The sequence below is a fragment of the Narcine bancroftii genome, chromosome 12 (assembly GCF_036971445.1).
Source record: "Narcine bancroftii isolate sNarBan1 chromosome 12, sNarBan1.hap1, whole genome shotgun sequence".
In the NCBI taxonomy this organism is placed as follows: Eukaryota; Metazoa; Chordata; class Chondrichthyes; order Torpediniformes; family Narcinidae; genus Narcine; species Narcine bancroftii.
This window is the reverse complement of record NC_091480.1, coordinates 4,889,389-5,177,746: the sequence shown is the minus strand read 5'-3', so window position 1 is coordinate 5,177,746 and position 288,358 is coordinate 4,889,389. Positions and strand designations below refer to the sequence as shown.

At 41.4% G+C, this 288,358-nt stretch overlaps 4 protein-coding genes across 18 annotated transcripts in view; 3 read left to right on the top strand and 1 right to left on the bottom strand.

Annotated features, from left to right (window-relative positions):
• The window catches only part of adcy9 (adenylate cyclase 9), a 96,821-nt gene extending 17,595 nt beyond the window's left edge, over window positions 1–79,226 (top strand). The window contains exons 2-13 of one of the 11 annotated variants that reach the window (XR_011347145.1): window positions 22,737–22,924; window positions 35,488–35,592; window positions 36,721–36,920; window positions 42,265–42,367; window positions 56,214–56,419; window positions 60,382–60,541; window positions 61,441–61,589; window positions 65,010–65,048; window positions 71,094–71,132; window positions 71,990–72,103; window positions 75,191–75,270; window positions 79,003–79,226. Coding sequence is in view for 5 of the 11 variants with exons in the window: in XM_069905365.1 (XP_069761466.1) it covers window positions 22,737–22,924; window positions 35,488–35,592; window positions 36,721–36,920; window positions 42,265–42,367; window positions 56,214–56,419; window positions 60,382–60,541; window positions 61,441–61,589; window positions 65,010–65,048; window positions 66,280–67,435 (2,306 nt within the window). In the remaining 6 variants the exon portion in view is untranslated. Of the gene's footprint in view, window positions 1–22,736; window positions 22,925–35,487; window positions 35,593–36,720; window positions 36,921–42,264; window positions 42,368–56,213; window positions 56,420–60,381; window positions 60,542–61,440; window positions 61,590–65,009; window positions 65,049–66,279; window positions 71,230–71,989; window positions 72,104–72,224; window positions 75,063–75,190; window positions 75,271–79,002 lie in introns of those variants that run through there. The other 10 variants (XR_011347143.1, XR_011347144.1, XR_011347146.1 and 7 more) reach the window with 10 other exon arrangements.
• Window positions 79,227–84,086: 4,860 nt separating this feature from the next.
• LOC138747170 (CREB-binding protein-like) lies at window positions 84,087–200,832 on the top strand. 4 transcript variants are annotated; one of them, XM_069906150.1, is made up of 31 exons: window positions 84,087–84,805; window positions 86,467–87,215; window positions 117,306–117,482; window positions 118,027–118,294; window positions 121,827–121,940; window positions 125,415–125,648; window positions 127,862–127,964; window positions 130,685–130,819; window positions 133,635–133,752; window positions 137,256–137,451; window positions 137,993–138,055; window positions 140,262–140,386; window positions 143,833–144,018; window positions 145,359–145,778; window positions 147,305–147,484; window positions 148,462–148,672; window positions 149,879–149,997; window positions 163,867–164,106; window positions 167,071–167,159; window positions 175,724–175,834; window positions 178,554–178,610; window positions 179,032–179,109; window positions 182,322–182,389; window positions 184,233–184,383; window positions 185,602–185,748; window positions 186,588–186,701; window positions 189,167–189,332; window positions 191,359–191,526; window positions 194,393–194,554; window positions 196,803–197,084; window positions 197,902–200,832. In XM_069906150.1, the coding sequence occupies exons 1-31, from the start codon at window positions 84,721–84,723 to the stop codon at window positions 200,053–200,055; spliced, it is 7,470 nt and encodes a 2,489-aa protein (XP_069762251.1). In that variant the 5' UTR covers window positions 84,087–84,720; the 3' UTR covers window positions 200,056–200,832. The 4 variants fall into 4 exon arrangements, with proteins under 4 accessions (XP_069762251.1, XP_069762253.1, XP_069762252.1 ...); XM_069906151.1 differs by having other exon boundaries at window positions 84,091–84,805; window positions 175,754–175,834; XM_069906152.1 differs by lacking the exon at window positions 145,359–145,778 and having other exon boundaries at window positions 84,089–84,805.
• An 8,743-nt stretch (window positions 200,833–209,575) lies between these two features.
• Window positions 209,576–233,393, top strand: trap1 (TNF receptor-associated protein 1). The gene is given in 21 exon segments (XM_069905537.1): window positions 209,576–209,747; window positions 212,012–212,164; window positions 215,268–215,329; window positions 215,331–215,351; window positions 215,551–215,575; window positions 215,578–215,626; window positions 215,628–215,688; window positions 216,538–216,609; window positions 217,178–217,338; window positions 219,549–219,658; window positions 220,155–220,228; window positions 221,024–221,179; window positions 221,366–221,486; window positions 221,617–221,686; window positions 222,397–222,544; window positions 224,253–224,438; window positions 225,607–225,745; window positions 226,376–226,461; window positions 231,077–231,222; window positions 231,593–231,665; window positions 233,094–233,393. Coding segments are annotated over 21 exon segments (2,148 nt in total). The 5' UTR covers window positions 209,576–209,614; the 3' UTR covers window positions 233,196–233,393.
• Window positions 233,394–240,156: 6,763 nt separating this feature from the next.
• atp6v0cb (ATPase H+ transporting V0 subunit cb) lies at window positions 240,157–258,958 on the bottom strand. Of its 2 annotated transcripts, XM_069905538.1 has the most exons (4): window positions 258,727–258,958; window positions 248,480–248,663; window positions 241,485–241,620; window positions 240,157–240,369 (listed from the first exon to the last, which is right to left on the bottom strand). In XM_069905538.1, exons 1-4 carry the CDS (start codon window positions 258,800–258,802, stop codon window positions 240,277–240,279), a joined length of 489 nt encoding a protein of 162 aa, XP_069761639.1. In that variant the 5' UTR covers window positions 258,803–258,958; the 3' UTR covers window positions 240,157–240,276. The 2 variants fall into 2 exon arrangements, with proteins under 2 accessions (XP_069761639.1, XP_069761640.1); XM_069905539.1 differs by lacking the exons at window positions 240,157–240,369; window positions 241,485–241,620 and adding an exon at window positions 243,612–244,366 and having other exon boundaries at window positions 258,727–258,953.
• Between the last annotated feature and the right edge of the window lie 29,400 nt (window positions 258,959–288,358).

Genomic DNA, 288,358 nt, shown 5'->3' with positions numbered 1-288,358 from the left:
ACAGGGGCTGAAGAGCTCATACTGTGCTGGACATAAAGCTTAGTTATGTTATAATTAGCCATGATTAATTTTGTTCAGATATAAGATAATACATTGATTAGGATTTAGGGCAGGTCCACCATTGCTCGATGTGTCATGATGTTACCGGTAGAAAGTAGAACAGTCCTAACCCCAGGGTTGGCTCCTTGCAAGTGTGAATGTGTGCAGTGTCCTAGTTGAGTTTGGTCAAGTGTGAACAGCAAAAATGCTATTCTTCTCCTTGAACACTGAATGACCGATTTAGTGGGATGCAAGTTTAAGAGGGGTTTATGTAACTCTAAAATTGTGGTGTGGTTACAGGATTAATTACAAAATCAACCATCATTTAACAGTGAGTGGAAAATGGATTCCTTTTCGATTGAGCACGAGCTCAATTCTGCAAACTGATAATTGATATTTGGCTACATTTTTGTTGGACTGCCTTTTAAGTATTAGAAACTTATTCAGCTGTAAAAACAAAAAGACTAATTAGGAATGTTGAACCATGAGAAGTCCCTTTTCCACTGGCACCCTGTCCCAGGAATTAACTGGGAATTTACTGGGTCAGGGACCAGTGGAAAAGGAACGCTGTACAAATGCCGGCGTCAAATGATGACATTTCACGCCAGGGATTAACCACTTTTATCCCTACTCGTATCCTTCCTGTTCTGATAAAACCAATGGAAAAAGAACAGAAGAAAGTCACCTGTTTCCATTTGAAGGTAGGACACTGATCTCTGGGGATGAATTGTGTTCAGAGGAAAAGCAATTTGTGTCCCAGTTAAGGGTGGCTCGGTAGAAACTGCACAAAGGGCTTACTATCTTGGGAAACTGCACAGCTAATTAACTGAGTTGCCAGTGGAAAAGGGTCTAGAGATAGCACATTTTTTTTCCTTGAAAATCATATCTCATGAATTTGCTTTTTGTTGAAGGGGTGATGAAGATTGAGGACAGAGTAGTTGTCTACATGAACTTTAACAAGATTTTTGATAACTGCATGGGAGGTTGGTCCAGGAGGTTAAAACTCATTGTTTGCTTATACACTCTGCATCCAATGTAAAATGTCACAAGTTTGCAAATGACATCAAAATTGGGAATACAGTGAAGATGATTGTCCAAGGTTGCAACCAACAGGCTATCAATCTACAAGAAAACAGACCACGGGGTAGTTGGTGAAATTTAACTTGGGAATTATGCATTTTGGGAAACATGCATTTTGGCAGATCACTGGACAGAGTTGATCTTGATGTGCAATCACATACAGTACAACTCCGATAATCCGAAATAATCGGGACTGGGCCTATTTCGGATAAACATTTATTGGAGACTGGTCATTTTTTAAGAACAACCAAGAAGAAAACACAAATCACATGTAACAGTGCTTAAACAACAAGGTAAGGCTTTTTAAACATTAAAATAATGTTTAATTCTCACCAAAAAAAAAATGCTGGCCACTGGAGGCCTGTGGCTAGTGGTGTGCCCAAGGAATCGATGCTGGGACCTTTGTTGTTTGTCACCTCTATCATTGATCTGGATGATAATGTGGTAAATTGGATCAGCAAGTTTTCAGATAAGACTAAGATTGGAGGTATGTGGACAGTGAAGAAGGTTTTCAAAGTTTGCAGAGATATCTGGATCAGTTGGTAAAATGGGCTAAAAATGGCAGATGAAATTTAATACTTCCAGCTGAAGTGGTGAATGTGGGCTCAGTTTTAACAGTGAAGAAGAATTTGGACAGATACATGGTTGGGAGGGGCTAGGACGAGGTGCAGGTCAGTAGTTCTAGGCAAAAATAGGGTTGAAGGGGCCTGTTTCTGTGCTGTAATTGCTCTGGGAAGTTTGCTGTCCTTTTCCCTCTATAGATATTGCCTGATTTGTTGAGTTTTTCCACAGCTTTATGCTCCAAATTCTGGCATCTGCAGTCTGTATCTACAATTGTGTTGAGTAGGACAAAGTGGGATAGAATAGAGGAAGGTGAAAAGGTGCAACAGGAATAGTGGCACAGTAGTTAACGCAATGCCTTTACAGTGCCAGCGATCAGGAGTGGAGTTTGAATCCTGCACTATCTGTAAGAAGTTTGTATGTTCTCGCCACGTCTGTGTGGGTTTTCTCCAGGGCTCCCACTGTTCAAAAAATCGTACCGGGAGTGGTTTAATGAGTGGCATGGACTCGTGGACTGAAATGGCCTGTTACCCTGCTGTATGTCTAAATTTAAATTCTAAAAAAATTAAGATATAATGAAGTGGGAGTCATTTGTAGCATATACTGTATAAATGAAAAAAATATAAAATGGCCCAAAAGATGCATTACATTTGGTGGAAGCATTTTTATGGTACAGGTTCAACCCGACTAATTGTATCACAATAATGCAACTTATTTCTCATAAATGATGGTCACTTCTGCACAGCCAAAGCTGGTGTAAACATTAATTGAGGAACACAAATGAGATGACCAGGGAATTGATGTCTGTTTGACATTTAGTACCAGCAAAAAGCTTTTCTCTTGTAGTTTGTAATATTAGAACTTCTTGATAGAATTAGTTTTGTCTAATTGTGGGTTACATAGTCTGCATGTGTATATTAATAAAAAGTATTTGCACCAGAGCAGATTTAAAATGTAGTTGGTTCTTGGCTTTTTAAGGAGGCAGCAATTCTCTGGACAAAGCTCATTTCTAAGTTTCATCTAGAAATAAGTGATCGTTGGTTATTGTCTGGTGGCAGAAGGGCCAGATGTGTACTAATTGTACCTTAAAAACAAATTTCTGTCATCACGTTTGCTTTAAATCTCAGTCAGAAATACCCCAAATCGCCGTTGCCTTTCAAATTGTTTAAATAGTTTAGACATCTGACCCCAAGTATTCTGGGGGTACTTAGCTCTAAAATTTAAAAACAAGTTGCAATAAATGTGGCTCGGTAGAGTGGTCTAATTTGAAAAAAGTGAATTGATGGCTGTCTAAATATGTGATGTCAAATTAATACCTTGTCAGGGTGATTTGATTGCCATTGGAATTTTTAAAATCTTGTTCTGGTATTCCATTGACTTAGTATTATCAAGGGTTTTGTCCTGGTTTGCACATGTAATAGTGCTGTAAAACAGACTGAAACATTGTTTCATTCTCAGTGAAACAAAAAGCCTGTAACCTTGAACATTCAATACCCAACATTTTTCATTCTAGTTCTCCAGCATCTGCAGATTTCTTGTTTAGACCTGTAATCTGCCATGATTTGGGTTAAAACAGAATGATGGAGAAACTCAGTAGATCAAACAGTGAACTTTATATAGCAAAGATAAACACACATAACCAACTTTTGGGCCTTGAGCCCTTAATCAAGATATGATCTAAACTTCGACCTACCAAGATTTAAGTTGCCCAGTGAACTAATGGAAATATTTAGTGATCAGAAATTAATAGAACATAGCAGCTCTGTACAGACATTTTTGTCCATGTTGTGCTGACCTACTCAATAATTTGAGCCTTCCCTACTTCCCACCTATAACCATCTATTTTTTTTTCATCTACATGCTTGTCTGAGTCTTTCAAATGCCATTATTGTACCAGTTTCCACCCCACCTCCAATAATGCCATCCAGGCACCCACTACTCTGTTCATTTAAAAAAAAAATTTTTTCCCCTGACATCTCCCCTAAACTTTCCTCCCCTCGCCTTAAACAGATGTCCTCTGGTATTTGTTACTGTCGCCCTGGGGGACAAAAGGGGTCTATCCACCATACCTATGCCCCTTATAATCTGTCACCTCTTCATCCTTTGCTCCAAAGGAAAAAGCCCTACCTCTGTTAAACTTGCCTCAAGGCATTTTCTCCAATCCAGGCAACATTCTGGTAAATCTCTGCATCCACATTTTCTCGAGCTTCCACATTCTTCTTGTAATGAGGAGACTAGAACTGTACACAAGTGGATGGCTGACACTATAATCCAAACAGCAATGAGGAAGTGTACAGGAGAGATAGGTCAGCTTGTTGAGTGGTGTCATGCCAACAACCTTGCATTCAATGTAAGGAAAATCAAGGGATGACTGTGGACTTCAGGAGGAAGTCAGGAGAACACGATCCATTCCTCAGTGGGCTCAGCAGTGGAGAGGGTCAAGAACTTCAAATTTCTGGGAGTCAACATCTCTGAAGATCTGTCCTGGAGCCTCCACGACGACGCAATCACAAAGAAGGCTTGCCAGCAGCTATACTCTTTCAGATCTCTGGTCAGGTGACTTGTCCACCTTCAGACCTTTCAGCTTTCCAAGCACCCTCTCCTTGGTAATAATGACTACACTCACTTCATCCCTTGACTCTCGCATTTTTGAAACAGCTTTGGTGTCTTCTTCAGTAAAGGCTGATGCAAAATATTTATTTGCTATTTCTTTGTTCTCCATTAATACTTCTGTCAAGTCACTTTCCAGCAGTCTAATATCCACACTTGCCTATTTTACTGGGGAAAAAAAAACTTGGTATCCTCTTGTTATTGACTCGCGTGCCTTCATATTTCATCTTTTCTTGTTCCTTTTTTAGTTGTTTTCTAGCTTCCCAACTCTAGTTTTCTGCTGAAGTTTGAAATATTGACTGCCCTCTCTTTGGATTTTATGCTTCTCTTGTCAGCCCTGATTGCCTTATCCTCCCTTTAGAAAGCTGCTGCTTCTTTGGGATGAAGTGATCATGTGTCTTCCAAATTATTCCCAGAAACACCTGCTATAGTTGCTCAACTGTCATCTCTGCTAGGCTCCCCTTCCAATCAACTTTGACCAGCTCCATTCTCGTGTCTCTGCAGTTAACTTTACTCAATTGTAATACTGATGCATGCAATTTGGCTTCTCCCTCTTAAGCTGTAGGTTTAATTTTATCATCGTATGATCGCTGACTGTCGAGAGTTCCTTTACCATAAATTCCCTAATAAAATCTGGTTAATTGCATGACTCCAAATCCAAAATTGCCTTTCCCTAGTGGGCTCGATTATTAGCTGCTCTAAGAAAAATTTGTAGACGTTATACAAATTCCTTCCCTTGAAATCTAGTGCCAATGGCGATTTTTCTGGACTTGCCGGCAAATTGATGCTCTCCATGACCACCAGAATGATGCCTTTTCTAACTCCTGTTGTAGTTTATACTCAACATTCTGGGTACTGCTTGGAGGCCTGTAGGCCTGTGTACAACTCTCATCAGGGTCATTTACACTTGCAGTTTCTTACCTCTACCCATATAGGTGTTTTTTGGAGTCTGGGTGTCACTGGTAAGCATTTTTTTAAAATACACAATTCCATTTGCCTTTGAGATACGGGAGCAGTGCACAAAACAAGGTAGTCAAATTTAAAGCACAATTGGAAAATGGCAGGTGTAGCGTTGTAGGTATAATACAGTAGTGGCTGAAGAGGATCAGAACATCCAAAGATACACATCCATCAAAAAAGACGGATAAATGGTAAAAGGGAAGGAGGGGGTAGCTCTGTTGATTTAAAAAAAAATGAATTTAGGTCTTTAACAAGAGATATTGCAATCAGAAGAAATAGAATCCTTGTGGGTTCATGGAGTAGGTTAGTGATAATAATTTACCTCAGATATTAACTGTTTCTCTCCAAATGCTGCCTGACTTGCTAAATGTTTCCTGCACTATTTTTATTTCAGATTGCCCACTGTTGCCCTTTTGGGATGAAAGAGTGCTAATTTTTGCCTTGTCTGGACCTGAACATGACCCTAGTCTTGTACTAATATTGATGTAATTAAGTTCAAGATTGTGTCACAAATATCAAGGTGCAATGAGAAAGTTTGTTTTGTGATCAGACCAGCTCATCAACCCATACATGTACAGCATGTAGAACACTGTACATTGTACTGAATTACAGATAGAGACCATTAGAATGGAGAAAAGGCAACAAATTTACAACTGAATTCAATAACGACAAGAAAGACATTTTTCTTGAACCTGGTGGTGCACACTCTTGACAGGAGGAATATGAGGAGAGTGCAGCTCGGGCAAGTTGAGTCTGTTAATATGTTGGCTCCTTTCCCAAGTCAGAGGACAGTGATTCTCAACCTTTTTCTTTCTACTCACATACCACTTTAAGTATTCCTTATGCCAGAGGTGCTCTGTGATTAGTAAGGGTCTGCTTAAAGTGGTATGTGGGTGGAAAAAAGTTTGAAAATCGCTGTTTTAATCGTACCTAATTGACTCGTTTTATGCACGGTTTCATAACTCCAAAGGAAATGGGCCAATGACAAATTTTCTCAAGAAAAATGTCAGTAACAATTGGGTCTAGAGCAGTGATTCTTGAGGAGTCACGTGATGGAGTAGTGGCCGGTAAGAGAATACCAGCCCTCCAGAAAAGAAAAGAGTGAAGGAAAAGCAAAGCCCCAGATACACAAAACACAACAAATAAAAGATAAAGATGTGGAGAAGAGAAAAAAAAGGCACCTAAGAAAGAAAAAAACAAAAATAACGGGGAAAAAAAGAAGGAAAGATGCTGAAAGAGAAAGGAGAAGGCCTTACCTGCACAAAGAAGCAGGGACCCGTTATGGACTGAGGAGCCCGCCCCCCCGAGGTTAGTGGAGATCCCTCAGGGTCGCGACCTCCCGATGGCGGGACTGGAAAAATGGCTCACTGAGCCAAACAGAGGTGCGCAACTGTGCATGTGCGAGGAATTGCGCATGTGCAATGCGCACAACAAGGAAAAGGAAAACACCAATGGGAGGGGGGACCAGCTGTGGAGTGAACCTACACAGCACGAACAGCTGAGAGGGATGAGAAAGAAAAACGGAAGCAGGAGGCCCAAAAGATAACTAGCCCAGAAGAAGAGGACCAACATCAAGAAGCCATGAAAAAAAAACCCAACAAACTGAGGTAAGCAGCTCAACAAGTAAGTCAGAAGAGACACAAATACAAGGAAGAGAAGTTGAAGACACAAACCCAAGAGCAGACAAGAAAAAGAAGAGCACCAAGCTCTGCATAGAGAAATAGAAGGTAAAATGAATGGACAGTACATAGATTAAAAAAAAATTTCAGGAACAAATGAAAGCATTAAAAGAATGGCTGACACTAGAATTTAGTGAAATGAAAAGAAAAATGAAAAGTACAGAAGAAAAAGTGAGTAGAGTAGAGCTGGTCATAACAGATGTAGGGAAAGGATTAGAAAATGTGGAAGAACGTGTAGTGGCAGTAGAAATGGAAGTGAAGACTTAAAAAGAAAATTGGAAGTAAGTGACAAAAAAGTTAAAGAAATACAGGAGTTGTTAGCTCAGAAGATGGATATAATGAAAAACTATAGTAGGCGAAACAATATAAAGATAGTGGGCTTAAAGGAAGATGAAGAAGACAAAGATATGAAAGAATTTATGAAAGAATGGATCTCAAAAGTCCTGCGAATGCCAGAAATGCAGGAAAGAATGGAAATAGAAAGGGCACACAGAACATTAGCCCCGAAACCACAGTCACAACAAAAAAATAAGATCCATTTTAGTAAATTTAGCCAAATTTATGGTTAAATCGAAGCAGGAAATGAAACATGGATATATGGAGGAGGCAGCACCCAAGGGAGAAGCAATACTCATATTGCTCCAGTAGGCATAAAACATGCTCAAGGATTGATGTTTTTGTTGTCAGCCCATATCCAAGGGAGAGTTTGGAAAATGGAATATAAAACTAGATTGTTATCTGATCACTCACCCCTGTTATTAGCAATAGAACTGGAGGACATCCCATCAAGAACATATAGATGGCAATTAAACTCCATGCTACTTAAAAGACAGGATTTTAGAGAATTTATTGAGTGCCAAATTAAAATGTACTTTGAAATAAATACAGAATCAGTGAAAGATAAATTTATACTATGGGATGCAATGAAACCTTTCATCAGAGGGCAGATAAGTTATGTAACTAAGATGAAAAAGGACTACAATTGGGAAATAGAGCAGTTGGAAAGGGAAATAGTAAGTACAGAAAAAGAAGTAGCAACAAGGGAAGGTACAACAAAAAGAAGAGAATTGGTGGACAAAATTAAAATACAAAACACTACAAACGTATAAGGTGGAGAAGAACATAATGAAATAAAGCAAAAATATTATGAGCTAGGAGAAAAAAACGCACAAGATACTAGCCTGGCAGCTTAAAACAGAACAAGCTAAACGAACAGTATTGGCATCAAGGAAAAAGGACAAACAAATTACATATAACCCAACAGACATCAATGAAAACTTCAAGGAATTCTACGAGCAATTATACCGAACTGAGAACAAAGGGAAAGAAGGCAAAATAGATGAATTTTTAGCTAAAATTGAACTACCGAAATTGCAAGAAGAGGAGCAAAACAAATTGATAAAATCATTTGAAATAGAGGAAATACAGGATATATTAAAAAAGCTACTGAACAATAAAACGCCTGGAGAGGACGGACTCCCAGTAGAATTCTATAAAACATTTAAAGAGTTATTAATTCCTCCTCTCCTGGAAGTAATGAACCAGATAGAAGAAACACAAAACTTGCCAAATTCATGTAAAACAGCAATGATTACAGTAATACCAAAGATGGGGAAAGATCCACTAACACCAGCATCGTATAGACCAATCTCTCTTCTTAACTCAGATTATAAGATAAATAACAAAACTATTAGCAAACAGATTGGCCAACTGTGTACCAAAAATAGTAAAATTAGATCAAACTGGATTTATTAAGAAAAGATGAACAACGGACAATGTCTGTAAGTTTATTAACTTAATCCATGCAGTACAAGGAAATAAGATACCAACAGTGGCTGTTGCTGTAGACGCAGAGAAAGCCTTTGACAGGGTAGAATGGAATTATTTATTCAAAGTATTACAGAGATTCAACCTACCAGAGAAATATATTAATTGGATTAAAGCATTAAATAAGGGACTATTGGCAAAGGTGACAGTACATGGATATATATCAAACCAATTTAAATTAAGCAGGTCAACTAGGCAGGGATGTCCACTATCTCCCTCACTGTTCACTTTAGCAATAGAGCAGTGATTCTCAACCTTCCCTTCCCACTCACATACAATCCCTTACTAATCCCTATGCCAATAGGGATTGCTTAAAGTGGAAAGAAAAAGGTTGAGAATCACTGATGTAGGAGATGCTTTTACCAATCCTCACAGATTCTGGCCTGCAGAGTATGGGCCAAAGATAAACATGCAGTGGGTGCTGAGGCCAAGCTTAGTTTGGCATTGAGTTTATTTGGCACTATTGTCCAGAAAGTGGAGCTGTAGTCACTGAATAATAGTGCATATAGATGTTCTTGTTGTCCAGAAGTATGGTGCCAGAGTAGTATATGATATGAAGAAAACAAATATTTAAAATACCAGAATCTCAGTAATGGGAAAGAAAATATCTTGATTTAATGAAAATGTAAACTGTGAAGCTGCCCTTTTCTCTCAGACCCTGCAATCTTCACTTTACACAGTGCAAAAAAAATCAAATTGTAGTTTGTAAAGCAAAATTTCTGCTCTATTTAATTTTTCGTGATTGAAAGCTTGATTGAAAGTAGTCAACTTAAGCAAACTATTCTTGAATTTAATTTGGAACTGACTATTTGAGTACCAATTTCAATTAATAAGTGAAATCTGAATTCAATTGGCTCATGAAATATAATTACTTGGTAAATTGGTACTTGAGGTAAGCTTGGCCATTACTGCAGGCTGAAGTATTCCCACTCCTTGGCAATCTTAAATTTTCATCATAAATGCTTTAAATTGTTACATGAAAGGATAGTCTTTGTCAATGATACTCCTGGGTTTCTCTGACTGCTATTTCTTTATTTTAGGAGGCCAGTATCTGAATTTCATGGTGATGACCTTTGTCTGAAATTGCAGAGAAACTTTAAGGGCTGAAAAGGGGACTAATTTAGATTTAATGCCTCTAAGAGGGTGGAGATGAAAGAATTAATGATTCTCTAAGAGAGTATGGTAGAAGTTGGTGATTATCAAAATGTCTCTGCCATGTATAAATAGGTGATGCATAGAATCTGATGTTTGTGAAGGGATTGGGAGGGTATAATGCTGAAATACAAAATGACTAATTATTTGAAAATGAAATCAGAAGACTGATTGGAATAGCATCTCCTGTTGAGATTTTTGTGCTTTGGATCCTTATGGAAGGCCATAGAGTTCTAGAGCATGAAGAAAAAGCATTTTTAGCTTAACTTGTCCATGCTGACCAAACTAGTCTCATTTGCCTGTGTTCGCCCCATATCCATCAAAACCTTTCCTATCCATGTACTTGTCAAAATAACTTGTCAAAGTTAGATTCTTGTGGAGTCCATTTTTCAGAATACCTCTCTGGAGCCAGCACAGTGAGGCACCAGTGAAGAAGGCACAGCAACAGTTGGCCTTTTCACGAGTCTTAGAAGATATGGCATGTGGTCAAATACTCTTATCAAACTTCTACAGCTGCAATGTGGAAAGTATACTGACTGCATGACAGCCTGGTTTGGGAATTCAACTGCTGAGGAATGAAGAAGGCTTCAGAAGGTAACAAACAAAACCAGGTCCATAGTCGGCTCCAATCTCCCATCCACTGAATGCATATGTGAGGCACTGCCTCAAGAAAGCAGCCAACTTCTTAAAGGACCCCCATCACCCTAGTCATAAATTTTTCCCACTTCAATCTTTGGGCAGGAAATACAGAAGCCAGAAAACCAGCACCTCTGGGTTAAAGGATAGTTTCTTTCCAACAGCTTATCAGCCTCATGAACTTCCCTTTGTACTAAGCAGGAACTGTGCCTACACCACAAAAGTACTGCCTCACTATTGCAAGTCAAGTTTTTTTTTTGCACTAGGATAACTGAATATTTATTTGTATATTTTTAAAATACTATTGTAGATTTTTAAGTTGTTTTCTTTTACAAAGTACATGTTCAGATGCAGCAAGTAAGAATTTCAGTGCATATGTATGTTGGACCATGTGCTTGACAATAAAATCATTGTCATTGTCATTGTCATGGACTATTACCACTGTCCCTGCCTCTGCTACTTTGGCAGCTTGTCCTATAAAAAGCCCTCTATGTGAAGAAAATGTCTCTTTAGGATCACCTTTAAATCTTTACCCTCCCATCTTAAATCTATGCCTTCTAATTTTAGTGTTTTTTTTGCAGGATAAAAGTATGACTACATTATGTCCCTCATTTTAGGTTCAACCCCCCTCCCCACTTAGCCTCCCAAGCTCCATGGACGAAAATTTCAGCCCCTCCTTGTAATTGACATTAAAAATACACACTTCAGTCCATCAGCTTTCTTATGTTCATTTACCTGTCCCTAATGTATGTAGTTCAACAAGGGCAATCTTTTAAAAAAAACACTACACTTGAAAACATGGTGAGCTGCAATATTCTCACAAGCTTCTTCTCTGCTGTCCTTTTAACAGGCTCCCAAATTGGAAGCAAACACTTCTCTGGGCATCGCAGGTATTAGAGGATGAATAATAATTCTTGTGCAATCACCTTGGGGTCTGTGACGTTAATGTATTTTAAGAATTGAAAACTCATTTAACATTTGATTTATATTTTGATCAAATAATTGTGCTTCAACATAGAAGAGATAACAATGTATACATTGTAAAGAAAGTTTGAGAGAAGTGGTTGGGGCCTCTCCAATTGCAATACTGTAACAAACTGCACTTTTCTCAGCAGGAAACTTGTGTTTTTTTTACACAGAAATCTTGCAATATTGCCACAAGAAAGACTCTGAATTAAGCCAGTTTTGGCTGTTTACACTGAACCAAACAAAACTGGCATAATGCCAGGCCAATGGGTCTTTTTACACAGCAAGCCTGTACACCTGGAGCAAAAGAGGCAAGATGTGTAACCCAAGAGTATCGGTGTCTAGTGTCATGCATAAAATAGCGTATTTGATGGCATGTTAGACCCATTCCCCCCGCCCCCCCACCAAAAAATGGCTCAAAAATATTCCCCGTCTTGCATGTGAAGTTGAAATTAGGGTGATATTGGTGAATAATGCCGACAGTTATCATCGTTGCTGTGTGGCTCACTAGCATCACTGGTATCTTATTGTTGGGGCCTGGCAGTGGGGTGTCGATCCCTGCACTGGTCATTGTTGTGTTGAGAAAGTGTCAGGTTCAAGAGAGACAAGTCTGTAATCAAACATTACTTTTATTAACACACTACAATTAATAGAAGAGCGTGGTAAAATCGTAGTGGGAATAAAACCCACGTGCAGAATTTATAAAAGCATGGGAAAATCTACTGCAAATATTGATCTGTAGCAGATGATTCAAACTTTTTCTTTCTACTCACAAGCCACCTTAAGTAATCCCTATTCCATAGGTGCTCTGTGATTAGTAAGGGATTACTTAAGGTGGTATGTGAGTGGGGGGAAAAAAAAGTTGAGAACCACTGCTCTAGACCCAATTGTTACTGATATATTTTGCTTGAGAAAAATTGTCATTGGCCCATTTCCTTTGGAATTATGAAACTGTGCACATAATGAGTCAATTAGGAACGATTAAAACAGTGGTTTTCGAAGAAATCTTGTGAGTTATTTTGTTTCTGACAATCACTTGAACTCCATGAGTGTCTCTAAGGGCGATTGCCAGAGGTTCTAAAGCTAGATCAAATAGCAAGGGGCTAAAATTTGTTTTGCCTAAGTTCCCCTAAGCAACCTAAATAAGGAGGATTTGTTGTTATTAGTAACCACCAAGGGGTACTATAAATCAATTTAATCCATGATATAAAGCCCATACCAAAATTAAATCTCCTTAATGTTTCAAATAAATCATTCCACTCCACTCTGTCAAAACTCTTTTCAGCATCTAGAGAAACTACATATTCTGAAATTGTGTCCGAAGGGGAATAAATAATGTTCAGTAATCTATGGATGTCAAAATGTGAATAACGACTCAATAAATCCAATCTAATCTTTATATATAAACAGAGGGAAGGATATTTTCCAACCTATTGGTCAAAATCTTAGAAAAGACCTTAAAATCTACATTCAGCAAAGAAGGGGGCACACAAAATCAGTGAACTGGTGCGGATTCGAAAGGCCAACATGGCCTGTTTCCGCTCCATAAATGGTTATATGGTTATGGTTATATGGTTAAATTGGGCTATGAGAGTGTACGTAGTATGTGTGTGATATTGTATTTTCAGTTTTGTTCCTTTTCTTCATTGTACTTTATAATAAGAATTGGGAGAAAAAAAGTGGATTTCAAACTTTTTTCACTCACATACTACCATGAATAATCCATTACTAATTACTGCTATCTATTATTGGGGAATGGTGTTGGGCTGTCAGGGGTGGGGGGGGGGGAGGGGGAGCAGGATGATGGGCTTCAGACTCTTCAAAATGAGGACAAACCCACAGGCTAGAGATACCTGGGGCAGCTAAGACTATGGCGGTGGGATCAGTGTGGGTCTGGTCTTTTATCACAGTGCCACTACCTAACACTAATCACCTTTCCCATAATATCTGAAGTTCAGTCAGTGGCTCTTTTGAATACATTCAGTAATTGAGCATTCACGATGTTACAGTAATGTTACAGATTCAATACCCTTTCATGCATACTTTAAAAAAAATCTTTTTCATGAATGATCAAGCCCTATTTTGAAAGACAAACAGCCACCTCCCATCTGTCCTGTCAAAATAATGAATTAAATAATCTCTCAATCTCCCAGCAACACATCAGTGCTTCACTCACCTAACAAAATGGTGAGTCTAGTAGAGGAGGCGTCACTATTTCAACACCAGCTCATTTTCATCTCCAGTTCCAGCCATTTCATCTGCAGGTCATTTCAGACTTCTGTATTTATTGGATTATGCATAGACATTTAAAATGGGTTAAACCCCAGGTGCCTGCTGGTCAGGTATTCTCTAGTGAACTTCTCACTGTCAGCCAGATCGACTCTGCCTTTTACCTTTGCTGTATAATTGTGGGCCTCTGGGAGAGAGTGGGACAGCAGTATTATTAATTTTTTTCCCCCTCTTGTCCTGCTTGCATACTTAAGGTGGTATGTGGGTGGAAAGAAAAAGTTGAAAACCACTGCTTTAATCGTACCTAATTGACTTGTGATGTGCACGGTTTCATAACTCCAAAAGAAATGGACCAATGACAATTTTTCTCAAGCAAAATATTTGTTACCATTGGGTCAATCTAGAGCAGTGATTATCAATCTTCCCTTCCCACTCACATACCACCTTAAACAATCCCTTACTAATCATAGATCACTTGTGGCATAGGGATTACTTAAAGTGATTTGTGAGTGGAAAGAAAAAGATTGAGGACCACTGGACTAGACTGTACGTCACTGTGGAAGCACTAGAGGCGAATCTAAAGACACTTGGTGACTTTATGGAAGACTCTTTTGCTTTTCTCTCTGTGACTGAGAGTCTGGCTGTGAGTCTATAAGAGGCATTTAGGCAATTCCTGCCAGTGGTAAATCTGTCTGCCTTGTAGCAGGCAAAAATAAATTTCATGTAATATGAGATTGTTTTATTACTATGATAATAAATTAAAACTTGATCTTGAAAAGTGGCAGATGAAGTTCAATCCGGGTAAGTGTAAGGTGATGCATTTTGGAAGGACAAACCAGAAGGTTGAGTACTGTATAGAACAGTGGATGAACAGAGGGACCTTGGGGTCCAAATCCTCAAGGCTGCTGTGCAGGTTGATAGGATAGTTAAGAAGGCGTGTGAGATGTTGGGCTTCACTTGGGGTTTGAGTTCAGGAGTTGAGAGGTCATGTTGCAACTCTACAAATCTCTGGTGAGACCACAATGGTGTTCAGTTCTGGTCACCTCAGGAAGGATGTGAAAGCTATGGAGAGGGTGCAGAGAAAATTTACCAGGACGTTGTCTGCATTGGAAGATGAGTCTTACTATGCAAGAGCTGGGACTTTTCTCTTTGGAGAGTGGAACGACAAGAGGAGGCTTAATAGAGGCCTGCAAGATTATGAGAGGCATAGATAGGGTGGACAGCTAGCGCCTTTTCCCCAGGGCAGGAATATCAAACACCAGAGGACCTAAGTACAAAGTGAAGGGAGGGAAGTTTAGAGAAGACATCAGGGGTTCTGTTCTGTGCTGTAAGTGGTTATATGGTTAAAATGATCAATAAAAGTTTTCAGACGATTCCATCTTTGCAGAACAAAGGAAATCCAAAACTGACCGTTTATCTTGGGGGGGGGGGGTGGGGGAGAGAGAGGCACCTTGGCTAAGAAGACATTGCTATGGAGACACTCAAAGAACAAAAACAACATTTACACAGACTGTTTGCAGAATCTGCTTGCAACTTGCATTTAAACCTTACAAAGATTAATTATGACATTGGTCAAACTGGATGTCGATCATTTTAACACCACAGGCAAATAGGATGCAAACACAGCACTGGCATTTGAGGAGCTGCTTGGCCATCAGCAGATGGATCAGAATCTAGAAGTTACTCGTGTTAGAATAACAAGGCTCTATGGCTGCAGTTATTAGTGATTCACATTAATTTAATAAAAATCCCATTCTTGTGGAATATCAATTCAATATAACATTTTTCTTTTAAAACAGCTAATGTCACTCCAGCAACATTTGGAGTAAGTGCAGCATTCAAAGAACGTAAGCAGTAACCTTTGAGTATTTCCACTGCTCTCCAGCAATGATTAATGACCATTTCTGTTGCTGCAATTTGGAAAGAGAGTACATTCTGTACACACTCCACCCACTACAAACATAATCATGTACAGGATCAAGTCTAAAATTTCTTTAAAAATATGTTCAAAAGGACTAAACTGCCCATTTAAACTCCACTTTTTGGAGATGGCTATGGTTCTAATAATCATAAATTATACATTTTTTAAAAATTAATACATTTTAAATTTAGGCATACAGCATGGTAATAGGTCATTTTGGCCCATGTGTCTGTGCCTCCAATTTGCACCTAATTAACCTACAACCATGGCACGTTTTGAACAGTGGGGGAAAACCCATGAAGACACAGGGAGAATATACATTCTCCTTACAGCGCAGAATTCGGACCCCAGTTCCAGTCACTAGTGCTATAAATGTCTGCTATCCGCTATGCCAACTGTGCTGCCCAAGTGTTCTTTACTGTTCCATACTATTGTACAACTGCTCAGAAAGTACCAGGCATTTCATAGTTTATTCACACTTCAGTAAAGATATAAAGATGACTATATCCTCAACAAAAAGACAAATTTTTGGGCCATTTTTATCTAGCTATGAGCTTATTATCAGTAAGTCGATTAGAAAATAAGTAAAACACGAAAATCTGTAGACACTGTGGTTGAAGTAAAAACACACAATGGAGAAACTCCGCTTGAACCCTTTTGAAGATAGTCTTGCTTTTTTTTACTCTTAAACTAATCATTTATCACATTAAGATCAGATTTGAGGTAGATTGAATAGGATTGCACACAAAATTTACAGATTCAGGTTTTCAGTTGCATTGATAAACTTGCTTTAGTTGTGTGATGAGAAATATCTCTTGAGGATGACTTTGTTCTTTATAGCTTATTGAGTTTATTGAGCATTTTCAAATTTCAGAAGATTTTAGAGAAATCATGTGAATGGTCAAATGTTTCCTTCTGGCTATTGACCAAAATTGATCAAGAGAGTCAAAGACAGTAAAAATAAGAGGTCATGCAGAAAAAAATACTGGAAAATTGGGGATCTTTTAAAAACCAACAACTAAAAACCCAATAAGGGGAAAGAAGATGAAATATGAACATAAGCCAGACAGTAACGCAAGAGAATTCCAAAAGGTTTTTTCCCCAAACATAGAGTCAAAAAGAAGCAAGAGTAGATATTGGACTGCTGTAAAATAATGTTGGAGAAGTGGTAATGGAGAACAAAGAAATGGCGGATGAACCGAATAAGTATTTAGCATCAGTCTTCAGCATGGAAGACACCAGTGACTTGCCAGAAATTCTTTAGAGGTCATGCGGCAGAAGTGAATGCCATCAGTATTACTATGGAGAAGGTGCTTGGGAAGCTGAAAGGGCGGGGCATAGTCCTCTTGGATTGGAAGAACAACACCCCAGTGTTCTGAAAGAAGTTAATAAACTGAACATATTCATTGTGATCTTTCAAGAATCACTAGAGTCTGGAAAATTACAAATGACACTTCACTCTCTAGGAAGGGAGAGTGGCAAAAGGCAGGAAACTATAGGGTGGTTGGCCAGACTTCAGTTGTTGGCAAGATTCTAGAGTCCAAGGATATGGTTTGGGAGTGGTTGAAAGTGCAAGATAAAATAGATGGTCAACATGGTTTCCTTCATGGGAGAACTTGCTTGACCAATCTGGAATTTGCTGACAAAAGAGAGTCGGTGGATGTTGTTTGTTTGGATTTTCAGAACACCTTTGACGAGATGCTACTGACACAGATAGAAGACCGTGGGAATAAAGGGGGCCTTTAACTGATTGCAGGTGACTTCTCGTCTCCTACAGGGGTTACAAGGAGCATATGATGTGCTCTGGGGCTGTACTTGCTGGAGTTTAGGATGGGGGTGGTAACAAAAGTTGAAAAGACTGAGGGGGTTGAATCTGTGGAATTCATTGCCACGTATGGCAGTGAAGGCCAAATCATTGATTAGATTTAAAGCTGAGGTTGATAGGTTTTTGATGAGTAAGATTGGGAGGTGACAAGAAAATGGGCTTAAGAGGAGAACTGCAATAGCCATGATAAGAATGAATGGTGGAGTAGGCATGATGGGCTGAATAGCCTAATTGTGCACCTATCTGTTATGGTCTGATAAACTGAATCTCAGCAGAAAATAGTTGAACAATCCCAATAAATGTTGAAATATTGGAATGAAATTAATGTTGAGCTATTAAAATGCAATAACTGATACAAAAATGGCCACTAAATCAGTATTTAAATATTCAAGCAACAGTGAGTTAAATGCATCCATATTCTTCCTCTTTCCTCTGCCAAGCCCCACCAATACTGAAGCTACATGAGAAGCTGCAGGAATCTGGAGCAAAACACTCTCTGCTAGACTCTACAGGAACTTAACAAGACTCGTTTATTCTCAAAACATTTGTCTTTCACAAAATGGTGTCTCCAAAATGTAGCTTTCAAATACTATTGGGTCTTTTATGATCTTGAACTGTTGCTTGTGGCCCTGCCACAATTTAATATTTGAGGCTTATCTTTTACAATTTTTTAAAATTATAGGATCACTGTGTTCATGCTGACTGTGCTGTTTAATGAAACTTTATGACCACATGGATCTGATATTCTGACTAAAGTATTGTTTCACCTCCTTGGAACAAGAAAGGGAAATTCCCGGAATTCTTTGAATTCTGTTTCTCCCCTTCAAAAGCCCACTGCTGTCATTTTAACATACGATTTTAGCATATTCGCAACAGTGAATCAACTTGCATTCCAATATTTTGGTCTTAAATAGCAAATAATTATACAAAAAAATTCCAAGATTCGTCTTTCGATGTTGTCGAGATTGAAAACCTTTTCTAATTGGGTGGGGAAGGAAGTAAGGCTCCAACTTGTTGTGGAGCATCTTTTGACAATGAATTTGTAAACCCAGATCCTCTTAAAAAATTTGTTTCCTATTAAATATATTGTTTTCTTTTATACCTGACACTGAAATCCATAAAGATTGTGCAAATAACCCAGTGCTTGAAATTCCTGATGGACAGTAAATCATTGTATGAAAGAGGGGCACATGAGAGACTGCAGATTCTGGAATCTGGAGCAAAAAAAAATCTGCTGGAGGAATTCGGCTGGTCAAGGAGCATCAGTGGGATCAAAGGAATAGTTGATGACTTGGAGGGTTCTAGCCCGAAACGTTGTCCATCCTTTTTCCTCTGCTGAGTTCTTCCAAAAGATTTACTGCATCATATAAAAAAGGAATGGTTAATATTCTGAGTAGGAGTCCTTGAAATCCTGGTGAATGAAAGAAATGAATGAAAGCCATTGTTGAAGATCAATGTGCCTTTGTTTCCTCTTACAACCCTATTCTAGCATATCTTTGTAATTTCAGTTTACAGTTTTTCTCTTCTGTACCTGTAGTTACCTACGTTTGAGAGGAGTTAAATGGACATGGTGTTGTGGCTTCCATTTAAATGCAGACTAGGATTTATTGAGTGCATTGTTTGGTGTTTAAGTAAACATTAATGTCTCGCCTCTAAAGGAACTTTCAGGTGCATTCTCCGCCAAGAATGCACCTGCAGAAGTGGAATCGCATCCGTGGAATTGCCGTTCAGGTGGCAGTGCTAAAAGCGCAGTGCTGGCCACCTGAAACGGACAGCTGCATGGGAGGAGCCTTGGAGTGCACTCTGGCTTCTGTCCCTTTGGAATGTCAGCGCTGGGGTGGCTGGGGTGGGCTGCCCCTGCCTTGACGTCCCGTGCTGGGGGTCAGGGGCAGTGGGGAGAGGGGCTGTCAGGGGCTCGCCAGCTGAATGTTATCCCCATAGCAGCTCTTTTCAGGCGGCTGCATTCAGGTGCCTGGGGGGACCTCAGTGCTCCAGCGATTATCCCTCCTGAAGGAGGGTTACAAAGTTTGCCTCGCAGGCGCCTCCTGCGCTTTCAGGTGGCCTCCTGACAGCCGCATAGGGGTATAATATGCAGCTTTACATCGGGGTATCTTGGCCACCTGAAAGTGCCTTAAGTGTTTTATAAAAGGAACATTGGAACTGAGAACAGGTGGGTAGGTCGATAGTCCAAATGGTAGTGCTTGACATATGGGCAAAACATTCTGGAAATCTAGAATAATTTAGCAGCATCTGTGAAAAGAAAAGCAGATGTTTAATGCACAGGACTCTTCATCAGAACATTCTGAATCCTGGACATAAAGCATTAACATTTTTTTCACTGATGTCTGACCTGATGAATGTTTATTTTCTACATTCTTGGAGGGATTTAAACAGGAAAATTAAGTGAACTTTTAAACATCTGTGAATAAATTAATTTTATGCTCCTCTTGGCCCACTTTGGACCCCTTTATGTCTGGATCCTGTCCGATAGCTTCTGCCAGCAGTTCAATAGCTAGTATAAACAGTGGCAGACCTCCCTACTGGACCTACCCAGTGGGAACACTGGAGATATTTGCCCATTTGTAATAATTTAAGGTGGGGTTTATGATGGTGATCTTACCCAATTAATAAATGGTTGTTCCAATCCAAATCTCTAGTACATAGAATAAGTAGTCCCACTCCAGTCTGTCAAAGGCTTTCACCATGTCCAGAGCTATGGCCACATCTGGATCCACCCTTGACTGTGCCAGATGCACTATATTAAGTAATCTACATATATTTTCTGCTGATTGACTCTTTTGTACAAATCCAGACCAAGCTGTTATCTTCAGTAAATATTTGAGCCAATCTATTGGCCAATGCTTTTGCTATAATTGTATAATCTAGAATCATTAATGAAATGGGCCTATATGAGGTGGGGTTCAATGGATCCCTGTCTGTTTTTGGGATCACCATAATTGCTGTTGAGAAAGATTCTGAGAGGGTATGTATCTCCTCCACCTGTTCTACCACCTTCGTAATGAGGGGCATTAAAAGATCCTTAAACTCTTTATCAAATTCAGCAGGGAACCCATCCTCCCCCATTGATTGTTAGTCTGTAATGAGTCCAGGTCTTTCTCAGTCTCCTCTCTGGAGAAGGGGGCATTCAGCTCCTCTCGTTCGTCTTGATCCAAACTCCGTAGTTCCAATGTAGACAAAAAATCATCTATTTTATATAATATTTTATCTCTTTGTATATCTAAATCAAACATTTCAGAAATGGTTTTGGGTGTGGTGTGGAGATTGGAAACTTTATCTGTTCAACCTGGTTGTGTACAAAGGTGAGATCCTTCTGGGGGACATACTGAAAAAAATTTACAAAAGTGGATTTTCCACAGGATCTGGAATTGTACCTTCGAGGAAACATTGACGTGCGTTTTAAATGGCCAAGTACCAAATTCATTTTATGAAGTTTGCCTTGTTGGTGGATAGGAAATGTATAGCAGTCAAGTGGAAGTCCATCTCTCAACCAAATATTACATGTTGGAATATGGAAATGCAGAGTTGTAGTCCCCTGGAGAAAATCATGTATAATTTAAGGAGGAAATATGACACATTTGTTGGGGTGTGGCAACCCTATCTGCAACATATTGGTTTGCAGATATAATTCTTTTTCTTTGGCTTGGCTTCGCGGACGAAGATTTATGGAGGGGGTAAAAAGTCCACGTCAGCTGCAGGCTCGTTTGTGGCTGACCAGTCCGATGCGGGACAGGCAGACACGATTGCAGCGGTTGCAAGGGAAAATTGGTTGGTTGGGGTTGGGTGTTGGGTTTTTCCTCCTTTGCCTTTTGTCAGTGAGGTGGGCTCTGCGGTCTTCTTCAAAGGAGGCTGCTGCCCGCCAAACTGTGAGGCGCCAAGATGCACGGTTTGAGGCGTTATCAGCCCACTGGCGGTGGTCAATTACACCCCTTCTGAATAAAAGAAAGGCAATAATCTGTGCCAGTAGTGGAATGATTAAGATAAATGAAATCGGTTGTGACACAGACGATGTGTTCTTGTATTTTGTTCCTTTTCTCTTATTTTAGGTTTCTTTGGGTTTTTTTAAAGTTCCTTTAAGGGTTTGTAAATTTACTGATATTTAGTTATTTGTTTAATTTATATAATATTTTCTTTACTATATTAGGGTATGGGAGGGAGGGGAGAGGAGTACGGGAAAAATAGACTGTGTTATATACTATTGTTGAAAGAGATTGGGTTGTTTGGATTTATGAGTTTTTAAAATAAAAAATAAAATATTAAAAAAATTAAGCGAACTGACTTAGGTTGTGATTAGCACTTAAATTTGGTCAGTCAACCATGGGTAGAAAGCAACTAATGTTCCGTCCAATGCATTGGTGTTACCCACCTGGGCTGCTCCTAGTGGCTATGTCTATGGTTCATTTGTTAGAACGTGATTTGTTAATCCGCGGAATCGCTTCTAGCATGGGTGTCTGTAGACTCCAAACATTGATTTTAGGATGCCACAAACTCAACAATGGATTCTTGTGACTCATTTACAAGATGTGTATGTTAATGTGTGGAGTTCAAAGGTCTTATTATTAGGGTTTGAGTCGTAGTATTCTGTTTTCCTGCTTCCTGAATCATAACATGTATCCATCTGTTCCGTGACTCGTCTGTTATGTGGCATGAAATCGTGGACCCCAACTACCGCATTCTAAAGAGGTTTTACTGCTGAGAAAATGATAGGTTCCTGTTAATGGAGTCTGATGCCCATGGCTATAAAAGTACAGAGCAGAGCTTGCTACTTAGGACAGAATGTTGAATATTTAAATTTAAATTTGCATTTTAAATGTAACCGGTCATTTCAGCCCACAAGCCCATGCTGCCTAATTGTACTCAATTGACCTACAGCCCCAGGGGAATCCCAGGTGGGGAGAATGTACAACTCCTTCCAGCACAGGATTCAATCCTCAGTCCCAATGGCTGGCACTATAACCGCGTTGCACTAAACGCTATGCTAACTATGCCGCCCCATATTAGTTGTCTTGCATTATGCCCTATGCACAGACTTTCATTATTTTTGGGCGTATATTGCAATAAAGTGTCATTATTTTGGTTTTTTTTTGAGCAGTTTGTTGCTCCTCCAAAATAGGCTTATTTTTGTCATCCACATGTGTTTAGGTCAATTTTCCCACATTACTGCTCTTATTTTGAGTTTCCTCATGTGGTGAAGGAATTTGATTTGAGCAGCTCCTGTCTGTTGTTTTCGCAGGATTGCAGACATTCCTTATTTCTGGAAGAAAGTTGGCTCATCCTGTATGTACCTGCTCCCAGACGCTGGTACCTTGCCATGCCATGGGAGACACCAGCTCCCTCGCTGTTCCTAATCAACACCAAGAAATAACAAGTGAGGCTGCCACTGAAGGAACACAACCTAGCAGCATACTGACCAAAACTAAGGTGAGTATTCAAGAAGCTTTAATCGGTGTCAAACCATTGGAACATTATGTAAAAAATGAAAGATCAGAGGAAAGGTGCTCCACTATTAATATTGGTTTAGAAAATAACATGAACTGAATAGGAAATGTAAATTTATTTTAATTTGTAATTTATTATTTGGATGGAAGAACCTACTGGTATATTGAAGGAGTTACTAAAGCAGATGTTCAGGGAGATGAACTTGTCATTTCACCGTTGAAGTAAACCATTCAACTTATTAATCTTAATTTCTTTATTCTTTTAAGTTGAGTGAAACCATTTTTTGAATATTTTAATTTTGATTTCCCAAGACTCTCACAAATCCAAAACAACAGTGCCACCTTCTCAAGAATGATATATTACATTCAGAGTCCATTTTTCCTCCTGCCCACTCTCCATTCCCTCCCATACCCTAAAAGCCCAAAGAAAAGATTATTAAATTAAACAAACAGAAAGAACCAAAAATTTAAAGTCACCGACCCTTAAAGGAACTAAATATAAACCCAGAGTAACATAAAGTAAAATGAAAAAGATACAAAACAAGAACACATCTTCTGTGCCCTGACCCACATCACTTATCTGTCATTTCACTATTAGAATGGATTTTTACCTTCTATTTAGAAGGGTGTAGCTACATCTGCATACCTATATGCTGCAAATAAGATAGCCATACCCCAACAAATGTGTCATATTTCTTTCTTAAATTGTACGTCATTTTCTCTGTAAGTCACACCATTAATATTGGTCTCACTGTCTAAATTACCATGCTTCTTGTCTAAATTAATGATCTGAAGTAAATGACTGGGATCCTTGTTATGTACCTTTGTTACACAACTTTCCCTGTATTTTGACTCTCATCCTCTCTGGCTATATGCTATCCAGTCCCTGAAGTCTACACTGTCACAACCTTTGTGCTTACAAAGTTCTTCCTCTGTCATGTTGCACATCTTTATTACCTCTAAATCTTTTCAGTCTCATCTCCTCACCTGCAATTGTTTTTTTCCCCTTTTCAGGGCAGTAACTAGAGATATTAGTTCCCTTCATAGTGCTAAATAATTACATTTAATTTTTTGTGAGATGAAATGAATGGTTCAGATTGGTGGTGACTTCTTGTTAAAAGGTATGAATAGAGGATTGGATAGGTTTGAGTGGGAGGGGAGTTAGGAGTGTTTATGGGATTGGGTGGCATCGTTTGAGAGGGGCATTGTTGGTATTCATGATCAAATATTTCCTGGTGGGGGAGTGGGTACCTCGTTGGGTTCCGTTTCTTTCTCTGGATGCTGAGTCTTTTTGGCATCTTCAGTTCTTGTTTTGGGTTTTCATCAACTATAGTTTTATTTTTACTTTTAATTTATCCAGTTGTGTTGCTTTGGTTTCTCTTTCCAGAGAAGCTCCCTGATCAGTGCCTCCACAAAATTTCCTGTTATTTCAGATTTTCAACATTCACTATATGTCACAGTTTCGATACATTTTTCCCCCCTTTGTCTTTTATTTGAACTTCCTCCAGATTGATTAGCTGCCACCCTCTTTCAGCTGATGCTATTCTGCATGTTTTCTAATTTTTAAAAATTTAGACATACACCAGAGTAATAGGCCTTTCTGGCCCCCGAGTTCATGGCCCCCGAGTTCATGGCCCCCGAGTTCATGGCCCCCGAGTTCATGGCCCCCGAGTTCATGGCCCCCGAGTTCATGGCCCCCGAGTTCATGGCCCCCGAGTTCATGGCCCCCGAGTTCATGGCCCCCGAGTTCATGGCCCCCGAGTTCATGGCCCCCGAGTTCATGGCCCCCGAGTTCATGGCCCCCGAGTTCATGGCCCCCGAGTTCATGGCCCCCGAGTTCATGGCCCCCGAGTTCATGGCCCCCGAGTTCATGGCCCCCGAGTTCATGGCCCCCGAGTTCATGGCCCCCGAGTTCATGGCCCCCGAGTTCATGGCCCCCGAGTTCATGGCCCCCGAGTTCATGGCCCCCGAGTTCATGGCCCCCGAGTTCATGGCCCCCGAGTTCATGGCCCCCGAGTTCATGGCCCCCGAGTTCATGGCCCCCGAGTTCATGGCCCCCGAGTTCATGGCCCCCGAGTTCATGGCCCCCGAGTTCATGGCCCCCGAGTTCATGGCCCCCGAGTTCATGGCCCCCGAGTTCATGGCCCCCGAGTTCATGGCCCCCGAGTTCATGGCCCCCGAGTTCATGGCCCCCGAGTTCATGGCCCCCGAGTTCATGGCCCCCGAGTTCATGGCCCCCGAGTTCATGGCCCCCGAGTTCATGGCCCCCGAGTTCATGGCCCCCGAGTTCATGGCCCCCGAGTTCATGGCCCCCGAGTTCATGGCCCCCGAGTTCATGGCCCCCGAGTTCATGGCCCCCGAGTTCATGGCCCCCGAGTTCATGGCCCCCGAGTTCATGGCCCCCGAGTTCATGGCCCCCGAGTTCATGGCCCCCGAGTTCATGGCCCCCGAGTTCATGGCCCCCGAGTTCATGGCCCCCGAGTTCATGGCCCCCGAGTTCATGGCCCCCGAGTTCATGGCCCCCGAGTTCATGGCCCCCGAGTTCATGGCCCCCGAGTTCATGGCCCCCGAGTTCATGGCCCCCAAAATGCTCTCAATCCTTTTATTTTCCCCAGCCCTCTCTTGGCAACTTGAAGCACACCTGTTGTCAATTTTTTCCCCAATTCTGAAGGTCATCAACCTGAAATTCTAAATTTTGAGCAAAATTGAATATGAGAGACGATTTTGCTATGGTATAGGTCTTGAGTAGGTTTATAGCTCTTGATTTGCGCTCAACTGACCTCCAAAGGAGTTGGACTACTATCTGCCAAGACTGATGTTATACAATATTAACGCTACTGCTTAATTTCATTTAAGCATACCGTCTAAACTTAATCGCCCTATTTGAAGTTTTGGTTTATGATTAATTTTTTTTAAGTTTTTGCTTTCTTCAGTGTGTGGGGAGAATAAATTCCAAAATAAAAATGGCTGCTCAGCTCTTCTATCTCCTCAGCTGTACTTGTAGTAAAGCTAAGAATGAAAGTACGTTATGTTTATGCAGCAATTTTTCACATAATAATGGCCAATAAATTATTGTAGTCTGTTACTTTGACAGGTCTATAGCCATGTTATGCAAAGCAAACACTCGCAAACATTAAATGAGATGAGTGAGTTGACTCAAATGAAAACAACTGTCAAAAATCAAGCCAGGAAATTTCCGTGAAGGAAAATAAAAATAATTTCAGGATTGTACATGCATATGACAATAAACAGGTTACTTGAATTAGATTTCCATCATTCAGATGATGGAAATCTAATACAAAATTGATGAGGTACTATCCCAAAGCTTAGTGCATGGCACCTCGATGTAGCAGTGCAGGAGGCCACAGACATGGTGGATGAAGAATTAAAGTAGCAGGCAAGCAGAAGCTTTGGATCACTCTGGTCTGGATTTGAGTGTTTTTCCAAGGTGATCATCGCATTTGCTTAATTTATCTGATCTCAAGCAGACCATATTGTGAACACAAAACCCAGTGCATCAAATTGTAATTGTAATTCACTTGCTTATTGAAATGGATTCATGATTGAATGGGAAAGTGCCATGAGATCTAGATCAATGGGGGAAGTGGGGCAAGGAATGTCAGATGGAATTTAACTTGTCCAAGTGGAAGGTGTTACATTTTGGAAAATTAAACCAGGGCAGTGCTGGTAGGGCCCTGGACAGCGTTGTAGAGCAGAGATACACATGTTTCCCTGAAAGAGGTGACTCGGGTTGCTGGATTTCTGCTGAATGGCCACTGTTGATGTGTAACCAGTCATCAAAGACCACACCACTTTTTATGGCTGCACAAAGGTTAGCTTTTTCCTTTTAGAGTGCTTTTAGAAGAACCTATCTCCCTGTACTAGGAATAATGTGACGAATAAATTTACTGGTAATTTCTTTCCTCTTCATAATTTTGTATACCTTTAATCAAGTCATCCCATTGCTGCTTCTGCTGCAGGAAAAGTGATCCAATCTCTCTTTATAAGAGAAATACTCCAATTCGAGCAACATACTGGGACAGAGTGGGTGGATGGATCAGGTCATGATAAAATGGTGGAGCAGACTCGATGGGCCAATTGGCTTACTTCTACTCTTATATCTTGTGAATCCTCCTCTGCCCTTCAACGCAGTCGCATTCTTCCTCTAGTTTGACAAGTAGAACTGCATATTTGACCACATATAAGACACCCCTTCCCTCACCCCCACAAAAAAATCACCCCAACCCTTCCCTGGTCTTAATTGCAAACATGACATTTTGGTGCCACCATTTTGGGCACTGAAATACAAACATAGTGGAGGCTTTCATCTACAAGATGGCGACAGGAGGAAAGTATTCAAGCTACTCACCGAGCTTCATCAAGCCCACGGAGATGCAGTGACTGTGCAGGAAATGGGACCGCAGCTTCATGGATCACCTTCCCTTGGGAGGGCTGTGCTTTCAGGAGTCGCCACCGCTGCTTATTTTCCCCGGTGAAAAGGCTGACCACAGCGGCCCCTGCCAGCAGCAGTGCAACTGCCGTGTTTGTAGCATGCACCAGTGGTACGATTGCTTGCTTTGAGGTGAGCGCTGTGCCTCAATGATCAGGCTCCGTGCTAAGCCTTTGTTTGACAAGCACATTCTCTCCCCACCCCCCCCCCCCCACCAATGCAAATTGAATGAGGCGCAGGGTGGGTGGTAGTGACTGAGCAGCCTGTTGAGCATGACATGCACAATTGTTAGACAAAACTTACAAAATTCTGAAATTGTGCACATCTCAATGTAGCAGATCAGCCTTTGAGGAGGTTCACAAGGAGGATTCTGGAAATGAAAGAGTTATCATATGTGGAGCATTAGACAGCACTTGGCCTTTACTTGTTGGAATTTAGGAGAATGAGGGGGTAACTCATTGAAACAGTTTGAATGTTGAAAAGTGTGGATAGAGTAGATATAGAAAGGTTGTTTCCTATGGTGGGAGAGTCTGGGTTAAAAGGGCAAGGATTGAAGGGTGTCTGCTGAGAACAGAGATTCAGAGGAATTAATTCAGCCAGAGGGTGATAACTATGAAAAATTTTTTGTCACCAGCTGTGTTATTGAGTGCATTTAAGGCAGAAATTGATAGGTACTTGATTAGCCAGGGCATCAAAGGTTGTGGGAAGAAGGCCAAACAGTCAGACTGAGTAGGGAAAATGGATCATCTCATGATTAAATGGCAGACTCAATGGGCTGAATAGCCTATATTTTTGCTCCTATGTCTTGTGATCTAGTGGATATACTGCATTGTACCATACTGACTGGGATTTTTGTCAGTAGGTGTACTGAAACCTGTATACTGTTTGGTTTCAGAACTTGCAGATATATTGACAAGAGTGGCAATTTCTGTTCTACACCCAGCTTCAATCATACAATAAGCTAAATTAGTTGATTTTAATTTGCATTTTGACTTGCTGTGGTTGGTGATTGCTACTTTTGAGTGAAATACAATAAAATGAACATTTTGTGACTCGGAAGCTTTTTTTTGTGGTTTTGACCACTGGAAATATTTTTGATGTATCTGTCACAAAAAGGTGAAACTTTCAATAATAAACTAGATAAAGTACTGCCCAGTCCATGGGAGTTTAAATTGCACCTATCCTTTTTTAAAAAAAAATTTAATTGTTTGCTTCATTACAGGAAAAACTGAATAAAACATTAATCAAATATCCATGACCAATGATACAAATCCCCATCCCCCCTCCACCTAAAAGTAAGAAAAGGAAAGAAACACCTAGCATTTAATATACAATATTAGCATAGACAATCATTAATTGTTATTAAAAATTACTAATTAAGAGGAGTGGATAAGATAGAGGTGGATGGAAAATTATCCATAATCAAATACATATACGGTTTCCAAATACTATAAAAATTTTCAACTCAATTCCTTAATCTATACGTAATTTTTTCCAAAGGAATACAATTTCACATCTCACTATACCATCTACTTAATAACACTTCTCTATCATCCCTCCATGATGTCACTAGACATTTCTTTGCAATTGCTATTGCAAAACTTAAATTTTTTCTTGGTATTGTCCAATTTAAATTTTATATTTCATAACTATCTCCAAGTTAAAATATTCTTGGATCTTTTGTATCTTTATCTTCAGTTCATTCCAAAACCTTTCCACTTTTTTTACAAGACCAAAAAAATCCACATTTCTTTCTCACATCGAAAACACTTATTTGAATAATTAGGATTAAGACCATTTAACTTGTGTGGAGTATAATATAATTGATGCAGAAAATTACATTGAACCATTTGATATCTAACATTTACTGTATTCATAACACTTAATGTTGACCAAATCTCCTCCTTAATTTATATATTTAAATCTTTCTCCCATCACATTTTTGATTTATATAAATCTTTTTTCTTTACAGTCTCTTGTAATTTTATATACATATTAATAATAAATTTATTAACAACAAATGTATCTTATATCTTCAAATTGACTTTATTTAGGGAGTCTTAAATCTACTCCCAGTTTCTCTTTCAAATACATTTTTAATTGATCATAATGCAAAAATTGTGTTATTATGTACATTGTATTTATCTTTAATTAATCAAAAGTTAAGAAAAAAGATCCTAAGAAACAATCTTTTATTCTCTGTTTACCTTTACTGTGCCAATTATCAAATAAAGAATTATTTAAAACAAAATCAACTTGTTTTACTTTAACAACATTTTTGGTAATTAATAGTTTCCTCTCTCAATATGAATCCTATTGCATGTTTAAAATATATTTCATTATGGAAAAATCTTTAGTTCCTTTAAACAACTCACTATTCCATTTATACAAAATTAACTCTGGAATAGTTTCACCAATTTTACTAATTTCTATTTGAATCCAAGCTGGTTTTTCCATCCCGTTGATAACAGGAGGACAAAAACCTAATTTGAGCTGCTTTAAAATAATTCTTAAAATTTGGTCGTCTTAATCCACCCTGATGAAATTTCCACATTAATTTTTCTAAACCAATTCTTGACATCTTACCTTTCCAAAGAAATTCATGTATTATTTTATTCAAGTTTCGAAAGAAAAATTCTGGTACTTGAATGGGCAATGATTGAAACAAATAATTGTATTATTGGAAAAATATTCATTTTAATACAATTCACTCATCCTGTTCACGTTATTGGTAAATCTTTCCAAATCCAGTTTTTTTAACAATGGCAAATATTTTAGTTTAAACAAATTACGTATTTCTACTAATTTTACTCCCTAAGTATTTAATAGCTTCATTTTTCCATTTAAATTTTGTCTATCTTTTACATTAAGAGTAATCCATATCCACCATAGACTTTAATTCTCTCTTATCAACATTCACTTTATAACCTGCTACTGACCCATACTCTTAATCTCTCATTCAACTTATTTAAAGATATTTCTGGTCTCATTAAATATACTACAACATCATCAGCAAATAAATGAATTTTATTTTTTATTACCTACTTCAAATCCTTTAATTTCATTATCAGTTCTAATTACTTCTGCCAATAGTTCAATCACTAATGCAAACAAAGTTGATTACCTTGTCTAAAAGACCTTTCAAGCAAAAAGTGTTGTGGGATTTGTTTATTCGTAATCACTTTTGCTTTTGGTTAATCATGCAATGCCTTTATCCAGTTTATAAAAGTATTTGGAATCCCAAAAGCATTTTGTCTTAAATAAAAAATCCCTTTCCAATCAATCAAATGCTTTCTCTGCTTCTAATGCTACCGTGGGAATCTTCCTATTTTGTGCTGTATTTACCAAACTTAACAATTTATCTGTTGCTTTTCTATTTTTAATAAAACCAGTTTGATTAAATTTATTCATTTTTGCAAAAATTCAACTAGCCTATTGGCTTACAATTTTATAGTCTGTATTCAATAGTGATATAGATCTATATGGAGAAGGCTGTAAACAATCTTTCCCTTTTTTTAGAATTACAGTTATTAATGCTGTTTTAAAAGATTCAGGTAGATCATAAACCTCTTTCATTTGACCTTGTACCTCCATCAATACAGGTATTTATAGCCCTTAAACTCTTTATATAAAATTCTGGTGGGAAACAGTCTTCACCTGGCACCTTGTTATTCTGAAGAGATACTAAAATCTCAAACTTCTTTTTCTGAAAAATTCTCAGTCTTATCTTTTAGTTCTCCTTTAACACGGTAATTTAATTTGTCTCAAATAGTCTCATTTTATTATCATTTCTCTTAGACTCTTTAAAATTATCATTTATTTCCTATTTTTTATGTTATCTGTCCTGATAATTTATTAGTTGCAATTATTGTTCTAGAAATCTGTTCTGTTTTTAATTGCCATGCTAAAACTTTATGGACTCTTTAACACAACTTGTAATATTTATGCCATGTTCTCATTATTATCTCTCTCCACTCTGTAAGTCTGCAGAACATTAAGTCTTAATTTCTTCAACTCTAACGATTTTCACTCCTCATCTTTATGTACTTGAATTTCCTTCTCCAATTTCATTATTTCTTTATCTAATTGAGTTACTTCTTTCATATTCTTTCTTTATTTTTGAAGTATAACTTATTATTTGACCTCTCAAATCTTTTCTTCTTTGGCTTGGCTTCGCGGACGAAGATTTATGGAGGGGGTAAAAAGTCCACGTCAGCTGCAGGCTCGTTTGTGGCTGACAAGTCCGATGCGGGACAGGCAGACACGATTGACCTCTCAAATATGCCTTCATTGAATCCCATAATACAAACTTACTCACAACTTATTATTAAGTTATTATTAACCCTTATTAGTATCTAGAAATTTTTAAAATCTTAGCCTCATAAAATCACAATATTCTCTTTTCTTCAACAAAATAGTATTTAACCTCCATCTATAACCTACCTTTAGTTCTTCTTCCAATGAAATAGACAAAATTAAAGGTGAATGATTTGATAAAACCCGCGCTTGATATTCCACTCTTTGTGCTCTATATTGAAGTTGTGCAGAAATTATAAACCTATCTATCCGTGAATAAGTTTTAAATTAAAAAGAATAATCTCTTTCATTTGGGTGGAATTTCTCCATATATCCACTAAATCCATATATTTCATCAAATCTGTTACCATTTTTGATACCTTATTTTTCATCATTCTATCTCCTGATCTATCTAATTTAGGGTCTAAAGCAAAATTAAAATCCCCTCCCAATCTAACTTTTCCTTTGGCATTTGATAAATTCATTAAGACATCTTGCATAAATTTGTCATAATCAACATTTGGTGCATATTACTTTCATTAAGCTCCATTGTTCTGAATAAATCTGACAATTCACCATAACGTATCTCCCTGCTACATCTATATTAATATCCAATATTTTAACTGGTAAATTTTTATTAATTAATGTTGATGTAGCCTTAGAATTAAAAGATGATGCCATTACTGTTCCAACTCAATCTCTTTTTAATTTTTGTTTTTTTCCGTTAAATGTTTCCTGTTTAAAAAAAAAGCTGTCTGTTTTAATCTTTTTCATATAAACTTATATTTTTTTCCAGTTTGTTTGATTCTGAATATCATTAATACTAATAAAATTCAATTTATCAGCCATCTAAACTTCATAAAATCCAATAACTGTCCAACTTTCCATCTCCACTCCTCTTGCATCAAAAATCTAAACTAAATATTTCATAATGCAATTATTAAATGTAGGTGTAGTAAAGAGAAAAAGAAAGGAAACAAATAAAAGAAGAGAAACCCTGCCCCCACCCCGGCGTATGTTATTAACAGTGCAACTTTATACCCCTGATCTATAGAAGTTATGATCGAAAACCACACCTGCCCACTAGATTCTGCAGAGACCAGGCTCATACTCTTATCTAACGCCCCCAAAATTATACCATCTCTTGTGCTTCAAATATACTCAAACTTATAATGATCGATTCATTTTTTTACATGGATCTATCAGGTAAAAGCTGTCCTCTCTAATATTCGCTGTCCTCTCTAATATTCTCTCTCCTCCTATAACTTGAATCATTTCATTCTACATCCCTAACTACAATCTTTCCACTTCCCCTCTCTCTCCCCACATATCTCCCAGTTCTCATCTCATTTTCTCAGGCAATGAATCTGTAAACACTTTCACTTCAATGCATTCCTTAAAAAAAATCTTCTTTTACCCTCAGGAACAAAAACCTTGAACACTGCTGGGTACCTTAAAAACAAAAGTGTAACATTTTTTCCATAGCACATTTTTAACAGCATTAAATTATTTTTTTCAACAAATCAAAATTTATATCAAGGTAAAAGAAAATCTTCTTGTCATTATAAATCAATGGCGATTGTCTCTCCTTTGCTGGCTTTGCAGCCAGCTCCAAGATCTTCTCCCTCACTTCATAACGAAACAACTTGACCAGAATCGAACGTGGCTTTTGATCTGGCTGTGGCCTAGGTCGTAATGCTCGAGGAGCGCTTTCATTCTCAATATCTCCTTGAAATTCAATGACCCCGCCCAAAGTTTGTAGAAAAAGTCTTCATGTCTTGCCCTTCGTCGCCTTCCTTAAGTCCAACATTTTTTATATTATTTCTGCTACTAAAAATTTCTTACTCAATTTTTTGAGTTAATTGATCTTTAGTTACAGCCACCTCAACTTGAATTTTCTTCATTTGCTCTTTAACATGTTGAATTTTAAATTCATTGCCTTTAATTTTTGTATCTATCACTTCAAATTTTTGTTCCATTTGAGACAGCATTCTCTCCACCTTCTTCGTAGAACTCTTATCTTTAATTATACCCTCATTACACTCTTTAACTTCCATTGTTAACTGTAACAAAGTTTTCTGGAAAGAATATATATACTTCATTTCAGTTGTAGATATATATAAACTCCTTTATTTTCTTCTGTTTTTTGGCCAAAACTCTGTGTTCAACGCACATTTCTTCTTCAAGCTCCTCTTCTTGATCACTGGATCAGGAGGCTTCTTGAGCTTTTTTAAAAATTGCCTCCATTTTTTTGTGCTCTGGGCATGCATGACTCCTCGCACATACACAGTGTCACTTCTTTACCCGTGGCAGTCGGCCATTGTCAGGGGAGACCTTGTACAGCAATGTTAAAGGTCTCCCCAGCTCCAGTTCTGTCACCACAGGAATTTGCTATACGGAGAGTGCTAGGATCTTTCTTCGAGGTTGGCCTCTCTTGATCAGCTTCGTTTTCTTGTTCAAGTTCTTGAAAAGCAACAGTCAGTTTATCTTAGGAGGCATTGTTTATTGTTCTGAAGGTCTTTCGATAGCTTCCTCTTCTATTTTCTTGCAGTCAGTTCAGGCTGCTTAACTCTTTTTTAAAACTTTTTTGGAGAGAGCAGGGAATTCAAGTCTAGCCCCACATTATCGCGTGGCACGCCCTCCCATATTGCATCTATCCTTGTATTAAATTCAGCACTTAAAGCTTGTATGAGATGGAAATTTTTTTCAACTTTGTCTATGTATTCTGTGGCGATGTGTTGTACAAAGTGCTTCCTCTGAAGTCTCAAATCTGGTTGGATTCCATTTGATCTAGATTGGAACTTGGGTTTTAATTTGGGTCCTTTACCCATGAAATTGAAATCCAGTGCAAATATTCCTTGTCCTGGTTCCAGCACAGAAATCACATGTTGAATAAAGGTATCAAACCCCTAAAGCATAGATTTGATATCTCCTAAATGTTTTCCTTTGTGGTCTAGTGGCTGACGAATATCAATACTTGAGGAATATATCACTGAACTTGTGGCTGTACTTGTCTATATGGTGCTGCTTTCTGTCGTGTGCGAAATAGAAATGCTCAATTGTTCTAATTGAAGTATTCTCTTGGCAGATGTATCCATTATAGTTTGGCAAGTGATTTATAACTTGTTACATAACAAACCTGTTGTTGTAACACTGTTGTAAATGTACTAAATAAAACTGAGTGTAAATGAGAAAATTTGAAGGTTAATGCAATTCACCAGTTCAGTGGAAGTTGATTCTCAATCTTTATGTGCTTCCTCCTGTCAAACCTTGCTTTGTGTGTTGAATTAAACTATAGGACAGTCCCCTGACTCTACTAAAATCTGTGTGCTTGCAGTTTGAGGAGTGTTTGTAATGTAAGCTGGTAACAGAACGACGCTGAGAAGGGAGATGCCCATCTTCATGTGTGAGCCTGGACGGTGAGTGCCATCCTGCTATTCAAGCATAGAGATATCAGAGGATTGCCTTCCACTTCAAGGGTGGAGGTATTAAGTAGAAGAAACCCCAATTTTTTTTGCTTCCCTCCTAGCCAAGAGCAATTGAAACCAATTGTAGCACTCAGCTAGGATCAACTAAGCATTGCATTTTTGATCATATTACTGAAGTGAATTCAAAAACACTTGTAATATTCATTTCAAAATTATCTGGTCCTAACTAGCAACTATGGATTATGATACATTCACTAACTGAACAAGTTGTACTGAGATGGAACACAGTGGTATTTGAATGCTGCAGAATAATGCTTGAAACCCCTTGTAAATATGGATCTTCTAACCCAAATCCTGGATTTTCTTTTCCAGGCAACGTGTCCTTCCTGTAGTGTTTTATTGGTCTCGGGGTCTGATGCCAGTACAGAGGAGAGCACAGTGCTAAATGGTTGTCAGGATGAACGGAAAAATGCAAAGGTATAAATCCAGCGTCGGTGAAACATCAAACCATACTATGAGATGCAGTTTTATTAATCTGGAAGAAGTTTATTTGGAGACACACAGATTTTGTTTTTAGACATAAGCAGCTGATCTTCATCTGGGCCATTGTATGTTGCTCCGTGCTTCAGGTGTGGATTAAGTTAACTTGGACAATTTATGACTTGCATTACAATATATTAGAACATAGAGCACTACAGCACATTACAGTGCCTTCGGCTCTCAATGTCCTGCCGACCCATCCAGGCACCCACAACTCTTTTTTGTCTCCCCTAAACTTCCCTCCCTTAACTTTGTACATATGTCCTCTGTTGTTTGCTATTCCTGGCCTGGGAAACAGGTTCTGGCTGTCCAGCCAGTCTATGCCTCTCATAATCTTGTAGACCTCTGTCAAGTTTCCTCTCATTTTTCTAAGCTCCAAAGAGAAAAGTACCTTGCCTCTTGAGACTTGTTTTCCAAACCAGGCAACATCTTGGTAAATCTCTGCACTCTCTCCATAGCTTCCACATCCTTCCTATAATAAGGTGAATGGCACTGAAGACAATACTCTATAATGTGGACTCACCAAAGATTTGTAGAGTTCCAACATGACCTCTTGACTCTTGAACTCAATCCCCTTATTAATGAAGTCCAACATGCCATAGGCCTTCTTAACTATCCAATCAACCTGCGCGGCAACCTTGAAGGATGAATGAATTTAGACACCAAGTATTAGTAGGGAAACAAACTAATATATGATGGGAGCAATGACTGGAAATGTGCTTTTGCAATAGGGTTGGGAGATCACTCTGATGACATTTAAAACCATGGACCAGTTGAACCATGTGGTCTCTTTCTGTGCTGTAAATTAAGATGATAATTTCTGTGTTAAAGATGCAAATATTTCAACTTTAATAGCTTTCCTCCTGAACTTCATTAAAGTTTCCCAATAACAATAAATGGCAGCTTGTAGAGGACACTTTTTTTGGAGTCCTCGTTGTTTCCCCAAGTTTTGCATTGGGTGCATTAACAGTGTAATCACAGCAACGTTATTTGTCGAAGTTTGTGATGTCAGAGACCCTCTTTATAAATATGATTTCACAGAGCCCTTCCCTTTCTCTCATGTAGGCATTGTCGTCGGGACGAAGTATAAAGGCCCAGAATGGCCTATTGAGTCCTCCAGAGGAAGAGAAGTTAAACAACAGTCAGACATCACTATTTGAGATGCTTCAAAGTGAGAGGCAACTGGATGGACTGCTTCCACTACGCTCCAAACAAATTCGGGAAAAAACAGATGCTCAGTTTGTCAGTGTCATTAAAGAAGATAGGTATGTTTTGTTTGGCAAAGGGGTTCATTCTTATTGAAACAAGGTGAATATTGGAATTATCATGCAGATCAGGAAGGAGCAGGCTGTGCTCTTTCAGTTATTTGGCAATAATTCTCTGTGTGTACTGTATAAGCAGCCTATAAACAGTGATATTACCTACAAATAAGTTCATAGGAAAAAAAGATTATGGTGCTGGTACTTGTAGCAAATCTTTTATAACACCAATGGAAAGTTTAATTTTGAAAATTTTTAATAGTTACACTTTTAGCTGTTTTCTTAAATGTATCAGCTAGTTGGACAGCTTGTGTTGAGCCGACACAACTTATGAAGGACAACTAAGATAATTTGACACCCTCTTGCAGACTTTCTGGGCCATTGAATTAATAACTAAGATTTTTCACTCTTTTATGTGTTCAACTATAGTACGTTTTCAGTGAACCAAGGAGTTTTAATGGAGTGGAAAATTATATAAGCACTCCAGTCATAAACGTGCCCACGTTTTGATCATTAACCTGTGCTCCAGCCACGCTCCTTGTTCATAATCCATACCATGTCATCAAAGACTCTCATAAACTTCTCCAGGTGTACCATGGTAATCATTCTGGCTGATTGTATCACTGCCTGATATGGAGATGCCAACTCTCAGGACAAGAATAAACTCCAGAGGGTTGTTAACTCAGTCTGTGACATCTCAGGCTCCCGACTCCTTTCCAGCACCAGCAATCGAGAAGCTCCGTTTTCCTTCCACCTTTCAAAATGTACTGGGGGTGTTAATTGGGAGGCACAGACTCGTGGGCTGGAATGGCCTGTTACCATGCTGTATGTCTAAAATTAAAAATTTAAATAGATATTTTACATTTAGACAAAAAGATAAAGCATGTGTAAAGTTTACATAAACTAAAAACATACTGAACTATTGCTGGGACCTTGTCAGAGATCTTGTATACTCTTCAGCCATGGGTGAGGTGCCAGAAGATTGGAGGATAGCCAGTGCTGTTCCTTTAAGAAGGGTGTTGGGCATAAAACAGCAAATTATAGGCTGGTAAGATTTGTATCACTTGAGGGAATTTATTAGAAACTATTCTTAGTGAGAGGATTTATTAGTATTTGGCAATGCATGGACTTGTTGGGATAGTAAACATGATTGTGCAGGGAGATCCTGTCTCAAATTTGAGCAGAGTATTGTGGATGCTTGTAAGGCATTTGAGAAAGTTCCTCATGGTTAGCTAATCCAGAATATCAAGTCATGCAGAATCAACAGTGAGTTGGTAAATTGCATACAAAATTGGCTTGGTCATGGATGGTAAAGGTAGACCCATAATGTTCTGTAGGGTTGCGTACTGGGTCTTCTTGTTTGTAATAGATTAGTGTAATAAGTTTGCAGTTGATACAAAAGTGATAGAGTTGAAGATAACAAAGAAAGTTATCAAAGGATACTGTAGTACTGTATATCAATCAGTTGGAAATTTGAACAAAGAAAACGATGGATGGCGTTTAATCCAGGCAGGTGCGAGGAGAAGCAGGGAATAGAGATGTGGACTGCGTGCAAATAAATGGGATTAGTTTGGATGGCATCATGGTTTATTATAGACACAAGATGAAGGACCTATTCCTGTGCTTTACACTTTGGATCTATGTTAATCTATAACTGCACAAATTGCAATGGTCTTGGAAAACTATGCAACGTCAACATTAGAATAATTTGGGTGGAGACTCTCATGCTAAATCCCTGAATGCCTTTGACTCCAGATTTGACTAACATGTATCAATTTTAGAAACATTTAATTTATTATTTTCATATATAATATACTTGATTCTTTAGGATATGTGTCCTTGTTGCCAAAGGAACAATATTTCATAAGAAGATAAATAAGAGCAGGAGTTGGCCATCCAGCCCATCGAGCCTGCTCCGCCATTCAATAAGATCATGGCTGATCTGATCATTGACTCAGCTACCTTTTCCCCATATCCCTTAATTCCTTTTTTATGTAAAAAAAATCTAACTGAACCTTAAATATGTTCAATGAAGTAGCCTCAACTGCTTCCCTTGGTAGAGAATTCCACAGATTCATTACTCTCTGGGGGAAAAACAGTTTTCCCTCATCTCCATTTTAAATCTACTCCCCTGAATCTTGAGGCTGTGTCCCCTAGTTCTAGTCTCACCTACCAGTGAAAACAAATTTCATACCTCTATCTTGTCTATCCCTTTCATAATTTTATGTTTCTATAAGAAACATTCGTTCTCTGAATTTGAGTGAGTATAATCTCATGTTGGTAACAAATAGCAGTTAAAATCTCAGTGGAATAGAGAACGACCTTGTTGCCAGTGGTGTTGGTTTGGAGGGGGAGAGAAATGAGGGTGGTATTAGTTTGGAGAAGACTAAGTAGTATGGGGAGAGAGGGAGATTGGTAGAAGAAATTGATGGTGAGTACTGGGTGGAGAAGGGGATGCGAGATAGATGTCTTGTATGTTTCACTTGGTTGGAATTATCTAATATATTAACTAGGATTACGGGAACAGACTTCCCACTGGACCCGGAGTTGTATTTATCGGGAAACCTAGAGGACATGGGCAGAACATTAACTAAATTCTGAATTAAATTTGTAGATATTGCCTTCTCAGTAGCAAAGGAGTCTGACTTCCCCTTCTCATCACTCGATGGACCACAGAGATGCATAACCGTGTGCCTATGGAGAAAATAACATTTAAGAAATAAGTTTGATACTTTTGCCAAAATACGGCAACCTTATCCAGATTACTTGGCGCGCAGCTACAACAACAGCCCATGGTTCTAAAAAGCAAACAAAATATATAAAGACTCAGCAATGAAGCTCCTCAAAGACTGGAAGTAGATTAGAAAGACTGGCAGTGTGCTGAATTTTTCTTTTCACCATTTTTCTATTTGTCACTTTAATTGCTTTAGTTGTTTGTATCTGAAAAGTGAATTATACTAAAAGAAAATGTAAAAGTGTAAGAAGGATTGTTTTTTCAGATGTGATACCTATGTTTAGGAAAAATTTGAAAAATAAAACCTTCAAAAAAAGTATACGGAAGATTGTTATCTGCAAGGGCAACTAATGAACAGTTAAAAATAAATACAATATTCTTAATAATACAATCTACTGCTACTTTCAATTACTAGCTTTTTTTCAGGAATGAATTGGGACCGACCACAATGTAACCAGAAGTGCAGTGAAATGGGTATTCTGATTTGAAAGGGGAACCCAAGAAAATTTACATGTATAATGTTTTCCTTACTTCAGTTGGGCACTCCTAAGCAGGAGTTATATAAATCAAAACAAAGATGGGAATCAGACTTGAATATTAGTATTGATGATAAGAACTGGTCCAATTTATATCAGCATTGCATGACCAATACAATTGATGTATGATATAGATTGGTGCAATATAATGTTTTGCATGACCTATATCTTACCCCGCAGAAATTGCATGAATTAATTTCTAATATATTGGATATATGTTTTGGATGTGGTAAAGAAACAGGACCGTTTTACATTCCACCTGGTCGTGCTCTAAAGTGAAACCCTTTTGGGAAAACTTAAGAATTTTGTTAATTATTCCAAAATGTCAAATTATTGTGAAACAATTACCACAGAGTCCAGAATAGTTTCTCCTAGGAAATACTGAGGACATAAAATCTAAAATGAAACTGTTTGAGTATCAGTTAGAATTTCTTAAAATTGATTGGCGATGGCCAGGAAATGTATTGCAGTTACTTGAAGTCTGATTTCCCCTCTGGATATAGCCTGATGGAATGTGGAAATACATAGTTGTTTCTTTGGAAAAATTTACTTACAACTTTAGGAAGAAGTAGAACATGTTTTTGCAGGTATGGCAGCCATAATTGCAGAATGCAGGGTTGAATATTTAGGGACACTTATTCTATTCTTCATCTGGTTCTTTCCTCTACTAGAGATCGAGGTAAGAAAAGGAATTAGATCCTACGAACTGGATACTGATTTCTAACAGTTCCTTCTTTCTTGCATTTCCTTTTTTCGTATCTATCTTCTCCTTTGTTCTTTCCTCTTATTTCGGGGCTTTGTTTGGGAAGGAGGTAGGATGGGACCGTCAAGATATGGACAACTTGCACTTGATCATTTTTTCTTTTATTTCAATTTATGTATTTATTTAATGGTTGTTTCTTGATGCATGCTGCCCACAAAGTAAAAATAAAGTATTCAAGAAAGAGAAAAAATAGAATTAAAAAATGGCCTTAAAAAGAAAAGATAAGCATCTTGTTTGCTGATGGACGTTTGGCGTTTTATTTAAAAGTGAGATTTCTGCATGTCAGTGACGTTAAGAATGCTAATAGAATAGGATATTTTCTGATCGCCGTGTCAGCCAAAATTCTATTGGTAGCATTTTTGCCTTGAAGCCAATAGGTTACTGAGTAATCTCTATCTCTGGAACTATCAATTTATCTGTCAGTTTTAAATTTTGTGAAGGAAAACTTTAAATTTTTGTCGTGTGTTTTCAACAAGGCAAATTTTATTTCCCCAATGTTGTGCTTTTTTTTTGCTCAACTTTAGATGGAAAATTAGAGAATTTCAACTGGATTGAGCTTATCTTACAGAATGTGGACAATGCTGGCAAGGCGAGGGTTTATTTTCAACACTCATTGGACCAAGTAGCTCTTAGCTGCTACAGTGGACTGCTGGTATTTTCTGGTGAAAATTATCCAACAGCTAGTTCAGTTGGCTGTGGAACTTGTGTTTTGATCCAGTGACACATGCTAAGTTTCCAAATGTGTTTGCGGCCCATATCTTTTTTAATGCTAATCTTGGGAAATTCCAGCACAGTATTTTGTGGGTGGAGTTCACTGTAACTCCAGTGGAGGGCAAAACTTTTTTTGGGATGAACTATCAAGTGTGTGTCAAACTATCAGCTTTCTTCTGAAAAGTGTGGCAAGTTTCTTGAGCTTTGTGAAGCTGCATCAACACATCCAATTAATTGGTGAAACCAGCAGTTATGGTAATATACTCGTGAAAGTTATGGGATGAAGGTGCCAAATGAACACGGCCTACGAGAATTCTACACTGCTTTGGCCTAGTTTAGCTATTCTGGGGTATACACTATGAGAAGAATTTGGTAGGTATTGTGGACAATGTTTATTCTCAGTTAATATCAACTACAGAAATAATTCTTTGATCTGTGGAGCAATTTCTGAGCATGGAAACTGCACAAAAGTTGGTAGATAATGATTTTTCAAATTGGCAGTTCAGACATGACTCTTTTTGTCTTTTATTCTCCTACATTAAAAATATAATGTGCAGTTTTTCCTTACTGGCATGAACTCAGATTTGACTTATTCTGTTTTGGCAGGCTTATGGATGAATACTTCTCCAAACCTCCAATTAACAAATTCAGCTTGAATTTCTTAGATTCAAGCTTGGAAAAAGCATATCGAGGCAGCTATCAAGATGAGGTATGGATGTCACTGCATTGATTTTAGATTGACCAGTTTTGTGCACTGCTCTTCTCAGCACTAAAGTATTGCCCAGTACTGTTCCTACCGTGCTGTCTGACTTGAGTATCTGTACGTAACAGGATGGCATTTTTGAGTTGCAGTTTAGTTCCAACTTAAGGCTATTCTTCAATTTTGTTTCTGTAAGTAGACAAATATATTTTATTGGTCTATGGCACTGTTTTGTACATTTTAACACTTGACATTGGGACAGGTAGCAAACATAAAGCATTCACTTGGTTTTATGTTGCAATTGAAATGATGCAAATGTCTTCCACATGCATTTTGTCTCATTGGGAGCATAATGATAATACTTCGGCAGATAAATACTGTTTTTCTTTTAATGACCATCCTTGAATTGAATTCCATTTGGGCTTAATGGGATAATGATTGCTCGTGAAACTGCATGTAGTTGAATTAAGAGGTATATGAAGTGTACATGCTACAGTTGGATCAAGTAGTTGGTCACCATCATAACCTATGCAATAGGACCACTCTAAAGATGAGTGAACTAGATTGTTCCTCATTGTGGAGAAGATCAATATTCTTCATTAAGCAATAACTAAATAACAAATGTTCCACTGAGAGATTTAGAGATCTCAAGGTGTCCTGATTTTTAAAAATGTAGACATACTACTCAGTAACAGGCCCTTTTGGCCCATGAACACGTGCCGCGCAATTACACCCAATTGATCTACAATCCCTGGTACATTTTGAATGGTGGGAAGAAACTGGAACACTTGGATAAAATCCATGCAAACATGGGGAGAATGTCCTTGAAGATCGCTGGATTTGAACCCAGGTTGCTGGCGCTGTAACAGCGTTGCATTAACTGCGACACTAACTGTGGTGCCCCAATGTTTCAGTTTCTGTTGGAAGTGTTGGACCGTGTCGATTTGTGGCAGTTAAACTGAATACAATATAAAAGAACATGGCCAGATTTGGAATTTTTATTCTGTTGATCTCTATTGACATAAATTACAATAAATTTAAATGATGACTACTGGTATTCTTTTAATAAATGTTGGTTAATCAACTATTCAACATTGAGGTCTGAGTCACAAGTGAAATCAGAAATACCAGGGTTATAGACAGGGTATCCAGTAGAATAATATCAAGCATTCAAGTTCTTGGATTCATCATGGTGTTAGAAATTAAAGTACCTTTAAAGAAATTGCTCGAGACAAAAATTGAGAACAAAGAACATTTATTACTACAACAATGCAAAGTTGGGTGCTTCCCCTTACCCTGGGAATACACACAGACACTGGGGCTCACCCAACTTTTATACAGTTGATTTCAGTGTAGGAATACCCTCCCCCTTACATTCTTCTGCCTCCTGCTGGAGAGGTTTGGCATTAGGCAATCCTGCCTGCCTACGTGCAATTTCAGTATACTTGGAGAACCAGGGGGGGTATCCTGTCGGTGTCCCTTCATGTCATTGTCCTTATTCACACCTTCCTGATTCTCGGGGCTACAGTCTCTTGGTATGCGGAGTTGACTCATTCTATCTAGGGTTGGCTAATTTCATATGTATAAATCTGTGTATGGTTAGCTAATTAGAAATGTATGACTTGGTACTTCTGTCCAGGGCTAGGAGACCCTTATCTGATCCAGACTACCTCAACTTCCTACATTCTATTGTACCTTACCATTCCTTATCTTAGTCTTATGGTCTTGTCACAAAGACTAGAAGATTCTTATGTTAATCGTGCTGACTCTGCTTTCCTGCATCCTAACCCCCAAGCTTATCCTGTTTGTACTGGTTACAGCCATTTACTGATGAACTTTAGTTTCTTCCATGTTCATAATTTTAGATCAATTTTCCCATCTCTCACAATGGTTTGTTGGTAAACTTCAGATAGCTGAGATTGTTGGATTTTTTTTCACCCTCTCGTTGAGCCTATTGCCCATTTTGATGCAAATACCAAGTAATATGGGAATTTCCAGTGATCAACAGAAGCTGTTGACTGAAGATAGTTCTCATTTTTGGGCGTTGTTTTGCTTTTGGAGATGATATGAAAATGTTGGAGCTAGTTCTGTACTTAAGGTTATAGAAATCTCATAAAGCCCACAGACTGATATTTATACTAAACACTTTTAAAAGATGTTGATTTTGATAATTCTGCTAGGAATAGGTATTGAACAAAATTCTATTAATAAGACATTTCATTTTGCTATGTTTAGCATTACATTTCAAAGTACAAAAACTGCTTATTTAAACTTTTTAAGTCCTGCCTGTTTGTTGCAAGGTTGCACACAATATAAAATTACCACATGAATTGGCTGTTTGTACCCATGCCTGGGATTATTCCAAGACCTGCATTTCTTATGATGAAGCTTAGCTCATCACAAATATTCTTGTTGGATCATTTTTTCCATCTGCCCAAGTTAGATCCACATTGTTCTATGTCTTGCCAATTTAAATGCATATCTGTCTTAAACAGTGATCTATCAGCTCTGGATATCAACCCATTCTGTGTGTGTGTGTGTGTGTGGTGTGTGTGTATATTATATAAACAAAATTCTTCTCTCTCTGAAAGCCTCCTTCCCCTCACCTTAAACCTATGCTCATTTTTGATATCCCAAAATGGGAAAAGATTCTAACTACCCCCATCTATGTCCCTTAATCACTCATTGGTCTTTTCTGCTTCAAGGAAAACAAACCCAAACTATCCAATCCCACCATAATTCAAGTCCTCCAATCTTTGCACTTTCCAGTGTATCCAACTTCCAAAAGTACAGTGATTATAATTCCACACAATATGCCCAAGTGTAGTCTAACCAGTGATTTGTAATGTTACAACAAAATGTACTAACTTTTATATATAATGCCCTATCTGCCTTTTTCGGCTCTTGTCTTCCTGTGTTACTGTTTTAGACTTGGATCCCAAATTCTATTTATCACCATTCTGCCATTTATTGGATATCTCCTCCTCCTATTTGACTTCCTGAAATGCATCACCTCTCACTTGTTGGGATTAAATTCCATCTGCCCATCCTTTGCCTAACTTTCCCTGATTTATATCTTGCTGTAGTAACCTTAGACAACCTTCCTTGCTAACCAAAACAATCAATTACCATGCCATCCACAAACTTACTAATCATATCCTACATTCACATTAAAGTTAATACAATATATATCACAGTAAACAAAGATGGCAGGATTGATCCAGCAGTATACCATAAGCCACAGACATCCAATCATAAAATAGCATTGGGGATTATGGGTAACGAAGGTGTCTATTGCTCCCGCATTGAGCCAGCTGCCACCTGCTTCTCTTCCACTATGTGCTGGACGCCAAGAGTCACTTTTCCACTGAAGGTAAAAGAGGGTGTCCACGGGACAGGGACATGGGGGGGGGGGGGGACTCCCCCTGAAAACAGTAAATTTATATGGGAAATTAACGTTACTTATGTGTCATGTCATTTACTGAAGAAAAAGTGGCAGTTTTTGGAGGTTGCCGGTGTTTGGAATCCTGGATAAAAGGTTAGGCACTTTTATCTCTTTCTTTTCCAAATCAACTTTCTGCAGTTGTATAATGATGCTCTTATTTCCTTGCTGCTTCTTGTGGTAATACAATCACAATGGACAAAAGCACCCGCCATTGGATTTGTGCATCTGAACAAGTACAATGGGCAGGGATGCTGCTGCCCTCTACTGGCAAAACAGATTCACTTTTAAATTGTTCTTCAACTGTCTTCATGTGATTTATCCACAACAAATAACTGGGAATCTGGGCATCCCTGGTACAATCAGCATTTATTATTTCCTCATTGTCTTTGAAAAGACAGCGGTGAAATAAACCTTAACTACTGTAGTCCTCTGGTAAAAGTGTTCCCACCATGCTATCAGGAGAAGTGTTGCAGCATTTTAATCCAGGAATTATTGATCAGCTTCAGGTTTATAGATCAGAATGGTGGCACCTGCAGGTGGTGATCCCATAGACCTGTGCTTTATTTCCACTAGAGGTTCTGGGTTGGGTGTTGATGGAATAGTCTGGACAGATAACAGTAGTCTGTTTCTGAGGTATACTGCCACAATTGTGCACCAGTGGCAGCGGGAATAAATATTTGGGTGGTGAATGGAGAGCCAATCAGGAGGGCTGCTTTATAGGGATGGTATTGGGTTTGATTTGAAGTTGCATTCGTCCAGGCAAGTGAAGAGTTTCCCTTTGTGCTCAGGAGTTGCACCTTGTAGATGGGGTATGTGACAGATTATGTAATATTGTACATAGATATGTTTTAAAGGAAATAAATTGTGGCAGGTTTTTTAGAGTAGGTCACATTCAAACACCTCAAAACAGACCTCATTTAAAATGCCAGAGCTCTGCTCAAACCAGACAGTCCAGGCTCCGAGTCCCTTTGCAAAAACTTTGAAGAATGCCTATAAGGACTTCACAAGTAGGTGTTAATTGGACCTGCTGTGGGGTAATGGATTATTGTTTTGGAAAGCAACAAATGAACAAACTTGGAAGATTAGGTCCGGAGCTGCAGTCTATCTGAGTGCAGTTGGCTGTTCTAAGAGGGTCATGTGATTTTTCTCTGTTTTTAAAATTTTTCACCCTGAACCATATTAATCAAAATAAATACAAACATTTCCCTCTTAAATATACACAGTGGCATTTTCTCCCCTTTTCCCCCCTACCTTCCCTCCCCCTTCAAGCCCTTTAAACGTTCAACATATACAATACAATAAAACTATTAAACTTATGTCATCACACAATGAAAATAAACAAGAAAAATGTGTCATCTGCTTTTACACACTGGATCAGTTCATTTCGTCTTATCATTTTTGGGGATGGAGGTCCGAGGCAAGTCCTCTCTGTTGTGTTCCATGTGTGGTTCCCAAATTTGTTCAAATAACGTGACTTTATTTTTTAAATTGTATGTTATTTTTTCCAATGGAATACATTTATTCAGTTCCATGTACCATTGCTGTATTCTCAGGCTCTCTTCCATTTTCCAAGTTGACATTATACATTTTTTGCTACTGCTAAGGCTATCATAATGAATCTTTTTTGCGCTTCATCCAGTTTGAGGCCTAATTCTTTACTTCTTATATTACTTAGAAGAAAGATCTCTGGATTTTTTGATATGTTGTTTTTTGTGATTTTATTTAGTACCTTATTTAGATCTTCCCAAAACTTTTCCACTTCCTCACATGCCCAAATTGCATGTACTGTTGTCCGTTTCCTTCTTACAGCGAAAACATCTATCTGATACTGTTGGGTCCCATTTTTCTTAACTTTTGGGGTGTGATATATAACCCATGTAACCAATTATACTGTATCATATGAAGCCTTGTGTTTATTATATTCTTCATAGTTCCAGAGCATAACTTTTCCCATGTTTCATTTTTTATCTTTGTTTAAATCTTTTTCCCACTTTTGTTTGGGTTTATAGCTTATTTCATAATTTTCCTTCTCTTGCAGCTTGATCTACATGTTCGTTATAAATCTTTTTATTATCATTGTTTCTGTTATCATATATTCAAAGCTGCTTCCTTCTGGTAATCTCAGTCTGTTTCCCAATTTATCCTTTAAGTAGGCTTTCAGTTGATGGTATGCAAATATTGTACCATGAGTTATTCCATATCTGTAATTCATTTGTTCAAATGTTAATAAATGATTTCCCAAAAAACCATTTGCTATTCTTTTGATCCCTTTTTTCTCCCATTCTCTAAAGGAAAGGTTATCTATTGTGAAAGGGATTAGCTGATTTTGTGTCAATAAAAATTTTGGTAGTTGGTCATTTGTTTTCTTTCTTTTCTAAGTGAATCTTCTTCCATATATTGATGCAGCACTGGTGAGTTTTTATATTGCACCAGCTTTTCATCCCACTTATAAAGTATATGTTCCGGTACCATCTCCCCTATTTTATCTAGCTCTATCTTAGACCAATCTGTTTTTTCCCTTGTCTGATGAAAATCTGATAAATACCTTAATTGTGCTGCTCTATAATAATTTTTAAAGTTTGGTAACTGCAAACTACCTTGGTTGTACCTCTCTGTTAATTTATCTAAAGCTATCCTGTGTTTCCCCCCCCGCCCCCCTTTTCCATAAAAATTTCCTTATTGTTCTCTTTAGTTCATTAAAGAATTTCTCTGTTAAGGGAATTGGTAATGATTGAAATAAGTATTGTATCCTTGGGAAGACACACATTTTAATGCAATTTACCCTCCCTATCAGTGTTGGTGGTAATTCTTTCCAATGTTCGAAGTCTTCCTGTAATTTCTTTATTAATGGCTGATAATTTAATTTGGTGTTTTAAATTATTATCTAATCTAATACCTAGGTATCGGATTGCTTGTGTTTACCATTTAAATGGTAATTCTTTTTTAAATTCTGTATCATCTGCATTACTCATTGGCATCGCTTCACTTTTATTTGCGTTGATCTTGTACCCCGATATTTCTCCATATTCCTTCAATTTCTTATGTAGTTCTTTTATTGATATTTCTGGTTCTGTTAAGTATACTATGATGTCATCTGCAAATAGACTGATTTTATACTCCTTCTTAATTTTTATCCCTTTTATTTTATTTTCTGTTCTTATCAGTTCTGCCAATGGTTCTATTGCTAAAGTGAACAGTGAGGGAGATGCGAACATCCCTGCCGACTTGACCTACTTAATTTGAATTGATTCGATACATATCCATTTACTTTTACCTTCGCCAATGGTCCATTATATAATCCTTTAATCCAATTTATATATTTTTCTGATAGCTTGAACCTCTGTAATACTTTGAATAAATAATTCCATTGTACCCTGTCAAAGGCTTTTTCTGTGTCTAAAGCAACAGCCACTGTTGGTATCTTATTTCCTTGAACTGCATGAATTAAATTAATAAATTTACAGACATTATCTGCTGATCATCTTTTCTTAATAAATCCAGTTTGATCTTGTTTTACTATTTTTGGTACACAGTCGGCCAATCTGTTCACTAATAATTTTGCTATTATCTTATAATCTGAATTAAGTAGAGATATTGGTCTATATGATGCTGGTGTTAGTGGATCCTTCCCCGTCTTTGGTATTACTGTAATTATTGCTATCTTAGATGAATCTGGCAAGTTTTGTGTTTCTTCTATGTGGTTCATTACTTCCAGGAGAGGAGGAATGAATAACTATTTAAATGTTTTATAGAATTCTATTGGGAATCCATCCTGTCCAGGTGTTTTATTGTTCAGCAGTTTTTTTAAATATATCCTGTACTTCCTCTATTTCAAATGGTTTTATCAGTTTGTTTTGTTCCTCTTCTTGCAATTTTGGCAGTTCAATTTTAGCTAAAAACTCTTCTATTTTATTATCTTTCCCCTCGTTCTCAGTTTCGTGTAATTGTTTATAAAATTCCTTAAAGTTTTTATTAATATAGAACTCCATTGGATTATATATAATTTGTTTGTCCTTTTTCCTTGATGCCAGTACAATTCTTTTAGCTTGTTCTGTTTTAAGTTGCCAGGCTAATATTTTGTGTGTTTTTTCTCCTAGCTCATAGTACTTTTGCTTTATTTTCATAATGTTCTTCTCCACCATATACGTTTGTAATTTTTTGTTTTTTATTTTTTTGTCCGCCAATTCTCTTTTTGTTATACGGTCCCTTGTTGCTAGTTCTTTTTATGTACTTACTATCTCCCTTTCCAACTGTTCTATTTCCCGATTGTAGTCTTTTTTCATCTTAGTTACATAACTTCTTATCTATCTGCCCTCTAATGAAGGCTTTCATTGTATTCCATAATATAAATTTGTCTTTCACTGATCCTGTATTTATTTCAAAGTACATTTTAATTTGGCGTTCAATAAATTTTCTAAATTCCTGCCTTTTCAGTAGCATGGAGTTTAACCTCCATCTATATGTTCTTGGTGGGATGTCCTCCAGTTCTATTGCTAATAACAGGGGTGAGTAATCAGATAGCAATCTAGCTTTATATTCAGTTTTCCCTCACTCTCCCTTGAATATGGGCTGACAACAAAAACATCAATCCTTGAATATGTTTTATGTCCACTGGAGCAATATGTAAATTCCTTCTCCCTTGGCTGCTGCCTCCTCAATATATCCACAAGTTTCATTTCCTGCATTGATTTAACCATAAATTTGGTTACTTTATTCTTTTTGCTTGTCTTTTGTCCAGTTTTATCCAACATTTGATCCAAATTAAGGTTAAAATCCCCTCCTATTGCGTATCTACAATTTTCAAAAAAATATCTGGCATAAACTTTTGATCCTCTTCATTAGGTGCATATATATTGATCAAATTCCAGAATTCTGAATATATCTGACATTTTATTATTACATACCTCCCTGCTGGATCTATTATTTCCTCCTCTATTTTGATTGGTACATTTTTATTAATTAATATAGCTACACCTCTAGCTTTTGAATTATATGATGCTGTCGTTACGTGCCCTACCCAGTCTCTCCTTAATTTATTATGTTCCACTTCAGTTAGATGTGTTTCCTGCATGAATGTTATGTCTATTTTTTTCATTTTTCAGGAAATTTAATAGCCTTTTTCATTTAATTTGGTTATGTATTCCATTAATATCTATAGTCATATAATTCAACATATTCATCTCATGTTCAGTTTACATCTCATTTCCGCTTCCTCACCACCACCGTCCCTTTTTTCACCATTTTCTCTGAGTGTAAGAGAGAGAATTCATTTCTACAGTTCAGCAGCAGCAGCTGGGACTGGAACAGGACAAGCTGGAAAGCCTGTGGGGAAAACCCCATTTTGAAGATGAGTTGTGAGTTCTTAGTTCAGCCTGGTCAAAGCCCTTGTGGACAATATAAGAGGAGAGGACAGGCTGCTTAATGTTTCACTTGAAATAAGGGAAATAAAAAGGAAATCTGTGGTGACCTGAAAGAAAGAGGTTACCATTTGGAAAACCCTGATGGGGCAAGTTTCTTCGGCAAGACACTGAAGTGGTTGATCTGAAGGTACCGTTGTGGCTGTTCAACGAGCAACAGATCGCTCTCTGAAAACTGACAAGAACCTTCCTGAGCGGTAACCATTTACCTTTCAAGCACCAAAGCCTGGTGAAATTCATAAATGTTAAATTCTGTGCACAGTATAAGAATTACCTGCAACCAGTGAACTTAGAGGAGTGAGAAGTGAGATTGGACTGTGAATCAAAGAACTTTTCTGAACTTAAACACACACATTATATACACGTGCACTTAGGATTAGAAGGGGGTTAAATCAGGTTAAGTTAAATAGTAATAAGTTAAAGTTTGATCCTGTTTTCATGCTTAAAGATAATTAAAAGCAACGTTAGTTTAAGTAACCATTTGTCTTGGTGAATTTCTATTGCTGCTGGATTTAGGGGGTCCTCTGGGCTCATAACATACCAAATAATAGTATTCCATCAAAACATCCAATGACTATTATACTTGTAATTCTTCATTCCTTCTGGATTTTTTTGAGACTTTGCACGAATTCTTCTGCTTGTGCAAAGCTCGAGGAAAAACTTGTTTTCGCCTCCAGACAAGAAAATCTTCAAATTTGCCAGATGGTGCAGTACGAATCTGTATCCCTTTTCCCAAAGAATCTTCTTCATTGGGTTGAATTCTCTAATTTTAATAAATCAGCCCTTGTATTGGGGTAAAATAAAACTTTACCCCCTGCGTACTCAAGTGGACCTTTCCTTGCCTTTTGCTCCTTCTGCTGCTAATGTCAGAACTTCTCTCTTGTGGCAAGGCGGGCAGTGTTACTTGGATGGAAGGACATTGCTCCGTATACTCACACTCAATGATTACATGCTGTCATGTCATGTTTAAATTTAGAGAATATTCGATGCTCAATATCCAATTTCAATTTAAATTTCCAAACACTGGGGACCATTTTTCGAATTACTTTCAAAATTTTGATTTGGTTTTAATCCAGAGGTTTTGGGGAATAAGGTAACGTATTACTACGACAATTTTTAAAAAATTTCTTTGCCAAACAGTTTTGGTAGTGGGATTAGATTTTCTTTTTATAATTAAAATATTGCTATAATGTAATTTGTTTAATTAACAATGCAGGGATATGTGGATGAAATGGTATGATCTGAGGGAAATGTATTCTGTACTCTTATTTTTTTAAACTTTTAATCGTATTTTATATATTTTTGATGTGGAATTTCAATAAAAATATTGAAAAATAAAGGAAATGAGGAAGTTGTTCCAGGAGCTGTGTCACTGCTGTCCCATGTGATGAATTCTGATCTATAAATGCACAGTTTGGAGAAATTCAACGTAGAATCTTTTAAAAAAAAGAATTGTATTTACGTTGGCGACAGTTGAACGTTCTCATAGAAAAGGGAAGGTCTTCAATATTAGCAGGTGGGAAGCACCCTTCTGTAATTGCCTTCCATTAAGTTTGACCAAGATAAAGATGCACATTGGCCACGCTTGGCTAAACCTTATTATATGAGTTTTGTTTGTCATCTGATGCAACATTGGCTTTTTAATTTTTATAATCTATGCAGTGATTAACCAGAAGTGAACCTTAATGTCAGTGCATGGTTAACAAGTGTGTTGATCTTGATTCTTGTCTGGTTTATTCACTTAAAGTTAGATGAACAGTTATGTATCATATATGTTGAATGTTGAGTGGGTGGGGAGGGGGGGGTGAAGGAGGGAGGGAAGGGAGGGGGGAAAAGGGGAGAAAATGACACTGTGTATATTCAAGAGAGAAATGTTTGTGTGTATTTGGATCAGTATGGTTCATAGTGTGAAGAATAAAAATTAAAAAAAAAGTTGGATGAACAGTTGATTCTCTTGATGAGCAGACAATGAGCAGATAGAGGTTTAGGTCAGGACCCTTCATCAAGACTAAACATCTGTAAATACTCCTGTTGAGTTGAACAACCAAAATTCTACAACCAAAGCCACAAGAGTTTAGCTGTTGATCAATTTTGATGTTTGTATGACCTTGCAAGAGATAGTCTTCTTAACTGTATCAGGAATTAGAAATTAAATGCTTTAGAGTGTCCTGAAGATGTAAACTTGATATATAAATGATCATTCTCTTTGTTTGGGTTGCAACTAATTATGGAGGGTCTACCTTTTCTTTGTAAGTAGACTATTGGTTAATTATCTTGTGTTTCTATTCATGCAAAGATAGGAGAATGTGGATTTTTTCTTCTTGCACCCCGTGAAGCATTAATTGAATACATCTTCAGTTAGTGTTCCTCTGAGTATATGCACAAAACTTATCTGTGACTTGTCCTTTGATCTTCAATGTTCTTATAATGTTCATGATTTGCCCAATTTGTATTGCACCAATTCAATTTGTATTGAATCCCTTGCTTACCACATTGCTATCAAATGATGACCCAACTTGAACACGATAGTATATTGGGAGCTGTATCAAATCTGCCCAAAAATTGAGATCACAAATGAGTGCGACCTCGGCGTAGAATTGTGAGGACACAGGAAAAGACCATGTTAGCAATATAGTCGGTCTCACACCACTCCCTGTGACCCTGCAAGGTATTTTCCTTTAAATCTCTCTTCAATTTAATTCTCTGAATAACTATTCTAAAATTATTTCATTTTTAAAAGCCCTCATGACTCCATTTTCATCACCCTTGAAGGCAATGATTAACAGGTTATAACCAACTCTGCAGCAAACAATTGCTGGTCAGCCATACATGGTTAGATATGGTCAGTCAATGTTTCAGGTGTGGATCTTTTTATCAAAACTGCTCTTGATAATTTGTTTAACTTTCCAGCATCTACAACTTTGGTGTTTCACCAATCTTTGCATTCTTTCTCTTAATAATTCTTTGAATCCTCTGTCTTTTTGCCCATTGCATGATTCTGTGCCTCTGGCCCTTGGACCATGCACACGGGATCACCTTTCTTTTCGATTTAAATCTATCCAGATCTTCACACTTCAATTCAATTTTCACATCTCAAAGAGCAACCCCAGCATCTCCAGTTTAATACCACATCCCTGAAACCATTCCAAATCTTTGTCTCCTCTTTGGGACTTTTGTATCATTCCTGACGATTATTAGATGCAATTTTCAATTTGTGGCCTAACTTCAACAAGATCTATAAAACCCACTTACACCATGTTCTGCCATTTTTAGGAACTAATACGCAACCAAACTTTGTCACTGTTCCAGCACACCTACAATTCTGCCATTTTGTCCTGCTAAAGAGTCTAATTTTGTGATTGAATTTCATGTTGCATATGTTGACATATTTTGTTAGCCTATCCATGTCCTTGTGGCAGTCTTATTGCTGTGCCTTTTTAATGACACGAGCTTGCTGTTGTCTACAATTTTGAAACTTTACCCAGGAACACATGCAAGTTGCAAGTACATATCCAGAGAAACAGCACTGAAGTATTTTCCATTTTCCACTCTGAAGGTTGGCCAATTTGGCTTTTAGTAAATCTTTTATCCCTTTATTCCATGGGTGTCAAGTTTTCTACTTGACTATCCTGGAACACATCAACAACCCTAATATCTTTATATAAGAAAAAATAAGGGCAAATGTAGGGAATTACAGACCACAGGAATAATCAGTTGTAGAGGTTGAAACAGGCCATGTGTCCACGCTAACTGGTCAAGCTCTGGAGGAAGCAATACACACAGGTGCTGGAGAAACTCAGCAGCATCCTTGGGACTTAAAGATTAACCAACGATTTGAATCCGAGCCGTTTGTTGAGGTGGTTGAGAGGAGGGGCACAGGCCAAAGTGTAAGAGGTCATGGATGGACACAGGTGGGAGGGTGGAAAAAAATGCTGAGGTGATGGGGAAATAGGGAAGCGCTCTGATAGATGGAAGGGATTATGGAGCTGGAGGAAAGGAGACAAAGGGATGGTGGAAGAGAGAGACATGGGGAAATTGGAGAAGTTGCCGTTAACGCCATCTGGTTGGAAAGACTCTAGGCAGCATTCCTGTACAGGAAGAATGTTGGTAAGGTTGAAGTCCAAAAGCGGGGTCACAGGCTGAGGACACAGACCAGGTGGTGAACCTGTGGAATTCTCTCCCAAAGAACGTAGTATTTTGGTGCATGTGTATATTGTACAGTGTATATGACAATAAAATGATAAAATGCCAAGTCATTAAATATGTTCAAGGTGGAGATGTATCAAATTCTCATTGCTAAAATTATATATGGATATGAGGAGATGATGGGAACTCATGTACAATCGTACTGAATAGTGGGACAAAGCCAAAAAGGCATAGAAATAAATAGTACTGCATTCTCTATCAAGCCAAAAGTCTGCAACGATGTTGCAATAAAGCTACCCCTCTGCTATCTTCATCTTTTGAACCATTTCCTGATGCCTCATTTTTAATTTAGAAATGGCTGTTGTCAAGAGAAGCACCAAAGTTCTCACTGTTTTTGCTTCCTTCAGTACCATAATTCTCACTTCCCTCCTGATTATTTTGTATTTTGATAGTTTTCATCTGTTGGGTTCTTTTAATTTTTTTCCCTGCTGCAGAAATGTAAAACATTCTCTTCAACGCTATAGTTTTCCAAGACAGGTTGAAAATTTTTAGAAGTGAAGTAGAAATAATAACATTAAACATGTGCATGAAATCTGCCAAAGGATTGGTATCAGGTAGCTGAGATGCAAGAAGATTTTCACTTTTTATAACTGAGTATTGCAGATCTCTAATACCATTGCTTGCTTGCAGACCCAATTTTGTGTGATCAAGCATTTGTACCTGGAATTGTTTGTTTGGATCATCAGTGCCTTTCCCATCTATTGTGCTTTGTGTTTGTGAAGCCCTTGTATTTTGATCTTGTTAAACGCATACAGTATTTTTTATTTTTGTTTCTTTCCCCCAATAGGTTGTGAACAATGCATCAGAGAAGACGTTTGCCAGTGCCACTTTCAGTTCTCTCCTCGATGTCATTCTCTCCACCATAGTCTTCCTCTTTCTCTCCATCACATGTTTCATGAAGCAGGGACTGTGTACATCACCTTCGCATGCCTCTGTTGTGGTTTTTGTCCTTGCGATCCTGCTTCAAGTGCTTTCCTTGGTTATCTCCATCAGGTGAGGCAAGCATGCTGTATGCAAGGCTGTGCGCAGTGGGGTTCCATGCTCCATGGGAAAGGGCCAATGCAGAACTGCAGCCCTATTCATAAACCACTGTTTTGTAAATGTCTCAGTGCTTCTGCTTTATACTCCATCCATCTGGTGTTGCCCATAAATATCTTTTTTTTTTAAAGCTTTTGAAAAATATAATGGTAATAGTCTATTATCACAGTGCCTGCATCTTTAAAACACTTTGAATTTACTCTACTGTGTTAAATTAATATGACTAAGGAATCCTTTTCCATAAAATCTGTATTCAGGCAATTGGGTTTTGATTTCGTTATAAATCAAATCTAGATTACTGATTATTGCAGTTGATACTACATGGTTTCTGTATTGGGTCATTGTAGGTTAAAGGAACCATTTTTTAATGTTTCTAGTGGGAACGGTTAGGCAATGCGCCCTAAACATCCTTGATGATCCATACTGAATTCACTGATCTCAACCAAAAAGTGTTGTACTTGGCACCTCTACACTGGTATTGCATTTCCTTCAGAAATGGACTGAAGGGTGGACCTGGTATTGAGAGTTTCCAGCAGATGTTGCAAAGGACCTTTTTGTTTGAGGTTGAAAGGAGAAATGACATGCAGTAAAGAAAATATCAAATCCAGTACTATTACCAGCAGGTAAACATTTAATGTTCGAGTTGGATTACATCTTGTAATCATAAAAGGGCTGTTTTCATTCATAACTCATTTTGTTAAAAACTGCCTTGAGCAAAGAGGTGTGTGCTATTTGAGTAAAAAGTTGGAGGTAATGAGCAGCAGATGCTGCATTCACTCTTGTAAATACTGAAAACCTTTTTCAGCTTGCAGTCTTGACTAAACTTGGTGTTTTACGGAAGCACAAATTGTGATCTGACGACAACTGTCAGCCTCTGAATTGTAACAAGAATATGAGGGAGATGAGACCTAACAAGTGCAGTTATCAACTGGTGAATTTTTCCAAATTCCAGGCTTGCAAAGTTCCCAAAAGATGTTAAATGTTTTGTGAATCTGTGGGATTTTTCTGATGTTAGAAAATTCAAGTCAACGTTTTACTGACCAAATTAGTCTCATTTGGCCCATATCCTTCTAAAACTTTGTCAATGTACCTGTCTCGGTGGTGTCTTTTGAATGCTACAATTGTCCATGCCTCTGTCACTACTACTTGCAGCTTGTTCCATATACCCACCGCTCTCTGTGTGAAGAAGTGCTCCTCAGCTTCCTTTTAAATCACTCCCCACTCACTTTAAATCTATTACCTTTACTTTTAGATTCCTCTATCCTAGGGGGAAAAAATCCTGTGACTATTTACCTTGTCTTGATGTTATTAACCTCTAAGGTCCCCCTCAGCCTCCTACAAATCCTGGTAAAATTCTTGTGAATCTTTTCTGCACCCATTCCAGCTTTAATGATATCTTTCCTGTGGCTTGTGACCAAAATTGTGCTCTATATTCTGGGCATTTTCTACATTTGTAATGCGATGTTCCTGGACATAGTGCTATGACGGATAAAGACAGAGGTGCTGCAAGCTATCTTTACTATCCACTCTATCTGTGTCTTGTGTCTACACCACTTCCCCCAAGGCCATACCATTCACTTCAAGTCCTGCCCTATTTTAAACTACAAAAGTGCAACACCTCACACATTTTTTCTCAGTTAATTTCCTTGGCCCACTTTCCCCATTCATCTAGACCAGTGGTTTTCAAAGTTTTTCTTGCCGTAGATGTTCTGTGATTAGTAAGGGATTACACTTACAATGGATATGTACGTGGGGAACAAAGGGTTGAGAACCACTGCTCTAGACCCAATTGCCACTGAAATATTTTGCTTGAGAAAAATTGCCTTTGTCCCATTTCCTTTGGAGTTAGGAAACCATGCACATAACAAGTCAAGTAGGTAGAAATTAAACAGCGGTTTTTGAATTTTTTTTCCCACTCACGTTCCCTCTTAAGCAATCCATTTCTTAAGGTGTATGTGAGAGAAAAGAAAGTTTGAAAACCACTGACCTAGATCCTGTTGTAGTCTTGGATGACATTCGTCACTGTCCATGATAACACCAATTTTGGTGTCCTCCACAAACTTGCTATGCTCATTACATTGTCTTCCAAATCATTAATGTAATGGCAAACAACAGGGGAGCACACACCAATTTCTGCTGCGCACTACTGGTCACAAACATCCAAGCTAAGTAATGACTCTCCACTATCTCCTTCTGTTTCTTACCATAAAACCAATTCTTCATCCATTTGCAAAACACAAAAATACTGGAGAAACTCAGCAGATCACGTAGGATCTACAGGAACCAATGGTTCGGGTCTGAGCCATTTATCAAGGTAAAAGCAAAAAGCAGGCAGGTGCCTTCCCTCACCTTTTTATTCAGGCACCTGCCTGCTTTGTGCTCATAGCTTGATGAAGGGCTCGGGCCCAAAACGGTTATATCCCTTTGCTTCTTATAGGTGCTGCATGACATTAGTTTCTCCAGTACTTTTGTGAATTGCACTACACTCACAGCGTCTGCAGATGTTCCCGTTTAATCCTCATCCAGTTGTCCACCCCACTATCTAACCTTCTGAACCAGCCTGGGAGATGTTGTTAAATGACTTGCTAAAGTCCATGTGGACAACTCCTATCCTATCCCCTGTCCTTATCAGTCATCTTGGTCCTCTTCAAAAGAAAACTCAGTGAAATTTGAGAGAAGTGATTTCCCATCTACAAGGCCATGCTGAATGTCCCTCATCAGTGCATGTCTTTCCAAATGCAAGTCCGATCTCTCAGAATGTGTTGCTGTAACTTACTCCTGACATGTGTTGTTCACTGCCTGTTGTTTCCTGGCTTATCCTTACAGCCTTTTGATAGATATTGATTATTTGTGTTCCCACACTGTTAAAATTGCCTCATGGAAAGTAGTAACACCCCAGCCAGTTCCTCATGATTACATGTTTGGGTCATGAATGGATTGGGGTTAAAATGGAATTCCATTTTGCAGCAAACTGTTTTTAACTCTTGTTTGATTTCCTTTGTTCCTCGAGCCCCAACTTTATTTGGCGTGGGGTTATGTGCAGTATGGAATTTGAGTTGCTGGGGAGGGGGTGGGGGGTGAACTCTTGCAAAGGAAACCATCATCGTGTTGCATAGTTCTTTGATCCTTGTGTATTCCAATGTTACCTCAGTAGTCCATGTTTCAGTGGACAAATTGAAAGAGTTTTGCTCCAGGTGGAATCCCAATCTAGTGACTTGGTCAACTTCAGACTTTAAAAAGGTGACAGCAGGTCTCTTCTGGAACTGATGAATGGACAATTCCAGAGGAAAGAAAATTGGGCAAGAAAAGTAACTTCATGCCTAAATAAATGATTTTGGGTGTAAAATTAATAAATGCAAGTTGTAAATGTATCTTTATTTTTACAGAAGGGCAATGGTGGAAGGACCATAGATCTCACAATCTGTGAAAATGTTACATAAAGTTAATGTTATAGGTCAATGTCCTTTATTGTTCAAGTTCATGCAAGAACACTGATTATATTCAAAATCTCCATACAACTAACTGCATTGTTCATAATTGGATCTGATTACTTTTTAATATTTTTTAAAAAATACAGTGCAGTTGAAGCCAATTCCAGCCATTGAAACCTGTGCCACCCAATTGCACCTAAATTAATCAACAATCCTGAATGTTCTGGAGGGTGGGAGGAAAGCTGGGTAAAATACACGTATACTTGGGGAGATCGTACAAAACAGAGCCAGATTCGAACCCGGGTCACTGGAGAATAACTGAAGTGCCCAAATTAGCCAAGAGATCCCCATAGTTCAACATCAGATGCATTTAAATGTTAGTGGATTGAAGTTGTGTTAACTGAGCGTAAGATTGAATTTGATCTAGGATGGGTGTTTCAATGAATTGCCCATCTGTTCTAATCTGCATTCATTGTTGCATTGTAGAATGGCGTTTTACCTGGATGAGGTGATGCCATGTACCAAAAGACTGATGAGGGCAATCTCAGGCTGGCTGCCTCGTCATTTTATTGGAGCCATTCTCATCTCTCTTCCTGCTGTTGCTGTGTTTTCCCATTTCACTTGTGAATTTAAAGCAAATGTAAATGTAAGTATCCTTGCATCGGCAAAGGGAAAGATTTTGACCAAAATATCTGTAATTCTTTACTATTTTTTGTTATTTGGACATTCTGATCAAAAGAGTAATGGAAGTGGATATGGATATATACTCATTTTTATAACATTGAAGTATTTTGACCTTGACCCAATTATCTCAGCCAATTGTGCAGAATATTGGAGTTGAGTCTAAACTGTGAATTTCAAATCCCTTTCTTTGATGGCTGTTCTGCACTGTTAGAAAAGATGAGACCTACTTCTGAAAAGTGAAGCCAGCATCTTTCTAAATGGTGTCGTTCATTCACGTGCTGATTTAGATCAAATTAACTTTGAATAGTTGAAAACGTTAAGATGTTCCACAAGACCAGGGTGACACCACATGTCAGTAACAGAAGTCGTGGGTGTCAGAACGTGACCCACAAAATGGAAATTGGATTTTGACCTGAGCTGACCAGTGAGTAAAATTGGAAAAGGAATAGTGATGGACATTTTGGGAAGCTGTGGGCAGCTAAAGTTACCAACTATTTATTTAACCTCTGTAAGACTCTTAGCAGTGAAAAAAGGTTCAGGTAGAACTGAACTATGCTATGGCACTGCTTAGTTAGTATCTGTAGACCTGAGATGGTATTGCCTCAGATCGTTGACAGTAAAGGGACAGAATCCTGCTTCCTTGAGACCTAGAGACAATTCTAAGTCATATTTTCCTCCCCTCTGGAGTGCCATGGTTTTCTTAAATTTTCAGTTGAATATGGGATCCTGGTCAGTGTAAGGCCTTGGAAGGCTTTGTTACAAGCCTGTAACTCTGGGTATGTGTATAATACAAGCCTCCAGTTGTAATTTTTTTGTAAATGACTTGGCTGAGAATTTGTTTTCTCGTGACTCTTTCTGCAGGTCACCCTGTTCTCCTGTTGTGCAATGATTATCACTTTCATTCACTACTGTAACTTTTGTCAGCTGAGCTCCTGGATGAGATTTTCTTTGGCTGCCATTGTTGGTGCGTTGCTTCTTATTCTGCTCTACGTCACACTATGCCCGTCAAAGTAAGTATGGCACCTCGTACTGCTACAAGGCAACATACCCTCAACGTGCATCTTCATCTTCCTCCCTTTGTCTGTTTTCTCCTGTAAAATGAAATAAAAATAAATTGAACACATTTTCAGGCCAAGGAAGTCAGCAATGCAATTGAGAGAAAGTATGGACAAAGTATGTCACTGCACCGATCCCTGAAGGGAGGGAGAGGAGCCCCAGCCATTGCACTGGAGGAGAAGGATGTCAAGCAATGGGAAAGAATTTCTTGGATCTGGAAGTTTGGCTTCAGGTGAAACTAGCACATAACAATTGGTTGAACAAAGAAGCGAGAGGAACATGGCAGATCAGGCAGGTTCAGATCAAATCAGATTCTTTATCAAAACTAAAATAGGAGGGGGATATATAAAGAGGAGGAGGAGCCAACAGATAGGATACAAGACAGAAGCATGTCACAAAATACCAATAGAGTGTTTCTGCCACGAACAGACCAGCCGGTTATCTTAACCATTATATACAGCTGTGTAAAGTGCACATATTACAGTGTAGGACTAGAACGAAAGGCAGATCCATTCGCACCAAACAAGGGCAGCATGAAAGCACACTTATGGGGTCCATTCAGGAGCCTGATTGTTGCAGGGAAAAAGTTTATGTGACTGTTGGTGCATGCTTTCACACTCTCAAGCTATCTCCTTAATGAGAACATGGAGAAGAGAGTGTGTCCAGAAAGTGTTGGCCATCTTTCCTAACCAGAGGTAGATGCAGATGGAGTCCACAGAGGAGAGCATTGTTTGTGTTTTGTACTACATTCATTACCTTCTGCAGTTTGTTCTGACGCTGAGTTGAGCAGCTCCTATGTCATGCTGTGATGCATCCATCGAGTATGTTTTTAACAGCACACTTGTAGAAGTTATTGAGGGACTGGGGTCATGCTGAACTTCCTTAGTCTTCAAAGAAAATGTAGAGCAGTGGTGCACTTTATTGTCATGTTGATGTGCCTGTTCTGGGTAGGGTCATTGGAGATATTTATTCTTGAGAACTTGAAGCTATTTATTCTTTTGACTTCAGTGTTACTGTGGGCATGGCATAGGCTCTGGCCCCTCTCCTGAAGTCAGTAATCATCTCCTTTGACTTATTTACATTGAGAGAGCTTATTATCTTGGTACCATGTCACTAATTGTTCAAACTCCTTCCCATATTCTACGTATTCTGAAAAGGAATACCTTTATTGTCTTCTTGGTCACACCGTCTTTGACATCATGATGATGGCAGTGGTGATTTCATCAAGGCTGTTGGTAAAATCCTTCATTTTGGACCAGTCTACTGACCCGAAGCCCTCTCATAGGATGATCTTTATCCTCAAACTCTCATTGAATAACTTTCATCACAGGCTTCCCTCCTCAGCTTCCACTTGTATGCAAGAAGCAATCACCACAGTTTAATGATCGTGCTGAAGTATGGATGTTGGATGGAACTGTATGCATTCTTTATGGATGCGTAGTAGTGGTCCAGGGCATTGGGACCTCTATGGGGCAGGAGACCTGCTGGAGGAGTTTAGATAGGATGCTTTTGAGGGTGGCTTGGTTTAAGGGCAGCTTCAGGATATTTTATTTCAAGGTTGGTGCTGGAGCTGAATAGTTCAACTCGTGTTAATCTTGTGTTCTCCTGGAGTGGGATGTGAACTGCTGTCAGTATAACCAACGTGAATTCCCACCGCAGGTAGTGGAGGTGGCAATTCACGATTGGGTCTTCCAACTCCCAAGTTCAGGAGCTTGCTAGGATCACCACATGTGAGCTCCAAGCAGTGGTGTTGAGAAAGCATCCCATCTTTTCCTGAGGATGCTCTGTGATATGCCCAGTGGATTGAGAGTCCCTCTGCTGGTACCATGTAATCAGATGGAGAGAGTGAGCAATGACTTTGTGAAGCAGAGAGCACACAGCAGTCTCTCAACTCTCTTTGAAAAGTATGGCTTGGACATTGCCAAGAAAATGCTGGGGAGGAGCATCTTAAAATGTCACAAGGTCATTTCCCTGCTCATCACAGGAGGCTTTGACACGAGCCTGTAGTTGGGGGTGCAGAGTGATGGCAGATGCTCTGTTGCTTGGAGATTGTGTGGCGGTGACATGCATTGGAGGTCCTAGGATCCCTAGAGTTCAGGACGTTAAGCTGGTTGTGCCTGTAACGCAAAAATGGAGAAGTAGAGAGATAGGAGTGGGGAAAAAAGTGACAACAGGTGCAGGTAAAAGAGATGGAAACAGCAGAACCGGTTCGGGATGGGGGGTTTGAAATTTTAAGATTTAGAATTTACGATGTAGGGTTTAGGATTATCCATGATCTCATTCCTCAGGTTTGTTTGGCCTCATCTTGGCATTGGATAATGTAGAGGGCAGACATGTCTGTGTGCGAATGGTGAGGGGAATTAAAATGGCTGGCCATCCAGATATCTGACTTGAACTTGCATACAAAGTGCAGGTGCTCAATGAAGCAGTCACCCAATCTGCATTTGGTCTTGCCATTGAAGAGGAGGCCACAACTCTGCCTTGCCTGGAAAGTCTGTTTTTGGCCCTGGATGACTGGACGGGAGAGATGCAGGGACAAGTTTTCCACTTTCTGCGGTTATAGTGGGAAGTGCCCAGAAGGATGAAAGGATGAATGGGGAGGGAAGAGGGGTTATGGATGAGAGAGATTTTTCAGCTGGCATGTTGTGTTATAAGTAACTGTGTAATCAAAGCAAATAAAGTTCCCTTTTTCATTCCACCCTTTTCACATCTGAAAGACTTGTCTTCTGGTAGGTGCATTTTCTAAAATATAGGTATTTGACGTGGTCCTATTTTTAAGTGGAATGAAATATTCAGATGCCAATGAGATATTGGGAATCAACAGGATTAAAACAAAATTACATACCTTCCAATTTTGTGAATAAATATTTTTAACTTGCTTTGTTCTCATTATGGGAGGGGTGAAATTGCTGAACTACTGTGCAAGGTATTTTCCCTACATTGGTCCATGTTTCTTGGGATATTATACTCTGCCTGGGTACTGGGAATATCCTACTCATAGCAGCATTTCAGCGAAACCAAACTATTTGATGCTGCCTTTACTCAGATCCTGATGATGAAGACATGATCTGGTCGCACTTAACTAACAACTTTAGCAAGAACTGCAGATCAGCATGAATATAACTAAAAGGAAGGAACATGAGAATGAATAAATTTCTAAAGACATGGCTTGTGCAAGTCCCTTATGTGGAATAGAACAAGGTTCATAGTATCAATGTTTGAGTGTGGTCTTGAAATAACCTGGAGTTATAGTTAATTAGCTCATAATCCTGGTCCCAACTGACCTGTGAATGATGACTCAAATTCACATACATTTAATAAATGAAGTTACAAGGATGAAACAGGTTTCTTAATTTTTTTTCTTTTATTTACAGCTTGCCTAAATCCCAGTTTGAATCTCTAGAACCATTTGGGTAAGATTTAAATTTTTTTATTATGATTAATGCAAGCAATCACAGAATTCTATTTTTGGAAAAAAAAATTCAGTACACATTGTCAAATGCATCAGGCAGTGCAGATTTCCAATTCTTGATCTATGTTTCATCTGCCTAATATGGACTAAATATTTTAAAATTCTTAATTTTACAAATTTTAAATTTAAATTTAGACAGAGCATGGCAACAGGCCCTTTTGGCCCACAAGCCCATGCTGCCCAATCACACCCAATTAACCCACAACCCCAGGAGGAAACTGGAGGAAACCCACACACACATGGGGAGAGCGGACAAACTCCTTACAGACAGTACAGGATTTGAACCCTGGTTCTGGTCGCTGGCACTGTAATAGTGGAATGCTAACTGTACTGCCCGTTGTGGCCAAATAAATCACGGTGTGTCCAATAGTGCAGTGATTGCTCAATTCTGCACAGGCGAACCTGCTTGGGATATGTGCAGTCACTTCAGTGTAGTACCGAGGGCATTCAGCCTTGTTATGGGTGCAATCATTCATGCAGATACAAGTGATCCTGCATGAGGACCCCCATTGGTGTTTTGGCCAAATTGCACCTTTTCAGCCAACCTCTTGAAAGTAGGTAGTTTGAAATAAAAACAGAAGATGTTGAAAACACTTAATGGTTCATCATTATTTATTTTGCATCTGGGTTTGATTTCATGTACGGAAAACTTTCAGATAAAATTAAAAAAAAACAATTAGAAGGTAAAGTTAATATTTGGATAATCTGGACATTGAACTTATTTTCTTTTTGTAATGGCAATTATATTAAAGTCATTTGAGAAATATTTTGGAATATTTTGAGAGCATGTAAGTTTTTTTTTGCAGCTTGTGTACTGTAATGTAGGATTTCAATGAAATGTTGGGAATATTTCACAGCAACATTTTCTAAATATAGATATCCTCTTGCTCCTCTGACCTGGGCAAGGTCCATAATATTCAAATCCCTTAGAATCTTAAATCATCATTAATATCATCTCAACCTAATTCCTGAGGAGAACAGGTTCATGTTACAAACTCTCTCAAGCTGTTTGATCTGGTTTTGTGCTGCTTTACCCCTTTGGTAATTTCTAATGTTAAGTACTTGATACATATGTACAATGTTCATCTGATTTTATTCTGTTTATTAAAGCATACCAATTGTTTCTTTTGAAAAGAAAATCACTTTTTTATTCTTCCCCCAACCCCGAACAGAGGAGTTGGCTGCAATGTTTCAACAACTGGTTGGAGTTCAAAAAATCTAGAACGGATCAGACAAGAAGTAATTCTGGATATCGTCCTGTTGCTTTTGCTGGTCTGGTTCCTGAACCGTGAATTTGAGGTCAGTTATCGACTCAATTACCATGGCAATGTGGAGGCAGACCTTCATCGTCACAAGATACAGAGCATGAAAGACCAAGCAGACTGGCTGCTTCACAACATCATCCCTGCGCACGTGGCTGATCAACTCAAAGTCACTCCCCATTACTCCAAAAACCATGAAGATGTGGGGGTTATTTTTGCTAGTATTGTTAATTTCAGTGAGTTTTACGAGGAAAACTACGAAGGGGGTAAGGAATGCTACCGGGTGTTGAATGAATTAATTGGTGATTTTGATGAATTACTGAGCAAGCCTCAATACAACAGCAATATTGAAAAAATCAAAACCATTGGAGCTACTTACATGGCAGCTTCTGGGTTGAATCCATCACAGCGACGTGACAGCAACCATCCACACAGTCACTTGCAGACCCTTTTTGAGTTTGCCAAAGAAATGATGAGGGTTGTGGATGAGTTCAACAAGGACATGCTGTGGTTCAACTTTAAACTGAGGATTGGTTTCAACCACGGACCCCTCACTGCAGGAGTTATCGGCACTACAAAGCTACTGTATGACATCTGGGGTGACACGGTGAACATTGCTAGTAGGATGGACACTACAGGAGTGGAATGCAGGATCCAGGTGAGTGAGGAGAGCTATCGAATATTGAACGAAATGGGTTATGACTTTGATTATCGGGGGACAGTGAATGTCAAGGGCAAAGGTCAAATGAAAACCTACTTATACCCAAAAAGCACAAACAGTGGGATCATCCCATCACATCAGCATTCAGTGTCCCCAGACATCCGAGTGCAAGTGGATGGAAGCATTGGGCGCTCTCCCACAGACGAGCTTGCTAGCCTTGTGCCTTCGCGGCCAATCACAGACAAATCTACTCATTGCTCAGACGACATTGAGGATAAAGAAGCGCCTTGTGCTCGACAGAAGGTAATGAAAAAGCAGGTTGAAGAGGCAGGCTGCAAAATGGGTAACGAAGATCCAGAGGAAATGGATGAACTTACAAAGCTACAAATCTCTAGCTGTCTATGATGCATCTTTTTGCATCACAAATTGGCCTCGTTGGTAGGAACCAATTCACGTTGGTCGTGTCTGCGTGAAATGATTATTCATGGTTTTTAATATTTTCATTTTACGTCCTGATTTCTGTGTGGATCACAGTAACACAGGAGGTAGCTCCATTGCTCATGTCTATGCTGTTTATGGATATCAAGTGCCTTTGGGGGGGGGGGGGGGGGTGAAATAATCTGAGGCCTATACTTCAGGTAAAATGGAAAGAGGTTGCAAAGAGCATGACTTCGAACCCTGCAGAGTGATCTGTTCCCAGACATCGTCACCTTCCCCCACTCAAATGTCAGTTCTCCCTTCCAATGGTTGGTTTTGCTGCTTTGTCTTATTCCTGTAGTTTAATGTCATCTTTAATCTGATCCTCTGAGAAATATTAAGGATGAAAATTGAATGTCAGCAGTGCGCACCAAGAGATCAGGGTTGGAAGAATCTGGTCATGTGAAGCATTTACATCCTCCAAATAAGCCCTCACTTGTATTCCAAATGAACTAGAAGTTAATAGCCCATTTCAAACTTTAGAACAGGGCATCCAATTTTCTGTTAACAAAAATTGAGAGCAAGCTGCAAACTGGTTTTCTGCTACTTGCCCTTGGTTCCCAGGGTGGAAATAATGTTCAAAAACTGGCCTTAAACCCAGGGTGTTCAGATCTATATGCATGTATGGCAGGTTTTTAATGTTTACCTTGGCCCCAAATCCAAGTTGCATGTAAACCAGAAGCTTGTTTCATGGCTCTTAAAAAAAAAACATTTCTCATTAAAACTCCCAAATTATCCTATTCCTTTAATATCAGCTTTCAGTCCTGAAAGACAGCTGTGGTTCTATTTGGAGATGAAAGGAATTGCAAGTGTAGGAAGAGGTTGAACCAGTAGAGTCACTTCCTGTTATTTATTGATCCATTGAGGGATTGCTATTCTTCACCAATCAAGCAGATTAGCTGCAATATTATCTGATCTTTAGGTAACCTCTTGGAACAAAGTGAGCTGCTTTCTCAAGCTTGCTATAGTTGAACATTCCTAAAAGTAGTGGAGTTAGTTCTCCTTCTTAAATAAAAACCAGATGTTCAAACATTCAGCAGGTCAGGCAGTATCTTTGGAAAGAACAAATAAATTAATGCTTCAGCTTGAAGACCCCAACCTGAAACATTTTTCTCTTTCCACAGATGCTGCCTGAACGGCTGAGTGCTTTAGCAATTTCACCCTCTGTTTTTGACATTTTCATTTAAGTGTTCTTCCTGTTAATGCATGGGATGCCAGTTGGTGAGGAATTTATAGAAATAACACTTCCATCCAATTTAAAAAAAAAAATCAAACTTTTGGTGGACAAAAGTTTGGGAGTAGATGCATGCTAGAGCCATTTTTCATTATTATTTGATGGACAAAATCTCACCATTGCATTTGCAGTATATGAACATGTTAATTGGGCTATATAAATATTGAAAGCTCATCCCCAGTCATCCCAAATCAGTCCTGAGCCTGGTTTTTAAGATTGGAATGGAATGGAAACATTGATATCAGTTGAATCTTTGCCCAACTTTTTTTCACTGCTAGCAATTCCTCTTATTCTCATCAAAAATTCTAATTTTTTAAAATTGCTGATTGGTGAGTTTCCAAAGACCAGAACAAACACATGTAAAATAGGTTTTGACACGTGATAAAGTATTGGCAACTGTAATTCCCTTCTAATAGCATGTTGGAGCCCCATATATCATTATTAAGAGCTGATAACACAGTCCCATTTTTTTTTTAATTGAAGTTCATCATTTAGCCTGACGTGTTCCAATAAATATTAGATTAATTTCTTCCACTCAGTACTTGTTCTGTAAGCAGTTGCTTAACTGCCCTGCTGACATTTGTCCAGACCTGACTTTCCTAATTAGATTAAAATTGGTTAATGTATTTACAAATTCAAATACTGTCACATATACAATAACATTAGATATTTATAAGAATAACAAAATAGCATCAGACATGAGATTGAAAAGCATTACATTCTAAATTCCAAACTCCGATTATGGGCATTTATTTGTCATTTCAGATTTCTTGTTGCTTTAAGTAGCTGGGTCTTGATTTGGATAAAGCTCTGTGACTTGGTTTTATGCAATGGACCAATCTGATCAGAAACCCAAGCTCATTGAAGCAAGAATTGTCCCAAATTCCACTCCTTGAGCAAAGTGATAACTGGGGCAGCTCTGTTTAATCAGTATCAAGAGAAACATGTTCTGGAATTGCAAAACCAGAGACTAGACTAGGCACAGATACTGCCTTAATCAAATTGAACTCTGAATTGAAAGGATGAGAGATGTATTAACATCTCTTTTTAACGGATGAGTTCTTTTTGATTCAAAAATCAAATGTAATACTCTTTAACCCATTAACTTCAAGCTGCTTTGCCTCCATTTGGAAACCCCCCCTTTTGGTATTTTACAACCAATTATCATTAAGCTTCACCATTATTCAGACAACTTCTCTGCACATCGATCTGATTTAGTTAAGCATTTTCTTTCAGTGGGTCGTTTCTGACAATAAAATTGTACAAACAGATTAAATGTTCCTAATTTATTTGCATATTATTGCAACTAAAGTGGCTGCCATGTAAATTGATTGTCAGAATATTCAATTGTTAGATTTTAAGTTTTAATAGAAACACTGAATACTCCTACTGCAACTAATATTTTTGAGGCCGGAAGAAATTGCTCGCATCTTTGAGCCTTGTAAAGAAACCTGTGACCTGGGCCTGTTTGAACATTTTAATTGAAGCAAAAAATGGTGGCCTGATGTTGTCTTCCCATCACTGGTCTAATTCTGCCTCCACCACTTCACCTCATGGAATTCCTCTGTTCTGCCTCTGCCAGTCACAAACCCCCAGCAACCAGAGCCTGAAAATTCTGAGCAAATGGGAAAACTTGTCCTATATAAATTAAATACAGTAATATTTGTATTAGCACCTTTGTATTAACACAAACACAAATTGCACTGCTTCCTGCCGTAAAATGATAACTTGCTAAGAAAACACAATTCTACAAGTGCACCAAACTGCCCTGTTATTCCCTCACCATCACAGCCATCCCACACATCTCCATTGGTTAGAGATAGCATTTGTTATCCAATCAGTGCTGCACAACTGATGATTAGGGCCTACTGTAAGTAGGCTTAAGCAGGCAGAATCCATCTTCAGTAGGTTTCAAGTCAATTTGAATATTTTTAAATCACACTGCAAAAAAACTCTGAAAATCCGTTATTATAGTTTTGCAGCAATAATTAATGAAAACTATACTTTCTTCCTCTGAGATGGTTTTCTGAAATATATTGCAGCTGAATTAAATTTAAATTGCCAGGGTTTTTATTAAAAAAAAACTACTGTGTGTCAAAGATGACAACTTTATGCCATGATTTCTGAAATGGAATTGATCTGAATGATTATGTTATGAATGACTGCAGCTGTAAAATCTGTGTACTAATGTAAATTCTGCAGCACAGTTGAATAGGAGTTGGTGAAACTCAACCACTCCCTCTGAACATGCTGATGTGATGGTGTTTTAGGAATAGAAAGGGATGGGTGGGGTGCTCCAGTCACCAGTCTGAAGTCAGCTGAGCATGCTTTTGTGTTGCTTTGGCTTCATAGAACAAGTTCCGATTTAATACCGGGTCTCCAGGTTAAACAGTGAGTATTTATCATGAAACTACTGCAAATTCATCAGATGTGTTTTTTAAGATTATAATGGTGGACATTTTAAAATAAAATGAGTTACCTAATGTGAGCTGCTGTTCCACTTTTATTCCCACTTTCCCAAAACCACTGAGCATTTGGCCAGTGTGAAGAGTCAGCCAACCCTTGCAGAAAAAGGGCTGTTTGGTGTGTGCTGAAATGCCACACAACCCCATAGCCTGATGAGAGTTTTGGAGGGTGACAGGTGAGCTGGGCTTGAGGCTGTTACGTATATAGTCACAGAGATGTTGAACCATCTTCCAGTCATTAATCATCCCTCTTGTTCGAAGGGTAGTTCACTTTACTTTCACCCTGAAAAGGGTGTTGATTGTTGAACGAACCACACGTCTTCTCGGGTCAGCACAACTGACATCACTGAAATGGCACAAGCACCTGGTGATGCTCATGGAATTACACGCCCACGACTGGTCCATGCAAGGTTCTCGCAACACCAAACCAGTCTAATCACAGTTGCTGTAACTCTTTTGCTGCTGTTGAATATAGTCTCAATAAATGGCAGTAATGAAGGAGCAGATCTCTCAACAACACTACATTGTATCTGAGTAGGGTCTGAAGGGGTTGTGGAGCTTACACTGTCGAAAGGGGATACTGCTCTGCAGTTGGTCCGATTTGTAAAAAAAAAAACAATGCCTATGCTTTGACAGACAATGTATGTGAAATATTAAGCTATATATACATATATATATGTATATATATAGACAATATATCTGAATTATTACCACTCTGTAATCAATTGTATATTAAATCCATTTTACTGTGAATAACAATGATTTCACTGTAAATGTTCACAGTACCATCTGCCAATTGGAATACAGTATTCATAGTAAAGTTTGACATGAATGGTGCTGTGAGGCACAAATACTTAACCATGGAAAGCTGGAAAGTGCAAGATGGATACTTGCCTGGTAAGTTCACCTGTGTATGTGTCTGTTTAGAAAGGTAAGAGGTCATGTGTTGCTCTCACTTGCTTTGTAGCAACTGGCTGTGCGAAATTAGTTTACCTTGTGTTCATATTTTTCTCTTTAGGATCACTGGATAAAGCCATCCCTAAACCATGTTTGTTAGAACAGTGCAGAACAGGAACAGGTCCTTTGGCCCAGGATGTCTGTCCCAAACATGATGCACAATTAAACTATCCCACCTGCTTGTATGTGGTCCAAATTCTTCCCTTCCTGCATCTTCTCATGCCTATCCAGATGTCTCTTGAATGTCACTGTGCCATCTGCTTAAATCTCTGCACCACCCCATGTGTTACAGGTACCCTACCCCTCTGATTTTGAATGGTTGTCTTGCATATCTCCTTTAAACCTCCTCTCTCTCACCTCTAAACTTTTCCCTCCAGTATATGACATTTCCACCTGGAAAAAAAGACTACTATCCTTTCTGTGTTTCTCATAGTTCTGTACACCTTGGCTTTCACTCCAGAAAAACCAATCCAGTTTTGTGCAACCCCTCCTTGTAGCTGATGCTCTAATCCAGGTGCCATTCTGCTGATCCTCTTCTGTGCCCTCTGAAGCTGCCACACCTTCCTGTCATGTGATGACTCAAATTTGCTCACAATATAGTTGCAGCATGTCAGGAGGCATTGATTTTTATCATTTTGCAGAACTCTGTGACTTTGATTAATAAGAAAAGTTTGATAATGCACTATCTGGACAGGAAGAAAATCATTTTGGTTATTTCGGAGATATTCAAGCCAGAAAACTTGATCAGTCTTAACTATCAGTTTTTGCTCAGCTGAACACTGCTGATGCAGAAATGCTTCTTCGGTTTGTGCTCCCCCTCTGGCCCAGGTTTTTTTTATTGTGACATTGACTTCCATCTGTCCCCTCAATGATGTAAAGCAGCAACAGCTGAAGATGAAAGGAAGTTCTATCAGTCTCTTGGGCATTTTATCCCAGAACCAAGGACATGATTACAATTTAAATTAAAAAAAATATCTGCTTTAAGATCAGCCATGATCTCGTTAAATGGCGGAGCAGGCTCGAAGGGTCGAATGACCTACTCCTGCTCCTATCTTCTATGTTTCTATGAACTCAGTGGGTCAAACAGCATCAATGGGAAGAAAAATAATTATTGACTATTTAACCAAGAACCCTTTGGAGTCCTCTGAACCAAAGCATCAACCATTCTTTTCTCCCAATGATTCTGCCTGGTCCAGAGTTCCAAAAGCAGGTTGCTCTTTTCTCCAGATTCCAGCATCAGCAATCTTTTGTGCCTCCTTACATTTATATGACATTTGGGAGGCTTTTTTACCTCTTATTGTGCACACAATGTAGTTTTGATCTCCCTGAATCGTCGGGATGTTTCAAAACAAAGGTTACTAATATTGAAGTTAATACTCCAGCACATTTAGTATGAATGGAGAATGGAATACTGAGTCATTCATTTTTCCGTGTATGTACGATGTGCCTGGAAATCAAAAGTGAGCTACTTCATAGTTTCTGAGCAGTCCAAGAGACCCATAAGTGTACCATGTGAGCAAAAAGCGGTGTCTTTTCTCCATTGTATCCATCATTGTGTGTAATTGACTAACAATTCTGCAGTTTATGCTGCATTTCTCATTGGTTGTTTGTCATGAATATCCATGACATAGTCTGGAAATAAATAATTTTGTGCATGACTTGAATCCAAAATTTGAAGGATGAAAGGTTGACTAAAAAAAGCTGCTTTCCTATTCTTATTGTTACACTTGCTTTTATCACCAAGTGAGCCACCGTGTTTGTCACATCCTCCCAAATTAAAAATGACAGGTAGCTCACTGTTTTCTTCCTCAATCCACATTTGTACATTGTTCTATGTTCCAATTTTGTTTTGATAACCTTTTGTGTAGCACCATGTTGAAAGCTTACGAAAAGTCCAAAGACACCACATCACTGCTTCCTCTTAATCTGTTCTTCTAGATGAACCTAGTTCAGTCTATTAAAACAGTTCTCCAGTTGATGGTAAATGGTTAAAGTAGGTTTTTGTGGAATGTGAAGGAACCTCCTGCATCCTAACTGACAGGTGTGTAAACCCACTACTCTGAAAGGAATAGCTTCAAAAGCCTATACTTAGTCTTTAAATGACAGCAGCCATGGATTTATTACTTTCCTAAAAGATATGCCCAGAAAGAAATGTCTTCCGACAGCAATAAAAGCGTGGTTTTAAAAATCTGTTGTTGGTGCACTTTCTTCTTGCCGCACTTTAAAGTCGGGAAAGCAAGACTACTACTCTGCAGTTGCCAGGTGTTGTCTTTGCCACGATGGCGCTCTCTCCTAAATTTGCAAAGTGCCACCTTTGGATTGCTTCCTTCCTGAAACATTTTGTGTGAGCAATATTGGTCATGAAGGGGTTAAAAATGCAAAGTATGTACAATATCTGAAGGTCAATGTAATGGCTGCATTTGGCTCAGTTTCTGCCCAGTAAAAGCATTAGAGTAAAGCATAAAGATGCTCAAGAATATCAGCAGGTTATGAAATGAAACCTATCTTAGAATTTTATATTTTAATCATTAGGCAAACACCTGGGGTAATTCAAATTTCCAGTTTTCTGTCTGGCATAGACTGCCGAGCTCTGTGCTTGATTATTCAGGTATGTAGGTTTTGTTAAGTGGATACTGCTTTTGTATCACAAGCTTCACATCCTTCTGCCATTGAAACTTTACAATATGCATATATCGCCATTGGATTTGGACGATTTCACAGGAGTGCATTTCTACACTGTTTTGAGGTTCTGGCAATGGGTACTTACTTGATGTCTGAAGAACACCAAGCCATTGGTCACTGTGAGCCTAGTGCTAGTTTTGTTCTTAAATGGTTACTTAAACAAAAGTTGCTTTTAATTATCTTTAAATATAAAAACAGGATCAAACTTTAACTTATTACTATTTAACTTAACCTAACCTAACCCCCCCCCCCTTCTAATTCTAAGTGCACATGCATATAATGTGTGTGTGTAAGTTCAAAAAAGTTCTTCAATTCACAATCCAATCTCACTTCTCACTCCTCTAGGTTCACTGGTCGGAGGCAATTCTTATACGGTGCACAGAATTTAACATTTATGAATTTCACCAGGCTTTGGTGTTTGAAAGGTAAATGGTTACCGTTCAGGAAGGTTCTTGTTGATTTTCAGAGAGAGATTTGTTGCTTGTTGGACATCCACAACTGATTCCTTCAGATCAGCCACTTCAGTGTCTTGCCGAAGAAACTTGCATGATAACCTCTTTCTTTCAGGTCACCACTGTTTCCCTTATTTCAAGTGAAACATTATGCAGCCAGTCCTCTCCTCTTGTATTGACCAGGCTGAACTTTGGAAAGCAGAAACTGATTAGGGGTATTATGTGGGAAACATTCTGTCTCACTAACTAAATTGAGTGTTTTGAGGAAGTAATAAAAGGCAGAGCAACAGATGTTTATATGGACTTTTGTAAGACATTTAACAAGGTTATAATATCAAACTGACCCAGAAGGCTGAGGCACATGGAATCTAAGTTAGCTGGCTAATTGGATCCAAAACTGACAGTGATAGTAGGGAGAAGGTATCGATGGTGATAATGTTTTTTCTGGTTGGAAGTCTGTGGACTAATAATGTAGCAGTCAGTGCTGTATACAGTATATTAATTAATGACTTAGATGAGAATGTAGGAGATGTGAGCAAATTGATGTGGACAGATGGGCTGATTGTCTAAGGTTACAGCAGGGTTTGGATCAGTCAGAAAATTGGGCAGATTATTGGCAGGTGGAATTTAGTCTGGACAAATGTAATGCGGTCAAATGTGTGTTGGACTGCGACAGTAAATGGTGGAAGCACTACAGAATGTGGTGAGCAGAGACCTTGGGGTTCATCCATAGTTCCCTGTTAGTAACAACTGGTCAGTACGCTGGTAAAGAAGGATATGGCATGGAATATGAAAACTGGGGTGTTGTTTTGCATCTGAACAAAACATTGATTTGGTCACATCTGGAGGATTGTGTGCACTTTTGGTGGCACATAACAGGATGGTGTGATTTTGCTGGTGAGAACAGTGAATGAGGTGAAAAAAATTAGCATCAATAAAATCCATTGGGAAAATTAATTGAGCTGAAAGCCAAAAAAATCTGCAGGACCTGATGACTGCATCCCAAGCGTTGGAAAAAGAAGAGCATGGAGATGGTTATCATTCAAATAGCAGATAAGCAAATGTCTGCAGAAAAAAAGAAATGCAGAACGGTTAACTTGATAAATGACAGTAGGTTACTTAGAAAATGGGATTGAACCAATAGAATCCAGGAAAGGGAAAATATGGTTGACAAATGTTAGATATTTTTGTATAGCTAGCAAAATGGATGAAAAGTAACTAGTCTTAAATGGATGACCCTGATTTTACACACTTCCACAAGAGGAAACATCCTTAAAAAATGAGTCTGATATGGTATGCAGTGTTCAAGGTGTGATCTGATCAATGTTCTGCATAACTGAAACATTACTTCCCAAACCAATAATGATAGCATTGCAAACTTTCCATCTGACTTTGAAACTGCAAGTTAAATTGTGGAAACATCAATTAGGAAGGCAAACAGTATGTCTGCTTTAATTTTAAGAGGATTTGACTAAATATGGCTTACTGCATTTGTACAGTGAATTATGGAATTCTCTACCCAAGAGAACTGAGCTGATAAAGTTCAAAAAGGAATGAAATAAGGACCTGCAATATCTGCCAAATGTGAATGCTTGACTGGGTGAATTGCATGATACATTGACGTATTTGAAAGTTTCTCTCGGTGTGGGGCTTGTGTAGCATTTATTGCTCATCCTTAATTATGCTTGACCATGAAATGCTGCAGTCCTATTTTCTGGACTTAGCACAGTCTGAAGGTTGGGACCCAGTGATGTTGAAGAAATTGCATTGCATTCCATTTGGGGAGTTGTGCAACATTGAGTGGACATTATGGATATGGAAGGAGTTGTCATAGCCTGGGTGGGTAGCTAGAGTCTGAATGGTACACACTGCACCACCTGTAGAATGGTTGTCAAATCCACTGGGGAGTATCAGGAGTTTTTTGGAGCTGTGTTCAGACAGGTTGGTGGAGAGCATATCTATCATATTCCTGATTTGTGCCTTGTCAGAGGTGGTAGGCATTAGGGTAACAGTTAATGAGTTGCACCTCATCAGATACCCAGCCTATCATCTGCTTCAGTACCACATTACTTGTGTGGCTTGTTGAGCTTTGGCAAATGGAAAGCCCCAGAATATTGGTGAGAGACCCCGTGGGAACACAATTGAATATCAAGCGAGCAGCACATTACCAGCACTTGTGTGGACCCTGTCACTATGAGTCCATACCTGAATGTTCTCCAGGACTTGGCCAAAATTATTCCTTAATTTTCTGATGAGTACCCAAAATTATTCAAGATTATACAAATATATCAGTGAATGTTTGTTTCTGACCCTTCCAAAGAAGGAAACTCAAAAAAATGGGCTTTGAAAATTTAACTGAGGAGTTCCTGTGTTGATGTTATGTTATTATTATCCCAGAAACTTCCAATGTGTGAGGTTTGACTTCAATATTTGATGCTTTCCTCTTCATACCCACTGTCTTCAGCTCTCCTGGGGCTCAGGTACAGTGGACCAGCCTGTAGACCCATCATTCCCAGTGGCCCTGGTTCAATCCTGATCTCTGCTAACTGTTTTTCCTGTAACTGGGTTTTGTATGAGTATTTTGGTTTTATTTCACATTCTGATGATGTGTGGGTAGTAAGGTCAATTCCCCACAGTATAAATGGATACTAGTCTATGGTTGGGGGGGGGGGGGGGGTGTAGAGAAGAAAGATAGCCAATAGATTTGAATTGGAGAGAATAAAGGAGGTGAAGGTAAAATTAGTGTCACAGTCAGTGGAGACAGTGAACTGAAAGGCCTATTTCCATGCTGTCTAAGACTCAATAAAAATTGGTGTCCATTTAGCTCTCAATCTCATTTTGCTGTTCTTAATGCTACATTTGACAAATGTCACTTGCATTTCTTGCCTCACTTATGGAATTCAGCTCTTTAGTCTCTATTGGGACCTAGTGCTCAGAACAAAGCCCAAACTTTGCTCAACAGATGAGCTACAGCTGTTCATCACTCGGCCTCTATTTACAGGGTGGCTGATATCCTAAGAGGCCATGATGTCTCAATCCACCAAGTCCCTGTGACAATGAACCAAAGGGACATCCACAATGGGGACAGGAGATGAAGATCACGAATTGGAAGGTGTAGGATAGTGGTCAAGAAAGGGACGTGGGAGTCCTTGTGTGCAAAGCACAAAGTGATGGAGAAAATTCATTAGCCTTCAACTTGCTTTAGTTCATTTTGTGGGTTTTTTTTTGTTGCAGTATTTCTCCAACTCAGCTTCCAAAACAACTTCACATTTACCCACATTAGAGACTACATTTGCTAACATTTTGCTGACTTCATTGAACCTGCATTATTTGCATTCTCCTTGCAATGTGGTTCCTCTCCATTTGTTCCCATCTGTCATGAAGAGATGTAAAAAAAATGCAGTCACAGCACAAATAATCCCCTATCTACTCTGCTATATGCCAGTGAAATGATCCTCTTCATGTCTATATTACAACACCACGGGCTCTTGTCACTTAACATTTGTGAAGCATTGCACTGAACACCTGGATGAACTCCAATAGATCTATGAGATATTGTTTTCTTATGAAGCCATGGATGGATTTGATCACAATTTTCCAAAGGTCTCCCATTCGTTGAAGATTGATTGTAACAGTTTTCCATGAGTGGATATTAAGCTATTTGACCTAAAATTACCTACATTTTATTTCCTCTTTTTTGAATAGGGTATGCTGAGGATTGAAGGATGCAAGTCATCTGAGAAGGGAAACTGTTAATCCTCGACCTCATTGGTTGGCCTCCTACTACCACTCTAGTGATGGTATTTAATTCTACGCTGGCATTATTCACTAATAAAATATTCAAGTAGTTCCTACTATAAAGCCTGCATAATAACAGTTTAACTTCTCTGCTGTGTCCTAGTTCACCATAAATATTTCTCCACCTTTAAGGAGTCTATGTTCACTTGTACCTTTTTAATATACTAAGCAATCTTTTGTTGTATTTTTGCTACTTTGCACTGGTTGTTTTGTTCCATTAATCATGGATTCTAAGTTTGTCAGTCTCTGGGTCTACTACTAATTTTTGATCATTACATGTTTTCTCTTTCAACTCCTTGCCTTGCTTGGTTACCCATGGTTAGTTCATTCCTCCCTTAGAATCTCCCCCTCCCCCTGACTGGGAAAGTTTGCTGAATGTCATAAATTACCCTAAATGTCATTCCTCACCTGCAACTGTTTCTGCTGGCCTATTAAACAAGTGCACAATAACCATCTCTACCTTTTGTTTTTCATTCTGAAACAAAATGCAGTCCTACTATGATCAATACTTCCTAAGAGATTTGGGTTTTTTTTCGTTATTGAACTTGCATCATTGCCCATTACAGGGAACAGGTTATTTTTAGATCTTTACTGATCTAGGGAAGAATCATGAATGTACTCCATGAATTAATTCTTATAGCTACTCTTTCTCAAACTTGATTAATGAAGGGTATATGAAGATGGAAGTCTGTAACCACTGATGTCATTTGTCGATTGATACCTTTTACTGTTTGAGGTTAATACACAAACCTATGCGTCTTTAAATCTCCACTCAAATAAAATCCATAAGATATCACATTGTGGGCCAAAGGGTCGGTACTGTGTATGTAACATTTTTCAACTGTACAGTCCTCTCAATCTAATTTGTCTTGAATATTTTCTGTAATAGAATGAGGCCTCCTTGTTCCAAACAGGAAGGTTCATAAAAGCATGATAGTTTTAGATTCGGTGAATAGGTCAAGGACAGGTAGTGGGTAAAAAGGGTGGCATGGAAAAAATGCTGAGTGGCTGCAATCTGGAATTTGCTATCTTGTGGAAATGGTCATGCTGGTCTTTAAACTGAATTGGATAAATAGTTGGAATAATTTTTAAAAAGCTATGGAAGTGGGGGGGGGGGTGGGGAGAGAAGAATGGGATGAACTGGACTGCTCTAAGTGCAGTGGTCCCAGTGAAATTGTGATTTTATAACAATGCTACCAATTGAGCAAAAAAAACCTAGACATAGTCATATAGGGCAGCATCTGTGGAATGAAAAATGCTGTGGGCCAATATCTCTTCAGGTAAGCCATTTGAAGAGACCCTGAGCTTCCTTGTAGGGCTCATGAAGCACCTCTGTCTCATTCAGCTGTAAAGACCACATTTGTCAGCCTGGTCTAAAGATTGGATGCTGTGTGATCTGTGGAGTTTCTCTAGCACTGCCATAATTCAAACCTTTCAATGCCTACAACATCCCTGTGAACGGTTTTTTGTAGCATCTCAGGATTTGGAATTGGTTTGCTTGTAGAAACCAAGGAGGAGTAGTGGACAGGAAGTATTCTGCCTGGAGGTGTGTGACTAGTGGAATTCTGCAGGGATTCGTTCTGGGACTCTGAAATTGTTATAAATGACCTGGATGAACATGTAGAGGGATGGGTCAGAAAGTTTGCAGTTGACGCAAAGGTTGGAGGAGTTGTAGATAGTGTAGAAGTTGTTGTGGGTTATATACAACATGATATGGACAGGATGCAGAGTTGGGCAGAAAAGTGGCAGGTGAAGTTCAATCCTAATAAGTGTGAGGTGATGCATTTTGGAAGGTCAACCCAGAAGGTTGAGTACAGTGTTGATAGATACAACAGTGTGGAAGAACAAAGGGTTCAAATCCATAGATATCTCAAGATTGCACAGGTTGTTAGGACAGTTAAGAAGGCCTATGGGATGCTGGGCTTCATTATTGGGGATTGAGTTCAGGAGTTGTGAGGTAATGTTGTATCTCTATTAATCTCTGGTGAGACCACACACTTAAAATGAGGTGACCAGAACGGAACACAATATTCTAAGGATGTAGAAGGTATGGAAAGGGTGCAGAGGAGATTTACAGGATGTTGCCTGGATTGGGAAATAAGTCTTATGAGACCAGGTTAGCAGAGGTAGGACTTTTCTCTTTGGAGTGATGAAGGATGAGAGGTGACTTCAAAGAGGTGTCCTCGATTTCTAATTCTGAGAGGCATAGATAAGGTAGACAGCCAGCATCTTATTCTCCCAGGGAGGGAGCTGCAGACACCAGACTACATTAAGTGAAGGGAGGAAAGTTTGGGGAGACATCAGGTGTAACTTTTTCCACAGAGTTGTGGATGCCTGGAATACATTGACAGGCTGGAATATTAGGGGGATTTAAGAGGCTTTTAGATAAGTACTTGGATGGAAGAAAAATAGGTTGATGCGATAGAGAAGGTTTTTTTTAAAATGGCTTGTGTTGTGTCTTGTTTTAATTGCACTCTGCCAATTCGTTCACTCGCTAACAAAGGTTTTGTTTCTTTTGCTGTAATAATTCTGTGATTAACAAACATTGCTTTTCCATGTTCCTCTTATTAACATATTGAATCATAATCTATTTGGTCTAATTGCCTAGGCTTTATCATATTGTGCTTTCCATGCCCAGAAAGGAAAGGCACAATTTCCATTTTTAATATAAAAGTAACAGATGGACGATTCCTGAAGTCATGACCATTTTTTGTTGTTGCTTAACAATGACTCAAATTAAGCCAATTCTGAATTATCGTTTGGAGCCCAGTAATTAGCAATATTTTCTCAAATTAGTCACAGTTCTTTGCAAGTGTCCTTCTATTTTGCTCGAGTGGTTGTAATTATTTGAATGTTGATACAGCCCCCAGGTTTCATGCCGCAAACAAGTTCTGTTAGTACTGATTAGCATCCCTGGAAAGCTACTGACGCTTCCCCATTGCATTTGTTGTTTGGAACTTAAATTAGTAAACATTGCAGATCTCATTAAAGCAACGATTTTCCTGAACTCCCCTCGACGGAAAATAGAGCGAAGTGACTTGGGCAAAAATGTTATCGGCAATCGCTTCGAGTGAACTCTTGTTTATGAATAGCATGTATTGTTCATCCCAATCGCCCGTGAGCTGCTGTTCACGTGAAACTCAGTCATATTGGTCGGTTCAGATAAAGATGGTAAATGTTCTTAAGAACCAAGGAAAACTGAATATATTTAAAATTTTGACGTACGGTTCACTCAGTGCTTACTCCATAATTTATCCAAGTGGGTAAAAAAACAATAATCCATTCCTAAAGGGGCACAAGGTTAATCTATCATGGATAAAGTTGGGCATAATCAAACTATTAGACTCTTCCTTGTAGCATTAAGGCATTGCTGCCTCTACATTCTTGTTCGAAGACTTTATAATTTTCCTAATTTTTTAATCAAACGAGTTTTTGGATTATAAACCAAACCCAATCTGTCCATAAAAGGTCACATTCTCTTTGCACATTGCTTCGGAATGTATCTAAAATCTACGTCAACTTCATGAACGCAGGTCCATGGTCATAGTTCGAGCATCGTTTTTGACTGAAGCTGAGCCAGGCTCGAGCGCAACGTAATCGTGAGCACGGGGAAAACAAATCTGGAACTGCTGTTCTGCTACAACTATCTTAATTCATCCTCACAATATTGTACTCTGCAGATTCCTGCACTGACAACGATTGAATTTTTAAACCCTCTTTCTTTGAAACTAGCTCTGCGGTCACCTCCAAATTAGTTCTCGAACCTCAGATGTGAGATGTTCCACTCTGTCTTCAGCGGGCTTGATCAAAACTCTGGAAGTCGTTAGACACCCAAAGGATAATATAACTGCTAAACATCTGAAGTAAAACAAAATACAAGTTAGGTAAAATATGTGGAGAGAGAAACCGAGTTCATCTTCCAGGTCACGCGTTGGCAGATGCTGGAAGATGGCGCAAAATAACCCATTTTGGTCTCTGAATATTACTATTTTCCCCGTCCCTCGGCAGGAAATACCATTTTTCTGCCACTGATGCTGCTCGACCCAGCAGATTCTGGGGATTTGGTGTTTAAGTTTTCACGTGTACTTCCTTTAAACTACTTTTTAAAAACCCTATCTTTGGTTACCTGTCCCGATAAACCTGGTGGCTCGCTCAAATACTGCGATTGGTGAAAACAAACGGGGAAAACCTGCTGCTTGATAAAGAACCTCGCATCATTTCGAGACCGGAGGTCTTCAATGAATCAATGTTGCTGGTGGAATTTACTACTTTCACTAAAAACATGATGCTGGAGAAACTCAGCAGGTCACACAGTGATTTTATATCGTAACGGGCTTGAATCCTTCATCAAAGTATGAGCAAAATGGTGGGGCAGGGGAGCACGGTCCCACAGGCAGGAGTGGACAAGGGAGAGAGAGGGAGGGTACAGCAGCAAACGGGGAGGAGGTGGCTCTGAATGGAGAGGGAAAAGAGCTGGAGGAGTGAAGACAGGAGGATGGGGAGTGGGCTAGCAAAAACGGGAGAAATTAGTGTACCACTCATTTGGAGAATGCCCAGGCGGAATATTAGGTATTGTTCTTTCCCCTTCCACTCGCTCTCTCTCTCCACCCCCCCACCACTACCATTTTGTTCAGGCGCCTGCCTACATTTTGTTCATACCTTGATGAAGGACTCCAGCCCGAACCGTTGGTTAGGTATCGTTATTTTTGCTATATAAAGAACACTGTTTGACCTGCAGCCTTTCGTGTTTCGCTACTCTTCGGAAGGAATGTTGCAGTTCATTCATAAATCCGCTGCACCTTTCAGTCTTCCCCCTCCCTCTAATCATGACGTAATGCACAGCTCGCGCCGTCCTCGCTCACACACTCGCAACTGACCAATCGTCAGGCGGCAGCTCCCGTCACGTGGGGGCAAGGCGACGAGACCGAAGCGCGGCCGAGGGTCGACTCGGCCGTCTCCGTGGCGAAGATCGGCCGTTTCCGTGAGGCGGCTCGGCCGTCGACGTCAGCGTCGAACTGCGCGGTGCCACCCCCTCTCCCTCGGTGGACGGAACGTCAGGAGGAAAAAAAACTTTAAGATCAACAGCCGCCATTTTGGTGGAAAATTCCGTCCGAGATTTCGGAAGGATTGAACGGCGTCGGGAGCTCCCCGCCGACCCCTCGCAGCCCGCGGCCGGCGCACAACCTCAGCGGGCCGTCAATTAAGCGAGGCTCCGGCCGCCGATCCCCGGGGAAGGCCGTCGGAGAGAACGGAGGGCGGGTGAGGGGGGTCCCCTCGGCCGGGCCGGACCGAGTCTCCCTCCGGGTGGAGTATTGTTATCGCCGGTAGCGGCCCGGCGGCAGCCCCCGGTCTGGCCTGGGCCTAGAGGCCCAGTATGAGGCCTGGCTGAGCGCCTCGGGGGGTGTTTTACCGTAGAAGGAGGCGGCGGCCGTGTGCGTGTGGAGCGCGGAATGGCGGTGCAGGGTGCCGCCGCGGCGTTGAGGGGGAGCCGGCCGTGAACTCAGGCCCCGCCGCCTGTCAGGGAGCAGCCTCCTCCCCCCCTCCCCCTCCCCCTCTCCCTCCCTCCCTCCCTGCTCATCACGCTTCACCGGGGAGGGGGAACGAGTCGAAACGCACGGACATAAAATGGCCGAGAACCTGCTGGATGGACCGCCGTCTGCCAAGCGGCCCAAGCTCACGTCGCCGGCCCGCTCCGCCGGTGACAGCGCAGGTAAGGCGGGCAGCCGGGCCCCGGGCCGAGCGGCGGGGGAGGAGTGTGCTGGCTTCAGCAGCGCTCTCCCTCCAGCCGGGTGCGGGGGGGGGGGGGGTGTTTGTCAAGCAGCTTCCCCTCCAAAACAATGCAGCCAGGTGCACTGATTGGGGCTGGCGTTAGCTGGTCAGGGACACAGCAAATACGCCCCTCACATCAGTTCTCTCCATGTCTCAGTCACTGGTGCATTTACACGAGGGAAGATACACAAATGACATCCATTCTGCTTTGCACTGAAGTTTAAACACTCGTTAGAGTGACAAGCGAGGAAACTGTACTTCAGGTAAAAAGGTCTAAAGCTCATTGAATGTGAACCCAAAACCGCTGCAGGAACTACATTAGGGATGCAGGATCTCGACCCAAAATGTTGGTCATTCCTTTTCCCTTATAGATGCCTCAAACTCGCTGAGTGCCTCCAGCAGTTTGGGGGTCTGCTCCAGATTCTAACATCTAGTGTCTCAAACATAATATCAAGTTTCCCAAAGAAAATATTAATAAAAGTTAAACTATTTTTAAAAGTAGACTGGGCTCTTATGAATTCTTTAAATTGCTTAATTTGTTCAAGTGAAATAAGGACTAAACATAAAATTCCACTAATGACGGGTAAAAGTGAATTTGATTGTAGGTAAGCAATAGTAGCCTTTCTTTGTAAACAGAAGGTTGTGAAGGAAATCTTGGGTATGTCCACAGCTGGTTGGCAGAAATCCACAATTGATGCTCCATTCTGTGCAATCCAATGGGAAAATGATCAGTTCAATCACTGTAGGCTGAGTAATTAATTAATTGCCAAAACCTTTGACGAGTAATAATTACAGCAGGTCTTGTGTTATTCCAAACAACCATTAAATGGGACTAAACCACTCACGCAAAGTTTTTTTGTTGTTGTGTCCTAATTTTAAAGTAGCAATCGATAACCAGAAATTGTTAAAGCTGCAGAGAGATGCATGGGGAAAATGGTCAAGCTGCAAAGAATTAAGCCTGTGTAAAAGTTTTTAAACCAGTGTATTTAGTCAAACAATTGTTGATCGCTCTCCAAGTATGAATATTTACTGTATGTTTTTCTGTACTTTGCAAAATTAACGGTATAATGTCAAAGCCAACTGTAGGCATTTGTAGAAGCCAAATAAAAAGCACATCAGGCTCTTACAAAGTTTATATGGAAATTTTAATTTGGGTTTTGGTACAATGTTCTAAATATGGCTGTCAATGTTAGAAATTTATACTGCAATACGAAAGGCGTGTACTGTTGCAAAGTTTGTAAAGCAGCATTGATGATTTGGTGAAGTTGGATTTAATTTCTAATAGACTCATGTCAAATTAATTAAACATATCAAATTTTATCATTAAAAAACATTTTGTTTATTGTTGAACCGTTTTCAAAATTCAGTGTGCAAATTCAGTCTGCATCTTTGTTGGGATTGGTTGAGGTTACAGTGTAAAAGTGCAATATATTTCATGCAACATTACTCTATAATTGAATATATTGTGAAATTGTGTACTTGTAAGTGTTCAGTTTTGAGCACAGAACTTTTATTTAGTAATAAATTTGAGGAATCAATATGTTGAAGACCTATTTGCAATAATTGGGTACTAATGCAGTGGATGACTTTTATTTTTTTTAGATTTTGGATTGTCGTTTGATTTAGAGAATGATTTACCTGATGAGTTGATCAGATCATCCCATTCTTCAGGACTGCCCAATGGGGGTGAACTGGGCCAGTTGAGCAGTGTCATTGGTCAGGACGCTGCTTCTAAACACAAGCAGTTGTCAGAACTTCTGCGGTCTGGCAGTGGCTCCAGTCTCACTGGAGGACTGGGCAATGTGAACAACAACAATCCTGGTCGATCGATGGACAATCCTGGCCAGAACCAGCAGAACAGCTCCAATGTCAGCAACATGGGCAAAAACCCTCACAACCAGGGGCTGACTTCATCTTCTGCTTTAGGGATGGCAGTCAGTGGTTCGAATTCATCAACACCCGGCTCTCAAGCACTGAACACACAAGCACAAAAACATGGAGAGTCGAAACTTCACAATGCCGCAGCATCGGGTTTGGTGTCGGCCGGTGGGAACCCAGCTGCTCAGACTGGGCCAGGAGGAATAGGCCTTAATGCCAGTCTCAGTCACACGCATCAAGCTCTACTGAGTAGTAACAGCAGCCAAAGTCTGATGCAGCAATCACAACAAGGCCAGGGACAGGTGCTGAATGGATCATTGGGTGCTGCTGGCAGGGGTCGTGGGGGAATGCAGTATTCAAACTCTGGCCTCAGCAATTCTGGCAGTGTATTAGCAGAGACTCTAGCCCAGGGAACGACGTCGATGGGTGCACATGCAGGTCTCAATGCACAGCAAGCTGGGGCTATGGCAAAAGTAAGTAACTTTTAACATTTGTTATTCATGTGGTTATAATATTGATCCTTGTGAAGATTTGCAGTATAATGGTATAACATTTACGTCGGCACATAAGACAATTCGTGTACAAGACAACACCCAGAATTTCCACTTACAACGTAGATTTTGAGCTATACTCACTGTATCAGACTACCCCAAGTCTGGCACTTAATGCTAACCAGTGGAGTGATGCTCCCAATATTTTAAAAGCAAATTACCCAGTAAGGTTGAAATTTTATTAGCATATTTTAAAATAAACCACTGTTGGCTCCTTTAATAGGCTGTTTAAAGCCTGTGCAGAGCTGACAGCAGTCTTACTGGGTGGATGGACACCGCCAGGGAGTGCTGACACTTTGCTAACAAGGTTTGTATTTTCTACTTAGTGTACTGTACAAGGTGACCCCTGATTTTTGGAAGATTCAAATACCATCTTGTACGCAGACATATGCGGTAACTGTTATGTCTGGTAATAATTGTGATTGAAATTTAAAGGTTCCAGCACTTGGCTTGCACGTGTTCTAGGCAGTTTTCTCCCACACCTGAATTACGCAGTGTTCCGATTATGCTACAGAAACCGCAGCTCTGGACTAGTTCACAGGCTTTATTGAATCAGGTGCTTTCAGTGGGATATCCTGCTGAGTGGTTGTTGGCCATCATTTACTCATTTTATTCCAGCATTGAGTGTTTCAGGCAAGGACCACCTCTACGGGCATTACTTTAAACATCTGAGTTTGTGTTTTCCCCACACAATATACACTTCACATTACAATTTGCTAGAAGTGATTTTACTCTCATTGTCTCCTTTATTCCTCCAGCATTATTCACCCATTTTCTCCCTTCACTGTTCATGTCTACTTTTCAGAGATGATTCTCTGCTATTTACCTACTTCCCTAATTTGTACTTCACTTTAAATTAAAGAGGTTAATGATGGCCAGTACGTTGTGGCTGAAGGAAGAAATGATAGCCAGATTTCTGCAGGATATAAGTACGGAAAGCAATATGGACTAGCAGGTGTTACTGGTCTAAAGAAGACAAAGGACCCAGTCGTGAAGAGTTGATCCTGGTTGAGAGGGGCCCGAGTAGTTAGATGATGGAAAGATACCTGGAAGTGTAGACAAACACGTAGTTATCATAATGAATTGCAAAAAGAGAGAATTTTGTGTATCATTTGACATCTTCAGGGAGCCCAGAGCACTTCACTGCCAATTTGAAGTGCAGCCAATGTTATTCTGGCACTTCACATACATCGAGGTCGATTACAACAGACTAGATGAGCAACTACTGTAGTTAAGTTGTATATTTTGGGGATGTTGGCTGAGAGTGAATTGTTGGCTCAGGTCACAGAGATTACTTCCTGTTGTGATTACCTGGATTGCAACAAAATAAACTGCTGCAAGAACTTAGCAAGTTAAGCAGCATTTGTGAAGCAAAGGGATGGATGATGCTTTGTATTGAGACCCTGCACCAGGACACAGTGATGGCACCAAGGAATAGTATCCTTTTCTGCCCGGTACTGCCTCGTTGAAGGTGTTTGGAAGTTTGAATCCTCAAAACTCTGGCAAATAATGGTACCACTTTAATGATGCTTTTCTCTTTTCCCCTTTGCTTTATAAAGCATGATGAAAGATGGATGTAACGATGCTGGAAGAACTCGGCTGGTCGAGCAGCAGTGGGAGAAAAATAATGTTTGATGTTTCAGATCGGAGCCCTTCATCAAAACAGTTCAGATCCAAAAAGGGAGACCATTCCTCCCCCCCACCCCCAAACCCACTGCTGCTCCACCCACTGAGTTCCTCCAGATGACTGTTGTTTAATTCCAGCATCTGCAATCTCTATTGCGTCTCCACAAACAGATGCACAATTACTTAAAAACATATAGCAATAGATAGCATATTGTCCTTTCTTCAGACGTGACATCCATTGTAATGCACTGATCTTCTGAATCTGGACATTTTGAAACAGCAGGGTGATTGTTAGGAAGGGACAGGCAGTGGGCAAGTCTGAGGATGGGAATGATGGTGAGACCTGAAGAAGGGAGCTGGTAGCATTTTGTGGAGGAAGGCCAGCTGTTGTAATGGGTGAGAATCAGGTGAACAAACGAGCAAGTACAGTACGAAGAAGCAACGTTCTCCAGTCCTTGGTGCAAAACACGCAAACAGATATGACACACATACAGATAAATATGCAAGACCAGTAGCCATATGTACAAATTAAATAAATATCGGGAAGTGATTATGAGCGTCTCGGATGGTGAGGGTGAGAGTGTCTCTGCTTGCTGGGGTCAAGTTGACAGCCATCAACCTTTGTACTCTAGTTTTTAAAAATATATATTCAGCATATATTTGTTAACACTGTAATATGGTGATTTATTATTGTTTGTTGTTACCATTCTACATATGTTGATTAAATAAAATATTAAAAAAAACCTTTGCACTCTCGTAACACGCAGTGAGAGACCTCTACCACTGTGAATAAGGAAGCAGCTGAGGCAGTCAGGTCATGCCCACCCTATGGAGGTGTTGGGATCCTGAGTTGACTGCTGCTACATAATACGGCTGAGCTGCACAGATCCATACTGCTCATGGTCAGGCAGCAGGGCTGGGGCCGATCGTGCTCCTCAACCAACCACATCCACCGAAGCCTCTCATTTTTTTTCATAGATAAGGAACAATTTATAATGAGAGGAATTTTCTTCCTTTGCAATATTAGAAGAAATAAACATGTGTAAAGATGCAACCCAAGAGGTGACAGGTTTTGTCATGTCTCAGATTTCACCCAGAATGTTGTTAAAACACACTTCTGAATGGTGTTGGTGACCTGCATTCTCCCAAAGCGAGTGCTCTGACACTGCCTTTATCTGCCTGCCCGATCGTTTCACTATTTCTTGCAGCTACTGGGCGCTATTTTGTCTTGAAATGAATTTTAAGTTGTAAAATCCCCGATCACCTTTTCTATTCTGCATTATTGTGAGTTGTTGCAGGGCTCAGTTAGGGGATAAATTGATGCAAGAGAGGTTTGTTGTGAGTGTGTGGCTAGTGGTATAAAACAGAATGTTGGAGAAACTCAGCACATCACACAGTGTATATTATATAACAAAGATAACAAGCCTTTTTAAAGGAGAAAAAAGGCAAATGTAAAAACAGATTCTCCATTTTTACATTGCCGCACTTACCTCCATAAAATGTCTGAAGGCAGAAGGACTGCTGGAATAAACTCCAGCTTCCATGCACATAGGGGGCTACACTTAAAGGTGGAGTGTAGTCGCTCCACCTCCTCCATAAAAGTGGCTGCAGAGGGGAGAGCTGATGACCTTGTCAGCGCACAACCCAAGGGTTCATTGTAAAGTGCTTAGTGTGTTCAGATACAGGGTAATAGCAAATGCGATTTGCCTCTAAAGGATCATTATTCATATGAGTGATGGCTAAAGTTTCATTTGTATGTTTGACATAATGGAGATGGGCAATGCTACTGCACCACTCGCCCCATCTCCCTCAGCACCAGAGTCGGTTTCTGACTCTGCTCTCCATCAAGGCAACGCTGGATCCACATTATAGGCCGTCACCATAAAAGGTAAATTCACCTTTTTTACCTTGAGCCGGAATTAATGCGGGGTTGCTCCATAAAAAGTCTTAAAGATACATGACCAACCTTTTGAACTTGAGCCCTTCATGAAGGTATGAGCAAAATGTAGGCAGCCGTCCGAACCAGGCTCAAGTCCTAAATTTTAATTATGGCTCCTGCCTACATTTTTGGTCATATCTTGATGAAGGGTTCAAGGCTGAAACGTTGGTTATTTACCTTTATCTTTGCTATATGAAGTTTACTGTTTGACCTGCTGAGCTTCTCCAGCATTGTGTTTTTACTTCAACCACAGTGTCTGCAGACTTTCGTATTTTACTTTTGGCTTTCTGGCAAAATTATTTTACGAACGTGATTTTGAATTGAGCCTCAGTGCAGAAAGGGAGTTGGGTTTTAACTTTTGCTGACTGAATGCTTGTGTTAGGAAGAGAACTGTGGTGTTGCGATGAGTACCATACTCGAGCAGTTAGTTGGGTTGCGCTCTGTATTTGGTTGCGTTCAGAGGTGTGCCCTACACAGTGGGTCTGGTTCAGCTGCAATTCAAGTACATGTGCTGAAGACGGCATTGAAACATACACTGATCGATCAACTTGAAAGGCGCTACACTTGTGTATCTAATCGGCAGGGGAATGAGAGATCCAAATCACTTTGGGTTTTTATGGGAATAAATCTCCTTTAAACTTCAAAGTAAATGTCGATGGAATGTGCAAATTTTGGCAGTCCACTGGTATTTTTTTCCTAAATCTAGCCAGACCAAGATTGCACAAAGTCTTAACCATGGTTCCACGAGATTACAGATGTTGGAATCTGGAACAAAAACTGCTGGAGGAACTCAGCAGGACAGTCAGCATCTGTGGGGGAGGGGGGCTGAGTGTGAAGAGATGGTTGAAATTTTGAATCATTCCTTTGCATCATCCTTGACTGATTTTGTCGTGAAACACATTTGGAGTTGGAATCTCTAAAACACCTAAAATCTCACCAATAATATAGAATTACTGTATTTGGTAACCACAAGTGAGATTTTGGGTTGTTTTACGTTTTATTTGTTGCACTATAGAAGTAGATTCCGGCCATTTAAAATCATGTTGCCCATTGACACCGAAATTAACCTACATTTTGTAGTTGGGAGGAAATCAGAGCATCCGGAAAAAACCCACCCAGGCACAGGGAGAACGTACAGACAGCAACAGATTCAAAGCCAGGTTGTCGGCACAATAATAGCATCACGCTAACCGCCAAACTAACTGTGCCACAGTAGAAGTTAAAATGTGTTGTTTATAAGAACCAGAACTCCAACCAATGGCATTAACCTAGTCTTCTCCAGTTTCCATTTAAAAACCTTCCCCCAGCTCTTTCTCTCTCTCTCTTCCCTTTTCCCTCTGTCTCCTTTCACAGAGCCAAAATCAATTCTCACCTTTCTTCTTATCATATCTAATTAACACCTTTTGACTGTTGGTCTCTACTCCTCCCCTCTCATTCTTCAGTCTTTATTCAGATGCCTTCCTATTTTCTGCTTGTTTCTTGAAGGGCTCAGGTCCAAAACATTGGTAATATATCTTGTGAGACCGGCTGAGTTCCTCCAGCATTTCTGTGTTTTGACTACAATCACAGCGCCTGCAGACTTTTGTGTTTCATTAAATAATAATTTGATCTACTGTTTTTCCTTCCTTCCCTCAGCCCTCTCCCCAACATTTGTCATCTTTCTCTTCTACCCTCCCACCTGTATCCTCTTACCTGTTAGCCTATGATCTTCCCCCTCCTTCCACAATTTTATTCAGATCACTACCTGTTTTTCCTGTCAAAGGGATCAAGCCCAATCTAACAGTTAGTTTTTATTTCCTATGGTTGCTGCATGACCAGAGTTTTGGCAAAACATTTACATTTTTCTTCTGGAAGAACTCAGCATGTCAAGCCGCATCCGTGGAGGCAAAAGTGTTTCACTTCAAGACTGCATCAAGATTGAGGGTAGAGGAAAGGTAGTAAGTACAGGTACATGATACTTTATCCGGACATCTAAAATCCGGAACGGTCCAAAATCTGGCAAGTGGGGAGAGAGGGAGGGATAGGTGATGAGGGAGGATGACGGGATTGGTGGTGCACATTTCTGATGTGAAATGTTGTCTATCTCTTCACTCCGTACTGCTCCAGTATGGAGCAGTTTGGTTTTGCTCCAAATTGTGTTGTAAAATCTTATCTAGTTGTGGGAATCTCTCATCTTTATCTGGCCTAGATATACCAGCCAGCAGTTTTGTGTTTATTAGGTTTTTACCCAAGCAATGGGGCCCATTGGTGAGCAAAGTGGCAGTAAACCTGTGGATCTGGTGGAGAGAATATTGAATTGTTATATTGTCACATGTACCAAAATACAGTGAGAAGCTTGGTTTAGCATGCTCTTCAAGTACTATGGTTTTGCCCATTTGAGCCGTTTAAAGGTCTGATTTAAGCATGCAAAATGCAGCACCTTTCAGATAAATAAACTTTTTCTTAGGTGACATACCTGTAATCAGAGGGCATAAAATTAAGATAAAGATTTTTTTCAATCAAGCTATCAAGAAAATCTGCAGATGCTGAAGTTGGGTGCAAAGCTCAGCAGGTCACACAGCAGTCATAGGAAGTAAGAGGTAACAGTTTCAGACTCTAGCCTCTACGATCATTACCAACAAAGGGCTCAGGCCTGAAAATGAAACGTTGGTTACCATTTACTTCCTTTTGGATGTTGCACAACCTGTTGAGTTTCTCCAGCACATTTGTGAATTGAAATCTGGAACAGATTGCTCGAGGTTAATAATATTCAAGAATGAAATGTGCACTTAACAGGCCATGATAGTTCAATGGGCAAGTGCTGGGAAAAAGGATGAGTAAAGATGGGTATCCAATACAAAAGGGCCCTGTTCCACACTGAGGAATTGGTGGGTTTCTTTGGATAGCATAGATTTACTCTAGCCCATTCTGGATCCCCTGGGAAATAGACTTGCAGAAAACCACCTTGTTCGCAGGGAAGCCAGGGTACACTCACATTTACAGCAGAAAATGTTCGGTTCATTTCTTTCATAAACATTTTGTACAAGATGTTCATGAAAGGGAAGCAGGTTTGAGATGTGTGAAGGTTTGAAGTTTGATAGATTTCAGCATTAAGTAATTTTGTGGTCAAAAAGGGGAGAAAATGACTCTGTGTATATTCAAGAGGGAAATGTTTGTGTGTATTTTGGATAATATGGTTCATAGTGTGAAAAATAAAAAAAAATATATTAATTTTTTTTTAAAGTAATTTTGAGGTCACACGCATCATGACTAGATCCAGAGTACAGCTCATGGATTTACCTGGTTTTTTTAATATTTTATTTAAAACTTTTCCATACAAGTAATTAATAAACTTTTAAATAAAATGGTGTTGGTAATATTACAATGGTTACATGATGGTTTTTATCCGACCCTTACCCTTTCCTCCCTATACCTTCCCTCCACCACAAAAACTATACTAAAGATATAATTGAGATAAAAAGTTATATGAAGCATAGAAAAGAAAGAAGAAAATAGTTCCCTGGATTGCTCGATAGGGTCGGCTCGCACACTGGGATCCTATAGTGTTTATATGGCCGTTTTAAGGAAGAAGATTAACAACGCCTCAAAAGGCTGGAAGTACATTTTTTGCATATTTACCCCTAAACTTTGCATACGTGGGCTCCAAATTTGTAAAAAGGTAGCATATTTATTTCTCCAAAGGAATACAACTTGAAATTTCTGCTTTCCAGCTCTCCACACCTAAATATGCATCTGATTTCCAAGTTACTGCAATATACTTCCTTGCTATTTTGATAAATCATCTGTACCAAATTGATTAGTTTTACATTCTGCACATTTATAATCTAAACAAAATGTTGGAAAACAACAGGTCAGACTGCCATTGTGGAAAGCTACAGTTAAGGTAAAACATGAAATTCTGCAGACATCATGGTTGAAGTAAAAGCATAATGCTGGAGAAACTTAGTAGGTCAAACAGTGAACTTTATATAGCAATGGTAAAAATACATAACCAACTTTTCTGCACTTTTGAACTATGAGTATGTGAAGTAAATCCCATTTCTAAGTGAATGAACTTTGCTTTGTATTAAATAAGTTTTGCTTGCAGCCGGACTTGGATGAAGGAACATCGCAGTGTCCCACACATGGACATCTGGCTTTGCGCCTTTTTGAGTGGCTTGGGGATGGGGATGGGATGCGGCTTGGGGAGTGTGGAAGGGAAATGGCTCAGGCGAGCAAGGAGAGAGAGCAGCTCAAGGGGTGGTGAGAGAGAGCAGCTCAGGGGTTGGGTGGTGGCTGCTCAGGGGAGGCGAGGGGGCAGTTCGCAATTGCTCCTAAAGGTTCACCCCTTTGATTGCCTGGCTCCACGTTCAGTGGTGGGTGAGTGGCCTGGGATCAAGAGCAGGACATCTGGCCACTGATGCACAGCATGTCTCAGGCCCATTTTGAGGACAAAGCTTGTTCCTGGGTGTGCCAGGGTGAGTTATTTTTTTCAGGGCAGAAAGTGATGCGATTTATGATTGATTCCTGGTTATAATGATGCGGAGAGACTTCAGTGAACATTCCATGTCAATGCAGTCATTTCACTGCCTGGTTCACGACCCTGAAGGAATGGGTGGCATTTATATAATCACAAATTATTTCCTTTGCTGAGGGTACTAATGACAAAGGCTGACTGTTTAGTGCAACAAACAGAGTATGTTGGAGTGGCTGAGAGTGATCGGGCAAACAGATTAGGTTGTAAGCGGATAAATTTGGATCGCAGGCCATAGGTTGCCCACCCTTGTAGACCTCTATCACGTCTCCTGTCATCCTTCTACATGCAAAAGAAAAAGTCCTACCTCTGATAACCTTGCCTCATAAGACTTATTTTCCAATCCAGGTAACAACCTGGTAAATCTCCTCTCCACCCTTTCCATATCCTTCCTTTAATGAGGTGACCAGAACTGAACACAATCCTCTAAGAGTGGTTTCATCAGACATTTGTAGAGTTGTAACATGATCTCTCGACTCTTGAACTCAATCCCCCTATTAATGAAGCCCAGCAACCCTTAGGCTTTCTTGAGGGACATATGGATTTGGATCCCAAGGTCCCTCTGTTCATTCACACTCTTAAGTAAATGACCATTAACCCTGTACTCGGCCTTCTGGTTTGTCCTTCCAGAATACTTCACCTCATACTTATCTGGATTGAATACCATCTGCATCCTGTCTATATCCTCTTGTAACCTTCGACAACCTTCAACTCCATCTACAACTCCTCCCAACCTTCATATCATCTGCAAACTTACTGACCCATCCTTCCACCTCTTCATCCAGGTCATTTATAAAAATCATAAAGAGCAGGGATCCCAGAACAGATCCTTGTGGTACTCCACTAGTCACGGATCTCCAGGCAGAATATTTTCCTTCCATGACTACTCTCTGCTTTATACAGGCAAATCAATTTTTTATCTAGACAGCCAAGGTGGGGTACCTTGTCAAATGCCTTACTAATGGATGGGTCACGTCTCCAGAATGGAGGACCATCGCCTTCCCAAGATCGTATTATATGGCGAGCTCTCCACTGGCCACCGTGACAGAGGTGCACCAAAGAAAAGGTACAAGGACTGCCTAAAGAAATCTCTTGGTGCCTGCCACATTGACCACCGCCAGTGGGCTGATAACGCCTCAAACCGTGCATCTTGGCGCCTCACAGTTTGGCGGGCAGCAGCCTCCTTTGAAGAAGACCGCAGAGCCCACCTCACTGACAAAAGGCAAAGGAGGAAAAACCCAACACCCAACCCCAACCAACCAATTTTCCCTTGCAACCGCTGCAATCGTGTCTGCCTGTCCCGCATCGGACTGGTCAGCCACAAACGAGCCTGCAGCTGACGTGGACTTTTTTACCCCCTCCATAAATCTTCGTCCGCGAAGCCAAGCCAAAGATAGACCTCATTTACTACCTTCTCCATATCAATTTCTTTTGTTACCATCTCAAAAAACTGAGGCCCGTGAGGCATGACCTTCCCTTCACAATATTACTGCTGTTATCCTTGAGTAGACTGGACTTCTCCAAATGCTCATAGATCCTATCCTTAAGAATCCTCTCCAATAGTTTACACACCACTGACTTAAGACTCATTGGCCTATAATTCCCAGGATTCTCTCTGTTACCTTTTTTAAACAAGGGAACTACATTTGCCATTCTCCATAATGGGAAATAAATGGAAGAGCATTTTACCCAAAGTTGGAATTGTTGAGTGCCAGACAGAAAGTAAAAATGTTCTACCATAGGTCCCAAAGATTATTAATCCAAAACAAATCGTTTTCTTTTTCCAGAAGTATTTGTCTCCAGGTTTTTCAAATATTTTTTGCTCAATTCTGGCTGTAATACCCTGTTTACTTGCTCATTGCTATACCTTTGGACTATGACCTTTGGCTGTTCACTCTCCCTTTTCAAAAGAATCTGCACTCAGCGACATCCTTGACCTTAGCAGTAGGAAGTCAACACATTAGAATCACACATCCATTTAGTCAACCCAACAATTGAGTTTCACATCACTTCGGCCCTTACTCCTCCTCCCTTCCAGTTATAGTTCCACACTCTGACTACTTTAGAAGAAACTGTCCCACTCAATAGTCTCCACAAATGGAAATACTTGTAAGGGAGAGAGATTGACTTGGGGTACTTATGTCTCACCTGCCACCTCAAAGTGATAGTCACTTATGTCCTCTATGCTAGTTGTAGTGGGGTCACATCCCTAAACACAATTACTGTACAACATTCTCACCCTCACAAAAAACACCAGTGACCTTCATCACCATCCCACACTCAGAGCTCATGGCTGCAGCTGGATACAGTTCCTGCACACATAGTTGTCTGGAACATTGCAAATGCCCATGACCTCACTTATGATCAGAATATGCAAATCACTCTGCTGTGTAACAGTGCCATGTATTATCCTTATTTAACTTCACCAAATTTTGTTCACTTACATACAATAGTACAATTCTTCCTTTTTAAACAAGCAGTGCCAGGTGAGGCAGATGATTTCAATTGATAAGTTTACCTTGTAATAAGATTCCTAATTACAATGTGTGCACGCACCTCCTCCATTGCTTTCTCCCAATTCTCTGAATTGATATCTGGAGTCCTCCAATTCTGACTTTGTCACCCCATTCCTAATCAATCAGTTTGCCTATTCTTTCTCTTCTCTTTTCTTTGGCTTGGCTTCGCGGACGAAGATTTATGGAGGGGTAATGTCCACGTCAGCTGCAGGCTCGTTTGTGGCTGACAAGTCCAATGTGCGACAGGCAGACACGGTTGCAGCGGTTGCAAGGGAAAATTGGTTGGTTGGGTGTTGGGTTTTTCCTCCTTTATGTTTTGTCAGTGAGGTGGGCTCTGCGGTCTTCTTCAAAGGAGGTTACTGCCCGCCGAACTGTGAGGTACCAAGATGCATGGTTTGAGACGATATCAGCCCACTGGCGGTGGTCAATGTGGCCGAACTGTGAGGTACCAAGATGCATGGTTTGAGACGATATCAGCCCACTGGCGGTGGTCGATGTGGCAGGCACCAAGAGATTTCTTTAGGCAGTCCTTGTACCTCTTCTTTGGTGCACCTCTGACTCGGTGGCCAGTGGAGAGCTCGCCATATAACACGATCTTGGGAGGGCTACGGTCCTCCATTCTGGAGACGTGACCTACCCAGCGCAGTTTGATCTTCAGCAGCGTGGATTCGATGCTGTCGGCCTCTGCCATCTTGAGTACTTCGATGTTGGTGATGAAGTCGTTCCAATGAATGTTGAGGATGGAGCGGAGACAACGCTGGTGGAAGCGTTCTAGGAGTCGTAGGTGATGCTGGTAGAGGACTCATGATTCGGAGCCGAACAGGAGTGTGGGTATGACAACGGCTCTGTATATGCTAATCTTTGTGAGGTTTTTCAGTTGGTTGTTTTTCCAGACTCTTGTGTAGTCTTCCAAAGGCGCTATTTGACTTGGCGAGTCTGTTGTCTATCTCGTTGTCAATCCTTGCATCCGATGAAATGGTGCAGCCGAGATAGGTAAACTGGTTGACCATTTTGAGTTTTGTGTGCCCGATGGAGATGTGGGGGGGCTGGTAGTCATGTTGGGGAGCTGGCTGATGGAGGACCTCAGTTTTCATCAGGCTGACTTCCAGGCCAAACATTTTGGCAGTTTCCGCAAAACAAGACGTCAAGCGCTGAAGAGCTGGCTCTGAATGGGCAACTAAAGAACAGGATTAATAACATCAAGGAGATTAATCTATATTTCAAAGTTTGGTGTGGGTTTCAGTTCGTGGAATTCCAGTAGTTGGGAAGCTGTTTGGTTGGGCAGAGTTCTAGTATATCAAGTACTGGAGAGGTGAATAGTGCTTTAAACTTAACATTGGGTGACGGAGAGTCGCAGTGAGGGAATTAAAGAAAACAAGAGAGGAACAATGATGAAGCAAATCAGGAAATTGACTGGGGTGAGGATTGTATCTGGAATGGACAGAGCATACAAACAACAAAATTAATTAACAAATAGTGACTGAGAAAGAAAAATTAGCAATAAAACAAATGGATCAATAATAAAAATGTCGTTGTGTCTAAAAAATCTTAATCTCAAGATGCTGCATCTAAATATGTAGGCAATTGTAATAAAGTGAGCAAATTAACACCACAAATGAATAGGATGTCATTGTTGTTACAGAGACATAGCACAGAATAATCAGGGCTGGGAGTAAATATCCAGGGGTATTCAACATTTTGGAAGGGGAAAAGAATGTGGCAGTATTTGGAAAAAAATTCCTTTCTACAGTAGTGTGAATTATTTCAGAACCAAAGTATCCTTGGAAATAGAGGATGCATTTTCATTTTCTCAAATGGTTCATGTGTTTTGGCGAGCACAAGAAAACTGGAAACTACAAATTTACCTAACATCAGAAGTGAGTAAAATGTTAAAGAGTATTACGCAGGATAAGATAACAAATACTTGAAAATATCAATAGGTTTAAATCAAGTGAGTGTGAATTTCTCAAAGAAAACTGTTTTCGACACATCTGCTGGAGTTTTGTTAGAATTTAGCTGATAGAGTAGACAAAAAACGTTAAAGATGTGATGTACAGTAAAACCCTGGGGATTGGTAGATGCTGGATAAGTGTATTTTCCAGTTGCCTAATACACCTGAATTAAGAATGAGCAATTTAAAAGACAAAAATACTAAAACTTCACTTGCATGAATATATAAACCTTAAAGCATTTTACTTTATTTTCAGTCACATTCTTTGAAAACATTTAACCATTGCTGCATCTGCAACAAACAGTGTACTTTATTTAGCAAAAATAAAGATACATAACCAACATTTCATGTTTTACTAATAAATGACACCTTTCTCCTTTTCTGGTTGAAGTACACAATTTCGTGTTCATCCACATAATCTATGCCATGTTTTTCCCACTTGCCAATCCATGGAGCCACCCGAAGGACAAAAAATTACATTATAGATAATTAACCCTCTCCCCTGCCCCCAAGTTTACAGATAAAGCCTCTGACCAGGGTGACTCTTGCTAAGACAGGGTAAGGAGACTCTTTAAAAGAGTGAGCGGCATCAACCAACTCTTCATCCTGGGCGACACCATTATTGTTTCACACAACTTTATTCTAACAGCTGCTACGAGCAAAGCCCGACCAAGGCTCTTCACTGGCTGAATTTTGCCTCCCATCTTCACCAAGGGTTTATGTGTTACTTTAGAGAACATCTACTTTTACAGTTTTAAACGTGTATTTGTTACCTTTTTTTCTTATTTATATAATTTTTTTCCTCGATTGAGGCTTCTGCTTGCTTAAATTCTGGATATCAGGGGCTTTACTGTACTTGGATTTTCAAAAAGCCTTCAATATAGTCCCACATCAAAGTTTAGAGTGTGAAATTAAAACACATACTGGCAGAATAATATATTAACCTGGATTGAAAATTAATTGTCACTCAGGAAACAGAGTACGAATAATTTTTGGGGGGGAGGGGTGGTCAGCGGTAACTAGTGTTCTACAGGGATTAGTGCTTGTTTCTCAGCCAAGCAATAAATATAGTAATGATTTGGATAAGGGAACCAACAATGGGTGGAATTATAAAACTGTGAAGAGAATGCAAAGGGATATCTATAGGAGTTGGATTGGCAAGTGGGAAAAACATGGCATAGATTATGTGGATGAACACGAAATTGTGTACTTCAACCGGAAAAGCAGAAAGGTGTCATTTATTAGTAAAACATGAAACATTGGTTATGTATCTTTATTTTTGCTATATAAAGTACACTGTTTGGCCTGCTAAATTTCTCCAGCTTGTGTTTTATTTAAGGTGTGATTTATTGGTGTTGGATTAGGAAGTGTTGATGTACAAGGAGATTTGTATATTCTAGTATTCTTGTGCAGCAAGCATTTAAGAAGGTGCATTATATATTACTGGACTTAACAGTGAGAGAATTTGAATACAAGAGTAAGATCTTATTTTTTCAATTATACAGTGCCTTTGTTGAGACTGTGCACAGAGTATTGTGTGTGACCTTGATCTCCATATCTAAGGAAAAGGTCTAGTTGCCATAGAGGGAGTGCAGAAAAGCTTTCCTTGCTGATTTTTGAGTTAACTAAGCTCTCATATGATACCATAGAGCATGGCAACACAGAAACAAGCCATTCGGTCTATCGAGTCTGTGCTGAACTATTATTCTGCATTGTTCCATTGGGCTGCACTCAGATCATAGCCTGTCAAAATCAGGCCTGCATTCACCACTTCAGTTGGCAGATCATTCCACACCCTCACCACTCTTTGCGTGAAGAAGTTTCCCCCCCCTTAATGTTCGCTCTAAACATCTTACCCTTCAGACCATGCTCTAGTTCTTGACTCCTCTAACCTCAGTGGAAGAAGCCTGCTTGCATTTACTCTATTGATACCCTTCATGATTATATATAACATCAAATTTCCCCTTATTCTACGCCCAGGAAATAAAGTCCTAATTTGTTTAACTTTTATCTGTAACTCCGTTCCTCAAATCCTGGCAACAACTTTGTAAATCTTCTCTGCGCTCTTTCAATCTTATTTGCTAGGTATTTAATTCCCCTCAACATTCCCATGCTGACTTATCTTCCTTCAGTCTCCTCTATTGTCAGGGTGAGGCCCAATGTAAACTTTTTTAAATTTTTTAATTTTTCACACCATAAACCACATTGACCAAGATACATACATTTTCCTTTTCAAATATATACAGTGTCATTTTCTCCCCCCCTCCTCCCATCCCACCCTCCCTACGTTTCCCCCCCCATTCATTTAAAGTACAAAATCTAAGATACATTAAACCAGTCAAACAATGTTGTCATTCAATAAAAATAAACAAGAAATTCCACTGAGTCAATTCTTTTCATTTCCTTCTCCCTTCGTTAATTTAGGTGGTAGATGTCCCCGGTAGGTTTTCTCTATTGTGTTTCATGTATGGCTCCCATATTTGTTCAAATATTTCAATATTATTTCTTAAACTATATGTTATTTTTTTCTAATGGAATACATTTATTCATTTCTATATACCATTGTTGTATTCTCACATTATCTTCCAATTTCCAGGTTGACATAATACATTTTTTTGCTATGGCTAGAGCTATCTTAACAAATCTTTTTTGTGCACCATCCAAATCAAGTCCAAATTCTTTGTTTTTTATGTTACTTAGGAGGAAGATCTCTGGGTTTTTTGGTATATTGTTTTCTGTAATTTTATTTAATATCTGGTTTAGATCTTCCCAAAACTTTTCTACTTTCTCACATGTCCAGATTGCATGATTTGTTGTTCCCATTTCTTTTTTACAACGAAAATATCTGTCAGATACTGTTGGGTCCCATTTATTTAACTTTTGAGGTGTAATGTATAGCCTGTGTATCCAGTTATATTGTATCAAACGTAACCTCGTATTTATTGAACATAACTTCTCCCATGTTTCCTTCTTTATCTTTATATTTAAATCTTGTTCCCATTTTTGTTTAGTTTTACCATTTGTTTCCTTATTCTCCTTTTCTTGCAGTTTAATATACATATTTGTTATAAATCTTTTGATTATCATTGTGTCTGTAATCACATATTCAAAATTACTTCCCTCTGGTAACATCAGACTGCTTCCCAATTTGTCCTTCAAGTAGGATTTCAGTTGGTAGTATGCCAACACTGTATCTTGAGTTATATTATATTTATCCTTCATTTGTTCAAAGGATAATAATTTATTTCCTGAAAAACAATTTTCTATTCTTTTGATCCCTTTTTTCTCCCATTCTCTAAAGGAAAGGTTATCTATTGTAAAAGGGAGTAACTGATTTTGCATCATTATTAGTTTTGGTAATTGGTAATTTGTTTTATTCCTTTCTACATGAATCTTCTTCCAAATATTGAGCAGATGATGTAATACTGGAGAACTCCTATGTTGTACCAATTTTTCATCCCATTTTTATAATATGTGTTCAGGTACCTTTTCCCCTATTTTATCTAGTTCTAATCTAGTCTAATCTGGCTTTTCCCTTATTTGGTAAAAATCGGATAGGTATCTTAATTGTGCGCGGCCCAATGTAAACTTGAGGAACAACGCATCATATTCCCCCTGGACAGCCTCAAGACCAATGGCATGAACATTTTTTTAATTTAAAGTTATTCCCAACTTTATCTGGTTCTAATGTTCCCATCTCTTCTTTAACTGCTTCCATTCATACTTTTCTCTAATATTTCCACTTCTGGAAATGCCTCTCTCCACCTGTCCCATCTTTTGTCCAATGCCTTATCACCTCTTAGTCCCTCTCCAGCTTTTTCCACCCCTTATAGTTGATATCTCCCTGACCCACTTTCCACTTGATGCAAGGTTCTGAAGTGAAACTTTGACTATTTCCCTCCATGGGTGCTCTGTGACCTACAGCATTCTTCCAGTATCTGCAGTCTTTTCTGTCATATAAGATTGGTGAATCTTTGGAATTCTCTTGCCTGAGGGCAATACAGATCAGAGGAATTCTGGATGATCAGGGAATCATGGAATGTACACATAGTGCAGGAAAATGAAGCTGAAGTTAAAGACCAGCCATCATCTAGTTGAGTGGTTCTTGGGGCTGAGTGGTCCACTCCCTTATGCCTTGATCTTATGACTTCTGTTGCTCAAGCTCTGACAGATCCTCCTTTGTGAGCTCTTTGCAATATGATTTCACTAACTCTCCCATATCCCAGTCTATTCCTTCAAACTAAACTCACTGATTACAAATAAGTGGAGTTGAGAGGGATCAAAGTGTTCTTGTCCATGAAATACAATTTTTTTTGACCATGCAGGTGAAGCAAATAATAAGAAAGGGAAGTGGCATATTAGCTATTATTGCTGGGGGGGTTTAAGTTTGAAAAATAGAGCATTTGTTACAATTGTAAAGGCTGTTCATGTGAGATAGCAAGAATACGGTTTATGGTGTTGGTCTCTTTGTTTAAGAAAGAATAAGCTAACATTGGTGTGTATGTAATAGGACCTTAATGAAACATAACTTAAGGAGGCATGCTTGGGTTGATGTCTCAAATAATGGGATATATAAGGTCATTATTGTCAACCTTAGGAGCAGATGCAATTGATTCTGGTCCTCTATCATATGGTTAACCCTCTTCTATTCTCTTCATTAGATCATGCCTGCCCTTAGCAACACATGATGTTCTTGTAGAAATAGCATCCTGCTATGACCAACAGATTTATTTTCTATTCAGTACCAGATATATATATGTATTTTTATTACACCTTGTAGGAATCTATTTTCATTTTTGTAGTGTAGTTCAAAAGTGATGTGTGTAAATCCTGTGGTTAGTTTCAAGAACAGATATGTCAAGTGAAACCCATTGTGTCAAGTGGCTGCGGTTTGTGATTTCAAGGTTTCAAGGCATGTGTTAATGTAGTGCAACTGTCAATCTAATGGATAGTGTTCCTCTTGACACGTACCTGTGATTTCAATTACCACTATTTACTTATCGTATCACTAAAGATGGTTTTATTGTCATTGGATAAGTACAGATATATTCAGATGCACTGTATATTTTTTGAATTATATTACAACAATATGCCATGAGACTGATCAAGATAAAGTATCGATGCATATTTACAGTTGCAGTTAGTACAAGAAGAAAGTGGTGTAGGCAGATAGATGCTTTGGTCATCCCACATTGCACAGGGAGGTGAAAGAGGCTGATAGCTGTTGGGGTAAAATCTATTGTTGACTTCAGGCTTCTGTATCTCCTTGAGGGAAAAGTAGCTGTGACCAAGGTGATGGCGATCCTCTATAATGTTGCCTGCCTTCTTGAGACTCTTACATTGTTATTAAGGATAATTATTGACTAGATTTCTTTGATATAAAGCAATCCTAATGAAGAAAAAAAGCTTCATTTCTCCAGAGGGCACATTCCAAAGGCCCAATTGTGTAATTGCAAAAATTAATATTCAAAGTGTCGGAGCGATTGAAGTCCGGCCCCTAAATACTTAGGTAAAATGATATAAGATGTGATTACTAATTATTATTAAGCGTGAATTTTGAACATTCATATTTTGAGTTGTTGGAGTTTATAACTAGTCTTTCATGAGTTCAGACTTGGCAGTTCTGTAAGAGTGTCTTCAGCAATTCACCAAAGGCACGGACGCATCATCTTGTTGTCAAGAGTAAGAAATACTGCCGAGTTCCTCACATCCACATATTGTGGATGAATTTCAGAACTTTCCAAAATTTTAACTGTTTATGGCAGATAATCTCTGTAATCTCTTAGTTGCCTGGAGCAACTGTGCAGGTTATGTCCATTGATTGGAAGACCAGTTTACCAACAGAATTTTGTCAGATTAGTAAACTTGAGTGTCCCAGAAGATTTATTCTTGATTTTTAAATTGTATAGAGAAGTGAAGATATTGTTGATCATGTTAACTTATTCATAAAACTATATCAAAGCTAATTAATAGTAATACTATTGAAATTACTTCCATTAAACTTAAATAGAACATAACACAACACAGGAGCAGGTCAACTATGAGACTACAATATTGGAAATTACTGGAATATTCTGTGGGCAAAGGATATTTACTATTGTTAGCTTTTATTTTAAAGCTCCCAGATTATTTGCTATTCCAACGAGGCATTTGAAGGAGAAATAAAACTTTGCAACTATATCTAATGCCACAGAAAATAAACAGGTCAAAACCAGAACTCTCTGACCAATGCTTCAGATGCGGCATGGTGACTGGGACGTTCGTGCACGCGACCTGGTCATGTGTCCAAGGTGGGGCCCTTTTGGAAAGAACTAGGCCAAGTCCTAGAGAAAATCATAGGTAAGCTATTTCCGCAGGACTCAAGAGTTGTTCCTGTTGGGGAACATAATGGACATAAGGCTTACAATGAAGCTGTCCAAATTTCAAATCCAATTTGTGTTAATCGCATTGGCAGTGGCCAGGAAGTGCATTGTGGTTACCTGGAAGTCCAACTCCAGTCTTAGTATTGAACAATGGAACATAGAAATGTAGAGCTGTGTTCCCCTGGAGAGGTAACATAATTTGAGAAACAAATATAACACTTTTCGAAGGATTTGGCCGCTGTACATGCGCCACATAGTTGTATGGCGGTGATTGATTCCCCCGTTCCCTGCCGTGGCGTCCTCTCCCTCACACTAATCCCGATCAAGGAAAGTCAAGAATATATATTGGGCCATTGATAGCCCACCGAGCAGCGACAATCCCTGTTCCCTAATTATTATTTATTATCCTGGTGTAAAATTTTTTGTTGGTTGAAGTGTGAATGAGCTGTCCTGTGTTAGATGTGGGAGGGCCTGGAAAAGACGCGAGCTGGTGTATGCAGTCAATAATGAGAATGAAGTGTAAATGTAAATTTGAATACAAGCTACCAGGATGGCACTAACAATGTACAAGCTTTTGTGAAAATATAAATAAAATATTATTTTAAAAAAATAAAACTTTGCCTAGACAGAATTCATGTTATTTTCCACTCTTCACCAATACCTTGAGTGAGAGTTCAATTGAAACAATTAATTTTAATTTAATGCATCACTCTGCAGCTATTGGATGTCATCACTCCATTTATTTGCAAGTGGGCTGGAGACCCAGATGGATGGTAGGATTGTATATTATGCTCGTGCAGAGTGTTATTTCTGAATTGAGGGTGTTTATAACTCTATCACAGAGTGGAGTTTTTCAGCAGTGGTTAATAACACGATGCAAATACAATGATTTCAAACACTACATCCAGAACTACCTGTTGTGGTTGATTCTACAGACAAAGTGGATTAGGCATTGCACAGTCTTCTCTTGAATGATCACTTTGAGACCCTGGTTCTCCATGAATTACCTCTTTGCACAAGGATAGTTTCACAATTCGGTGTTGCCTTGTATTAATCATCATAAGGCTGGTTGATGAGTTGGCTTCTAACAAGATGCTAGGCCATGTATGGACTATCATGGAATTGTGAACAGGGCACATGGTGTTGGATGGTGTGTCAGTGATTATATCATAACCCTTTTCATTGTGCTGACTCTTGAGCAGGTCATTGGAATGTTTAGGTGGTCCATTTCTCCTCTGCTCTCACAAGATGTTTCTCAGTCCCCTAATAGGCATTCTGACTCTATAGAAATGGTCCACAAGTCACTGGTGCCACCAGTTCATAGTTACAGTGAGTTTACTTACCATAGTTAACCCAAGGAAGTTCCTGTGTTTACCCCCAGATAATTCTTTTGTCGCAATTATCTGGTTTCCTCTGATGTTTCTCTTCTTTGCTGGCCAGAGTCTCCTTATGTAATTTGGAACTGTTCCAGCAAGGGTGCACAAGTTACTTATGTTTATTGGCTTATGACAGACAGTGCTAATTGTGCAGTTATCATTCAGCACTGGACGCTGATGAAACTGTGGTCATATTAATGGACTGACCATCCAAAGCTACAAGTTTAAAATTGTGCAAATTTAATTCAGTTATTTAAATAATGAGGAATTGTTTAAATAGCTAACCTAGCCTTTGCACAGCTGACCAAAAAACCCCACTGAATTGTTATGATTTACCCTTTCCTTCAGGGAAGGGAATTGGTGACCTTTGCCGCAACATCAACTTCGTAACAAAGTGGATGATTTTCCAGGCCTTTCCAGCATCCTAGCAAGATTCTCAGAGCTGCAAAATGGTACTGTGGGAGCACCCAGAGGGTGACGGATCAAAACCATCGTCTGTTAATTGTGTTGTCAAAACAATTCTCTGGTGGTACACCTTCAGGCACAATAGAGCAACTGCCTCACAGCTTAACCACCCAGGTTCCACCCTGGCCTCTTGTGCTGTCCATTTGAGGTGACACATTCACTCGGGTGCTTCAGATTTCTCCCAGTGGCTAATTGGCCACTATAATTGCCCCTGGTGTGCAGATGAGTGGTAGAAACTATGGAGGAGGTGCTGGGAATAAGGGAAAAAGAAAATAATGTGTAAATGGATGCTCAGTGGTTAGCGCAGGCTTGGTGTGTCAGAGGACCTATTTCCAAGTTAAATTCCTCGATGAATCTGAGTATTAGAGGTTGATCTCAACAGGACTAAAAAGTGAGGTGGACATGGCGTGGCCACGTGACGAGACTGAGCAGATGTGTTTTGGCTGAGCTCTCCATGAAGACTTTCAAAAAGACAACTCAAAAGTATTTTTAGTTTTTTTCTGCTACAAAAGCTTTCTGGTAGTGATCATTAAAAAGATAACTGGGAAAATTCAAAACAAAAGTCGGAAGAAGTTCTGAGTTCGCCTGCGATATCAACTGATAGTCCAAAGGGAGCGGCCTCATCTTGCTCAACTTTAGAAACCTCTGCATAAGAATTACAGACAATCCTAGCAGGGATGGAAGCCTTGAAGGAATGATCAAAGAATTAACAGACTCCCATCAAAGACCAAGCAAAACAATGGGCAATGATAAACAAATGCTCCTTGATAAGATTGATCATATGGAGAACTTTAGTAGACGAAATAATGTACACATAATTTGTTGAGAAGAAGGTGTTGAAGGAAGAGATGTAGTTAAATTTTTTGAATCCTAGATTCCTGAGGTACTTTGTGCCGAGTCAGTCAGTAGATGAGTTCGGATTAAGAGAGCCCATCGAACCTTTGGACTTAGAAGAAATGAAAATATACATCCTCGGCTGGTCCTTGTGAGGCTGTTGAGCTTCAGGGATCAGGAAGCTTAAGAGCAGCATTTGAATACTCTAAAATTAATAACTCCTTGCTGAAGTGGAATGGTTGGGAGGTCGTGTTTTTCCAAGATTTCAGTCCAGCGGTTGTACAGAAAAGAAAAGAATTTGATGAGGTCAAGCTGCAACTCAAGGCGAAGAATCTCTGGTACTCCATGGTTTTTATGGGTGGAGGTGTCAGTAGGCAACCGATGGTTTCTCAAGACAAAGCAAGAAGCAGAAGAATTTGCTTGTGGACTTTAAGAAGAAAAATGGCTCTAGAAGAGAGATTTAAGAAGATTGTATTTTTATGGACTAAGTAAAGATTTTTTTTGAGTCATTTGATATTTATTAGATAATGTTAATCCTTATTGATACTTTGTGGAGACCCCAGGGAAATGTTGAGTAAGGTAATAGCAGGGCGTAGACTCCGGTCTAAGAGGAGTAATGACATCAGGAGGGAAGTTTGTTTTAAAGATGGCACTTTAGGATGGGGTTCTTCTTTTCCATCCCTGAAGGATTTCACGGGCTTTTTCTGCACCTTCCAGGGTTTCTTGTTTATGTCATCTTCAGAGCAGGGGCTTTGCAATTTTTCTTAAGAAGGGAAGAGATCATGAGATTGTTTAATTATTTATTGTGACTGTATTACTGCAATATCTAAATCAATATGGATAAAACGTAAAAGTTTATAAGTTTTAATGTTACCGATTTTTAAATGGATAAATCAAGTGGAAGAAGGTCTTGGCTCACAAAAAAAATTAAAGGCAGATGTGGTCTTTTTACAGGAAACATCTTACAAAAGTGGAACATGACAATTTAAAGAGAGGATGAGTAGGGCAGGTTTTCTCTTCATTGTGTTGGGGAGGGGTTGTGATTTTAAAAATATTCTGGCTACTGTAGAGAACATATTAAAGGATCAAGCTGGGAGATATGTGATGGTAAATTGTAAGATTTATTCAGAATCATGGACTTTTATAACATTTATGTGCCACAAAGCCTTTATGAAGGATATATTTTTGAAAGCTGTGAAAGGGAGACAAAATATTTTGATAGGAGGAGACTTTAATCTATGTTGGATATGATATTGGATAAATCTTTAAGAATGATAAACCCAGGGCTAAACAACATTATCCTATGTGAATGATTTAAACTTGATTAACATATGGAGGCATCGTAACCCAATGGAGAGGGACTATTCTTTCTACTCCAGGGTGCATGATTCACATACAAGAATCGATTTATTTTTACTGTCAGCAGGATTAAAAGAGAGGCTGATGGAATCAGAATATTTATCGAGGTTACTTTCTGACCATTTAATGCTTATGTTGACTATTTCAATAGCAGAGAAATGGGGAGGGGCTTGTAGATGGTGTCTGAACCTGTTAATGTTAAAACAGGAGGATTTTAAACAATTTATGAGGTGACAAATAAAAATCTTATGTGAAACAAATCTGGATTCAACAGATAATAGCTTTTTAACATGGGATAAAATGAAGGCTTTTTTGAGAGGTCAGTTTATTTCATTTAAGAAAATGTGAAGAGGGAATATAATACAGAATTAAATAATTTGGAAAGAGATATTGGAACTAGAAAAAGAATATCAGAGAACAGGGGAACAGCATAAATATAGAATAATGGAAAATTTAAAAAAAGTTATAACACCTTACAAACATTCTTTTCTTTTTATTTCTTTGGCTTGGCTTTGCGGACGAAGATTTATGGAGGGGTAATGTCCATGTCAGCTGCAGGCTCGTTTGTGGCTGACAAGTCTGATGCGGAACAGGCAGACACGGTTGCAGCGGTTGCAGGGGAAAATTGGAGGGTTGGGGTTGGGTGTTGGGTTTTTCCTCCTTTGTCTTTTGTCAGTGAGGTGGGCTCTGCGGTCTTCTTCAAAGGAGGTTGCTGCCCGCCAAACTGTGAGGCGCCAAGATGCACGGTTTGAGGCAAAATCAGCCCACTGGCGGTGGTCAATGTGGCAGGCACCAAGAGATTTCTTTAGGCAGTCCTTGTACCTCTTCTTTAGTGCACCTCTGTCTCGGTGGCCAGTGGAGAGCTTGCCATAGAACACGATCTTGGGAAGGCGATGGTCCTCCATTCTGGAGACGTGACCTACCCAGCGCAGTTTGATCTTCAGCAGCGTGGATTCGATGCTGTCAAACATACAAAGTGGGAAAAAAACAATACTTTAGAACAAACAAATATTATGAACTGTGGGAACAGGCCATAATATGGTGCTTGCGTGGCAATTAAAGGTGGAAGAGCCAGCAAGGGCGATAAATGCAATACAAAAGGAAGCTAATACATATGATCAGAAATAAAAAAATGATGCCTTTCGACAATACTACACTGAACTTTATAAATCAGATATGCTAGGGGATGAAAAAAAAAATCAATTTTTAGAAGGGGTCAAATTACCTAAATTGGGTGAAAATTATAGAAATGACCTGGATGCTGCTTTTACAAGGGAGGAGATTGAGAAAGTAATGAGCACTTTATAGGCTAATGAATCCCTGGGAGTGAATGGGTTTTCACCTGAGTTCTATAAAGAATTTAAAGACATATTAGTGCCATTACTGATGGATGTATTGGACCAAGCAGTGGAGAAACAGACACTTCCAGAATCTTTTTCAACTGTGATAATTACGGTTTTACCTAAAAAAGAATAGAGACCCATTAAAAACATAATTATACAGGCCAATTTCTCTTCTCAATGCTGACTATAAAATTTTAGCAAAGGCACTAGCTAATATCTATTGAAATTAATACATCTGAATGAGGTAGGGTTTGTAAAGGTTAGATATTCAGGGATAATTTAGCCAGACTGTTTAATATAATACATATGGCAAAATCAGAGCACAATCCAAGTATAGCAGTTTCTCTAGATGCAGAAAAGGGATTCAACAGATTAGAAGGGCCTTTTTTGTTTAAAACTGTAGAAATTTGGTATAGGAAGGGTACTTATTAATTGGATCAAGGCGCTTTATCACAATCCACAGGCAAAGATAATTACGAATAGACAAATGTTGAAGGTATTCCCTTTGAGTAGAGAAAGTAGGCAAAGATGCCTCCTGTCTCTAGCACTGTTCATAAGGGCAATTAACCTCAATCTGAAATTATTAGAAAAGATCCAAAATTAAGGGCTTCGTGGTCAGACAGGGAGAGCATAAAATTAGTCTATTTGTGGATGATATATTATTGTATTTGTTAGATTCGAAAGCATCCCTGGAAAAGTTGCAGGAGATTTTTTAAAAATATGGTAGAGTGCCTGGTTACAAAATTAATATGGATAAAGGTGAAATAATGCTGCTCTTAACAAATCATAATTATAGTAGGTTTAAAAGGAAAACAGATGGAATTAAATATTTGGGAGTAGTACTAGACAATAATTTACAAAATCTGTATAAGCTAACTATATTCCTCTGCTTAGTAAAATAGAACAGGATTTACAAAGGTAGAAGGATTTGCCATTAACTTTCAGGGGAAGAGTCAGTTGTATAAAGATGAAAGTGATGCCGAGACTCCAATACTTGTTTCAATCATTGCCTAAAAATAAAAAATAAAAAAATTTAAGCAATCAAGTAAGACAATTCCTATGGAATAACAAGGTGCCTTGAATTGCTTTGGAAAAACTAACCTAGGATTATAAATTAGAGGGGCTGAGACTTCCACATTTTAAAAAATATTATGTGGCTGCACAGGCAAGATTTTTGGCATTTTCTTTTAAGGGAATTCACCAAATTGAGTTCGTATATGGGACTACATTCAATGAATAAAGAAATAGCGAAAGACTTCACCTATAAGTGGAATAAATATTTAAAAAAAAAATGATAAATAACCTTATTTTGGTACATTTGGTAAAAATGCAGCAGGAGATTAATTAATGTATCGGGAGAAAAATGGGCTATTCACTAAGATTTCCGTTATCCAATAATGTGTTATTACCTATGAATATGGGTAACAGAATTTTAAACGTATGTTGACAAGGTATACGATGTCGAGCAGATTGTTGCAAAGATAGACAATAGGAGCTGGAGTAGGCCCTTCGGCCCGTCGAGCCAGCACCGCCATTTTACAGATCATGGCTGATCACTACCATCAGTACCCCTTTCCAGCCTTATCCCCATAACCCTTAACTCCTTTGCCCACTAGAGTCTTATCTAACTCTCTTTTGAACATAATCAGCGAATCTGCCTCTACCACCCTCTGTGGCAGAGCATTCCACAGATTCACACTTCTCTGGGTAAAAAAATGTTTTGATGCCATTTAAACAAATAAGACAGATCTAAGGTGTACCTAATGAAACCTTTCTATGTTTTCTCCAACTGAGAGCTTTCTTGAGGGGAAAAATGAGGATAGGCATTGATTCCTCTGGGAGTTAGTGAAATGGAACAGACACTCTGGATGGGTAATATACCCAAATTTATTACTAGAATGTATGCTCTTCAGTTAGAATGTCTTAAACCTGGTCTGCAGAGATCAAGGGAAAGGTGGAGTCCAACTTGGGTGTTGCAATATCAGAACAATCCTGGTCTGAATGGTGCTTGGACAGTGCAACTTCAACTATTCATGGAAGATATGGGTTGATTCAATATAATTTTTTTTACACCAACTCGATCTCACTCCACAGAAGTTGCACAAATCTAAGCCAGAAATATCAGAATTGTGCTTTAGGTGTGAAATAAAAGAACAAACATTTTTTCATGCAACCTGGTCCTGTATGAAGTTTAGATCCTTTTGGCAAGATTAACTGAAGAACTAATAAGAATGACAAGGGTAACCTTCCTGGGTGGATCCAGAACTTTATTTATTAGGCAATTTTATAGATATAAGTAAAGATCTCACACAGTTTCAAATTTTGTTTGTTAAAATTGCATTGACGGTGTATTGCAATCACAGGGAAGTCAGACTGTCTGGCTACTTTGACGAGGTGGATAGCAGAGATGGATAGTTGTATACCAATGGAAAAAATAATGTATAATTTGAGAAACAAGTATGTTTTTGGAAATATGGCAACCATACTTGAACCATGTCAGGGCTCAACTTTAATAATGCCTGGTGAAATCAAAAGTGATCTCTCCCTTAAATTCTGAGGTTAATTTAAACTGTGAGTTCTGACAGTGTACGAAAGAATATTTAATAAAGGAGGGGGGATAAAAGGCGGCAGAGTTGGGGGTTTTTTTGTATGTGTCAATTTGCTTTATATAAAATTTAATATCTATGTATGTATTTTTGTTGAAATTTTATAATTTAAAATTTTATTTTTATGAAAAATAAAACATAAAATATTCCTAAAAAGTGACACAAGGTCAATAATCTGCTTGCCAGTGAAACCGGTATCACCCAGACCATTTACCTTCAGACCCTATCACAGCCTTGCTCCAGGCATGGGCAAAGAGCTAATAACCTGTTTGACTGCTCACAGAACCCTTCTCACTCTACTGTGTATAATGGCACCAAGAAAGATGAGTGTGAATGTTGGGTCAGTCTTCCCAGCCTCAGCTCAGGACTTCTGCAGAGTTTCTCAGGGCAACTATCTCAGCTGCTTCATCACTGACTTTAGTCAAAGCCAGAGAAGGGATCTTTATACTCAGAAAATAAAGGACTCCGTACTTGCAAGAGGTAGACGCTTGGAAATGAAGAATTATTTGCACAGCATGAAAGCATAATGGCTAAAGTATTCAGGCACAGGATGATTAAAAAAAGACAAGTGCATTTGTGCCATACAAATGCCTGGTAAATACCAACTTCATCCAAACCTCAGGAGTCCAGCTGCAGTATGCTTTTGAGGTCTTAGGATGGGATTTGGGAAGATCAAGATGGATTATCAACAGTGATCTTCCCGTTCCTAACCCATAGTCACCAAGTCGTTGTAGCTCTATTACAACTCTCAGCTAAATAATGATGTTCTTCTGAATTATGATAAACAGAAGTCAAAAATATGAAATCTATTCTTTTATTATCTGAAGTTTGTTTAGTATGTTGTGAAACAATCTTGCTTCACCCATGAATACAGTTTATTGAAGGCTTGATATGACTGATCTCTTCTTGACTTGGCTTGTTCCATAGCAGAATAAAGTTGACAATTACCAAGACGATGGGTTAATTATTTTCTTCTTCCATTCCTTCCTATTTTCCCCTGCTTCTCCTTCAGTTTATTCATTCTGTTAAAGTACTCTCCTGTTGGCTGCAAGGGTGGCTTTTTGTTTGTATTTTGTGACCTGTTAAGTGCAGTGAGGATTGTTCAATAGAAATTGGAAAATTTGTCATACTCAGGGATGCTAAAGCTGTTTTTTTTCTGACCAAGGCAGTTTCCTCAATTGAAGTTAATTGTTGCATATTATTAATTTTAGTGATCAAATATCATTCTAATAAATTTCACATCACTTAAACCAGTGAGACTGTAAACATTCAGTGGGATAATTTTCAGTTTCCACCCTTACAAATACAGAATAACAGTACTAGGCTTTAATTTTTCACTTCAAGGAAAGACCTGTAAATTTACAGAAACCATTTCTTGGTCAATATTTCTCCAGTATATTGGTCTTTGTAACAATTATTCACTTATTTATCATAATTCAAAAGAATATCATTACTTAGCTGAGAGTTGTGACAGAGCTATGACAACTTGGTGAGAGTCAGGAAAGGGAAGATCACTGTTGATATTCCGTCATGATCTTTCCAAATCCCAGTGTTGGTTAAGACCTCAAATTCATACTTTATCTTCCTTGATGCTGTCTTGTTGGATTCTGATAAATTGATGAAATGTTTGGTATGTGAAGGAGCAGAACTAACTGCTGATACTCTTCTCTCATTTGCAACCAGCTAAAGTATTCGCTGATTTTTATTAAACAATTTATTAACGTCTAGTATTTCTAGTAACATTTTAAAAAATTTCCACTCTATCTATCTGTTAAAAAATGATAGTGGAAAACATTCACATTATTTTAGTCATCTTGCATTTCAAGTTTCTTGAAATGTTGACTAAAACAATTTGGAAACCAATTTTATGTCTGTATTTCTCTGAACACTGTCCAAATCCTGGTCAGTCACTGTTGCTGTGTCTTGGTCATTTGAGTTGAAGATTGATGCAGCTCTGTAATAGACATGTCTGTATCTACCCTCTGTTGTACAGAAATGTTTTCAGAAACCTCAAATAAAGCGGATGTGCTAGACTTCAGTATTCCATTAAGATTTCATTTGTGATTTATAAGTTTATTTGTGCCAATTTATGCTCTTGTGAAGTTTACCAAGGTGGAGCTTAGACAAGAAATGCCATTGGAGTTCAGTACTGTTTGGAATGCTTGGAAATGAAGAATTATTTGCACAGCATGAAAGCATAATGGCTAAAGTATAATTTTTCTTCTTTTATACAAGTACCTCTTTGACACATCAGAAGTTGAATCATGTGTAAGCCATATGAACCCTTGACTTTATTCTTGGTAATCCTGTACCTTAATTCCTTGGGTGTCCAAAAATCTGCCAATCTAAACTTTCAATATGATCAGCAACTGATCATCCACAGTGATCTGGAGAAAGGAACTCCAAATGTTTATAGCCTCTGATTTTAAAAATATCGCCTTCCTAAGTGAGCAACTCCTTATCTTTAAACGATTCCCTTCATTCTAAATTAACTAGCCTGAAGAAACAACCTTTCGGTGTCTATTCTGTTCAATTACGTAGATCCTTCAATTGTGAAGGAAACCAAGAGGTCCATACCAGTCCCATTATCTTTGTTCCCTGATGTTCCTGCTCAACTTCTCTTTGGTTGTTTTGACATTTACCTATTCTAGGGGAAACCTAACAACATATCTTTTGCACCTGGGAAGAAGCTGGCGCATGAGTGGAAGCCCACACAGCCATGGGGAGAACGAAAGTGAAACTCTATACAGGCATTGCTCAAGATCAGGGTGAATCTCGAGAGGCTATTAGTCTCTTGTTTTTCTAAAGTCAAGCAAATGAAGCCCCATCTTATTCAAAGATACTCTCCACATCCAAATCGCGCAGCGTTGGTTTCCATGAAGAATGAGAGTGTTGACAATCAAGCACCTGAATCTAATCAGATTCCCATTGCTCATTTGGAGTGAGGGGAAACTGGTATGGAAACGTTGCTGCAAAATTATTTTGTTTGTTGTTTTGATACGAAATGGAGTTTTTTTAAAAATTCCATGATACAGTGTTTAGTTTTAAACTGATATAATAAAAATGTCAAAAAAGGAGTGATCTAAAACTTCTTGACTAGAATAACATGTTTTTCTTTGCAGATGGGGATTTCGGGTAATGCAAGCCTATTTGGACAAGGCTATGGTCAAGCTGGCAGTCAGCAATTAGGTACTACAGGGGTTGGACCTCAATTGCAAAATAAAAATAGTCTTTCCAATAGCCTGCCTCCATTTCCAGCTGATTTAAAGGGTACTCCAGTTACAAACGTCCCGAACATGGTAAGCAGGCCTTGGGCTACAGATATTTTATTTTCAATAATTGAAATGTTCCAAAAATGCTTGGAATTCATTGCTTTTGAAGTAATTTCCCCAGTTTATACGCTAATAGTTTACAGGTTTGCTGATGTAAATGTTGTTTTCATTCAAATGCTCAATTCAATTTAATTATTAGAGAGGAGAGACCTGCCAACGGTGTAAATTTCATTCTCTTTCATCTTTGTTGTTGTCACTTAGAATTGTCAAAGGGATGAGAGGAGATTTACTTTACCTGCCTTGATTACACTAAGTTAGGGAAGGTTTGGTTTATTTGCGCAAGTTAAAGGAAAGCAACAGAAGAAGGTTGTGTCTACCCAAAATAAAATGGGTCAAAGCCATAGTTTCGTGGACGGTTTTACCTACCCTCCAAGTCATTGTAGTTTTAAACATTTACCAACCTCTTTAGAATCAGTATATCAAGACGATGCTGACCAAGTACGCATATTTTTGTTTTAATTTTATTTTCGAATAATTGCTTGATTTTGAGTTGTCTCTCTCTCTCTCACAGTCACAGCAGCAATCCCAGGTTCAGCAAGTAGGCATGGTACAAGTACCATCCCAGGTGCCAACACAAGGAATGGGATCCGCACCAACTGCTGATCCAGAGAAACGCAAACTGATACAGCAGCAGCTGGTCCTACTGCTTCATGCCCACAAATGCCAACGGAGAGAACAGGCGAACGGTGAGGTGCGCCCCTGTGCATTACCACACTGTCGAACTATGAAAAACGTCCTGAACCACATGACTCACTGTCAGGCCGGCAAGTCCTGCCAAGGTAAGTATACATACTTTGACATTTTGCACCACCCACTTTACTGTTAATTACCATTTATTTTGGCAAATGAGATGACCTTCAGAAAAGATGGGTCCCTAATTTCAGCCTGAATTTCATGGTTTTATCATATCAGGTGAATAAAATATGTGTTTTGACTGAGCTGATGTCATGTTGACTGAGCTGTTGGGTGCAGCCGGAAGGTGGGTGTTATCACGAAGTCTCTAACAAAGCGAAGGAAGTTACGGAGGATGATTTTTTGTGGGTCACTGATGATGAAGTGGAAGCCGACTCAACAGATTCAGACTGGGACCTGTATGATGACAGTCAGACTCTGGATGTGCTCTCCGAGTTCTTTGCCTCAGACGATGATAGTGACTTTGAAGTACTTTGGATGCTTTTTTAAAACAATAAAAATTTCTTTCTAATATACTGGTAACTCAAAAATTTGTTGTAGGGTGGGTCTGAGTGGGTTATGGAACCAATTGAGAGGTATTTTGAGTAGAATTTTAAGGTCCCATTTTTGTGTCTGGCCTATAAGATGACCCTTGTTTTTGGTGTGTTTTTTGGGTACTTCAAGGATCGTCTTATCCACGGTAGTCAGATAAATAAGGACCGTAAAATCATCCAACCATTACATTTTAGGCTACTATTGAACAATTGAAACTTGTTTGTAAATGCTTATTTAATTAAAATGGTCTTGGTCATATTCGTCATTTTGGTCATATACTTTGAGTACACTTTTATGTTAGTGTAAGTGACGGGCAGGGATTGGAACCTAAAGGATGTATATCTTATTTGTTTCCCTGCAGATGGTTTTGAAGGACACCACCACATTTTGTGCAGGCTGGGTTTCAAATGATGAAACTTAATCCTTAAACATTTGTTTATAAAGGGTACACTGAACAGAAAGTTCTGTGTGAATCTTTATGAAAATTTTGCTTGATAAGGTTTGCTTAATTAGTGTAATTTCTGAAAAATAAAATTGCTGGAAATTCTCAACAGGTCAAGTAGCATCTGTGGAGAAACAAATATGGTTTGGGACAATGGTTTTTGTATGTTTTGTATTATTTCTGCTGAAACACATTGTCTTGAAGGTGCTAACTGTTCTTCTCTCACCAGATGCTGCCTAAGTACTTTCAGCATTTTGTTCTTCATTTCTATGTGCATTCCCTCTTTTTGTTCTCAGTGTGATGTTGATGCTCCTTCTGTTGCCATCTTGCCCACTTGCCTATCCCCTACTTGTGTTCTTCTCTCCACTAAATTCCAGATGCAGTATGTTGACTAATTCCTCATTTCCATTGCATAATATATCCTCATGATTTGAATTATGCACAAAAATTTCAGATGCACAGCAGTTAGTAGCTGTGAGATGCTCTGTAATTTCAAAGAAACCTCATGAAAATGTCAGCAAAGCCAGATAATATCTACGAGGAGAAACAAACATTAACCTTTCAGTCAGTGATGGATTAAAAATACTTCAGTTGTGAAGAAAAGTTTATCCAAAAGCCATATTAAAAAAAGAGCAGACACTGGAAGTCTGAAGTTAAAAATAGAAAATGCTCATCAGGTAAGGCAGTGTTCATAGAGAGAGAGAGAGAGAGAGGAAAAAGTTTGTTGTCACCAGAACCTGAGGCTATGTTTTTATGTTCAGATCGTGATAATGAAGGAAAGTTTAGACAGCTATACCAGGAGAAACTGTGTCCTACAGTCAAATGTTTCAAAACTCTTTGACGTGAAACGTTAATTCTATTTGATGCTCCATGGAAATAACCCCTCAGCTAACTGAATATTTTAAGCCTTTTGTTCTTTTATTTCACTTTTTATAAAAAGTCATTGATCTCCACAGCAACCATCTGGCCTGTTGAGCATTTCCAACATTTTAATTTTATTTTCACATTTCTAGCATTGGTCATATTTTGTGCTCACGTGTGAGGATTTTACCTTGTGTTGAATTATTATCACGTGCACTGAGATGCAGTGAAGATCTTTGTTTTGTTATCCAGGCAAGTCGGTCCATATTGAAGTACCACAGCAGTGTATAAACGAAGCAAACGTACAGAGTATGGTGTTACAGAGGAAATAAAATCATGAAAAGGGTTAAAATGAGCTACATCATTTTAATAATGAGTTCAGTTCAATGGACTGATAATAGCAGGGAAGAAACTGACCTTGAATCTCTTGGTGAAGTTTTCAAACAAGTTTATCTTCTGCCTGACGTGAGGGTGGGAAGAGGATGTATCCAGGGCGGGATGGGTTCTTTAATATTTTGGCTGCTTTCCCAAGACAGTGGGAAGTGCAGGGGGAGTTGATGCAGTGCAGTTTATTTGTGCAGTGGCCAAACCTACATTCACAACTCTGCAGTTTCAAGCAGAACAGTTCCCTTACCAAATTGTAATCCATCCTGGCAGGAAACTTTCTTTGATATATCTATAAAAATGGTTGGTTGCCAATGTGTCTCCCTAGGACCAGAAGCTGCACATTGGGATTCTATGCCTTTGGGAATATAGATACAACTCAATGATGCTGGAATTGAACTGGGTCATCTCTGAAAAGTTTAATCTTGAGTCTAAAGAATCATGTTCTAAATTAACTTTTTTTTTTCCACCTAAAGAGCAAAATAAATCCTGCCTGAAAAAACACCATTGGAGAGCTCTTGCACCTTTCAAGCTTCTCTCATCCCTCAGAGCAATCTTTGCCCATCGAGACACTTACACACCTTTACCAATATAAACTGTCCTGTTGCAATCAGGACACAATGATTTTTCCCATTGAATCTCTAAAACGCAAAATACTTTTGTGCGTTCTAAAGAACTTTCATTTTTCATTACAGTACAAAGGAATCATTAAAACAAGAGCTTCAAATGGACTTTTATTAACCTTTTTCTGAAGGATTGGAGAGTACTTTGGATGAATGGGTCAATGATCAGGAAATTAGACAATTGCCTCTTGGAATTATCTGGTTCTAATGGTCATCAATGACAGAAATGGTTCAAATATAAATTCTTTTCTGCTGAAGTGAAATATTCTGAAAGATTTTGATATAACAAATATTACAGGACATTTGCTGCTGGGGATACAAATTCAAGGTTGTATGTTGAAACATGGCTTAAAAAACTAAAATTGTTGACCAACAGGAAAAAAAAACTTAGTTGCAACAAATTAAGTTATCAAAATACACGTGGTTTGTATTTTCCCCACTTTCTCATGTTTTTGGGACATATATCACCTATTGGCAAGTGGGCAGGACCATTGGTAATATTGGCTGGCACCGTGAGAGTGGTTGAGTAACTCTCCTTTATCTCTGCAGTCTGTGCATATATCGATGTCGTATCTGATAGTGGGTATTCATTCAGCCGAATAAAAAAACAATAAAGCTTCCCTCCATGATGACATTGACTTGAAGAGCTGTGACATATTTCAGATTGCCCAGATCGGATCTCAGCTGTAGCAGTCATTGTAATGAAATGTTCCAAAGGCAGCCACTTCAGACCATGTCTCCCATGTTAATGTTGCTGTTTTATTTCCGACGTAGTTGCTCACTGTGCATCATCAAGACAGATCATTTCTCACTGGAAAAACTGCACTCGACATGACTGTCCTGTATGTCTCCCCTTGAAAAATGCCAGTGACAAGAGGAATCAGCAGAGTGAGTGACCTTGCTTCACGTTTCCATGTGTTGAATGGTGGACAATTCTAAAATATTAAAACACGTTGTCTCTTAATCCTCTATTAAAATCAATATGGCAAATTACAAGGTGGAGATATTGGCAGGAGAACTGAATATTTGTTTCAATATGTTACATTTAGAACAATTTATGATGGTAAATCTTGTGAAAACGGTGGGACTGGTTTTTCTTTGCATGTTCACAAGGTTGTCGTTTACTGATCATCCCTAATCAATCTTCACAAGTAGACATTGAACTTCCTTAACTCACTCCAGTCCTTCTTGTGAAGGTACTCCCACAATGAGCTGTAGGGAGTTGCTGGTTTTAAATCCAACAATCGTCTATTTTCAAATCTCTGTGGTACAGGAGATGATATTTGTAGGCACCTGTTTGATGGAAGTTTGCAGGTTTGAGAGGTGTTTTGGTGAGTAAATGATAATCGAACATGAGAGCCACTGTGTGCTGTGGTATTGAAACAAGTAAAAGATATGGTGGAATGGACATTAGTGACAAGGGTTGTTAGGTTCTGGATGTATTCAAGCTTCATGCAGTCTTCTTGATAGAGCTATATTTGTACACGCACGTGTATTTTCATTCACTTTCGAAACACTCACTATATAAACAACTTTGAGAAATTAAAAATAAAATGCAGGAGAACTTGCCTACAGCACGTAATAGCCAGAATACGCCTGGGATTGTCTGATCTCGGAAGCTAAGTAGGCTCAGGCCTGGTCAGTACTCAGAGGGGAGACCGCCTGGGAACACCAGGTGCTGTAGGTTTCTGTGAGGGGCACTGGACAAAGTGACGACTCTCTTGTCGGCCAGAGAGTAGACAAAAGTTAAAGAATTTCATGTTTGTTACATGTAGTATTATGTGACCATAATGGAACCTTTACCTTTAATTTGTCTGTATTTCATATCTGTTGGATCTGAAATTAGACTGGGCCTCATTTAGCTACTTGCTCATGTTCTCAGTGTTTTAGTGCTAAAAGTATTTTTTAATGATGCATTTTTAATTTGGGGAGTTCATAGAGCTGTCAGCACAGAAACGGGTCCTTTGGTCCAAATTGTCCATGCCATCAATGTTATTTATTCACACAAATTCTATTCGCCTGCATCCTTCTACTTCTTTCCTCCCCAGGTATCTGATGAAAATGAAAATGCCTTTTAAACTTTCTAATTGATTCTGTCTCTTCTACCACCTCTGGTATCTCGTTCCATATAACCACACACTTTGTGTATATAAAAACAAACTTGCCCCTTTGTCTCCTTTAATTTCTCACCTCTCACCCTGAACCCATACCCTCTAGTTTTATATTCCCGTACCTGTGCTCCACCAAATCTTCATAAACTTCAAAAGGTCACCCCTCAACCTGTGCTCTAATGATATAACCATATAACCACTTACAGCACAGATATGTTTGCCTTCATCAGCTGAGGCATTGAGGCAAAATATTGGTTAGGCCACACTTGGAGTATTGCTAAATTCTGGTCCCACGCTATCAGAAGAATATGATTAAGTTAGAGAGGATGAAGGCAAGATTCACAAGGATGTTGTTGGATTGAAAGGTTTGAGATATCAGGTGAGCTTGATTTGGCGAGATTTGTTTTTCCTAGAGCGAAAGAGGCTGAGAGGTGATATGAATAGAGGCACATAAAATTATGGAAGTCTCCACTCGGGTAGATCGTCGGTGTCTTCTTTCCCAAGATAAAGGTGGATAAAACCAGAGGATATTGATTTAAAGTGGGAGGGAGGAGGTTTAAAGGAGATCTGAGGGGTATAGATTTTAATACAAAGAGTAGTTAATATCTGGAATGAACTGCCAGCAGAAGTGTTGGAGGCATTTGAGAGATGCCTTGACAGAATGAGCAATGCTCTGAGGGATGTGGAATGAATGCAGGCCTTAGCTTATGAAGGCACACATGCCAAATTCTTTTTTTCCTATCCACCTGTGCAGCCATTTTCAAGGAACAATGAATTTGTTCTCATCTCTGACAACACTCTCCCCTCCCTGGACCTCTCTGTTTCCATCTCAGGAGAAGAGCTTTCCACTGACTATTACAAACCAACTAACTCTCACAACTACCTTGACTACACTTCCTCACACCTTGTCCCCTGCTAGGATTCCATCCCTTTCTCTCAATTTCTCCATCTGTTACCACATCTGTTCTCAAGATGAGGTCTTACAGTCCAGATCTTCTGAAATGGTCTTCCTTCTTCCACAAACCACCACATCCACCACCATCTACTCAGCCCTCACCTGCATCTCCTCCATTTCCTGCTCATCTGCCCTGGCCCCTTCTTCCCCCCAGACACAACAAACATAGAATCCCCCTTATCCTCACCTAGCATCCAGCAAATTATCCTCCAGAATTTCTGGTACTTACATCAGGATCCCTCTACCAGACACATCTTCCCCTTTCCATAGGAATCGCTCCCTCTGTGACTCCATCATGCACTCATCCCTCCCCACCAATAGCCCCTCCCCCAATCCTGTCACCTTCCCCTGTGGCTGCAGGAGATACCACATTTGTACCCACACCTCTTCCCTCACCATAGTTCAGGGCCCCAAACAGTCCTTTCATTTGTGTATCTGCAGGACTGATTTACTACATCTGGTTCTCCATTTGTGGCCTTCTCTTCGTCGGAGAGATGGGGCGCAGATTGGGAGATAGCTTCACCAAGCACCTTCGCTCCATCTGCACCAATGACAGAGACTTCCCAGTAGCCAACCATTTCAGTTCCGTGTTATATTCCCATACTCGTATGTCTGTTCAAGACCACCCGTAAATTGAAGGAACATCACCTGATTTTCAGCCTGGGCCCTCTGCAGCCAGATGGCATTAACATCGACTTTTCCGATTCCTGCAAATCTGCACTCCTCTTCCCCCTCTCCCCCTTCCCTTCCCCTTTCCAGCTCTCCTCCCTTCCTTCTCCTTCCCTTTCCTTAGCCATCCTTACCCCCCCCCAATCACTGTTGTCCCCTCCCTTCTTTATCCACCTTTGTGACCATTCCTCCACACCCCCCCCCCCCACACCACTCTTTTGTTCGGATGCCTGCCAACATTTTTCCATACCTTGATGAAGGGCTCAATCTCGAAATATTGGTTATGTATTTTTACCGTAGCTATATAAAGGACACTGCTTGACCTGCTGAGTTTCTCCAGCTTTTGTGTTTTTATTTTTAACTTGCTCACCATGGTCAGAGTCTTCATCAATGGTATTTAGCCATTTTCTCTGAAGCAATCTAGATTATATTTGCTCACATTAAGCTCGTTGTTGGGGTCTTGCTTCAGAAAAAGTTATGAAAAGTTTTGATGAGCATTTTGTCAACTTGTATTCCCTTTTAAGTGTAAGGTTTGCTTGTATGTTGTCACTATATGTGCATGGATGTTGTGTAACAGCTGTTCAGCTCAGTATTTAAACAATAATGTTAATACATCTTGCCTTGTAGCCCTATTAGGCTCTCTGCCGAGTGGATTACCAAACACAGTGGGTGCAGTTGGAAGTGGTCCACAGGGCACATCGAGCAATTCCAATCCTATCGATCCCAGTTCAATGCAGAGAGCATACGCCGCACTTGGACTGCCCTATGGTAATCAACCACAAGCGCAGCCACAGCCTCAGGTACAAGGCCAACAGACCGCACAGCCTCAAGTCCACCAATCAATGAGGCCAAACCCTTTGGGTAAGTAGAACACAAGTCACAAGGTGTCAGCACAAAGACAAATTAGATAAATTGGATTACTCTAATAACATTTTCTTCAGTTAAGAAAGTCAGTGGTACTTTATGTTGGCTAATACAATTCAACAGTTATAGCATGCTGGGACATCATTTAGAGTCCAACTCAATTTTAATGATTTCCATTTCATTTGACAGGCAAAAACTGTCATAAAATAATCTACCTGCATATTCATGGAGACATGGAAACCAGCCATTTGGCCCACCACATCCAAACTGACCAGTGGCACCTTTCGGTATTAATCCCAGCTTCCAGCACTTGGTCATTAGCCTTCTATGCCTAGGCAGTTTAAGTGCTGATCTAGAGACTTCTTGTATTGCTGTCAGCAACCCAGTTTCCACCACTCTCTCTGGCAGTGCATTCCAGGTCATTGAGTGAAAAAGGTTCCCCTCAGATCTCCTAAATCTCCAACCCCTTATCCTAAATCTCTATCTTCTAATTGTATTCACCACTGCAGTCTGACTTATCATAACACCTGTTAATTTGATGAACCTCCGTTGTGTTCCTCTTGATCTCCTGTCTAAGAAAAACAGACTAGGTTTTCCTGATTACTGAAAAGCTCCTTCCCAGGGAATGTCCTGGTGAATCACCTCTGTATCCTCTTGAGTATTACCACATCTTACCAATAGTGTGTGACCAGAACTGCACACAGCATTTCAGCTGATGTCTGACCAATGTTTTATCAAGTTGGAGCAGAACTCATGAAGAATAGTATCTCATTTGCCTTCTTAACCATGTTATCTACCTTCACAGTTTTATTCAAGGTTATTTGGACTTGCATGGCAAGGTACCTCTGTTCCTCAATACCGCTGAGTTATTTACCATTTATGGTGCATGTCCCATCCTCAGTAGTACACAAATCCCCGGGTATCCAACACCTATTGGGATTGGTAGATGCTGGATAAGTGAATTTTCTGGTTACTTGAGATTGCATGTTGCGTGATTGGGGAACTAACCACTAGGGGGTGCCAATTTTAAACTTTTTTTTAAACCTATTTCTGCGGGGTTTTTTTTGGCGGTTGCTTGAGACTGGCAATTGCTTGAATTCTGGATGATGAGGATTTTGCTCTACTCCCAAAGTGCACAACCTTGCCTTGATTAAGCTCCATTTGTCATTTCTTATCCTGTTTCACGAGCACCTCGATATCACCCTGTAGCCTAAGCCTAACCTCCACAGAAAATTTCACCAATATTCCTCTCATCTGAAAACTTGGTGACCAGGCCTCATGCAGGCAAAATATTCATATTTATTACAAACAGTACCTATTACTGTGGAACGCCATGAGTCAATGGTATCCAATCACAAAAACAACCTCTACCATCACCTGTCTCCTATTGCCAAGCCAATTTTGGATCCAATTTACCAACGTGCTCTCATGGACCCAGATCTTTCAGACCACTTTCTCACTTGGGACCTTGTCAAAGATCTTACAGAAGTCTATGTAAACCACATCTACTGTACACCTTATCAATGCACGTTGTTAATGCCACAAAAAAAATACATTGGTCAGACATGATCTGATCTTGACAAAGGCAAGTTGGCTATCTCTGAGTAATCCCTGCCTTTCCAAGTGCTCATTAATCCCAACCCTCATAACTGAAAGCATAGAACCACAGACCAATGAGAAAGAGAATTCTTGGCTTGCATCTACCCATTTCTCTTCTGGGCATTTTCCATTTGTCTTTAAACACTCCAATGATATCCAAAGTTAACCTTAATAATGTCAGCATGTTATTAGAAGGCCATTTTGTTTGATGCACAGCTCCTTGGGTAATAGAAATTTGCCCTCACAGAATTCACAGATCACACAGCAATACCCAAAATCTGACATTTAAAATTCTCTTGCAGGGAATTTGTGTGAGTAAAAGAAAACCTTTTCCAACTTGGATTCTTGCCACGACGCAGATGTCGTGGCTTTGTGTTACAGAAAATCTAGGAACACAACCCCCCCCCCATACCCTTCCACAATCCCACTCCACTTCTCCTGCTCATGATGTTGGGGTCACCAGTATTTCTTTAGATATCTGCCAGTGAATTTTATTCCTGAAAATGTGACCAGTTTGGTTGGTTAACCACAGTGAAATACAAGTCGAAACGGAGTGTTGACCCAAATGTGACCATTGTTTGAGTTACTGACTATTCCTTTCTTCATATCAGGTACGAATCAAATGAATGTGGTCGGAGGAATGGGTGTTCCAAACCCTGATCAGTCAAATTTGATGTCTGACTCTGCTCTTCCACCTTCCCTTGGTACACCTAAGTAAGGCATCTTCATTCTTCAATACCCTCTACCAACAGTACATTCTCATGTTCCAGTGGGCATAGAAAACTAGAACCATAAATTTGGAAAGCTTCTGAGGCTTGAAGTAAGCTGTGATATCGTACCCCAGGTTGAGAGTTCTCTTCATTCCCACTTCCTCAAGATTCAATTTACTTTCATAGTAATAAAACAGTATTCTATTACATGAAATTCCTCTTTGCCTGCTGCAAGGCAGACAGATTCACCACTGGCAGGAATTGCCTAAGCATCTCTTACAGTTAGACTTGCAGTCAGAGAGAGAGAAGCAAGAGAGAGTCCTCCCAGAGTCACTGAGTGTCCGTAGATTCACCTCCAGTGCGGCCTCACAGAGTCCAGTGCAAATCATTGGAACTGGAGCTCCAGTTCTGAACCTCCGACGTGGTCAAGGACCCTCCAACACCCTCGGCACCTCCTCGCATTCCGGTTCCGACACCTCTGCCCAGTTCAAGCCACTCTCCAGCAGCACAGCTTCCATGGGTTCCTCACCTCGAGTGGCCAGCAGCCCGCCACGTGCCCAGGTCCCTCAGCCGTAGACCCCCCTCACTGGTCCGCCGCTGTGGACACCATCCCCACGGGTCCTCTCCTCCACTTCTCCCCCTCAGACAATGTGTGATCTTCCCATCCTCTGGTGCCCTGCTCTTGTCCTCTGCTTCCTCAGAGTCTGTAGTCCCTCATGGCTGCTGCCGATTAATAGGCGTCACTATCTTGGGTGCAGACCCACAGTCACAGGATTTCAAAAAAAACCCCTGTCGGCTCCTTAACGGGCCATTCAAAGCCTGTGTGGAGCCAACGACAGTCGACTGAGCGGCTGGACCCCACGGGAGCACTGCAGCTCTGCTCCCTCTCCATAGGTCTGTACCAGCGGCAGTGCAGCCACGACAGTGGCTCCAGCAGTGCCATCATCTTTATCCTGAAGCTGCACTGTCTGTTTATTCCCCTCTGTTTCTCTTTCTTTCTTAGGCTCTTCATCTCTCTTATTCCTTATTAATTGTAATACCTTTTTAACCAGGCTCCTATCCCCCAGATGCCGTTGTTGTGGAGTTTGCACATTCTCCCTGTGACTGTGGGTTTCTAGATGGTCTGATCTCCTCCCACAGAGCAAAAGATTTGGGGTCAGTTAGCTACAGTAAATTTCCCCGAATATTGGTGGATTGCAGAACCTTGGCTGAGTTGAGGAGTATTGGAGAATAGGTGAAAGGGGGGGAAAAAAAATACCAGGAATAAGGTTGCTCTTGAGTCAACATTACTTGATGAGCTGATTGTGAATGTTCCCCTTCTTGTCAACTAAATGGAATAAATGTTGCAAGATTTCCTCATTCAATGAATAGACAATAGACAATAGGAGCTGGAGTAGGCCCTTCGGCCCATTGAGCCAGCACCGCCATTTTACAGATCATGGCTGATCACTACCATCAGTACCCCTTTCCAGCCTTATCCCCATAACCCTGCCAATGCCACAAAGTACTATCACATGGTCAGTGCGCTGGACCAAGAATGTGAGTGAGTTCTTAATTCCTTGTTTTCATAATATTTTGGACCATCAAAAACCATGCTTCCTATCCCCCTCAGCCACCCTAAGAACCATTCAAATATTAAACTGTAAATTAAAAATCAAAGGATTGTATTTTGCCACCCCAAATAAAAGAGCTAAATTTAGCTCACTGTAAAAATGCAAAAACATCATTTCTGTTACATTCTACTTTCATAATCTCACTCTCCTTTGAAGCCCATTTTGAAATTTGGCTACTGTAGAGCGTGTCGAAAGAACCAAAGACTTGTTGATCCAAACCAAGGCTTTTATTAATTAAAAGATTGGAGCATTTCACATGTAGGTTGACCAGTCCAGAATGACCTGGTCTGGCTAGGAGCAATCCTTTAAGACCTGGCAGTAGGTGTGGCTACGCTCTCAACCAATCACAGTCATCCTACTCTACCATCTGTACATAGACACATTGGTGATAGAATCTGTACTATCACAGCTACATTTGTATAAACATTTCCATATTGATCTCCATAAAATCGTGATGGTTGGACCAGTTTTAATGCTTTAAAATGAGCGTGCATACCATCCACTGCGAATGGTTCCATCTTTTGCATTTGGCTGAGCTGATAGAGCTTTGTTTGAGTACAGAATTTGTACTTGAAACTTCGATTGTTACCATATGTGTTGTTGTTTGGTACATCTCTGGAATTTCCACCTAAATTATTGGTTTGGAATTATACTCTTTGTATAAGATTACCCTCTCTCCTCTTCCCCCAAAAAACTGGCACTTACTGCTGACCAGTGTTAAAAGTAATCACAATATTTTAATAACAAAATTTATTTGGATAATTTAAAATAAATTATCCAGGCGGATGGACCCTGCGAAGAAGCGCTGAGACTTCTACAAATAATGAATGGGTCATGCGCGAGATTGCGTTGAAGCAGCAGGAAGATGGTGACGGCATTATGACTTTTCATCAAGGCAAGAATTTTAGACTTTTTGTTTAGGACGACTCTGATTTTAAGGTGAAAATTTTAAGGGATCGTCCTATACAACAGCATATACGGTACATGAAATCTCTTGGTAGCTGAGGAGGTTTTGTAAGTTTTATAAGAAACACTAAAATTTGACCTAAATACAGCACAATAATTTGGGATTCAATTAAAGTGACATCATTTCTCCCCCCCTGCTTTTCAGCCAAATGATGAATGATGGCACAAATGTTGGTAGCATTAGCACATTGCCAACAGCAGCACCTTCCACTAGTGGTGTGCGAAAACCATGGCACGAACACGTAACTCAAGATTTGCGCAATCATCTAGTACATAAACTGTAAGTATTTATTATGTAACCATTAAAGCTCCAGAATGCTCTTACTCCTCCATTGGTAGACATTTGATGTAAAAACACAATGCTGGAGAAACTCAGGAGGTCAAATAGTGTGGCCCTGTTCGCCATCATTGGGGTCCATAAAATCTCATTGTGAAAAAAGCAGGGTCTCGCTAAATCAGGGTTTCTATAAATGGTTGTTGTTACAGTTGAAATTAAAGCACAAATTAATCTTTAATAAACCAGAAATGACAATTTCACCAGCAGGGATACTCAGCACCATGTTTCAACACGTTTCAAAGTAGCAAGAACTACATTCGTGGAGAGAGCACTTATAACTCTGCCCTGAAGTCGGTCAGAGTAACAAGTGGAAGAGGGGTGAACTCAACCCTCGCTAAGTTGAGACACTTATGAGTTGTAGTATTTCAAATCGCTGCAATGCGAGGACACACTTACCTGACCCAAATATCCAGTACTTGTGTTTTAAGTATTGGAGTATCTGTGTACAAACCCATGTGCATCAGTGTTTGGAACCGCCATGTCCTTCCCAACGTCCCCGTTCCTGCCCAGAGTCCGCTCCTTCCTGCGAACCCAAAGTTCCCGCCCCTGCTGGGAGCTCGACACCCAAGTTCAATGACTCCTCGCGTTATATCCAAATTCACATTAAATCGGGGTGCATAAAATTGGGGTTTCACTGTGTAGCAAAGATAAATATACATAACCAATGTTTCTGGCTTCAGACTTTCATCAAGCATGCCTGCCAACATTTTGCTCACGCCTCGATGAAGGGCTCAAGCCCGAAATGTTGGTTCTGTATCTTTATCTTTGCTACATAAAGTATACTGTTTGACCTGCTGAGTTTCTCCAGCATTGTGTTTTTACTTCAATCACAATGTCTGCAGACTTTTTATGTTTTACTTCTGGGAGAAATTTGATATTTGATGTACAAATTCCTAACTTTGTCCCAGCAGAAGCAATGATAAGTTTATCTGAGATTTGGTGAAACTGAAAAAGATACTTGAGAAGATGCAAATTAAAAATATGTGCAAGATGGTACTCAGGATAAAAATCACCCAAAGAAGAGCTGTTCCATATGAAATGTTTGTTATATAAATGAATATTCAAGTGATAGATGAATATCAGATTTATGACTTTATCCTGGGACCTCTGTTTGATAATGCTCCTTGTAATGTTTTCACCAAGTTAAAAATTTTCATAGCTGAGATATTAAACTGAGACCCTCTGTCCTTGAATTAAAAGTGCATGGTAGTTCTCTGATATTCTATCCAAAATTTATACCTTTATAATATCATCGAAGTTGTTTATCTTGTGACAATGTCATTGCTGTTTTCTACATTAACACATTGACTGCACATTTGTAAAGTACTTTAGGGCATTCTGAAACATAGAAGATAGGAGCAGGAGTAGGTCATTCGACCCTTCGAGCCTGCTCCGCCATTCAACGAGATCATGGCTGATCTTAAAGTTCAGTACCCCGTCCCCGCCTTCTCTCCGTAACCTTTAATACCCTTATACTGAAGAAATAGATCTAATTCCCTCTTAAATATATTTAATGAACCTGCCTCTACTGCCCTCTGTGGCAATGAATTCTACAGATTCACCACCCTCTGGGTCAAGAAATTCCTCCTCATCTCGGTCCTAAATGGTTTGCCTATTATCCTCAAACCATGGCCCCGGGTTCTGGATTTTCCCATCCTTGGAAACATCCCATCTGCATCCATTCTGTCCAGTCCTGCCAGAATTTTATAGGTCTCTATGAGATCCCCTCTCAATCTTCTAAACTCTAGCGAGTACAATCCCAATTTGCGCAATCTTTCCTCATAAGTCATTCCTGCCATTCCAGGGATCAGCCTGGTGAATCACCTCTGCACTCCCTCCATTGCAAGAACATCCTTCCTTAGATAAGGTGACCAAAACTGCACATAATACTCCAGGTGGGGTCTCACCAAGGCCCTGTACAGCTGCAGTAAGGTATCCTTGTTCCTAGACTCAAACCCTCTTGATATGAAGGCCAACATCCCATTTGCCTTTTTAACCGCCTGCTGTACCTGCATGCTCGCCTTCAGAGACTGATGTACAAGTACCCCTAGGTCTCTCTGCACTTCCCCATCTCTTAATCTATTGCCATTCAAATAGTAATCTGCCCTCCGGTTTGTATTACCAAAGTGGATAACCTCACATTGATCCACATTGTAGTGCATTTGCCATGTATCTGCCCAGTCCCTCAATTTATCCAAATCACACTGGAGCTTCCTGACCCCCTCTTCCGTGCACACAACCCCTCCTAGCTTAGTGTCATCTGCAAATTTGGAGATATTACATCCAATCCCCTCATCCAGATCATTAATGTAAATTGTGAACAGCTGGGATCCCAGTACAGATCCCTGTGGCACCCCACTGGTCACCGCCTGCCACTCAGAAAACGAGCCATTTATCCCAACTCTCTGTCTTCTACCTGCCAACCAGTTCTCAATCCACATCAATACTTTGCCCCCAATCCCATGAGCCTTGACTTTGTAAACCAAGTTGAGAAAGACTACATAAATCATGAAAAAAGTTAAGAAATTCATTGTTTTGCGGAAGCATCACACAGTGCAAACATTTCTATCAACCAGATTTACCAAATAAATAAAAATAGTGCAAAAAAAATGACAAAGTAAGGTAGTGTCTATGGTTCATTGTTCACTCAGGAATCTAATGATGGAGGGGAAGAGGAGGAAAATCCAAGTTCTCTTTTTGACTTGTCAACCTGTTGGATGCTGGAAATTTATCTGCCTCCAACTTTCTTTCCCCACAGTGTGCAAGCCATATTTCCGACCCCTGACCCAGCAGCACTGAAGGATCGCCGCATGGAAAACCTTGTGGCATATGCTCGAAAGGTGGAAGGAGATATGTATGAATCTGCAAACAGTAGGGTGGGTTATCTCATTTGAGATGCAATTTGCCACAATAGATATGTTAAATGACACATTTTAAAACAGCTCATTATAATCTTGTCAAAACATGTTAATTTTTAATGGAAGATTTAGTCAAACTGTTTCAAGTAGAATCTCATATTTTTTACTCATCAGAGGTGGAAGGATGCTCTATCTAATTCCAGTATCTTCAGTTACATATTAAGTTTGTGGTGACCTAGCAAAACGCTAAGCAAATTTGTAGCATTCAGGTTTATTTCGTCATCTTGGAGCGAAGGTTTCAGTAATCAGTGGAATTCCATTAACTGGGCTGTCGTCCAAGAGTTGATATCTCACTCTTCATCCCTAAGGGATTTGATGTGGATGTCGGGTTGGCAGGAGAGTTCAGAAGCAGGGTCACATGCTCTGCATCATTGGAGAGCCACACAGGACAGAGTAGAAATTTCTTTACTCAATTCTTTACAATTTATTTGCTGGTGACCACGTTTAGTGGGAGGGGTCAGATTATTTTGGGGGGGAGGGAAGTTTCATCCTTTTTTTCTTTTTCTTTTGTTCTTATTTTTTTCTACAACTAGAAGAGATTGGTCTATTTAGATTTTTTTCTTTGGCTTGGCTTCGCGGACGAAGATTTATGGAGGGGGTAAAAAGTCCACGTCAGCTGCAGGCTCGTTTGTGGCTGACAAGTCCGATGCGGGACAGGCAGACACGATTGCAGCGGTTGCAAGGGAAAATTTGTTGGTTGGGGTTGGGTGTTGGGTTTTTCTTCCTTTGCCTTTTGTCAGTGAGGTGGGCTCAGAAAAAAATCTTTTCTGCTGGTTCCGCCTGGAGGGTTGGAGCATAGACACTGATGAGGGTGATGTGACGCTTGTTTTGAAGTGGGAGTCGCATGGACATGATTCGGTCCGAGAGGCCTGTCGGAAGGTTTTCGAGTTTGGAGGCAATGAAGCTCTTGACCATGAAGCCTACACCAGATAGGCGTCGTTCATCCGAAGGCTTGCCAGACCAGTAGAGTGTGTAGCCCGCGCCGCGTTCTTGGAGGCTGCCTACATCTGCCAGGCGGACTTCACTGAGAGCGGCTATGTCGATGTCAAGTCTGAGGAGTTCATGTGCAATGAGGGCAGACCGACGCTCAGGTCGGTGGCTGTCAGCCATGTCTAGCATGGTTCTGATGTTCCAGCATGCTAGCTTGAGTTTGTGAGTTTGTGATTTAGATAATCACAGTGTATATCTCAATATTAGAATAATAGGTGAAATTCTCAAGGATTTTTCACTTTTGAGAATTACATATGTATAATTTATATGACATATTCTGTATTGCATTATATAAAAGTTATATAATTAATATCCAAATATATACATGTAAAATTTCTATCAAATTGATAAAAAGGAAGGAATTCAGAGGGTGAAAGGGAATCATGTAGAAACAAAATTATAAAGGGAATAGATAAAATAGAGACAGGAAAGTAGCAAGAACTCTTTATTGAGGCTTTCAACACAACCCATTGACTCACATTTTCTACCCATGGATGCTGTCTGACTCAATGCATTCCTCCATTATCTCATTGTTTGTTTGAGATTCAAGGATCTGCAGTTTTTTTGTGTTTCTTGTTGAATTTGATATTGAGTCCTAAAGACTACAGTAGGACAATGAGATGCTGTTCCTCAAGAATATGTTGTGCTTTGTTGAGATATCAGATGTGGGAAGTTGTGAGTGTGATGGAGAATCCAAATGATACAAATCTCTGGTCACCCTCGAGGACCAGATAGAGATGTTTTGCAAAGAATTTATCCAATCTGCTTTGACATGAACTAATGGTCGTATCTGCTTTTCCGTTTGAAATTTTGTTGGAATAATTAGACATATGCTTACCTTTAACTTTCCGTAAATCTAATAAAAGCTCATCTACCTGAAACAGTCCCGGTCCCTATATGTGGCCTCTGAGTATTTTGTTATTTCAAAACATCAGATACTGTTTACCCAAGATTTTAATTTAGAAAGACTTTTAAGTTGATCTTTTTCTTTCAAGTAAATTCAGAAGTAGGAATTCTGTATTTGAATGATATAAAATTTGGTGTATAACCATTTAAAGTATTTGCAAAGGCAAGAAATCTTTTTGAAGTTTGAATTCAACTAAGAAGAGATTGGACTGGATGATTCATAATGTTTATCGGTAATTTGGGTTGGAGAAAATTGCAGCAATGACTGGGAGAGATAATGTGATGACATAAATTTCAAGTCTGTACATTATTTAAATTGGATAATTTACACTAAGAAATGATGCAGCTTCATTTTGTCTGCATTTGGTGACCTTGTGCCCAATGCTGCAGTGGAGCTCCATTTTGCAGCTAAAACAGTTCCCGAATTTCTCCTCATATATCATACAAATTAAAAGTAATATTGTCACAAGTGAAAGGCAATATTTACAAAATGTAAGTTCAAAGCAGAATTGTTGGGACTATACAACACATCTATGAATAGAAATTGTTTAATGCTGTCCCATCTGAAGTTGTCTTTTTCCTTCAGCCACTGTCCATTGGTACATTTCTTTAAGTTAGCTGAAAGTGCACTGATTTTGTGAGTTTGAAGGGATTAACCCAATCAGGTTATATGCTTCTCGGATTCTGAATTGGCTTGCTGGCAAAAAGCAGAGGTCGGGGACTGGTGGTGTTCCACAGGGATCTGTTCTGGGACCCCTGCTCTTTGTGATTTTTATAAATGTCCTTGATATAGAAGTGGAGGGGTGAGTCAGTAAGTTTGCGGATGATGCAAAGGAAGAAAGTGTAGAAGGTTATAGATGGGATGCAAAGTTGGGCAGAGAGGTGTCTGATGGAGTTCAGTCTGAATAAATGGGAACTAACGAGGGTACAGAGGAGATTTACCAGTATGCTGCCTGGATTGGAGAATGTGTCTTATGAAGCAAGGTTGATAAAGCAACAAAGGATGGCAGATGACTTAATAAAGGTAGATAAGATGATGAGGAGCTTGGATAAGGTGGACAGCCAGCACCTTTTTCTCAGGGCAACAATAACAAATACAAGAGGATGTTGTTTAAGGTGAGTGCTGGAAAATTTAAGGGAGATCTTTAATAAGTGTGGTGGGGGCCTGGAGTCCATTGCCAGGGATGATGGTGGAGGCTGGTACAATAGGGACATTCTGAAGACTCTTAGACAGGCACTTGGATGGAAGAAAAATAGAGGGTTATGATGTGAGGTAGGGAAAGGTTAAATTGTTGTGGACTAGGCTTACATAGGTCGCACAACATCATGAACTGAAGGGGCTGTACTGTGCTCTCCAAGATTTACTTTCTTTAAAAAATCCAACATGGAGGAGCCAGCCTTCCCCTGTCATTAACGTGGCAATAAAAGGCTAGTATAGCAGCTATGACCTCTTTGGAAGATCTCTCAGTGTGGCAGAAATCTCCCAAGTTTCATAAGATCTGGTCTCATTCATTAACTGGAAGAGGCGGATATTAACTCTAGACCTTCTGTTTGTTTTCATTAAGGATGAATACTATCACTTACTAGCGGAGAAGATTTATAAGATTCAGAAAGAGCTGGAGGAAAAAAGGCGGTCTCGACTTCAAAAGCAGCAGCAGGGAATATTGCAGAACCAGGGTGCCTTGGCAGGGCCAGGTGGCCAACCACCTGGCATGTCACAGACATCAGGGATGGCTCAGGTCCAGCCTGTCCGACCGCCCAGTAAGTATGTTTCCTGTATGCTGAATTATAGCCACTATCTCACTGCTTACGGAGTGATGGCTTCAAAACTTGTATGTATACCCTGGCTAAACTCACTTGGAAATTAGACTCGTTTCAGTACAGGTCTATTGTCAAATATGTTGGATAGAAATAGGGATGGCACAGTTAGTGCAACATTATTATGGCTCCAGTAACCCAGGTTCAAATCTGATGCTCTCTGTAAGCAGTTTGTACATTCTCCCTGTGACTTCGTGGGTTTCCTCCAAGTGCTCCAGTTTCCTCCCACCCTCCAAAATGTGTTGGGGTTGAAGGTTAATTGGGGTATTTGAGGGGCATGAGCTCGTTGGCCAGAAGGACCTGTTACCATGCTGTATATCTATATTTAAATTTAAAATGCAGCCCAGCCTGTCCTCTCATTAGTCAAAGAAGCGTAGATGTTCTGACCAATTACAACCTCATTAATTTACATAAGAATAAAATTATGCTTTTAGGGAATGTAGTTCTGGATATAAGAAAATCTAACAATATAATTTTGTTTCAGACGGACCTTTGTCTATGCCAAATGTGCCAAATCAGATTATAAATCGCATGCCAGGATCTCAAGGCAAGTAATTTTTTTTGTATTTTTCCCAGGTTAAAAAATAGCAACATCAATTGTATAGTAATAAAGAATAGATCACAGCATTGCATTTCGAGATGAATTGAAAATGTCTCATGTCAAGGAGGTTGCATTTTAAAAGTACCTAGTGTACTTGGTGCACCAGTTTGAATCATGATGTTACAAAGCCTGCTTTTTACATTATTTCTTCAAAAAGAATACACGTTCCACCGTTTTCATGATTATCCTGGAGAGCGCATTTTATTGGAAGGGAATAAACTTTGCAAGAAGATAGCAGTGAAGGAAGTACGTCCTTCATCATCCTAACCCTAATGTGCCCCCTTGGTTCATCAATCACCTACCAGCACTTGCCTCCACCCCCTTCCTCTGCTCTTTATACTGATTATCTTTCCCCCCCACATCCCAAAATTTCCCTCCACACGTTGCCGCATTCAGTGAGTTCCTTCGGCAACTTCAGATTCCAGCAACTGTGTCTCAAAGTATTTTATTCTGAGTTTAAAAGATTCTTTGCTGAATTTCTGATAGATATTAAAATTTAGCAGGCACACAAAAAAAATACTGAGTTGCTGCCAAAGATTGAGAAGATTTAGAGCGTTAAATGTAACTTGCTTTTATGTTGCATTTTAAGATTTTGCAGATCTGTTATAAGTTGGTAAGTGGTTAGTATTCATTGACATAAACTTTTCAAAAGTCCATTTTTAATCTTTCTCCTCCCTTGCATTTGTCCATTTCCAGGAAGTGTGGGTTTATCATAAGTTGGAGTGGGGGGTGGAAGTTGTACTTGGGGAAAATGATGACTTAACTAGCAGGATGAGAATCTGAAGTTTGGTGAGTAGGGGCCAAGATAAACCTTTGAGGTTAGGGGTGATACATCGATGGATAGCGAGCAGGTTTTTGAAAGATATGTGATTCTAGCAGTGACCACACCATGAAATATTGAGAAAGAAGTAATAGCTTAACAATTATAAGGCACTGGTGAGGCCTCACTTGGAGTACGTGGTCCAGTTTTGGGCTCCTTATTTAAGAAAGGATGATTCCAGGAATGAAGGGATTAGCATTTGATGAACATTTAGTGACTCTTGGACTGGACTCTTTGGAGTTCAGAAGATGAGGGGAGAACTCATAGAAGCATTATTAATGTTGAAAGGTCTGGACAGAGTAGATGTGGCAAAGTTGTTTCCCTTGGTAGGGGAGTCTAGGACAAGAGGGCACAACTTCAGGATTGAAGGGTACCCATTTAAAACAGATGCAGAGAAATTTCTTTAGCCAGAGAGTGGTAAACATCTGGAATATGCTACCACGGGCGACTGTGGAGGCCAGGTTGCTGGGTGAATTAAAGGCTGTGATCTGAATAGTCATTGTATCAAAAGTTATGGGGAGGAGGCAGGGGAGTGGGACAATAAAGCAGGTCACGATGGAATGGCAGAGCCAATTGATGGGCTGAAGGGCCTACTTCTCCTATATCTTACAGCCTTATGGTCTTATGATTGAATTGACTATCAGAGAAGAGTCCCATAGAACCCTTACAACACCAAAGAGAACGCTCAGACCATTGTATCCATGCTAGTCAAGAGAGAGCAACTCAGTTGAATTCTACTTTGTAATTCCTGAACTGTGGCCCTGCATGTCATGGCTCTTCGAATACACATATAGGTGGCTTTGAACCCATGTTTTGAACTAAAAGGTATGTGCCACCAAGATTGATCCCTCCATTATCAGTCGATAAAAGGATGCCCTACTAATGGCCACAAGTTATGGGCCATTGTAAATGCTGGAGGAACTCAGCTGGTCTTGCAGCATCCAGAGGAGGTAAAAATATATTACCAATCTTTCGGGCCTGGAACCTTAGACGCTGTGAGATCAGCTGAGTTCCTCCAGCATTTACTGTATGTTCTTGCTACAGTCAGAGCATCTGCAGACTTCGGTGCTTCATTCTGGGTCATTGTGCCCAGATCCATGGATGAAATTCGCTGGGTATTGTGGTATTCTCACTTGCCTTCATCTCATGTGATCAGAATCCTAAACATGATGCAACTTGGGGGGAAAAGTCTGAGAAAGTGCCGCCACTTCTAGTTTGTTGTTTTTGTTGCTGTGCCACTACTTTCAGCCAACATTAAAACCTATTGGTGGGAAACTGAGTTAAATTTGTACACTTCTATTCTAGCTAATGAGAAAAATGTGTCTCCTTCAGTTATGAACCAGTTTGGGCCCTTGTCTTTGGGAAACGTTCAAATGCCACAGGGACCAATGGGACCACGTGCAACTCCTCCCATAAACCATAACGTGCAGATGAGCAACATGGGATCTATTCCAACGGTAATTACTTTTCTATTCAATTATTCCATTGCCAATGAGGTTGGAAAATTACTGTTCATTCAGATAGGAGAGAAGGTCCATCTTTGGAGTAATGGAATTTGCCATATATATGTCAATTCTACAAGGCATAGGACCAGGAAGATTAAAGATTAGTTAAGGGAATTATGAAATACATGGAAGCCCCTTTTCCACTGTCTTCTCAGTTAATTGGCTGTGCAGTGTCCTGGGTTAGGAAGCCCTTTGTGCCGTTTCCACTGGGCCACCCTTAACTGGGACAGTAATTGCTTTTCCACTGAACACAACTCATCCCTGTGGATCGGAGTGTTCTACCTTCAACTGGAAACAGGTGACTTTCTGCTGTCCCTTTTCCACTGGTTTTATCAGCGAGGAGAGGCGGTTAATCCCCGGCATGAACTGATGTAATCTGGCGTTTGGTCAGTGTTCCTTTTCCACTGGACCCTGTCCCAGTAAATCCCCATTTATTTCCTGGGACAGGGTGCCAGTGGAAAAGCGGCAGACATGCAGCTGACATTCATTCAGTGTTTCTGCTATTGATTTCAGATTTATTGTCAGAATATATACATGACATCACATACAAGCCTGAGATTCTTTTCCCTGTGAGCGAGGCAGAATTACCACTTATTGGTAGTGCAAAAAAAATTACACATGAAAACAAACTGTCCAATACAGAGAGGAAAAAGAACAAGCAATAAAGTCCTTATGAGTCCTTAAATGAGTCCCTGATGGAGTTTGTTGTTTAGGGAGTCTGATGGTGGAGGTGGAGCAGCTGTTCCTGAACCTGGTGGTGCGAGTCTTGTGGCACCAAGACCCCTTTCCTGATGGTAGCAGGGAGAACAGTGAATGTGCTGGGTGGTGTGGGTCCTTGATGATCGCTGTTGCTCTCCGACAGCAGCGTTCCCTGTAGACGTTCTCGATGGTGCTCAATAATTGCTGACTTTATCAGTGATTTTTGCATCTTGTTAATAAAAACAAGTCAATCACCACATTAAATTCACCAGTAAAAAACAGAAATGCCTGTTGTTTTGGGGATATTTAACATTGAAACATAGTATGCAGGCTGACTTAGCAAAGTTTCTGGACCTGAAGCATCCCAGCAACATGGCTGCCTGGGGAATGAGTGAATGGCTGCAACTTTTTAAAGGTGGCACGTTAAGGAATTAATATTGCAAGCAACATAGGTTATTCATTATTAACTGTTTCCCAGTGCTTTCCTTTTTTTTCTAAACTACTTCCTTTCCTAATCTTTCTTTCTTATTGTAATCCATTTGAGATCTTTCTTTATTCCTGTGTCTCATCAGCCATTCATCAACAATCCATCATAGACCTCAGTTGGACTCTGATTTATTTGCTCCATTATTTACCCTCCTCCTCAATGATCTACATTCACAGTTTCATTGTTACGTAATTATACGTGAGCAGGAAAGGGCTTTGGCAAATACTAGAGCGCATCGGATGTCCCCCAAAGTTCCTCAACATGATTATCCAACTGCACGAAAACCAACAAGGTCGGGTCAGATACAGCAATGAGCTCTCTGAACCCTTCTCCATTAACAATGGCGTGAAGCAAGGCTGTGTTCTCGCACCAACCCTCTTTTCAATCTTCTTCAGCATGATGCTGAACCAAGCCATGAAAGACCCCAACAATGAAGACGCTGTTTACATCCGGTACCGCACGGATGGCAGTCTCTTCAATCTGAGGCGCCTGCAAGCTCACACCAAGACACAAGAGAAACTTGTCCGTGAACTACTCTTTGCAGATGATGCCGCTTTAGTTGCCCATTCAGAGCCAGCTCTTCAGCGCTTGACGTCCTGCTTTGCGGAAACTGCCAAAATGTTTGGCCTGGAAGTCAGCCTGAAGAAAACTGAGGTCCTCCATCAGCCAGCTCCCCACCATGACTACCAGCCCCCCCACATCTCCATCGGGCACACAAAACTCAAAACGGTCAACCAGTTTACCTATCTCGGCTGCACCATTTCATCAGATGCAAGGATCGACAATGAGATAGACAACAGACTCGCCAAGGCAAATAGCGCCTTTGGAAGACTACACAAAAGAGTCTGGAAAAACAACCAACTGAAAAACCTCACAAAGATAAGCGTATACAGAGCCGTTGTCATACCCACACTCCTGTTCAGCTCCGAATCATGGGTCCTCTACCGGCACCACCTACGGCTCCTAGAACGCTTCCACCAGCGTTGTCTCCGCTCCATCCTCAACATCCATTGGAGCGCTCACACCCCTAACGTCGAGGTACTCGAGATGGCAGAGGTCGACAGCATCGAGTCCACGCTGCTGAAGATCCAGCTGCGCTGGATGGGTCACGTCTCCAGAATGGAGGACCATCGCCTTCCCAAGATCGTATTATATGGCGAGCTCTCCACTGGCCACCGTGACAGAGGTGCACCAAAGAAAAGGTACAAGGACTGCCTAAAGAAATCTCTTGGTGCCTGCCACATTGACCACCGCCAGTGGGCTGATAACGCCTCAAACCGTGCATCTTGGCGCCTCACAGTTTGGCGGGCAGCAGCCTCCTTTGAAGAAGACCGCAGAGCCCACCTCACTGACAAAAGGCAAAGGAGGAAAAACCCAACACCCAACCCCAACCAACCAATTTTCCCTTGCAACCGCTGCAATCGTGTCTGCCTGTCCCGCATCGGACTGGTCAGCCACAAACGAGCCTGCAGCTGACGTGGACTTTTTACCCCCTCCATAAATCTTCGTCCGCGAAGCCAAGCCAAAGAAGAATTATAATTATAATTTCTTCTCAGGTTTTTGATTCCCTAATAAAAATTATATTTGGAGAAGGTAGTTGTTCTTTATCAACTTCTACCCTGCACCTTTTGGATTGAATAGACCCATGGGAGAATCATAGTTTTTGTTTAACCACCTACAGGACATTTTATAAAGCAAATTGCTGTAATGACAGGAATCTGCAATGAAAAGCCCCATTTTAGAAAATCTCAGTGCGTCAGAGTGAAACAAAGTTAAAAATTTAATATCAGTGAGCTTTCACTTGAATTGATGATGAACCAGTTTGATTCTCAGTGCAAGATGATACCTTCTCCTGCTGATTATTTCCAGTATTTTCTCTTTTCACCAAATATTCAAATGTAGAACAAGAAATCACCCTTTAAAATAAGTGATTCTCCATTTAACATGTTTTCTCAAGGTCATATCTGTGGAACATGGTAGAGTGGAAGACTCTTCTGAGTCTTTGAATATTGTAAAGGCTGAGGTTGATAGGTTCCTGATGAGCCAAGAGGTAAACCAGGAAGGCAGAATTGAGATTACAATATGTGATCTTATTCAATGACAGAATAAGCCTGAGGAGCTGATTGTCCACTCCTCTTAATTCATGTTTTCGTGTCTGTGAGTTTTGTGACTATTCCACTTTCTTCCAGTAACACTCAAATTTTATTCCCAGATGGGAATATCACCTTCCCGACTATCAAATCCTCAAGGTCTGCTGGGAGTGCATGCCAACAGCATTGGTCAGCCTTCCCCCCAGAGCCAGTTTCTAAATCAGAACCAATTCCCTCCAGCCTCTGGTGGAATGAATGTGAATAATGTGGGCATATCTCAACCTACAAACCAGCCAGGAATGAATCAGGTAATTGCTTCAAATGCATGTATTAATTTAGGCACTTAGATTGTTAATTTCCAAGGAATGTCAGTAGATGCAGTTCAGTTATGTTTTCTTGCATGGTAACTTTGTCCTTGTTCTTTTAAAGCTGTCTTATTAGATCAGTTGTTTTAGCTGTAGTCATCATTTAATGGAAGTTAGAGGGACATTTTTTAAATGGTTAGAATTTGGAAAGTGATGTGTACAGAGAGACTTGGATAGCTTTGTGCACAAGTTGACAGCAAGTTAACAGGCTCACAGTATGTTTAGTGCCAAAAGCCATCTGGCTCCAATTATGTAGCATCTTGGCGAGACCACATCTGAACGAATGCGTACACATCCCACCCAAGGACCAACGTTCTACCAATGATGGGAATACAACAAAGGTTCACTCGATTTAACCCTGTGATGTGGGTTTGTCAAATGAGGAGAAAATATGGCATTTGGGGAGTTTAGGACAATGAGAGGTGATTTCATGGAAATGTACAAAATACTTAAGAGTTGAGAATTATGTTTCCCCAGGCTGAGGTGTCTGGAACTAGGAGTCACAATTTCAACTAAAATATTCTGCCATTCAGGGCAAAGGTGGGAAGAAACTTGGGTCACCCTGAGGGTGGTGAATCTTCAAAATTCTCTTACTGAAAAGGGTTGTGAAGTATATTCAAGACAATTGATAGATTTTGGATATTAGTGAATCAAGGGAGAAAGTGTTAATGCAGGAAAGAGGCACTGAGGTGAAAGAATTCCATGGCATAACTGAATGGCAGAGAGGATGAAGGGGGTCAAATGAGCTCTTGCTTCTATTTGTTCTTTCAATGTTAAATAGAAGGTCTGTAACAAAGTTTGGTAGTTGAGACCCATTGGTCTCTGTTTCTTCTCCTCCCACCTCTCATCTTTATTATGCAAAATAGTTAGATTGTTTGGAGTGCTTTACAGTATATTTTAACTCCGATCTCAAACATTGTTTTTTTTTTTTTTTTTGCAGATAAATTTATGCTTTGAGCTCTAAGTTTGGTGTTCAAAAAGAACCAGATATATATTGGCACTAGTATTGGGTTAACCTGCCTTGTAAGGGTAATTTGATGAAAGTTTCAGAATGTAATTGGAGTGTTCAATACAAAATATACATTTAACTTTGCAGTGTGTGCTAACATCCTGGATGGGATTTATATCTAGTTGAATGGTTTGTTTTTTTTCTTCAGAGCAAAGGTTTGTTCATTGTTCAGTAAAATAAATGTGCTGTTAAATATCCCTCAATTGTTGGATTAAATGTAGCAGGTACAAATAATTAATGAGTTAGAAATTGTGTTTTTTTTTGTGTGGAGCAGACACAGGCACCTGGAGCCACCCTGCCTTTGAACAACACTGTAAATGTGATTGGATTATCCAGTGCACAGATGCACTGTCCCCCAGTCTCTCAGCCAACTCTCCGCCAGTCTCCTTCGCCTGCCTCCATCTCTGCCTCTGCGACTGCTGCAGGAAGTATGCCATCCATCCAGCATTCAGCCCCATCTGGCATGACTTCTCCTCAACCAGCAACTTCCCAGTCTCAGGCCTCCACTCCAGCCTCCTCTTCGGGTCAGACGTCCACACCAAATGCAACACCAGCACGGAGTACAACCCCGAATCAAACCCCGCCTCGGACCCAAACTCCCACCCAGCCTCCAACTCCAGTACAATCACAACAATCGGTAACAACGCCGCAACCACTTCAGCAGTCAGCTGGGGCACCTCAGCCTGTCACTCCTGTAAGTAGTCCTGCTGGAAACAAAGAACTGTAGATGCTGCAAATCTGAAAGTAAAACAATGCTGGAAACAAGCAGCTTCTGTGAGAAGTTAAACACAGCTGATGTTCCAGATCAAAGACCCTTTGGCAGAAATAGAAAGTATTTCCAGCATGTTCTGTCTTTATGCCGTAAATGTTTGAGTAATAACAATCTGAATGTCTCGTATTATCAGTGAATCTATTCTTTCTGCTTTATTTTAATCACTGTTTTCATAAAAATTGTAATTTAAAGGCTATAAGAAATGTAGAGACATTCTGAAATTTGTTCACTGAACCCCGATGTTTTCATTATCATCCACTAGGTAATGATCTGGTGTTCATTCGTTACTTTTGACTGAGGTGTAAATAGTTCAGATTTTCATGTCTAATCATCGAAGTATTACAAAGAAAAGTTTTAACGCTCAAAACAGAAGTTGTATGGTCCCTACATGGCCCTGTGTGAAATGGCTTTGATTAACTCAAACTCGTTTACTCATAGACTCACTTCATGAGACACTAATTCAACAGTAAACTTTCAATGTGATGAGGGAGTCTGAGGCTAGGGTGTGGAATGGTCGTACACCTATGCACTGAAGTATATACTTCTGGAATGTGCTTTTCTGAAGATGAAACAAAATGTAAAGCATCTTCTTCTTGATGAGAAGAGAGTATATACTTTCTGTCAAATCCTGCTCCCCAGGACTGTAGAACTAACCATGCCTACTTCAATGAATCTAAAAAATTAATTCATTTTCTTAATGGACCTGAACGGTTGAGAGGAAAATTAGTTGACTAAATGCAATTTTATGTGATAGTACACCTGTTTTATTACATGGCAATAAAAGAATCTTGAACCTTGGCTACCATTTAGGGTGTTGTCCGGTATGAGATGGCCTTTTATGGACCACAAAACCCCTATCCAATCCCTCCAGCTCTTGTACAACAGCCTTTAAAAGAAAGATTTTTTATAGAATAAAGCAATTCTAGAGTTAACCATTCAGGTCATTAATCTTTTACTGTTTGTAATTCAGTTCTCATGTCAATTATGCTATTTCTAGACCTTTTCCATAATCCACACTGATTTAGTTTATGGTTTAATATCTGCTGTAATTGCTAGCCTACAAGAAGGTATTGGCTATGATCTAGATAGCCTTGGCTATGATCTAGATAGCCATTCTCAACTGGGGGCCACAGCACATTTAAAGTAAAAATCTTGTTTTCTTTTCACCTCACGTAACATAAATATTTTAAATTTTTAAATGTAGTCAGTTGGAGGGAAGTATGGAAAAAATCAATAGGGAAGGGGTTCCATAAACTTTGAGCAGAATTGGGGTGGGTGGGGGGGGGGTGGCATAGTCAAAAATAGGATGAGAATGGCTGATCTATAATGTAGTCATGAACTTGCACCAGTGATTGGGTAATGGTAGGTCATTTACTCACTATTTCTCATTGTGCGGTAAAGCTACCTTTACAGCTGAAATATTTTAATTTCTCTTATGAATTGTAAAGCTCTCGCAATCTGCAGCAAGTACGGAGGGTAGAGTGGCTACCCCAGCCTCTGTAGCTAGTACAGACACAAACTCGCAGCAGCTTATTGCTGAAGCACCACTGTCTGAAACCAAACCAGAGGCCAAAATGGAAGAAATGGACTCGGAGGCACCAGAAGCCCAGACTGAAGTCAAAATGGAGGTACAAAAAAACAGCATGTGTCACAACTATTTCAAGTACAGTAAAAAAAACATTATCTGGCAGCTTTGGACATTGGTAGATGCTAGCTAAGTTAATTTTCCGGTTGCTTGAGATCACATGTTGTATGCTTAGTGAACTGACCTCTAGAGGGCACCAAATTTAAACGTTCCTATTTTTTACCTATTTATTTTCCACAATTTTTTTTTTTGCCGGTTGCTTAAATTCCAGATAACGAGAATTTTACTGTATTTCAGTAAATATTTTATTGCTGATTTAATTGATGGAGTTGGGTATTTTTATAAATACTCCTGGTAGATACATCACCAAATCTGGATGGGCTGCATCCTAGTTGACTGGGGAAAGTAGAAATGGAAAATGTGGTGGTTCTGGAATAATTCTCCAGACTTTCTTGGTCAGAGGGGTAATGCGAAGGAATTAGAAGACTGCAAATATCATCCCATTCACAAACAGGTGTACTGAAAATGATATGCCAGCCACGAACCTTGTTGTTTGGGGACAATATAAATCATCATTCAGGCGTATGGATAATATAAGGAAAGCAAATGGATTTGTGAATTGCTAAAGACACTGTACTTGTCAACAAACAGTCAAGTACTTGAGGCAATAAGGTTTGGTTCTGTGTATGTGGATGGCTATTTGATAGAGTTCCACAGAAAAGCTTGTCAATAAATTGAAGAGCATAGGGCTGGTGAACAGCATGAATATGAAATTGTCTTTGGGCAGAAAACAACACAGAACTGTGGTCAATACCAAGACCCCTGTTTTCCTTCATGCCTAACAATGGGTTGGACTTAGGTGTACGGGGCACCATTTCTAATTGAATAAAATGACACAGCACTTGGAAGAGTGATGAAAAGAGAAAAGGGTTATGGTAGACTTTAGAAGTATATAATGACATTTAGCACTGAGAAATGTGAAGTGATGCATTTTGCTTTGTGTTTTGAATCTATCTGCAGAGTGACGAGGTGTCTTCATGTCCACACTTGAAGGAGGAGAGTACTGAGAGTATTGAGAACAAGCAGGAAGCTGAGGAGGAGGAGGAGGAGGAGGAGGGGGAAGAAGAAGAAGAGAAACCAGAGGTTAAAACTGATTCCAAAGAGGAGGAGGAGGGTGGAGCCAATGGATCTTCTCAACCATCAGCATCACCACCACAGTCAAGGCGAAAGTGTAAGTGTTTGAAAGTAAACAACAATAACATTCAAATAGATTCCCTGCCAGCTCTGAGGGATGTTGCCTAGGAATATGTTCACGGCCCAAAGTAAATGAAGCTGGTGTATCACATGACTTCCAGCCTGAGATGTCCTGCATGAGTAAACATGCACAAACCCCATTCTCTTCGAGCTCTGGCATCCGAAAGCAGATAGGTCAGATGCTGCTGAGGATGAGGATGTTGAGAGAGGTCTGGCTAGAGTGGGAGGGGTAGGAAGGTTTGAACCTTAACTTGTTGAAGGGAAAGGGTGAGATTGGCTTTGAGGGTCACATCAGAAAGGAGAGAGAGATTGACAGAGGATGTGGAGAGGGCCTTTTGTGTCGGAAGGGCTGGGGGAAAGGCACTAAGGGTTCAGTCAGGAAATAGGGGTAAGGACCAGGAAGACCATCAGTTGAAGAGGGTAGGGAATGCAAATGAAGTGGAAAGGGAACATTGCAGAAATGATAAATTCCATGGGCAGTGACAATTTGGTTGAAATGTGAAGGGGAGGTGATTGAGGACTTTACACAGCAGTGAATAAATCAGTCTCCAAACACAATGTAAGACTGTTTCAATCCTGCAGCAGCACATTGAGACAAGCTTGTGTGCAACTAACGGTCTTCTTTCAGAGGACGATTGTGTAAATGTAAACTTAGAACCTGAGTTTCTCATCATGATAAGTCCAAAGTGGTCTCCATGCACCCTCCATATCCAGGATCGGGGGCAAGTTTTTCAACCCCTGCTCAATCCAAATAGGGTTTTGTGTCAAGGAACATCTTGGCTAAATTATTTTTACAGGTGAGATGGTGATTTCAAAATGTACATTCATGGAAGTTGGGAACCTGTTACATGTGCAGCCAGGAGGCCGTGGCATTGAAAGTTTTCCATCACAATGTCTTCATGGAAATACAAATAAGCTCTCTGCTACATCAAATTCATACATTTAATGATACTACTGGGAGGCTGTTCATTGTTTTAGAACATCTGAGCTTTTATAATGGTTGTTAGAAGCTGAACCTAGTTTACCTGTTATCTAGATAGGTGTCACTCTTGATGTGTGCTAATTCTCAAAAGCAACCTCAACCTTGTATAAAGCCAAGTTGACAATATTAGATTAGAAGTGGTATTCCACTAAAATAGGGCAGTCTTGGGAAGAACTGATACTGATTTCTGTCTTTTGCTAGTTTTCAAACCAGAGGAACTACGGCAAGCACTTATGCCCACTCTTGAAGCATTGTATCGACAAGACCCAGAATCATTGCCATTCAGACAGCCTGTCGATCCCTCACTTTTGGGAATTCCTGTAAGTACTAACTGCTAAATACTTTTGACCATATTACCCTATGCAGTCGTCAAATTTATCTCGTAATTGCTTTGCTAAATGATGTTTCAGTTAGTTGCTTGTTGTAATGGGTTTCTCATAACTGAGTTATCGTATGTTAGAATGTAACATAGAAATGTGATGGAGCAAAGCAGACTAACAATCCAGTGGTTCAATCTAGGGACTCGTGTTTATTTCCCACATTGGTAGCTGTGCAATTGAAATATACTTTACCAACTGAAATCTCAAAAATAATTAATCTGCATATAAAGATCATGAAACTACCATTGTTGCAAACTCATCCTGTTCACTAATTGTCTGTGAAGGGAGAACACTCTTCTCCTTGCCAGGCCTCTTTGGGACTCCAGACCCGTAGTAATGTGCTTTACTCTGCCCTGCCCTTTCAGGATGTGATACTATTTTCATCACGGTTGCCGTGTTGAATCAGAAAGCATAGTGGGAGCATCTTCCAAGAAGGACTACATTGTTTAATTGCCACCTTCTCTGAAGAAATATAATTTCTTCAATGAATGGAGTGGTTTATATTCATTTTCTTGGTTTATATTCTTTGTTCGGGAGGAAACTGGTGGTTTAGTGGTTTGTCTGAGAAAATTAAAAAACCCACTGCTTTTTTTTTTGTAGCTAGAAATGACTTGAGTTGCAAGTTTAACCACACACCTGCTGCACTGGGTATTGGATGCAAATACTTCTTATTTTGGCTATCTTTTACCTTGTTTCTCTGATGAAGCCAGTAATATCTGTTTGAATATGAATAAGGTCATGTTCATTACCCATTCCCTCGTCATGAACCTCTTTCCTGCTGCAGAGGATAGAATATCCCATGATGTTATGTTAGGATGTTAACCTAGTGACATTGAAGGAACAGTGTCACATTTCCACATGGTGTGTAATATGGAAGAAGTTTGGAGGTAGCGAGGCTCCCCTTCCTTCTGGCCTGCCTTTCTCAGGCGTAGATGTTGTGGACTTCAGGAGTATGATAGTATATCTTCAGTCCAGTGGAACTCTGTTGTTCCAGTATAGGTGGATGTGTTATGTTTCAGGTGATGGATAGCTGTAGCCTTCAGCAGATAGTGTTCCCTTTGTGATATTGTGCTTTTTTTTATATTTTATTTTTGTTTTTCAAACCTATCACTTGTACATTCTTTACACACACACACACACACACCCCAAAATAATCTACATCCCACTTACAAATAAATATATAGACCTTCTTCTCTTTCATTTTTCTTATAAAAATACAAAAAGTACAATTTACACACACACACACACATATATATATGAAACAAACCAATATAAAACAAAACAAAAACATTCCAGCCCCCCCCCCCCCCCCAAACTTCTAGGCATTCCCCCCCCCCAAACTTCTAGGCATTCCCCCCCCCCAAACTTCTAGGCATTCTCCCCCCCCAAACTTAAACAAGATAAACAGATACAGAGTGGTTTTGTCTACCACCGAGGCACACAGTCTATCTTACTAGTAAAAATAATAGTATACGTTTGAGGACAGATCACGTATTTACAGCAGCAAAATTACACTTGTGCACCAATGAAGTTCAAATACAGCTGCCAGGTCTTCAGGAATGTATCATGTTTGTTTCTTAAATTATAAGTAATCTTTTCCATAGGAATACGACTGTCCATTTCTGATATCCATCTCTTCAGAGAAATCGGTGCATCTGATTTCCACGAGAGGGCAACACATTTCTTAGCTATCACCAATGCAATCATATTAAATGAGATTTGGAACTCAGTTAAATGGTCTATAAAATACCCCAACAAATATAATTCTGGATTGCCAGGGAAGTTGACTCCTGTAATCTTAGATAACACTTCTGACACTTCCTGCCAGAAAACATTTACTTTCACACAGGACCAAACGGAGTGGAGAAATGTACCTCCTTCTATTCCACATGGGAAATATCTCTCGGATGTTTCAGGCTTTGATTTGTGCAGTTTTTGCAGAGTCAAATAGGATTGATGAATAAAATTTTATTGCACCAAACCATACCTCGCATTAATAATCGATGTTACCCCTTCTTTACACCATTCAGCCCAGGAATATTCTGATATGTTCACTGCTAAATCTGCTTCCCATCTTTCCCTGGACTTATGAATTCTGAGATTTTTTCCATCCATCTGGAGGGTAAAATAAATTGGAGTAATAAATGCATTCCAATTGACTTTACCCTGGAGGAGTCCTATTGCTTCCCCAAATTTCTCAAAAAAGTTCTTAATTGCAGATAGCAAAGAAAGGTGCCATTCGGGACATCATATATTTGCTTCATTTGTTCGAATGGCATTAAAATTTCATCCTTATAACAATCTGCAATATACCTAATCCCCTTCTGGGACCAAATATTTAAAATCCTATTCCCCATTATCAATGGCAGTAATGGATTGTTACATAATGGAGCCCTGATACAAGTTTCAATTTTCCTTCCTATTATGTCATTGGTGTCTTGCCATATTTTAATGAAATGAATCAATATAGGATTAGAAGACTTTTTCTATATTAGTTTCAAGTTCCATCTACAAATAAAATCTTTGGGTGATGCTTCCTCCAACTTGTGTAGCCCCATATATACCCATTTCGGTGATTCCAATTCAAAAAAGAACGCCAAAAACCTCAGCTGTGAAGCCAGATCATGTTTCTTAAAATCCAGAAGTCTCAAAACCTTCCCCGCCCGATTTGTAGTCCCACATCAATATGACCACTGCTATCTTCGGCACTTTAATGTTCCATAAAATTTGCCTAACTGTACCATTTATTATTTAAAAAATTTTATTTGATAAATATATTGCTGTTGATTGGAAAAAATATTGCATCTTTGGCACGATCTTCATTTTAATATAGTTAACCTTTCCTTTTCACTTCTGCAAATCTTCTTCTATTTTTGCCAATAAGGGAGAGTAATTCAATTTATATAGATTGTTCAAATTGTTATCGAGCATGATTCCTAAATATTTAATCCCATCATTGTTCCATTTAAGCAGACTATTTACTTTAAAGCGCTCGTAATTTTGGTTTGTTGGTAAAAATTTCACTTTTTTCCATATTTATTTTATATCCTGATAGTCTCCCATATCTTATTAAAATTTCCTGTAATTTCTCCATGGAACTAGGTTCAGGCATGTACATTAGTATAACATCAGCAAACAAACTAATCTTATGTTGAACTTGTCTGGCTTCAAAGCCTTTAATTTTAGGATCACCCCTGATAATTTCTGCCAGAGGTTCTATCACCATAACAAATAGTGCTGGAGAAAAGAGGAAGCCCTGCCTGCTTAAACGGCTTATTGGGAACATTCCTGATATCTTGCTGTTAGTTATTATTTTTGCCTATGGATTTTGGTATAGAGCCTTAACCCAATTTATAAATCCTTATCCAATACCTAACTTTTACAATGTTTTAAACATAAAAGCCTCTCAAGTCTGTCGAATTCCTTTTCTGCATCTAGAGATACTACTATATTGTGATTGAGCTAAGTGTGTTATGTGAAATAGTCGTGCCAAGTTATTTGACACTTGCCTCCCTTTAACAAATCCTACTTGATCTACGTGAATTAATTTAGGTAAAAATTGACCCAATCTGTTTGCTAACGATTTTGCTATTTGTAATCTACATTCAAAAGCGTTATCGGTCGATAAGGTGAAGTTTTCATAGGATCTCTATTCTTTTTGGACAACACAGTAATTATTGCTATTGAGAAGGAATCTGGTAATTTTTGGGCTTTCACTGCTTGTTCTATACATCCATAAACAGGGGCATTAACAGCTCTTTAAATTCTTTATAAAACTCGGCCGAAATCCATCTTCGCCCAGGGCTTTGTTAGCTTGAAGCGTCCCCAGTGTTTTTTCAGTTTCTTCACTGGTAAATTGTAAATCTAATTCCTGTCTGTCCTCATCATTCAACTTCGAGAGTTCCACTTCATCTAAGAACTTAGCTATTTCACCCACATCCCCCACGAGTCAGATTTATATAAATTTTATTAATATTGTTGAAATGTTTCATATATCTCTTTTTGATTGTATGTAATCGTGTCATTTTCTTTTAGTAGAGCATTTAAAGCTCTCACTGATTCTTCAGCCTTCAGTTGCCATGATAAGACTGTATGCGCTCTTTCTCCCAATTCATAGTATTTCTGTTTTGTATTTAATATAGTCTTTTCTATTCAATATGTTTGGAAGGTGTTGTATTGGATTTTCTTATTTTCCAGTGATCTATATTTGTCTTTATTTCCCGTCCTTTGATATTCCTTTTCTAATTCCCCTATTTACATCTCCAATATATTTATTTCTGCATTAAGTTCTCTTTTAATCTTTTTTGTATATGAAATAATTTGTCCTCTCAAATATGCCTTTAACGTATGCCATATTAGAAAGCTATTTTCCGTTGATCTCAAATTAGTTTCACAAAAAAAGTTCAATCTGTTGTCATATAAATTGAGAGTATTTTTTTCTTTTTGACCGTCCCATTCAAACTGTTGACATTAAAACTTATAAACTTCAATGACTTATCCATAATAACATAGTAAAAATTCTATGCAAATATACAAGTATGTAAACCATTTTGTGATCTGTGATCTCGCTGTAAAATTCATGCAACCTCCACCCTGGCGGTGACATAGACAGGAAGTCCCCAAGGCCTGCGAAAGCCTTCAGGGAGAAAGAAGAAGAAGAACCCCACCCTAAAGCATCATCTTGAAACTATCTCCCCCCCATTGACGCTATTACCCCCTTTAAGCCAGAGTTGTACTGTGCTCTACCTTCAGAACCTTCTTTCCATTCTCCGAGCTCCCCGAGACGTAGATAGGATAAAACTTTGACAATTTGCCATAAAAATTAAATATTAAGACGACCTCCACACGAAAAAAAACTTTACTATGTCCTTAAATATCTTATTTACCCTAGTCTTTCACTGTCTGCTTCGCTGTTCCTCTTCATAGTTGTCAAATAATCTCTTCCACTTCTTTCAAATTAAAATATCTTCTATTGCCTTCAGAAATGTCCACTCTCAATGTTGCTGGGTACAGCATTATATATATAAAGTTCTTTTCTCGGAGTTGCCTCTTGACCATCTTCTCTGAATCATTGTGTTACTAAAGTCCTGGAAGAACATGATCTCTGCATTGTCCCATTTCAAGTTTTAAGTATTCTCACAAGCAACTCTTTGGATCATTTCTCTATCCTTGAAGCTCAACAATCTCACCAGAATGGGTTGAGGGCGGGCTTCACCCATTCTCCTTGGTCCCCATGTTCGATGAGTGCATTCAATATGCACTTGGTTGCTGAGTTCATTGGTGTGAAGGACTTGAGGGATCCAAGTCTTGAAGAATTTCACGGCATCTCTGCCAACTGCACCTTCTCTCAGGCTCAATGATTCGCACATTGATCCTCCAACTGAACTTCTCTATATGATCCAATTGATCCAAAAGAAGCTGCTTATCTGTCACTCATTGTTCAGCCTCATTGTTCAGCCTGTTTCTTTAGTTCTTTGATTTGTTTCTCGTGTTTGCCAAGATCTTCCTCGGCTCTGTCCACTCTTTCATTTAAATCATTAATAGCTTCACCCACATCTCTCACTGTAGTGGTAAGCTCATTAATGGCATTCTCCACACTTGTAAAACGTTGACCCAGATCTCCAATCTCTTGCAGCTGAGTTTCAAAGCCTGGTGTTCGTTGAGAGGAGGAGGCATCTCCACCCACTCTTTCATCGAGGCAATTGGCGAGGCTGGAGCTTTATCCATCATGGATTTTGGCTTCTTCCCGTGGGATCATCCAGCATCAATCGTTCAATATTAATCGTCCAGTATTAATCATTCAATATTAATCTTTAAAAGATGTATCCACACTTTTGTAGTTAAAAGGTTTTTTGTTAAAACCACTCTTTGGATTTTCTCTGAGTGCTCAGAGAAACTCATCTGCTCAGCCACCCAACATGGGCACACCCCCCGTGATATTTGTGCTTCTTGGTTTTCACTGGAACTGCACTCATTTGTACAATTGGAAGAGATTACATCACCTTCCTGATGTACGTAGTAGATGAGGTCAGGGGAAAGGGAGCCAGGAGAGGAGTCAGTTACTGCAGGTAACTTCACTTTTTGCCAGTTAATTTTCTGGTTATTAGCAACATCCAGAATAATAAATTTAGAATTTCAACATGGTTAAATGCTGAAGAAGTATTTTTGAACAGCCCACCATCTGCACTCTTCCAACTGTCGTACTGTGTGACATTTTCCCTCAAGGTCTAGCAGCCTTGACTGCCCATTCCTGAGCTGCTTCTTGGTGGCTCACTGATGTCAAAGGGTTTGAAGAGCTTTTAAAGTTCTCAGATCAGGATCATTTAGAACCGTGGGCCCTTTGGCCCATCTCGTCTGTGCTTAATTATTATTCTGCCTCTCATCCATCACCCTGCACCTGAACCACAGCCCTCTGTGTCCTACCCACATTCACTTCCGCTGGCAATTAAACAGATTTAAAACGATTAAACAAATTTAAATGGGTAAAACAGACTTTGAAATACAAATCATTTTCAAACATTATAACATATTGGATGCATAGAAAATCCAGTAGTGGAGAAGGAGGTGAGATTCAGCAGTATCCTCTACCCAGCTCAATCCTCGTGTATTATATAGACACAGAAGACAAGAACAAGCTTACTACATACACACTGCAGTTATCCAAAACACCAACAAAATGGCTATCAGAAGGACAGTGGGATCTGGCTCATTGCCACGGGGGGGACCTTCTTTGTCACTTAACAGCCAAGCCTGAATGCTGTGGAAAATTCTTCCGTTTTACCACGAACTGCTCTTTTTGTGAAATGAACCCAATACTGCAATTATCTGCAATCACTCCCACTTATAATGGAGAAAGAGTCTTCACTAAAGCAGCTCATGATGGTTCAGGATAATCACTGCCTTGAAAGTTCATACTATGGTATCCTGGGGCTGAGAGAATTGGCCTCTAATCTCCACCTCCATCTTTCTTTGTGCACTAGCCATAGTGAGCGTTTCCAGTGATTTATTTTGTTGCCACACTCAAATATTGATTGATGTCACAGGCACAACCCAGCTCGCGTTACCTCACCTGACTCGATGATCCATGTTTAGACCAAGGCTTTACGGAGGTCTGACCGTGGCAAAACCCTGACTTAGATGAACAGGTTGTGGAGAACCCCTTGCATCACAATGTCCAGAACTGAGATGAAGCTAATAGATTAAACAAGGAGGTGCAGATGCTGCAGAACTAAAACAAAGGAGCTGAGGAATTCAGCAGGTCACGCAGCACCCATGGAAAGCAAGGGGCAGTCGGCTGGCCTTTCCTGATGAAATACACTTTTGTGTTCATGGCAGGGTTGGATTTGTAATGCTTTTGTGGACAAGATGTACCTGGATAACTTTCCACTTTTCCAATTGAATGCCGGTGTACGTTACTGGAACATTTTGTTGTGTACATGAGCTGAACACTGCTGTCTCTGCTGGGGGTTGGATGGGGGCTGAAATGAGCTGTCTACACGGTGTCATTGTTCCCTTTTTACATGAAGCCAGGCTCCCACTAGTGGAGAATGAGAAAGAGGGATAGTGGACCTGCTGTAATGGCAGCACTGCCATTGGTGTGGACTTGGGAGAGTGAAGATACAGCGCTGCTCCAAAGATTTAAATCCCCAATCATAGTGTCAGTGGCTCCATGGAGACTTCAATGGCCCAATAAAGGAGTCGAATGAATTTGAAAGAAAATTCCTGCTGCCATGAGGTCTGCGCCCAAAATGGTGGTGCCAGGGCTGGCAGCAGCCACAAGGGGTTACGGGCTGTGGGGGAGCAGCAGACAGGCGCAGAATATACCCCATTGAGGAGAAGCAGAGGAGAAAGCTCTATAGCAGCAGACCAGTGAAGGGCTCAGTGGCTGAGGAATCCACACAGGCAGCCAGCAACGTGGTCTGGGGACCTGCACGGGCTGTGGGAACCAGGTCTCAGAGATGAGAGGATACTGAGGGCAAGAAGGGCTCCCGAAGGGCCTCCTGTGCTGAAGGCTTCCTGATTGTGACAGAGGTTTGGATCTGGAGCTTGGATTGCTGATGGATCGAACAGGATGAGTCCGTGCAGCAGCTGAGGCTGTGGGAGCGCTGGAGGCAAATCCACAGGCACTCAGTATCTCTGAAGGGACTTCTGCTTTTTCTCTCGTGCGGTAAGCAAGCAGGCAAAAGTTAAAGTTAATGCATTATTACCTGACGATATAATGAACTTTGAACATTGAATGTTTATGGAGCTGCATCTTCACATTCAATGTTTTGTTAGGGATTGGAGAGCTTTGAACTGACCTTGTGAAATTGCTTAGATCACTATAATAAGGTGCTTTCACACAATCCAGAATTGTAGCTTTACCTGCAGCTGACGTGGACATTTACCCCCTCCATAAATCTTCGTCCGCGAAGCCAAGCCAAAGAAGAACATTGTATGTACACTGTGAATCCTTTCAGCATTTTTGGAAAGAGCATAGAGCAGGTTATGGAGCTGATTCTCCATCTTGCGTCCACTGCAAAACTTCAGCATTGTTTTCTAGCCATCATGGCAATGTTAGAAAGAGGAATGTGTCCAGGATAATATTAAAGGTGGTGAATATGATTCCCCTGCTATATAATAGGTCCAAGTGTTTCATTGGTGTTCAATTTTGGTGTGCTATGTCTGTCTTAAATCTGACCCAACTGGAAGGTAGTTCTCCACAATTCAATAGGGCTTTTTGTGAAACTGGGACTTGATTATGAACAGTTGGTGATCACACATACCAGTACTCTTAATTGCAACTGATGCATGGTAAGGGTGAGTCCAGAATGTTATTCCCCTCCATTGGTTCTCCTGCCATCTACTGCAATTCCTTGATGGCACTTTCCTTCTTTGGGCCTCTGCCAAATCAGTTTGAATTGTCTGCACTGAGCATCAACCACCCAATCACAAATCCTACCTTAATCTTAGAGGCACGTAGGAGCTGTTGCTGGAATCCCAGGCTGGAGGAACTCAGCGGGTCGAGTAGCATCAGTGGGAGGGAAAAGGATGCTCAATGTTTCAGACTAGAGCCCTTCACCAAAACACAAATGTCAACCATTCTTTTCCTCCCACTGATGATGCTTGACTCTCTGAGTTTCTCTAGCAGATTGTGTTTAGTGTACCTTAATCCTATTAGTTTTTATTCTCATCAATTGCTGCAGGATTCTTACTCGAGGCAACTTCTAGTGGTGAATTAATCTAGCCATCCACAAATGTCTTTGGAAACTAAAGCATTTGGAGGAGGCCCACACAGTCAGAGGGAGAATGTGTGAACTCCACTCAGATCACATCGAAGGTCTGGATTGACCCTGAGACTCTAGATCAAGAAGATGGCGATGTCCACAACTGTCCCACTGTGATGCCCAATTCTCATGCATTTTTAGGAGGATAGAATTTGATATGTCACAGAGGAACCCAAAGAGGGCTCCATGCTCCTCTCATTTTATACTGTTACAGTGCATTTACATTTGAACATGTTTACCTGTGTATTGCAGTATAATACTTCAAAACATGGTCAGAAACTTCACTGGGCTTTACATTGGCTCAAGCACCAACATAGCAGTTTTTTAAACATTCACAGGCATTATAATACATTTGTAAGCTATTAAATACAATTGGTTCTGCTTATTTTCACACTAGAAGGTCATAAGGCCTTTGAGTAAAAGGGTGCACTGTTGTTTAAAATCCTGATAAGCAAATTATATCCCAGAGTTAGGATGCCCAGCAGATTTCAATTATGATTTCATGTTTATGATGGTATAACAATCTGCAACACACCCAAACGAAGGTGAGGAACGTGCTTGGGTTCGTTCAAAAGGAAGAGCAAATATGGCTCCATTTGACTTTTTAAATTCTGTTGAATTTGAGCAGCATGGTTAATGTAGCAGATAGCGCTACGCTGTTACAGTGCCAGCAATGGGACCAGGGTTTGCACCCCACGCTATCTGTAAGGAGTTTGTACGTTGTCCCTGGGGGCTCCAGTTTCCTCTCACCCTTTAAAACATACTGAGACTGTAGTTAATCAGGTGTAATTGGGCAGCATGGGCTGATGGGCTGAAAGGGCATGTTATCCTTGCTGATGTCTAAATTGTTTTTATAACAAATTTAAAATTACAAAACATTGGAAATGAAAGCTCCAAACTAGAGGCTATAGGTTAAATATGAGAGGGAAAATATTTAAAAAGTATCTGAGGGTGGTGGGTCTGTGGAATGAACTGCTAATGGTAGAGCCAGGAACAATTTAAAACAGCCATTCTCAACCGTTCTATGGTTATGGGACCCCTTCCCTGTGAAGCAGTCGTTTAATTGGTTTCTTCCCTACTTCTCTCCTTTTGACTAAATAAAAAACACTATGATTTCAGTCCATTGCCCCCCCCCCCCCCCCATTACATGTGCTGTTACCCCTTGGGGACAGCAGAACATTATTGGGGGGGGGGGGGGGTTTGTCATGTAATGGTCTCTGTTAAAAATGGCGAATTTAAAAGATGTAGACATACATGGATGGGAAAGGTTTAGAAGGATATCAGGCAAAATGCAGCAAATGGGACTACCTTGCATAGACGACTTGGTCAGCGTGGACAAGATGTGCAGAATCATCTGTTTCTGTGCTGTAAAACGTTTTGACTCTAAAACCAGCTCTACTCACAAAAATGCCCTTCACTGATTGATGACTTTTAAATAGAAATTAATTTGTATCTGCTCCATCTTGGAAACTTTTTTCCCAAGATAGTCAATTGTTCAAAGCAGAGCCTCAACCAGGGTTCAGGAGTTGTTGATGTTAAATAAGATGACTTTCATGGTTGGTGAAAAATTGAATAGAACCAGAGTGTGAGAACGATGCTCATCTCATTGTTAATCACAAATGTCAGACTCTTTCTTTATCGTTGAATGAGCTAAGGTTAGTAACAGTGCCTCCCTCTTGTTTGTTCTTTTAAATGCTAAACTTGTTTGACAATTAAGCTGTCCTTCCAGAGGAAAGAAAGTTCTAGCCAGTGTTCTATTACCTTTGCAGGCGAATCAGTAATTGATGAAAACCATCTCTGGTTATAGTGAAAATCTACCTTCACAGGTTGTAAAGATTAACTGTTTCTGGAATAATGAAAAGTAGCAACTCCTTCAGAAACTGACCATAAGGAAGAAAAATATTTTCAGCAAAAATAAAAAGCTTCAAAATATAGAGATGCTTTACAACTTTTTTACTTTAAATGTACAAATGAGTTGAAGGACATGTAGGATGTCAAAAGCCTTGAATTTACCTGGATTATTTGCCTTATGTTCCTGTTAGGATGAAAGGAAAGGTTAAAAGTTTTAAGGGGCCCTGGTTTTCAAGGTTTATTGGAAATATGGTTCAGAAAAAAGAGAGGTCATGTATAGACATCATGAAGTAAATGAGGTGATAGAGGAATATAAAGAATGTAAAAAGAATCTTGAGGAAATTAAAAAGGATAAGAGTAGATATGAGGTCACTTTGTCAACAGATATATTAGGAACAAAAGGATAGAGAGTGGACGACTTTGCGTGGAGCCAAAAGAGATGGAGGAGATTTTGAACATTTTTTTTTCTTCAGTATTTATATTGATCTGTGTAAAGTGAGGGAAATAAGTCGGGAAGTTATGAAAACAATGATGATTAAAAGAAGTGGGTTCTGGTGCTTTTAAGGAAAATAAAGGTGGAGAAGTCTCCAGGCCCTGATAAGATGTTTCCTTTGACCTTGAGAAAGGTTAGTGTAGACATAGTAAGGGATTTGACAGAGATATTTAAAATGTCATTAGTAACGAGAATGGTGCCAGAGGATTGGAGGGTAACTCGTGTAGTTCCATTGTTTAAAAAAGGTGCTCGGAGTAAATCTAGTAATTATAGGCCAGCAAGTTTGACGTCAGTGGTGGGTAAGTTAATGGAAGGTATTCTTAGAGATGGTATTTATAAATATTTGGATAGGCAGGGTTTGTTTAGGAACTGACAACATGGATTTGTGAGGGGAAAGATCATGTATGACAAACCTTATCGAATTTTTCAAGGAGGTTACTAGGAAAGTTGATGAGGGGAAAGGCAGTGGATGTTGTATATATGGACTTTAGTAAGGCCTTTAAGGTTCCTCAGGGAAGGTTAATTAGGGAGGTTCAATCATTAGGTATTAACATCGAGGTAGAAAAATGGATTCAACAATGGTTGAATGTTAGATGACAGAGAGTAGTAATAGATAACTGTCAGATTGGAAGCCGGTGACTAGTGGTGTGCCTCAGGGTTCAGTATTGGGTCCATTACTATTTGTCATATGCATTAATGATCCTGATGATGCGGTGTAAATTGGATTAGTAAATATGCAGATGATACTAAGATAGGTAGAGCTGTTGATAATGAAGAAGGATTTCAAAGCTTTCAGAGGGATTTAGACCAATTGGAAGAGTGGCTGAAAGATGGCAGATGGAGTCTAAAGCAGACAACTGTGAGGTGTTAAATTTGGGTAGAACTAATCAAAATAGGACATTCATGGTGAATGATGGGCCATTGACGAGTGTAGTAGAACAGAGGGATCTAGGAATAATGGTACATAGTTCCCTGAAGGTGAAGTCATAAGTGGATAAGGTGGTGAATAAAACTTATAGTATGTTGCCCTTTATAAATCAGGAGCTGGGATGTTATGTTAAAATTGTACAAGGCATTGATGAGGCCAAACTTGAAGTATTGTGTACAGTTTTGATCGCCAAAGTATAGGAAAGATATCAACAAATTGGAGAATGTTGAGAAGATTTACTAGAATGTTGCTGGGGTTACAAGGTCTAAGTTATAGGGAAAGGTTAAATAAATTTGGGTTTTATTCTTTGGAGCACAGAAGGTTGAGAATGGATTTGATTGAGGTATTTAAAATTATTAGAGGTATAGATCCATGGTTCTCAACCTTTTTCTTTCCACTCACATCCCACTTGAAGTAATCCCTTACTAAGCACAGACCACCAATGGCATAGGGATTACTTCAAGTGGAATGTGAGTGGAAAGAAAAAAGTTGAGAACCACTGGTATAGAGATAGACAGATTTGACGTGGAGAGGATCTTTCCTTTTAGAAAGGGAGGGGGGGAAGATAAAACAAAGAAGTCGTGAGCTGAGAGTTAGGAGGCAAAAGTGTAGAGGAAACATGAGGGGGGACTTCTTTACTCACAGAGGGGTGGGTGTGTGGAATGAGCTTCCAGACGAAGTGGCGGAGGAGGCAGGCTCAATATCGGCATTTAAGGAGAAGTTTTATATATATATATATATATATATATATATATATGTGTGTGTGTGGATGGGAAAAGAATGGAGGGTTACAGGTCGAGTGTAGGTCAGTGGTGTTAGGTGGGAGAATGTGTTCAGCCTGGATTAGAAGAGTCAAGTTGGCCTGTTTCTGTGCTGTTATTGTCATATGGTTTATATGGTTACTTCATTTTAAAAATACTTACGAGCATTTTGTTAAAATTTTAGTTTCTCAAATCTCCATTTGCATTCCATATAAACTGAGAGGAAAACATCCTTGGGTTTTGATTTGAAGGGGATTGAGTGTTGAACAAGAAAGTCTGCAAACACTGTGATTGTAGTTTAGTACACAAAAGTGCTGGAGAAATTCAGTAGATAATCCGACATTCTTTATGACAAAGATACACCCAACCAATTTTTCAGGAGGCTTGTCTGCTTTTTGCTCATTCCTGGACATAAAGAACGCCGTGTGACCTGCTGAGCACTTTAGTACACTAAAGGGGATCAAGATATACTTGCTGACCAAATGTTTCTCCTCCATGTATTCTGTGCAGGATTATTTTGACATAGTAAAGAATCCCATGGATCTGTCGACAATAAAACGGAAGCTGGATACTGGGCAGTACCAGGAGCCATGGCAGTACGTAGAAGATGTATGGTTGATGTTCAACAATGCATGGTTGTACAATCGCAAGACTTCTCGTGTATATAAGTACTGTACAAAATTAGCTGAGGTCTTCGAGCAGGAGATTGATCCAGTCATGCAGTCTCTTGGCTACTGCTGCGGAAGAAAGGTAAGATCCTTTATATCAAAAAAGTAAGGGGCTTTGCAATGTAGAAAATATTTAGCTTGCATTTCTGTTATATTAGGATTTCATTATTTACTTTTTAAATTATAATCATGATCTCTGCCAATTCTAAAAAATTAAAATAATTTAATGTAAGTATAGAGAGTATTGTTCATTTACTAACATCAAAGTTTGTAAAATAAAATTTGTTCAATGGTTTGTTTGGCAGTCATTTCTTCCAACATTTTTTCCATTTTCATTAAAATTCTGTCCACCAAAAATTGTAAAGCAAAAAAACCTGCAGATTTTGGAAATATGAAAAACATTTCAAAGGTTCAGAAAAGATTCAAGTGTTCCTTTTATTGTCATGTAATGATACTTTAAAAATATGATGTGCTTCAACTTTTGTCTGTCGTAAGGATCAGGCAGCATCAGTGGAGAGGATCATCTCTCAAATTCTAACTTGTGCTGTTGGGGACTGATTTAAACTAGAATGGTAGATTGGGAATATAAGCAGGGTTACATAGGGAGAGGAAAAGGAAGGTAGAAATGAAAGATAGAACAATAAAAAGTAAAAGAGGCAGCAAAAGCAAGGCTGAAAGGCACATGACCACGGTACAAAAATAAGTAATTAAAATAGAAAAAAGGCAAGCTTAGAAGTTTCGTATCTTTCTAAAACAAGACATTCATGATACAGTGAAGGACCAAGGTAATCAGATGCAATTTGAAGACTTTAGGGAGACATCAGACCCAGAAGCTTGACACTTGGGAATACTGGTGTTGGAAATAATATACTGGCATGGATGAAGGTTTGACTAACAGTCAGGGAGCAGCGAATAAGAATGAAGACATTGCAGGGATGAGTGCTGGGACCACTCCATTTCCATATGTATTCAGGACAGAGGATGGATGGGGCAGGTTTGGAAGGTGAGTTATAAAGAAGGTGTAAATATTTTATAGACATTGGTAGGTTAAGAAAACCAAAATGTTGGCAATTAAAAAATGTCATTATTAATTTTTGAAGCAGGAATAAAATAACAGTATTATTTAAACAAAGAAAACCTGCTAAAAGTTACCACATGAATGGATTTGGAAGCCCTTGTGTATGAAACAGAAGTGCAGTAGGTAATGGACAAGGCTAATCAAATGTTGACCCATATTTCAGCGGAATATCAAAGTGGGGAGTCTTGATACCTTATGATACACGTGATACCTGAGAGTTCTGTGAACGTTTTGGCCTCTTTAGTGAAGGAAATATTTTATTGGAGATGTTCACTAAGATGAGTCCAGATATGGAGGGATTCTTGTACAGGTTAAGTGTGAATGAAAAGGCTTCGTGGGGGCAGGTGACGAACAGTAAGTACATACGTGGTATAGAGTCCAGGAGCATGTCTGTTGATCTCTGAAAAGCAGAAGCCCACTTAACACTGCAATGTGGAAGAATTTCTTCTTTGAGGGTTCTGTGTCTGAAACAGAGAGCTGTGAGGGCAGAAGCCTTTTATATGTTTAATGTTGATAATAGATTTCTAATCAGCAAGGTAATCAAGGGTTAAAAGGAAATAGCAGGAAAGTGGTCAGCCATTATCCCACTGAATGATGGAGCAAGCTTGAGATAGAGGCTGAATAGCCTCCTCCTGTTCCCAGCATGTTAGATCAGTGATCTTTGAACTAGGAAGAAATGAAGTGTGGAGAGAACAAAGGGAATGAGTCTGATAGGGTGGAGACCACAGAGGTACACTTACGCAAATGGTTGATGTTGCAGGTGAATGACCATTCACCAGTTCTAATCAGTGCTGATACAAACTGTTGATATAAAATTATTAAATTACTTGCTGAATCCTTGGAGCTGTAATATGCTTTGTTGGCAGATGCAACACCATTTCTCCAGCTTACATTGGAAGTGCTTGTGTAGGAGTGTGATGCTGAGTTTAAGTGACAAACATCTCAAGCTCAATGTCACCCTTGCACAGTGAGGTGGCATTTCTGTACTTATGTTTTCCAATGCAGAGGGGCAGGTTAGCATCTAATGCCTGGTCCCTAGATGATGGGAATGGAAGAGCTAAATGAAGTGTTGTATGAACAGGTGCTGTGAGAAAGAAAGTGAGTGATGATGGAAGAGAGAACAGGGGTCAGTCACCTGAACTCTCCATACCGACTTCCTCCAACACGATTGCAAAGAACACGTTATGATCTTCCAACTTGGCACTGTTAGCTCTCAGGACCCTGCATTTAATCTGTCAATTTCAGATACAGCCTTTCCTGGTTGGGACAGAACTGGTTAATTCTGATGAAAGATTATCAACCTCTAACATTCATTCCATCCTCTCTCTGCTGCTTGACCAGTTGTATGTTTCTACCATTCTTTATTTATGATTTCCAGGATCTGCAGTGGATTGCTACCTCACACCAGCATTAATTCTCCTTCCCCCCCCCCCCACCTCCCCACCTCGCCCCACTCTTCTGGTCATCTTAAAATTTGAAGATTTTGTAGAAGGTTATCAAATATTTCCCTTCAGCAAAGGTTTAAAATAGTAAAATTGTTTAGTAAATTATTATTTGGAATCATTGAGGTGACAGGTTTGTGGATAATGCATGGTGTTGAAGAACTAGACACAAGTAAGATAGATTTTGATTTAAAAAATACCATGTGAAGCCATGTGGCCTGTGCCTTAATCTTGAGAGCGGATTCATGAAGTGGGAAAGTGTTAAATTCTCCAGATCCCATGCCCTTTATTTATTTACACAAAAAGCATGCAGGTACACTGCATATATTCAGTTTATTGTACTGAAATTTTCCATAGTGCTACGCTCTGTTTTCTCGGTCTGTTTATAGTTACTAAGAAGCGTGGATTATTGCCATTACCCATAAGTGCTCTGATTTGCTGAAATTGCTGCATTTAATTAGTTTGCTCCTGAACCGACACAATTACCCGTTTTGATCAGATTATCATTTTGCATTTTCTTTCCTAGTATGAATTCTCCCCTCAGACGTTGTGCTGCTACGGTAAACAGTTGTGCACAATCCCTCGCGATGCCACATATTTCAGCTATCAGAACAGGTAAGAAATTGTGTGGTGGAGGTGTTGCACCTTGTGTTGAGGGAAAGTGGCAAAGGCACAGAATCGAAATTATTCTCTTAAGTGACAAACCAAGTTCATTGATGGGCTCCAGGTAAACTTTAGGAAAATGTAACTGATTATTTCAGTGGTGCATTTCCATCTAGGTTCAATTATATTATAAATCTAGAATTGATTAAAGCTTTTGGGGATGAAAACCAATGAATTAGGGTCTGCCAGTGATGTGGTCTTCTCTACATCAGAGAAACTTGGTGCAGGTTGGGAGATCACTTCGCTGAGCACTTTGTTCCATCTGCACCAGTGACAGAGACCTCCCAGTAGCCAACCATTTCAGTTCTGGTCACACTCCTATACTTGCATGTCTGTTCATGGCCTTATGTACTGTCCCACCAAGACCACCTGCAAATTGGAGGAACAACACCTGATTTTCCGTCTGGGCACTCTCCAGCCAGAAGACTTTTATAGACTTTTCGACTTTTCCAGTTTCTGCTAACCTGCTCTCCTCTTCCCCCTACCCTTCACCTTTCTAGTTCTCCTCCCTCCCTTCACTGATCGCTGCTGCCCCCTCCCTCCCTTCGCCACCTATCACCTCCAACCTGCAACCACAAATCCCCCCCCCTACTCTTTTATCCAGACGCCTGCCAACATTTTTCCACACCTTGTTGAAGGGATCAAGCTCAAAACATTGGCTATGTATTTTTACCTTTGCTATATAAAGGACACTGTTTAACCTGCTGAGTTTCTCCATCGTTGTGTTTTCACTTCAACCACGGTGTCTGCAAGTTTTTGTGTTTTACTTCTGCCAGATATGTTAATATGAAAGATTTAATGTTTTGATTTATTTGAGATTTGTCAGTTTTGGTTTGTACTGCATTCTAAATATACTTGTGTATGTTGGTTTGCAGAAAATAGCACATGATAGAATTTTTTTTAAAGAGGAGGTGCCTAAGAGGATTGATGAGGTTAGAAAAGTAGATGTTGCCCATGTAGACTTTAGCAAGGTCCCACATGATAGGCTGGTCCAGAAGGTGAGATCACATGGGATGCAGGGTGAGATGGGCATTTGATACAGAATTGGCTTGGTGATAGGAGGCAGAGGGTGACACTGATGGGTAATTTTTCTGCTTAGAGGCCTGTGACCTATGGTGTGCCACAGTAATCGATGCTGGGTCCATTGTTATTTGTCATTTATGTTAACAATTTGAATGAAAATGTACTTGGCCTGGTTATTACAGTTCACAAAAGGGCAAGAGACACTCAGCATTTATAGGAAGAAATGGCAGTTGACATTTCAGGCCTGAGTCTTCGGGAATGTTCTATGGGTGCAGATCACTGGGACAAGGCCAAAAAAAATGGTTTGGCAGGAACTAGAAGGGCAGAAGGGGCCTGTTTCTGTGCTGTAATGTTCGATGGAATGCCAAAATCAGTGGAGGGCGAAGAAGATGATCTCAGGTTACAAAAGGATCTAAATCAACTGGTAACTGGCACGATGAAATTTAACGTGGTCAAGTATGAAGTGTCATTTTATATTTGTACAAGACTTTGGTAAGATCACACTTGGAATATTGTGTGTAGTTCTGGACACCCAGCTGCAGGAAGGATATCATTGAGCTGGAAAGGATACACAAAGATTCATGAGAGGGCATGAGGTACGAGGAGACTGGCGAAACTGGAGCATAGGATGCTGAGGAGTGACCTTGCAGTTATGTAAAATCATGTGGGCCATATAGAAGATGATTAGTCACAATCCTTTTCCCAAGATGGGGGAGTTTAAAACTCGAGTACATAGGGTTATAGTGAGAGAGGAAAGATATAAAGGGGACAGATGTAAAGGGGACTTGACATGCAGCTCTTTTCACACAGAGGTTGGTGTGTATGTGACACAACTTGCCAGATAGCTTCTGAAATGTTTTTAGATAAGTACCTAGATAAGAAAGGTTTAGAGTGATATGGAACCAGCTTAGGTAGACAACTTGGCCAGCAAGGACAACACAAGCTGAAGGACCTGTTTCTGTGTTACTCTATTCTGCGCTCTAATTCATTGGGAATTTAATTTTTTATTTACAATATGGTAAAAGCCAATTCTGGCCATGGAGACCCATGTCGCCCAATTAACCTACAACCCTATACCTTTTTGAGGGTAGGAGGAAATCGGAGCACCCAGAGAAAACCCACACAGACACAGGGAGAACGTGCAAATTCCTTACAGACAGTGCCTGTTTGGAACCTGGGTCACTGGTGCTGTAATAGCATCTCATTAATGCTAACCGTGCCTTCCAGGCTTGTGCTCACTGTCTCTATTTTCAGAACAAAATGGAGCAATTTTTACTGGATCATAGACTTACCATTTTTTTAAATAAATATTTGTGTAGCTTCCAATAGTAAAAATATTTCTGTCTTGTATTTATTTCCAACAACAGTGGGGTGGATGGAAGAGTGGCTTTCCACTTCAGCAGTTAAATGGCAGTAGCTCTGCCTCTATCCATCTTTAGTCAATCTCATGAATTGGATCTTGCACTGTTGTATTTTATTGATTGTCATGACTTTTGTTCAAATGTCCTTGCTTACTGTAAACAGAATAGATGTGGAGGGCTTATTAGTGTCTGCTGAGGAAATAAATTGAACAAATTAGTCATCTAACAGTATAGCACAGGAACAGGCCCTTCAGCCAACCTGTCTGCGCCAAATATGATGTCTAAAATTAAGCTGATGCTCGCACATGATCTCTAGCCCTCTATTTCATGCATGTTCATTTATGTAGCTAGAAGCCTCTTAAACACTACCATTGTATCTGCTTCCACCTCTAGTCCCAGCAGCCTGTTCCAGACACCCACCACTCTTTGTGTAAAAAGAAAACTTGCCTCACAGAGCTTCTTTAAATTCACTCCCCCCACCTTGAATACACAGTCCCTATTGTGTGATATTTTTACCCTGGAGGAAGATTCTGACTGCATACCCTACCAATGCCTCTCATAATTTTATACGCTTCTATCAGGTTTTTACCCAAGGTTTTCCAACCTCTCCTGGTAGCTCAAAACCTCTAATCCAGCAACATCCTGATAAATTTCTTTTGTCCCCTTCCCAAGGTCTGCACACCCTCCTTTATCAGGGCCACCAGAATTGTATACAGCATTCCAAGCATTTATTTAGCTGCAACGTGACCTCCTTACTCTTACACTCTATACTCTAACCTTATCTACTTGTGTGGTCACATTCAATAAGCTGTGGTCCTGAAACCCCAGATCCCTCTGCTCATTAATAAAGTATCCTTTCGTTAACTATACTTGCCCTTTACACAACACCTCACATTTGTCTTGATTAAATTCCATCTGCCATTTCTCTGCCCATATTTGTAAATATTGTATTTTTCATCAGCCCTCTATACTATCCACAACTCCATCAAACTTTGTTTCATCTGCAAATATATTCATCCATCCTTTATGTACATCATCAGTTGTTCCAGCCCTATTTCCTAAAGTACCCCACTAGTCACCGATCTCCAGCCAGAATTCATCACTTTTGAATCAAACAGAAAATAAGAAGTAATAAGAAATGTTTGAAGGGCCAGCTAAATCCAACTGGTACTTCATTTGTTTGATTAAATTATTGAATTTACTCTTGTGATAACTAGAAGTCCAAAATTTTACTTTTCTGCTTGTAGATAGTCCAAGACAGAAATATTTAAAATACATCTGAATATTTAGTTTATTTTTGTATGTTCAAATCCACTTGACAGAAATTTAAAATTTGGATCATTAATTGCAGATCATGTACTCAAATCTAAAATACTAGGAATTAAAAGCAAGTTAGTAACATGGACAGATGATCCAAGTGACTTCACCTGAAATATACATGGTTTGTCATCCAAGAGTTCCAATGATCTATTCTTGAGTTGGAGAATCTTGATTAAGACCGAACTGCAATGATATTGACCAGTGGGAGCTTATTGTTGTATGCAGCTGTATTTTGTGTGCAGAGCTGTGGCTGTGTGAGCTGCTGGACAGAAGGAAATCACAGGCAAGGTTTTAACTGGCACCAGCAAGGAATTTAGGATATGTAAAATCTCAGATAAAAAATGTTTCTGTTTCTTGTTTAAAGCATGTATCTGTACTCTGCATGTCCAGTTTAGGAGCATACCAGGCTACAGAGGACAGCCTCCATGTTTAATAAAACAAAGCAATACTCTGCTATTAAAGCAATCAGTAAGGTTGTGGCAGTCGTGTTCTGTGGCAGTCGTGTTCTGTGGCAGTCGTGTTCTGTGGCAGTCGTGTTCTGTGGCAGTCGTGTTCTGTGGCAGTCGTGTTCTGTGGCAGTCGTGTTCTGTGGCAGTCGTGTTCTGTGGCAGTCGTGTTCTGTGGCAGTCGTGTTTGGAGATGTCCATTTTAAGCTGAAGTACAAATCAGCAGATCTTAGTTAACATATTTTACCAAATTTCAGAAGCCTTATCATTTGAATGATATAAAGTAAAACTGAATCATAGACAAAATGAATTAACATAACTCTGACACAATATAACAGCATTTTGCCATTGATGTAAGATGCGTTAATTTGTGACATTATAGTGCAGGAGTTTTTAATTGCCATTTCATCCACCAGTTGAATGGTACACTGGTCAGGGCCCGCGCCTCTTCGTCTTCTGTTTCCAATATGTGGCCCAGTTAAGCCTGATGAGCAACATGTCCACTCCTGCAGGCTGCATGGTGGTATTCTACAGGACTGCAGGAGAATACCGATCTGCGTTACGTTTTAGGGATTGATGAAGACAAAAGCAGACGGCAAGGAGCTGGATTTTGGATTTTACTGGCATATGTTTTATCTCTCTATCTATAAACCCTTTTGATATTGCATTTTAAAATTGTATGCCTTGCAACTCAATTACATGGGTTTTTTTTCTTCCAGAATGCCAATATGTTAATTTGCTGCTGTTATTTGAGTGAGGGTGTGTATGTTTCCTGTGTGTGTACAAATAAATGAATGAACTTCCTGGTGCCATTCAGAACCTTGCAGTGAGGCAGGAGCATGGGTGTGTGTGAATGAGAGAGGCAACAAGAGGGCGTCAACCCGCGCTCTTCATCCACCTATTGGTTGTTTCTTGTGTCTTTATGGTCATGTGGACACGGTTGAATTCACAGCAGTGCCAAAATTTTACCAGAAGGCAGCATTCAGTCATACCCATGAACAACAATATTGTATGATATAATCTTTTGAAAGTGTGGTTCCAGTGAAAGTAAGAGCAGTAGATTTGCACTAAAAGCAACTTACAATTTCATTCGTGCTCAGTATCAGGATTATAATCATTTGTATAACAATTCAGCTCAGTCTTAGGAACGCCAGTGTTAAAGGAAAAGCAGAGTAATTTGGTCAGGTGCCAAGCCCTTCAGTGTGACCACAGGAAGGTTATGCTTCTGTATCACAAGAAAGGTAAAGCAAAATTGAACCGGTGAACATCATAGTGGCCAATAATACGTAGAGCTAGCAAAATGTTCACCAGTATAATCAGGATATCTTGGGTAAATTCTGTTAATTGGCTCCCGTTCAAATGGCTGAACATTTGTCACTTCATTTCCTGTCACTTCATATTGCATTGGAACAAAATTGATTATTGTAAATGATGGTGAGGTTGCATATTAGAAATCAAGCTGTCTGATAAGTAAAGCTTTTATAGGAACCACACGTTCACTCACGCCAAGGGTGCCATGATATTGAAAATAGGCTCAAATTCCGTAAAATGGCTTTGGTAAAATTGTTCATTGGTATCAATGACCACGAGAATATTTGTGAAGCAATTGAGGGAGCTATTGTTTCTGTCCTGAATCTGCCAGATGAAATCGCCTTAGAACTTTGCAACCACAATTTCAGATGCTGGTAACCTGGAGAATTTACTCAAAGGATTCCTTTTCCACCAACATTACCTCAAGCAAACAGATATTGTTTTCATTTTATGTCCAATATTAGAAAGAGAATTGGAACTCTGTAGTGAGTACAACAATATCACCAACCCTTCTCTAAACTTTGCATATGTGTATGATGCCAAATTATAACTTTTCCAGAATTATTCATCTTGAGCCATCTCAATTATAGTTTGACTTTTAATTATTTTAGTGAAACTATGAGCTACCTGTGTTAACAGCTGAAAGCTATGTAGCATCACCTGAATTGCATTATGTTCAAATCGAAAGAGTGTAAACAAATCTAACCTGAGACAGGCGTGAGTGCTTTGCTGAAGGAATGAGAGAGTCCACCATTGACAAAACTGGCAGAGAGTATCATCAACCTTTCGATACCCAATCTAAGGAGCAGCAGAGAGAAAGATCACTCTGGAGAGGTCAGCAACTAACTGCCCTTCCCCACAGCACCACGTGTGGAGTTGCTTATCCACTCGGCCCCAAATCCCATTATCTGCTTTTGTAGCAAAGCAATCTGGAATTTCCCTATAGCACCAATGATTAGATAACCATAAATGCCTGGAATAGAATTGAAAGGTAAGTGGTTTGAAATAAATTTACTTGAGGCATTTATATCAGGGCAGAAACAAGGCTTTAATTTTGAATACTTGTTCTAAGGTTTAAATATGCGAAAACTGATTTTGTCAGTTAACTACCTTCTTGTGGCACCTTTGGTCCTGATATAAATTTTACAGTGGTCTGTATGTGTCTTCTGTGTAATATTTGGTACTGCTCTGTGGATACATTCACATTCCCTTTGCTCACCCCTCACCTTCAAACTTCTGTGAATCTTTGTCTTGCATAATTACTCTTACTATTAGGACAGGTGATCGGATTTGTTTTGTTCTGTGGCCACGCAGCTTATCGCAGCCCAGCCAGCTTCTTTGTTATTTTATCACTCAAATTTTTAGCATGCATTTGGGTTTTCTAACGGTTTAGAGTGCATAGTCAGGTCCAGCATCACTTCTTTTCATGATTCAGATTTCAAGAACTCCAAGCAGTTTGACGAACTGAATTGCAAATACTCACATTTTTTTATTAGAATTCCCTGAGGATGAAATTTAAAAGGAACATTGGAAGATTCTGGAAAATTAACCCTCAAAGCAAGCAACCAGAATTTAGGTGCAGGTGTAGGTTGTCAAGCATGCACCACCATTCTGATCAAAGAGCACTTACCGCACCTGAAGCGAGCTTCATTTTGGCTTCGCTGAGCAAAGCTCAGATTAGCTCAAGAGTCTTCCCTGGTTAATTAGTTTTGATTGGAGATGGTCACTATTAACATGTGGCCACCAGATCAGGCTGGGAGATTAACAATGAACTCCACATGGAATGCAGAAGAACAGCTCAGTATTTTATTGATTTATATGACGATAATTTGTCCAACTCTAAACCATGAAACTGGTTATAGACATAATTTCATTTAGTGGTTGAACCACAATAGATTTCTTAAATCAACAAGCACTCGAGACAGTTCAGAAACACCAAATGCTGTATGTTATGTGACATTCAAATATTAATTGAGGATTTGAATGATGGCATGTACATTTGTGATTTCTGTCAATTTAATATAATTCTAGTGCAAGTTTGTCCTATTTTGGCAAATTGTATGTCAAGGCATTTTGTAGAATGACTAGATTTAAGAATCTGGCCATTTTTAGAAGGGATAAACTTTGGAAGGGAAGAAAAGTATATTAAGCTTAGTTTCAAGTAAATATTCATAACCCTTTTTTGAACTGTGGAATGGTTTACTTGCACATTGCAAATTTTCTGCACCTGAGGCTTTGCATTTTGATGCCTGACTTGCCAACTGCTAAATGCAGTGAGACAAGGCTTCCGCCAGAGTCTAAAGTGCTCCTCAATAGATTTCGCTATTCAAAGTACCATAACTGAAGCACAAATGCTCTGCACGGTCAATACTGGCTACATGCTTTTGCAGGCTAGTATTATGTCCTTCACCTTTGCTGTCATAAACCCTGGCTCTAGATACAAACTGGAAGGAAAACAAACTCTACCACCTGTCTGGGTAAAATTTGCAATGTGTGGATTGAACTTCTGCAGACCAGCAAACAGTTCAGAATTTTGATTGAGGATTTAGCTTATTTAGGGGAGATCTCATTGGCAATTAACAAAATCAAAAAGGAAATATCAGACTGCTAAAACATGGTGCAATGATGGGCTTACCGCCTTACTGCATAAACACACTAACCGTAACCAGCTCCAGAAATGTGCTAACATTTTTTGGTGAAAGCACTAATAATCCAAAGATGCAACATGCCCATGAATCAAATTTTAATTATTTAATTATGTAGTGGTGTTGCTTTTTAACCTATCCAATGAGACCAAATGCTAATCTATGCTTTGCCTTGGCTTTCTGCTCTGTGTTGTCTTGGTGTTCCGTCTTACTTTGTCTGTGCTGTTTGTTCCTTCCCTTTTTTTCTTAACCCTTCCCTCCCCATTGTCCACATTGACTGACCCAACCCCGGTAAAACACTGACCTGTAATCTCATCAATCAACCAACCAAACCTCTCGCCGTGGTGATCTGCCCTCCTCTCTGATTGGTGGCTCCGTTACTGGGCTGGCTGTGTTGTGTGGACGAACAGTTCACCCAAATATGGCCTTCTTGCTGACAGGTATCACTTCTGTGAGAAGTGCTTCAATGAGATCCAAGGCGATAATGTCACTCTGGGTGACGATCCTGCCCAACCACAGACGTGAGTAACCACTATATTTCTTCCTGTATGTTTCCATTTCCCATCTGTAATGGAATTAGTAGCAACCATCTTTGAGCAAATGTACGCTGAACAGAGAAACATAAGAATGGCACATTCTGAACCATGAACATTTTCAGAGGCTGGAGGGTACTCAGCTGGCAAAAATGGTCAGTCAGCATTTCGGGTCAAAGTTTAAATTTATTGTCAGACATCACATACAACCCTGAGATTTGTTTTATTCCTGTGGGTGAAGCAGAATTTCTAATTATCAGTAGTCCAAAAGAGGCTGGGTTACAACCTGAAATATTGACTGTCCATTTCTCTCCGTGGCTGCTGCCTTACCCACTGAAACCCTTCAGATTCTCATATCCTAAATTGTAAATGTGTTTTCTTAAACATCTCCTTCTGTGTGGGACTGGAATATGTTGTGACAATAGCCTGATATAAGATTAAATGAATGTGAGACCACACATGAATTCTCTGCATTTTAACTTTGATCCGTCCTGTAGCTTGCACAGTTTACTCTGATATCCATGACGTTTTTTGTTAGTTTTGACAGAGTGGGTGTAGATAAGATGTTTCCCTCGGTGGGTGAATCAAGGACAAGGGGGTCACAGTCTTAAAATTAGAAGTTATCCATTGAAAACAGATGAGGAAGGACTTCTTTAGTCAGAGGGTCATGCATCTGTGGAACTCACTGCCGCATAGAACGGTGGAGACCAGGTCATTGGGAGAATTTAAACAGGAAATTGATGTATCTAATTAGTAAAGGTAACAAGGGATATGAGGAAAAGGCTGGAAATTGTAATTAGGTGTGAGCATAGTTCAACTTAGTGTAGAGTCACAGAACAGACTCAATGGGCCTAGTGGCCTGCTTCTGTTCCTTTATCTTGTGAAAATGCTAGAGCAACTCAGTGGCTCAGACAACATCAGGGCAAAAGGTAGTTGATGTTCCAGGCTAAAGCCCTTTATTGGGAAAGTTCCTAATCAAGGGTTTTGCCTTTTGTAGATGCTGCCTGTCCTTCCATGCATTTTGCATGGTAAAGACATCAGTACTGTTGCTTGGTTAATCTACCATTCAGTGCTGGAAGAGGTGAAGCTCATGCTGAGATAAATGGAACATTTGTCTTGTTCCAAGGGGCTGTCTCTTCTGCATTACATCCTCCAACTGCCTCCTAACTGATTGATGTTTTACTTTAGATCTGTTCTAGTTGTCAACCAGATTTTTGTCTGAATAATTTCTTCACCTTCCAATGAGCTGTTCACCAATGTTTTCTTGAGCTACTATCAACGTTTACTTCACAATGCATTTTAAACTTTTCTATGCAGTTTAAATATATACCTGGGTAAGATAACTCTTTCAAAGCAGAGGTGATCACATTTCTCTCCTAAAAGGAGGAGTCTGCATCACAACCTGAACAAATATTTCCTTTGTATCCTATGATCCAAACTGGACTGCATTTTGTTAAGGTGCAGTCTGACTAAGAGTAGGGAACAAAAATCAAGGTGTGGATGGACGGCCACCACCCAAACCATCAACTTTCCATTTCCCTCCACAGGTGCTGCCTGGCCCACTGAATTCCTCCAGCAACTCGCTTTTTGCTGAATCTGCAGTCTCTTGTGGCTCGTATTCAGTCGCTTGAATTTCACTGACAGACAATCCAGCACAAAGGTGCTGGAGAAGCTCAGCAGTCACGCAGCATTCTTAGGAAGTAAAAGGCAGTCAATGTTGTGAGCCCAAGCCCTTCCTCAAGAGTTCCTCTTCCTCACAAAGGGCTCAGGCCTAAAACATTGACTGCCTTTTCATTTCTATTGATGCGATCTGACTGCTGAGCTTCTTCTCCACTAGACCCCAGCTTCTGCAGACTTTCTTGTTACTGAAGCGATTAACACCACTGGCTCGACCCCTCATTCACCCTGTCAAACCCTATAAACATCCAATCACTAAAACCAACTCTCATTCTCTTGTTTGGAGGAAATTAATGGGGACATAGGAAAGAGAGAAAAAATCTGCTGGGACTGTAAGAATCAAAATACTGCAGTTGTAGAATATAGGAAAAATAGTTCAGAAATTGAGTGAATGTAGTAACTGCTTGATGATCTTTCAATTATAATTGGCCAGTTCTGACACTAAACTGCAAAGACTGGGTATGTTGAATTACTGAAGTCAGTGTTGAGTCTTGGTCCTGTAACGTGCACGGTTGGAGGATGAGATGCTGTTCCTTGACCTCACATTGAGCTTTATTGGAACTGTGCAAGTGGCAAGGAGAGGGGTCAGTGCCACTTCTCAGCAAGGATTTTCAGCATGAAATGTCAAGCCTGTTTCTTAACCTAATTAACTTATTCAGAGGCTTTCCACAGATGTTTCCAGACCTACTCAATATTTCCAGAATTTTCATTTTTCTTTTAAATTTCCTCAAAAGTAGATTATTTATTTCTTTATAGGAAGAGAGATGTTACGGGAACGCACCTCACATTGCCCTCATTGAAACTCAAACTGACTGTTTAAGATTGTTTGTAAAGACCTAACTCCCTGTCTATTTTTATATTGGCCACACAGAATGTGTCCTAGCTTTTTGTCACAACATGCATGCAAGTGGGCCACATACAAATATGATTTAATGCATGATCTTTATGCTAAAAAAAACTAGAGTTGGGGAAAATTGTTGCAATTCAAATTATTTATTTGAATTCTTTATTAATGTTTGCCTTCCCTCAGAACCATTTCAAAAGATCAGTTTGAAAAGAAGAAAAATGACACATTGGATCCTGAGCCGTAAGTGTTCTGGTTCACCATTGTTCCCTGTCACTTGGAACTATTATTTAACCAACATTTTATACTTATCTCTTCTAGTTTCTTGTTCCATTGAACATTCCTACCAATATTGTTGTATTGGAAACAATTTATTGAATGATCAGCTTGTTTGCTGTATTAAACACTCATCAGGAAATGCTAATAAATTATGCTATTTAAAAATATAGTTTGGATTTATTGCATCCCATTCTTTGTTAATTTAATGGCAGGTTTGGCTAGAAGTTAAAATCGGCATCCACTGTGCATCCCTAACCATTAATTTAGTTACAGACCTTCTTCAGAATTTACCAAAGTTGAATAAAGTTATCAGCTTGAAGTACTGATGTGCAAAGATAACAATGTGTTTCCAAAATTGACACCTGTAATTGTTTCCTTATTGTAGATTTGTTGAATGTAAAGAATGTGGCCGTAAAATGCATCAGATCTGCGTTCTTCATAATGAAACCATCTGGCCTTCAGGGTACGTGCTGTTTAGATCGTGCTTTTTATCTGATCTTTGGGTTAAAAGTTGCTTAATATAACAAAATTATATCAGCCCCATTTGGTATCATTTTCATAAGACTGGCTGATCCTCAAATGATTACTTGACTCGGGTGCAAGGCTCAGCTCGTAGCTCATATCCATCACCAGTCTTGCGAAGTGTTTCATAGCATCCGTCCCAATTTAATTACCTTCTCTAGTTCTCCATATGTGGTTTTGGTCCTCCAACCAATATTGCTGTATTGGAAACCATTTAAAAGAGATTCACAAGGCTGATCCCATCAAGAAAGGCTAAACTATTGGAATCTGTATTCTTTCGAGTTCAGAAGAATGAGGGGTGGGTTTATTAAGACATGCACGATCCTGAGAGGGCAGTTACAGTAGCCTCTAATGAGGAGACAGCATTACAGAATAAGATGTTGGTCATTTAAAACGGGTGCATAGAATTTTTTTTGCAGAGATTGTTGAATTCTGGAATTCTCTGCCCAAGAGGATATAAAAACATGATCATTGAAAGTTGAAGAAATGAGAGGTGTGAGGGACAAGCACAGAAGAGGCCAGCATAGATCACCATAATTTTAATGAAGAGTGGGGCAGGCTTGAAGGACAATACACAAAAATGCTGGAGGAAGTAGAGTAACCAATGTTCTGGGCCTGAGCCCTTTGTGAGTAGGGGCAGACTTGTCCTTGCATCTTCTGATAGACCAGGAGTTTGGGTGTTTTACTTTGCTCTTTTGTGTACTGTTATAATGGTCAGCCACAAACGAGCCTGCAGCTGACGTGGACTTTTTACCCCCTCCATAAATCTTCGTCCGCGAAGCCAAGCCAAAGAAAAAAACAAAGAAAAGAATGTTCTTAACTGAGCTGTTTCATTTTTTTGAATTTAGCGAATCCTAATTTCTTGTCATGTAGCTAATGCAAACTCGTTTTAGCTCTGCGCAACTTGGCTTAATTCTAGCTGGTATGAAACCATGAATTGTCAACCAGAGCTGCACATTCTGCTCCTGGACAGTTATTGGCCTAACTAATGTTTTTTTAACATTTAGGCATATAGCACGGTAACAGGCCCTTCTGGCCCACAAGCCCGTGCCTCCCAAATACCCCAATTAACCTACAGCTCCTGTACGTTTTGAAGAGTGAGAGGAAACCATAGCACCCAGAGGAAACCAGACGTGGGAGGAACACACAAACTCCTTACAGACAGCTCTGGTGCTATACAGCATTGCACTAACCGTGCCATCCCAACAAATGTTTTGGCAACAAAACATTTTTTCCTACTGATGCACTGCAGAGAAGAACATCAGATCATCTAATAACTCTAACATCTCCGGACTGTAAATTGGTCTACTTTGTATGGCTCCTGGGATCCAAGTGCTGTCTGTGTATCAGGAGGAATTACCAGCAACAACGTGCATTCATGCATCTTACAATCAAATGCTGGGATTAACCAGCTGAATAGTCAGTTTCTTTTCACCTTGCTCTTCCTTTAATCCAGTCAGGTTCTAATGCTTGTCAATAACATTTGCAGAATAACATTGTGTACTTTCTTGAATGTAGTTGGTCAAAAATGACCTCCCTTCTTTCAAGTAAAAACATGACACTGGAGAAACTCAGCAGTCAAACAGTGAACTTTATATAGCAAAGATAAAGATACATAACCAGCTTTTCTTGCTTGAGCCCTTCATCAAGGTACGAGCAAAGTGTAGGCAGGCGCCCAAAACGTTGGTTCTGGCACCTGCCTATATTTTGCTCATACTTTCATGAAGGGCTCAAGCCCGAAACATTGGTTATATTATCCAGCTTTTGTGTTTTTACTTCGACCACGCTGTCTGCAGACTTTCATGTTTTACTTCCCTTCTGCTTTTGCCTGTATCTCCTCGTTAAGCAGCTTGATTGTCTTAGATTGTGACAATTGATTTTATTTTGATGTCTCCATTTCCATTAATAATGCCCTTTTCCTTTCATTAATTGAAGAATTGCATGGCTATAACAAAATCCTCAACTGCAATGTTGAGAAAACATTATACCTTTCCCATTCTCACAGCCATCAGCTCCTTTTAGGCTTTGAACAGCCTGCTAAAGGAGCCAACGGTAGTTTTATTTAAAATTCTATGACTGCGGGGTCTGTGCCCAAGATGGTGGCTGCCACGAGGAGTTGCAGACTCCAGGGAAGGGGAGGACTGGCGCAGGGCACCAGAATACTGGGAGTCCACCCACACCCCCCCCCCCCCCGAGAAGGAGAGGAGACAACCCACAAGACTGACCACGGCAGCAGACCAGTGAGATGTTCTGCGGCTAAAGGACCCACACAGGTGGCAGATTGTTGGTGACTCAAGGCGAGGAACCCATGCAGGCTGTGGGCTGCTGCAGACTGCGGTCAAGGGACTTGCACCAGGCCATGGCTGGCTTGAAACAGGCATTGGAACTGGGATGCAAGAGGGTGCCGAGAGCACTGAAGAAATCCTAATCATTTTGGAGTTTCTGACCTGGGGTTTAGGTTGCCAATTGTTTGGACTGGACTCTGTGTGGCTGCAGGAGTGCTGGGGGTGAATCCATCCATGGACACTTGGTGACTCTGGTGGTAGTGAGGGGGGGGGGGGGGGCACAGGCGGAGAGAAACTACTCTCTTTTGCTTCTCTTTCTCTGACCATAAGAGACACAAGGCAATTTCTGCCGATGGTAAATCTGTCTGCCTTACAGCAGACAAAAGGCAATTTCGTGTAATATGACACTGTTTATTACATGATAATAAATTGAATCTTGAGGTTTGTTGAATCCTTAGAATTCTAATAAAAATTGTGTTCAGGCAGTCAGCTCTGATACTGGGCTCACTTAACGGAGCAGTGGTTCAGCGATAAGAACTAAGTTATCACTGTGCTTTAAAGCCAAGAGTGACTACCTTCAGACTCACAACTCTGATTTTTTTATTTATTTCTTTTGTTTTTTCAGTTGAACCAAACTGCTAAATTCTCAGGTGTGACTGTTGCTACATCTGGTCTTGCATGAATAAAAAGTGATTGTCATAAATTTAATAAATAAACTTTGAGATCCATAGCAAAGTTGGAAGTTTGGACTGGTACACATAGAATTGAGTGGTTTAGCTTTGCCTTTTGGATAATGCCTAGCTTAATAATTTAACTGTCCAACTGTCTTGAATGTAATTCAAATATTGATATAAATTTCCTCCTCCAGCTTTGTTTGTGACAATTGCTTGAAGAAAATGGGTAAAACAAGAAAAGAGAATAAATACAGCTCTAAAAGTAAGTATGTTTGTATCTTGGGAGGATATCTTTGTGTCTGCTAACGTCGCTGTGAGACGCCACCTGTTGAGTTGCATCACCTCCCTCTGCCTCAGTGTTCGACTGTTAGATCTCTCACCTCCACTGTTCAATGATAGGTGAATGTTGGTGGTGCACTTTACTAAAGCCACCTTCTACATGACCATGAAAAGTCCATTTTATAGTCAGCGGCTAGGGCTGAAAAGAATTGAAGAGAAAAGCTGAATTTCAGAGAGTTTAAATAAGCAAGCAGACAATTTGGAAAGAGAAGAACAGGTTACATTGAACGAGCAGGGAGTCATTGAAGATCAAGTAGCTGCACTTTCACTGCATTTGTCACCATTTAAGAGTGTTGTCCCTGAGCTAAGGTGTCACTTTGTAAGAGCTTCATTCCAATTTATGAGAGCTACATCTGTCACAAAATGTTATTTCCTGTGATTAATACAATGCAGGGTCACTACATTGAGTTACTCATCTCCAGGCTCCCTTTCCTCAACTCCTTGAATATTTAGCTCTCTTCAATCTTCTGCATATTTGAGTCCCAGCAGTACTAAACAACTCTGTTATAGTCACATTCATGTTCATTTTATCAAAGAAAAATTATCCTTTTAAAACATAGAGTATTAAAAATTAAGACCAGGAATTGGCCATCCAACCCTTCAAGCCTACTCCAACAATCAAGTTTAAGTTTATTATCATCCACCTGACGAAACAGCATTTCCAGTCCTCAGTGCAACACACTGTAAACACATACAGAGAAATGAAACATATGCACAAATCTTAAACTAAATAAATATGAAGTAAATGGTTGAGTCATGAAGGGTTTATAAGAGCAGTTCATCAGTCATTCAGCATTTTCATTGCCCATGGGACAAAAATTTTTCAGCCTGGTGGTTCTGGTTCTGATACTCATGCATCTCTTTCCTACAGGAGTGAAAGATGTGTAGGGTGGTAGGGGTCCTCACTACCTTGACTTTGTTTTCTTGCTCTATGCCCAACTCCCTCAATTTGTTTAATCCAGAAACGTAGCTATCTCTGTTTCAAAATCAACCCATGTCTGTCTGAGCCCACATGGCCCTCTGGGGTAGAGGATTCTACATGTGAAGACATTTCTCCATATCTCCGCCCTAAATGGTCGTCCCCCTTTTTGGAGACCATTATCCCTGGTTCTATACTTTCACCTGGAGGAGACATCCTCCCTATATCTTGCCTTTTGAGCACTGAGATCACCTCAGTGTCCAGAGAATAAAAGATTCATTTGCATAATCCCTCTTCACAAGCAAATGTACCATTTGCTTACCCGTAAAAAGACAAAAAAATTTCTTAATATTCCCTGCTGAAATGAGGGGTGGTCTTTATGCCATGGGTCTTTTATGCCATCAACAAAATTTCACTTAAGAAATGACTCATTGATCATTACAAACAAATCTGTATTTCTATTCACCACAAGTCTTTCCTTTGTGCCAGTTGCACTGCAATTTTCTTGTAGCAACTCGATCAGTAAATTGTGCTAATACCTGTATATGCTAATGTTGCAGGGCTTATCCTCCTGCGTTGTCTGCATGAGAACCGGTGATGCACCAGGCCAATTGCTGCTGCATTCACTCTAAGGAAATTGTCATTCTAACAAGAGATCCAAAGAAATATGGCCAGTTGATAAAATTCTTTTCACGCAAACATTCTCATACACTGATTGGTTTGAATCCTAGTCACTTATAAAGCTGCCACACTACAAATGAAATGCTCATTTACATTTGGTTTGCTGTACTTGAAAAATAGGCCGTTCATACCGTGAACTATTGCTTATGCTCAATTTCTGTTCCAGGGTTACCAATAACCAGATTAGGGAATCATTTAGAAGACAGAGTGAACAAATTTCTGCGGCGGCAGAACCACCCTGAAGCTGGAGAAGTTTTTGTCCGTGTTGTTTCCAGCTCGGATAAAACAGTGGAAGTTAAACCAGGGATGAAAAGCAGGCAAGTAAACTGGCACCTAGAGTTTCATGGTTATTTTCTCCTGAGGAGTATGCATTTGAAAACTCAAGTAGAAGGTAAACTTGTTGTCTGCAGATGATACTGTGAGGCCAAAGATGGGGATGATGATCCCAGTTGTAGATAAATGCTCTACAGATCTCATTCAAGGCTTCTTCAGGACACTTCGGTGTTGTGAATAAACTAACACAAAATCAAATCCAAGGAGCCTGAGACAGGAAAATGAAATCAACGCTGAATACTCTGCCGGAGGAACTCAGCAGGTCGAATAGCATCCGTGGGAGAAAAAAAGTCCACATTTCAAGCCAAAGTATGTCAAGACTTGATGAAGACCGAAATGGTGACCATTCTTTTTCTCCTAGACACTGCTCAACCTGTTGAGTTCCTTCATCAGAGTGTGTTTAGCTTCAGATTCCAACTTCTGCAATCTCCTGTGGATCTCAGTGAAGTTGAAGAGAGAGCTGTAGTTGGATGGTGGTGATCTTCTTAAAGAGGGGATGCTGTTTGGAACAGATGGATTCAGGAATGGGAATATGGAACACAAGCCAGGATCTGAGTGGAGCAGATCAGAAAAAAATGGGATCGGTTTGGGAAGGTCAGAGGAAGATGGAGCCAGAGGTTGAAGATTGAGGCGATGGTGGTTAGCATAAGAACATTGAGAGGTGGAAGGAAGAGGACAAAGGGCACCTAACAGGCTGTCGTCATGAGTAAAATGCCCCCTGATTATCATACAATTTGGCTATAATTGCAATGGTGCCAGCTGGTCATTAAGTTTAGAAGGAGCTGTAATTTGTTGCTGACAGCCACAGACTGCTGAAGGAATGAAGCTAAACTCCTTGATGTCACAAAGGGAACGCTAGTTGCACACAACAAGCCAGGGAGTCCCACCAACTGAGATTTCCATCATTTCCTGATTTTTTCCTTGGTACTTTTAGTAGCTGTAGTATTTTGCTGTTGCTTCAAGTTTGTTAGTGCAGGTCAGAGTTCACGCAACAGATTTGAGAAGAAAGGAAAATCTGACAATTGGTTTCAGTTTTTGACTCTTTAGTTCTCTATATAAAAAAAAATTAAATGGTGTTTCCTCAGTTTGTGCCCTACCCTACTCTAACATTTTAAGCAGGAGATTTCGTCTGCACTTTCAGTTGAGGGAAGGTTGTAACCCAATAGGAATCTCTGTAATCATGGCTTCTTTTCTCCTTTCAGGTTTGTGGATACGGGTGAAATGTCGGAAACTTTTCCTTACAGAACCAAAGCACTTTTTGCTTTTGAAGAGATTGATGGTGTTGATGTCTGTTTCTTTGGGATGCATGTCCAGGAATATGGTTCTGACTGTCCAACTCCTAACACAAGGTACTGGTATACCATGAGCGCAATCTAGTTAGCAGGTTCTTTATATATAGCTTGTTTTGGTTCCATTTTATGTACTTGGTCAAGGACAGTTTAATTTCACCGAGCTTTAAAGACAGAGGATCTTAATCGTGGTCTACAAGATTGAGAGCCAGTGCCTTTTCCCAGGGCAGGAACAGCAAACACCAGAGGACGTCTGTACAAAATGAAGGGAGGGAGGTTTAGGAGAGACATCAGGAGTAAATTGTGGAAGGTCTTGATGGGGTGGTGGTGGAGGCTGGAACATTAGGGGCATTTCAGAGACTTAAACACATGGATGGAAGAAAAATAGAGGGTTATGAGGTAGGAAGGGTTTCTTTTTTTTTTGGTAGGAATATATAGAGCACAACATTAAGGGCCAAAGTGCTGTAGTGTTTTATGTACAATTTTGAAATTGGAGTAATGCAAGAAAATAAAATTATGATAAGAAAGTTTGCCCTTTAATGCAACATTGTAAAACCGAGTGGGTGGGAACGGAACCTTAACAGAGGTCAGTAACTAGATGGCATAGATTCAAAGTAAATAGTTGAAAGATTAAAGGGAAGAGACTATTTTCACAAATACGATGGTGAGTACTGGAACTCACTGCCTAAAAGGGCATAAATACTGAAGGCATTGATGGACTCTTGAGGTACCATAACCTATAAAGGTGGGTTGACTTAAGGAATGTACTGAAACAGTTCACTGTCAGCTGGCGTGGACTTGGTTCTACAGTACTCACCTAGCTTTGTTCCCCTTTGCAGGGTGTTCAGTTTAAAGTCCCTTTAATCTCCTGCTAATGTCCGATCCTATTTCTCTTGCAGGCGTGTGTACATATCATACCTTGACAGTATTCACTTCTTCCGCCCAAGATGCCTTCGAACCGCAGTCTATCATGAAATTTTAATTGGTTATCTAGAGTATGTGAAAAAACTAGGGTAAGTTCCACTTTAGGGTCTTAGGAGTTGCATTGTGGATGTGTCATCCCTTGTCTCTAATCTCATGTGCTTTGTAAAAAGCGTGGAAGAGACCATTAAAGTCATCAAGTCTGTCATAACCACCCTCTTCCATGTCACTCCACAATGTTCCAGTGTGTGCTGTGGCAGCATACACAATACTGACCCTTTTAAACCACTAAAATTCACAAATGTTGATCATTAAGGAAGAATCTAGTAAGCAGAGTTCCAGGAGAATTAATCCCCTAACCCTAGTAACATTTTGACTTGTTCATTTGGAAATGTCCTCTTAATTCAAGCGACTACCAATTTTTTTTCTGCAAGAGGTAATATCTCTTGACATCTAAGCACATGCTGCTTGTGTGCATTCTCAAGTCATACATATCCGATTTCCTTCTGTAGCTCACAAAATATTTCCATGAAAATTAATTTTTTCAATGATCCTGTCCCAATACATTTGGCTGTGAGCAATCTTTGTCTTTTAAATACTTGTATTTTGCTTACAATTTGGATGGTGAGAATCTGTTTTCCTACCTTGAATCACAATCACAGGATAAAAATAGGATATTGAGCAGAAATTTCTTCACTCACAAAGTTGTGAATGTTTGGAATTTTTGAATGCTAAAAGATTTAGATTTATTTATTATTGTCATGGATACTGAAGTACAGAGTGAAGCTCTTGTTTGTGTAAAAACACAAAGCTGGAGAAACTCAGCAGGCCAAGCAATGTCCTTTATAGCAAAGGTTAAAAAAAAATACATAACTAACACTTCAGTTCAAGGTGTGGAAAAATGTTGCCAGGCATCTGGACAAAAGAGTGGGGAGGGGTAGGTGTAGTCACAGGCTGGAGGTGATAGGTGGCGAAGGGAGGGAGGGGCCAGTAGCAATCAAGGGGAGGAGGGATGGCTAGGTGAAGGGATGGAGGAAAACTGGAAAGGTGAAGGGAAGGGGAGAGCACGTTAGCAGAAACTGGAAAAGTCAATGTTAATGCCTTCTGGCTGGAGAGGGCCCAGACTGAAAATCGGGTGTGTTTCTCCGATTTGTAGTGGTCTTGGTGGGACAGTACATAAGGCCATGAACAGACATATGAGTGTGACATAGAACTGAAATGGTTGGCTAATGGGAGGTCTCTGTCACTGGTGCGGACGGAGTGAAGCAATCTCCCAAATTCTCCATTGTAGAGAAGGCCACAAAGGGAGCACCCCTGGATGCAGTAAATCAGTCCTGCAGATATACAAGTGAAGTGTTGCTTCACTTGAAAGGCCTGTTTGGGGCCCCAGACTGTGGTGAGATGAAACTAATTCAGTGGGACAAGAGCAAGCAGAAACAATGGGTTTGCCAGGATGGTTGGGTTTGTGTATCTTGGGTAGAAGGTGGAAATGAGCAGTGTAGGGATGGGAGGCAATGAGGTTGGCAGCCGAGGGAGGGAGGTGACCTTATGTATTATTGCACCAAGACCACCCGCAAACTGGAGGAACAGCACCTGATTTTGTTCTTTTGTTTGGATGTCTGCCAACATTTTTCCATACCTTGATGAGGGCTCTAGCCCGAAATGTTGGTTATATTTTTATCCCTGATATGTAAAGGACACTGCTTGACCTGCTAAGTTTCTCCAGCGTTGTTTTCACTTCAACCACGGTGTTTGCAGATTTTTGTGTTTCACTTTGACTCTTATTTGCGTGCCTTTCCAATGCTGACTGAAGAAGCCACGCTCCACTGCCACTCTCTTCAGAGACAGTGGTCAAGGGACCTCCAGCCTCCCCAGTGTGTCCCCTCTACCAGCCCAGATGCTGAGCTCAATTCATTCTCACCTAGCAGCTTGCTCTCCATCGTACCCCCTTGACCCCTGGTTCAACTCTCATCTGCATCCACGGCCTTCAGCCAGCAAGTGCAAGGTGGAATCCATCCTGACTGCAGCTGCACCAGTGGTAGTGTTCCTTTGCCTTGGGCCGTGGCTGGAGATCCCCTGCTCAACCTCCGAGGCCTGCCGGGTGGAGTTGGGGTATAATTGTTCTGAATGACCTTGCTATAATCTTCTGGTGTAAGCTGATCACCTCATGTTCCATTCATCTCTTAGTCCTTTCTTTTTCTTCCCTTTCCCACCAGATTCACCGCTCACCTCCCAGCCGTGCTACACTCCCCCCCCCCCCAACCCCCTTCTAATCGAGTGGCCATCTGGTTATTCCTGGTGAAGGGATATTGGCCAGAATCATCAACTGGCCATTTCCCTCCATGAAAGCTGCCTGACCCGCTGAGTTCCTCCAGTATGCTGTGTGTTGCTCCATGTCCCATTCCTTTTGTTTGGAATTATGGTTACATCCGAACCAAATATTTTGGAACAGTTTTCTCAAACTGAAATATGCTTGCAATTTTCCCACTAATGTTGGATCGTGGACTAGCTTTCTCTCAATAATTACTTTAACTTGTGATCTATTTGTTATGCACAGGTTTACACAAGGCCATATATGGGCATGCCCCCCCAGTGAAGGTGATGACTACATTTTCCACTGCCACCCAGCAGATCAGAAGATCCCCAAACCTAAACGGTTGCAGGAATGGTATAAGAAAATGCTGGATAAAGCTTTTGCTGAGCGAATCATACACGATTACAAGGTTAGTTCTGAAGTTCTATTATTCATTCCGTTTTCAAAAGTAGTTACAGGCAGCCACACTGTAATCTAGTTCCTTTAATGTTATCCCTTTGTAAAGCTGACCAGTGAATACATACAGCTAATGCTGACTGACACTTCCCCAGGCATCCTGACTCCGTATTACTCCTACAATCCTATGTGACTGAAATGTCCAACTCCCAACTTGGGCAAGGAAGCTTCTGGAAAAGTAGCCCTTAGTCCAAATAAACTGAACAGTTTTAATCCTAATTATGTCTGGATGTGTGTTCAAACAGACAAGTAGTCGATGGCTTATTAATTATCAGATTTTTACATTCATGTTACATTCATGTTACATTCATGTTACATTCATGTTACATTCATAGCAATTAGAGATAACTATTCAAGGCCTGTCCATGGTTTGTGGGGATTTTGAAAGTACTGAAAGTTCAGAATGGGGTATCCTTTTTTTTCAGTCAGTAAGAAGTTTTAAGAGTTTATTGTATCATTAAGGGGTTTGTCATTGCTTCCTATCTATTAATCTCAGCTCATGAAAATGTAAAGCAGAGTTTTTTGTTTGTGGGTAATAAAAATGTTTTATTAATATTCCAAGCCTGAGTGCTGGAGTCCGATTTTTGATCGTGTATCAATCAGATTGAGGGTCTCATGGCCAGCATGTTGGGAAGGTGGTGCCATTAGTTTGAGGAAGCAGTTACCAGGACAGCTCTATTAGCACCTGGTTTTGGGTTTTAAGCTTAATTACATGTACGTATGTTTCAACAGCATTTGGTATAAATGAAAGTATAGTACATCTCTTTAATTATAAGTTTAATATATTTCATGAAACAAAACAAATCTTTCAAATATTTGTTTCAAATATGATGCACCATTTTTTTGTTTAAAGTTTTATTCTTTTTCTGACATAGCAATAAATATGCAGTGAACTGGGAACCCTAAAGGTTTAAGTCCGGAATCCTTAGGCACTCTCTGGCACAGGTCAAGTCCCTGCAGTGGTGGACTAGAGCATTTCAACCTGCACACTGAGCCAGATGTCGTAAAGTTCAGGGATGTACCCAACATGCAATTAAAACACTTCATCAGACTAGAGGTTTTCCAATTGGTTTAAGCATGTTCAATTCCCGCTACCTCAAGTTGTTTATAGAAACCATTTTGTCAATCCATTGACTTCAAAGTTTATTAATTAACATCTCTTTCATGAAACCAAATCATCGATTTTCAATACAAATTAGAACGATTCCAGGTATGTAACAGTTATTACATGAGGAATGATTGTCAGCTCTTGGTCTTGTTGGAAATACAGAAGGATGAGGGTGGACCTCATCGAGGCATTTCGAATGCTGAAAGGCCTGGACAGAGTAGATGTGGCAAGGATGTTTCCCATGGTCAGGCATGGACAAGAGGGCACAACTTCAGGAGAATAGGGCACCATTTTAGAGCAGATGCAGAAAATTTGTTTAGTCAGGGCATCATGAGTCTGTGGGACTTGTTGCCACAAGCAGCTGTGGAAGTGAGGTCATTAGGTGTATTTAAGGCAGAGGTTGACAGGTATTTGATTAGTCAAGACATTAAGGGTTACGGAGAGAAGGCCAGGGAGAGGGGCTGAGTGGGTGGATGGATTAGATGGATGGAGCAGACTCGATGGGCCTACTTCTATATCTTGTGAATTATCTTTGACATGAGATGATAGGTGAATTGAAGTGAAGCCGACAACCTTGTCAAGACTTATACAGCCAGTGGTTCAGCCAACACTCACAACACTGCTCAGAAACTTGCTCTAAGTTTGCTGAAACATGAAATGTTCCTTAGTTGATGAATTCTGGTAAATAAAAATATTTTGAAATATTGACACCATATCAGTAGTTAAAAGAGCAAAGAAAAATCTCAACGTTCCGTCTGTATTTGTGGGAAATAATTTTTAATTCTCCATCGTTGACTATTTTCACATGTACATATTTTTCTACAGATACACCCTGTCATTTGGTGTTAATGTAGTTTTGATTTGCTGGCAGGATATCTTCAAACAAGCTACAGAGGACCGACTGACAAGTGCAAATGAGTTGCCTTATTTTGAGGGAGATTTTTGGCCCAATGTGCTTGAAGAAAGCATCAAAGAGTTGGAACAGGAAGAAGAGGAACGGAAAAGAGAGGAGAACAGCATTCCCAGTGAAACCCCAGACGTGAGTGTTGAGCAGTGGTCACTTTGAATCTTTTACTTTCACTTTTGCAGGCTGCTCTAGTGACTGATGCCTGCTGATGTTTCGCCATTTCATACGTGGCTGTGTTGAAATTCATGATGTTACACTTAGAGATAGAACAACATGTGTCTTTATAATACAAAAGCAAAATACTGGAAATCTGAAATGAAAGAAAAGACTTAAAATTGGGTCAGGCAGCGACTGTGGAGAGAGGAACAGGCAAAGACCATTCTCCCATTTCTGGCCACAGAAGTTTCATTAATTTAGTCTTTCTTTCCCTTCCTCTTCTGTCCCAGAACTGCTATTTTTATCGATTTTAACCAGGTTTCATTACTGTGGTTACCTGAAAGATGCAACATTTTAATTTGTGATGTAAATAGAGTGTAAACCCCTGTTATCTGGGAATGAAGCGACTGCAACCTCAACCATCTGGCAAAAAAAAAAAGAAATAAAGTCAATAAAACTAATATAAATAAGAATAAATAAAAGTTTAAAATGGTAAAAGTAAATGTTCTCTAAAGTAACATGAACTAGATCAGCAGCAATGGGAATAACCAAGATGATGGTTTTGGTTAAAACAATAATTTTTATTATTAATAACTTAAACTCTAAAATTAACCTCACTATACACAAATGTAAATATGTGCGTGTTAAAACCCAAACCATTACAGTTTAAGCTTGATTCTGAAGAGATGACTTTAAAGTTCTTGGCTCCTGATCCTTCAAAATATTCCACATGGAATTTAAACTGGAGGTGTGGGAGGGAGTGCTCAAGGAAGACTTTTTGGGAAGAGCTGTCTTAAATTTAGTTGGGTCTGGTTGTGTAAGTATGGTAAGGTGAAGATTATTCCATGTTTTAAACGTTTAAAAGTTCAGTCTCAGAAAGCTTTTGTGTTGAAACTCAGTTTTACTGTTGTTCAAAAACAATTATGGAATAAGTGTGAGGCGTCAGATTTCTTTAAATTGTTGCTCAAAAGCAAAAATGAAGTATGTTGAACATCAAGCCATTAGACCTCTAAAACTCACAAATTTCTTGTAGAGTTGTGTTCAGAGCAATGTTTCTTCATGTGAATGATTTTTTCTCTCTTGCTTGGAGATTTTGGAATGTGTGTCTTTTCCAAAGAGACAGCAAAGTGGCTATTTTCTTCCACGATGATTTCACAAACCCAGTCAAGGGATACACGAAGTGACCAACTACAAAATGGGCCCAGTAAAATTCTGTCTGCTTTTCCAAAAAGACAGTGAAGTGATCTTCCTTTTTTCAAAAGCCACTTATTCTGTGTACCCTTTTTTCCAGCTGTAACACACCTGTCCTTTTCTGGTTACTGTATCTTCAATCCAAAAACTGACCTCTTTTGTCAAAGAGACAGTGAAGTAGCTCTTCTTTATTGCCACTGATTTTGTGAATCTCCTATGATAAGGATAATACAATACAGAACAGCACTCTCCCTCTTCCCCCCTCTCTCTCTCTCTCTCTCTCTCTCTCTCTCTCTCTCTCCAGAGGCTAGTTTTTCAATCCTTTCTTTTACAGTGTGGTCAACCTCCTGGTTTCAAAATGCCTCGTGTTCCAGTAATACGTTTCACCTAAAATTCTCATCACATGACATAATTTCTGCTTCTTTTCATTTTTCCAACTGCATGAATCACGACAAATGGCCTCTTGAAGCACTTCAACGTTAATTTGCATCTATATGCTAAAAGTAACCTCATCCACTTTTTAATGAATATGATTCCAGATAGTCTGTTAATCATTAAATTAAAAGTCCTGTTTATTTGAACAACTGCCTCTAAATTTTCAATTGAACAACATAAGTAGATAAACTAAGGGCCTAGTATTTAAACAGATAGCCTCTTTGAGCAGCCAGCACCTCTTCTTGAGTACTTAAATACTTCAGTTTTTAATGACAAACACTCCATTGTTCTCATTATCTCAAGAATCATCATAAAGCTTTTCATCTTCTTGCTTCAGCTACAGAATTAGCAGATATTTCATCTCCACAGTTGCTTGTCATGTGCCATCTTAAAGAATTAAGGGAGTGTCTATGTGTGAGTGTGCCCCTGTCCACTCAAAAACCTTTAGTAAAAATATGTAAGATTTTAACTTAACTTTAAGATTAATATTAACACAAATCCATTATATAATATATAAACCTTTGGAGAAGATGGGAGGAAATATTCAGCCAGCGGAGGGAGAGCCTTGGTCAGACTTTGCTCGTAGCAGCTGTTTGAATAAAGTTGTGTGAAACAACAATGGTGTTGCCCAGGATGAAGATCTGGTTGATGCCGTTCACCGTTGGGGTGACTCTCTTAAAGTGTCTCCTTTTCCCTGCCTAGTAAGAGTCGCCCTGGTCAGAGGCTTTATCTGTAAACCTGGGGGTGGGGGGGGTGTTAATTATCCATAATGTTATTGTTTGTTTTTCGGGCGGCTCCGTGGAGGGGGAGAAACCTGCAGATGCAGCGACGGTTAAATGTTTTTAAAGAATGTGACTGAAAATAAAGTAAAATGTTTTAAGGTTTATATATTCATGCAAGTGAAGTTTGTTCAGTGTAGTATTTTTGTCTTTTGTCCTTTCAAATGTTTATTCTTAATGCAGCTGTATTAGCTGGGGATTGTAAGAGGAAGTCTCAAGTAATTGGAAAATACACGTATCCAGCTTCCACCAGTCCCCATAGGTGTCAGATACCAGGGGTTTTACTGCATCTAGAATTCAATCATGGATATTTGTTGTGTGTGAACATCAGAAAAGCTGTTAGGAATTTGGTGAAATACCTTGTTTTCTCTGTATCTGTGAAAGGACTGAAGTGGTGTATGCAAAATTGTTTCAACACCCTGTTATACCTTTCCCAGGGGAAGAAAGGAGACAGCAAAAATGCAAAGAAAAAGAACAATAAGAAAACTAACAAGAATAAGAGCAGCATCAGTCGAGCTAACAAGAAAAAGCCTGGAATGCCAAATGTAGCTAATGACTTGTCGCAGAAGCTCTACATCACAATGGAAAAGCATAAAGAGGTACTCCGTGTGAGATGTTTAAACTTGGCCAACTTGTGCAGTTGCTTTGTTTTCCCAATATGCTCTTCTTTCTCAGAACGCTGGTATGGCAGCTGATGTAAAGTGCTATCAGCCATTGGGATGAAGGAGGTGAAGATTCGAGATCGAGATTAATTTTGTGGTCATGTAATAAAACGAGAGTAATATTGCATTTAATCTACCATAAGGCAGGCAAAGATTCTCCATCAGCTGAAAATGCCCAGCGCCCCTTACAGTCAGGGAAAGAGAAGCAAAAAGAGTCCCTTCAAAGGAATCCCACTTCTGTCTCTAATCCAACAATCCCTATTGTAAGGGCACAGTGAACCACTTCCTCCTTGATCACGAGTTTGCTGATATTCAGTGTCACTGATTAGAGGTCGACAGCATCGAGTCCACGCTGCTGAAGATCCAGCTGCGCTGGATGGGTCACGTCTCCAGAATGGAGGACCATCGCCTTCCCAAGATCGTATTATATGGCGAGCTCTCCACTGGCCACCGTGACAGAGGTGCACCAAAGAAAAGGTACAAGGACTGCCTAAAGAAATCTCTTGGTGCCTGCCACATTGACCACCGCCAGTGGGCTGATAACGCCTCAAACCGTGCATCTTGGCGCCTCACAGTTTGGCGGGCAGCAGCCTCCTTTGAAGAAGACCGCAGAGCCCACCTCACTGACAAAAGGCAAAGGAGGAAAAACCCAACACCCAACCCCAACCAACCAATTTTCCCTTGCAACCGCTGCAATCGTGTCTGCCTGTCCCGCATCGGACTGGTCAGCCACAAACGAGCCTGCAGCTGACGTGGACTTTTTACCCCCTCCATAAATCTTCGTCCGCGAAGCCAAGCCAAAGAAAAAGATTAGAAAGGAGTAAGAAACCTCTTGAAGATGTCAAAGGAGCACATTACAGACAGAAATTGGAATGACTAGAGATCTAGAGGATTGACAAAAGATTATCATATTCGATTTCAGATTTATAAATAATCCTACTTCATTATAGTATATCACATGCTTAATCTCCACAGCATTGTTCCAGCTTTGTCCACTAGTACAGAGTTAGCCGGTGCCAAGTTTCCCAGTTTGAAATGTCAAAGAAGCAGGAAAGTAGGATCCGATCTCCTGCCAGATTGGCCTTAGAGTCTCCACAGTAGTCTCGGCAATGTTTGCAGGCTGTTTCCACCTTCTCATGGGGGAATATAGAGTAGGAAATTGGTAATTTCCTTCAAATTAGAACACTCTCTTGAACAACCTGAAATCTAATCTAGGGATTTGTGTGTCACTTCGCTTGTGTCCAGTGATTCAAAGACTGTTTTGTGAATTATCTGACAGATCTAACATCAGCTAGACCAGAGAATTACATATATGCCTTTAAACTCTGCCTTTGTTTGGCCAGTTTGTATTTTACCACATTTCCTAATCCAGCTTTGGTACAAGATCAATTTCAGGGTTATACTGACCAACATATCCTGTGGATGCATCATTGTGAGGTGCGGAAACTGCTTAACATAATGCCACATGTGGTTTGACCTGAGTTTCTCAACCATTGTGTTTTTACCACACATGGTTGTGAATGTGGCTCACCCCACCATACTCCCCTGCACTCCATCGTTCCCATCTATACCTCCCACTGCCTTGGAAAAACAGCCAACATACAAAACAGCATCCTACTTGGCCACATTCTCTTCTCCCTCCACCTGCTGGGAAGAAGATTCATGAGTTGTGAAATCATGCATCACCAGATTCAAGGACAGTATCAGGTTTCTGAATTAACCTCACCAGTACAATTATGTTGATCTCACTCTCTGTAACTCGGCACGGTTTTTTTTTCTTGCTGTACTATGGGATGTTTAGCTGGACATCCACTCCTGCTCACAAAAAAAATTTTCTCACTGCACCTTGGTACATGAGACAATAAAGCTGAACTTGAATTAATCCTGATGCTGGCTACAGACAAGACTTTTAACCCTCTAAAACACCTCTATTAGAAGCTTCACTTTGCTGTAACAGTCCATTGTGGTTCTGGGGGCTCTGCATTACTTATATTTGTAAATGATGTGATGAAATGCTATTGACCTATTGCTGTAAAATAATTTTGAGTAAATGTTCCGACATTTCATTGATAAGTATATTTTTCTAAGAGTGCATTAAATTTTGAGCGAGTGTTAAAATTCAAGGATTGTGTTAATGTGCCAGATGCTTGTGTTCCTTGCTAATGAGGATGCTGGGATTTTTCAGGTATTTTTTGTTATCCACTTCCATGCTGGACCAGTGGTGAACACCTTGCCCTCTGTTGTGGACCCTGATGCCTTGCTGAGCTGCGATTTGATGGATGGCCGTGATGCTTTCCTGACATTGGCCAGGGACAAACACCTGGAGTTCTCATCGCTGCGCCGAGCCAAGTGGTCCACCATGTGCATGCTGGTGGAGCTGCACAATCAAGGGCAGGACCGGTTCGTCTACACATGTAACGAGTGCAAGCACCATGTGGAAACGCGGTGGCACTGCACGGTCTGTGAGGTAAGATGAGTTATTGTCATAGCTCTCCAATGCTGCAGGGTGAGTGGTCCTTGAAACCTTAACTGACAAAAGAGCAGTGAGGGGCCTGCAGTGTTCCTGCTTTGGTAGAGAAGTCCAAGAATGACAGAGCTATTAACCCATCATCTCTGCTGCTAAGATCAGTGAGCCCAGCACAGCCACCACTACCGATTTTTGCCTGTAGGTCAGCAGAAAAGAGGGTTGGTCAGAGCTCACTCCACCAATCACTGAGCACAGTGTGGTGAGGGGGGTGATGCCTGCAGACCCTCATGTCCCAAGCCACATTTAGTCACTGAAGGTACCCTCAACCACACCCAGCAGTAATGGTGAGAGAATGGTCTCTGCAGAGGGCTCCAGCAGTCTTCTGTGGCATATAATTCTTCCTGTATCGTTTCTAGAATTCAGATTTTTGCAGTGAGCAGATTGATATTTATATTTGTGCCAAGATTGGGGTACTGTTATGATCTACAAAATTCTGAAAGGCATAGATGGGGTGGACAGTCAGCACCTTTTTCCCAGGGCAAGAATTACAAACACTAGAGGAAGTGTGTACAAATTGAATGGAAGAAGAATTAGGAGAGATGTCACAGGTAAGTTTTATTACACAGAGAGTTGTGCGTCCCTGGAATGGCTTGCCAGGGATGGAGATGGAGGCTGAAACATTAGGGGCACATAAGGGACGAGGCACATGGATGGAAGGAAAATCTAGAAGGTTACTGGGTAGGGAGGTGTACATGTCGACTGTCAAAAATGCGGAGTTTTTCATTTTGATTATTTCCCTCCCCCCCCCCCCGCCCAGGATTACGACCTGTGTGTTAACTGTCACAACAATAAAGGCCATGAACACAAGATGGTGAAATGGGGCTTGGGCTTAGATGACGAGAGCAGTAACCAACCCGATCCACTATCCAAGAGCCCCCAGGAATCTCGTCGGCTCAGCATCCAGCGCTGTATCCAGTCCCTGGTCCACGCCTGCCAGTGCCGCAACGCTAACTGCTCGCTGCCATCCTGCCAGAAGATGAAACGAGTTGTCCAACACACCAAGGGCTGCAAACGCAAGACCAACGGAGGCTGCCCTGTCTGCAAGCAGCTTATTGCCCTCTGCTGTTACCACGCCAAGCACTGCCAGGAGAACAAATGCCCAGTGCCATTCTGCCTCAACATCAAACACAAGCTCCGGCAGCAGCAGCTGCAGCACCGGCTGCAACAGGCACAGATGCTGCGGAGGAGGATGGCCACCATGCAGCGTGGAAACGTGCCTCAGCAAAGTTTGCCATCTCCTACCTCAACCGCTCCTGTCACCCCCACTGGACAGCAGCAGCCTGCCACCCCTCAGACCCCCCAGCCCCAACCACAGCCCCAAACCCCCCCATCCAACACCTTGCCCAGTGGCTTCCCTAACCCTCCCAGGACTCAGCCCCCCAGCACCGCGTCACAGGGGAAGCCCACCAGCCAGGTGGCAGCAATCCCCCAAACACCACCGGCTCAGCCGCCACCGGCCGCTGCCCTGGAGGTGGCCCGGCAGATTAAATTGGAGGCCCAACACCAACACCACCTGTACCAAATGGCTAACATGAACAACGGGCTGGGGATGGGCCGCCAGAACATGATGGGCCAGCAAATGGGACCAGTCAGCCAGATGCCACCCGTCAACATGAAGGTGGCTCGGCTCCCGATGGCTCAGGTGATGCCAGGCATGCAGCCAGGGCAGTGGCCGCAGGGAACGACCCTGTCCCAGTCACAGCCCCTGCAGGCGGGCATGGCGAGGAACACTATGCAGATGACGTCACCACAGACATCAGCCAGCCAGAGGATGCCCGGGGCCCAGCAGCCCCCTCGCAGCAGCATCTCGCCCAACGCTCTGCAGGACCTCCTGCGCACCCTGAAGTCGCCCAGCTCTCCTCAGCAGCAGCAGCAAGTGCTCAACATTCTGAAGTCCAACCCACAGCTCATGGCGGCATTCATCAAGCAACGAACCGCGAAATACCAGGCCAGCCAGCCCGGCATGCAGGCTCAGCCCCAGCCCAGAATGCAGCAAGCAGGCATGCATGCCCAGGCAGGCATGCAGAACCCCCTGCAGAACCTGAGCCCTATGCAAGCAGGCGTGCAGCGACCGGCCTTATCCCCGCAGCAACAAGGCTTGGGCAACATGAACACCCAGGGCCAAGCCCTGGGTCTGATGAACCCAGGGCACAATCCCAACCTGCCAGCCATTAATCCCCAGTACAGGGACCTGCTCATCAGGCGGCAGCTCATCCAGCAACAAGGCAGCAACATGACTGGAGCGATTTCGGGTCACACCCAGTTCCAGCAACCACAAGGACCAGCGTACCCACAGGCCATGGCACAGCAGCGCGTGCAGCAGCATCTGCCCATTCAAAGTGGGCCAATGGGGCAGATCGGCCAGATGGGGCAGCCAGGGCTGGCGACCGACGGGGCTCCCACCATCCAGCAGACGCTGCAGCAGCGCATCCTACAGCAACAGCAGATGAAGCAGCAGATGAGCTCCTCGGCCCAGCCCAACCCCATGAGCCCCCAACAGCACATGCTCTCAGGACAGACGCAGTCATCTCACCTCCAGAGCCAACAGATCGCCACCTCCCTCAGCAACCAGGTGCGGTCCCCGCAGCCAGTGCCCTCGCCTCGCCCCCAGTCCCAGCCTCCACATTCCAGCCCTTCGCCCAGGATACAGCCGCAACCTTCCCCTCACCACGTGTCACCCCAGACGGGCTCCCCGCACCCAGGACTTGCAGCGCCCCAGGCTAACCCCATGGATCAGGGACACTTCAGCAGCCCAGAACAGAGTGCAATGCTTCCACAACTGACTAATCCCAGCATCAGTGCTATTCACAGTGCCACTGGTGACTTAGGACTTGGCGCTGACGCCTCTAGCCTCACGAGCTCCACCATCACGTGTGACACACTAGAAAAATTTGTGGAAGAAAACTTGTAGCATTTTGGGAGACATTTTTCCTGATACTTTTTGTACTGAAAATTTCAGCTGGTCTAGGGAACATGGAATCCCTGGAAGGAACTGCAACTTCCTTAGACTTTGAAGGATGGCTTGCTGTTGAAATACAAAGAATATATTTTTTGTTCAGACTGGTTGCACATTCTGGTCGAGTTATTTTCCCCATTTTGTTTCTTGTTTTCCTTTGTTGCTAAATGACTCATTGCCTGATTTTTTTTTAATAGAAATGAATGCAAGTTCATATTATTCATATTTTTTATTTTGTACTTTTCAGACTTTAAGCATTTTTGTGTTTAAAAACCAGGGAAAAAAACTTTTTCCTAAAAAATGCAACATATAATGTATACCAATAATTTTCTGCCGTGTTCTGGGAAGGTTTTTCTCGAGTGAAGTCTGTGCAGGCGTTTCAAGTATTGACTTTGTATAGATAGAAATAGACCATTGCACACCTATTGGCAAAAAGCCAAACCTTGTCTTGCAGATGTAGAAATTGTTGCTTTGTTTCATGATAAACTGGTTTTAGTGAAACTAGGGTGATCACTGATAGCTTGTGGTGATTTTAATAGAAGAAATCTTTCCTTTTCCTCCTTCATTCTCTGTGAAACTTGAAATGAGAAGAAAGCAATGAAAGTGTAAATCACGCAAGTTATATAATTACTATAAATAAGGAAACCGAAATCTCAATCACTGTATAAACTGGTTTCAACTCATTTCTTACTTATATACCATATTGTTAAATAAACTGTGTGCAACAGAAAACAGGTTTGTACTTCTTTAGTTTTTAAAAAATAAAAGGGAATATATGTTTAAATTTCCCTTCTTGATTTCTCTTTCCCCTCCCCCCAGTAAAGGTGTCACTCATCCCACCGAGCTTTTGACCAGATACCACATGATCCGGAAGGTCCAATCACATGGGATCCAGGGTGAGCTGCCCATTGGAGACAGTTGGCTTGGTGGTAGGGAACAAAGGGTGGTTGAGGAGGGGATCTGTGGGATGTCACAGGGGTGAGTGGAGGGAAATCCGAGGTGTCCCATGGGACAGTGGTGTGCCACAGGAGTCGGTGGAGGGTTCAGAGTGTTCCGGGGACAGTGGAAGGGGATCAGTCGGGAGATCAGGAGTATTCCAGGAGATAGGGGTGTGCTACAAGGATTAGGAGAGGATATCAGGGGTGTGACAAGGATCAGGTGTGATTTGGGTCTGTAGAGGAGATCAGAGTTGTGCCAAGGGTCAGTGTTGGCTCCACAGTTGTATGTCATCTGTACTGATGATTTGGATAAGAAGAGAGTTGGCATAATTAGAAAGTTTGCAGTCGGTAGAGCATACAGGGTTATCTAAGATTACAAGAAAATGTAGATCAATTGGGAAAGTGGGCCAAGGGATTGGCAGAGGGAGTTCAACTTGGACAAGTCTGAGGAGTTGCATTTTGGGAAGTTGAACAAGGGCAGGATGTGCACAGTAAATGGTGGGGCACTGGAAAGTTGTATAGTTGATAGTTCCGTGAAAGAAGCAATACAGATATATGGTGATGAAGGTGTTTGTCAAACATGCCTTCGTCGACTATACTTGGATTACGGTGGGCCATTCTGGTCACCCAACTACAGGAAGGATGAAGTGGGAAAAGATTCACACGGAGAGTACCAGGACAGGAGATCTTGAATTATAAGGAGTGGCCGATATCTGGGCTTTCCTGGAGTGTGGAAAGCTAAGCAGTGACCTTCTCGAGGTTTATTAGATCATTGTACTTTATTATAAATTCTGGAATGCCATTGTTTTTAGACCATGTGTATGGTTTCCGATGTGATTTCTATGCAGTGCCAATCGGATCTGGAACGTTTTCCTCAACAGACTACGAAGAACACAGGTTACTGATAGGACTTCATCCACCTTCTCTGTTGAGGGTTCATCAAAGCTGCCTGGTGTTAATGTGTTTCTGAATAATGCAAAATCAGCTAAGTGCTCAACTGTGATTGATTAGAATGTTGAAACCTGGTACCCTGACTCAGGGTACATCCAACCGCACATAGGCAACGTGTGCTTAATTTTGCTCCATTTCTATCTGAGTTTATTTTGTGCAGCTTTGATCTCTCTACACTAAAGAATGGATACAGCTTGCACTCTGCGGGATCCTTGTATGTTCTCTCCAAACAGGCAAGATCTCCTTCATCTGACTTATAAAGGCAACCTTTAAAATCTTTGAAAATAAGCCTGTATTATTGGATCGTGTGTAGAAAGTTCTGCAGTAAATGATCACTTGTTTCTCCCACTCCCGGTTAGCTCAAGTTCTATGACACATTTGGCTTTTCATGAGTTTGTTGTTAATGTGAATTCTCTTTTCTCAGGTTCTTCGCTTTATGGATTTTACAGTTTTCCTCTGTTTATTCGTGTTTATAAGACCTTAAGGTATAGGAGCAGAAATAGGTCATTCAGCCCATCAAGTCTGCCCCGCCACTGATCCATTTTCCCACTCAGCCCTACTGCTCGGCCTTCTCCCCATAACCTTTGATGTCCTGGCTAATCAAGAGCCTATCAATCTCTGCCTTAAATACACCCAATGACCTGAACTCCACAACTACCACTGGCAACAAATCCCACAGATTCACCACCCTCTGGCTGAATAAATCTCTTCCAAGTGAATGCCCCCAGTTCTGAAGTTATGCCCTCTTGCCCTAGACTCTCCCACTGTGTGAAATAATTTTTCTACATCTACTCTGTCCATATCTTTCAACATTCAAAATGTTTCATTGAGATTTCCCATCATTCTCCTAAATTCCAAAGAGTACAAGCCAAGAGTTTGATAATCCTTTCATTTCCAGTCATCCTTTTGAACCTCCCCTGAATCATCTCCAACATTAGCACATTTTTCTTAAATAAGGAGGCCAAGATTGCTCACAATACTCCCAAGTGAGGTCTCACCAATGCCTTATAAAGCCTCAACATCACGTCCCTGCTCTTGTATTCTATTCCTCTTGAAATGAACACCAGTGTTGCATTTGCTGCCTTCACCACTGACTCAACCTGCAAGTTCACCTTCAGGGCATCTAGCACAAGGACTCCCAGGTCCCTTTGCATCTGTGTATTTTCAAGTTACTCCCCATTTTAAAAAGTCTTCTCGTTTATTTTTTCTACAAAGTGCATGAGCGTACATTTTCCACTTCTCTGCCCATTCTTCTAAGTCCTTCTGCAGCCTCCCCATTTCCTCCACACAATCTGCTCCTCCACCTACCTTCATATCTTCTGCAAATTTGGGCCACAAAGCCATTCATTCCATAACTTAAATCATTAATATGCAACAAAAAAAAGAAATGGCCCCAAAACCAATCCCTGTGAACACCACCAGCAACTGGCAGCCAATCAGAATATGATCCTCGTATTCTGATTCTGCTTCCTGACAATCAGCCAATGCTCTACCCACTCTACTATGTTTCCTGTTATACCATGGGCTCTTATCGTAAGTTAACCTCATGTGCGGCACCTTGTCAAAGGCCTCCTGAAAAGCCAAATACACAACATCCATTGCATTGCCCTTACCCAGCCGGCTTGTCACTCTCCAAAGAATTCCAATAGTTTTTTTTTCAGGCAAGATTTTCCCTTAAGGAAGCCATGCTGGCCTTGGCCTTTCATGTATCTCCAGGAACTCCATAACCTCATCATTGACCATTGACTCCAACATCTTGCCAACCACCGATGCCAGGCTAACTGGTCAATAATTTCCTTTTTGCTGCCTTCATTCTTGAACAGGACTGTACCATAAAGATCATTACTAATACTTCCACAATCTCTACCGCTACTTCTTTCAGGATCCAAGGGTGTAATCTATCTGGTCCAGGACACTTAATCATTCACCTTTCTGAGCACATTTTCACTTGAAGTAGTAACTGCACTCACTTCCCATCCCTGATACCCTTAGACATCTGATACAATGCTAGTGTCTTCCACAGAGAAGGCTGATATGAAATAGTTCCTCTCCCATCTTGTTTCCCAGTATTATCTCTCCACTGTCATATGACCACTCTCACTTTTCTACTCTTGATGTACTTGAAAAGGCTTTTTGTATCCTCTGATACATCATTTTTCTCTCCTTATGATTTTTTAGTTACCTTCTGCAAGTTTTTTTAAAAGCCCCAATCCTCTATCTTTCCACTAATTTTTGTTTCTTTGTATGCCCTCTCTTTTATGTTGGCTTTGACTCCCTCATATATTTCCATGTGAGTATTTCCCTTTTTGTTGGTCTGTATTTATCTTGCACCTTCCTCAATTCTTGCAGAAACTCCATCGATTTCTGTTCTGCCGTCGTCCCTATTAGTGCCCTCATCCAATCTATTTTGGCCAGTTCCTCTCTCTTGACAGTGTGATTCCCTTTACTCCACAAAAATACCGGCACATTTGACTTCAGTTTTTCCTTGTTAAGTCTCAAATTGAACCCATTTATCACAGTATATTTGTGCTTTTGCAAGCAGTCTCAAAGGTCGATTCTGTCATTGATGCAGCCGTACAAAGTACACTGGCAGGAGAATGGTGATGACTTTGTTGTCATGAACGTTGTGCGATGTACAGATGCACAGAAGTTCCTACTTGCGGCAGCCAAACAGGTACTTTGTAAAAACAATAGTCTACATTAAATTAAAAATAGATAATACATACAAAAAGTAGTTAAATATTCACAGCTATAATAGTGCAGGCAGTACTTTGTGATTTATCTAACAAGGGAGGGTGAAGAACTTGATAAATGTTCTTGAATTTAGAGGGGCTGGTCTTCAGGCGTCTGGACCTTCTGCCCAAAGGGAGAAGTGAGAAGAGGTTGTGACCAAGGGGGTGGGGGTCCTGAATGATGTTGGCTGCCTTCATGAGGCAGCCTCTTCTATAGATATCTGCAATGGACAGGAGGTCAGAGCCTGTGATGGACCTGGCTGTGTTTGCTACCTTCTGCGCCCTTCTACTTTCTCGGGGACTCGAATTTCCAAACCAGACCATGATCCAACCAGTCAGTCCACTTTCTATAGTGCATCAATAGAAGTTCAAAGGCACCCCAAATCTCTGATTCCTTGGAAAGTAGAAGCATTGGTGTGACTTCTCTCAATTACTTCGATGTGCTGTGGTGATTGGTCCTTGAATATTTATATTTTTGTATTCAAGGACCTGGATGAACCCTTGATGGATGAAATAGTTGTGGTTATACCAGCTCCACTTGTTCATGCCAGCCTGGCTGACATCCATGTACCTGTCAAAATGCCTATTAAACATTGTGATTGTCTCCACCTCAACCACTCCCTCTGGGAAAAGCTTCTCCTCCGGTCTTTATATCTCGTCTTCAACCTGTGCCTTTTCATTTTGGACTCTTGTAGTCTGGGGAAAATAGACTGACCAACACCTTATCCATGTCTTTTGTGATTTGATAAATCTCTATCTTCAGTCTCCTCCACATGAAGAAAAATGGTCCTCCCATCCATTGAATGTATCTCACTGAGACACTGCTTCAAGAAGGCAGCCAGTATCCTAACAGGACCCCCCCCCCCCCCCCCCCCCCCGTCCCCCCTCAATAACCCTGGTCACAACTTCTTCTCACTGTTCCCTTCAGGCAGAAGGTACAGATGCCTAAAGACCAGCACCTCATAGTTCAAGAAGTTTATTTTGTTACAAGCTCAGAGGACCCAAAACCCAGCAGGAATAGATATTCACCAAGACAGAAGGTTACTTAAACAAAAGTTGCTTTTAATTATCTTTAAACATGAAAACAGAATCAAACTTTTAACTTATCACTATTGACTTAACTAACCTAACAACCCCCTTCTAATTCTAAGCACACATGTATGTAGTGTGTATAAGTTCAGATTCACAGTCCAATCTCACTTCTCATTTCTCCAAGTTCACTGGTTGCAGGCAGTTTTTATACTGTGCACAGAATTTAACATTTATAAAGTTCACCAGGCTTTGGTGTTTGAAAGGTAAATGGTTACTGCTCAGCAAGGTTCTTGTCGATTTTCAGAGAGATTTGTTGTTTGCTGGACACGCACAACTGATTCCTTCAGATCAGTCACTTCAGTGTCTTGCCAAAGAAATTTACCCCCTCAGGGTTTTCCAGGTGATAACCTCTTTCTTTCAGGTCACCACAGAGTTCCTTTTTGATTCCCTTATTCCAAGTGAAGCATTAGACAGCCAGTCCTCTCCTCTTGTATGAACCACAAGGGCTTTGACCAGGCTGAACTAAGCAATCACAACCTGTCTTCCAAATGGATTTTTCCACTAGCCTCAGCTTGTCCTGATCCGGTCCCTGTCCCAGCTGCTGACTGTAGAACTGATCTCTCTCTCTCTCTCTCTCTCTCTCTCTCTCTCTCTGAGAGAAAACCTGATTTCCTCTCTCTGCTTGCAAAACCACACGACTCTCTCAGAACAGCAAGTTCCACTCCAGACAGTCTGCGGCTCTAACCAGTTACTTCATCTGTTGCCTATTTGTAAACAATAATCCATTAGTGAAGTATCTTAGGCACTCTCCAAAGCTTTTGCAAAGGCTCTGGGGCCGACATGTCTTGCATGAGTAGAGCTCCAGTATTTTAAATAAGATCTGTTTTAAAGTGTTTATATGTGACCTACACTAAAAAATCCTGCCCCAATTTATCTCCCAAAAACATATCTATAATCTGTCACACTTTCCACAGCTCTCAGCCTTATGAAACTCCCCTTGTTACACTTATCAGGGACTGCTCCAAAACAGTGCACAAAAAGACCCGGACTACTGCAAAGTTCATTTTTTTGCTCTAGGATACTGAATATTTATGTTTTGTTTAAAAATTTGTCTATTTCAATTAAGTATCCGATTGTTTTTGTTGTTTTGTACCTTTTCTTATGCAAAGAACCTGTTTGGCTGTAGGAAGGAAGAATTTCAGTGCATGTGCACATTGTACAATGTGTATGACAATAAACTTCTCATTATCTACTTTGTGACTTAGGTATTCTCCAACCCACTCTTAAATTTTCAACTGCAATGGAACATATTTATCTCTCCTTTTATATTTATTATCAGTTTCTGCCTTTCATTTGTGATCTTTTAATTTTGGTATCTTAATTGGTTTAAGATTGTGTGGCAGCAGCAAGAATTGCAGTGCACCTTTACATTTTTTTCTTTCTTTGGCTTGGCTTCGCGGACGAAGATTTATGGAGGGGGTAAAAGTCCACGTCAGCTGCAGGCTCGTTTGTGGCTGACAAGTCCGATGCGGGACAGGCAGACACGGTTGCAGCGGCTGCAGGGGAAAATTGGTGGGTTGGGTTTGGGTGTTGGGTTTTTCCTCCTTTGCCTTTTGTCAGTGAGGTGGGCTCTGCGGTCTTCTTCAAAGATGGTTGCTGCCTGCCGAACTGTGAGGCGCCAAGATGCACGGTTTGAGGCGATATCAGCCCACTGGCGGTGGTCAATGTGGCAGGCACCAAGAGATTTCTTTAGGCAGTCCTTGTACCTTTTCTTTGGTGCACCTTTACATACAACAGTAAACTCACATTGAACTCCTCCAGATATGATCAGTGAGGATGGATAAGAACATCTACTCCACAATCTTCATCAGTAGTGAAGCACCACAGTGTTGTGCCCTTAGCCCCCTGCTCTACCCACTTTACATCAATGACTTTGTGGCTCAGTACAACCATAACACCATCGACTGTAGTGACGGTATTTAAAGGGGTGATGAGTCAGCATACAGGTTGCAGATTGAAAACTTTGCTGAATGGTGCATCAACTACAACCTTGCACTCAATATCACCAGAAAGTAGAGATGAAGGAAACTCAGGGGTTTACGATCCAGTGATCATTGGGGGAATAGGAGATGGAGAGGGTGAGCAAATTTAAGTTCTTGGGGGTCACTATCTCGGACCCAACACACTAATGTCATCGTGAAGAAAGCACGTCAGCACATCTACTTCCTCGGGAGTTTGCAGAGGTTTGGTTTAACTCCAAAAACTGGCAAATTTGTAGTGAAGGCTGAAAGTATGCTGACTGCATCACGGTCCGGTACGCGGACACCAATACCCCTGAGCATAAAGCCCTCCAAAAGGTAGTGTACACAGCCCAGGACATCACAGGCAAAACCCTCCCCACCATTGAGCAATCTATGGGGAACGCTGCCGTTGGAGAGCAGCAGCAATCATCAACAATCTACACCACCCAGTGCATGCTCTGTTCTCGCTGCTGCCATCAGAAAAGAGGTCTCAGTGTCACAAGACTCGCACCACCAAGTTCAGGAACTGCTGCTCCCCCTCCACCATCAGCAAACTCAATCAGGACTCAAATTTAAGGGCTCTTGTGAACTTTATTGATTTTTTTAATTCTCTGTATTGCAGTCTTTACATTCATTGTCTGTTTATGGTTCTTTGTTTACATAACGATGTGTACAGAAATTTTTTTGTGCACTACCAATTACCCCTTTTAAACAGATCACACTGTATTGACGTGTGAACGACCCATGTTTAAAGCCAGCTCGGGTCGTTCACACTAAACCAAGAAATGCTGGGTCAGTGCGACCTTTTATGAAGGAACCTGGTGTACTGGTGCAAAGGAGCGGGGACCTGCAGCGTTACAGTGTCGGCATCTGGGAAAGCCTTTTACACAGGAGCCGTGCAAAATACTTACCTTGGTGGGTAAGTGTCAGAAATAAAACTTCTCACACATGAGTCTCTTTAAAACTGATGACACGACAAGCTTTATTTACAAGTCTGCAGAGTTGGACTCAACTGGCTTCTCACCAGTTAAGCCCCGATACATACAGTGCATTGATTTTTATACCCTTGTTGTTTGCCCTTCCCCTTCTTATTAATACTGTTTTAATTGGTTAGTATTACAAAAGCATTCTAAGTATAACTGCATTTTTAATGATCACGTTCGTTACGTACGCTGTGAACTCTACATTCACTAAATTCTGTTTCTCACCCTTCTTATCAATCTTTTGTCTCCTGCATGTCTCTCACTATGACCATGAAAAGATAGGTTTAAAAAAACATATCCAGCTGAACCTTCTGTCCTTGGCTGCTAGTAAACTCCCTGTCCGTTCTGGCTTCCCTTTTTATGATTAATCATCACATTTTAACTTAAGCCATTTTAACCTAAATTCTCTATATATAACAGTAAGTAGCGGGATGAAAATGACCACCCCCCGTCCTGGTTTTGGAGCGTTCACACAGGTCAGTGAAGTGGGGGAGGGTTGGGGTGGAGGGAGGGAAGGTGAAGGGAAGGGTCTTTCAAGGGCAGCGTAACCGGGACAAATTGGGGTTGATTCCGCCCCTACCAGGGGCCCCCAGGGATTTCAGGCATTTGATGAAGGGCTCAAGCCCGAAACCTTGGTCCCTTTGCAACATAAAGACTGTTTGACCTGCTGAGTTTCTCCAGCATCGTGTTTTTTCTCTCCCTTAATCACCGTGTCAAGATTCCTGTGTTTTACCCAGGGCCGATGTGTCCTCTGCTTCGATTTTCAAGGTTGTGATCAGGCGCTGTGAGGGCAGCCCCCGCGAGACCATCACCTCGGAAGGACCCCGCCGCAGCCGCCTGACATCACGGGCGACAAGATGGCGCAGAGCAAGGCGCTCGGCGTTCGTGCGTTCCCGGCGGCCATTCGACGGGTCGTCCGGTCATTGGGGGCCGAGGCCCCGCGGCCGGTTCGGGCCGCGTTCCGGGAGCATTGGGGCGGCCTGGCGGCAGGTCAGGGGTCGCGAGACGGGGCGGCGGTTCTCGCTGCATCATCCTCCTGTCCTGCCCTGGCGATGGGTGAAAGGGCGGGGGGTGGGGGAGGAGGAGGGGTAGGGAAGGGAGAGGTGGGGGGGGAGGAGGAGGGGGAGGGGAGGGAGAGGTGGGGGAGGAGGAGGGGGAGGGAGAGGAGGGGGTGGGGGAGGGAGAGGGGGAGGAGGGGCAGGGATGGGGGTAGGGGAAAGGAAGGAGAGGCAGTGGGTGGAAGGGAGAGGGACTGGGAGGAAGAGCAGGAATGGGGGGAGGAGGAGGAGTCATGGGGTGGAGGGAGGGAAGGTGAAGGGAAGGGGCAAAGAGATCTGGGAATACATACACATTGTTCCTTGAAGGTGTAAAGGGTTGTAAAAAGCTTTTTGGCATCTTAGCCTTTATAAATCAAAGTATTGAATATTGAAGTTGGGATGTAATGTTGAAGTTGTTTAAGTCATTGGTGAGGCCACAGTTAGAATATTGTGTGCAGTGCAGGTCGCCCAGCAGCAGGAAAGATATCAATAAGATTGAAAGAGTGCAGAGAAAATTTACTGAGATGTTGCTGGGTCTTCAGGAGTTGAGTTACCAGGAAAAATTAAGCAGGTTAGGTCTAAATTCCTGGAACGAAGAAGAATGAAGGGGAGACTTGATAGAGGGTTATAAGATTATGAAGGTTACGGGCAGAGTAAGATGTGAATGGGATAGATTGGGGGAGATAAATACTAAAGGTCATGGCTTTAGGCTGAAAGGGGAGAGGTAAAAGGGGAACATTAGGGGAAATGTTTTCACTCAGAGAGCGGTGGGAGTGTGGAACGAGCTGCCAATTGATGTGGTGAATGTGGGCTTGATCTTGGACAAATATATGGATAGGAGAGGTCTGGAGGGTTATGGAATGAGAGCAGGTCAGTGGGACTAGTTTTATTGGTTAGGGTCGAATGGCCCGTTTTAATGTGCTGTAATGTTCTATGGGGAGGGAGGTGTAGGGGGAGCAGGGAGGAGAGACAAGGTTGAAGTCTTTTGGAGGAGCACCTGATTCAGACTGTTGCTGTGAATCACCCTCAGTCCTGCCTCCTTGGAGGCTGCTCGACCCTCCCCCCAGTTTGTTACTTTGTTCTGCAGCAAAACTAGCAGACTCTGTAGAGGCAGAAGTGTTGTAGATGATTTGGCTGTAACTCTGCATCAGAAGTTTGTCAGCAGTTTGTTGATATTTGTAATTAGTTCAGTCTCGTAAAAGGAGGAATGGAGTATAAGAACGAGGCTAATGTGGTTAGTGTAACGACTTTACAGCACAGCAATCACGACTGGGGTTTGAATCCTGCGCTGTCTGTAAGGAGTTTGTACATTCTCACCGTGTCTGCATGGGTTTACCCCAGGAGCTCTGGTTTTCTCCCACTGTCCAAGACATACTAGAGGTTGTAGGTGTAATTGGACAGCATGGGCTTGTGGGCCGAAAGGGCCTGTTACCGTGCTGTAGGTCTTAAATTTAAAAAGATTTTAAAAAGCAGTGATGTGATGTTGAAGCCTTATAAGGCACTGGTGAGGCATCACTTAGATTGTGGGGTACATATTTGGGCTCCTTATTTGAGAAAGGATATGCTGGCATTGGGGAGGGTTCAGGTATGATTTACAAGAATGATTCCTAGAATGAATGGATTAACATATGAGGAACATTTGACGGCTCTTGGACTGGACTCCTTGGAGTTCAGAAGAATGAGGAGGGACCTGATAGAGGATTTTGAATGTTGAAAGGCCTAGACATAGTAGAAGCGGCAAGGTTGTTTCCCATGGTAGGGGAGTCAAGGACAAGAGGACACAACGGGATTGAAGGTTGTCCATTTAAAACAGAGATGTGGAGGAATTTTTTTAGCCAGAGAGGTAAACCTCTTGAATTTGCTTCCATGGGTGGCCGTGGAGGCCAGGTCATTGGGTGTATTTAAGGTAGAGATCAATAACTATCTGAATAGTCAGGGTATCGAAGGTTATGGGGAGAAGGCAGGGACGTGGGGCTGAGTAGGAGAATGGATCAGCTCATGATTGAATGGCAGGATGGACTCAATGGGCCAAATGGCATTCTGCTCCTACATGTTTAGTTGGAAACATTTGGGGTGACAGAGAATAATGGACATCCTGGCCTTGACTGGGAGAGGGAATGGGCACAGTTCACCGACGACCAGGTGTGCTGCACTGATACTTTGCATTCATAACATGTTCTGTTTTTATTGATGTCTTATTGATGGTCATTCTTACAGGGAAGAAGACTCCTGAATCCCAGTATTCATCTTTCATGAGGCTTGTCCCCATGACCAGGACAATTTCCTGGCATCCTTTCAGTACACAGTCAGCACAGAGTCAGGAAGAAGAGTCCTTGCACAACATTATCACCGACTCCGAGAGCGTGGAAGGTGGGTCATATCCCGAGTGGCTGTGGATAGAGTGATATGTGACCCAGGATTCTTCGCTGCCCTCTCCCCCTGAGTTGTGCAATGTCTCCATGGATGTTTTATGGAGAATTAGGCTGACTCATTTTGCCCTATCATTTTTCCTGCCCAGTCCGATGCCATGGTGTGTGGCATCAGAGAGATGATTTAAATCAGGGAATGAAACATTTGGTGTTTTGGAGCATTGAATGCTACATCACAGGAACAGGCTTCTTGGCCCATCGAGTCTGCGCCAACCATATGCCTGTTTTGATATACGTGCTTGCACGTGATATACATTCATGTGCCTGTCCAAGTGCCCCTTAAACATTGCTACACTTCCCCTTGCAATGTAATCCAGGCACCAACCACTCGGTGGTTAAAAACAAATGTAAACCTTTAATGTTTTCCTTTCTCATCTAAAGCTATGGCCAGTGATATTTGGCATTTTCCCTCAGGAAAAGACTCTGATTGTCTACCCTATATATGCCTCTCATTTTAAATATCTAAATTTAGACATACGTAACAGGCCCTTCTGGACCACGAACCTGTGTCATCCAATTACACCCAGTTGACCTACAACCCCAATACATTTTTGAACAGTTGGAGGAAACTCACGCAGACACAGGGAGAACGTACAAACTCATTACAGAGAGCACGGGATTTAAACCTGTGTCGTTGATGCTGTAACAGCATTGTGCTAATCACTGCCCTAACCGTGTGGCCCTCATTTGTCCTACCCATCCTTGTATCGTTCCATGTTTGTGCCAAGCAGGACGTTTACTTTGGGATTAATCTCACTACAGCTCCATATGTTCCAGCTCTGTGAGGGGCCATTTCAAACATGGGGTCGGTTTCTGTGCCATGACAGACAGCAACTGCAGGAGCTGTCAATTTGCAGATTACAGTTTTGTCCCCAATTGCTCCCTGGTCCAACTGATAGATTCATGTTCGCTCATCATGCTTGGAGACTGAGGAATCCTGGCATGTTCCCCTTGTCCCACTACAACACTGGTTTCCAAACTTGCCGTCCTATTGGTTCCCAGGCTCCATCCCAAGCGCCCCCCCCCCCCCCCCCACCGCTCCCCCCCACACATACAACGAACACAGACCTCTTTATTGGTATTAGATCTACCACAAATTTCAAACATCAACTAATCTAACACTATATGCATGCATATGAATTTCACAGGTAAAACTTTTCATAAACTAATTTATTTAGCAATGTGAAAGGGTAATTTTACATCTCAACTTAACTACATTGTCTTCACTGTTTGAATGGGATGGATGTGCAGGGTGCAGGGATATCAGCTTCTCAACATCAGGCTGGAAGGCACTAAGAACAAGTCTTAGATCCCCATGTTCAGTCATTTTCAGTTTGTTTCTTTGCTTGGAAAGAATCTGGGTGACTGCTCTGAAGCCTTGCTCTACTAAATATGATGTTGGGAAGGCAGTAAAATACATCTTGACTCTGTTCCAAATGCATGGCAGTGGTCAGAAATATACTCTTGTAACCAAAAATCTTGGTATGATTTTTTGAATTTTGGGCTTGGCTCAATGTCATTTTGGAGTGAAATCAATTCTTCCTCACCATTCCTGTTTCCTCACTGCTGATATCTAGGAATGGATTGATCACCCAGTCAGGTATTTTAAGCAAAAAAAAAGATCCTGATGTCTGTAGATATATCACTATGCAGCTCATCCAGGTGTGGATGTCATCGTCTGGTATCCTCTTCTCCTCCAATTCGGAGAGGCTCAGAAACTGGAAGAGCTCATGACAGTTTGAATAACTGTAACTTAGACAGAAAGTTGGAGAGGACTGATTGGGCTTTGATAAAGTTAATCTCATTTCCTAGTGATTGCAAATTAACTTTGTTGAACTTTGTGAATACATCTGACAAGTAAGGAATGTGGTGCTTGATGTTTCTTAGTTCATCACAGAGAACAGAGCTGGATTCTTGAAAGTGTTTTAAAAAGTGAATAGAAATGTCTAGGCCGTTTCCCTTTGACAGCCATCTAACTTCTGTGTGCAACAACAGTTCAAAATCTTCATCATTCTCAGTACAATCAGAAGAGTCGGGAATTGAGAGCTTGTGGCTTGATTTTATTTACAGCTCTAATGATTTGTGAAGTCGACTACTTCAGTTTTTTGTGACCAGATGTTGCCTGTGGATTACACAGTGCACCGTAAATACACCAGGCACAGCTTTTTTTCAAGAAACTGATTAAGCCACGATGACAAACCGATGAAGCCCATGTGTTGCACAAGCTAGAATGTTGGTGAGCGGGATGTCTTTCTGGAAAAAACTCCTAACAACACAAAATACTCTCTCCACTTTTGTACCTGTTTCTAGTGTCTTGCAAATATCAGCTCTTGAACCAAACTTTCATTTCTGACATAACGAACAGCAGCAAGAAGCAAAGATTCATTGGCTGGCAGAGTGGATCCATCGAACTGTAAACCAAATGCTGTTGCCTAAGCATGTTGCACAATGCTTTCAGCCATTTCATCCACTCTTCTTTGAACAGAGTTATCACTGAGAGGAATGGCTTTAATCATTTGTTCAGGTGACTTGTGTAAAACTGTGCAGAACCTGATTGCTGACAGAATAAGCTCTTCTCTGATTCTGAGGCTAACCAGATCAACAATGAGGTGTTATGTGATGCGCGAAAACCATCACTGGTTTGTTGTGAAGGGCCAGAAAACACATTTCCAATGGTTTTCTGTTTTGACCCGTCACCGTGTAGTACAGGAGGTGCTGGGCCCATCACCGTGTGGTACAGGAGGTACTGGGCCCGTCACCGTATGGTACAGGAGGTGCTGGGCCCGTCACCGTATGGTACTGGAGGTGCTGGGCCTGTCACCAAGGTCAGATGAAAGTGGTGAACCTTCATTCCGTTTGCCTGGTAATAAAGTACAGGCAGAACAACCGTTTGTTTTATTTGAACAAAACCCCATCGTGGATTTCAGCAGACACCAGTTCTCTGCTCGACTGTTCAGAAGGGAAACTGCCCCAATTTCTCTATCCTGCTTCTGGATCACGTTGGTTTATTTGAACTTTACCTTCTCTGTTTGACTTCTCCACAGGATCTTTGACCAACCATGAATTTCAGGCAGAGACAAGAAAGCTCCTGGATATTGTGGCTCGCTTCCCTGTACTCTGAGAAAGAGGTAGGAGGGGAACCTTCCCTGTGCTCTGGGAAAGAGGTAGGAGGGGATGGACACTCCCTGTGCTCTGGGCCGGAGGTAGGAGGGGGACCCTCCCATGCTCTGTGCTGATAGAAGCAGGAAGCAGAGATCTGCTGGGTTTATGACTGCAATTTTGAAGGTCACTGACCAACCTGATCCTTTGTCTCATTGACTATCCCAGGTGTTCATTCGGGAGCTGATATCCAACGGAGTGATGCCCTCGAGAAGCTCCGTCATAAACTGGTGAGCACTGCACAGGACCAAAGGCACTGGAATTCACCTCCAGAGTAACACAGAGAAGGGGACTCTGATCATTCAGGTGAGGACAGACAGAGGCACCATGGAAACAGACAACTTCAGCCCACTGGATTCACTGCTGGCCATCGATTACTCAGTTAGACGCATTTATTCTCCTGAAATCTCCCCCACCCCCGATTCTAGCCCTCACCCACATCTATCTTTGGTGCCCACTGAGAAAACATGCATACTCCCCACAGACAGCACTAGAGGTGGGGATTGAAGCAGGGTGCGTGGAGCTGTGGGACACTGGCTCCATGGGGTGTGCCAGTGCTTACCCACCAAGCGTCCAGTTTGGGGTGTCAGCATGTGAAGGGGAATGGGAAAAGGATGGCTGGGCAGTATCTGTGGGGAGAGAAGCGTCATCACCAGCTGGGACCTTTTTTATAGTGATCAGGGGAAGGAAGAAAGCGGGTGTGATGCTCAGTGAATGAGGGGACACAAGGTGTCCGTCGCTGCCACTGGAATCTGGTGAATGGGAAAAGTATTGCCTGATCACTGGTAACGAGCTGAGGTCGGGCTCTGCCACCATCTGACAGCACAGTGGGCGCCACGTCCAGCAGGTGTGGGGAGACCCCAGTGCCCTGATGAAGCTAACCCCCACAGGTGAATCTCCTCCCTCTCCCCCCCCCCCCCCCCCCCCCCCACCAGCAAACAGGTGAAAATACCATCCCTGTAAAGTTGCCTGACCTTCCCGGGAGAAGCTGAGCACACATCATCCCCCCTACTTCAGTGAATCTGCCACCCCTGGTGAGCTCCCCCATTCCCACCCTCCCCCAATTGAGAAGACTGTTTTCCCCCAGTCAGATCTATTCTGATCCCCAGAACGCTGGACTGAGCTTCACATTGGTAATATCTCCCACCCTCACAGGACACCGGAATCGGGATGACCAAGGAAGAACTCATTCACAATCTGGGAACAATCGCACATTCTGGATCAAAGGTAGGAAACGTAGATTGTGTCTTAACTGGGAGCAGGGTGGCATTGAATACCCCACCCCTCTCTGCATCGTGTCACTCCCATGACCACGTCACCCCACGTACATTTGTGTCACCCCATGGCCATGTTACCCGCGTTCATATCACCCCGCAACAGTCTGTGTCACCCCACATCCATCCGTGTTACCCCATGGCCATGTCACCCCTCGCCCTTGTCACCCCACATCCATCCATATCACCCCATGTCCATCCATGTCATCCGCATCCATCTGTGTCACCCCATGACCGTTTCACCCATGTTCATCCTTGTCACCAACATCCATGTATCCCATGTCTAGGCCAGAGACTAGAGACGCAGGCTCTTCCCAAAGGGAATTAAATTCCAGCCGAAGGGGTTTGTGGAGCAGTGGGGGGAGTGGCTGGAGAGACAATAATGGGGAAGGAGAGGCTGAGTGGCGTCATGGCTGCGTGAGCCCAGGGATGTCATGAGTGGTGGCTGTGCTGGGCATTAAGGGCTGATTTGGGAAGCTTCCTCCATTGTTGGTGAGCAGCTTGTTTTCTGTTGTTCCCAGGTGTTCCTGGAGGCCCTGCAGAACCAGGCAGACATTGGCTCTGGCATCATCGGGCAGTTTGGTGTTGGGTTCTACTCTGTCTTCATGGTGGCTGATAAAGTGGAGGTGTACACACAGGCTGCGGAGAGGGGCAGCCCTGCCTACCGATGGGCTTCTGATGGGTGAGAAGACAGAGCTGGTGTGGGTACAGAGGGCATAGACCCCAGACCCAGGGAGGGACGGTGCGGACACAGGGAGAGACGGCACAGACAAGGGGAGAGATGATGCAGACATGGGGAGAGTCAGAACAGACTGGGAAGAGGACACTGGGAGAATCAGCATGAACACTGGGAGAGAGGGAACAGACTGGGTGAGAGACGGACACAGGCCCTCAACTATAAATGGATTTGATTATATAGACACAGAAATTGTTTCCATGGGCAGGTGACTAGAACTAGGGGACAAAGCCTCAAGATTTGTGGGAGGAGAGGGGAGTCACATGATGGAGTAGTGGCTGGTCGGGTGGAACCAGCCCTCTCCAGAGAAAAGAAAAAAAATGTGAAAAAACAGAGCTCAATAAACATAAAATACAGGAAGAGAAAGATAAAGTTACAGAGAAGAGACAGAAGATGGCACCCAAAAGAGAAAAAGTAATAACAGTGAAAAGAGAAGAAGGAAAATCACTGGAGAAGAAAGAAGAAACCTTACCTGCAAGTCGGAGCAGAGAGCCACTGTGGAGAGGAGCGGCCGATCTCCGGTGTTGGTGAGTCCCCAGAGGAGCGGTGTCCTCCTGACCAGCGGACTTCAAAAATGGCTCTCAGAATAAAGAAGAGGTGCATAACTGCGCACGCGCAGTGCACAAGTAAAACAAAAGGTCAATGCCGACGGGAGAGGAACTTAGCTGAGGAGCAGCCAGCTGTGGAGCGGCCAGCTGAGAGACACCCAGTATCGGCGTTCGGCTGGGGGAAGTAAAGAAGAATGGTGAGAAAGAGAACGAAGGACAGGAAGAGGATGAGCGGCAACGGGGCGACTGGCAGGGGGATCACCTGCAGCAGGAGACCCAGCAGTGGGTCAACCTGCAGCGGGAGGCCCAGCAACAGGTCGCCCTGCAGTGGGGAGCCCAGCAACGGGTCGCCCTGCAGTGGGGAGCCCAGCAACGGGTCGCCCTGCAGTGGGGAGCCCAGCAACGGGTCGCCCTGCAGTGGGGAGCCCAGCAACGGGTCGCCCTGCAGTGGGGAGCCCAGCAACGGGTCGCCCTGCAGTGGGGAGCCCAGCAACGGGTCGCCCTGCAGCGGGGATGGGGGTGGGGGCAGCAACGGGTCGACCTGCAGTGGTGGGGGGGGGGCCAGCAACGGGTCGACCTGCAGCGGGGGGCCCAGCCACGGGTCGACCTGCAGCGGGGGGCCCAGCCACGGGTCGACCTGCAGCGGGGGGCCCAGCCACGGGTCGACCTGCAGCGGGGGGCCCAGCCACGGGTCGACCTGCAGCGGGGGGCCCAGCCACGGGTCGACCTGCAGCGGGGGGCCCAGCCACGGGTCGACCTGCAGCGGGGGGCCCAGCCACGGGTCGACCTGCAGCGGGGGGCCCAGCCACGGGTCGACCTGCAGCGGGGGGCCCAGCCACGGGTCGACCTGCAGCGGGGGGCCCAGCCACGGGTCGACCTGCAGCGGGGGGCCCAGCCACGGGTCGACCTGCAGCGGGGGCCCAGCCACGGGTCGACCTGCAGCGGGGGGGCCCAGCCACGGGTCGACCTGCAGCGGGGGGGGGCCAGCCACGGGTCGACCTGCATCGGGGGGCCCAGCAAGGATAGAGAAGCAGCTCACCAGAGAAGGATGAAGATGACACAGACATAGATACAGACACAGAAGAAGAGGTGGAAGAAGACCAAGAATTTCAAAGGAAAGAAGAAGGTAAAATAGAAGGACAAAGTTTAGATAAAGCCTTTTTTGAAGAACAAATATATTCATTAAAAGATTGGCTATTAGAAAGGGAGGGATGGGGGAAAATAAGAGAAAATGTCACTGTGAATATTTAAAGAGATGAATCTGTAAATATATTGGTTGATATGGTTCATGGTGCGATAAATAAAGAATTACAAAAAAAGATTTGTGGGAGGAGATTTAGAATGGAGATGAGGATGAACTGTTTCTCCCAGTCAATGGTGAAGCTGTGGAATGAATAGAGGCTGCCTCAGTTAGTTTATTTAAGACACATAGATTTGTGAATAGTGGGGGAATTAAGGGTTGTAGGGAGCAGGCAGGTAAGTGGAGCTGAGTCCAAGGCCAGATCAGCCCTGATCGTATTTAACGGTGGAGCACACTCGAAGGGGTGAATGGCCAACTCCTGCTCTGATCTGTTACCTCCTGACCCTGTGGTGTGTGCCTGCCTGCAGTTCTGGCACATATGAAGTGGCTGAAGCCTCAAGAGTAAAGGCTGGGACCAAGATCATCGTCCACCTGAAGGAGGATTGCAAGGAGTTTGCAAATGAAGATCGGGTTAAAGGTGAGAGATGGTTCAACGGGAAGTCCGCAGCTTCAACCACCCCTTGTGCAGAATCGTTAGTATCGGGTGAAGCCCAAGAGGTAACACTGCCATCAATGTCCGAAGGGACCACAGGCCAAACGTGTCACCCACCCTGGGGGTTTTGACACTGAGTCTGGCCTCGTCTGGAGGAGGTGTGTATGGGTGTGCCTGTGTGCCTGGGGTGGGTGGGTGTGTGTGTGGTGTGTATGTATATGGGATGGGTGGCTGGGTTCAGCATCATATGTGGGTTGAGGGGATCTGAGAGCTGCCGTCACTGTCAGACCCCCCACTGGCTCTGTCGGACCTACCCAACCCGATGGTGCACAGATTGGAGGAAGTAACTGAGCTGGTGACCACGTCAGCCCCCTGGGTTAGAGCTGGTAACTGGCTTTAACTCGCCACTTATCAAGTTAATTCTGCACCATCCCCAGGTTAGTGCTGGTGACCAGGTTAACTTGGTGTGTTTATATTTCAGACGTGGTGAACAAGTACAGCCAGTTTATCGGCTTCCCCATCTACCTGAACGGCCGTCGGTTAAACACTCTGCAGGTGGGTGATGAAATGGCAATGGTCACTCTGGGCCCCTCATTGAGGCAGCGACGGTCACACCTGGTCCTCCACCAGGTCCCACATTGAAGTAGTCACCTTGAAATGGCGAAGTGTGGAGGGGAGGAATGATTCTGGGCACCAGTATTAGGAATGCAGGCAGGACCCTGACCTTGATGAGGTGGTAAGGCACTCAAATCATCACTCAGACCTCCCCTTCTCCCCTCCCTCCTCCTTCCCCCTCCCATCCAGTCCTTATCACCCCTCTCCTCCCTCTTCCTTTTGTTCCTCTCCCTCTCTTCCCTTCCCACTCCCTCCATATCCCCCTCCCCTATCCTTCCCTCCCCTCCACTTCCTCTCTCCCCATCCTTCCCTCCCCTCCACGCCCTCCTTCCCTCCCCTCCACTTCCTCTCTCCCCATCCTTCCCTCCCCTCCATCCACAGCCTGCTGTCTGGGCAAGGCAGCTGACACACTGAGGACCCATCCCACCCCAGACATTCTCCCATCTCCCTCCTCCTATCAGGGAGAAGGCTTGGGAGTGCGAGATCTGCACCCACATGATTTCCAGACCATTTCTTCCCAGCAGCCATCAGGCTCCTGAACGAACCCCTCAGCAGTGCTGCCTTTGCTTGGTGCTCACTGACCAGTTACATCATTGTAACTCTGCTTGGAATCTGCTCTCCTGCATTGTGTGTCTTTCTGTTAGAGGTACCCTTTTAGACTGCTCGCAGGCTGTGAGGCCAGTTGGGGAGTGGGGACTGACTGACGAATGCTCCTTCCTTACTCCTGTGTTCCAGGCCCTCTGGATGACAGATCCCAAGGAGGTGTCTGAGTGGCAGCATGAAGAGTTCTATCGCTACGTGACAAAGGCATATGATAAGCCGCGCTACGTGCTCCATTACAGGACTGATGCTCCCCTCAACATTCGCAGCATTTTCTATGTGCCAGACATGGTGGGTGGTCTGACCGTCCGAGCAGTGCAAGCCCCCTCGGCGAACTTGAGGGGGTGGGGTTAGGGATGACGGGGTGGGGTTAGGGATGACGGGGTGGGGTTAGGGATGACGGGGTGGGGTTAGGGATGACGGGGTGGGGGAACACGTGTGAAGCCAACACAGTCACTGGCTGTGCTCTCTGTCTAGAAGCCGAGTGTGATGGACGTGAGCAGGGAGCTGGGAGCCAGTGTGGCCCTGTACAGCCACAAGGTGCTGATTCAGCCCAAGGCCATGGACGTCCTGCCCAAGTGGCTGCGATTCCTCCGTGGTGAGTGTCTGTGCCTATCTGTGCCTAACCCCCATCCCTCTCCCCCCAACTGGGGCGGGTAGTGGTGACTTGGGCAGGTAGTGGTGTTCGTCTGGGGACCGATGTGATGACTCTCCTATGTCTGGTGCAGGTGTGGTGGACAGTGAGGACATCCCCCTGAACCTTAGCAGGGAGCTGCTACAGGAGAGCGCGCTGATCAGGTACGCAACCTTACTGTCTGGCACCGGAGTCGCTAGGATGGCCTCAGACCAGAGCAGTGGTCCCTGCCATTGCATCACAGGTGGTGACGATGCACACCAGCAGGGGGGACCCGGGAGGAAGGGGTTCCAGGTGGGACTGGGTAGACTACGGGGAGGGGAATGGGGACTGAAGGAAGGGATGGGGTTTGAGGGGGTGGGGACTGGAGTTCCAAGAGAGGGGGCTGAGAGAGGAGTTGTGGGTTTCATGGGAGGGCGTGGGAATTGGGGAAGGGGGTGGGTTTCCACAGGTACTGGTGGGGAGGGAGTGGGTTTCCAGGAGTACTGGGGGGAGAGGGTGAGGACATGGATACCGGGTGGTAGTGGATGGGACTTGGGTAGAGGTTATGGGTGAGGGGTGGGGAGTTCCAGGGGAGAACCCCAAGCTCTAAGACCACCCAGCTGTTCCGGGGGAATTATGTTCCATCTTACAAGGGCAGCTCCAACCCCTGGCCTCACTCATTGCCTTATACCCCTCCCTATTGGCACTGCCCTGTGCCAGCCCTGCCCGCTCCCTGCTGGCATCACTGCCCCTTGCTACACCCTGCCCAGCACACTTACACACTGATGGAGCCCCCCACTGGGTGTGCTAGGCCCCTCAGCCTCAGTCTGCTGCTCCCCAGCTCGTGTGGGGGCTGTGCCCGTGTCTCTCACTGCCAGTGTTCCTTTCACAGGAAGCTGCGAGACGTCCTGCAGCGACGGGTGATCAGATTCTTCCTTGACCAAGGCAAGAAGGACCCAGAGAAATTCCTCAAGTTCTACGAGGATTATGGCTTGTTCATCCGCGAAGGCATTGTAACCACGGCCGAACAGGAAGTGAAGGTGTCTGTTCGGTTCCAGTTTTGCTCGATCAGTTCCGTTGTAAACAGAACAAGAGTGAATTGTTTCTGATGGGGCTGTGACAGTGGATCAGAGGTGGTTGGGATTTATGCGAGGAGTTTTATATGTGTAGAATGAATGGGGAGGGGTTCTTTCCCCACCAGGTGAGCAGGAGGGAGGAGGGGAGCGGTTTTGTTGGAACCACCAGTGGCTTTGAGGGAGACACACACGTGATGCTTACACAAATGTGCTAGAGAAACTCAGCAGGTCAGGCAACATCCACTGGGATTGATGTTTCCAGCTTGGGCCCTTCATCAGGTACGAGGCAAAAGAGGGCTGACATCTAAAAAAAGGTGCGAAGACCCCAGCATCTGCCGGTTTGCACAGAATCTGGAACAAAACCCTGCCTGTTGGAGGAGCTCAGCGGGTTGAGCAGTGTCTATGGGGAAAGAATGGTGGGAGACGGGAGGAAGACCTGTTCTCAACCACAGTGGAGCAGGAACTCAGTGAAATGAGAGACTGGGCGCTGAAATGCGAATGGGTGAACGGCTCTGACCCGGATCTGAAGGTTGTTGAAGATTACAAGAGGATATAGACAGGATGCAGAGTTGGGAGGAAAAGTGGCAGTTGGAGTTCAATCTGGTTAAGTGTGAGGTGATGCATTTTGAAAGGACAAACCAGGAAGGAGGCTGAGTACAGGGTTAATGGTCATTTATTTAAGAGTGTGGATGAACAGAAGGACTTTGGGGTTCAAATCCCTCAAGGTCACCGCAAAGGTTGATAGGATAGTTAAGAAGGCCTATGGGATGCTAGGATTCATTAATAGGGGGATTGAGTTGAAGAGTAGAGAGGCCATGTTACATCTCTACAAATCTCTGTTCAGTTCTGGTCACCTCATTAAAGGAAGGATGTGGAAGCTGTGGAGAGGGTGGAGTGGAGATTGATCAGGATGTTTCCTGGATTGGGAAATAAGTCTTAGTTAGCAGAGCTGGGACTTTTCATTTTGGATCGTAGAAGGATGAGAGGAGACTTGATAGAAGTCTACAAGATTCTGAGAGGCATAGGATGGATGGCTAGCACCAGTTTCCCAGGGCAGGATCAGCAAACACCAGAGGACACGTGTACAAAGTGAAGGGAAGGAAGTTTAGGGGAGACGTCAGGGATAAGTTTTTTTTACACAAGAGAGTTGTGGGGACCTGGAATGCTTTGCCAGGAGTGGTGGTGGAGGCTGCAACATTAGGGGGATTTAAGAGACAGACACATTGATGGAAGAAAAATAGAGGGTTACGAGGAAGGAATATATGGGTTGGCACAGCATTGAGGGGCAAAGGGCCTGTCTGTGCTTTAGTGTTCTATGTTCTAGCGGTCATTCTCTTCCCCATGGATGCAGCTCGAGCTACTGAACCTTCCATCATAGTGTTCAAGGCTGTGAACCATACCCTTCTTCAGAAACACTGTCTGAATGCTTGAGGTGGGCAGTGCAGACGGTGAAGAGGAGAGTCAGCCATTGCACAATCCCCACTTCATACCCATCTCAGCTCACCCTCACACTGGACTGGCACCAGATGCAAGACCCCACCCCAGAGCGGGCTGGGGGGCTTTTCCAGTACCCCTGCTCCCCAGGCCAGTGAATGGGCCAGCAGGGTGGGTGGAGGGGGGAGGTCCTGCTCGAGCTGCGGTCTTGCTGGAAACTGATGCCTTGTTTGTGTAGGAGGACATTGGGAAACTGCTGAGATTCGAGTCCTCGGTGCTGCCGGAGGGTCAGATGACTAGTCTGGATGAGTACGGTGCCCGCATGAAGGCAGGAAGCCGGAACATTTACTACTTGTGTGCGCCCAGCCGCCACGTGGCCCAGCACTCGCCGTACTTCGAGGCCATGAAGAAGAAGGAAATGGAGGTGAGGAATGGTGGGCAGTGTACCCTCCACCCTCTGCTCAGCACAGGCTCAGCCATCATGTGGGTACATACCAGAACTGGGTCATCTGCAGTAGGGATAGGTCCTTGCAGGACTCCCCCTACCTGATCCCCCTTTCTCCTCGACCACCCTCCCTCTCTCCCACCCTGTCCTCCTTCCTTCTCTCCCTCTCCCCCACCCTGATCTCCCCTCCCTCCCACGATCTCCCTATTTCCCACCCCACCTACCCCATCCTCCTTTTCCTCCGCCCACTCACCCCCTCGCAGCTTCCTGTGAAAGGAACACTGGCTAGTTTGTCTAGCCTGTGCTAGGGCGACCAGTTACAAACTATACTCCCAGTGCAGCCTGCCCATCGTCCAGCACACCACAGTTGGCACCTAAGGCTAATCCCTCCCAAACTCTACTACCATCATCTGTCCCAAAGCATTTAGAATGCTGATGAGCCCACTTCTACACTGTCTTCCGCAGTTCGTTCCAGATACAGTCCACCCTCTGAGTGAAATAAATTGCCCCTCGGGTCCCTCCTAAATCTCTCCCTCCCACTTTCAACCTCTGTCCTTTTTCTAGAATCATCTACACTGGGCTGTAGTGATTTCTGTATGTTGGGGCTCAGTGCCCTGGCCAGTGTAGGGGTCAGCCTTCATCACCACCCTGTCCACATATTAAAGTGGACCTGAGGTTGCTTGAAAGCAAACATGAATACATAAAATCACATTTTAATCACTCTGCGAAGCCTAAGAACTCTGTTGCAACAAGAAATACTGCCATGAGGGTCTACCTCATGGCTTGCAGGACATATGTTTGTACATTCAGAACCCCTAGGTTTCTAGATTTGAACAGACTTCTCCATATAAGAATATATTTCTCAGAATTCTGGGGATTTGTTAATCAGAGTCATGCCTTTTACCCAGTTCTTTTACTAACTTACCCAATAAGGAGGTTCTCATCAACTCAAGCTGATAAGAAAGAATGCAGCTGTCAACATTTTAAAACACATTCTCACACATGGATCTGGACCCCCTCATCCCTCTGCACATCATTGCCCTACCACCACTCACATCCATTCCCTTTCCATTTGACCTCCTACTATCTGGATGATGCTCCTGCTGCTGTGTATCTGCCTATTCACTGCTCTGGTTTCCCGCGACAGGTCCTGTTTTGCTACGACCAGTTTGACGAACTGACCCTGCTGCATCTCCGTGAGTTTGACCGGAAGAAGCTGATCTCTGTGGAGACTGACATTGTGGTGGATCACTACAAGGAGGAGAAGTACGAGGACAGTGAGGCAGGTACGGTGCTGGGGCGGGCTAAGGTAAGTACGGTGCTGGATGCGATCTCCACTGGCCTGGCCATCTGTCTAGGCTGGGTGATGCATGTGGGTGAGCGTGGCAGTCTGTGTCCAGTTGTGGGTACAGCTGGACCACTCTGGCTGCACCGCGATACCTGGTAGCTGGTCCCAGTGTTCTTGAGGGCACTGAGCAATGGTGCGTGCTTGTAAAGTCCAGGTGAAAGGGCACTTGTTAGAAAGGTGCAGTTCATGCTGACTGATTTTCACCGAGAGCCAGTACAGTTGGTTCCCTGTGGCTGAATAGCAGCTCCTCCAGATGCTTCTACTCGCTTGTCAGTGTGTGTATGTGTGCTTGTTGCCATCAGACGCCCTGTTGTATCCTGTGCCCCAATGTCTATTATAACACTGTCATCCAAGCAGCATCCAGGGAAACCTGCGCCCTTTCCAAAGCCTCCACGTCCTCCCTGTAATGGAACAACTAGAACTGCCCACGGGTCATCCACACAGCCAGCTTCGTGACATCCTTCCCAGTGCCACACTCCTGTGTGAACAGACCGGCTGAGGAGAAGGGTATGGGTAGGGAGGCAGGGAGGGGGCTCTGACTCTGACTGACTGCATCTTCTTGTCCCAGTGAGTGAACGATTGTCCGAGGCTGAGGCAGAGGGGCTAGTGGCATGGATGAAGAACAGCCTGGGAGAGCAGGTGGCAAACATCAAGGTAACCGGTTGGAGCAGCTCCTCATTCTGTGGGCAGTGAGAGGAATGTGGAATCAAGGCCACTGTGGTCTTGCTGGCCATCTCCCCACCTTGACTAACCCAGCTCGTAGCTTCCATGGCAGCCCAGTGCACCCACACGTTGAGGGAGGGGCTTACCAGCTCTTCACCCATTGCCTTCTGGTTATAGTCACCTCTAAGGGAAGGTTTCTGATTAAATCCCCACATATTCATTGTAATTTTATACACCTTTGGTAGATGCCTCCTCCCCTCAGTCCCACCCTCTTCAGTGTCCCAACGAAACTGAACATACTGAGGCATCAAGACCCTGCAACCTTGGCCCTGAACAGTCCTAGTGAATGCTGCCTCATGCTAGCAGTCAGAGGTGTTCTCTCTGCTCCTGGCCTGCCCCGTGTATGGTACCATCAGACCCTGGCTGGTCTGCTCTCATGCCAAGCCTCAGGCTATGGAAATGTTCTCGGGTGCATCTATTTCAATGCAAGGAATATTGTAGGAAAGGCAGACGAGCTCAGAGTGTGGGTTGGCAGATGGAAATATGACACTGGCTATTTGGTTGCAGAAGGGGCAGGTCTGGCAGCTCAATGTTCCAGGCTTCTGTGGGGGGGGGGGGGGGGGGTGGTTGATGGAAGGGGGAGGAGTGGCATTGCTCATCAGGGGAAATATCACAGCTGAGCTCAAGCAGGATAGACCAGAGGACTTATCGACTGAGGCTAAATGGGTGGAGCTGGGGAATGGCAAAGGTATGAACTCACTCATGGGATTGTATAAGAGACCAAATAGTCAGTGAGAATTGGAGGAGCAAATCTGTAGAGAGAAGCAGACGGCTACAGGACACATAAAGTTGTGATAGTCAGGGATTTTAACTTTCCACATATTGACTGGGACTCCCATACTGTAAAAGGACTGGATGGCTTGGATTTTTTCAAATGTGTTCAGGAAAGTTTTCTAAATCAATATATTGAGGTACTAACGAGAGAAGATGCAATACTGGATCTCCTATGAGGGAATGAGACAGGACAGATGACAGAAGTAAGTGTAGGGGGACATTTTGGGTCCAGTAATCATAATGCAATTAGTTTCAAGTTAATTGTGGAGAAGGATAGGTCTGAGCCTTGGGTTAAGATTCTAAATTGGAGAAAGGCTAATTTTGAGGAAATGAGAAAGAATCTAGAATGCATGGATTGGGATAAGTTGTCTTTGGGCAAGGATGTGAGAGGTAAATGGAAGACATTCAAAAGTGAAATTTTGAGAGTACAGAGTTAGTATGTTCCTGTCAGGATTAAAGGCAAGGTGAGCAGGTATAGGGAACCTTGGTTTTTGAGGGATATTGGGGATCTGTTTCAGACGAAGAGAGAGGTGTACAATGGAGCAAATGAGGTACTTGAGGTGTATAAAAAATGCAAGAAAAACATCAAGAAAAAAATGTGGAAGGCTAAAAGAAGACACGAGGTTGCCTTGGCAGACATTGAAGGAAAATCCTCAGGGATTCTACAGATATATTAAGAGAAAAAGGATAGTAAGGGACAAAATTGGTCCTCTTGAAGATCAAAGTGGCCAGTTTGTATGGAGCCAAAAGAGATGATGGGGGAGATATTAAATGCTTTTTTTTTCATCAGTATTCACTCAGGAAACAAGCACAGAACTCATGGGAAGTAAGGAAAACAAACAGCAAGGTCATGGAACATGTACAGATTAAAGAGGAGGAGGTGTTTGGTGTCTTAAAGCAAATAAGGGTGGAGGGGCTCTGACAGAAATATTTAAAAATGTTCTTAGCCACAGGTGTGGGGCCGGAGGATTGGAGGGTAGCATGATCTTCCATTGTTTAAAAAGTAACCCTGGAAATTGTAGGCTGGTGAGCCTGACATCGGTAGTAGGTAAATTATTGGAAGCTGTTCTAACAGATCAGATATACAATTACTTGGATAGCCATGGACGGATTAAGGATAATCAACGTGGCTTTGTGCATGGTAGATCTTGCTTAATCATTCTTATTGAGTTTTTTTTTGAAGAGAGGTTACCAGGAAAGCTGATAAAGAAAAGGCTGTGGCTGTTGTCTACATGGACTTTATCAATCATTGCATGGAATATAGGAGTTGGGAGGTGATGTTGAGATTGTATAAGACGTTGGTGCGGCCTAATTTGGAGTTCTGTGTGCAGTTCTGGTCGCCTAATTATAGGAAGGATATAAACAGAGTGGAGAGAGTGCAGAGAAGGTTTACCAGAATGTTACCTGGGTTTAAGCATCTAGAGTATAGGGAGAGATTGGACAGATTAAGTCTTTATTCTTTTAAGAGTTTTGACAAGGTCTCACATGGGAAGTTAGTCAGAAAGGTTCAGATGCTCAGTATTCTTGTTGAAGTAGTAAACTGGATTTGACAATGGCTGGACGGGAGTAGCCAGAGAGGAGTGGTGGATGACGGATTCTCAGACTGGAGGCCTGTGCCTAGTGGTGTGCCTCATGGATTGGTGCTGGGACCATTGTTGTTTGTCACTTATATTAATAATCTGGATGATAATGTGGTAAACTGGATCAACAAGTTTGCAGATGACACTAAGATTGGAAGTGCTGTGGACAGTGAGGAAGGTTTTTGAAGCTTGCAGAGGGATCTGGATCAGCTGGAAAAATGGCAGATGGAGTTTAATGTAATAACATAACAACAATTTACAGCACGGAAACAGGCCATTAGGCCCTTCTAGTCCGCACCGAACCAAACACCCCTTTCTAGTCCCACCTCCCTGCACAATGCCCATAACCCTCCATCTTCTTCTCATCCATATACCTGTCCAACCTTTTCTTAAATAATACAATTGACTCCGCCGCCACTATTTCTCCCGGAAGCTCATTCCACACGGCTACCACTCTCTGAGTAAAGAAGTTCCCCCTCATGTTACCTCTAAACCTCTGCCCCTTAATTCTTAACTCATGTCCTCTTGTTTTAATCTTTCCTCCTCTTAACGGAAATAGTCTATCCACATCCACTCTGTCTATCCCTTTCATAATCTTAAATACTTCTATCAAATCCCCACTCAACCTTCTACGCTCCAAAGAATAAAGATCCAATCTCTCCCCATAGTCCAGATGCTTAAACCCAGGTAACATTCTGGTAAACCTTCTCTGCACTCTCTCCACTCTGTTTATATCCTTCCTATAATTAGGCGACCAGAACTGCACACAGAACTCCAAATTAGGCCGCACCAACGTCTTATACAATCTCAACATCACCTCCCAACTCCTATATTCCATGCAATGATTGATAAAGGCCAGCATACTAAAAGCCTTCTTCACCACCCTATTCACGTGAGTTCCTACCTTCAGGGAACAATGTACCGTTACTCCTAAATCTTTCTGCTCTTCTGTATTCATCAATGCTCTCCCATTTACCACGTATGTCCTATTCTGATTCTTCTTACCAAAATGAAGCACCTCACACTTATCAGCATTAAATTCCATCTGCCATTTTTCAGCCCACTTTTCTAAGCAGCCCAAATCCCTCTGCAATCCTTGAAAACCTTCTTCATTATCCACTATTCCACCTATCTTAGTATCGTCTGCATATTTACTAATCCAATTCACCACCCCATCATCTAGAGAAGTATGTGTGTGATTTTGGAAGGACAAAGCAAGAAGGAACGTACATGGTGAATGGTCGGGCACTGAGGGTGCAGTAGAAAAGAGGGATCTGGAAAAACAGGTGCATCACATGGAAAGGGTTGTAAAGAGAGCTTTTGGCATCTTGAGTACAGGAGCTGGGATGTTATAGTAAAGTTGTATAAGACAGTAGTGAGGCCAAATTTGGAGTATTGTGTCCTAACTAAAATATCAATCAGATAGAATGAGGGCAGAGAAGATTTACTAGGATGTTGATATGTCTTCAGGAACTGAGTTACAGGGAAAGGTTAAACGGGTTAGGATTTTATTCCCTGGTGCGTAGAGGAATGAAGGGAGATTTGATTGAGTTATTTAAAATTATGAGGGGGATGGACAGAGTAAATATAGGAAGTCCTTTTCCACTGAGGGTAGGTGGGATACAAACCAGAAGACATGGGTTAAGGATGAAAGGGGAAATTTTTAGGAGGAACATGAGGGTGAATGGCTTCACACAGAGTGGTAAAGGTGTAGAACGAGCTGCCAGCTGAAGTGGTGAATGCGGGCTCATTTTTAACATACAAGAAGAATTTGGATAGATATGTGGATGGGAGGGGAATGGAGGATGAGCTGGGTGAAGGTCAGTGGGATTGAGTAAAAAATGGTTTGGCATAGATAGCATGTAGTTGTCCACTCTGTTGGTTGACTCATTCCTGGCCTCCATGTTGGAGGTTCAATCCCACAGCCATTTCCCCGTGCAGCCTAGCAACCAACCACTATTGTTCCTATCAAACCCCGCTCCCTCAGTCAGCACTATCACGTGGTTGTGTTTCCACATTCACGGTATATTGGCACCACCACATATGGGGGGGGTTGCCAGAGCTGGGAGGGTTATGGGGAGGAGGTGCGAGGATTTGGCGATGTGTGGGGGAGGGGGAGGTGCCGGCGGTGAATGCCGCTTGCATTTGGGTCCCAGCTGACCCATTGTACTTTCTCCCGTCGGTGGGACCAGCTGACGCCACGACTGGATACCCACCCGGCCATGGTGACGGTGCTGGAGATGGGTGCGGCACGGCACTTCCTGCGCACACAGCAGCTCGCCGGCACCAGTGAGGAGCGAGCCAAGATCCTTCAGCCCACCCTAGAGATCAACGGCAGGTAAGGACCCTCCCAGGGTGGGGTCAGCAGTCACTGGCAGGGCTCACCAGCAGATGCAGGGGCCACCAGTAAAGGTCACAGGCGGGTCAGGGTCGAGGGGAAATATGCAGTCAAATGTTGGGTAGACCATGTTCAGGGATGGTGGACACCTCCCTCCTCTCTCGCCCCTCCCCCCGCTGCTGCCTTCATAGCCCTACCCCCACCTCCTCTCCTCGATCTCAGTTGTCCCAGATGCCTGTGCTCCATCTGGGTACCATGTCCCTGTGCATATGCTCAGTTGACCTGGCTCATCAGGGATCAGATCATGTCTTGGAATTCTGGAAACACTGGATTCCACGCCGTGGGTGACCTGCCAACCGTTGTCTTGCAGTCACATCCTGATCAGGAAGCTGAATGAGTTACGGGAGAGAGACCCAGAGCTGGCACGGCTGCTGCTTGACCAGGTGAGGTGGCCTTGGCCATGAACCCGGAGCCCTGGCTGGTGAGGGGTGGGCTTACACCTACAGTGGCTGGTGCCAGACCCCCAGCAGCCTGGGTCCACCGCACGGTCAGAAGATCCTGGTGCCCAGCTGTGGGGAGCCACTCGGGGGGGGGGGGGGGGGGGGGAAGAGTGAGGAGGGGGTTTCATCTTTCCAGGAAGGGGGGTAGGGGAGGGTTCAGTTTCCCTGAGGGAATACATCAGTGGTGGAGGGGGTGGGGTGATGGTGATAGTTCCAACTCCCAGGCTGGAGGGATCTGGGGGCCAGACTGACGAATCGCATGTGTGGTGTCTCACAGTGAGGAGGAGCTGCTGCTGCATTCACTGCCTCAGCCACGTAGTTCCCGCTGTGGCTGCCAGCGGTCCTCCTGGGCACCCCACCCCTCGTGCTCATCCGGGACAGATGGTGTGGCTTTGTGACAGTAGGTGGTTGGGTCTTTGCAGTTGGCCAGTATCTACTTGGACTTTGGTGAGACATCTGGCACGGTCCCTCCTAGAAGGTTGACCAAAAGGTTCAGGTTTAGGGGTCAACGGTGTGGTCAGAGGGAGTGGAAGGCCAACATGGCCTGTTTCTGCTCCGTAAATGGTTATATGATTATATATGAGTCTGCAGGGATTGGTGCTGAACTTTGCTTTACTGTGGGGATTAGTGCAGTGCTGCCATCTGCCACAGGGTGGCAGTAACTGTAGGAACCCAGGGTCTACCATCAGCACCTTAGTAACCCCAGCAGAGGGGACGGTGCTGCACATTCAACTCATCGTCACTCCCTCAATGACTTGCTCAGCCTTGGGCACAGGCCATTCGGCCCATTGTGCTGCTGTAGGCTCTTTGACAGAACTTATACCTGACAACCCATATCCCTCTGGAAATTCCTTGTCCTCGAGCAGCCATCAGCTCCTTCAGAAGTTTTTTTGGCATCGCCTTTCATTCCTGTTCAGGTGGATGTTCCACATTCAAACGTCCCCAAAACTCTGGCTGATTTTTGTCCCATGGTGACTGCAGACTTTTACATTCGAGGTGGGTGGGGATCTGCACATCTCCCACACCCGTCGTCCCAGCTCGTAACAACAGGCGGTCAGCCAGGGCTTCCCTTCCTCAAATGTAGGAGGCTGAAAGCTCACCTGTAGAGGTTTGTAACTTCATGAGGGGTGTGGAGAAAAGTCAGGGCAGGGGAGTGTAAAACTCAAAGGGCTGGGTTGAAAGTGAAGGCAGAAGATTTTGAAGGGGAGCTGAGGGTTGTGTTTTCCACACATGGGCTGGTGGGTCAGGGAGGAGATGCTAAGGTGGTGAGAAAGATTGGTCCGGCAGCTGGAGGCTGGCTTCTGGGATAGTGGGTAGCAAGGTCGCTCAGGGCAGGAGCTCCGCCTTAACCATGTCTCTGCTTCCTCCCAGATCTACGACAATGCCATGATCACCGCGGGGCTGAACGATGACCCCCGGCCAATGATTGGTCGGCTCAACAAGCTGCTGAGCAGAAGCCTGGAGTACAGCTAGGGGTGGGGAGGGGTGCCCTGCATCCTCGCCCTGCCCCCACAGTGATGGGTGGGGAGGGGTGCCCTAGATTCTCACCCTGCCTTCCACAGTGATGGGTGGTGTAGGGGCTTCTTTTAGCCTTCCCCTGCCCCCGCAGAGCTGGACTTTACCCCATGCCAAGACTGAAACCACGGGTTACAATAAACTGTTTGCCAGTAACAGGTTCTGTGTATGGCGCTGTTTGTCCGTGTCCTGGGCTGGTGGCCCTGCGTGGTACCCCTTTGAGGCCCTGGGGAGAGAGGAACCCGCCTGGGGTGCTCCTCTGGGGTAGTGATGGCCTTGAAGTTGGTGCAGCTGAGAACTTGGGACTATTCTCCCAAGAACTGTGGCCTGTTGCTGGCAGCCCATTCCACGCGTAAAAACATTTCCCCTGACATCTCCCATGGCAGCAAAGAAACTGTCTGAACCTGGTGGTGCATGATGTCCCGTGAACCTTGCTAATAGGAGGGGATGAAGAGGGCGTGGCTGAGTCGTTTAGCAGGAGGGTAGATGGAGGGAAGTACATAATTCCTTGAAAAGGGCGTCATGGTTGGATCAGGCTGTAAAGAGAGTTTATGGCATCTTGGGCGTCATAGCTGGGATGTTATGGTAAAGTTGTACAAGATATTGGTGAGGCCAGATTTGGAGTATTGTGGGCCATTTTGGTCATTGAACTACAGGAAAGATATTAATAACATTGAAAGAGTGCAGAGAAGATTTACTGGGATGTTGCCCAGTCTTCAGGAACTGAGTTACAGGGAAAGGTCAAACAGGTTAGGCCTTTATTCCCTGGAACGTAGAAGAATGAGGGGAGATTTGATGGAGGTATGTAAAATTATGCGGGGTATAGACAGAGTAAATGTAGACAGGCTTTTTCCACTGAGGGTGGGTGGGATACAGACTAGAGGATACGGGTTAAAAGTTTAGGGGGAACTTCTTCACACAGAAATTGGTGGTTGGGTGGAATGAGCTGCCAGCTGAGGTGGTGAATGTGGGCTCAATTTTAACATTTTAAGAAGAATGTTTACAGGTACATGGATGGGAGAGACATGGAGGGCTATGGTCTGGGTGCAGGTAAGTGGGACTGGGCAAAAAAATGGTCTAGCACAGACTAGAAGAGCCGAAGTGGGAGGGGTGCTGGTCTGAGCCATGTACACACCCTCTTGTCTTGGATGGAATAGTTCCTGTAGCAGTTTCACTGATGCCTTTGGTGGTATACCTGCGGTAAGTGGTGGGGTGGTATTCAATTTGTGCTGCTTCTTGTGAACACAATGTCCCTGGGTAAATATCCATCTTGTCAGGTAAATGTTGGTTGTAATGCAGATCAGGCAGCTCAGAAGTCTGGTTCATGTGGACTGAACCAATTTGGCTGCAGGTGGTGGGGAAGTCAGGAGCGAGGAGGGGTTGGTGGGAATGTCAGGTAAGGGGACTGGGGCTGCATGTTTCCATCAATCTTCCTCACTCCTGAACTCCACCCACCCCCCCCCCCCCCCCACCTCCACCGGGGAGTTTCCTCCTTCACTTAGCCATTCAAGCTGTCCACTGACGAGATGCAGCAGGACTGTAATTTTGCCCTGATCCCTTGGTTTGATTGGACAGGAGGAAGCATCATAATTCCGGTAGCAGTTGAAAGTAGTTTCCCCAATGGTGTTCACTTTGTGGGGCTTTTAGGAACATTACAGAACAGTACAGGCCCTATCTAAACTTACTCCTCAACAATATAATCCATCCTTGCCTCACACCCACAACCTTCCAGTTTACTTACATTCATATGCCCAAGATCTTTTAAACATCCCTATTGTACCAACCTCCAGCACCACCCCCACTGCATTCTAGGCACCCACTATGTGCAAAACCTTATTCCTCCACTCAGCTTAAACCAATGTCCTCTGGTGTTGCCCTGGGTGAAGGTGCTGACTGTCCACCCTATCCAAACCCTCAGAATCTTATCTATCTTCATTAAGTCACCTCTCCTCATCTGTAACTTCAAAGAGAAATGCCCTAGCTCAGGCAACCTTGCATCATCCAGGCAACATCCCAGTAAAGCTCCTCTGTGCCCTCTCCAAAGCTTCTATATCCTTCCTGTAATTGTTGATAAGAGATGGTGGAGACATCTTGCAGCTCTAATCCCTGGGTTAGTTCCATTCACTGGAGAATCACAAGGTCTAGGGTAGAACATGAAAGTGTGGTTGAAGTTAAAATAAGACATTTGCACAACCTCAAATAAGGAGAAAGAACTGTTAACACGTGCTCAGCAAAACACCCTGGAGAAACTCAGCAGGTCAAACTGCTTTTTGTAAATGTTGACACAGCACGGTAACAGGCCATTTTGGCCCATGAGCCAGTACTGCCCAATTAATCTACACCCCTGGTACATTTTGAACAGTGGGAGGAAACCTACATAGACACAGGGAGAGCTGTGAAGGCATAATAACTGCAGCCCAAAATAAAGCAAAAACACAATGAAAGTTTCAGGATCGAGCCCTCTATCAAAATAGAGGCTTTGGGGCCTGCCTACATTTTGCTCATTACTTGATGAAGGGCTCAAGCCTGAAATGTCCATCTTTATCTTTGCTATATACAGTTTGACCTGCTGAGTTTCTCCAGCAGTGAGTTTTGACGAGCACGTGTTAAGTTCTTATTTAAGGCTGTGCAAATGTCTTGTTTTAATTTGTTCGTTAATTAATGGATAACAGGCTCAGCAGGTAGTGACCCTAGTCTAACCCTCAAACATAATGACCCGTGTCACAGACATATTCGCTGCCTGCAGCACCAGGTCCTGAAATGTCTCAACTTGTTTCCTACCAGGTAGGTTTGAGATGTATTCTCTGGGTTAGTGGTGAGTGTAGGGGTCAGGCTGGTAAGAGCCAAGTCTGGGCCATTATTTGTAACCTTCGTTAGAGGGTCCGTGGTTGGGCTGCTGTCACTCCCAGGCATCTAATTATCATGTCATTGATTTTGATGCAAGTGAGTTAAGAATCAGGCCACTGAATAATGATGCTGTGGAAGTGAATCCCTCCACACAACAGCCATACAGCACAGAAATAGGCCCCTTTGGCCCTTCTAGTCTGTGCCAAACCATCTTTTGTCTAGTTCCACTAATCTGCACCAGTCCAAACCCCTTCCATCCATGTTCCTGTCCAAATTCTGAAATGTTAAAATTGAGCCCATGTTCCACACTATCACCCCTCTCTGTGTGAAGAAGTTCCCCCTAAACTTTTCCCCTTAGTTTAGGGAAAGGTTAAACAGATTAGTACTTTATTCCCCAGAGCCTTGAAGAATGACTGGAGATTTGAAGGAGGTGTTTAAAATTATATGGGGTGTAGACAGTAAATTTAGGTGGGCTTTTTCCATTGTCAGTTTTTGATTACCAGAGACGTGCTATTTTTTTTCGGTAATGCGCTGGAATGAAGCGTGCTCCACTGGACCTGACCCTGCTGCCCCTCGGAATATCCTGGTGCAGCCAGAGTGTGAGGGAGCAGAGGGACTTTGCTGCAGTTGCCATGACTGGAGGGAGAGGAAGGGAGCTCTCACATTCACAGAAACAGATGATGGTCATCACTGAGGTTCAAGGAGAATCATCAGCTGTGTTAAGAGATGTTTCCTCCAGGACTGAGAATCCTTGGACTGTCATGGTAAGCTGTAGACCATTGAGGAATGCACTCACACACAAAATGTCCCCCTCACATCCACCTCTAATCCCAATAGTTTCAAAAACACTCCCACAAATGGAAGGGTCACATTGTCCAATGAGGGGTGGGAGGGGAGTGGTGGGATGGGGCAGTGTTAGTGTGGCCAGATTGGCTGTGGTGGAAGAGCTGCATTAATTTCTTTGAGTAATCTGGTGCAGTGAGTGTCCCCCTCCTCTCCAATCCAATGCTGTCACTTCAATGACACAGCAAAGCCAAGGTCAGCATTGATCTACTGTATCAGTGCTGGGCCCGAGGGCCTCTGAGGGCAGTGAGAACAAGAAGCAAAGAACAAACATTTGAAACAGTTTGCTCTAATTATTCATGGAAATGACTGATCTGTGACATTGGAATAATATGGCCCACTGTTTCGGTGACAGAGTGAAGGAGTTGCTGTGGTTGAGGATGACCAAGCCCTCCTACTGTAGACTGCCTGGCTAGAGCAGTCAGCTGTGGGTTCCTGGCACCACTGGCTGCTCTGCCCAACCCTCAGGAGCCTGGCACTGGACAACCCTGAGCAACAGCCCTGCTTCCCAGTCAGTGGGATGGTTGGGCTTTGATTCTGGGTGGAGATGCTTCAGCCCTGCAGCCTGTGGGAAGTGTGGGCTTGGCATCAGAACCTCAGCCACTGGCCAAAAGCGGGGAAGAGTGGGTTACTGTCAGACAGGAACAGAGCATAAATGCTGAGTCAGTCATGCTGCAGTTTCCCAGTCAGGTAAAACACTCACACAAATGAAGTATAATTAAAACACTCTGAAGAGGAAAACAATAAAAGGAAAAGTGTATTGCTCCAGAATCCTGTGTCTGCAGACTCAGTGACCATAGTTACCTGTCTGATAAGGGATATGTTAATTTTTTTTTAAATTTAGAAACAAAGAGTTCCAAGGAGATTTACTAGGATGTTCTCCGGACTTCAGGAACTGAGTTACAGGTTAGGACTTTATCAAATCTCCCCTCATTCTATTACACTCCAGGGAATAGAGGTATTTAAAATTATGAGGGGGGTGGACAGAGTAAATATAGGTCATTTTTTTCCCCACCGGGGAGGTGAGATACAAGTGAAAGGGGAAAAGTTTAGGGGGAAACATGAGGGGAATTTCTTCACTCAGAGAGTGGTGGGAATGTGGAACAAGCTTCCAGCTGAAGTTGTGAATGCAGACTCAATTTTAACATTTAAGAGGAATTGGGAGAGGTATGGAGAGCTCTGGACTGGGTGCAGGTCAGTGGGACTAGGCAAAAAAATAGTTAAGCACAGACTAGAAGGACCAAAGAGGCCCATTTCTATGCTGTAATGTTAGTCCATGCTGGAACAAATCCCCACCCACCTGGTCCATACTCCTCCAATCCTCTCCCTCCATGTAATTATCCAGTCTTTCCTTAAATGTAAATAACATCCCTGCTTCAACCACCTCTGCCGGGAGCTTATTCCACATCCCAACCACCCTTTGTGTGAAGAAATTTCCCCTCATGTTCCCCTTATAATTTTCCCCCTTCAATCTCAAACCATGGCCTCTGGTTTGAATATCCCCCACTCTTAACTGAAAAAGCCTAGCCACGTTGACTCTCCCTGTCCCTTTTAAAATCCATCAAATCCCCCCTCAATCTTCTACGCTTCAGAGAAAAAAGCCCCAGGCTGCTCATCCTTTCTCTGTAACTCAAACCCTGACATCCTGTCAACCTTCTCTGCACTCTCTCTATTTTGTTTATATCCTTTCTATAATTTGGTGACCAAACCTTGGCCTCATCAATGCTTTGTACAATTTCATCATAACATCCCAACTCTTGTATCCAATACTCCGATTTATGAAGGCCAACATTCCAAATGCCTTCTTCACCACACCATCTACCTGAGTATCAACTTTGAGGGTACTATTTACCATAACTCCTAAATCCCTTTGTTGCTCTGCACTCCTCAATTGTCTACCATTCAATGTATATGACCTATTTAGATTTGCCTTTCCAAAATGCACACTTCACACTTATCCGTATTAAATTCCAACAGCCATTTCTCAGCCCACTCCTCTAGCTTTCCTATATCTCTTTAAGCTACGGTAATCTTCCTCACTGTCCACAATACCACCAATCTTTGTATCATCTGCAAACTTACTTATCCAATTCACCACCCCTTCCAGATCATTAATATATATAACAAACAATAGTGGACCCAGGACCGATCCCTAAGGGCCTCCAATTGGACAAACAATTTTCTACCACTACTCTCTGACACCTCCCATCCAACCATTGCTGAATCCATTTCACTACCTCCTTATTTATACCTAATGCCTCCACCTTTTTTCCTAACCTGTTCTATGGTAACAGTTCCTTCCACGCCACCCAAGTGACCAATTAATCTACCAACCCCATATGTTTGGGATATAGGAGGAAACTCAGGAAGAAGGTACAAACTCCTTACAGATAGCACTGGATTCAAACCCTGGTCACTGTAATAATGTTATGCTAACGGTGTTTAGAGGGGAAGCAGGAACAGACATTTTCTGGATTACTGATCCGTAACAGAAACACAGCACCGGTGTGCACTATCAGGCCTCATCAAGGCAGGCAGATGAATGGTGAATTCTCAAGTAACTGAGCTGACAAAGCAGGGTGGAAAACATGACACAGCCAGGCTCTTAGACTCCTCTCAGTGAGGGGATCGCCAGGAAACTACCTGTTTTAGCCTCCTAGGAAGTAGATTAGACTTGAAAGGTAGCAGCAGTGTTACAAGTGGAAGGGCAGGAGCGGGGAAGGTCTTAGCAGCATTTTAGCACTGGGGCTTGGGCAGTGAAGGAACAGGCAGGTTATGGAATAGGTTTCTTGATCTGGAGTACAGAGCAGCAATTTTCAGTGGATAGGGCTCAAATACATCACAGGAAGTAAGGCTGGGACACCATCCACTGTTCATGGACCACTTTGGAAGCAACCGCAGAAACAGGCTGTGGGGCTTTCAGAGACGGAGGAAGGAGCTGACACCAGGTGCAAGAAAAAGGTCGAGCTAAGCAGCAGGTTAGTGCTCTTGCCACGCAACATGCTGACAAAGGAGAAAAATCTCCATGCTAATTATCTTGCAGAACAGTTTCCATTTAATCAACTGCTCCTGTCCTTGCCAAGGGTACATTGAATAAAGGTATTGGCATGGAAACTGCAAGCTTATCTGAAACTAGTGAGTGAATGCCAGAGGAAAATGGTTAAGAGGCTCAGAGTTTCTTCACAATGGTTATTTTGCATTTAACAATCTATTTAAAATTGAACACCCAGCAATTTAAGATCATTTTAATGATGGTTCCTCCCCACACTGAACAATCTTGAACTGCCTCATGCCAAAATGTCAACTGTCCATTTCCCTTCACAGATGTCGTTCCCTCAATTGTTTCTTCTCAAGCACAAAGCTTTTTGTGATTAAGAACCCCAAAAGCAGGTGAGTCCAACACGAGATAGGTGAGACTCCATGTTGGCAACCAGATGCAAATCTAGGGATTAAATAATGGATGGGAAAGAGCATCAGAAAGATCCAATCCAAGAACCATTTTATCTCTACACTACCAATAATCTAGAAGTTAATCTGGAACTGTGGAATGTGTTGCAGGAAAGATATCAATAAGATAGAAAGTGTGCAGAGATTTACGAAGATGTTGCCTGGAACTGAGTTAAAGGTTAAACAGGTTAGGACTTTATTCCCTGGAGCGTAGAAAAATGAGGGGAGATTTGATAGAGGGATTTAAAATTATGAGGGAGACAGACACAGAAAACGTAAGAGTAAATAGGCTTTTTCCACTGAAGGGAGGAGAGATACAAACCAGAGGATAAGAGTGAAAGAGGAAAAGTTTAGAGGGGAAGCAGCATGAGGGGAATTTCTTCACACAGAGAGTGGTGAGCTGCCAGCTGAAGTGGTGAGCGCAGACTCAATTTTAACATTCAAGAGGAATTTGGATAGGTATGTGGATGAGGGAGGTATGGCAGGCCAGTGGGACTAGGCAAAAAAAAGTTAAGCACAGACTAGAAGGATCAAAGATGCCCATTTCTATGCTGTAATGTTCTATGGTTTCACTGGGAGGTCAGATACAAGGGTAATGTATACAATTACTGACAAGATTCTTAAAAGCATTGATGTGCAGTGGGATCTAGAGGTCCAGGTCCATAACTCCTTTAAAATAGCCACACAAGTAGATAGGGTGGTAACAAAGGCATTTGAAACACTTGAACCAGGCATTGAATCTCAAAGTCATGTGGCAGTGATATAAAACTTTCGTCATTCTGCACCTTGAATACTGGGTGCAGTTCTGGTGGATGTCGAGGCTGAACTGGGGAGGGGTATTGGTGATGTGATAGCTTAAAATTATGAGAGCCATTGATACGGTGGACAGTCAGAATCTTTCACATGCTGGAGAACATGTTTAAAGTGGGTATCATATATTTTGGCGTAAAAGTCGAGTCGTGAAACCCTAAAAAAAATTCTCAAAAGGCGGGGGGTCAACTTAACTCCGGATATACTTTTGAGACCTTAAATTCACCAAAAACCCAGATTGATGTTGATTCAGTGTACAAGTTATGCTGGAAGCACCACCCCACCGCTGAGCACTCCTACCTGGGACCCCGAGGTCACCGCTGCTGCTCCTGCTCCTGCCTGGTGGACTGAAGTTCCTGCTCCTGCCGAGAGCATGATGTTGCCACTCCAGCTCCAGCTCCGTGGGCCTTTGCTGCTGCTGTCTGGGAGGCTGAGGCTTTTAAAAAATTTAAATTTACAGCTTTGTTACTTGCAATTGGGGTGTTTTTTAAAAAAAAAATTGGTTTGTTCCTGGGAGGCCCGGACAGCCCAAAAAGGGGGCGTCAATTTATACACTGGATATAACATAAAACCATTAAAATTGGGGGTGGGGGGGGGGGGTCAACCTATATGCCGACTGACTTATATACAGAACTATGCGGTACCATTCACAACCAGTAGCCTTAGTTTAATTGTGGCAGGTGGATTTCAATCTGTACAAGACACAATGTTGCCACACCTTTAAGATCATATTCCAGATTTCAATCTGGATTCGTGTGAAGTGATGCATTTTGAAGGGACAAACCAGGAGGCAGAGTACAGAGTTAAGAGTGTGGATGAATAAAGGGACCTTAGGGTTCAAATTCATCCATCCCTCAAGGTCGCTGCACAGGTTGATAGGATAGTTAAGAAGGCCTATGTGATGCTGGGATTCATCAATGTTACAAATCTTTGATGAGACCACATTGTGTTCAGTTCTGGTCACCTCATTGCAAGAAGGATGTGGAAGCTGAGGAGAGGAGGAGAGGGTGCAAGAGATTTACCAGGATGTTGCTGGATTGGGAAGCAAGTCTTTATGAGGCAATAGAGCTGGGACTTTTCTCTTTCGAGTGTAGAAGGATGAAAGGAGACTTGATAGAAGGCTACATGACTATGAGAGGCATAGATAGGGTGGACAGCCAGCACCTGTTTCCCAGGGCAGGATCAGCAGACACCACAGAGGACATGTGTACAAAGTGAAAGGAGGGAAGTTTAGGGGGCAAGTATTTTTTTTTTAAAGTTGTGGGTTCCTGGAATGCCTTCCCAGGGATGGTGGTGGATGCTGAAATATTGAGGGCATTTAAGAGACTCTTAGACAGCCACATGGATGGAAAAAAAATTGAGTGTTATGGGGTAGAATGGTTTAGTTTTTTTTATAAAAAGAGGAATGTATGGTATACATCCTGGCGAAATACAAAACACAATGTTGCCACACCTTTAAGATCCTATTTCTGCTATTACTGGTTCTAATTCCAAAAATATTAGGCTGTCTTACAACATGCCCTCCAGCCCACACCCCTCCCACCTGTGTTTCTTAAAGGGAGCTAATACTCTTACCTCTAAACCACAGATTGCAGTTCACTCCATATACCCCACCACCTGTGGTGTATATTTCTGAAGATGGTTTAAGACAGGAATAAAGTCCAACATTAGATGAGAGAAGCATACCAGCAACTGGTGAGGGAAAGTCAGTGCAAGGGGGAGATTTGGGGAAAGCATCCTCCTCAGTTACATATATTTTTAGCCCAGACTCAGCACATTAGGGAAATTATTATGCACATTTTTTTTAAAATCAGGGTGAAGAATTTGTAAAGTGGAAAATCTCAGCTCAGTTAATGGTTTAAAAAAATTCCATTAATTTGGGCAGAGGTCAAAATGACAAATCATGAAATGAGACTCGTTTACCAAAAATCAAGGCATACTCATAGATCAGGCTATAAGAGACCAAAATGTTGACACTCAGATTTGTTTAAACATTTAAGGTTGGGAGAATTCCAAAGTCTAGAAATCGAGCAGCTGGTCAGAAGGTTATAGGACATGAAAGGTTTTTCTATGCAAAAGCAAAAAATGAATTAATTGGATGACACAATAGTTGAATTGGGACAAATGAAATGGTTTTGGATAAGTCAGTAACTACCTTTGCTTTCTTATACAGTGGGCACTTTTACCTCAAAGGATGTTCATGTTCAAGTCGGAATTCAGTAGTCAGTGTGGCTTTCCGTCCCATTTCAAGGAGTCTCACTTTTTGCACAAACCGATGACAAGACAATACAAAATGGTAAATCAAACCTGCCAGCTTCTTGAATGCCTCTGGCACGTGCCGTTTAAGATTGTAGATGTTCCAAGACCACAATCAAGGAGCTGAAACTCATTCTCAACTCAAAGAAATTAAATTGTCAGCAACTTGCGCATGGTTGAGGATTTTTTTTATTTGGAAACATCAGAATTGTGGAACCCAATGTTGGGTGCACACCTCATGAATAGGCATACATTTTACTACTTGAAACATTTACATGTGCCTCAGGATGTTAAAAACACAAGTAGACTCACTCCAATACCAGTACACAAAAGGATTAGGATCAGATCCAATCTTTACCAATTATTACATCCAGAGTGATCTGAGCAAACACAATTACTGACAGTGCAACAATCTACTATATCATGGGTCTCCAGAAATCTTGCTCCATTATTTAATGCATGAATATTTTAAATAAAATCCAATGAAAAGAAATGAAACTTACAACTCTAGAGTAATCGGAGTGCTCCTCAATCGTAATAGGGATTGGAAATTGCACACGTTTAGGAGCCACTAAACCCAAATTCAATAGCAAAATACACACAACAGACAAGAGTCACTAACATTGTGCATTTACAAGAGATTGACTACCAAACTGAGACATCTGTACACATTCTGCAGTTAAGACCATAAGGATGGAGCTGAATTTTCTAGTAGTGGAATTTATTTTGTGGAAAGGATCAGGGCAACAATCAAACCGTACAGACCCAACACTTCAGCAAAAATGAGGATGAGGATCATCCCGACGAATAATCGAGGCTGCTGTGCAGTTCCGCGTACCCCAGCGTCACCTACTATGCCAATGGCAAAACCAGCAGCAAGACCACTCAGTCCCACACTCAGACCAGCACCCAGCTGAAGGAAACTCCTGCAATGCAAACAAAAAAGTTAATTTGTGACATGCCATTCATCAACCAGTCAGGGTGCTCCCAAGGTGGAGCAACTTTTTCACTGGGTATCCCTTCATATTAACTGGTGCTCTAGGAGCGGACCTCAACCTGACCATTGCAGGCAAGCGTAGACACTGCAAAACAAGTCACTTCAGATTAAAAACTGCCTCACTTCAACAAGCCATGTCAAGGCTGCAGACCAGAAAAATAACCATTAATTTTGGAATGAAGTCCATATTTGGGAGAACTGGGTAGGTTGAAACCCATGGAGATCAGTTACTTGGAGCAACAATCAGGTTAATAATCACCTAAAAACATGCAACGAGTCAAAAGATATTCCAGCCAAATGGTGGAGTTCAGAAAGAGCACGTAGTTAAAAGGGTTCCACCCTGCCTGAGTCAGAATGCGAACTGCAGCAAATTAAGCAAGGCACCATTAAATTCCCAATGTATTCACAGACCTGAATGCAACATGTAGAATATAGGCCAGAATTCAACAACGTCCATCTCGCTAGAGGTTCTTTGATCTCAGTCAAATTTCCTGTTGTGTTTTTTTTAAACTTCAAACTCTACTGCAGATCAGAGGTTGAATAAGAAATCAGCGGCAAGGATAGAGTTCTGCAACACATGCTGTCCCTGACCAGGCCTGTGAGCCAGAGCTGGACTCCATGCAGCACCTGCCCCTGACCAGGCCAAGGTCAAACATTTGTACACTACGAAACAACGGATTGATGCTTGTGGAATTCTCACTGGAAACCTGATGCTCAATACTATTCCATCAACTTTGAATGTAGATGTTGTAGTCACTGAATCAAATACTTGCTAGAACCAAGATTTAAAGCTCCCACCAAGTACAGCAGCCCGCAGTTAGATTTGTTTTACCATTCCTGGCCGCCTTACAATCGAGTCAGTATCTATTTTCATTGGAAAATGTACATTGCTATGCTGAGAACTGGAACCAATCTCAGCTGCTCAAGCTGGGCACATTGAGTACAGGCATTGCCTGGCAAGACATTGCCAGTGGCTTCAGTATATGGGACAAAGCTGCCAAATGCTGGAATTTAAAACAAATACAAATTGTTGGAAAAATTCAGCATCATCCATGGAAGTGAACAGAAAGCCAGAAGCAGAGTCTTGTTCCAGGAACACATGTTTGCTCATTTCCCAATTTGCTCCAGTGACATTTTAAAAAACTTGATCAATGTTCTTCCCACTCAATGGAGTAACATCTCTGGTCAGTTATTCAGTCAGACAAGGCTTTACCATGCTGGCCAGTGAGCCCAGAGTCCTACCTCAGGCACCAGGAAGCTGTGCCCCTCACTCAGTCGCTCCCTGGTCTCCCTCAGCCACACCACCCCCCCTCCCTCCTTCCAGTCTCCCTCAGGCAGTCTCCAGCTCATGGAGATTCATTACTGGATTCAAGAGTTCACTACTCTGCTTTCCACAAAACAGCTCTCATATCACAGGGAATGTACCAGGATGTTAGACAGAATGAAGATCATGTCTCACACAGAAAGGGTGACCAAGGTAGAGCTTTTCTCTTTGGAGTGATGAAGGACGAGACAAGACTCGAGGCTTAGATAGGGTGGACAGCCAGCACTTTTTTCCTGGGACAATAGCAAACACCAGAGGTCATCTGTTTAAAGTGCATGGAGGAAAGTTCAAGGGAGACACAAATAAGGATTTTTGTTTTAAACAAAGTGACATGTGCCTGGAATGCATTACCAGGGCTGGTGGTGGAGGCTGGTACAATATGAACATTTAAAAGAGACCGGCACATGGATGCAAAAAAAAAATTAGAGGGTTACAGCTGTGAGGTGGGGAAGGGTTAGACTGTTATGGAGTAGGTTTACACAAGTCAGTACAACATTGTGGACCAAAGGGGCTGTTCTCTGCTGCAACATTCCATATCATTCCACATCTTGGGTATTTGTGCCCAGTGCATGGATACAAAAAAAATTATTCCTTAACTTTGAAAAACAAGGTTTATGAGAGTGGCACTACAGACCTTCAACTCAAATAGGTGATCAAGTCAAACACCACAGATGTATCTACCCAATATTGAAGGCTTCTGTATGTACAGACACCAGGATGGACAAGAACAGAAATAACTACTGCTCAAGAACAGTTTTCCCTCAAAATATTACAACAAGGTAGCAAAATGGAACTCTTTTCAGAAAGTCCCATCTCAGGTTTGCAAGTTATGTACATGCTGAATTCTACACAAGTTTTTTGATAATCAAAGTTTAAATGATGCTGCACAATTAGTGAAACTAGCAAAATTCAGCATGTCCAGAACAGAGACAAAGTCCTCAACCACAAGTCTCTGGCAGATTTAAGACGTTCTAACATTAACATTATAATGAAGATTGCATTGAGATGCAGTTGTCATGTGAAGTTTAGGCTAGTTTGGTTTGGCTGTGAGCTTTACCCGTCTTGGGCACCTTGCAAATGCCTTCCAATAAGAGAAGTTTCCCCCTGGACTGTTATGGCACTAACTTGATTGCTGTAGTTGCACCTTTGATGGGAGTTTGTGCAGCTGTTTTATGCAAATAAATTGAGAACAATTTCACCGAGTAGGAGCAAGGTACTTACCGTGTCAGTGGCACCATTTCCTCAGAAGCACTGCTTAGTACAAAGTTGTTTCTAAAGCTCAATAATTTTTTTTTGGGGGGGGGGGGGGAAGCACTGCTTATTGGACTTTTAGAAACACACCTGCAATAAATTTTAATCAACTGCTAAGTTACTAACAGGAAATACACTTCACTAAAAATACACCATCTAAAAGGTTGTTCTGCATTTTCTCCTGACTAAAAAAAACAAATGAAGAAATTTTTCTGGCTACTTCATCCAAGCACCAAAACTCAACCAACTTAAAACACCCTTTTTCCATTGTTCACTGGGAACACTTCTACTTTAGAACATACCACATTACCTGGCCCAGCTCAGGTACTCACTGTTTTATTTGCATAAAACAGCTGCACCAACCGACATCAAAGGTGCAACTAATAAAGCAATCAAGTTAGTGCCATAACAGTCCAGGGGCAAACTTCTCTTATTGGAAAGCATTTGCAAGGTGCCCAAGACAGGTAAAGCTCACAGCCAAACCAAACTAGCCTAAACTTCACATGACAGCTGCATCTCAATGCAATCTTCATTCTAATGTTAGAACGTCTTAAATCTGCCAAAGACTTGATGGGCCAAATAGCTTTTTAATTGACTTTTACCATTTACTTAAAACAAAGCACAGTAGATGTCCATGTGACTGGCTACCACTTATGCCCAGCACAAACCCAACCATTACATTTGACCCCCTTTGCCATTAAACTCAACCATCCATGGCCATGGTTTGCCATGGTCAGCTTCTTGCAACCACAATTCTTCAATATTATCTAGACCCAACAAAACTGAAGTGAGCTTAATGCTGCCTGCCACTTGGCCGGATATAGCACTGTACCTGTTGAGATATGCCCATTTTAGCACAATACTGAAGGACCTAGTAGACAAGTAGTCCAAGAGGTACACAGCTCCCCTTCATTCACTTCTACACCCCACCCCCCCCACTTCCTATCCCCAAGATCTTGGCACGACTGGCCAAAGGCTCTAACATTTACTCTGACCCAATTCCTGCTGCCTATAAACTGACCAATAATTATTTCCAATTCCTTTACGTTCATTGGAACAACGTACAAGATACTCAACCAATATTTAAGGAGAACTCAGATATTGGAATCTGGAGCTTACTCAGATCACCAGAGGAACTCAGCAGGTCAGACGGCAGTGGGAAACGAATGGCTGACCTTTCAACCGGAAATGTCGACATTTCCTTTTCTCCCACAGATACGGCTCAGCTGACTAAGTTCTCAAGTTAACCCTTCAAGGACAATATACAAGAATGATTGCCTACACACAAATGGAAAAACCTTAAAGAACATGAAATGTCCACATTACAGATGCTGGAGCTTGCTTCTTTATGGCTCAACCACTCAAACACTTTTCCACAACACCACCAATTCACTTCTCAATTCTAAAACATCAACTTAATTTAAGAGCACTGAAAATTTCTAACCATCCGCTTCTCGAGATACTTACTTGAATAGTGATATGTCTTCTGTGAGCGAGTTGGCAATTAGTACTGCCACCACTAGTCCATAGATAGCAATGATACCTGCCATGACGACAGGAATGATGGATTTCATGATAAGTTCAGGCCTCATGACTGACATGGCAGCAATTCCTGTCCCACTTTTGGCTGTTCCATAAGCAGCTCCCAGAGCTAAAGAAAAAAAAACAAATCAAAAATGTGTACAATTGGGAGAAAATTTGATTAGAGCAAGACACTCAACTGAAGAACAAAATGGTGCATTAGCAAACATCTACTCGTAGCAAATCAGAAGAGTGGGTATCTAGAAACAGCAGCTTGAAGAATTCTCAACCCAGATTATTGGAAGGTGGACGGATTCCACAGATCTGCATCTTACACAATATAGCACCAGATGGTGCTCACCATTATGGCAGATCTTGGTTACTGGCAAATCTCCAACAAAAATTACCACTACCAGCAATATTGGGTCAGAGAACAAAACGAGAACTTTCTGAGAATCCTAGGGCACAAGTAATGGCGATTTAAGGAGATATGCAGGGCAAATTACACAATGGTAGGTGCTTTGAATGTGCTGCCAGGAGAGGTGGCATCCCCCAGAGGGGGATGCAAACCACTCACAGGCTTTTGGGATCAGTGTAGATCGACTACACTAATGTCAGTTCTGTCATATTATTCTTAAAAGAACAAAGTTGATTACCTGATTAATGTCCATTTAAATGAATTAAAGGTTCAGTAGCCAAGATGATCAACCACTACCCCCCACACTTCTCAAAGCAGTATAGCCAAACTTCAGGTTAAACACTGTCAGGCTTCAGAACTTTCAAAATTGTTCCCCCCACCCCTCCCCAGACAAATGCACTTATTTTATCTGAGTTGGCTACCCATCACAACCTCTGTATTTGAATTGCAAACAAATTAATCACATCTCGATATTCTAATGGATCGAGATCAAAGCCGCAGTCAAGAGACCAAAGCTTACACTGAACCAAAATTGCACCAACTGTCAAGTCCGATGCACAAAACAACTTGACTAGCATTTACAGTCCTTAATTATTTGAAATTCAAAACCAGGATCATTTTAACTGGATGTTCTCAACAACTGAGCTCAGCCCCAAGTCAAACCCAGACTTTTCCTACCTTGGAGACAAATCCATACATCCCTCAAGGTTGCTGCAAAGCTTATGGGATGTTAAGCTTCATTAATAGAAGGATTGCACTCAAGAGGCGAGAGGTCATGATGCAACTCGACAAATCTCTAGTGAGACCACACAGAGTATTATGTTTATTTCTGATCACCTCATTATAGGAAGGGAGTGGAAGCTATGGAGAGGATGCAGAAAAGATTTACCAGGATATTACCTGGATTGGGAAACAAGTCTTATAAGGCAAGGTTAGGAGAGCTGGTACTTCTCTTTGGAGCAAAGAAGGATGAGAAGAGACTTGCTAGAGGTCTACAAGATTATGAAAGGCATAGATAGGGTAGTCAGCCAGCACCTGCTTCCCAGGGCAGGAATATAGAGTTGTGGATGCCTGGAATGGTGGTGGAGGCCGAAACGTTAGCAGAATTTAAGAGACTCTTAGACAGGATGGAAGGAAAATAGAGGGTTAAATGATACAGAGGGTTTAGTACTTATTATAAAGAAATATATGGGCCAGCACAACATTGAGAGCCAAAGGGCCTGTAATGTTCTGTAGCTTTCTATGTTCTATCTTATCTGTGGATTGTTAAGGTGGAGAAGCTTGAGTGATCCTGAGAGTGATGCTGTCTGGACCTATGTTCCTGGTAGGGTCACCCATAGCGAGGGCAAGGTCCATGACAAAGATCTCTAAAGTGGAACAGGTGGACAAAGCTACTTCAAACTCAACAGTTGTGCAGGTGAATGAACGCTGCAAAAAAATCCATCAGCTCCAATCATCATGGTTTCCTTGCCATTGGAATTAGTTGGTTGATTTGAGAAGTATCGCGTGCTTCCTGGAGACCAACATCAAGTGCCCATTAAAGAAATACACGCACAGGCGCCTTTGCTCTGTGGATCAATGGAACAAAGGCCATCATCCTAGACTATGAGGTATAACCATGATGAGCATCTACAACCCATGTTACAGCCCTTCTATAACTGAAGCCAAATAACCTGCAGATGGTGGAAGTCCACAGGTCAATGATTTTTCACCAAAAGGTCCTCTCCACAGATACCTGACCCAAGAACTTTCAGCATTACAACTAGGGTCTTGTACAGAGCTCAAACAAGTATTAAATTCATGATTACTCAATCAGGACAACATGTTTACACCATACATTTAATGCTTCAAGCTCAGGGTTGGTTGAGCTACCTTCTTGTATGAATTGCTACCTCCACATTTCTTACCAGTATCCCCAACAGTCCTGTATTCCCAAAGAAGAGGGCCAACTGCAGTGACCATCTTGTCAACACCCCTTTTTAAACAAGCTCCTCTGATGAAGTATTGGCCCAACCTTTCCTCAAACCACCCCTTCAGATCTCTGGAAGCTTTTGATTAGTATCTCAAGCACATCTGTAGCAATGCTTCTCCTTTTACTTTCCTATCTGCTCTCCCTGCATGTACAAGGAAACTCAGACTCCTCCATTTAAATATTCTGCTTTAACGTCTACTAAGATCATTTCAGTTCTATGCTGAACTAGGCTGTTTCTCCTCAATTTAACCCATCCACATTCTCAAGATGCTTTCACAAACACCTTTCAGCAGTGTTTGGCTACAATACTCTAACTGAGACAGAAACAAGGATTATAATTAGTCAAGATGACACCTTAATTGTAGTCTCAAAAAATATTTTAAACCAAAATATTCTGTAGTTAGATGTGGGCCAACTAATTTCTTACTGCAGAAACGATCTAGATTAATTAGATTGGTAATTTCATATTCATTTCCATAATCAAAAAGCAAAGAGCCTTTAGAAAAAAAAAACTACCCTGGACAATACCTGCTGGTCTATTCAGTGCCTTTATGACTGAAGATGTACAAGTTCATTAACTGGATAAACAATTTCAAAACTCTTTGACCATTGCCTCCATCCACAGTTGCCTAACAAGGGTCAAGACCAGGAGCAGATTGCAAACATGGCTTTGAACAATTCAACTTCAACATTTAACCACTTTAGAGAAGAATATTCAATGAGGAAGTTTTAAAGATTACTGCAGAGTATTCAGAACCTTCATACTAGACCCAGAACGGAAAAACAGGACTGTTGTAACTCAGCCTCCAACCCTGTAGATCTTTTCCCCAAACACCAAATCAAGCAAGGTTTTCCATAAGCCACCAAATGTCAGAAATGTGACCAGACAGAAAACTTCTGAAGCACTTTCAATAATAACCAGGGACAAGACCTGAACCTCATTTAACTCTTCCAATTGGAAAATGGCTTCAAATATTGTAATGAGGAACAGAATGAACATTTGACCTCATCAGTCATACAATTTGATTAGATAAATTCATTTAATTACTCCACAAAATTTCAAATTCAAATGGAATCAATACTATGAGGAATTAGTGCAACAATTTGCTAACAACAGACCATCCCAACCTAACCCTTTCACCCAGGTCACTGTTCCAAGTTTAAATCTGTTACTGCCCTTATCACTACACAAAATTCTCAATCCGCTGCCTCTGCCCCCACCCATCTTCTCCAACCCTAAAATAGGTATTTGATTTCTGATCCATTTACTCAAAAGCCAAGCCATGTCTTCCTTCAGTATTGGGTTCCAAAACTAAACTGCAGCCCTATCCAAATCTCTCAGATACATTTTTCTAGTCTTCATTCCTTTTCCTTCCACCTTCTCTAATCCAAACACCTTTTCTGGGATGAGGTGACCAGACTAGTCTAACATCTAGCGTTTACTTTGAATCACTCAGCTAACATCTCAACCTCAGTATGTATGGATATGCAATCACGATTCCTCGGTTCCACCATATTCAACCAGGGCAGCACACTTAGCGTAGCTGTTAGCACAATGCTGTCACAGTGCCAGTAACCATGTTCAAATCCCATGCTGTCTGTAAAGTCTGTATGTTCTCCCCGTATACGTGGGTTTCCTCCAGATTCCTACCACCCTTCAAAATGTACCAGAGTTGTAGATCAATTCAGTTGCATGGGACAAAAGGGCCTGTTACCGTGCTGCAAATCTAAATTTTAAACATTCTAAAATACCACTTTTATTCCTTGCCTATTGCATCACTCCTTCAGGCAAACCATTTTAAAATGTTCCCAAATGCAAGACTGCTTCACCCCAGGCAGCTGGATCCTCCACCTTCCCACCACCCCACTGGTAAAACCCTTTTCAATCCATTCTCTGGAACTTCCATGCTACCCTTACTTGAGGGATTTTAAAATCATTTGACCTCAGTGTAAAAGGTGACTGAACCAAACCAATTGGTGCAGCAAGTTTAGGATTTCTGCAACTGTTGAATGTGCTGGATATTTATCCAGTATTTCCAGCAAGTTGAAGGTCAATGAAACAAAATGAATACAGCATTCAAGAAAACAACATCCTCCTTGAGAAAGGCGAGACAAATGGCATCACAAGAATCCAATGTGAAACAATAGGTTTCCTCAACAAGCCATTCCATTTGCAGAAGATTGAATCAATTGGGAAACAAATGGGTCAAAACCTAGACATTAAAAAGTTGCAATACAGTCTGGGTGGGATACTGGATTATAATTCAGTCCATCAATGTGAGATGGGATTTTTTTTTTAAACTTCCAAACCTGCTCTAACAAACAACTACCAGATAGCTTTTACTATTTGGAAGTGCCTGTTGAAACAGCTCAGGACAAGATTATTCTGCTATCTTTGAAAGTCAATAAACAGTACAAAGTTGTTTAGATCAACTTCAAGGTTAAGGGAACATACAATGTTCCCATTTTTTCCCTCCGATTCCTCTGTAACAAATTCAAATCAACTCCCCAAAACAGGAGATAAACCCTGTTACGTGGTCATTTGAGATCTGAAGAGACTGCAAATGTTGGAATTTCAAGTCAACACAATCTGATGGAGGTCGAGCAAAACGAGAATATTGTGCTTAGATTTAATATAATCAAGCAATCTGGCAAATTAATCATCTTAATTAACCAGTTTCAATTCAGCAAGTGAATGGGAAAGTATCAATGTACAACTTGGTTGAAGCCATTCTGGACTGAGTGAAAATACAGTGGTGGTAAAATTCCAAATCAACAACTTTTCCCAACCAGCCAATTGCCAGTATCTGTGTTTTCTCCCACTACCCCCCAACTGAGCTTTTACCTCCAGGACATCAACTCCATCCTTTCATTTTAAAAATGACAACCATAGCATGAATTTTACATTCTTACCAAGAATCAGTACTTCAACAAGCTGGTGTGAAGAGCTTGTCGTTCAATAAAGGTAATCTGTTAAGTAACAAGTTAAGATTCCATTTATTCTAACCCATGGGCAGAGTTATGAAGAATGGCCAGATAGGCCAGGCTTGTAGCCACTGAAGTAAAGGCAATTGGATTCAAACACGATTGAGAAGTCTTGACCATTATTATAGAGAGGAACTAAATGTGGATTTGGCGTCAGAGTTCACTGAGGAAGACAATAGGAATATATCTGATAGTCAGAGGTCTCAGGGAATAGAATTAAGTACAGTCAGGATTACTAGAGAGATGGTGCTTAGTAAGATGATAAAGATAGAAAAGCCAGACCAGATGAGGTACACCCACAGGTTCTGAAGGAGGTGGCTTTGGAGATTGTGGAGGTATTGGAATTGATTTTCCAGATATCAATAGTCTCTTGGCATGGTTCTGAAGGTCGCAAATGTAGTTCCACTGTTTAATAAAGGAGGGAGGCAGGAGAAAGGAAATTATAGGTCTATTAGTCTGACTTCAGTAGTTGGAAAGTTATTGGAGTTGATCCTCAAGGACGAGGTTATGAAATACTCAAGGGTGTGTGACATGATAGGTCCAAGCCAGCATAGTTTCATAAAAAGATCCTGCCTGACCTAATGGAATTGTTTGAGGAAATCTCAAGTATGTTGGACAAGGGAAAGGATGTAGATGTGTATTTAATTTTCAAACGGCCTTTGATAAGGTTTCGCATAAGAGGCTGGTTAATAAGATGAAATCCCATTGAATTACAGGCAAGATATTAGATTGGGTGGAGAATTCGCTGATAGGCTGAAAGCAAAGGGATCTTGTTGCCGGTGACTAGTGATGTTCCGCATGGTTCTGTGTTGGTGCCATTTCTTTTTACAATGTATATTGATGATTTAGATTATGGATTGAATGGCTTTGTGACAAATTTTGCAGATGACACCAAGATAGGTGGAGTAGCAGGAAGTGTTGAAGAAACTGAAAGGTTGCAGAGAGACTTGGATAACTTAGGAGATTGAATCTCATCTGCCATTTCTTTGCCCAATGTTGAGAAATGTAGAGTGGTACATTTTGGAAGAGGAAATAAGCAGATTATTATTTGAATGAGGAGAAAATTCAAAATTCAAAAGTGCAAAGGGACTTGGGGGTCCTCGTGAAGGATAACCTAAAGGCTAGCCATCAGGTTGGATCAACAGTAAGAAAGTGAGTACTATGTGGGCATTCAAGGGGAATAGTGTATCAGAGTAAAGAGGTGTTGATGAGGACCTCATTTGGAGTAACTGTGTACCATTTTGGACCCCTTATCTTAAAGGGATGTAATAATGTTGGAGAGAGTACAGAGAAGATTTACCAGGATGATTCCTGTGCAACGCTTAGCATCTCTTGGACTCAAGTCATTGGAGTATAGAAAAATGAGAGGGGATCTCATAGAACCATTTTGAATGCTGAAAGGATTGGTCAGTTGATTTGAATAAGACATTTCCCTTGGTGGGTGAATCCAAGGCAAGCGGGCAGTCTTAAAATTAGAAGGTACCCATTTAAAACAGATAAAAGGAGAAATTTCTTCAGCCAGAGGGTTGTGGATTTGTGGAATTCACTGCCACATACAGCTGTGAAGGCCCAATCATTGGGGGAGTTTGGGGAGAAAGGAGATTGATAGGTATCTAATTAATCAAGGTATAAAGGGATATGGGAAAAAGGCTGGAGCTTGGAATTAGATGCGAGAACAGATTAGATCATGGTGGATTTGCAGTACAGACTCAATGGCTGAATGGCCTATTTCTGTTTCTTTTTCTTGTGATATTTCTTCTGAGAAAGAATCTAGAAGGAACTTCAGGATTGAAGGGGATCCGCTTCGAACAGAGATGCAGAGGATTTTCTTCAGTCAGAGGTTGGTGAATCTGTGGAATTGTTGCCAAAGGCAGATCATTGGGTGTATTTAAGGCAGAGAATGATAGGTTCTTGATTAGCCAGGGACCAAAGGTTATGGAGCTGTGGGAAAATAGATCAGCTCATGATTCAATGGCGGGGCAGACTCGATGGCCTGAAAAGCTTATTTTTGATCATCTGCATTATGGTCTTATGGAATCCGTTTAAATGTGGCCACCTGTTTAAGACTGAAGGCAATATTTCTTAAGTAGAAAGGAAAAAATCTGAATAACAAGATTCTTGATAAGTAAAGGGATGAATGGTTATCTCTAGACAGGAATGCAGACTGGAATGTAATCAGGGCACCATGATTTTATTAAGTGGCAGAGCAGATCAGAGGGCCAAGTAGCTCTCCAATGTTGTTTGGACATTCAGATGGATATCCCCAATAACCATAATGAGGAATCAGTAGATTCAAAACAAGAAAGTAGAGTCTGATTTTGGCAGAAGTCGTGACATTAAGTTGTCACTTTGATAGTTTTCTGGAAAAAATAAATTACTGGAACTGCTCCCATTCTTAATTTCCGCCACATGAATCCACTGGTCACTCCATCCAAATTCACACTTGGAACAATAGCTACAGAACAGACAAAGCCTATTTCAATCTCAACTGCAGCTCCTAAAATTGTGCAGTGCAGCTTTATCACCATCACTTCCCACGTAAAAGCCTGAAATGTCTCTCAGATTAGATGCAGCAAGATCAACCAACAGCCCCATCAGTACACAAAACATTACAACAGTTAAGTGGAATAAATGGAAATGTTCTGTCACAGGTAGAGTTGAAGAATGGTAAACCAAGGGCAGTGCTGCTGATGTCGCTAGAAGGTGCGACAAGCAGCCGACCACTTAAGGACCTTTATTTTGTACAGTACCTTTTTTTTCTCTCCAATCTAATCCTTGGGATATTCCAGTAATATTTTTAGTGTAGTTACTTGTGACATGGGAAATAGCAGTCAAGTTCCAGAGAACAGTGACTGGGCAAATCTGCTTAATGAAGTCAACTACCAGATAAATATTGACCAGGTACAATAGTTAAAGAATGTCATGGGATATTTACAGAATCAAATACAGTGTAAACATACACTGCAAAGACACCATCTCTAAAGGTTTGATGCTATAATATCAGACTTGTTCAAATGTCAAGTGCCATTGGTGGCTGATCACTGTGGTTAAAGATTGGCCATTTACATCATAGCTCCAATCACTACCACATGATCAGCTACTCTAAAGTTCAGAAGCAAATTTAAACCAGAAACCATTTCTCTCACCATAGATACAAATGTTATGGGGTAACCTGATCACATTTAAACAGGGTAAAATTTGAGTTGAACATCCTCCAGAAATTTTCACATAGAGATCAATAGATAGATCAAAATATCACTTTGATATTTTTGAAAGCTCTACAGACAGCATCGAGTCCACGCTGCTGAAGATCCAGCTGCGCTGGATGGGTCACGTCTCCAGAATGGAGGACCATCGCCTTCCCAAGATCGTATTATATGGCGAGCTCTCCACTGGCCACCGTGACAGAGGTGCACCAAAGAAAAGGTACAAGGACTGCCTAAAGAAATCTCTTGGTGCCTGCCACATTGACCACCGCCAGTGGGCTGATAACGCCTCAAACCGTGCATCTTGGCGCCTCACAGTTTGGCGGGCAGCAGCCTCCTTTGAAGAAGACCGCAGAGCCCACCTCACTGACAAAAGGCAAAGGAGGAAAAACCCAACACCCAACCCCAACCAACCAATTTTCCCTTGCAACCGCTGCAATCGTGTCTGCCTGTCCCGCATCGGACTGGTCAGCCACAAACGAGCCTGCAGCTGACGTGGACTTTTTTACCCCCTCCATAAATCTTCGTCCGCGAAGCCAAGCCAAAGAAAACAGACCCTTAGAAATCCAGGTTAGTACAAGGAAAAACAATTTAAATCAGGCCAGCCTGAAGAATTAAAATAATGGAATAAAACAGACCAAGACAACACAATGAGGTAGTTAGACAGATACTTAATTAGGCAAAACATCAGGTACAGTTCTAATGCAGGCAAATTGGATTCAAAGGATCAGCAAGGGGCAAAAGGACCAGTGGTTATAACTCCGCAAGACCCAAAGTGGTAACCATTAGTTGGAACCTTTGCATTCACATTTAACAACCTGATCAATCTTGAAACAGGATTAGTATTTCTATAAGAACTAGGAGGTGGCCATCCAGCCCATCAAGCCTGCTCCACCATTCAATGTGATCATGGTTTTCTGATGATGGGCTCATCAATACCATACCATTGCAATACGAATCCCAGTTTCAAAAGAGGAAAAACAAAAAGGCAAACCCATGGGGGTAAATTTCCTAAATTAGATGCCAGTTGCAATCCAAATCTGGCAGTACTGAAACTAATTCATGGCTCCTGCAGTTCCAACCATATGCCTGACGACAAATGATCTCTGCTGGAGGATTGATTAACCATGTTATCCAATTCTGCTTCATTTCACACACTGCAGGGCCCTGAAGATTGGCAGGTGGTCACGTGGCAGGTGGTCACGTGGCAGGGACAGACACCATTGATGTGAAGACACCACAGCGAAATTGCCAATTAGATCATGAAAAAAGTGTTGCAGTCCACGTATGTGCACGCTCGCCCCCGCGTCCTGTGACCAGCCCGGGAGCGCGCGCGCTCGCTCGCTCCGAAGAGCTTCCCCGGCGCCGCCGCCGGAAACACCCGAGCGCCGCCTCGCCTGTGACGGACGGAGCCGCAGTGGCCCCGCTGTCGTAGGATGGCGGGCGGGCGGACGGGGCGGGGGCGTCCGCCGCAGCCAACACTGACAGTCGGTCTCGCCTACTTCCCCCCACCCCCCCCGGCCGCGCCTCCTGGCTGAGAGGGAGGGGGGGAGCCGGGACACCAGCGGAATCCGTAGCTATGACCGGGACCCCACTCGCCGCCCGCACTCACCGCTGAAGACCATGGCCGCCGAGGCGCCAATCACCCCGAAGAAGGACGAATACTCGGGAGCTCCGGTGGAGGACATCTCGTCAGCTGCGGGTAGACACAAGGCGGGCGGGCTCCTGCTCCTTCTGCTGCGGCTCCGTGCCGGGGTGATGCTGCTGACTGACCGAGCGCCACTACCTCACGCTCCGCACTGCCACCCTAAATACAACTGCCGACAAAATGGCGGCGGCGGCGCCTCCCACGTGACCGCGCCTCCGGGGGTGGCACATCCACTTGTCCCACCCCCACGTGATCCCATCTGCCCACCGCCTTCCTGCGGTCACCGCCTGCTCATCTCCTCTCCGCATTCTTGTCGCCAGGAATGGTTTCGCTGGTTCCGGGGCTGGTGCCATGTTAAATCCGCTTCGCCCCGACGACGCGCTGTGAGTTGACGGGATGGGACAGGGAACCCTGACTCCACCCTATAGACAGGCTGACCCCAACCCACTGACTGCATTCAGGACTCCCAGGTCAGAAACGTGGCCAAGATGCCTGCAGGCCTGGGACTGCACAAATTACCTTGGGTCACAGTAACAAGGGGAAAAGGTTTCTCAATCTGATCACCACAGTAAATATTTGTTTTGTTCTATCTCTGGTTTTGAATTTAATGTAAAGTCAACATATCACATGGTGGTGCCCATGAGTGTGTAGGCCAATTCTCCAAGTCGAGATAACGTGGTTGGAGGCAACACACGAAGTGCAGGAACTCAGCATATTTTAAGGTAATTGCCACATTAAAAATGTTATATACATGGTACACTTCTGCGTAAGGCAAACAAAGAGTCACCGTGAGCATTAAGAGAAGCAAAAAAGAACCCCTTCAGTGTCCATGGATTTCCCTCCAGCATTCCTGCTGCCTCTGCAGCCACACAAACTCATGTTTGATCCATCGGCAACCCGAGCTCCAATCCAAACCTCCAATATGATCAGGAAGCCTTCAACACCCAAGGTTCTTCGGGAGCCCTTCTTGCCTTCAGTGCCCTCTTGAATCCCAGTTCTGATATCTAGTTCCCATGAGCTGGTCTCCATGTGTGTCCAGGTTTCCAGCATCTGCAGACACCTGCTTGTGGTGGATCCTACTTCTGCCTCTGAGTATATTCTAATGATGACATGACCTGAACAGGAATGAACCGTTCAGGATCCTCAATAATTCTTTGATCTTTCAGCAACATTCCTGGTGAATGTGGTCAATGGAGGAAAGGGGACCCTAGTGATCTTCTCAGCTGTTTTAATGTTCCTCCGTATTGACTTCCAGTCAGATGCTTTGCAGCTCCTTTCCCACACAATGATGCAACCAAACAGGACACTCAGTTGTGCTCTCTTGACAAATGTCCAGAAACCTATTGATATGTGTTGTGAATGAATTCAATGACTGTAGCTCCCCAGCTCTCTGAGATAAAGATTCACTCTCATCACTGAAGACAATTCCCCTCTTTCCCAAAATCATTCACCCCCAGATTCTAAAACTGAATTTTTGTTCTATCTTCTCAATCACTCTGTCTATGGATCAGATCCACCATCCCAACAATCTGGTGAAATCTTTCAGCCCTTCTTCAACTGAAAAGACTTCTTCATGTAGGAACGGAAAATAAAATTGTTCAAAGTCCTTCATGTGAAGTCTTGTCAAGCCCCTCAGTCGACTTACCTGGTTTCCGTTAACCCTTCCCCCAAGTCTCCTTTAGCTCCATCTCTCTCTCTCTCTCTCTTCCCTCCAACTCTGTTTCCAGAGCCAAACACAAACCCCCCCCCCCCCACCCCAAGTCAATTCTCAACTTTCCTCTCTGGTGTCCTATCCATATCCAATGATTACCTTTTGGCTGTTGGTCTGTACTCCTCCCCCTGCCCATTCTTCACTTATCCCCACCCTTATAATTCAGACGCCTGCCTGCATTTTACCCTGACGAAGGGCACAGGCCTGAAACGCCGATTATTTATTAGAACCATAAGCATTACAGCATAGAAACAGGCCCCTTTGGTCTTTCCAGTCTGTGCTGAACCTTTTTTTTTGCCTAGTCCCATGTACCTGTCCAAGTTCTTCTTAAATGTTAAAATTGAACCTGCATTCACCACCTCAGCTGGGAGCTCAATTCACACTCTTGTGTGAAGAGGTTCCCCATAAACTATTCCCCTTTCTCTCATAACTCATGTCCTTTGGTTTGTATCTCACCTACCTTCACTAACTCTATCTATCCCCCTCATAATTTTAAATGCCTCAATCAAATCTCCCCTCATTCTTCTACACTCCAGGGAATAAAGTCCTAACCTATTTAACCTTTCCCCGTAACTCCGTTTCTGAAGTCCAGGCAACATCCTAGTAAATCTCTGCACGTTTTCTATCTTATTCATTTCTTTCCTGTAGTTAGGTGACCAAAATGGTACACAATACTCCAAATTTGGCCTCATCAATGTCTAATACAACTTTACCATAACATCCCAACTCCTGTACTCATTACTTTGATTTATGAAGGCCAACATGCCAGAATCTCTCTTTACAACCCTATTTACCTGTGATGCCACTTTCAGGGAATTATGTATCTGTATTCCTAGATCCCTCTGTTCTTCCGCTTTCCTCAGTGGCCGACCATATGCCATGTATTTCCTTTCTTTGTTTGTCCTTCCAAAACGTAACACTTCACACATCTGCATTAAATTCCATCTTTCAGCCCATTTTTCCAGCTGATCCAGATCCCTCAGCAAACTTCAAAAATCTTTTTCACTGTCCACAGCACCTCCAATTTTAATGTCATCTGCAAACTTGCTGATCCGATTTACCACATTATCATTCATATCATTGATATTGATGACAAACATCAATGGTCCCAGCACTGATCCCTCAGGCACACCACTAATCACAGGCCTCCAGTCTGAGAAGCAATCATCCAACAATACTCTCTGGCTTCTCTCATCCAGTTTAATATTTGACCATGAATACCTAGCATCTGAATCTCCCATGTGAGACCTTGTCAAAGACCTTACTAAAGTCCATGTAGACAACAGCCACAGCCTTTCCTTTATCAGCTTTCCTGGTAACCTCTCTTCAAAAAACTCAATAAGAATGGTTAAACAAGATCTACCATGCACAAAGTCATGTTAATTATTCTTAATCGAGGAGTCACGTGATGGAGTAGTGGCCGGTCGGGGAACTCCAGCCCTCTCCGTAAAAGTTTTAAAAAAAACACAGAAAACACAAAGGCACAAACACAAAAATTAAAATAAAGTGAAAGTAAAGGTGGGAAAAAAATGGCAGCGAAGAAAGAAAAGTCGAAAGCAACGGGAAGAAGAGAAGAAGAAAGAAGAAAAGACATCGGAAGAAGGTGAAGGCCTTACCTGTCCGAGGAGGCCCACTGTGGAGAGAGAAGCCCGCTCCCTCAGGTCAGTTGAAGTCCCGAGCTCGGGACTACAAAAATGGCTTGCGGAGCCAAGCAAAAGTGCGCAACCGCGCATGCGCGATGCGCATGACAAAAAAACCACTGACGGGAGGGGGACCAGCTGAGGAGTCGATCTCCACAGCTGAGAATGACAGCTACAACACAACAACAAGAAGAGAACGTGGAATTATTCTTAATCAGTTTCTGGCCATCCAAATAATTGTACATCCGATCAGTAATTTACTTACTACTGACGTCAGGCTCATCAGCCTACAATTTTCAGGTTTACTTTTTTTAAACAACGGAACACCATGAGCTACCCTCCAATCCTCTGGCACCACACGTATGGCTAAGGACATTTTAAATATTTCTGCCAGGGCCCCTGCAATTTCTACACGGGCCTTCCTCAAGGTCTGAGGGAATATCTTGTCAGGCCCTGGGGATTTATCCACCCTTATTTGCTTTAAGACACCAAACACTTCCTCCTCTTTAATCTGTACAGGTTCCATGATCTCACTGCTTGCTTTCTTTACTCCCACGACTCTGCCTGTTTCCTAAGTGAATACTGATGAAAAAACATATTTAAAATCTCCATCCCTTTTGGTGCCATACAAAGCCGACCACTCTGATCTTCAAGAGGAACAATTTTGTCCCTTACTATCCTTTTGCTTTTAATATACCTGTAGAAACCCTGAGGATTTTACTTCATATTGTCTGCCAAACCTCATGTCTTCTTTCAGTCTTCCTGATTTCTTTCTCGAGGGTTTTCTTGCTTTTTTTTAACTCCACAGGTACCTCATTTGCCTATATCTACAATACGCCTCTTCTTCCAAATTAGATCCCCACTATCCCTCAAAAACCGAGGTTCCCTATGCCTACCAACCTTGCCTTTAATCCTCAAAATTTCACTTTTGAACATCCCCCACTTACATCTCACATCACATCCTTGCCCAAAAATGACATCCCAATCCACACATTCTAGGGCCTTTCTCATTTCCTCAAAATTAGCCTTTCTCCAATTTGAAATCTCAACCAAGATCCAGACCTGTCCTTCTCCACAATTAATTTGAAACTAATGGCATTATGATCACTGGACCCAAAATGTTCCCCTACATATACTCCTGTCACCTGTTCTATCTCCTTCCTTAATATGGGATCCAGTATTGCACTCTCTTTAGTTGGTGTGATAGTACAGATTCTATCACCAATGTGTATATGTACATATGTACAGATAGTAGTGTAGGATGATTGTGATTGGTTGAGAGTGTAGCTACACCTACTGCCAGATCTTAAAGGATTGCTCCTAGCCAGACCAGGTCATTCTGGACTGGTCGACCTACTTGTGATATGGTCCAGTCTTTTAGTTAATAAAAGCCTTGGTTTGGATCAACAAGTCTTTGGTTCTTTTGACGCACATTACAGTTGGTATCTCTATATACTGATTTAGAAAGCTCTCCTGAACACATTTGACAAACTCCAAGCCGTCCAGCCCTTTTACAGTGTGGGAGTCCCAGTCAATATGTAGAAAGTTAAAATCTCCTATTTTCACAACTTTGTTGCCTACAGCTGTCTGCTATCCCTACAGAATTCTCACTGACTATTGGCTAGTCTATTATACAACCCCATGAGTGTGTTCATACCTTTCCCGTTCTTCAGCTGCACCCACATAGTCTCAGTAGATGATCCATTTGGCCTGTCCTGCCTGAGCGTGATATTTCCCCTTTTATTCCTTTCCCCCCACCAAATGTTATCTCGTCTAAAACAATGGAAGCCAGGAATATCGAGCCGCCGGTCTTGGCCCTCCTGCTACCAATGGCCACATGGCCATAATATCTATCATAATTTTACGTGCCAATCCATGCTCTAACTTCATCTGTCTTTCCTTCAATTCTAGCATTGAAATGGATGCACCTGAGAACATTTCCATCATATTCAACCTGTTGACTTCTAATGGTGCATGTAATTTTCACATCATCTTTTCCCTCCTCCATTCCTCTATCTGCTCTGGTTTCCGCCAACCCCCCGTATATCTAGTTTAAACTCACTGGAGCAGCACTAGCAAACTTTTCCACAAGGATATTAGTCCCCCTCCAGTTAAATGAAATCCATCCCATCAGAAGAGGTACTACTTGCCTTGAAAAAGAGCCAAATAATCCAGAAACCTTCACTTTGTCTGTAGCCAAGTGTTAAGCTGCATTATCCTCCTATTTCTAACCTCACTAGTGTGTGGCATGGGTAGGAATCCTGAGATCAAAACTCTGGAGTCCTGTCCTTCAACCTAACACCTAACTCCTTGAACTCTCCTTGCAGGACCACTTCACCTTTCCTACCCATACCATTGGTCTCTATATGGACCACGACATTTGGCTGTTCACCTTCCCACCTGAGAATGCCATGAACTATCTGAAATACCTTGGACCCTGGCAACAGGGAGGAAACATACCATCCAGGATACTCGATCACTTCCACGGAACCTCTTATCTGTCCCCCTAACGATGGAATCCCCTATCAGTACAGTTTGCCTCGTCTCCTCTGTTCCCTTCTTAGCCACAGGACCAGAGACCCGATCACTGTAGCTTGTGCCTGGTAGATTGTTCCCCCCACCTCCCCAATCAGTATCCACAATGTTATTGAGGACATGGCCACAGGGGTGCTTTGCACTCCCTGCTTTTTCCCTCCTTCTGCCTCCTAAGTGTTATAGTGTCCCTGTAACTTCTGTCTGTCATCCCCTCTGCCTCCCAAATGATCTGGAGTTCATCCAACTCCAGCTCCGATTCCTTACTTCGGCTCATCATGAGCTGTAGCTGGATGCAAATCTCGCAGATGAAGTAATCGGGAATACTACTGGCTTTCCTGATGACCCACATTCTTCAAGAGGAGTGTTCCCCTGCCTTGGGTTCCATTGCCATGGTTTATGACTAGAGGAACAAAATATATGATATATAAAGCCTGCCCTTACCTATACATACCAACTGAATCCTTTTGTTCCTTTTCTCACTTCAATTACTTTCCCTCACCTCTTACCTGTTCTTGCTGAAGCTTGTTGAGCCAAAGCCTTACCACTCCGACGATGACTGCTCCCTCAAATGGTCACTGCGAGACCTGCTGAGTTTCTCCAACACTTCTGTCTTTGTCCTCGTATCTTCTTGCAATATATACCATTCACTTCCAATTTATGTTTCTCACAGTCAATAAATGAGGTACTTTCATTTATTAACTAATTCTCAATCCACAGTGATGTATGGCCCAAAATCCCCTGTGCTCTGTTCACCAGCTTTCTGTGTTATTTATCTGAAAATCCAATGCTCCCCTGGATCCCTCTCAGATGCATCCTAAAGGAATTCTATCCAGATCATTTGAGTAAATGTTAAAACAACTGTGCAGACTCAATAATCTCTACATAAAACAGAAAATGCACTACAAGCTTACTGGCACTTGTAAAATAGGAAATATTGGTGACTGTTCTCGAACAGCCTTTCTCAAAGCGGGCCATACCCTGAGGGTCACATCTCATTTAAGGGGGCCATGGACTGAAATCCAAATATTTTTTTATGCAGGTTAAGATGCTATTCCCTGGAGCGTAGAAGAATGAAGGGGATTTGATAAAAGTTTACAAAATTATGAAGGAGATAGACAGAGAAGGTTGGATTTTTCTACTGAGGGTAGGTGAGATACAAACCAGAGGAAATGGGTTAAGGGTGAAAGGGGAAAAGTTTAGGGGGAACTTCATACAGAGAGTGGTGGGAGTGTGGAACGAGCTGTCAGCTGAATTAGTGAAAGCAGGCTCAATTTTAACATTTAAGAAGAATTTGGACAGATGTATGGTTGGGAGGGGTTTGGAAGGTTATGGACTGGGTGCAGGTTAATGGGATTAGGCAGAAAAATAGTTCGGTACAGACTAGGAGGGCTGAAAGGCCTGCTTTCCTCTGTTATAACGTTCTCTGGTTCTAGTTGGTAGCAGAGAAATACAGAAGAAACCAACTAAACTTGACTGCTTCACAGGGAAGAGGGCCCATAAACTCTGAGCAGAGTCCTAAGGGGCCATTGCGGAAAAAAAAAGGTTAATGGCTGTTCTAGACCTTCACATTACAGCACCACCTTGCTGAAATGGAGTTTCTCATCACATGAAAGCTACCTTGCTAGTTTAAGACTGTGAGTATTCACATTAAAATGGGAGAAAGGAAGATGTGTAATGCTGGGTAGAGAGCAAATGAGAGGGGGTGGGGTTACATGTTAGAGTTACAGAGTGTGGAAACAGGCCCCTTGGCCCAACCTTCCCACATTGACACAAAGACCCACTTACCCATCATAAAATATTTTTTATGTAGTCAGTAGGAGAGAAGTAGGGAAGAAACCAACTAAAGGACTGCTTCACAGGGAAGGGGGCCCATAAACTTTAAGCAGAGTCCTAAGGTGGGGGGGGCACTGGTTGAGAATGGATGTTCTAGACCTTGGCCTATATTCCCTCTAAACCCATCTTATCCATGTATCCTTTAAGGTTTCTTCTAAAACTAGAAAGGAAGAAAATGGTTCCTGAGCTGAGAATGTCCTAATGCACTTTAACCAAAAACGAGTATTTGAACTGGAGTCAGTATGAGCAATTAATGCAGTCTGTGGTCAACAAGGACCCAGACTCTGCATGTAGATGGCCAACGTAAGGGATAAAAATTGGCTGGGACAGTTGGAACTCCAGGTGAGCAGTGCTTGCTGGGAACACCAGATGAGATGTGTTCCAGTGGATGGAATAAGACCAAGCTCAACCAACAGTTCAGAAAATCATCATCGGTGATAGTCATAGATAATTGTGAAGTAGGGACGAGATGGGAACAGGGTGGAAGAGACTGAGCAATTGTGATGCTGCAGAAGGGCAGTGATTGTGAGCCCAAAGAAGGCAGCTCATGTTCAGGATTGCACCTTAGAAACTCACAAACTGAATCTTCCCGAATAATTCCAGATAATGGAACCATTTTTCACATTAAATGAGCATTAGGAAATATAGTGAATCTTGAACCTGGTGAAGAAATAGCAGGGAGCAGTCTGGGGACACAAGTAAACTCTATTTTCAGTGCAGAAAGGCAATGGGCAATTAGCAACGTAAATAGAACAGAGGGTAGACCTCTCCCAGGGACACTGTCCCGGCCAATTTTTATCCCTTACATTGGTCATCTATATGCAGAGTCTGGGTCCTTGTTGACCACAGACTGCATTAATTGCTCACACTGACTCCAGGGTTGACAACTCAGCCAGCGACATGATAGGCACTAGTCTTCACTCCATCAAGGACATCTATAAGAGGTGGTGTCTTAAAAAAGCAGCCTCTATCCTCAAGGACCCCCACCACCCAGGCCATGCCCTTTTCACTCCGCTACCATCAGGAAAAAGGCACAGAAGCCGAAAGACAAGCATTTTACAGCACAAGGACAGCTTCTTCCCCGCTGCCATCAGATTCCTGAATAATCAATGAACCAAAGACACTGCCTCACTTTGACTTTTTCTTGCACTATTTTTCTTTATGTTGTAAGGTGGTTTATATAGCTTCTTGCTATTTCTTCACCTGATTCAAGATTCAATATAGTTCCTAATGTTTGCACTGTGATACTGTTGAAAAACAACAAATTTTGTGGCTTGTTCGTGACAATAAATTCTGATTGGGGTGACCCTGACATACTCAGGGCACAGACTCCAGGCACTTCTGAGCTTCCTATTCAGTGGACAGTTGGAAAGTTCCCTAAACATATGCACTGTATGTCCCGTTTTTCTTTGACTTTTAATACATTTGAGAGGATTTCAAGGATGTCTTTAAACTTTCTCAATAGGTTTCAAAACAGAACAATAGTTTAAGTCAGAATGTGTTGCCTGCTGCTGGAACCTGCTGTGTGTTGGGTTAGACCAGTACAGGTAGGATATTCTTGGCGGGAAACCAAGGGTAGAATTTCAGCATTTATCTCCCTGCATTTTCTGAGGGATGAGGGTGTGGAAGAGGCAGCGGAATTTGATTAATAGTTGGCTGAAAGCTAACTCTACAGTTCAGCAATTCTGGACACTTTTATTTGCGACTATTTCAACAAGACCAAAATCTTAAAGAGAGTGAGTGTACGTCATTCTCTCTATTGAACTATTTGTGAACATGTTAGGGTGTTTGTGTGGAGATTACTGGACGTGTGCTTTGTTAAAAACGCCACATGTGAAAATCTGGTAGGTGTATCTGCATGTTAAACTGGGGTGCATGTGAGGAGTGAGCATGTGTGGGAGAGGAATTGAACTTTGGACTTGGTATGTGGGATGGTTGGAGTGTTTGCAAATATCTGACGGGAAATAATTTGTGGAAATACCCTGTGTGACTTCAGATGTGTTGGATCAGGGCTAGACAGGATTCATGGAGATTACGGCTGATTGGTGGTCTGACTCCACTTCTACCCTTGTCTCTCAATCCTTCAGGTTTTCCAGGTGGGGCAGACCTTTAAATTCACTTTGTCCAAAGTAATTTTCAGCATTTGGTACACTCAGTGTGACCTCCTCTACATCAGTGAGACCAAATCACTTCACTGTGTAGCTGTCAATCCAAGCTCACACTCTCGATTGCTAGTCACTTTAATTTCCTTTACCTTTCACACATAGGCATGTCTGTCCTTGGTCTCATCCTTAGCCAGGGTGACACTAAACATAAATTTGAGGAATAACACATCATAATGCTCCTGGACAACTTTAACCCCAAAGGCTTGAACATTGATGTTTCTAATGTAATTCCAGGAATCAGTGTTATGAATCTTCTCTGATCTGTCCTGAAGTAAGGAGCTCAGAACTGTACTCCATATTGCCAGTGAGACCTCACCAATGCCTTACAAAGCCTCAATCTCAGACAACCTTTTCAATGCCCACTACACTGACCAAGGGCTCCTCTGAAAACGTGTAATCCACGACATAGGCATTATTCCATTGCATAACCTAATTGTTAAGGAATAGAAGTTGGCTGTTCGGCCCCTTCCTCTGCTGGGAGGTTGGTCGATTTTTACCTCAGCACCTACTTTCCTGACATGATAACTAATGTCAAGAGACTGCATATTTTGGAATCTGCAGCAAAAACAATCTCTGGAGAAACTCATCAGGTTGAGCTGAATCCATGGAGAAAAATTGTTCATATTGGAATCCTTCATCAAAACGACCCTGATCCAAAACCTTGACCATATTTTCCTGCGCGGATGTGGCTTGACCTGCTGAGTTCCTCCAGCAGGTTGTGTGATTTTGTAGACCATAAGATAGAGGAGCAGATGTAGTTCATTCGGCCGGTTGATTCCGCGCCACCATTTCATCATTCTCCCACTTAGCCCCAGCCTTCCAATACCCTGATGGTTCCAGGTTCCAGTGTGTGCTACTCCAGAGCTGCTGGCCTGGACTTCACCCCACTGCAGAATCTGTGCTGAGACCAAACCAGACAGGTACAGGCACTTGAAGCTGGCTCCAAGTCTGTTCCTGACCCTCAACCCACTTAAAGATGCCTAGCTTCCCCAGCTCCTTCCGCCTCTCCCCAGCGCAAAATAACTCAGAACTTTCCCGGGACCAGCCCGCTCTCTTCCCACACACCCACTGCGCTCCTCCCAACCTCTGCATCTGCTGGTTCCAGAGTCTTTCACCCAGATTTAAGGTGTGTTTATTGCACACCAAGTGGTGGGTGCCTGAAACGGGCAGGATTCAGAGGGCATCTCTCTTGATAAGCATGGAGTTGGCTAATCATTTGCCTTGGGTGGAGCCCATTAGAGATGGGGAGGCTGACAGTGATCAGATACTTTTCATGTTTTGCATTTTCCTCTGGTGCCAGGAAGACAAACTTTACCACATCTCTGCTCCCATGCATGGGGACCGAGCCTGGAAAATATCATATCCAGGTACAGGTCAAAAAGGCTGGGAGAAGCAGTCCAAAGAGGTAAAAATTAGGCACAATTTAAAAATCTAACAGCACAGAACAGGGCCAATAGGCTTGTAGGGCCCTGGATGACTATAATTCTGTGGGTTGGTATCAGGTTCAAATCATATCATTAAACCGCACACCATTTCAGCTCCACAAACTCCAATGGTGACAACAGAAGTCATGGCCAATGCACACCTGGGTTAGTGCTGGAGGGGGGGAAGAGAATTCAAGTCAGTTTTTCCTCTCCTAAAGTAAGGTGTTCCCACACCATGAGGAGGGGGTTGTTTTCACAAACCAGCAAATTCAGACAACTGGTCAAATATTTCTCCACACCCTGAACTATTTGACTTATTGTAACACTATTCCACCAATATTGTTATTTATTTATCTGTTACTTTTGCAGGTTGAGTTGATTTGTCTGGATGGTGCGCACAATGAAGCTTGTTACTATATCCCAGTACATGTGACAGTAAACAATTCAAGTCCTTGCCCTGGACCTGATCTGTGCACAGTTTGTACAATATGCCCCATCCTGAATCCTGGCAGATGGGGAACCACTCACTCTTTAGAGACAAGGAAGGTATCCTCTGTTCATCAGTTACCCCATACTTAGACGGTGCCGTCAGGAGTTGAGGAGCCGAAGGTCCAGCTCCTGCTCGTTGTAATTTTTAAATTTAGACGTCCAGCACAGTAATAGGCCCTTTCGGCCCAATTAAACCCAATTGACCTAAAACCCCTGGTAGGTTTTGGAGGGTGGGAGGAAACCGGAGCCCACGGGGAAAACCCATGCAGACATGAGAGAACGTATAAACTCCTTACATACAGCACCAGATTCAAACCCAGGCCTTTGATGCGGTAGCAGCTTTGTGCTAACCACATCGCCCCATCTTGTGAGTGTGGATGTTTCTGAAGAAAAGACTGCTGTAGGGTGTCAGCAACAATCTGAAACCACAGTGACTGTGTTGACAAGGGCAGAACACATTGCTTTCATTGTACATAATACTAGTTTACAGAGGACAGCCTTAACGATGATATTGCATTAAGATGTAGCTCTCTGTAAACTTACACTGAACCTCTCAGGTGTTGGTGCATTGGGCCAGGAGAGGACTTTATCTGCAAGGGGAGGTGGAGTTAATGCTTGGTTGAAGACACTTCATGGGGTCTCCAGCATTTTCTGTGGTTGGTTCAGGTTTTCAGGACCTGCAGCCTTTTTGGTTTTCATTTGCAAAGCTTGTTTTAAGAGAACCCAGTGATGAATCAATGATGAATTAGATGCAAAGTAGAAAATCAGATGCAGCAGGTGACCAAGTTCTGCACTGCCAATGATGCTAGCAATGTTGACTGGTGGATTCACCTTCCTCAAAGTCGCCTGCTTCACGAACTCAGCAAATCTGCTGCCCTCCTTGGTCAGGTCTAGTGCGACTGCTGTCTCACTGGTGTGGCCGAATGTTTACAAATCAAGGACAATTAGGGATGGAGAATAAAAATTGTAATTGTTGGCAATGATCTGTGAATGATAAAAGGTCCTCAGCAGAAACTCCCAGTTCCAGGAGCAAACAGCACCTGCTGCTTTTGCCTGTAACACCCATCCCACGGAAATGAATGTCATAAAATTCCTTCAAATCTCATCTTCATCTCTTGATGCAGCCTACTGGGATTGGATACCACTCCCGCTCTGTCTGGTTCGCAGTTAGTGAGATGTCGTGCTCTTTCTGCCACTTACATGCCAAGATGATAACCTCTCAACATCCGTAAGACAACACACACCAGACCACATTAGCAGTGCTCAAGTTCTCGGAGTAAACATCTCCAGTGACCTGACCTTGTCCAACTACGTTGATGCGCTGTTGAAGAAGATGCACCAATGTCTCTACTTTTTTAGAAAAATAAGTTTAGCATGGCCCCCATGTCACTTAGCAGCTCCTGCAGGTGCACCATTACAAGCATTCTATCAGGATGCATCACAGTATGGATCAGGAGTTGCTCTTCTTAATGTCCAGAGAAGCTGAAGAAGGTGGTAAATGCTGCTCAGAACATCACGCAAAATCCCCCCCTCCACAGATGCCATCTACATCTCCCACTGCTTAAAAAAAACACATTGAAGGGCCCCTCACACACCAGACACACTCTTCCCCTCCTCACATTGAAGGCCCCATCACACTCCAGACACACTCTTCCCCTCCTCACATTGGGAGAAGGATGCAGAGTGTGAAATTTAAAGACACAGCTATTAGGATCCTGAATGAACCTCACGAGAGATCTCACACTGCCCTAACTATGCACTAATTGACTTTTGCATGGTTACACTGCACACTATAATGTGCCCTTGCTTTTCCACTCCATACTGTTATTGCATGTTTGAGTTGACTTGCTGGACTGCTTGTGAAAAACAACCCTTCTCATGGTACCAGGTGCAATGTGACAATGAACTTGAACTTGCCAAGCCACTGGTTTCTGGCCTTGAGGCTCTCAATGTTATTCTCAAGGCTCCTTCTCCACTCTGAATGGTCAGGGGTCAAAATTCTAAGGCTTTCAGTGGGGATGTCATATTTCTTCAAGGAATACCTCCTTGATTCTTTCTATCCACCTGGCAATTTCCTCCCACAAGAGAGGTCAAGACAGAGTGTCTGCCTCCAGAGCCTGACATTGGGCATGGGGGTGGCATGACTCGCCCAGTGTAGATAAAAGTGTGACATGAGGTCTCTGGTGCTGGGGATGTTGACCTGATGTCACTTTGCTCGTCCCTCAAGGGAGTGGAGATTTCTACAGACTCAGCAGGTCTCAGGAACAAAGCTAACGCCAATCAATCCAGCAAACTCCCAAGCAGGATTCCCAAAACATTGCAATCCCATGGAGATTTGCAAGGAAGCCACATTCAGGAAACACCCTCCAGCGGACCACTGCAGCACTCATGCTGGTCTGCCAAAAGGGTTGCCACAGCATTTTTCATGATAAAACTCTTGTGTGGGACTTCTATGCAGCTCTTGGCAGCTAAGGGAAGATGAAATAAAAATAGAATATACTAGCTTGCTAATCTCACCACATATCAAGCCCCAAAGTAATTGGCCAAATGCATTAACTGTCTCTGGAAGATGCTGACCATTTTCATCATCACCTGTGTTCATGTTAGATTCCCAGCACTGGTGTGTTCTAATCAAGGGTTTTCATCCTAAAACTGCACTCGCTTTCTCTTACTAGCTGGGTGTTTTCAACATTTTCGCTATACGTCCGCCCCTTGGTGCTGCTTAGGAGGAAAGGGGCAGGAAAGGGAGACAGTGAAGGGGGTGGTGAGGGGGATGGAGAGAGGACAGTGAGGAGGACGAGCGTTTTTAGGCCAGTGCACGCTTAGCATTCGGCGGAAGGGAAGTCATGGGTCCATAAACCTGAAGGGAGGGAACTGAGAAATTGTGCAATACGTGTTTATTTTGAGAAGACATGAGAAAGCTAGTAAAGGTGATGGAGTCCATGTACAGATACCACAGCAAAGTGACACTCAATAAATATTTTAATAGGCGTACGACCCAGGGGGAGGGGGGGGGCTGCAGTGGGGGACAACTGCCCTACAAAATTTGGACAAAACAGTGGGGAAAATTCAGGCAAAACAAGAAGAAAAAAATCAGATGGAGAAAGCAAACTATCAGCGCTGTACTCCATGTTTCATGACAGTCTCCAAAAAATTATTTCCCAATAGCAAATCAGGTTATTACATTACTCTCTTCCTGTTTTCCAACTTTCCTTCCTCTTTCAACAGACCTGAAAGTCAGAGACTTTTCAGACACAAAGCAAGGAATTGGCTGGAAACATGGTTTTAACCAAGAGCTTTCTGTTCTCCTTTTCTGCAGGAGTGGTAGAGAAACAGAGTTGTGCAATCGTTACTGCTGATCAAGCTGGGCTCCCTCACAGGGCACTGGGCTCCTTTACACAGCAATGACACTGAGCTCTCTCACACCAAACATAGCGCTATTCAAACCTGTTCATTTCTCTGTTTTCTGTTCAAGCCTCTGGAAATGAACCTTGTACTTCCCCTGTTTCTGATCCGATCTTGGTGACTTGTGGCACAGCTTTAGTGATTGGTGAATTTGTCCATTGGCTCTTCTACACAAATTACATTCCATCTTCTGAATAATAAGCCTCCTCCCCTTTCTGGGTCCACAAAGTCATGCCACATGTTTGTGCCTTGTGGACATAGAGTGGTTGATGTTGGGAACTCAGTGCCAGAGGAGGTGGTGGAATCAAACATGATCCCCATGTCTAAGAATCATTTGGACAGACACTTCAGTAGATAAGGCAGAGAAAGGTACAAAACTGGTACAGGACAAGGGGTTAGTGTGGATGGGCAAAGGGCCAGCATAGGTGTGGAGGGCTGAAAGGCCTGTTTCTTCGCTGAACAACTTCCTGTGTCCAATTATTTGCCCTTTCTGCGTTTACTAATATCCTCATGACTTGTAGTCATTTCTCTCAGAATTACTGGCCTCCCAACTTGTTAATTGCATCAGTCATCAACTAGGACCAGCTGGTTACCCTGAATGTCAGCACTCAGAAGGGAGATTGAAAACTTAGTTGAATGGTGCACTAACAACCTTCCACTCAATGTCAACAAAACCAAGGAGCTGATTGTGTATGATCCAGTAATCACTGAGGGATTTTTTAAATGTATACAGAAACAGAATAAAGTATTGATCAGTATGTGACTGAATTGAGAAACAGAAGCAAAACATGTGAATTTCTTTCTTTCTTTTTCAATCTTTTTATTATTATTATAATTTATAAACACATACAGTTCAAAGAGATATAAAAAATAAACATGTGAATTTGGTGGACTGACTAACTCACTGATAAAAGACAGGCTTGTGTGAGATATTCCAGATAAAAGTCTAAGGGAAAGACTGCTAAGAGAGCAAAATCTAGACCTGGAAAAAGCATAGCACTCTGTCGGGCTACAGAAACTGTAAAAATGCAGGCAAAAGAACTGTTCAGTGAAACTAGCTGCAACGTGGATGCAGTGAGCAAGAAAGACAAACTATTTAACAAAAAGTGCATCGAAGTGGAAAGAGAGGTGTGGCAGCGAACAAAAATGAAAAGGACAATTGAAAGCCACGTCCTCGATGCAGTACACAATACCTACCAAAAAAGTATCCAGCATATGGTAAAACATGCTATATGTGCAACAAAAGCAACCATTATGCCCGTTGCTATAGGAACCATGTGCCACAAAGCAAGGTTCATGCAGAAGATGAAAGGGAGATAGAGGAATTCTATGTAAATGTTGTGACTGAAAACAAGAAAGAAAACAGAGACTAGATGTTGAGGTTAAAAGTGAATGACATATACATTTCAGTTAAATTGGATACTAGAGCACAAATTGATGTAATATCCTGTGACTAGTAAGGAATTACTTAAGGTGGTATGTGAATGGAAAGAAAAAGGTTTGAAAATCACTGTTTTAATCGTACCTAACTGACTCGTTACGTGCATGGTTTCATAACTCCAAAAGAAATGGGCCAATGACAATTTTTCTCAAGCAAAATATTTCAGGAACAGTTGAGCCTAGAGCAGTGATTCTCAATCGTCTCTTCCCACTTAATACCACTTTAAGCAATCCTTTTCCAATTACAGAGCACTTATGGCATAGGGATTGCTTAAAGTGGAATGTGAGTTTAGGGGGAGCAGTTTGAAAAAAATCACTAGAGGGACATGGTCCAAATACAGGCAGGTGTGACATTTTGGTCAGTGTGCAAATTGGATCAAAGGGCCCATTTCCACGCTGTCCAACTCTGGAAGTGACAGATGTCAGTTTTCTGAACAATCTTTACAGTGCTGTAAGACTCTGTCTGATCCAGCCTTTCCTTGTACTGGGAGGTGACCAGTCTGGTTGGAGCAGGTACTCCCAGTGCAGCCTTGCAGTTCCCAGCCAGGACAAGTGAAGGGCAGGATTTAAAAACATCAGGAGAATTTTCTGCACATCACAGCCAATGTTAACTTTTGGTCACCTCCCATAACAGAACACCTGAGCATAACCTCTGTTTTACATGTAAAACACAATCAATCATTTCCGATGTTTCATCTATCTTTTATATTTATTGCTTCTTTTAATTCAATTAGTTTACTATTGAATTTATTAATTTTCTAAAACTAATTTACTGATTAATTTATGATTTACAAAAACCTGTTCAGCTTCATATTATTATTTATATGTCACTAGCTGGTGTTTTGGGATGTCCTGATCACACAGTTGATTCTGCATGATGACGTTGAATACCTTAAGAGCTCAGACCTGAAACATCACTTATATTTCTTTACCTTCAATGGACGCTGCGAGACCAGCTGAATTCCTCCAGAATTTCTGTGTGTTTACAATTACAGCATCTGCAGTCTTTCGTGTTTCACTCTGATTTTCCATTCCTAGTTCACGTCTGCAAGTTCTTTCCTCTTCTGTTACATATTCCATTCATCCACGTGGGTCAGGGAGGGATCCCGCAACCTAGGGATGCAATTGAGGCTGTTTCACACTGAACAATGGCCATTCCTTCACTGATATAGCACCTGCTCCCTCCATGGGAGCCATGGAGAACTGCAGATTTTTAACAGATTTGCAGCTGATCAGAACCACTGATGACACATTCTCTAATTGGTCATTTTATATTTGACCATGAATTAGGTCACAGTTTCAGCTGCTTTTATGTATGGGATGCTTTTATTATGCATCCCCAATGCATTAAATATACACCTTCTTCCCACTGAAGAGTCCCACTAAACACTTTCCCCGTGATGACTCACTGGTTTTAGGACTCCCTCTCTAACTCTGGTACAGCCACACCAGGAGTTCAGCTGAGGTCAATTAATATCTCTAGGATTAAAAATTTTTTTTTATTTAATAGTATCATTACAGAAAAAAACAATTAATAAAACATTAATCAAATATCTCTATCCAATGATACAAAAATACTTTTATATATTTCACCCTATCCCCCTCCCACTAAAAGTAAGAAAAGGAAAGAAAAGAAGCACCTACCTCTTACTATACGATAATACTAGCATATACAATCATTAATTGTTATTAAAATTTCTAATTAAGAGGAGTGGATTAGGTAGGTGGATGGAAAATTATCTATAAAATACATATAAGGTTTCCAAATACTATAAAAAATTTCAAGTCTATTCCTTAAACTATGTAATTTTTTTCCCAAAGGTATATAGTAGCACTTCCTTATCACCTTTCCATGATATCGCTTTACATTTCTTTGCAGTTGCTATTGCCATACTTTAAAATTTTTCTTGATATTTATCCAATTTCAATTTTGTATCCTTTTCATATATATCCCCAACTTAAAATATTCTTGGATCCTTTGGTATCTTAATTTTCATAATTTGTCCTAATAATAAACTCAGTTCATTCCAAAAACTTTCCAATTTTTCACAAAAGCACACTGAATGCAAGAATTCCCTATTTCTTTCACACATTGAAAACACTTATTTGAATAATTAGAATTAAGTCCATTTAACTTATATGGAGTATAATATAATTGATGAAGAAAATTATATTGAACCATTTGATATCTAACATTTACTGCATTTGTAACACTTTCATAACATAATTTTGACCAAATCTCCTCCTGAATTTGTATATTTAAATCTTTCTCCCATCACATTTTTGATTTATATAAATCTTTTTTTCTTTGTAGTCTCGTAATTTTATATACATATTAGTAATGAATTTCAGAGAGTAGTGGTAGAACATTGTTTGTCCAATTGGAGGCCGGTGACTAGTGGAGTTCCACAGGGATCGGTCCTGGGTCCACTATTGTTTGTTATACATATTAACGATCTGGAAGTAGGGGTGGAGAATTGGATAAGCAAGTTTGCGGATGATACAAAGATTGGTGGTGTTGTGGACAGTGAGGAAGATTACCGTAGATTAAAAGGTGATTTAGGAAGGCTGGAGGTGTGCGGTGAGAAATGGCTGATGGAATTTAATACAGATAAGTGTGAGGTGTTACATTTTGGAAAGGCAAATCAAAATAGGTCATATGCATTAAATGGTAGGCTATTGAGATGTGCAGAGCCACAAAGGGATTTAGGAGTTGTGGTAAATAGTACCCTCAGGGCTGATACTCAGGTAGATGGTGTGGTGAAGAAGCCATTTGGAATGTTGGCCTTCATAAATCGGAGTAGGGAGGTTATGATGAAATTGTACAAGGCATTAGTGAGGCCAAATTTGGAGTACTGCGTACGGTTTTGGTCACCAAATTATAGGAAAGATATAAACAAAATAGAGAGAGTACAGAGAAGGTTCACAAGAATGTTGACAGGATTTCAAGGTTTGAGTTACAGGGAAAGGTTGTGCAGACTAGGGCTTTTTTCACTGGAGCGTAGAAGATTGAGGGGGGACTTGATAGAGGTGTTTAAGATTTTAAAATGGACAGACAGAGTAAATGTGGATAGGCTTTTTCAATTAAGAGTGGGGGAGATTCAAACTAGAGGGCATGGTTTAAGATGGAAGGGAGAAAATTATAAGGGGAACATGAGGGGAAATTTCTTTACGCAAAGGGTGGTAGGGATGTGGAATGAGCTTCCGGCAGACGTAGTGAGGCGGGATCATTGGTTACATTTAAGGATAGACTGGATAGTTACATGGAGAGGAGAGGACTGGAGGGATATGGACTGGGCGCTGGTCAGTGGGACTAGGAGGGTGGGGATTTGTTACAGCATGGACTAGTAGGGCCGAACTGGCCTGTTCTGTGCTGTAAGTGGTTATATGGTTAAATGTATCTGTTATATCTTCAAATTGACTTTGTTTAGGGAATCTCAAATCTACTCCCAGTCTCTTTTTGAAATAAATTTTTAATTGATAATATGCAAAAATTGTATTATTATGTACATTGTATTTATCTTTTAATTGATCGAAAGTTAAGAAAAAAGATCCTAAAAAACGATCTTTTATTCTCTGTAAACCTTTACTCTACTAGTTGTCAAATAAAGAATTATTCAAAATAAAAGGAAGAAGTTGAATTTGTTTTAACAACATTTTTGGCAATTGATCATTTTTAATTATTCTCTCAATATGAATTCTATTCCATATTTTTAATATATGGTTTAATACTGAAAATTTTTTAGTTCCTTTAAACAACTCATTATTCCATTTATATAAAATTTGCTCTGGAATAGTTTCACCAATTTTATTCATTTCTATTTGAATCCAAGTTGATTTTTCACCCTGTTGATAAGAGGAAGACAAAAACCTCAATTGAGCTGCTTTAAAATAATTCTTAAAATTTGGTCATCTTAGTTCACCCTGATCAAATTTCCACATTAATTTTTCTAAACCAATTCTTGACATCTTACCTTTCCACAGAAATTCATGTATTATTTTATTCAAATTTTGAAAAAAAAAGATTCTGGTACATGAAAGGGCTATGATTGAAACAAATAGTGCATTCTTGGAAAAATATTCATTCATTTGTCCTATTAATGTTATTGGTAAATCTTTCCATTTTTTCAAGTCCTCTTCCAATTTTTTAAACAATGGTAAATAGTTTAACTTAAACAAATTACTTATATTTCTATTAATTTTAATTCCTAAATATTTAATTGCTTCATTTTGCCATTTGAATTTTGTCAATCTTTTACATTGAGAGTAATCCTTATCCACCATGGGCATTACTTCACTTTTATCAACATTGACCTTATAACCTGATACTAACCTATATTCTTTTAATCTCTCATTCAATTTATTTTAAAATATTTCTGGTCTCATAAATATACTATAACATCAGCAAATAAACTAATTTTACGTTTCTTATTGCCTACTTCAAATCCTTTAATTTCATTATCAGTTTTAATTACTTCTGCCAATGGTTCAATCACTAATGCAAATAAAAAAGGTGATAACGGGCAACCTTGCCGAGAAGACCTTCCAAGCAAAAAGGGTTGTGAGATTTGTTTATTCCTAATCACTTTTGCTTTTGGTTGATCATACAATGCCTTTATCCAATTTATAAAAGTATTTGGAATCCCAAAAGCATTAAGTGTCTCAAATAAAAAATCCCATTCCAATCGATCAAATGTTTTTTCTGCATCTAATGCTACCGCAACTGCGGGAATTTTCCTAATTTGTGCTATATTTATCAAAATTTTAAAATTTAACTGTATTATTTTTAGTAAAACCAGATTGATCTAAATTTATTAATTTTGGCAAAAAAATCAACTAATCTATTAGCTAACAATTTCAATACAATTTTATAGTCTGTATTCAATAATGATATAGTTCTATATGAGGAAGGCTGTAAACAATCTTAACTTTTTTTTGAAATTACAGTCTTCTCTTTTCATCCTCCTTTAACACCAGTAATTTAACTTGTCTCATATAATCTATTATTATCTCTCATAGATTCTGAACGATAACATTTAGCATAAAGGTCTTTTAAATTATCATTTATTTCCTGCTTTTTATGTTATCTGTCTTGATATCTTAGTTGCAATTATTGTTCTAGAAATCTGTTCCATTTTTAATTGCCATGCTAAAACTTTATGAGCCCTTTCACCCCTCATATTTTTGTCGTGATCTCATTATATCTCTCCACTCAATAAGTCTTCACAACATTAAATCTTAATTTGTTAAATTCTAACAATTTTCTCTTCTCATCTTTATGTGCTTGAATTTCCTTCTCCAATTTCATTAATTCTTTATTAATTGAATTACTTATTTCATATATTCTTTCTTTTTGAAATATAACTTATTATTTGACCTCTCAAATATGCCTTCAATGAATCCCATAATAAAAACTTACTCGCAACTGAATCCTTGTTAGTATCTAGAATTTTTTTATCTGTTACCTCATATGATCACAAAATTTAACCTCTATCTATAACCTACCTTTGGTTCTTCTTCCAATGAAATAGAAAATTAAAGGTGAATGATCTGATAAGACCCTGATATTCCACTCTTTGTACTCTGTATTGAAATTGTGCAGAAATTTAAAACATATCTATCCGTGAATATGTTGTAAATTGAAAAGAATAAAAATAATCTTTCATTTTGGTGGATTTTTCTTCAAATATCCATTAAATCCATAGCTTTCATCAAATCTGTTACCATTTTTACTACCTTATTTTTTACTGTTCTATCTCTTGATCTATCTAATTTAGGGTCCAAAGCAAAATTAAAATCCCCTCCCAATATAACTTTTCCCTTGGCATTTGATAAATTCATGAAGACATCTTGCAAAAATTTGCCATCATCTACATTCATTAAGGTCCATTGTTCTGAATAAATCTGGCAATTTACCATAACGTATCTTCTCGCTACATCTATACTAATATCCAATATTTTAACTGGTAAATTTTTATTAATTAATATTACTATACCTCTAGCCTTAGAATTAAAAGATGATGCTATTACTGTCCATACCCAATCTCTTTTTAATTTTTGGTTCCTTTTCTGTCAAATGTGTTTCCTGTAAAAAAGCTGTGTTTTAATTTTTTTCACATAAACTAATAATTTTTTCCACTTTATTTGATTCTGAATCCCATTAATACTAATAAAATTCAATTTATCAGCCATCTAACCTTTCATAAAATCCAATAACCGTCCAACTTTCCATCTCCACTCCTCCCACATCCAAAATACTAACTAAATTTTTCATAATACAATTGTTTAATTTAGGTGTATTAAAAAGAAAAAAGAAAGAAAACAAAGAACATAAACTCTATTCACCCCCCCCCCCAAAGGCATACATAATTAACAAGGTGTCTTTACACCCCTGATCTGTAGGGGTTGTGATCAAAAAACCACACCTGCTCACTAGATTCCGTAGAGACCAGACTCATACTCCCACCCAACTCCCCTGAAATATTATACTATCTCTTATGCCTCAAATCTACTCAAACTTACAGTGATCAATTCTTTTTTTTTTTTTTTTTTTTTTTTTTTTTTTTTTTAACACAGATCAGGTATAAATTGTCCTCCCTAATATTCTCTCTCCTCCTAAACTTATATTGTTTCATTATACATCCCCAACTGCAATCTTTCCACTTCCTTTCTCTCTTCAAATATGTCCCAGTTCTCAACTCATTTTCTCAAGCAACGAATCTGCAAACACTTTCGCTTCATTGCGTTCCGTAAAAAATGTTTTTACCCTCTGGAACAAAAACCTTTAACACTGCTGGGTACCTTAAAACAAAAGTGTAACCTTTTTTCCATAGCACATTTTTAACAGCATTAAATTATTTTCTTTTTTTCAACAAATCAAAACTTATATCAGGGTAAAAGAAAATATTATTATCATTATAAATTAATGGCGATTGTCTCTCCTTCGTTTGCTTCGCAGCCAGCTCCAAGATCTTCTCCCTTACTTCTTAACGAAGCAACTTGACCAGAATGGAACGTGGCTTTTGATCTGGCTGTGGCCTAAGTTGTCCTGCTTGAGGAGCTCTTTCAATCTCAATATCTCCTTGAAATTCAGTTACCCCCAAAGTTTGTGCAATCCAACATTGTAAAAATCTCTTCATATCTTGTCCTTTCTCACCTTCTTTAAGTCCAACAATTTGAATTAATTGATCTTTAGTTGCGGCTCCTTCAGCTTGAACTTTCTTCATTTGCTCTTTAACATGCTGAATTTCAAATTCATTACCTTTAATTTTTGCATCCATCAAATTTTTGTTCCATTTGAGACAGCATTCTCTCCACTACCTTTGTAGAATCCTTATCTTGAATTATACCCTCATTACATTTTTTTTAACATCCATTGTTAACTATAGCAAAGTTTGCTGGAAAGAATCCATATACTTCATTTCAGTTGTGGATATATAAGACTCTTTTATTTTCTCCTGTTTTTTTGGCCAAAACTTTTTGTTCAACACACATTTCTTCTTCTTCCTGTTCCTCTTCTTGATCACTGGAGCTGGAGGCTTCTCGAGGTTTTTTTAAAATTGCTCCTTTTTTTGTGCTCTGTGCATGTACGACTCCTCGCACATACGCAGTATCACTTCTTCACCTGTGGCAGTTGGCCATTGTCGGGGAAGACCTTGTACAGCAATGTCCAAGGTCTCCCCAGCTCCATGTGCACCAACCCTCCAGAGAGCTCCAGGATCCATCTTCAAGGTAGACCTCTCTTTTTTATCAGCTTTTTTTTTCTTGTTCTTGAAAAGTAAAAGTCAATTTATCTTTCTTAGGTGGCATTGTATATTGTTCAATAGGCCTTCCAACAGCTTTCTCTTCTATTTTCTTGAAGTCAGTTCAGGCTTCATGACTCTTTTTTAAAACTTTTTCAGAGATGGGGTAAAAAATTCAAGTCTAGCCCCATGTCATCATGTGGTACACCCCCTTAACTCCAGGATTAATGGGATGAGTCAGATGCTTTTAGTAAAAGGTGTTACAAACATATATTGCAAAACTCTGATAATCCAGCCCACTCTAGACTCCAGGAATCATAAACAAGAGGTCAATACGATGACCCAGTCATTTCAAACTGAGCTGTGAAAAAAAATGTCTTCCCTCAGTGAGTGATGGATCTCCAGAATTCTCTGTCTGTACGAGGTTGATGGAGATGGATCATTAGATATATTTAAAGGAGGATACAGATAAATATTAAAATATTGAGAGTTATGGGGAATGGGCACATAAGTCCTTGGAATCGGACAAGATATAGCCTATTTCACTACAGGAAGCGAGGCAAGAGATTGCTGGGGCTTTGACAATTATCTTTGTATTCTCCTGGCCACAGGGTAGGTGCTGGAGGATTGGAGAATGGCAAATATGGTCCCCTTGTTTAAAAAAGGTAGCAGGGAGAATCCTTGGAATTATACACCAGTGAGTCTTGCATCACTGATGGGCAAACTGTTGGACAGGATTCTTAGGGTCAGGATTTACAAGCATTTAGAGAAGTAATCTTCTCAGGAATAGTCACCATGGCTTTGTGAGGGGTAAAATCATGCCTCACAAGCCTAATAAAGTTTTTTTGAGAAAGTAACTAAAAAATTGATTAAGGTAGGGCAGTAGATGTGTATATGGATTTTAACAAGGTCCACCATGATAAACTCATTCAGAAAGTCATGAGGTATGGATCCATGGAACCTCGTCTAAGTTGATTCAGAATTGCCTTGCCTGCAGAAAACAGAGGGGAGTAATAGATAGAATGTATTCTGCCTGGAGGTCAGTGACTAGTGGAATTCTGCACAGATCTGTTCTGGGACTCCTTCTCTTTGTGATTTTTATAAATGATTGGGACAAATAAATGGAAGGATGAGTCAGTAAGTTTGTAATTGACATATAGGTTGGAGATGTTGTGGATAGTGCAGAAGAGGTTGTTGTAGGTTGCAAAAGCATATGAACAGGATGCAGAGTTGGGCAGAAAAGTGGTAGATGAAGTTCAATCTGGATAACTGTGAAGTGATGGATTTTTGAGGATCAAACTTGAAGGCTGAGTTCAGGGTTAATGGCAGGATTTTTAACAGTGTGGAAGAACAGAGGGACCTTGGGGTCTAAATCCATAGATCTAGGGTTGTTAAGAAGGCTTATAGTACGCTGGCCTTTATTAGAAGAGGGATTAAGTTCAAGAGTCATTAGGTAATGTTGCAGCTCTATTAAACTCTGGTTAGACCACATGGAATATTGTGTTAGTTCTGTTCACCTTATTACAGGAAGAATGAGGAAACTCTGGAGAGCGACCAGAAGAGATTTACCTGGATGTTGTCTGGATTGGAGATTATGTCTTATAAGTCAAGATGAGCAGAGCTAATCCTTTTCTCTTTGGAGAAGGATGAGAGGTGACCTAATAGAGGTCTACAAGATTATGAGACATAGATAGGATGGATAGCCAGCACATTTTTTTTTTCCCAGCTGAGACTAGCAAACAATTGGAGGACATCTATTTAAGGTGAGTGGAGGAAAGTTTAATGGAGATGTAAGTGAGGCAGCCAACATCATATAGGCCCTGTCACAACACTGCTACCTTCAGACAGAAGTTACAGAAGCCTGAAGTCCAGCACCTCTAGGCTGAATAAATTTCTTTTCAACAGCTATCAGACTCCTTCATCTGCCTGATATGCAACACCTTTTGGCCTCTCTCCAGACATCCGTCCCTTTTTTTTAATGTATTATATCCCTTCCTATATTAGTCTCAACAAAGGGCCTCGACCATTGCTCTCCAAAGACATTGCTTGACCTGGTGAGCCCCACCGGCTTCTCGTGTTTGCTGGAGATTGCAGCAGGTGCTGTTCTTGTGTTTCTCCGCTATAAAATCCCTTCCTTACTCTGGCTGTTCTGCATCACTGCACACCCCAGGCTGAACACTTCACATCCTAACTCACTCTGAGTATTCCAACATTGCTCTGGCAGTTATACCAAAGGCAGGGCTGGAGCCCTGTACTCCGTGGACAGAGAGAGTCCAGGAATTTCCTGGGGTGGGGAAATATGATGATATTCATTCTCACGAGTGGCAGAAATTATGTCTTTTCCACATTGAATATTACCAAGTAACGTGGCAGATCTGCCAGACCACAGGGTATGTCTCAGTCCCAATCAGATATTTCAACAGTGAAGGGACGAACATCAAAGGTCACCTGTCCCTCTATGGGAAATGTGATACCTATTCTCCCCACCTGCTCTTCTTCCCCCAAAGACTGCCTCTATCTGCAGCTCCTACCTACCCATGACTACACAATTGAAAAGAAGCCTGAGGACATTCAGCTGGTCACCTGCATCCCTCAACAACTTCTATAGATGAGCCCAAGACCACAAGAAATGTCAGGGGTGAATGTGACTTTATGAATTATACACACCCTCACCTCCACGACTCCTCTCTACATTTCTCACAGCCCTAGAAAATCAACTAACATATTAACATACTCATCCCACTCTGGTTACATTCTTTTCAACTTCTCCCATTGGAAAGAAGATTCAGGAGTTTGAGATCATGTACTGCCAGATTCAAGGATATGATTTTTCTGCTGTTATCTGTCTCCTGAATGAACCTCACATCAGTAAAAATGTTGCCTTTTCTCTGTACCAACTGATTTCTCTCTCATTAGTTTACTTGCTTTACTTCACGTGTGAAACTAGCTGGATGGCTCACAATACAAACTCAGAGCATCTCGGTACTTTGGCAGTAAACTTGAACTTGAAGTAGAATTTGACCAAATTACTTTAAACACTGGCTCCCCAAGAGGAGCTGTTCAGCTTTAAATCCTCAGTCATGTTTTCAGGGTGGAGACAGATTTTGGTTTACACATACTTTATTGCACAAATTCTTCTTTAAGCAGATAACTTATTTTATACACGAGCACATTGAGAGTGAGAGAGTTCCAGACATCTGCTCCATTCTCAAGTGTTGATGGAGGTTTCTTATGGCAACAACACATTGAACTGCTAACTTCCTGAAGGCTAGCTTGAAGTTAGGTATAACGCCTCCACATGTCTGCAGCTCAGAGCATTACACGATGCTTGTTTACCCACCTTGCTGAGTGAGGGCATGTTGTGACATGATTCTGATAAAACAGGGTCACAATCATGGCGCCCATGATGGCAGAACAAGAAGATGTTTCACCACTCACAATCTTAGTTCAAGCACCAAGAGGCAATGTTACTCCCTCATAGCACAAAGATCTTTCATGTACGGACTTGGGAAGATCAACAATCAAAATAGGGGAGGAAAACAGAACTAGTCCAATATATTTATATGGGATCACAGATTACACCTTAACCTTATGCAATAATTGAACAAAGATATGAATTAATCACATTCTTTAAACACAAAAGTATCAACACATTGATGAATCAGTGAGTGTCTATGGTCTACAGGGATGGGAGGTCACTGATTGGACCTTTGGGGCCTAGAGGAACACATGCTGCTGCTCCATCCACTTTCAGAAACAAAGCTGCCACCCTTGCAGCTTCACACCTGCTCCCCTTGTGTGTGCAAACCACGCAGTGCTGCAATGCCATGGTTACACTCAGCACAGAAGGGCTCGGTGAATGGAGCGAAAAGTGGCTGAACAATGATGGAACCAAAAACAGCACCTGTCTTACAGTACACAAACATGTTAGAAAAACTCAGCTGGTCACGCAGCATCCAGAGGAAGTGAAGGGTAGCCAACATTTCCTATGGGTGCTGGGTGACTTACTGAGTTTCTCCAGCATGTTTATGTATTACATTTGACCCCAGCATCTGTAGACTTTCCTGTTTAACCTTATTCATCCCATCTGCCAGTGGAACCACAAGAATGTGACGGGACCATCAAGTTACCAAAGGCATCATTTCTTCTTATATAATCAAACTTTTTCTCACTGACCTTCAATAAAACACAATACTACATAATACATAAAATATACAAGTGTAATATCACACACAATTTCTACCAAGTTCATTAAATGTGACCATAAACAGCTTTCACAATAGTAATGCATTAGAATCAATCCTGAGCACAAAGTCAACCATGAGATGACAGTTACACAGAGATATTTACAATGGATTGATTGAGAAGTAAACTCCTGTCCCCCATTTCTGGTAGACATCTTGTTGTGTGCCCAAGTGCTGACACTCATTGATGGCCAGTTTCAGCTTCTCTATGTTACCAGGTTTCTAATGATATGATTCACCGATCTGAAGACAAAAATATTGCACATCCAAAATAACACCTGTGGAAGGCAGTGATTGCACTGTCCCAAAGCCAGGAAATTTTGTGCTTCAACTAGTGATCTTGGAATGATTTTATAATTGTTCAACTTATAAATCCTGAGCTAAACTACTCTCCTAATTCAGGGATCTCTCAACAAGATTTGCTCCAAAGGTGAGGCCAATACTTTGTCCACCTACCTTAATCCAAACTGTGGTGATGGCCGTCTGGCTAATGGGCAAGCTTGGTTCACTGACCAGACACAGCAGCTCTGTCACACTGACTGCAGCTTTATTTGGCCTGGTGCAGCAGAGGCTGTTTTGTCCACCCCCAACACCAGCAAGTGTTCCAGTTTAGTCTTCAATGCCCTAAAGTACCAACCTACCACTTTCCCAACTCCCTTTGTCATCTTGCCATTGCTTTCCAAGACAATTTGACATTCAGGGTCCAGTTAATCAGCTACCTTAACCCTCTACCTTGGATCTTTGACAACTTAGATAAAATATTTTAAAAACTCTATTCCTACAAAAGTGTTTCTGAAAGGTTATTTAAAGATAAGCAATCTTTTGCCAGCAATTATGGTGCCCGGTGGGCATAAGATATTTGATATGCAAACTACTATTGTCACTGAAGCAGCCAAGGAGATGGAAGTAGGGACCCTGAATCATGGTCTGTACAAATGGGTTAGCAATCACCAATCCAATGTGCATTT

Bases quoted from the DNA above. Each gene is read 5' to 3' on its own strand.
- atp6v0cb (XM_069905538.1), bottom strand. From the start codon at position 258,802: ATGTCCTCCACCGGAGCTCCCGAGTATTCGTCCTTCTTCGGGGTGATT. The intron at 241,621-248,479 runs GTAAGTATCTCG...ATTTTTTAAAAG, and splicing joins GAAGACATATCACTATTCAA to CCTCAGCCTCCCAGACAGCA. The intron at 240,370-241,484 runs GTAGGAGTGCTC...TTTAATCCCTAG, and splicing joins CGGTGACCTCGGGGTCCCAG to ATTTGCATCTGGTTGCCAAC.
- LOC138747170 (XM_069906150.1), top strand. From the start codon at position 84,721: ATGGCCGAGAACCTGCTGGATGGACCGCCGTCTGCCAAGCGGCCCAAG. The intron at 145,779-147,304 runs GTAAGTAGTCCT...TGAATTGTAAAG, and splicing joins CACCTCAGCCTGTCACTCCT to CTCTCGCAATCTGCAGCAAG. The intron at 185,749-186,587 runs GTACTGGTATAC...TTTCTCTTGCAG, and splicing joins TGTCCAACTCCTAACACAAG to GCGTGTGTACATATCATACC.